Source organism: Arachis hypogaea, chromosome 2 (genome assembly GCF_003086295.3).
Source record: "Arachis hypogaea cultivar Tifrunner chromosome 2, arahy.Tifrunner.gnm2.J5K5, whole genome shotgun sequence".
In the NCBI taxonomy this organism is placed as follows: Eukaryota; Viridiplantae; Streptophyta; class Magnoliopsida; order Fabales; family Fabaceae; genus Arachis; species Arachis hypogaea.
The window spans coordinates 900,681-1,189,038 of record NC_092037.1 but is presented as its reverse complement, the minus strand read 5'-3'; the positions used below and the strand labels follow the sequence as shown (position 1 = coordinate 1,189,038).

Below are 288,358 nucleotides of genomic sequence, written 5' to 3'. Positions count from 1 at the left end.
TGGGTTAAAACCCTCTTTCTTTCCACTACGACGATCATAAGTTGCCAAACATCAAGAAAACCCTTACACTACGTGGTTTCCAAAGGGTTTGCGCGCGAAACCAATGCGCCGTCATTTAAGTAGTGTCCACCATGTCATGTAATTGCGCTAGATCAGCATTCCGGTGACGGAGATGATCGCAGGGGCATGCTAGAGCCACAATTGTAAATTTGAGGGTTCTAATTAGGGCCAATGAAATTGTAGGGGTCATTCTGAGCATCAGGCCAAATTTCAGGGGTCAAATTGAGATTTAACTCTCCAAAGTTATGGGACACTGGAGAGTGAGACCCATCTCTGCCGTCGCGCCATCTCCATCCTTTCTATCTCAAGACAGTAGCCAAATGCTATCTTTTACAACAGAAACCATGGTAAACAATGATGGACAAGAATAAGGATATGCTCATCAAGTCTGGTGAGCCTAGAGCTGTAGCTAAAATCAAAGAAGCGGCCAGAAGGACCACGAGAAACCGCAATTGGCATAATGCTATCTGTAGGGACAATGTGGCCGCATGAAAAGAAATGCAACTGATTCGTTGGTTACCACGGAAATAATCGCTCCCTTGTCTCTTCTATAGGTTGAAGAATTCCCCCTACTAATAGAACAGCATGTGCTTCATCTAGAATCTAAAGAAAGCTTCAGAGTTATTTTCTTGTTCATTATATGTCACGAAAAGTAATTTAAGCTACAAAGTACTTATTAACTAAGACATCAGTGTCAAGCAAACCTCAGAGAAAATCTTCTTGTTCAGATGGCTATAGTAAAATCAGATGTTCTACTTTCTTCAGAAGCCTGTTCTATGTGATGATGGTTAGATTTCTATATATTGCATACCCGAATATTCTCAAATGAGTAATATTTTGTTGCTGGCCAAAAATTAATTGCAAAAGAGAGAATTGATGGTAATTTGTTGGCCTTAAGCGAATAAATGCTACAGCTTGTAAAGTGGCATGTCCCAAACAGAGGTTGGAAGATTTGTTCTCATATGTAAAGGTCTAGTAATCAATTGGAGTCATTTGATAAGTAACTCTGCTAGTCCATTTTGTGTATGAATATGAGCTATTGGATGTTTAATACCTACAACATTGGGCATACAATAAGTATCGAAAGCTTGAGAGGTGTGTTCACCAGTATAAGACAAATTGTTTTAATTGGATTTTCTAAAAACTGTATCTTTAAATATTTAATCGAATAATTTAAGCAAATAATCTCGCAAACTTCAGGTTGCGAGAAGACAATAAACACACATGTGACCATCTCGAAGATGTGTCTAATATGACCATAAAATATCTAAAAGATCTACATGGTGGATGAATAGGTCCACATACATCGCATTGAATCATTTCAAGGAATTCAGGAGACTCAAATTTAATCTTTACTGGCGATGGCCTTAAAATTAGCTTTTCTTGAGAACATGCAGCACAACAAAATTCATTAGATTTAAAAATATTCTAATTCTTTAGTGAATGTGAATTTTCAATAATTCTCCATATCCTTGTTGTTTCAGGATGACCCAATTGATTATACAAAATTATAAATTTATTTGGGCTAATATACTTCTAGTTTACAATGGCATATGATTTAATTATATTAATTTTAATATAATATAGCCCAAATAAAAGTGAGGGTAACTTTTCTATTATAATCTTTTTACTTAAATTATGAATTTGATACATAAGTACCCATGATTTTTCTCATTCATTGTTTCAATATAATATTTATTTCGGTAAATATTTTTAAAACTCAATAAGTTTCTTAGTGACTTAGTAGATAATAGTACATTATTTATTATGAATTTTGTTCTTTTGAAAAACAAAATTATAACTCTTTTGTAGCCTTCTATTATATAGCCAATAATAGTATTAACACATTCTTCTTTTGATACAAAATGAGTAAAATATATTACTTTTGAGAATGGTATGCGAACTTGTAATATCCGCAAGACAAACATCTTCATTATATGTCCTTACCATTTTTTTCAATGACAAATAATAATAATAATAAAATGAGTAAAAGTACTTGCGCAATAAAATTGTATTTCTAATTGGAATTATTTTTCTAACAAGCACTGTACATAGTATCATATATTAAAATTTTTACTATTATTATTATACACATTTAGTGATTTTGAAATTTTTAAACATAAACATTAATATTTTATCAAACATTATTTATATACATCAAACTTAAAATTCAAATGTATAGGAAATAAAATTTAACAAAAAATTTCTTACATTATTTATTTAGATAAATATTTAACGAATTCAAATGTTAAATTTTTTTCATTATTAATTAAATGACCAATTTTTCCTTCAAGATTGTTAAAGAAATCAGATACTTCATAATGAGTAGTGTAATTTTAAGCAATATCATTTGAAACAAAATTCATCTCCTTTCCTTTGTCATCATTTTTTAAAAATACTTGATAAAGATCAACTAAGTGCCTTGGGATATGACAGGTACGCAACCAATGGCCCTTTCTACTACAAAGAAAATATTTATCATCTGTTGATTTATTTTACCCATTATTCCTTTCTTTATTCCACTTCTGGTGAGACCCTTTTTTGTGATCATAATTTTTCTTCCTGCCATAATTTTTCTTATTAAAGTGTCGTCATTTACCTCTTCTGAAGTTATAATTTGCTGTATTTACTTCAGAAAACAAGGCAGCGCCTGCTGAGCGCACTTCATAATTTGTTAAAAGCACGCGATTCATTGTTCTGTTCATCAACAAGAAGGCAAGAAATTAGTTCATAAAATATTTTTAAATTTTTTTTCTCGATACCGCTGCTATAGGAGCACATTTGAGACATAGAATGTCGAAAAAATTTTCTCTAACATGTCATTATCAGTTATCTTTTTCCCACATAAGTTCATTCGTGAAACAATTCGGAACATTGCTGAATTATATAATTTATAGATTTAAAATCCTACAGATGCAAGTGTGTCCACTTATATCGAACTGGATGAAGTATCACTGTCTTTTAATGATTATACCTTTCTTCAAGGTTATTCCATAGATTTACAGGATCTTTTAGTGTGAGATATTCATTTTTCAACCATTCATCAAGATGACGACTAAGGAATATCATGGTTTTGACTTTATCCTTCTAGGATGCTTTATTTTTAGCCTTAATAGTATTTTCAAGATCCATTAAATCAAGATGAATTTTACCATCTAATATCCATGATAAATAGTTATTTTCAGATATATCAAGAACATTAAATTCAAGATTAGAGAGTTTTGATATAATAAAAATTTATTACACGAGTCTTTCAAAATTTTCATCAGAACCTCGTGTTGATAATATATTGTAAAATAAATAAATAAAAAAGAGAAAATAAATATAAAATAAAAAAATGTAAATAGAGAATTCTAGTATTAATATTCACTAATATTATTATCTCAATATAACTGAGATGATCCATATATATTTACTACTATTATATGTTGCAATGTACATCTATAAAAAGAGAGAAAAATGTTTGTATATTAGTATTATGTGTGTAACCTTTGTCTCAGCCCATGCTTATCTATGTACATATAAAAGGAATTTTTTTAAATAAATATTAAAATTACTGAAATACGTAATTTTTTAAATTTTTACCATTTTTTACTTTTAAGCTTTATCTCGTTTATAGTGTAAACGAGATCGTAATATCTCAACTTGCTGTCGCTCCGACCTTTACTTTTACCTTTTTCTTTGTGAATTAACTTATTTACCTTCGTCCGTTCACGAAAACGTGGAAACCCTTATTCATTTAACACTACACCCGGATACCGATGCAGCGCCTGTTACTCATTTGTGATTTGACACTGTATGCGAGCCATACAGCGCGTTGCTTCCGGGCAACGACCTAACTTTAGCGCAATAACGTCTTTGATCCATGTCATAAAGATTCGACCAAGTTTTTATGTTAGCTGTAGAAAGCCTAACACAATCCTTCCCCTTTATCCGGATTTGGGACCGACTATGTACTACAGGTGTAGCATTGGCAGAGTTGTTATAATTAATTAAAATAATATAGAAAGGGTAGCATCTTAGTAAATTTTTTCAGAAAAATGCAACACACTCATAAAAAAAAGTCTCAAAACTAAAGAAGATCTTCAAAATGAGGAGGCGACAGATGTTAGTGAATTAGTAAATGATCCTGCATTAACTAATAGAAAACCATGTCTTTTATAGTCACTCATCAGATATGTGACTATTTGAGCACTCAAACACAAACAATGTCTTTTGCTACTCTTTCCTTTTTCTAATTTCAGTTGTAATGTTTTACCCAATTAATTAGGATAATTGTGTTAATCTAAATGTTTGAAGAATCCTTCAATATCAACTATCAAATCAAAACCATTTTTTTCAAAGAACACTTGTTAAATTAAAAGGCTTTCTTCTTTTATATAGTTCTTACTTCTTACAATATTGAGAGTTGAATTCTCTTAACAACTTATGCTGTGCACTTTTTTCTTTCCAACTATTGCAGCTATTATTTTACATTTGCATTGTTCTCTCTTTAGAAAGAATGCCGGAAAGCTCTTCTAATCTTCCTACGAAACGGCCGGCATGCCTCAATGCTGAGGTCAACAGCTGCCGCAAGTGCCATGAAGATGGCAGCATCCTCGACGCAAGTAACGTGTCGCAATGCCAGCTGGACTAACGGTTTACTTCGTTTCCCTTCCCCTTGAACTCTACAGCTCATGACAAAGCCTCCGGCTACCGGAGTGAGCGCACCAAAGTCCCCACTGCTCTGTGGACTAGGTACTGGACTTGCTGCAGTGTTTGCAGTCCGCATGTGTCTTTCAGTGTCTATGAAAAACTCGCCACCCTTTTCAGCACTTAAAAATATTTCTGACATGAGAAGTTCGCCGCCTTCCCGAGCCTCAGATAGGACATGGAATCTAAAGCATACAGAGTCTCGGAGGCCGCGTTCGCGCCAAGCTTCAAGCTTTCCCCACGGCTGCCAGCTCTCTGGTCTACAAGCGTCCGGACGAAGAATTAGCCAAGCTCCTGGGTTGGACCTTGCAACCCAATCACAACCTGAAGATGGAACAAAGGGAGTTGTTATGAAGGCTGCAGCTACAGCTGAGCCAGATAGATCATGTATCTTCACCTTCCACCCTTTTCTCTCTCGCCTCTCCATCTCCATGTCGGAAATCGTAGAACCACACCAATAATTGCTCAATTGGTCAATCTGGGAAACCCTGTCATTTCATAACTATCAAACATTTTATTAACAACAGAAAAAATTTACTGAAATCTTCACATTTTGTATATTCAGATCCAACAGACAGATATAGTGAAGCTAACACACTACACTTTCCAATTAAGACTATTCCATTTGGGAGAAAGATTTTATTCATTAGCAAAATGTTTGGGCTTTAAGTTCTTATGTAACAAATTGTAAATTAAAACTTTCCATATTCAGTAGTAATTTTATAATATGTTAATTAATGAATGACCATTTATCATGCAACAAACTAGACTTTCAATTCATTCAGTATGATTTTGTAAATCATAAATGAATTTAAAATTTTGAGTTCACCTGTCCTTAGTAAACTTGACACTGAAGATTGGCTGCTTGATGGAGCCTTGAAGTTGAACAATCTGAGGACTCAATGTGGTAACATCTTCAAACTGGAATACATATCGAGGGTCGGGATCTAGCTTAACTCTTAAGTGTAGCTCGGCAACTGCCCGTCCGTTCTCCGGTTTCCTCTTCCCAATACCTATCCACCCACTAAAAAGAGTCAGTGGCTTTCCTTCTTGCCACTCAGGGCCTACCTGTATTTTAAAAATCCCAATTTGCTGCCTTTTGATGCCAACTCCACAATGGGAGCCCTTCCTACCTGAGAAAACAACAATCTCCAAACCAGCATGAGTATTATAGAAACAACCGGGAGCCAACAATGCTTTTAGATCAGATTCCTCAAGGTAAAAGCTAGTAGCAACATTCTCCACGTCAGGTATAGCTTCGGTAGAGGATATCAAGGGGACTGATGATGTTTGAACAGGAAAACCCCGGAGCCTTATCTCACAAACAAAAGGAGAAGGTGGCTTTTGAGTTCTAGATCTTCCGGTGCTTCCCTCAATTCCGGCACATCGTAGCCCAAGAGAGCCTATTGATAACCTAATGAAGGCCTGAGGATCCATATTTGTCACAATAATCTTCCCCCCATTGGATACAAACAACTACTTTCTAAGACCTCAATGTCTGTGAAATAGAAAGCACAGAATTTGGCTTTAAACAATTTCCATTAGACATGACTATAAGTATGAGACATAACAGAAAGTAAAAATTTGGCTAACATTTACTCATGTGATGTTACACAAAGAAAGCACACTTTACTTAGATCTTGAGATTCTATAATACAATCAAATTCTTGATGACTTGGTCACGAAGGTGAATAGTAGTTGAAGGTTATAAGCTATTAGAACTAAAGGAGGAAAAAGGAAAAAGACAGATAAACAAGAGCTTTTGGTAACATTAGAATTGAAGATCAACAACTGCAATTTTTGTTGTTCTGTTGAATAAGTAGCTGCTAGTATCAGATAATTGGCCAGCGGCAAACCCTTAAATAGAGCTCCGATCCGCAATGGATTAATCATTGGCTTGCCGGGATTAAAAATCTGATATTATTTCAAATTATATCTATCTTTGTGTTGCAATTGCAGTTATGATGTTGAAAGGGCAAACTTAAACAAGCATGACCTCTTATCAGCTTTGCATTTTGATCTCCAATTCAAGTATGTATTCGAACTTGTAAAAGGCTCACTCCTTGCTGACAAAGATATCAGCTTAAAAGCAGGAACTGAAAAAATCTTAGCCATAAGCACTAAAAAGAAAGGGAAGGGAAAATAAAAATGGGTAAAAGGATAATCAATGGTTGAGATACTTTTTGTATAAAGAAATTCGTTCTGCAGGAGTACTGTAGAACATCTCTTGTTCAGGTCAAAGTTTTTCACAACTTTCTTCCACTTTAAGAAAAATAAAGATCAAACAGCAATTAAATTAGAGCAATGCACACTTGGTTGATGAAAAAGGTGCTAACAGAGTCAAATTATTGATTATCTGAAAGTTAAAATCAAAAGGATTTATCTGCATATCCTTTTCAGTTCAAGAACACACTGACAAAGACAACTAAACAAGTTAGATCAAATTTGATATTTTCTAGAGAGGCTTTACACCAACCAAGTCCTTATCTAACTATGAAGAATATTACAAATAGCGGGACAGAGAATCCTCCCAACATTATTCTCTTCAAAAGTTCAACAAAAAAAAACATATAACTTGCACGTCAAGGGACTGTGAATTCAGAATCACTCAACAAATCCAAGTATAAACTCTCATCACAAGAAGTAGTGAAATTGTGAACATGATAAAGGGTCAAGTGAAAATTCTAACACCACCCCATAATTGCATCAATGAAAAGAAAACGGCAACATGAAAACTAATTAAAGTAAACAACAATGAAAGAACAAAACAGAACAAAGACAAAAGTCAAAGCCATATATATATATATATGAGACAAAAATGTACCAACAAATTGCATATATAACTTAGACAGTTGACAAATAATTCATCAAACTTGTACTCAAAGGAACCATAGCTAAAAGCTCAAAATCTATTAGCTCAATTTTCTCATTAAAAAAAATGAAAAAGAAAAAAAACACCACAACAAAGAGATCATTAAGGCAACAATAAACACTGACAAAACCCAACTGAGGAAAAAAGGGGGGAAAAAATCTCACCTTTTTGCAGTGTCCAAATTGCAAGTCTTTGAGTTTGAAATGGGTGATTGATTATTTGATCAAACAAAATTCAAGAAAACATTGAGGAGCATATCCATATCTATATTGATGGAGATTTTGTTGTTGATGATGACAATAACAAAGGTATGATTTGTAAGCGCGGATCACGAGAAAACAATTATCACAACAATCACTGAGATATAATCATTTAATTTATTCCGTTACCGCAATATTTATCTTTCTTTTTCTCTTTCCTTTCTGTGTTTTCCTTCTTGTGTGGGGAGAAAGAAAGAGAGAAAATAATTTTACGCACTTTGCACACTATTTCTCACGAAATAGACGGAGAAAGTAAAGGAATCATAGTTGTCTTTTTCATTTTTGTTCCTTTCTAATTTCCTGTATAAATAAAGATATTTATTTAATTATTTTCATGTCAAATTTTCATCATTAAGAGACTTTGGATTCGAGTCTTCTATTTTTAGTAAAAAAAAAATGACAGCTGATTATTTTTATTTTTATAAGAACATTTATACGTTGTTATCTCCGTATAAAGTTAATAATTAAGAATTATCAGATAATAATTTAGTTAAATATATTAAATTAATTAATAATTTTATATAAAAATAATTATACGTAAATTTTTATTTTATTTTTATTAAGATTTAATTTTTTAAATTTTTTATATTCTCTGATATTTTCTAATAAAATAAATTGATGATTAGTTTATGAATTGTTTGATCATTAAATTAATTACTCGATTAATATGAATTGGCTCTTGTATTAGGGTTTATCTCTTATTAAGATTTGATTAATATATGTCTTAAATATATATGTTAAAATTATTTATTAAAATAGTGAGTTTAAAAACTTTTACTAATAATAATGTTAACATATATTTTTAGTTAGGATCCTGCTAGGGAGACAATGAATTATTTGTATAATGTGTACAATAGCTATTGAGTTATAAAATGAACATTCCTATACTATTTAGAATAATCATCCGAGTACAAGGAATAATAAACATCTTCTCGAAAATTAGTTTAATTTTTGGATTCACTAAGGATCGAACTCTTGAGTTTTCGGATCTAGCGCTTTAATATCATATCATGATACCACTCATCTCAAAAGCTTCAGCTGATGGAAAAATGTAACACTAATTATTATATCTCTAATACTCTATAAACCTTCATTATACACATTGTATAAATATTTCATTGGCTCCTCATACTTTCCCTTTTAGTTATATGTTATCTACATGCATTTTATTAATAGTAACTACTCATGAAAATTGAATCCTAAATAGATATATAGCTTATAGTTTAGGAAAGTTATCACGTATGGCAAACGCAAAAAGAGGCATATGGTATGACTTGTACGAATAGGTAACCAATAAAAAAATTATCTATTAGTGAATGTTGAATAGACAAAAATAACCCTAGCAAAACACTTGAAATGTCATAAATCTCCTACTTAGAATGACAAATTGGCGGTGGCTAAAATCGAATGGCGAAACAGGGCTTCGGCTTGGAGACTTGTGTTGGGAACTTGGGAAGTGAGGCTGAAATTGTTAGTTGTTTGTGGGAAGAAAGGAGTGAGTGTGTCGTCGCTTCTTCACTTGCAATAAGTGGAGGCAAAGGTGAACAAATAAATTGTCTAGCCTCCATTGATCTTGTGTGCACGAATCGGTTGGTTACCGTGTTAGGTGGTCAGATCTGAAAGTTTTAGAACATCTTATCTTCTCGGCTTTTGGTGATGTTGAAGACGAATGCGAAGCTATACAAGGTACGTCTGCGTTGATCTGTGTAATGGGGGTTATAATTGTGTTTCTTTTGATGGATTTGGTCGAATGCATTTAATAAGTGGGAGATTTGCATATCACAATAATTGAGTTTTTATATGTTCAAACCGTAAGAACAAAACATGATAGTGTGAAAGGGTAGAATGGAGATGGTGGATAGGGGAATGAAGTAGTGGGTTCTGAAAGGGTTTATTTTGGGGTTGGGGATAGAAGGTTTGTTGATTCATAATGTGTACGCAATTAGATTTTGGGATTTAATTTAGGATGGGCGATGGGATTTGAATGTTGTTGACCTAATACGATAGGTGGGATTTGTTTTTGCTAGGAATTATGCAGTTTGGTAGAGAGTGTTTTTGTGGTTTGTGACGGTTGTGAGATGTTCATGGTAAGCTAGTTGTTTAGACAATGAGGTGTTCTGCTGCAGCTATGGCAGTGCGAGTTGAGGTTGTTGAATTGTTGCTTATTTTTTTATGGTGTGGTTGGTCCTTTAGGCGCATGAAGATAGTTGTGTTAACAACAGATTTTAGGCGTCTAAAAAAAGTTGTAGAGCAATATGGGAAGATTAGCATGCAGTAGTTATGTAGGCAGAAATCTTAGAGGCAGTGAATGAAAGTAGTTTGAGATTGCATTCGTGAATATATGGAACGTGGAACCTTTTACTGAAACACTTATATAGTTTAACTTGTGGCCATATGTATTTCTCAATTCCGGATCTTTCTGTGTTTCCTTCATGCAGAAATTAACCCAAAGATTTCCTATCGCTATGTGCAGTGACGTAGGAAGCATGGATTGCGTGATATTATAAGAGATTGTAGTGTTGTTGTGTGAGCGACAAAGGCTTTTTATTATAAACATGGCTTCAAGCAACAGATATGGCAATTTAAATGGGGACAATGTAGATGATTCCTTTGAAAATGCGTGCGGAATCAATGGCAGTGACAGTGACGAAAATGTATGATTACTTTATTGGTTTACGCCTAAGTTATGTTGTGGGGTATGATTCTCACTAATCTTGGCATTAGATTAATTTAGAGAATCCATGCGATGTGGATTAAGCTGGCCTGTGACTTTGACTATGTGCAGGTAAGCATGGGAGAAGACTCTGTATGAGAAAGGGGGTAGTGGCCTCATCAAATTGTAACTTTTAGTAACAAAAAAGAAATTTTTATAGATATAGCCCTGTAAATTACATTACATAGCTATCGTATTAAGAAAAGAAAATAGCCTCGTTGTTAAATAATGGATGCAATTCATTAATAATTTAGTGTAAGCCAATAAAATAAAATGTCCAAATGTGTATTGTGTTGTTTTGAGAAAATATTGTAGCTGAATTGATTTAGAAAGTAAAATATAAATCCTATTATATTCCTAATGCATTCTTGTACTGAAAGAAGCATTTTTATTGTTGCAACTCAAGCAGCAGTAACTTTTACTTTTACTTTTTTTTGTTAAATTAAATAAAATAAATTTAATTTTCTGTTAGTCCTGCTTGATGGTGTTTTTTATATATTTTTTTATGTATTTGATCACTTACTGAGTTTAATAGTATTTGTTATGTGTATGTAATTATATGTTATTTTGTTTAGTTTTTTTGTTATTTAAATATTAAATTATGATTTTGTATTATTGATACTACAATGTTAGTATTATGGTTCTAAATTTTAAATATCTTATTTTGAATTAAAATATTACTTTTATATTTGATAAGGATCATAGAGTGTAATATAATTTGTACTTCTTGTTAAATACATCATCAATTATAAAAAATTATTTGGTCACTTGAATTATAGCCCCTAAATAATTAGTCTACGTTTGTCCATGCAGAAAGGGTCATTGGACATTGGCATAGAGGAAGCAGACTTTGGAATAGAATATTTGGAACAGAAAACACTTTTCTTCTATACAAACAAAATATTTGTATTCATTTTTTTAATTTACACGTATATTAAAAATAGACAATTACTTTAAATCAAAGAAATAATAACACTTCATTTAATACTATTATCTCATATATAAAATATCATTCATTCATTAAAAATTAATTTTATTTAACAAAAATGTTTTTATATCCATAATTTTTTTTATGACCACAAAAAATAAAATACATAATTAATATAAAATAGTTATGTTAATCAATAAAGACAACTCTTTTTCTACTGTTGTATCAATCCTCAACATTTTGCCTCTCCACATTGTTTATTTTTCATCATAAAAACAGAATTAATCGCAACAAAAGAAAAAATTAGAACAAAAAAAAAATACAAGTTACATATTTTAAAAAACAAATTAGATAACATCATTTTTTCTCTAATCAGCCCAACATCAGGCTTGTATGGCTACAAAAAAAATTTTCAGCTGAGCCCAACAACACGAAGCTAGGCGGCTCCAACAAATGCAACACCAACTCTAGCCTACATTATATCCAGCTCTGGAATCCAACCAAATCACGTAAGTGCCACAATGAATTACCATACTAAACGGTTGATCCTGTATCATAGATTCTACACGCTCTATTCTACATTATTAACCAACGCCTCCATCTGAACCATTAACATATTTTAATTTATATATGCACGATTCACATGCTTGCCATACCAAATTCCGTCTTCGTACGTTGCCATACGAAAACACCTTCCGTTAGTTTATTTATAGTAATATATGCCATGTTGATTAAGATATTACCAGTTGTGGAAAAGTTCTCAGTATTTATTGAGTGACAGTTGTACTTTGGGATAAACAAAAGCTTGCTTTGTAGTTTGGATTCAATTAAAAATCAAAATAAAAATAGATAATAATTTTGAGTGTAGGTGTATGGAATGTTTTAAAATTTGAGGAATAAGTGAACTAAATATTTTATTAATTTTTTATGAAAATTTTGATGAGTAATTTTTGTAAAAGATATTTATTTTTACTGAGATAATATTATATAATTGAATAAAATTATTTTATTAAAATTAAATTAAATTTTTATTTATAAAATAAATTAGAATATCTTTATTTATGTAGAATAATTAAAATGGACAACCCCAATCCCCATAATGCTGTCAGTCTGTCACCTAAATCACATCAAATTAGTTGCATTTTTTAAGTTGTTCTCTTCTTTTAAAAAATTAAAAACATATTGTAAAAGATTAAAATAATGAAACCAACACGGTATGAAGTATGAACACAAAGAACTTGAAACTTGGAATAATACATGAAAGACGAGTCGTCATAACTCATAAAAATATAAAACATTATCTTATTTAATTATGGTTGGAACTTGGAAAAAGGAAGAGAATGAAAGAAAGAAAGAACATAAGAAGAGAGGAAGGTCGTGAATACAGCTGTAACCAATAAAGAGTGCAACAACAAATCAAGTTTGGGATCGCTATCAGATACATGTGCTTCGTTTTCTTAACTTTTAAAACTCCTACAAAATACGGCTAAAATTTTTGGTGAATACTATGTTACCTTTGATATTGTGCCTAACTTATTAAAAAAGATAAATAAATAATATTTAATAAATTTTAAATATTTTATTTTTTGTTTTAAATATTTTATTTTTTATTTTTAAAAGAAAGTTAAGCAATGTAAGCACCATAAAACTCACTAAAATTTTTATATATGAATAATTTGAATGTGAAATACTAAAATATTTTACAGTTGTGGTGATAGCACAAAATGTCATTGACGTTTTTTGAAAAAAAAAATTTTAATTATGAAAGAATAAAATGTGACTGACATTTTTAATAAAAAATATTATTTTAATTACCAAAACACAAAATATTATTGATATTTTGTTAAAAAATATTATTTTAATTGACAAAACATAAAACGTCAGTGACATTTTAAAGATGGTCATAATAGTGTTTAACACACAGTTTGGTTCATCATAAAGGATTTCACCCATACTAATACAATATTAAAAAAAAAATTCACAAAATATAAATAAAATTTTCACTAAATTAATTTTTATTATTATTTAATAAATTTTTTAACAGAAAAACTGTATTGTTCCAAAATAAAAAAGTTGAGAATCAAAATATTCTTTTCTTTTAAATAAACATCGTTTTATCGTTCGTAAAAATGAACGAAGACCACACTAGATGTTAAATCTAAATTTTCAGATGTGGCAACACAATTATTTGGTTTTACCCGTACTTATTTGTTTACATTTCTCGAACTAAATTTCTAAAGTTATCTATGAGACTCACATTATATATCAATTTAATTTCAATTATATTATTATTATTTTTTAAATTAATTGTTACACACCATAGCGGTACATACAAAACACTCCAATACCGCCCTTAAACACAAAAGTGAAAGTATTTTTGGGAGTGTATTTGATTTAGCATGTAAAGCATTAAACGTACATTTACTTTTTTAAAAAACTTCACTTTTTTTTATTTGACTATTTTTTCTCCCACTAAATACAAGTGTAATTTTATAATCTAACTCATGTTTATTTAAAACTAAAAATTTTAATTTTTGTGTTCACTTTTTTATTAGACCATTAATTAAAAAAAATTAATTTTTATCTATCAAATCTATCATTTATTATTCATATGATAAATTTTGTTGCCTATTTTTATAATGATTTTTCTCTAATCTCTCTCGTCGTCTCATATGCATATTATTATTTTTTTATAAAATTTTATTTCTTTTGTTTATATAAATTTTTTTACTGTTTTTGTTTTTTTTGTATGGAGCTTTTTATTTTATTTTAAATTAAAATTTTATTAATTTCATTAAAAAATTAAATTAAATAAAAAAATTAACATAAAAATAATATTAAAATCATAAATAATAAAAAATTATAGCTAAAAAAATATAAAAAATTACCAAAAATACTAAAAAAATATTAACATTTATTGAAATATCTAAAATAAAATAATAAAATAATATAAAATAATTATTTAAATTTATATTATTTTCAATAATTTTTTATAAATTTATTTTGAATAATATAATTCAAATAATATTTAATTTATTATAATTAATTTTGATATAAAAATTATCAATCATAAACTAGAAGTACATTAATTTACTTTTAGTTAAAATTAATTTTATACAAACTTGTATTTATAAATTTCAATCCAAACATAAACATACATACGTTAATGTGTTATCTTTTAGTTGTTGTGTGGATGCAGGTGGATTTGAGAAGAATTTGGAGAAATTCACAGGAAGAGAAAAATATTAGATTAACTGAGATATCATTTGACTTATCTATTAAATTTGAGTGACTAAATTAGATTTTATTATTTAAAAGGCTAAATTAAATATCTTTTTCATAAAAATTATTTATTTTTTTAAATTATACTCCTTTTATTATTCAATCGTATTCTTTACGTAATTTTGCTTTTTCGTTTCTTTTTTCTCAAAGGCACTAACATTATCACACCACCATTATTAATTTTATCGAACACATCATTCCACCAACCTAGTTAATCATCATCCCGACACTAAAGTGGTTGGAATATCTAACCAAGAGTTGTGAAAATTCAGAAATTTGAATGGCCTTCTTAAGTATTGAATTGTATATGTATTGTAAATTTAAAATAAATAAATTTCTTCAGTTAATTTAATACACTAATTTTCAATACAAATAGTAATATCTTAAAATATAAAAGAACAAAAAAAATATAAAAAATAAGAGCGGGCGAAATACATCTAAAATTGTTTATTTCTACACTAAAATAGTATCATTTTACATCCTAAAATCTATCATATGCTACTGAATCTCTAAACTGGTAATTCATAATATGTCCATGATATTGACTCGAATTTGATTGCACCATTGATCTACCAAAAGTTCAACTGCAAAAAATAAACTTACATATTAGTAAAACTATTAACAAAAATAAACTCAATTATATTATCCCTTTGTTTAAAGAACATCACTTTTACCTCGATCAGAGCTTTCGTTTTCTTTTTCTTTGAAGCATTTGCAATTTATTTTTTCGTTTTTGAATCTAGTCTATTTTTGGGACGTCATCTTGTTCTCATCCGTGGAGGGCTTTGAAGCTCGTTAATAACTTCCAAGTTAGCATCTTCGTGAGATAACGAACATTTTTCGTTATTTTTGGCTTTGTGTTCTTGCATCTTAACCATGGCATTATCGTAAGCACGGTGCAAAATGACAGCCAGCTCCTTAGATTCTGGTGCAAATTCACATATATTTTGTGAACGAAACACCAAATCGTCAAATCTCTTGCTTCTTGGCTCCAAAAGAGGTTCGTCATAGCTGCTCTTGATGTGTGTGTGCCTCCTCTTTACGTTCTTGCTCTATCGTTCCAATATATATCTCGGTGACACTTTGTTTACTCGCTCAAAATTTAACATGCTCAGAGAGTGACGGCACAATATCCCTCTTGACTCGAATAATAAGCACTGGCATTTTACTTCGGCTGCTACACTATCATATGTAACCGTAAACTTGTTGAATATTGAGTTTGAAATTTGTTCTACAACTTCATATACCGTATAACCTAGAGCGGAGTGTGTTGGTCTTGTTATGCAATTCACCTTCCATCTGAATTATGTTTGGACTTCACTGAACTTCTTGTAAGCATACACCTATTGAAACTAAGCTTCTATTGAGGATTTTATTGCACACGGTATGACAGTATGAAAATCTGCAGCATCCAATTCTCTTTATCTCTGCTCCCCACTTCTTAGGCAGTTATGGTACTGTTTGACGAATTGGATAAGTGAGATGTTTCGCGTAATGAACTTGTTAAAAAAAGCATGCATACTCTCACTCTTTTGTGTGCTCTCATCCCGACCTAGAACTGGTGATCGAGATAAACTGGAATCCATAAATGACGATTTTCGAAAAGCTCTGCAAAAAACATCTAAATCAGAACTAAGATACATCGAAAAACATGCAATGTACACCTCTGCTGCAGATTTAAAAAACAACTTTACGTGAAAGCCACTTGTTGTCCCTAAGACCGTACTTCATCAGAAAATCATTCCAATTCTTATCAAATTATTTTTTTATAAGAGAGTTCCAAATAACATGACTCATCTCATGTTCAATTTCTTCGTTTTTCTTGTAGCCATTTAATTTGATTAGAATCTTCTTTATGATGTGCTAATACACCACCGATGAATCATTATGGGCATACAAGCCTCGATAGCCCTTTGCATCGATGTGCATTGATTAATAAGAATGCCTTTCGGAGCATTTTTCCCCATGCAATGAAGCCAACATTCAAATAACCATTTGAATGGTTGAATATCCTCGTTTTTCATCAAAGCGCATCCCACAAGTGTTGACTGACTATGGTGATTCACCCCGACAAAAGAACCAAAAATCATATTATATCTGAATACGACGAAACAGAAACAAAATCATTAAATCCACTAATTTAATATCTCTATACACTGAAAATCGGACCAAATACGCATAAAGCAGAACAACATATTACCTGTTTGTATTGTAGGTGGTATCGAATGAAATAACATCTCCAAAATACTCACAGGCAGCCCTATTCCTTGCGTTATCTTAATCGATTGATCAACTTCGAGTTCAAGCTCGAAAAAGAAATTATGATTATTCTCTTTCATTCTTAATAAGTATTTTCCAAATTCTTTTGCATCCTCTAGTTTCGAAACATTCCGCACTTCTCTTGTGATTTTTTGACAAAATTTAACTCACGGTGACCCCGGCTGCTGCGACAAATTATTGGTATGGTTTGCTTGGTCTAATTCTTGCTACTTCGTTATTCTCTGTTGTACGTCGCACAAACATGCTTAGTTCTTTGTACTGTTTAAGCATCTCTGCTTGATTTAGACAATAGGAATGTGAATGATGCAACACAACATTCGAAATGATCCAAATATCAATGTCTTTCAATATGTGTATATAAATTCTTGCAGGACAATTTAAACCAGCTAAGGGGTTTGTCTTCTCAACCAGAGATATTTTGGATTTTCATTTTCTCTCTCTACTACATGTAATCAATTAGTTCTTAATTTAATTTCTCTTCTTATTTGTGCTCTGAACTCTTATAAAAAAACCTGCAGCATTCGAATAATCTTTGTAGAATTTCGCAGCATCTTCAACTGTATTAAAAGTCATTGCAATATTTGGAACAAACTTCTCGTCAACATCGCACAGGAACTACAAAATACACCCAAAATAGTCCACAATACACCATATTAAAGTTAGAATAAACTATAGAATGCAACTACAACTATAGAATCATCTTCAAAAATAACAAAAATGAGATTCAGAATTCATCATCAAACAGAAACTAAAACAATTCAACTATAGAATCATAAACTATAAACAAACTATATTGTCTAGATTCAAACCACACCTCATAACTTGATTCGATTCAAAACAATAATACAATTCATCCTCGTTCAACTGAAAAAAATTAGAACTTGTAGATACACCGAAAAGTTCCCCCAATACACCAAAATATTTATGATTTACACCGAAAAATCTGATATAAAATGCAACAAATTCATCAGAACTACTACATTACATTCAATTCAAACAATCAACAATGAATAGTAATTTTCACAAGCAAGGTTCACAATATTATGCACCTACATAATCATAAACTATTAACAAAAACATTAACTGGAATTAAACTACACCTCAGGCACTTCATTGTATTCAAAACAATAATTCACTTTGCTCTGGTTCAGTTGATAATCTGAACTTGAATAATTCATTATCTTCAAAATGATTTCAAAACTTGATTTTAAAAATGAAGGCAGAGAATAAAGGAAATCGAGAAACATGAAGAAAGAGAACGCAAAGAGAACGCACGAAAACGGCGAAAGAGAATGCAGAGAGAACATACGAAAACGAAGGAAGAAAAACGCAGAGAAAACAGAAAACGCTGACAAAATTTGTAAAAGAAAACAAAATCTTTTTAAAATAGAAAGTTATATATTTGTGCTTAAATTAAAAAATTAGTTATGTTAAGAAGCGCGTGAGCTAAATTGTTTATTTCTACACTAAAATAGTATCATTTTACATCCTAAAATCTATCATATGCTACTGAATCTCTGAACTGGTAATTTATAATATGTCTATGATATTGGTTCGAATTTGATTGCACCACTGATCTACCAAAAGTTCAACTGCAAAAAATAAACTTACATATTAACAAAATTATTAACAAAAATAAATTCAATTATATTACCCATCTGTTTAAAGAACATCACTTTTACCTCAATCAGAGCTTTCTTTTTTTTTGTTCTTTGAAGCATTTGCAATTTGTTTTTCCGTTTTTAAACCTAGTCTATTTTTGGGACGTCATCTTGTTCTCATCCGTGGAGGGTTTTGAAGCTTGTTAATAGCTTCTAAGTTAGCATCTTTGTGAGATAACGAACATTTTTCGTTACTTTTGGCTTTGTGTTCTTGCATCTTAACCATGGCATTATCGTAAGCGCGATGCAAAATGGCAGCCAGCTCCTTAGATTCTGGTGTAAATTCACATATATTTTGTGACCGAAACACCAAATCGTCAAATCTCTTGCTTCTTGACTCCAAAAGAGGCTCGTCGTGGCTGCTCTTGATGTGTGTGTGCCTCCTCTTTACGTTCTTGCTCCATCGTTCCAATATACATCTCGGTGACACTTTGTTTACTCACTCAAAACTTAACACGTTCAGAGAGTGACGGCACAATATCCCTCTTGACTCGAATAATAAGCACTGGCATTTTACTTCGGCTGCTACACTATCATATGTAACCGTAAACTTGTTGAATATTGAGTTTGAAATTTGTTCTACAACTTCATATACCGTATAACCTAGAGCGGAATGTGTTGGTCTTGTTATGCAATTCACCTTCCATCTGAATTATGTTTGGACTTTCCTGAACTTCTTGTAAGTATACACCTATTGAAACTAAACTTCTATTGAGGATTTTATTGCACACGGTATGACGGTATGAAAATCTGCAGCATCCAATTTTCTTTATCTCTGCTCCCCACTTCTTAGGCAGTTATGGTATTGTTTGACGAATTGGATAAGTGAGATATTTCGCGTAATGAACTTGTTCAAAAAAGCATGCATACTTTCACTCTTTTATATGCTCTCATCCCGACCCAGAACTGGTGATCGAGATAAACTGGAATCCATAAATGACGATCTTCGAAAAGCTCTGCAAAAAACACCTAAATCAGAACTAAGATACATCGAAAAACATGCAATATACACCTCTGCTGCAGATTTAAAAAATAACTTTACCTGAAAGCCACTTGTTGTCCCTAAGACCGTACTTCATCAGAAAATCATTCCAATTCTTATCAAATTATTTTTTTATAAGAGAGTTCTAAACAACATTACTCATCTCATGTTCGATTTCTTTGTTTTTCTTGTAGCCATTTAATTTGATTGGAATCTTCTTCATGATGTGCTAGATACACCACCGATGAATCATTATGGGCATACAAGCCTCGCTAGCCCTTTGCATCGATGTGCATTGATTGATAAGAATGTCTTTTGGAGCATTTTTCCCCATGCAATGAAGCCAACATTCAAATAACCATTTGAATGATTGAATATCCTCGTTTTTCATCAAAACGCATCCCACAAGTGTTGACTGACTATGGTGATTCACCCCGACAAAAGAACCAAAAATCAGATTATATCTAAATACGACGAAACAAAAACAAAATCATTAAATCCACTAATTTAATATCTCTATACACTGAAAATCGGACCAAATACGCATAAAGCAGAACAACATATTACCTGTTTGTATTGTAGGTGGTATCGAATGAAATAACATCTCCAAAATACTCACAGGCAGCCCTATTCCTTGCGTTATCTTAATTGACTGATCAACTTCGAGTTCAAGCTCGAAAAAGAAATTCTGATTATTCTCTTTCATTTTTAATAAGTATTTTCCAAATTCTTTTGCATCCTCTAGTTTCAAAACATTCCACACTTCTCTTCTGATTTTTCGACAAAATTTAACTCACGGTAATCCCGGCTGCTGCGACAAATTATTGGTATGGTTTGCTTGGTCTAATTTTTGCTTCTTCGTTATTCTCTGTTGTACGTCGCACGGATATGCTTAGTTCCTTGTGCTGTTTAAGCATCTCTACTTGATTTAGACAATAGGAACGTGAATGATGCAACACAACATTCGAAATGATCCAAATATCAATGTCCTTCAATATGTGTATATAAATTCTTGCAGGACAATTTAAACCAGCTAAGGGGTTTGTCTTCTCAACCAGAGATATTTTGGATTTCCATGCTTCTCTCTCTACTACATGTAATCAATTAGTTCTTAATTTCATTTCTCTTCTTATTTGTGCTTTGAACTTTTATAAAAAAACCTGCAGCATTCGAATAATCTTTGTAGAATTTTGCAACATCTTCAACTGTATTAAAAGTCATTGCAATATTTGGAACAAATTCCTCGTCAACATCGCACAGGAACTACAAAATACACCCAAAATAGTCCACAATACACCATATTAAAATTAGGATAAACTATAGAATGCAACTACAACCATAGAATCATCTTCAAAAATAACAAAAATGAGATTCAGAATTCATCATCAAACAGAAACTAAAACAATTCAACTATAGAATCATAAACTATAAACAAACTATATTGTCTAGATTCAAACCACACCTCATAACTTGATTCGATTCAAAACAATAATACAATTCATCCTCGTTCAACTGAAAAAAATTAGAACTTGTAGATACACTGAAAAGTTCCCCCAATACACCAAAATATTTATGATTTACACCGAAAAATCTGATATAAAATGCAACAAATTCATCAGAACTACTACATTACATTCAATTCAAACAATCAACAATGAATAATAATTTTCAGAAGCAAGGTTCACAATATTATGCACCTACATAATCATAAACTATTAACAAAAATATTAACTGAAATTGAACTACACCTCAGGCACTTCATTGTATTCAAAACAATAATTCACTTTGCTCTGGTTCAGTTGATAATCTGAACTTGAATAATTCATTATCTTCAAAATGATTTCAAAGCTTGATTTTAAAAATGAAGGCAGAGAATAAAGAAAATCGAGAAACATGAAGAAAGAGAACGCAGAGAGAACGCACGAAAACGGCGAAAGAAAATGCAGAGAGAACATACGAAAATGAAAGAAGAAAAACGCAGAGAAGACAGAAAACGCTAACAAAATTTGAAAAAGAAAACAAAATCTTTTCAAAACAGAAAGTTATATATTTGTGCTTAAATTAAAAAATTAGTTATGTTAAAAAGCGCGTGAGCTAAATTAAGTTAAAATGACTTGTATGGACAAATTATTTATACGTGGAGAATATTTAAAAATTTATTTAATTAACAAAGAATACAACACTCTTTAACATTTAAGAATGAACCAGTTTTTGAAATTAAAATAATTTTCAAAAGGTTAAAATGTAATTTTAATGAAAAATTAAATTAAATTTATAACTAATAAAATAATACTCGAAAGTTCGCATTGCTCACAAAACAAATCTCAAAATATGCTAACGACAGATAAATCTCTAAAAAATTTAAAAAGACAACAAAAAATTAGATATTAAATATATATTCTAAAAATAATTTTATAGATCAAATTTTAATACAAAGTTTTGCAATCATAACTAAAAAAATATCTTTTTATTATTAAAATTTGATAAATTTTTGTCAAATAATTTTTTTTAATTTTTATTATAAATGATCATATTTTTTTAAAAAATAAAAACAAAAATCTAGAAAATAAAATTTGATCGAATTTTTTAAATATTTATTTAAATATTATCACAAATATTTATATCTAATAAATAAATCATTTATTAAATATAAATTTTTTTTGAATAAAACCTAAAATAGCCCCTAACAATTAACGAGATCCTTAATAAAAAAACTCAACCCAATCTTTGACAATTATCTCGAAAGGACAACAAGACTCCTGTGCTAAATATTTTTTTTGGAACCTCGTTGTCCTTTCAAGATAATTATCAGGACCGAATGGAGTATTCACTCATTTTTTTTTTTATGGTATTTCCAAATCATTCATAACCTATTATCGATAACATGAGAAATTATTCCGTCACCGGCTGAATCTTTCGATGCCGAACTAGGAAGGTGTGGCAGGCAAAAACTGGTTGTTTCCGCTTTCTCCATCCTTATTTCCACCGCAGAGAATGAATCTTTTAATCCCCAATATCCCACAGCAGATCTCATTCTCCAAATCAGTGTCACTGTCACTCTCAGTATCGGTGACACCCACTCCCCAGCCCCCCGTGCGCCCTCGGTTTCCCGCCATAATCCGAATGGGCGGAGGACCGAGGACGTACCCGGGCGGGGTCTCCAAGTGGCAGTGGAAGCGCATGCAGGCCAAGAAGGCCAAGCAGCTCCTCAAAGCCCGCCTTTCCCGCGAGCGTCACATTTATGAGATGCGCAAGCGGGCCGAGCTCCGGGCCGCCGTCTCCGACCTCGAGAGACCCTGGGAGCCCGTCCAGCAGGCCCCTACCTTGTTCTCTGTGCGGGCCGATGAGCAAGTCAAGGTCCTCGCCGACAGGTTAGAAGTTAGTTATGCAAATTGTGCATCGCTTGTTATGATTGTGACATAATTCAAGTTAGTTATGCAAACTGATTTTAGAAAAAAAGCACAAGTAGTTGAACAATTTCATCATTTGGGATCCCTATTGATCACAGTTTCCTGAAGGCAGGTGAATAACATTTCACTAAAGTGAAAATCTTTCGGTTGCTAAATTAATAAAATTTCGTTTCCCAGGGATTAAGTTATTTAATTGGTTAGTCCTAGTTATAAAAATTGTTCTTCGCACCTGTGATAGACCTAGTTAGGCTGTTAGAGTTAACTGCATCAGTTGAGGTTAATTTATAAAAAATGTTATCAGTACCTTTGATAGTGTTAAGTTAGTCAGCTAGAGTTAGTGGCGATAGTTTGAAGTTAAATATGCAAGTTGTACTAATCACTTGTTATAGGATCTGCTTCATTTATTGATGTCGGAATGTACAGAATGCACTGTTCATTCGACAGTCTTATCATTTGTTTGAGTACAGGTTTCAAAGACCTGGTGGGTTTGACCTCTGGAGCGAGAAGGACGGGCCTCAGTTGTTTGAAACTCCTGATGAGTTGCCATCTGCAAGGTTCTTCCCCAAAGGGGTTGTTCATAGTATCAGGCCTTATAGGAGGATTGATGCTGATGAGTTGCTGGGGAAGGGTAGCGGGGTTAGTGATCATAGAGATGGAGAGGATTCTTCTTCTGCTGCAAGGTTTTCATCTGAGGGTCTGGATGATGAGTCTGATGATCAGGAGTGTTCTTCAGCTTTGTTGAGCTCTTCAGAGAATAATGGGGTGAGTGTTGATGGTGGATTGAAGAATAATGGGAGGAATGGACAGAGGCTTTTGTCTGAGCATGTTGACAATGAAGGGTTTTCTTCTTCTCCTTTGGATTATGGGAGGAAGGGAGTGAATTCTGGCGGCCGAATGAGGAAGAATAGGAATGGAAACAGGCTTATGTCAAAGGGTGGTCGTGATGGGTTTGATAATGAAGTGTGTTCTTCTTCTTCCCCTTTGAGTTGTGGAAGAAGTGGTGGGAATTATGATGGTAGAATGAGAAGGAATACGAATGGAAGGAGGTTTCCATCAAGGGATGTTAGTGGATCTGATGATGGAGAGTATCCCTCTTCTCCTTTTAGTTCTGAGAGGAATGGAGGGAATGTTGATGGGAGAATGAGGAAGAATGGGAATGGAAGGAGGTTGGCATCCAGGGATATTAATGGGTCTAATGGGTCGTACTCTGGCCAAGTTGGTTCTGGTATGAGGCAGGGTCGGGGTAATCCTAGTGCCAACAGAAGAGGTAGTGCCAACAGAAGAGGTGGAACATACAGTAGCAGAAATTCAAGCTATGATTCACCAAGAGTCAGAGATTCTAATTCTGAAGTTTATGATATGGATTTGCAACAGGATGGAAGTTACGGGTTCCACAGGAAGAGTGAGCAATCTAAATCTAGAAATTGTTAATGGTTTGAACACTCAGTCAATCAAGGCATTGTAGAGGATGAATCGAGTGCTGCTATCGGCAAAATGTTTCTTGAGGAAGGTGACAGATGCGGAAAATGTATTGCCATTTTGGTAGGCCTTTCTAGTCAGCTTAATTCCTCAGAATTTATTGATTCCATGAAAACAACAATGTCTTGTCTGAATATGCGGCAAGTTGAATTTGCACAAGGACCTGTCAAATACTATATTATTTTGTATATATTACATTTGAGTCTTGAAAGAAACATTACTCGTTATAGATATTTTTCATTTATGTCTTTAGTTGAAATCCATAGAAGTTTTAATTTTCATGATTGCCATGTAGTTCTTCCTGGGTGATCTGTTCTTTAATTCTGTGGTAACTGACCTAAAGTATTAGTACGAATGAGGTCATAGATTTGTTGAAACAATCTCAATATGATGAATTGCTGATCAATTCCTAAATTGTATTATTCGCTTAATTCCTCTTTCTTTCTTTTCTGCTGAAACATTCTAATTTCAACACAAAAAAACCTGGTATTTTTATTGTACCAATTAATACTTTCTCATGTTATTAGTTATTGACTGTGTATGAAGCTGAATAAAATTCTGGATAAACACTTGGAACTTAGCAGATATTAGCACATGCCTTCTCTTTGCTATATGTCAGACTTATTCATGCTTTTATGTTAGACTTCATTACGATTTTGTTATTGCCAATAGTGTTATTTAAGCATAAGTCCATAGTTCTGTTCAAGCTTCGCGGTGGTTTAGAGATTGATTGTTGCTCCTCTTCTTACTTTGGTCTCTATTCTGTTCACTCCCTCAGCTTCCTTTAAATTATTGGCTATATTTGGTTATTCGTAAGTAGCAATATTATCAACACTTCTGACCCTGTTCTCAATGGAATTAATGTCTTTGATTTGCAAATTGTTGAGCATGGACATGCTTTCATTATTGTATTATCCTGGGTAAAGAGACTTCCTTCAATTCTTTCAGTTTTCCTTTCCTTATTTCCAATACATTTTGGCTAATGCCGATGGCAAATTGAGTCAGGAAACATATTAGGCTATAATCAATATCATTTTAAATCTCGAAGCTGAACATGATGACAATAATTATCGACTTTACAACAGAATATGCCAAAGATGTATGAAAAAAGATGGTTTATTTGATGCTGGTGCTTAGTTTTTCAACAGAATATACTATGTGGAATAGTTCCATGATTGCCAGGTAGTTTCTGAGTTTCTGTGAATATGAAAGTATTTGATCACTTCCAGAATCACTGATATTCAAGCTAATAGTTTGCCTACAATGGCTTACAAGGAGTGTTTCCTCTAATTTGATTATGTTGGCCCTTTATTTTTATGCCTTATTTATTTGTTGAAGTTGATCATCTTGTCCTTTGTGGCATTTGAGCACAATGAACTTTGTGATGCCATTCTACCTCAATGGTCTTTGGATAATAAACTCCTGTCATGGTAAAAATTCTGTACATCTTTATCTAGATAAATTGATGTAAGAATGTACTAGATTATTAAAATGAGGAACCCATATAACGCATGTGACAAAAAAAAAAAAAAGAGTAAAGTATATTTTTTGTCTTTGAAGTTTGGCAAAAATTTTAAAAATACTCCTAAGTTTTATTTTGTTTCAATTTTGTTCTAAAAGTTTTCGATTTGTATCAAATATACTCCTGACGGCTAATTTTTCAAAAAATTTAAGACCAATTCAACAACAATTTCATAATAATAACCCTCAACATAAGCAAATCAAACATAATTTTCATACATTATTGTTAGATTGATCTTAAATTTTTTTAAAATTTAGCTGTCAAGGGTATATTTGATGCAAATCGAAAACTTTTGGAATAAAATTGAAATAAAATAAAACATAGGGGTATTTTTAAAATTTTTGACAAACTTCAGGAAAAAAAAATATACTTTACCTAAAAAATTAATTGTAAAAAATAATAGTCATAACACAAATTAAGATAATGTAGATTGACATCTAGATATAAGTTTTCATGTTAACTTATGCGAACAGAATAACCCGTGAAAAGTGTTTCATTTTAGTTGCTAAGATACACCAAATTCATGTCAAATTGCGTTAAAGGTAAACATTGTGTTTGACTTTGACGGGTTATGAGTAAAATTTACTGAACTTCTCAAACATGAAGCAGTTGTAAAGGGGAAAAATAAAAAAAAATCATAAGAAAACAAGACAAACTCATCAAGGAAGATGGCTTTCTTATATATACATATATACAGGAATCACACACATAATCACAGAAGGCATAACAAAAACAATTGACAAAATAGTTTCATTGCATGCATTGCAACAAAAACTAAGTTGCTAATAGTAAACATTCATTATTCATCCCAGAATACAACCCTCATGAGTCATGACCATACGCCATATTGGCCATAGTATCACTTCCATCGCTTGAACATGCCATGCTTCCAACGCTTGCCGAATTTGCCATGCTTAAATTTCCCATGCTTAAACTTTCCATGACCAAAGAACCCATGATGATGACCATAATGACCATGAGTCAAATGGTGAGCACCATACATAGCAGCCGCAGCAGCAGCACCCCCTGCTAACATTCCACCAACACCACCAGGCCAGTGCCCTGTTACAAGAAGAAGTCAGTACCCACCATGGCTTCATATTGAAATCAAATCATAAGCCTTCATCCGGAGAAGCAAAGATGCATTATCAACATAAACACATTCCAGAAAACATTAGGGGAGAGTCCTATTAACAGTGGCAGAGCCAGAATCTTAAGTTGAGAGGCCACATGGTTTAAAATTTTTTAAGTAACACAACGGCATCAAATGATCCAACTAGTGCTCAACCATGTGGGATAAAGTATTGTTCTCGTTGTTGATATAAGAAAACAAGAGGATAAAACAAAGGATTTCAACCATAATTAATCATAACAAATCCCAACACACGAAAGGAGAGCTATTTCGTGTCTAGAATTCAAAGTTTGTATTGATTTGATATCGCTCTTGCGGCTTGCACCAAAACAGTGCTTTACTTGGATTCAAGGCAGCAACCTTACTGATGTGCTAAGAACACCCTCTTCAACATAATTTATATCTATACTATTGATAAAAGGGATACAAGAAGTACGTAAGTAGCTACCCATTCTGGTGTTTCACATTCCAAAAAGCACCCCTAATAGTTTTTGTTTGTTATTTCCCTCTCTATAATAACCGATGTTCTCATACTGTTTCCAAAAGTTAAAATTTTCATAATAATTTTCATATTGCAAAAGTAAATTGATGAACACTTATTGTCTATCAATTCAGTAGAGGAATGTTCTGCACAACGATCCCCCCACCCCAAAAAAAAAAAAAATTTCAGAAATACCTTTATTCATATATGTATTCAAAAAACATTTTACTATCCTAAAACTTGGAATCCAATGCCCTCTACAAAGAAAACAAAATAATTGTCATCTCAAATAATCTCAGCTTTGTAACTATCATACACATTAATTTATGAGTTATAATAATTTCCATAAAAGCTTAAGATTGCTAAGTATACCTGAATTATGATGGCCATGTGAAACAGGATAAGCTTGTGGTGGATACCCCGAAAGAGGATAACCAGCAGGTGAATATCCCGAAGGAGGATAACCGGCAGGTGGATACCCTGAAGGAGGATAACCTCCATGTGGTGGATATGCTCCAGGCGGCGGATACCCTCCTTGAGGTGGATAACCTCCAGGAGGATATCCTCCGGCGGGTGGATACCCGGCTGGTGGGTAGGCAGTTGGGGGATAGCCTCCTTGTGGTGGATACCCTGTTGCTGCTGCCGGGTATGGAGGGGGATACGGTGGTGCTGATGGATAATAATGGCTTCCTCCTAAATGTGAAAATAGTCCTTTCTCACTAGTCTCACCATCATTCTTGTCTTTACTCATTCTAACTCAACCTAACATTCATAAGTAACCAAGGCAGAACATATAAATAAATAAATAACGATTTCTCAGTTTATGAACTGCAATTCACATAAAATTAATAATTAAAGGGGATTAGGGTTCAAAAGGAAGATCAAATCTTGCGCAAGATGGTAAATGGACAATGCAGAACAAGAATTGAAGAAGCAGGGGAAAAATTTTTGCATATAAAAAAAATAGAAAAAATTGACGCCAACTAAAAGAAAGGGGAAGAAGAATTAATTCATGTCAATCCAAAGTGAAACCCAGGAATCTTCGCAATGATAATAAACTGTTAATAATTAATTGTTTGAGGCTTACTCAGTTGATTTCACAATTTGATGATCCTTTCTTCTTCAAAATCACGCGTTGCTTCAAAGCATTTGCTTTCTGATTTATTTATTGATTGATGACCTGAGCATCCACCTAAAAGGTAAAAACAATAAAACCATAGAATATTTATATACATTTGGAAAATTGGGAAACGTAACCATGGAACTTGAATAATCTCTAGTCTTGCGTACTTTGACTCTGGCCAGTTTAACCAACCAACTTAATTAAACTCCTTTCGATAAAAATTATAAAATAATTTAAATAATAAATAACTTTATTAAAAATAATTTATAAATAAATTATTTTGTATTTAAATTTTTAACTCTAAAAGTACTTATTTTATAAAAATGTGATGAAAAGTAGAAGTATTATAGAATAAGTCATTTTTTTAACTTCTCTATAAGTTCATAAATAATTTTTTAGAAAGTTACAATTTGGTTTTAAAAATTGCACCAGACATTAATACTACTACTTTTTATAAGTCAAAAATAAAAAAAATTACTTCTAAAACTTCTCAAACGGTCCTAAGTGATCTTGAAACAATTGGCCCTTAAAAACAAAAGAAAATAAAACCTGAGTATTTTTTTTGGTGACTAAATAAAACTTGAGTATAATATTTTAATTTGGAATTAGGATTTAATTTTATTTGTTTTAAAAAAAACTTCGGATGGTAACAGTAATTAAGATACTAATGAATTATAATTCAAATGACATAATCTTTTTATATGCATATTCATCTAAGATAGCAAGTTTAAGGCTCCCTAGTAAAAAAAACTGGATAAGTAAAACATCTTAATTTCATATTCTAAATTTCTAATATTCTATTGTTGGGTAGGAGAATATCTTCCGAAACATGGAAATGTTTTAGGACAGACAAAATTTAACCGGTTTTTTTGTGAAATACTTACAAACATACAACTAATTTTTTCATATAAATTGTATAATTAATAGGGAATGCTTTTATAAAGACCCATAAAACGTCTTTTTGTAAATGCTTACGTATTCCATTATTATTGGACGTATTAATGAACCGGTTATTTTTGAATTTTTTAACCAATTAAAATAAAACCGATTTTTTTATAACAATAACGATAAATTTATTTTTTTTAGGTATCTAATTGTATTTTTAAATTTTTAGAAATTCAAATGTTTGCAAAACAAAAAGTCAAAGATATATTTTAATATTTGTCTTTTTATCAAAAAATTTAAAGATATTCGATTTAAATTGTATAATTCAATCGGATCAAACCGGATCTAATAATTATAATGCAGACAATTGAGTTATTATTGTTATTATAATAAACCGATTTTATTTTGGTTTATTAAAAAATAAATTATTAATCGGTTTAATAAAAATGTCCAATAATAACCTGACACATATAAACATCTTTAAAAAAATTTTTTTAATATCTTTATTAAAGTGATCTCCTAATTAATCTTATATTTTACAATGAGTTTACATCTAATTATATATGTATTTAATTAGCATTTAAAATAAGTCGTTCCATTAGATCCGGTTAATTAATTAGTTCGATTTTGATAATTATATTGTATTACCACCACTCATTTATTTTTATTTTATTATATATTCTTTTAACTATTAATAGTAACTAATTAGTAAGATGGAAAAAGGATAAACCACTACACCCTCCGTTTACGAAAAAGAGATGTAACAAAATAAAACATCTTATTTGACAAGAGAAATTGTGACATTATGGATAAGGAATGAGGGAGCAGCAGTGGAACCGAAAGTTGATGTTGGAGTAGAAAAATCGTGATGATAAACTGATAATAGAGTTAAGGAATGAGGGGTAGTTTTGAAAAAAAAAAATTGACGACATTAAAAAGTTGAGTTAATAGTTGAAGTGGTCTCTAAATTTGTAGTCAAATTTTAATACTTGAATTTAAAATTGTCCTAAATTTATTCTTCAATTTAACAATGATTATTCCTGAAATACTTTTCGGTAACGAAATAATGACATAGTTAGATGGAAGCCAACGCTGAATGAAAGCCATACTAAACTGGTAAAATGTCCCCGTTTTATTTTTTGCGCCCAAATAGAGTATAACGTCGTAAACGATATCGTTTATGTTCTATTTGGAGTAAAAAATGAAACGACGACTTCTATTTGGAGTAAAAAATGAAACGACGACATTTTACTAGTCCAATGTGACTTGTAGCTTCCGTCCAACCACATCATCATTTCGTCACTAGAAAGTATCTCAAGGACGATAGTTGTTAAGTTGAAGGACAAATTTGAAATAATTTTAAATTCAGGGACGATATTGAAGCTCGACTGCAGAGACCACTTTGAATATTAACTCTAAAGAGTTTAAAAAATGTTGGAAATAATTTTAAACAATAAAACATGTTACAGATTATTTTGATTTTCAACTCAAAGGTTAATGGTCAAAATGATACGAAATTACGAACACTTCCATGTTAATAGTTTGCAGCTTCATGTATCAAACTCCTAAAATAAAAAATAATCTGGAAAAATTTAGTGGATCCTTCTCCAAGTGTAAAAGTGATGTGGATCAGGTAGATCTAAAGTTACTACATGATACAACTTTCAAAAAAAAAAGTTACTACATGATATCAGTATATCACTCAACAATCACCCGCATTTATTGCGAGAAAATACTAAGTACATGACATGTTAGACAAGCATACAAGTTAACGGTGGATTCATGGCTGATAATGTACTCCTTTAATGGCATCAGCATGATCCATTTGGTCCATGAGTACCTAATAAATGTTCCCAACGTTAGAAACCCCATCATGAAAATAAAAGAATTTTATGCATATATCGTCAAAAGAAGTTTCCTCACATTCTAAGAGCATGTGAGCTTTTTCTATTGTGGTTGACACAAAAAAACATGGCCATGGCAGCATAACATCTTGTGTGACATGGACAAGATTCCTCGACTCAATGTTGATGCTCGGTGATAAAATATCACCGGCGAATTAGTCAAGCTTGGAAATTACTACTGCTTCTGGTACAACCTTCGGTAGATTTTCGCACCTTCGTATTCTGCGTGAATCTCTCTCTCAGTTCTTATCCCCATTGGATTGCTTAACAGCCACCCTTCACCATCACATGAAATATCCGGATTCAATGTATCAATGTGTTTGAGCTTGTCAACTTCATCAAATTGATCTCTCATGTCAAGTGCCATTTCAACCACGTCGGACTGTACAAACACCTGCCATAATATAACCACAGGTGAATTTCAGCGAAAAGCAACCAAAATATCTTCAGAGGTTGTCCCACCTAAAGCTAACAACTATCTTATCATGTCCATGAAATATGTTAGAAATTGAATTGGATGAATATTTTTTCATAGCCCTATGGTGAGATCTCTCTGGTTCAGGCGCTTTGGCATCTTCAGTGAATTGCGGGTGTGCCCTATGGATTTACACTAGTTTCTTTACTTCTCACCAAGTCTATGCGATTCGTGCCTATGTGAACTAATAAGCGCGTGATGGCCTCTTGAAACCTTGTCACCAGATTAACATATACAATTATGTAAACCTTTAATCAAGTATATATATAGAGCAAGCAGAATAAAAAAAATATACCTGTCCTCCAGGCACTAAATTATCTACAATAGCACCAACCAATGGCTTCTGCAGAACTCTCCTTTTATGATGTCTCTTCTTGAAATGTGGGTCTGGACACTGCATTCATGGGGCAAAAGAACAAAAGTCAGCAATTATGAGGCTATTTGACACAAAAATCCTTTTAAAAATAACTGTAAGAGATAGGCAAAATGTATGTCTTAGAAACTATTTCTATTATAAACTCACCAAAATTGAAACTAACTGCAAGGGCCCAGGATATGCTTCTACCAACTGCTTGAAAGAAATCGTGGCATTTGCAAACAAGAAATGTCTGCATTTTAGTGTAATGGTCATTATTCCGTTGTTGATAAATGCAAATGCGTATTTGATTTACTTCACCATCTAAATTAAGTTAAGGACAGTACATGTTATCAAGACCCAGATCTTTGACCCATATCTCAGCACGCTTGACGAGCTACACATGGAAGACTTACATAATTATCACACAAAAGGAATGACAAAAGGAATTCAAATTTACTGAAAGGGAATAAAAATCAAAGGCAATAGAATTTAGAACCAAACATAACAGATTTTTGTACCTTTCTCCGTATTTCCAATCCCAAATAATTTCTCACTTTAGGATTCCTTTTAGCAAGCCACATAAGAAACCTGCCACTACCTAATGTTATTTACAATAACAGATGAAATAAATGAGTATATGTCCCTCATGCAAAGAAATGTCAATGTGATTACTTCAAAAGGATAAAAAATGCCGGAGATAAAAGCATAATAAAAGAACTTCTGAATTGTATTCAGATGATATGGGAAACGAGTCAATGAAAATAAATTATATCAACTAGAACACAATATTTTGGTTTAAATTCAATATATATAATTCCAGTTGAAATACAACTTCAGCAATACATCATGAAAATATGACAGATTTAAAGTTTGTCATCTACCGCATCCAATATCCACCATGAGCGGCAGCATTGGATCTGCAAAGACCTGGTTCCAGTCTGGTACTTGTGCAGGTACCTATTAAGAAAAAGGAACCACTTTAGTTGAAATCCAAAAAGTCCTACAATGCATGGCTTGATGGTTTATCAAAATTTAACACTCATAACGCATGATACAGAAACTACATATGCCTGCTTTTTGTGTGTAAATCTTATCAACATATTAAAAAAGGGTAAACCACCAAAAATGCTTTTGGATTTTGTTATTGACAAAAATACCCTCAAATAATTTTAAAATGTGTCAAAAATGCCCAATTGTGATCAAAGACTTGCTCCATTAATGGAAAAGCATGATGTGACTTACTTGCTAATGTTGGAGTTTTACTTGACATATAAAAACTCTGTTTGCCACATCATTCTTTTCCGTTAACGTAAAATGTCTCAAATTCACGAGCTATTTTGTTAGCGACAAAATAATTAGGTGCATTTTGGTGGTTTACCCTATTAATAAAATTACTGTATTCCCCTCTAAAAATGAGTAATGAGGATCTATCAACCAGTAGTTCAATAAAATGCATTGTAATATATTGACAGAATTGAATTCAATTTCACTATGATTTGAATTACTTTGTTTGAAATAAATCAACAAATATAGAATAATCAAATGGAGAATTTCAGTTTATTTAAATTGAATAACATTAACATTAAATCATCAACTTACTGAGAAAGAAGAGCTCAGGGGATTAACATGTTGCCTTATCCTAACATGACCCAGATCCTGAAATAGAACACACAACATTCCCTGAGACATATTGAGAGATTGGAAAGCTACGCTTTGTAGAGGAACTCTCATCTTGTCTATAGATTTCAATGTCACTACTAAAACCTAATTAGTGTAATTTCCAGTAAACAGAAGAAGAAGAAGAAGTAGGAGAAGGTACCAAGTCGTAAGAGAGATTGAGATCAGCATATTCCAATGCAACCAAGTCAGGGCTACGGGGAAGATGAGACTCTTGTTGGTGCTGGTCCACTTGAGCTGAAGAAGAAGACACGTGGCAGAATGAGAGAGGATAATTACGAGGGGAAGAGGTAACGGCAAGAAAGGGTAACGCCGGAGGGCGACTCCTCAGAGCACGACACGTGTTGTGGCAGAACCGTAATCTCACGAGACGGCAGCAAGCCATTTCTGTTGATCACTCTCTTTCCCTTCTTCGTTTTTATATTTTTTGGCCAACCGAACCGGTCCAGACCAAAGGAGACCCGACCCTGCAAAAATACCCGAATTGCCTTCAATCTATCCATACTACGCTCTCCTCTTCTGCCGTTGCTCTCGTCCTCCGGTTCCGATCTGAAAGATTCAACTCAGCGTTATCCTCTACATTCGGGTTCCTGCAGGTTCTGAACCAAGTCACGAAATTCGCTCCTTCCAGCTGCTGCCATTGCTCCGGCGCCGTCGCGATCTGAGTCTGCCATTGGAGCTCGGAGAGAGTTTGTCGCCGCTGCGCCGAGGAGGACTCGCTGCAACTTCCGCCGTTTTCTACTTCAGCAGGTTCTACGCCGGTCTCCGCCCCCTGCGCTGGTTTCCTCCGCCGCTAGTATCTCGCGTTGGCGTCCCTTGTTCAAAACCGTGGAGCCCTTCCACGATTTGATGATCTCCGGCAGTATCAGGATGAAGCCGCCTATGACCTCTTCTCCTCCTCCACTGCTTCTTCCCCATTCAAATGCTATATGCTTTTTGAGTGGATTCATCGGTTCATTTAAACGGGTCAAACTCGACCCGGTGCGTCGTCTTTTTCTTGAAAATTTAATATTCCAAATTTACCCTTCCCTCCGTCTAACCCTATTTTGCCTCTTTTTAGTTTTTACTCAAATAACGTAAACTGCAACTGAGGTTCTTGGAGGTCTGAAGCCAGCTGCACCGCCGTTGCCGCAGTGCACCAGCGCCTCATTTGTGTTCGACTTCTTCCAAGTTGTTCTCATCTTGTATATTTCTGATTCCAGTTTTTGTATGTCGCTCTTCTGTACTTCTGAAATTTGACCTAAATAATTGTTTTTCAGTTATTTTATTTTATTGGTTTTAGGTTTCGACAGTGTCAATGGTGGATTCACAGAATGTTGAAGGTTACAGGCCTGCTCCGGATTTTGAGGAAGATAGGAGAAGTGCACTCCTTAATCTTGAGATGAATGACTCCACTGAGCTTTGGCTCATTAAGTTACCCTTTTCAACTGTAAAGTTTGATTCTTTTCTCTCAGTTGCTATTTCTTTCCGAATTTTCAATTATTGCTGCTCAATAGAAAAATAAAGCATTGTTATTTGCTACTCTACTATGATTATAGGATTGCTTGGTATTATGACTACTAGCTTCAGTTTGGAACCTTTTTTTTTTATCAATAATCCTGATTAAACTTAATTGTTATTTTGTTTATTTGTATTTATTTTTGTGTTAGTTTACATTTGTGGAGTTAAAAAAATTATCTGTACCCTTTTTTTTCCCTTTTTACCCAGCACTTTCACAAATTTCAGCAGGTTTGTGGAATGACAAAATACGTGTTTGTATGCTGCTGCGGCAGATAATGTGCTCCCTGAACATATTCACGACAACCGCTTTTCATGTATAATGTTAAAATTGTGTAAAAACCTGAAGAGTAGTGACTCTGGATGTTGCAAAATGAGAAATATGTAATTGGTTTTGGTCTTTGCTTGTATTTTATTATAACATATCAGGATGTGACCTAATTGCATATAGTTCCAGTCCATTCAAATGAGTTGTTATATGTGCTGATTGTGTTGCATTCTCTGTAGGATATCAATGGTGTAGTAGCCTGTGTTTCATGCATCTGTAATCTTTGTGTTGATTCTTACTTTTGATATGGTCATGTTGACGATGATATCTTATCTGAGATTCTTTGTTTGTTTTTTCCCCCTCGTTTATTGACAGTCATCCCACCAAAGCAGGATGGAGCATATGTTATCCGAGATTGATGGGGAGGAATTGTCTTTCAATCTTCATAGTGATGGAAAACTTGCCAGCTTTGAGGACTCATCTGGTGAATAATGAACCAACTGTGACATCAATAACTTACTCTCTTTTTCAAGGACTGCATTTTGATCTCCAAAATGGCAACTTGCATATTTTAAATGTTTGTGACATATAACCTCTGCTTGTAAGTGCTTTAACTTTTGTGTTTGTGCACTGCATTGGCAGAGAAACTATATGATTTTGTCAGCTACCCTTCCCAGGAGCCAGATGAAATGGTTTTTGTTCCCTCTCCTACAGAACCGAAAATCGGTATGCTTCTATAGATTTCTTTTCTAGTTCATCTCGCTGGCTATATGTTAACTGATAGAGTGAATGTTCAAATTGGTTTAAGACATGTAGGATATCAAATCAGTTGCTTCCAAGATTTTTACCATTGAGTTGGTTCTTTGTAGCACAAAATAATCATCAATTTAAGGACCAAGTGGTATTTAAACATAGAGACCAAATTGATGTACAAAATGTTTAGAGTGTAAAGGAACAACTCGATGGTGCTAAAATCTTTGGAGAACTAAATTGAGCTTTTACTTTCAAATTTCAATATCTAAATAGTTGTTGAGAACGTTAAATTAAAATTATGGTCTAATATGCATAATGATACCAAAATGAATCCTTCTATGATTGTGCTGCAAAATGATATTGCTTTATTTTGACTTTTCTGTTTTAGTTAGATATTCAAGTTTCATATACATGTTAGATGAGGCAATGACTAGTCGATTTGGGGAGATGTAACTATTCCTTTTCAAATAATATGTTTGGCCTGATATTTTGTGGCCATATCCTCATATATTAGTATTTTGATGACTTACTAGGAACATCTAAGATTCAATTCCTCATTAATTGTATTTTGAACATAACTTCTAGTACGTGAACTGAGAGAGAGGGGGAGACTGAGAAGATAGAGTATGGATGAATGCTTTGCAGTAGGCTTTTGATTAAGTTCGAATAACATAAGGTACATGAAATAACACGTCAGTAACATAGAAGTTGATAATGTGTTGAATGTAAATCAGGGACTTTGTGTTACCAACTTACCACATTTTGCCAATTTAGCAACCATGGATCCATCTTAAAAAGTGGTGGAATTATTTATCTAGGATTCAAGTTACACCTTTGGGCTGTTGACATGAAAAGGTTTTTCAGGTTTAATTTGTGAATATCACAGACTTGAAAGAAAATTATGTTGAACAACTATAAAACAAGTCACTCTCAAATCTCAATGATAGTGATTGTTGTTCAAAGAAAAAGTAGATGAGGGGCATCAAACGGGTAACAATTGTACTTGAAATAGAAATCAGGTGAGTTAGTGGTTGTACAAGGAATGAAAGAAATATCAGATTAGAGTGTGTGGATAAACTTCTAAAGACGTGATTATGGGATAATATGAAGAAAATGGATTTTTTTTAGTAGAAAATTTTTATCAAAAGGAGATGCTAAATTGTGCTTGGGTATGGGATGACAATATTTTTATCAAAGGTGATTGTTTGTTTTTTTGTTGGGGATGGGGGGTTCTTAAAATTAGAATAGAAGTTGCATTAGAAACCAAAGGGGATGAAGGGAGCAAGGATATCTGAAATATAGATTGCATTTTTGTTTTCGACTGAGGCCACCAAGGTTGGGTTAATTTTGGTTTCAGAACTCAGAAGTTGGAATCTTTATCTATTTTCTTGTGGAAAGAAGGAGAAACATTGGATTGTGACTTGATAGTTTCATAAAATATATTTTACAACCTTTTCTGTATCAGTGTATATATATGTTCCCCTTTGTTAATGAATTCTTCTTTCAAATTGAAATATTTGAGCAGTGTGGTGGAGTGACTATAAGTGTATATATATGTTTGTTTTTTTATTGGGGATGGGGGGTTCTTAAAATTAGAATAGAAGTTGCATTAGAAACCAAAGGGGATGAAGGGAGCAAGGATACTGAAATATAGATTGCATTTTTGTTTTCAACTAAGGCCACCATGGTTGGGTTAATTTTGGTTTCAGAACTCAGAAGTTGGAATCTTTATCTATTTTCTTGTGGAAAGAAGAAACATTGGATTGTGACTTGATAGTTTCATAACATGTATTGTACAACCTTTTCTGTATCAGTGTGTATATATGTTCCCCTTTGTTAATGAATTCTTCTTTCAAATTGAAATATTTGAGCAGTGTGGTGGAGTGATTATAAGTGCTTATTATGTTTTATTTTTTTTAAAAAGTATGTTCTTTTCTTGCATTGCCATCTAATGTAGTTCCCTCCAAGAAATCGTCGATTGGAGGCTTGGTAATTGTCATCAATTCATTCTGTGTTGTTTGTCTTATATGAGGATGAAGTATGTATACAAATTTAATATTCATGAAAGGTCTCTTATAAGCTGTGAACAATCTATTAAGTTGTGCAATAATCAGTATCATTATAGTTTTTCATCCCTACACTATGTTGTTCAGTATCATCACTATGTTTAATTTGACATGGTTCTCACTTCCATTTTCAGTTTTACACCTTGGTGAAGATACTATTTTCACCACTTTAAAAGTCACGTCTCGCAAGATTCAGTGATTGTTGTCAATGTAGTTTTTTATGGTTCTCACTTTCTGTCTCTAAACAGCTGGAAAGATTTCACGGCGAGTATCTATTGTACATTACCCAGATCCTAAAGAACTTGAAGAACGCAAGATTATTGCAAAACATGCGCATCAAAATTCTTCAGGAGTCACAAAGACAACTTCGTCCCGATATTTCTCAACACAGATTTCTGGTCGTGCAGGTTCTTCAAAAGGTAGCAGGAAAAGCTCCGTTTCTCAAGTTAGTGAACCATCAAATGCTGCAGAACGCACCAGTGGAAAAAAAGTGTCCGAGCTCTCCCATGGTAATAGCACTGGCATTTCCGGCATGTCTTCCGATCATTCTGATGGAGGAAAATCAAAGAAGAGAAAGCATAAGGAGTAATGTTTTTGTTCTCTTTATTAACCGGAATTATAGTATGACGTTCAAATGTTGCATTTACATGGACCTTTAAAAGGTATGAAAATGAGGTACTTGAGTTGTGTTTGTTAGAGTTGGGCAGTAGGATTTTTGCACTCTCTTTGTTTCCCTTCGTACATTAGAAGCCTATATTAATTTGTTCAAATATATTGGTTAATTGGTGTAAAAAATTGGTATTTCTTTATTAGTGAAAGTATGGTTGAGAGAAAGAGAACAATTGATACTTGTGGGTCGAATACAAAGTGGATATTAATTATTACTTTTCCCTCTGGTTAGAGGAGAGGCCTTAGCTTAGCTATTGTCTCAAGAGAATTACACTTATGAACCTCAGAGGCTGGCTTCGAATGTTAATGACCTTCCTCCTTCCCTTTGCTGCATTGAATATGGACTAATTTTTTTTTATATATTGGACTAAAGTGTCAAATACAAGAATATTGGAGAATTTGGTGTTTTATATAAAAATGAGTGTGATTTGTAAATTGATTTGTAAATAAATATGCAATACACCAAAAGTGAATTTCAAATAATTTAAAAAAAATGAAAAATACAATTCGAGGAGGTTGAATTGCAAATATATATATATATTTTTAATTTAAACAATTTACTATTTGAAAATACCGAATTGACAAAAAGATATTTCGTTTTTACGATACCATTTTTTTGTGATCTGTTAATATAAGTCATATCTTAATTAATTTTTGCTATTAATTTTTTAGACAAATTACAATTTAAACCATCACATCTACATACATAAACCAAAAAGTAAAGATTAAAATGAAGAAGCGAGGCATTAATAAAATTTACATTTCAAAGATGATTAAAATTTATATTTTCCTATTTATATATTTTGGTTGTTTTCTACCTGATTATATTATACAGAAAGCAGTAACCATGGACCAAAAATAAAGAATACAAAAAAGGCCCATTTATCTTATCTTATTTGTAAGCGGCAGGTGAAGAAAGATAATCCAGAATTGTGAAATGGCGAAGAAGGGGAAGAAGCAGCTGATGACGTCAGCGCCATGGAGGGGCGACGACAACAACACTGAATCAGAATTCCAAGATGCTAAGCTCAAAGTCACTACCCAGCCCGGTAATGGCACTTCCACCATGCACGTTCCTCGCTCCAAGTCCAACCACCACCATCACCACGACGGCGACGATTCCATCGAGATTGACCCTGAGCTTCGCTACAGTTTCCAGCGCAATTTTCAGGTTTACTTTTCCTTTCAATTTCACTAGTCAAATTTTGAACAAATCATAATGATGATGATTAAGTAGACAATATTATTAATTTACAACTTCATTTATCTTTGTTAAGAACCTATTCGTTCAATTGTTCATGTGGCGCCTCCAAGAGAGTTGAGTTTCATGTCCTTGCCTAGTTCTCTAATTGTCGATTACTAACCTAGTTCATGATATTTGTTACTTTATCTTTTTAGCAATGTTAAACATAATACACGAAGTAGCGGTTTCACTATATGTTTCTTAATTAAATAAGGGTATTCTGATAAATAATATTCAATTCTCTCTTTGGTGTGCAAATGACTAAGGTTTCAGATATCATGAAAATGGAAAGAAAGAAGTACTAAAAATGTAAAAGCAAGTAGGGTTTGTAATACTATGGTCTTTCCCTTGGAAGTTCCTCTTTGTATGTTCTTGGAGCATTTATATGATATAAAAATTAAGAATGAGGGCTTAGTGAAGCTCGAAGAGGGTGCAGGAGCCACTGAAGATAACATTATTATGAAACAGATTGTCTTTGTCAACTGTTAGCTATATGTTCAATTTTATGAAGTTAGGTATTATGACTGAGATACATGAATCCTGTTGTCTAGAATCTATACATAGAAAAAGGAATACTGCTCGGCAATTTTTAATGTGGGAAAAGTTTGTATGAATCTAATGCATGCAACTTGGTCATTTTATTGTTGTGAAGTGATCAGTTCAGAGCTTCGGATTGCTCGTAATCTTCACTGCTTTGTTAACTTGGTATCATTCTCGGTAGTATGTATACAAAGATGATATTCGATGTTATGCTGCCTCTTTTTATGTTTTCTTTTCTGATATTATAGAATCAAATCACTTATTTAATTGTTTCCTTCTTGCTTGTACATATTATTTTCTCGTCCCTAAGTTTGAAATATTATTTTCTTGTACATGCAGTTTCTGCAACGGGTTTTTAGCATTGACACGCTGGTGAAACCTCTTCCTCCTGCCATGGCATATGATGTCTCTCGCAACTTGACCTTCTTCACCCGCATCTTCACACAATTCTTTGGTATGTTAAAGAGTTAGCGTACATTTATCCATAGTTGAGGATTAAATGGAAAAATAATGCATAAAATCAAAACTCTACCAATTGTTTTCAGGGTTTCTTATTAAATATAGCTCCATATCAGTTTTTCTTCCCTTTTGCTCTTCTAGCTTCAGCTTTTATGCATCCTAGTTTCCCTTAACAGCTTAACTTGAACCTTTTTCTTTATGATAGGCCCTTAGGCTTTAGTTGTAAAGATCGCTTTTAGAAGGGGAAAGGGGCTTGCTAAGCATAGTACCGTGTCAATTTGCGCAGGTAAGGTGTGTGACTCTGTACTAGAATGAGATGGGATGTCTGTGATATATAGGAGAGAGGAAGGGCATAGGAGAGAACCCTTGTCATTTTGTATTTCCATTTTTTTCCCTTCTGCCTTAAGTGCCTTGAAGTCATCTCATCTCTTCTTCAGTTCTAAACTTTACTTTATAGTTTATATGTATACTCTCAACTATGCTTAGATGGATGGGTTCTCACTCGAAAATAGGCATAATTAGGAATGATTGCATTAGAGAGAGAGTTGGGGTAACGCCAACCATAGATATAGAGAACATGATAGAATTTTGTATTATACTACATAGAGGGTAAGTAGCTAGCAGCAAAGGAAGACCTATAAATTTTTGGAGGAAATTATTAAAAGTAATTAAGTATAAATAGTTTAAACGCATATATGATTTATGACATAGCACTGATGTATTGTTTGATCCATGTAGTTGACTTTATCTAATGGGTTAACTTTTGATTATTGTAAACATGTTATGTTGCATCTTAATTGTATATCATTGAAATTGATTAGGTGAGATTTTTGTGTCATATTTGCATTTGACAATAGTAGTGTTTTAATAGCCAAAAATCAAAGAGTACTGATATTATGGAGTAGCTGAATAGGGGTTGCCATAAAACCTACAAATGACATGATACAATCTATTCGAAACTCTAATGATTACAAGTATGCCAATATTATAGACAGCAATGGATAATATCATGATATGTATAGAGTTCATGGTGAACTGAGGTCTATACTATTATTGTCAAAATCAAAATTACTGTTGACAATCCTGCTCTGTTATCTGGATTAGTATACTTTGGTTATCTTGCACATTAAGTATTTGTTAACTGGGTAGAAGAAATACCCATAAAACCTGAGATTTTGATCCCTTTTGTTAATATGGTTGTCACTTAATAAACTTGCAGATCCTGAAGGTATTGCAAATGCCCAGAAATCATTGGGCATAGGACGGGAAGAGAAAGCTCGCAATGTTCGCTGAAGAACCCTTATGAATGTTATGTTTGTTAATGTACCATTTTCAAATCAAAGTTGTTCATTTATAATGGCCCAGATTATCATGTACATTTTTATGACTAAGTATTTGCTGGTTCGATCAAGTAAAATCCATATAGTTATTTAAGCTTGTTTATCATGTACATTTTTAATTGCATTTTGTTTCATTTTCTTTTTCATAGCCTGCCAACAGGAGCTCCAGCCTCCAATCAAAAACTAAGATAGCAGCTGTAATCAAATTTAAGTTTGTGGTCTATGAGTAGTTCTTTCACTTTTTTAAGTGAAATGAACTTGTGAAAACTAAATTATCAAATGTTAAATGGAATGAATCAGGCTGACATATTTCTTAATGTGACAAAATACATGATAGTATTTATATAAAAACAAAATTTATAAATATCTTTATCTTTAAAGGTTGATAATAAATGAATAATTTTATAAATATATTTTATGAAATACCTGAGTGGTGTTTTTTGAGTTTTGAGTAACTTGAAATATTTAATAATTGAGTAACTTGAAATGGTATTGAATTAAATTGGATAAAAAAAATTATCCAATTTCTTAAAGATGGTATAAGAAAACATAATTGTATGGGACTTAATTTAAAAGATTTAAATTATAAAAGTTGTGACTTACAACTAAAACCTATTCTTTCCTAAAATTTGTAGCAAGAAACTAGGATATGAAATTTCCAAAAGCAAACAAATTACAAATAGATTTTAAATTTTGGAAAAGAATTTTACATTCAAGATAATATTTTAAATTCTAAATTTCATATCATCAAGGTACAAACTACAAACTTTTGCATGTTCTAGCAAGTATTTTCACTTTTGTGTATTGTTAAATAATAAATTATTTTATTTAAGTTAAATAAAACTTGTGTTTTTAATTCGTATTGTTATTTCAATTTTATTTTAAAGTTTTGAATAGAAAATATATAATAAAAATAAAAATAAAAGTAAAAAATAATTTTTATTTTTATTTATTCATAAAATTGTATAAATAAACGATATCTGAAATAAAATAAAAAATATTTCTCAAACCAAAAATCCCTTAATTTCGTAGAGTTGACTAAAAAAAGTAAAAATTTTAATTTTTTAAGTTTGCAACACGAATTTTTTAAATAAATAATTAAAATAAATTTCAGATTTACGCATATTTATTGAATGCTCTTTTCATTAGGGCAGTTTGCAAATGTTGAAAATATTGGGGTGAGTTGGTAATTTGGTATATCATGAAGGGCACGAGTGTCAATTTTATTCCAATGTTCCTTCCTTGTATAGCTCGAGTCCGAGAGAAGAAGTGAGAAAGAAAGAAAATCGATCCCAATAAACATGGCGGGGGTTAGGCAGAGAGCAGTGACGACTCTCCCGAACATCATTCGAAGTCTCCGAAAGGAGCCATTGAAGCCTCAAAACCATTCTTTGCCTTCTCTTCGACGCGCTTTTTCTCTCTACGATCAAATCAACCTCATTGACCAAGTTCCCGATGACACCCTCCGATTCCAAGGGTAGGGTTTCAGTTACAGTTCAATTAAATTGGATTTATACAATTGCAAATTTGAATAATTGTTCCTTTTTTGGGGTCGATTTTGTAGGTATACTGATACAGGGTTTACTGTGAATGGTGTTGAATATGAAGGGAGCTTGCTTTGTGTTGGAAATTTGCTCTTATCTTTGAAAGCAAACAAGTTCTCAGATATCAATGCTAATAGGTTTTGTTTCTATTCTATATGTTCATGTTCCCTTTGCTTCTGCTTTGGTTTTCTTTTCATAACCATTCTCTTGCATTGCCCTCTTCCTTTTAGCCTATGTAATTCTCAAAGGTTTATGATAGAATGAACTGGTAACTTGTGTAATGAGGTAGTGTCTATTTTGGTTTTTGAGATTGAATGGATGAGTCTATGGTCGTTAACTTTTCAAAATGACTAAGTAAGTTCTATAGTTTAGAAATGTGACTCCTGCTAGTACCTGGAAATACTTCTGTCTCGCAATTGTTAGTGTAGTGCTTATGTGAACTGTGATGGCCGGATAACGTAGACAGTTAGGTCAATGTGGTGACTGAGATTGGTTCATGTAACTTAAATTGGTGTCCACTTCAGTATTACACTAACAGATATGAGACAAAAGTTTGGCTAGGACTAATAAGAGTAATGGAGGACTTAGTTGATCATTTTAAAATGTCAGGATCAAATTGACTTATCCAACCTAATGTGGATTACCTCATTTTGTAATAGTTTGTCTCTATGAAAACTTACTCTTGAGTCTTCAAGACACCATTTTAGTTTATATTTTTAATAAATAAATAAATATTTTAAAATTAAAAAACCCTCTTACTATGCACACTCCTAAGAAGATAAAGAAAAGTTAAGTAATTTAAGCCCATAATCAATGTATCTGAGAACTGAGCCAACTTGCACTATCTTACTTAGGGAGAACAATGCTTGTGTACTAGAAACTTAGCTACTAAAGGCCTTTGAACTTGCCAGCTGTGATACCCACTCTTAGGAAAATAATGCAAGCTTCACAAAAGAACAACACTCCAAATTGAGTGGAAATTTGTACAATAGTTCTGTAGAGAAAGAAACCAGCAACATCAGCAATCAGCTTAAGAATAACCAATATGGTGACAGACATAGATTAATGAATAAGCAGCTTTCAGATTCGTAAATAACCATGCCAATACCAAGTGAAAAATTAGTAGGCGTGTAGAACTTGTGGAATTGTTGTGTTTTCTGATAACATTGCAGTAAAATGATGGTAGCATGATGCATGGATTGCTTCATATATGTCTGCATCGCATATCTGTGTTTTCTCCTATTGGATCTTTTCTGGAGGATATAACTGCGCTGATGTCTTGCTTTTCAGTCTAATAAAATTTCTTTCTTTTCCACATATGGCATGGTACCAATGCTAAGTACAAATATGGGTAGGGAGTGCAAAATTTTGCATAGGGTATAGATACATAAAGATACTTTACATAAAAATGTACATTCATAAAGAATAAAGTAATTAAATCATAAAATAAATGTAACTTTTGCAATGTTCGTGCAAAAATGTCTTATGAAAATGCAATTTGAAAGGATAAAGTAATAGTTTGATTCATTTAAAAGCAATTCAAACAATTTATTTGTAAATTTTTTGTTTATAAAGACTAATTTTACTTTGGTAGCATATTCTAGTTGAATTATTTAACCAAGAAGTACTCATGAGTATCAAACTAGTGAAACTGATGATGTCCTCTGATAAATGGCAGCAAAATAAAAAAGAAGCTATGAATTACAATGTTATAGTTCTATATCAGCTTGTATTAATGAAATATACTCGATGTCTTATTTGTTATTTTGTTTTTTGTTGCAGCTTATCGCTCTTCCAAATTATTCGGCCTATTCCAGGTTAGATATTTTCGTTTTGTTATCCATTTTATTGCTTGTCACCCTGCTTTTCCATTTTCTTACCATATCACCTTCAAGTTCACAATGCGAATTGGAAAGTGCAAGTGCATCTATAGGGACCACCCATTTTCAAATGTCATCCAATTTCCAAGTGAATTAAAGTAAACCATGGATTCACTACATTATCATTATCATAACTGTATAAAGTAAAGAGGTTCCCAAGAAGGATATAGGGCGAAATGCATACTAATCAAATTATTTGTCACTCCATTTTAGCATAAATTTATGTTTATCTACCTCTGTCCTACTCTTCTATTTATTATTTGTATTTTTTTCACTTCTATTGTGCCATTTAGCTAACCACTTTGACTTAATTACAACATACTGCCTTTTTTTCAATCCCATACATGAGCTGTGGTCACCTATCAAATTGCTTTAGATTTACATAAACTGATGCTTAGACGCAATATATGCAGAGATTTTGATTATTGGCTGTGGAAGATACATTCAACCAGTGCATCCTGAACTTCGTCAGTTTGTTCGCTCTACTGGCATGAAGTTGGAAGCTGTTGACTCGGTATGTATGAGTAAATTTGAATGTTTACTTTGATACATAGGTTGTAAACTTGATTGTATACCTCATTTATTTGTCATCTGCTAGAGGAATGCTGCTTCAACCTACAATATACTGAATGAGGAAGGTCGTATTGTGGCTGCGGCGCTTCTTCCATATGGAGTTTCTTCATGAACTTTAGACTTGTTGCTTGAATTTTCCACATTATCACCATTTAAAGATCGTAGCCTAGGTGGTTCTTCAGAAATGCTTTAATTTTTAATAATTTCCCATGAAGAAAGTTTTGACATAGCACTTGTGAATTAAGAGCGAGTCCTTTGTAATAATAATTAAAATGTATAGGCTCTTGCACTCATAAATAAACAACTTTGATCTTCAGGTAGTTGCTATTTGATCTTGAATGTCATATCAGTTTGTCTGGGTTGAAAGGGAAACTACATTGTTCAAAGGGTTTTTGCACTTGAAAGCTAAGGATTCAAAACTAACAGTTGTTTTTATGGAAATAAATTCTTGAGTTTCATGAATTTCATAAAAACCTATACTTTGAATATTTACGAAGTGCCTTAAAGTGTGTCATTAGCTTAATCATTATTATTATTATTATTATTATTATTATTATTATTATTATTATTATTATCATCATCTAAATTTTTTTATTATTTATCTCGTGAGTGGTAACGAAATAAATTTTTTTTTTTTGAAATAAGGAGTTCAACACACATGTGGAGCATTACAGTCGAACAAACATAACAGTCATACAATTTCTATGTCATCTTCAGCATTACCATCAACAATATGAATTATTTATAACACTATTCTGTGGCATATGAGAAGGATTGTTCTACGCAGTCTCTAATCTTTGTTGTCTTCTTGTGAAAAATGACATCATTTTTGCATAACCATATAGTCCATATCACTGAGAAGAAGCCAACTAGCCAATACTTGCGTTCCTCTTTTCTCATTGACACAGATCTCAAACTCTCAAATTGCTCTTTCACAGTACCGGGGATAATCCACTCTTGTCTAAATGCCGAGGCCCAAGCACACCACATCTGTCAAGTGTACTCACAGGTAATAAACAGATGTTGTATATTTTCAGCATCTTTCTTACATAACATGCACATAGTATCATTCTGTTGTAAGATTTCCAATCTACTCAGCTGATCATTAGTATTAACTCTGCCTACCAACACGAACCAGGAGAACAGTTCCACTCGTGGCGGAACTAGACCTTTCCAAATTTCCTTAGTGAACCTATATCTCATAGCTCCTCATCCAAAGACTCCTCTTGCAAAGCCTGCACAAATGAGTTAGTAGAATAAACGCATTTCTTGTCAAATTTCCAAACCACTCTATCTTGCACTTCTGCTATCAATCTAACAGATTGCAATACTTGATGCATGTGGTCTAATGTCTCTATTTCCCATTGGCATAAACGTCTCCTCCATTGAAAGGGCCACACTCATTCTAACCCATCCCAAACCCCACAGTTCCCAATTACTGATCCTTTTTGGTTTGAAATCAAGAAGAGTTTCGGAAAGGAGTCTTTTAGCTTTCCCACTTGGAGCTACGTATCCTCCCAAAACCTGGTGGCCCTACCATCCCCTACTTCGATAGCAAGGTCATCAATCATCTTTTGCCTTACATTTTGCTCCCCTATTTGCAGGTGACAAATGTCTCTCCATGGACAACCTCTTTCTGGCAATTGCTGCGATGACAGGAGGTGATTTGGATTCAAGTTATTATCGGAACACACAATCTTCTTCCATAGAGGGCATTCCTCATTTGAGAACCGTCACCACCATTTAAACAGTAAAGCAGCATTACGGACCACTCTGGATCATCTCCTACTTCACAAGCGCCATGCCAGGTCGCCCATCATCCTTCCCCCAGAAGAACCTTTTCTGCAATTGAGATGATTGTACGTGCAACCGCTTTTGGCATTTTATACAAACTCAGGTAATAAATCGGCAAACTGTTGATAACCGACTTGATGAGTACTAGCTTCTCAGCCTTACTAAGGACCCTTCCTTTCCACAAGCTGAGCTTCTCTTCCACCTTGTCTATAACCGGCTTCCACGTTTTTACCAACCTTGGATTTGCTCCTAAGAGAATCCCAAGATACCTCACCGGTAAGGCCGCCTCCTGGCACTCCAGTAACTGACACATCCGTGTAGTCCACTCCTGACTGCAGTTCACTGGTATCAAATTAGACTTCTCGAAGTTAATGCTCACGCCAGACATCATTTCAAAGCACCTTAGCAACCTTTTGTAGTTTCGGACTGTCTCCTCATCCGGCGGACAGAATAGTATAGTGTCATCAGCAAATTGTAAGTGTGATAACTCTATATTATCCCGACCAACTAGCAATGGAGATATACGACCATTTCTTACCGCCTTCCCGATCATCCTGTTAAGCACATCTACCACCAAAACAAACAAGAACGGTGACAAAGGATCGCCTTGACGCAGTCCCCTTTCCATTCTAAATGGCTTCGACGGTGATCCATTAACCAGGATAGATATAGATGCCGTTCTAACACACTCCCTAATCCATGACCTCCATGTTCTACCAAAGCCCATCTTCTCTAACAGGGTATCAATAAAACACCATTTAACTCTGTCGTAGGCTTTTTGAAAGTCTAGTTTGATGATTGCCGATGGCTTCTTTTTCAGTTTCAACCATTGCATCGTTTCACATGCAATTAAGGCTCCATTATGTATCTTTCTCCCCTTCACAAAGGTGCTCTGCGATTCTTCGACTAAACCTAGCATTACACTCCTCATTCTTTGTGTCAACAGTTTAAAGATGACTTTATAGATACAACCAACCATGCTGATAGGTCTGAGATCCTTTTTCTCTTTAGCCCCAATGAACTTCGGAGCCAATGCTACCCATGTGACATTAGAATCCCCTGGTAATGATGCAGTCTCGAAAAAGCTCATCACAGATGCAGTGAACTCCGTTCCAATTTCATTGCAGGCTCATATAAAAGAAAATGCGCATGCATAGGAATTAAATAAACTAATAGGATCTTAGTTATTAACAATTTGGAATTTGCTATTCCGAACATAATGAATATGTCATAATTCCCCTCTGGGGTGTAAAATATATCTTTTCTCACCATCCCCATAGTGTATGAGACAACCCCTGTTCTTCTTTAGATCTACTTGTTTCACTCCGATAGTATCATAAATCGAGTCAATGCATAGGAAATGAATGCATTTCAATACTATTAAGTTAAGTAGGCCATTCCATTTCGACAAAATACCCACACCCAAGTTCCATAGCTTTGGGTCCGCTAGCCCGATCATGATTTTCTTACCCCCAGAGGTAAGGGTCCTTACCTTTTTGGCCGGTTGTGGGCGAGGAGGGATTCGGAACCACGGTGCCAATACTTTTTTATAAAGTTCATGTTGTACCCATCACTCCCTAGAGCCTTAGACGATTCACAGTTCCAGACCGTCTCTTTCACTTCATCCACTGACGGTAACACCTCTAGAATTTCAGCTTCCTCCCTCCCCAACCGATTAACCAATTCATCCCTAAAGCTTACATTTGGAGAATCCTCCTGATGGTACAGACATTTATAAAAGTCTCGAATCGCAATCTTAATTCTTGCTTGATTGCTAGTCTCCCGTGAATTACCAAAGCCTCAATCCTGTTATTCCTTCTCCTCGCCGAAGCTATATTATGGAAGTACCTTGTGTTTCTATTCATCTCACTCGCATGCTGAGATCTAGACATTTGCTTCCAGTGAACATCCTGCCTCACATACCACTTTTCACAGCACCTCACTAACGCCCTCCTCCTTGCCTCCATTGTACCATCGTATCGTCCACTGCTAACCATATCATCTACTTTCTTTATTTCTTCCTCAAACCTCTTTATCTTCTCGGTTATATCCCCAAAATACTTCTTATGCCATTTGCGCAAAGGTGTTGTCAACGCTTTCATCTTCTCTAAGAAATGCACCTCACCTAATCCCCTCCACTCTTCCTTTACCTTTCTCAGAAACCCGTCATATGTGAACCAGGAATTTAAGCTGTGAAATGGTCTTAGGCCATCAAAGTTTCTGCTGTCTTCTATAATCAAGGGGCAGTGATCCGATAAACCCCTTGGACCTTCCTTTAGACGCATATCCGAGTATACATCAGTCCACTCCATAGAAATTAAGCACCTGTCAATACGACTGCACGACTGTCCTCTAAATCATGTATACTTTCGATCATTTAGTGCCAAGTCAATCAATTTCATATCATTGATCCATGCTCTAAAATCTTCTGTCGACGCCGACAATCTAGTCGCACCTTTTTGTTCTTCCATATGCAGGATTTCATTAAAATCTCCCAAACAACAAAACGGCACCTGGACCAATCCTGCAATATAGCTCAATTCATCCCAAATAGAGGCCTTCTCAGCTCTTTCATGAGGTCCATACACCAAATAGATAGCACAATGAAAATTATCTTTTACCACAACCCCTTCTACACACAACCATCTATCTCCTTTGTAGCAATTAGTCATTTTAAAAACCCCCTCATCCCAGATTAACAATAACCCACCAGAAGCCCTAGTTGAACTTACAAACTCCCAACATGCTCTGTCTCGACACCATATACGAGCTACATCAAGATTATTCACAAGTTCCTTCTTTGTTTCTACTAAACCCAACATATCCAACCTAAACTTACTTTTAAAATTCCTCAACATACCAACTTTTCCTAAACCTCTCAACCCTCTAACATTCCATGAACTTAAAATCATTTCATTAAATTAGTACACACTTGTTTACAAGTGTTTGGGCAGCTTCTTCGTATTTTGGCTTTTTCCTTTGCCTGCCGTCGCTTCAGAGCAATCGCTTCATTCTGCTTCTGCAAGATAGCCATGATATCCTCCTCATCGCTGTATTGAGCACCTGACTCTACCGCCAATTTTCAAGCCTCTTTGTTCTCAGCCAATTTTGCTTCCCATCTTGGTCTTTGTTCTTCATTGTGATGGTTAGTATCACCCTCCAAGTCAGCCCCCAGCCCTGGTTCAATTTGTTTACAATTGTGATGGTCAGTGTCGCACTGTTTCTCCTAGGCGCTTCCAGTTACCGCAACCAATTCCTCCATCACAACTTCCCCCTCCTCCAGCCCCAAACCTGTACCGCCACCTATATTCTGCTCCTCCTCTGCTGCATCACGGCTTGTAACATTATCACTTCCATTGCCATTGCCCGCACCTCCAGTACCCCGTGTTATGTCCTCTGAGTTATAGGATCCCCATTGTTCTTGGACAGGTACTGTGGTCATGCCCCTTCCGTTTCTATATCGCCTTCCTTCTCTGTGTCCATCAATGCATCTCCGTCTCCAACCTGGCCTTCTGCAGGCGTCCATGTCGCCTTCTCCTGCGCTACCTCTGCCGGCGCAAGCTGCTTGCCACGATCTCTTTCCGGTCTGATACGAGATGCAGCCCCTGCGACCTTCACTCGTTCAGGTTCAAGCCTCGCCGCATCCACGATCTGCACCCCACCATCTCGACGGGTTAACAAGGCGGCATATTTCCCCACCAGCAACGAGATCTGTCCCTGGCCATCGTCTCTCCTTAGTGGCCTCCCAGGCTCATCCTCGCTTGTCGCGTGACCCGTCCGCTTCTTCTCATTCCGAGTCAAGGTGGTTACCGGGTCAGCTCCTACCCGGTTTGGGTGGTCCGTGCAGGCCCCACTCTCCCCTTCCTCCTCATTTCCTTTCCCCCCTTAATGGGCTTGTTGGATCCTAGCCCAATTCCATTTCTTGTTCCAGCCTTGGTTTGGTTACTGTTGCATACACAATAATCTTGAGATATTGTTTCCTCGGAATCCGCCTCATCATTGATATCAAATTATCCCTGAAAATCCTCCCCTGCCTTTAATTTCGCGTATCTACCGTTTCCAGAATAATAATTTGAATTCGTGTGATTCCGCTCATTCAAAATCTCACGTGAATTTACAAAGCTACCCTTTGCATGTTCGTCCATCCTATTCTCCACCGTCATGAGGACTACCGCCTGGTCCCAAGCAACCTCCGCCCGCTCATCGCAGTTGTGCAATATGCCACCCTGTTCTTCATGCTGCATCTCTCCTTCATCAGCTTTATACCTATCTCGTGTCCCTTGCTTGCTCTTCCGAAAGCATTCGTCCCGATATACCTCTCCCCCTATTTCTCGTACAAGAACGTCAAACCCACTTGCACCGATTGTAACGTGCATCCATTCATTAATCATATAAAAAATACACGTATCAATCAGTACCCGACCAACACTGAACGAATTACATGATTCCGTTAGCTTATCACACTCCACCACCTCCCCCTACTGCTCCCCAATTCTGTGAAACATATCTTTTGACCATGCATGTAATGAGACTCCATAACAATCTAGCCACACTCTTCTAGATTCACTCCTCTCTGTCCCATCCCATCTCCATACTATATGAAACATCTTTAATAAATCGTTCATTCTAAAAGTATAGGCTTCCTCAGCAAAAAGCACAGATTCAAACGTTATCATTGCTTTATATGCTCCCAACTCCCTTACGTGCATTACGCCTAGCCATTCATTGTGGATCCTTTGCTGCAAAGCATGAAAATTGATCGGCAATTTCGTGCCACCAATGATTCTTCTTTGCAGCCAAATCACATTCTCATTCACTATCGGTACTTCAACCCTCTTTGTCCGTCCATTGCTATTGGGATCCTTGTTGGGGGCATTCGATGGCTGCCTCTCCTCTTTCTCTTTTGCTACTTTCACACTTTTTGGTCATGAGTTGTTTCCTCTATCATTTTCTCAGGCACTGCCCTTCACTTCTTTGCCCCTTGTACTCTGAACCACCGCTCTCCTTCTATACTTTGCTTCTCCAACAAACAGTTTTCTGCCTCTCAGTACCATACTATTCATCTCTACAGCGGCTTTCAGAGCTCTTCCTTTTGTAGTGTATCACACAAATGCAAAGAGATAGACATGGCCATTCTTATTCTTCCGCGACAGATATATGTCGATGATTCTGCCAGTCCATTTGAACATATTAAAAAGCTCTCTTTTTGATATATCTGCTGGCAAATTATCGACGAAGACAAAGAAAGACTCAAGCTCCAACCGTTGATACTCTTCTTTGTTCCAAATCCTAGGATCTTTATCATGTTTATGTGATTTTGCACTCCCCCTGTGTTTCCCCACCTCTCTCGCTCTCGATCTCTCATTCTCTCAGTTCAATTATTCATTAATTTTCTTAAACCAATGACATAAAATTATAATTTTTTTTATCAATTTAGAAGATAAAGTTGATAAAAAAACAGAGTATACAAAATTATTTATTAAATCAATCATATAATTGTATGGGTTTTTAGTCAAATTTGTTCCCGAAAGATTGTTCATTTTTTAAATTGGTCTTTAATTTTTTTGATCAAATTTATATTTTAAAGATTTTAAGTTAATCATGTTGGTTGGTTTTTTTGTCACTTTTTTTTATTGACGATGTAAAAATTTGTTAATGTGGCATATTAAATTATACCACAGCATATATTTAGGAGTTTTAATTGACTGTTAACATGATAAATTTATGAAATTAGATCAAATCAAAACCTAATTGAAGGACTGTTAACATGATAAGTTTATGAAATTAGATCAAATCTAAACCTAATCGATGGGGATCTTGAGGCATTAGAATCCTCAATTTTAGGATTGATTTGATCTAATTTTATAAATTAATCATATTAGCCATCAATTAGAATTACCAAGTGTCTGTTGTGGTATCACTTCACGTGTCACATTAGTAAATTTTAACAGTACTAGCAATGAAAGTGATGAAATGACTAACATGAGTAACTTAAAATCATTGAGAGACGAATTTAACTAAAAATTCTTTTTGAAGATTAATTTAAAAAACAATTGTGCTACATGCACATTACTTTTAGCCATTATTTTCAATCACTGTATACAAATATGTATATGAATAAAAAATTTAAAAATTAAAAATCAAAGCCCACTTTTACTTAAGTCAACACGCGCCGCACGCTCCTCTTCTCAATTTCAATTACGCGCCCAAAACCCCTCCTCCTTCTCCCTCTCTCGCACGAAAAATCCATCCTCCTTCTTCCTCTTGCGCACGAATCTCCTCCTCCTCTTCTTTACTAAGTTACCGATTTTTGATTCGTTGAATATTTAACCACAAGACTTGTTCAACCTCGGTGAATCCTTCTTCGATAATGTTACAGAGCGCTTCTTCACTTGTTTTCGGACTTCGATCGTAGCTTATTCTTACTCTTCTTTGAGATAAGTGGATCTACTTTAGAAAACTAAACCTCCAAATAATTCGGTAATTATGTGCTTTTGATTCTTCGTTTTGAGCTTCTTCAGCTTGATTAAACGATAATGAGTAGGAACGGATGATTAATGTTTGTAGCGTTATCTTGATTTTTTTCGAATTCTACTCAACACATTTCAACTTAGTTGATAGCTTTGTGTGTTCTAGTTCTCTAAATTTTTAAAGCATGTAGAGTTTACTTTCTGTATTATCTTGCTTTTTTTTTGGTTTTTGAATTCTACTCGAGAAATTTCAACTTAGCTTATAGCTTTGTATGTTCTAGTTCTCTGAAATTTTCAATGCAAGTGAAGTTTACTTTCTGAGAGACGGATGTTGAAGTAGAACTAAAGATCAGTTTCTGATAATGTTACAGCATCCTCATTTTTTTTAATTTTCATAAGAGGGAAAAAATGAGTTGTAGTCTGTTTGTGATATGAGTTGGAATCTCATTTTTTTAATTTTATTTTTAATTGATTGTAATTGGATTTTTGTGATATGAGTTAGAGTTTGTTTGATTATTATATTGAATAAGTTTGATTATGCTCAATATTTAAAACATATTATTACAGTATGTTTGATTATAACTGAATTTTTGTGATATGATTTGGAGTCTGTTTAATTATGCTCGGGTTTTAAAACATGATATTACAGCATGTTTGATTATAGCATACTTGATATTTGATTATTGCATGAGTTTTAACCTTTTTATTGAATTTTGGTTATTTAATTTGCTAGTTTTAAAAAATGCAAAAGAAGATTACACCAAAATGAGTACAAAGAGAACCAAAAAACAGGGACACTGTAGAAAAGAAAGGAAAATTGTGTACAAAAACACATAAAAGGGGATGGAGTGGAGAAAAGTATTTTGTATTTCGTTGTGTTATTTATTTGGCATCTATATTTTAATTATCTTGTTTACTATGTTGTCAAAATTTATTTTCATCAATGTAGTGTTATGTTGACATGAGATGCGCGTCAAACTTGTTGGCCACACTTTTTTCATACTACTTGTATGATATGCAACGCAAAGAGGTCCGAGCAATGGAGTTTGGACCCCTCTTGGATTTTTCTATAGAGAATTTAAACCATGATTTGATTTTGATCCTTACACACGCCTATAATCTTTCGAAGTTTCATCTTCTCATCCCAATATATTTTCCCATTTGTAATTGATGTCGACAATCCAAAGAAGTACAACTGAATTAGGTGTATTGTTGATGACCTTATTAATGACGTTTTCAACTTCAAACAAGGAGTAGTCTCGAGTTTGAATGGCTATATATATGTGCTTTAGGTATGTTTGATTTCAGCTAATAATATATAATTGTGTTTGATTATTACTATGCATATGTTTGATTATAATCTAACTGTGATTCATTGGATTTAGATTTTATGCTTCGATAAACAAAAATATGGACTATTTGATTTTGAGAGAGAACCTCAACCACCTTGGTTTTTCTATTAGACAAAAGACAAAATTTTTGAGTAATTAGTAAGAGAAAGAAAAAGTTATCTTTACTTACATTGTTCACTTTCTAAGATTTTATTTTCTATCTATAATAAATGAATTTCACTAATTATACACGTGTTATACAGGCTGGTTAAGTTAAGGGAGGAGCAATCTGTGCTTAAAGAGCCAGTCCAACCGAAAAAAAAAAGATTGTGAAAGAGACTGCTAAAGTAGAAAAATAACAAAATGGAACAAAAAAAGTGGTAGACAGTCCTAACAAGTAACAAGGACAAAAAAAATCCGAGACAAGAAGATTTTACAAAAATGAGAAAAAATTAGTGAAAGGACTAGTTTGGTGCACGACATTCAATATCAAAGATTAAAATGAGTCACTTAATATAGAGTGAAGGATTAATTTGGTGCATCTACAATGATGACATAATGAATGACACGTTGACGAATATTGTTGCGACACGTAGTACAAACGAACACATAGCCAAATAACATTGTGACATGTGACACAACCATCTATGTTAACATGCCATGTGTCACTGATCACCACATCATCATATCATTATACGTGACCAAATTATGGAATGACACGTGTCATTTACCGTCCACGTCATCCAGCCATGTCGTTATGTCATTAAGAGAAAATGGGTCCGGAATTAATATAGTGCACTTTTCTCAATCTCAGGACGATTTTAGTGCATGACGTCAATCTCAAGACCATTTTAGGGTTTAAGTATTTGTTTATTATATCAATTTATATCTTATCCAAATTTTTAATAAAATTCCGAAAATGTCCATTGGATTTTCCTTGAACTAATCCGAATTCACCGGTCACTGGAAACACAGGCTTCGTGTCGCGATGTCTACTCTACTCCACTCCCACTCTGCTTCTTCCTCCGCCTTCACTCTTCCCTCGCCACGTCGTCGTTCCGCTCCAATCAATCCTCTCCCTCGATTCTCTCGCCAAAACGCCGTCGTAAGTCAACAACTCACTGACCTAATTCATTCTTGATTTTGTGCAAAGAAAAATGAAAGTTGTTGTTGATTGATTAGTTTGGTGGTTGCAGAGGTGCAAGCTCATAGAGCCGTTGAAGTTCGATAATGGCAGAGCAACCAATCAAACTGAGATGCTTATTGGCGGCAGCGGAACCGCCATTCCGAGTTTTCTTGTAGCGCCCAACACGCGCGTGCAGGATTTGGTCAACAAGAATGATACCCGTCTCAGAATATTCTCCGGTACTGCAAATCCTGCTCTTGCTCAGGTAACCCTTTCAATTTGCAGAACACTTCCGTGCATTAATTTGCAAAGAAATTTGGGTTCTTTTTGTAGATTTAGCTGCTTATTTTTTGGAATTATATTAGGTTGAAAAGAGTGCCAATTTTGGAATAGAAAAGTTAGCCATGGGAAAATCCCCTTTGTACTTGTATAGATATAGATATAGAGGATTACTAGAGTAAATTATTCTTATGACTAATATTATGCAAAGTATTCCATTTGTAAAATCATACTACATTCTAGTCTAGTCTCTCCTGAACTTCATGGTTGCCAGACTTGTATTTTGTAAAATGTGACATTGACCTTGTTTATATACATGATGTTGACATCTCTCTAGGGAGGTTAGTATATGTATAACAAATCAAGAACATGTCCTATCTTATTATTGAGTAAACACTGAAAATCTCGAGAGTTGAAAGCCGGGAGCTGATACGAGACAAAGAGTGGAGAGTGGTTCAGGTTGTTTATGCAAGATTGGATTAAGGTTTAGGGTATGCGAATTGAGTCCTATATATGTGAATTGGTGTATGCGAAGTTACATTGATCCTTTATCTCTTTATTTATTTCTATTGAAATAATATACAGCCTCATCTTCTATAGCCAATATGTATCACATTAATTTTGAAAGGCAAAGGAAGACCTAAGAAGACCATCCATGAGGCGGTCAAACGAGATTTACATGTAAATGTGTTTCTCTATAGACATGATACATGATAGAGCTCAATGGCGTCGTTTGATTCATGTAGCCGACCCCACCTAGTGGGACAAGGCTTTATTGTTGTTTTTTTTTTCTTTGCTTATTCTACTGTAGAACTATTTATTAACATGAAGTCTGATGTGATGTTATTTATTTGTCTAGGAAATTGCGTGCTACTTGGGGCTGCAGCTGGGGAAAATTAAGATTAAGCGTTTTGCTGATGGTGAGATATATGTTCAGCTGCAAGAGAGTGTCAGAGGGTGTGATGTGTTTCTTGTACAGCCCACATGTCCACCCGCCAATGAGAATCTTATGGAGCTACTCATAATGATTGATGCCTGCAGGAGAGCTTCAGCCAAAAATATTACTGCAGTCATTCCATATTTTGGATATGCTAGAGCTGATAGAAAGGTCAGCTTTCAGCTTTTATTTTAATTCTGTAAATACATAAGATATATGCATTATTTTTTCAACTGTGATGAAAGTGTGTACTCTTTGTTGTTCCCCTACTTTGTTGGTGTTTCGTGCAAATTGGGTTCAGTATATGTTGGAAGGATATATGACCAGTAGTGCCCAATACATTTTGGCACCAAAATGTTTCAATAACTAGGATATATAGTATTATAAATCTTGCATAGTACATAATCATGTCTGAAGCTATTTTCTCATGAATGTGGGCTGCTGCAATATTTGTTGGAGCTAGTTATCTTATTTACACCTCTCCCTTGGTTAGTTTCTTTGACTTGATAGGATATAGTTCAAAGTGTATACATTTTGCTTTTGGAGTATGAATCTGTGGATATGAAAATACACAACATATGTACTGACAACAATATCCACCTGAAAATGAGGGAAAATATGCTAAAATTACGGACAGAAATATCTACTTGCAACTGCCAAAGAGCAGCTGCTGAAGTCATAAATTCTTAAAGTTCTAAATTTATTACCTAGCACTTCTCATACATTGCTATAGAAATGTTATGTCACAGTTCAAGTTGATGAAAGTAGCTAAAATATTCTTTATCCAAGTCCAGTTTAGTTACATGATCTTAAACTACTCTTCCAGACACAAGGGCGTGAATCCATTGCAGCCAAGCTTGTAGCAAATTTAATTACTGAAGCAGGTGCAAACCGTGTTCTCGCTTGCGATCTCCATTCTGGGCAGGCCATGGGCTATTTTGATATTCCAGTTGATCATGTGTATGGACAGGTAATTAGAGTATATTATTTGGGTCATGTCATTATCATAGACTAGCATGGAAGGATGAAATTTTTTTATTCTTTTAATATTAATGTGCCCGTGAAAGTGCTATATATATCTAATAAGTTGTGGCCGGTAAATAATTTGCTACTTTCTTGTAAAGTTACATTTCAAATCTAATGAAATCGAAACCTTCTAGCGACATGCCTATTTCACTATTTTTATATTATAATCATTGAGGTCTATGATTATGTGGTTCAGGAGATGAGTTTATTAATAGTTAGGATTGGTAAAATGATGTTATTGAATTATATCTAGTACGCTTATTGAAGTGAGACTATTCTATAAAAAGATATATGATGTAGTCTCTACCTGTCATTCAGTATGTATATTTGAGATATGCTAATGCTAATGATATTTTTAGTTTGTGTTTTATTTATTTATTTATTTATTTATATGTGTTGCCTAGTGGTTTTTATATATTTTCGTTCATTGATTAATCATATGTTGTTTTGTGACATATTCAGCCAGTTATACTTGATTACCTTGCCAGCAAGACTATTTGTTCAGATGATTTGGTAGTTGTCTCGCCTGATGTTGGTGGTGTTGCTAGAGCACGTGCTTTTGCCAAAAAATTATCTGATGCTCCTTTAGCTATTGTTGATAAAAGGCGACATGGGCATAATGTTGCTGAGGTGTGATCCCGTACTCTTCTTGATTCTAGAATGTAGATGTCTCAATCAAAACAGTTAAGCTCCAGCTTAGTTACTCAAGATATGATATTATGATTATTGATAGAAAGAAATGGAATAGATATATAGATAATTTATAACTTTCTCTTAAATTTTTTTTTTGTTTGTTTATTTTTTTATATTTGGATATATAGTCATTCATATGCCTCTACCCAATAACATAAAAACTGAGAGAGATGGTTTATGACACATGGTTCGGGTAATAAGTGCAAGAGCCTTTATTACCAAATGGTTATGCAGTAAAACCCAAACATCTAACAAGACCAGTCCATGGCTAGTATGCTAAATCTGGTTTGGGTTTTGAAACACTGCCTAATCTGAGTGATGACTACTTTTTTTACTTTGGAAGTTCGTGCTAAAGCTTATTTTTATATAGTGCTAAACTGAAGCGCCTTTAAGGCATTCTGATTGGTAAAATTCATTTGCAGGTGATGAATTTGATAGGTGATGTAAAAGGAAAGGTAGCCGTGATGGTAGATGACATGATTGATACAGCTGGTGAGTTTTTGTCAAACTTGTTTGGCAACCACAATAATTTTATAATGCATATTAAAGATGAAAATAATTACTCGTCTAGTTCTATACCTAACCGCTTAAATTATATACCACTCCATTCCTTTATTATAATTATTTTCAAGAGCTTGACATGAGGTTGTATATAACTTCTAAGATTCTTGATTGTTTGGCTCAATAATTTCTCTTGGATGAAATATGGGAGGATTATCTAATTCTGATCATCTATCTCTCCTTTTTTTTCCCCCTGACTAAATTTGGAATTTCTATAGGAACCATTGCCAAAGGTGCAGCACTATTGCATCAAGAAGGGGCAAGAGAAGTCTATGCATGCAGTACACATGCTGTTTTCAGGTATAGCGATCTTTGTGTTCTATTAATCATGTCACAGTTTTTGTGAATGTACAACTGCAGCCAAATATTATCATTGGTCCTTGAAGTTTTAATTGAGTTCTCTGTTCATTTTTTGGGCATATATAACAAGGGAAAATAAATAAGCTGGCTCAAGTTCTTTTGACCCATACCTGTTTTTGTTTCCTTTTGCCATTATGTGCTGTTTATGCATTTCAAATGATTTTTTACGACAAACTTTATGTGCATCTGTTTAGACATTTGTCATCTATTGTGAAAATAAAGGTTGTTGCAAAGTTGGTATTTCTGCAGTTATGAATACTAGCCTTAATCTTTGTTAGGAGTGTTTGAGAGTGGTTTCGCTAGGGATCGCAGTGACTGTATTCTAACCCTCTTTATTTTTCCTTTGATAACGGTAGAAAATGTGCTTTAAATGGCACTAGTATGCAGATCTTTCCGGGTTGTGTAGTTTCTCTTTTGTTTTGTTGCTTTTGTGTTTCTTCTATTTGTATAAGTGAATGAGAGTTTTTTTCTATTTCTAGCATTTTCACACGTGCAACATTTTTGCCTTTGCAGTCCTCCTGCTATAGAAAGGTTGTCAAGCGGCTTGTTTCAAGAAGTCATCATAACGAATACAATTCCAGTGGCGGAACAGAATTATTTTCCACAGCTAACTGTCCTATCAGTGGCGAACCTTCTGGGCGAGACTGTATGGCGTGTTCATGATGACTGCTCAGTGAGTAGCATATTTCTGTAAAACAATTTTGGTTGCATATATGATATCTCACTGTACATTTCATCCCTCACAATTTAAATACTTGCATGCTTGCATCGTTTTGTACATTTGTATTCTTCAGATGACTTATTTGTTAATAGATTAGTGTGTAATTGTGTATAACAGAATTTCCTCATTGAATAAATATATGCTGCTTTCCTTTGTTTAAATTCTATGTATCCTTCAGTAAGCAACAACTTTTTGGGAAAATTTCATTCATCTCCCCTTATAAAACCATAGATTGACCTCCCTTAAGATTTAAGTGGTTACCAACTCCTTACCCTTGTAGGACATATAATACTAATCTCATTTTTAAGGGCGATTAATGTCATTTAGACAAATAATGGGGGTCAAGATAAATTTCATCAATCTCAGGGAACATTAGTGTAATATGCACTAATAATAATAGTAATAATTTATTTATTTATTTACTAAGCTTTTTATTTAATTTTCTGTTTGTCTATGTGAGATACAGTAGTGCAAAAGTAAATTTATGTTGCAACTTTTTCCTTTCTTTCCTTTTTTTTTCTTTCTTTGTCAGGGTGGAATTGAACCTTATTCCAGTCTGGGAATTGATTGACAAATTGTATCAATGGTACATGGTCATTCCTTCTTATGTGTCTGCAGTAACGAATGGAAGAGTTGTAAAGTGAATTTGTAATAAAACCTTTTTTGTTTAACATCCCTTATAGAGAGCCAATTATGGAGTTTTATGTGCCTATAAAATAAATTGCTGGCAGTTTTGAACTCCAAAATGGAAATGATAATGTGTATTTTTTTCCCTTTACTTGAGTACGCACTCATCTAGTCAAAATGGGGAAGTTTGCCAGTTTAACAGATTTTATTTAATTGTATCATTTAAGCTGTCCTTTGTATGGATAGGAAACATTATTTTATATCTGACAAGCTTAAGAAAACATATTAAGCGTAGTTATGTTGTTCTCCTCCCGTTTTTGCATTTGTTATAAGTAGCAATAGGAAATATGCATCCATGCCAAGAAGACCCGAGATATAAGGAGCAATTAACTATTCATATGAATATATGGATTTCATATTTATATTTATAGTTATTCATATTTGTAATCAAAGCACAAATAAAAGTATAAAAATATAGTAATACTTGATTGGTAGTTAATTTTTTATATGTATGAAAAGATTGACTATTTTGCTTTTTAAAAAGGTTGATTATTCTTTTTTGAGAAACTTTATTATTCAGTTTAAAAAATTTAATTATTTTGGTAGTTGAATATTCTAGTAGAAAAATATGTCAAATACTTATAAATATATACAAATATACTAGTTGAATGTTTTTTTAAGATATTTGAATGTGATTAGGGTGGGTTTGATAAAATTTATTAGAGATATATTTGTATTTTTCAAAAGCATAAGTGTCTCATTTTCAAAAAATCAAAAATTTTTTTTTAGATGTCTTTAAGAATTACTCTTATCAAATAAATTAAGTTTTTCTGTTTTCAATCAAATTTTTAATGTGTTAGATAAATAAGTCTTTAACAAATTTTATTATAAGACAATTAAGTTTTAAAAAATGTTTTTATGAGTAAAGTATTATATTAGTCTTCAACATTTGAGCTAAATCTTAATTTGATTCCTAACGTTTCAAATGTCCTATTTCAGTCCTAAAAAGTTTCAAACGGATTCAATATTATCCTGCTGTTAAATTTGATTCAAATAATTAACGAAATTTTTTTTACATTAGTGATAATTGGTGGGTTGATTTTACTTACATACTGAAATCAAGCATTATATTAACTCTTAAATATGTTAATTATTCGTGTCAAATTTAATTGTTGAACAACATTAAACCTGTTTAAAGCTTTTTAAAACTGAAATAAGATTTGAAACACTAGGAACCAAATTAGGAACTTTTTATTTTTAATATTGGAGTAGTAATGGTGTTTTTCTAAAATGTGAATTATTAGGGTGTTATTCCCAAATGTGGAGCCGGTTAATTAGAGAAATAGAAATTGGACTGTCCGATTTATTAGAAGTACAGAAATCGGACCGTCCGATTTCTAGAGGTACACAAATCGGACCGTCCAATTTGTGTTAAAAAAATAAAAAATTTGAGATACAGAAATCTGACCCTCCGATTTGTGTACTTTACATAATTTTAAAAAACACAAAAAATTACAATGTTAAAGTATATCATTACTTTTACTTCCATAACAAAAAAAAAACCCGAATTAGTCCCCTTTAAAACAACAGTGTCTGCTTTGGAATTTCTTAAAAGCCAATTTGAGTATTTATTCTATCTAAATTTATTCGTACTCTTTATTACATTTATGTTATAAAAGTCATTTTAAATTTTAACAATAATTTCATCAAATACTATTATTTTTATTAAAAATTACTTTTAATCTGTTTTATCTAACATAACTCCTACCATCTATCTATTTATCTATTTATAATATATAAAAGCTGATACTAACTCTCTCCAGAATGAGTTTAAGCCATTTCTTCTTTGTTAATGATGCCACATCAGCAATTCTAATGATTTGGCAAAAGATAAAAATCAACCAATCACTATTTAGTAAAATGTTTTAAAAAATTAAAACAAAAAACTCTTATCTATTATTATTCAATTGAAACATCAAGTACTAATTAAATACAATAAACATACATTAAAAGTGTCATAATAATAATAATTATAAAAAATTTCAGTTACAAATATTCAAATTCTACAATTTATACATATTAAGACTCTTACTACTATTCATTTCTTAATCTCATACTAATTGTAAAAAATTCCTTAAATTTAATATAACATTTTTATATGTTTTTCATTCTCATTCATTTATTTTTTTAATTATTTACAAACAAAAAAACCGCAAAAAAAGCCAGAGTGTAGCCATTAATGCAAATCAAAAATTGAAAAAAAATAAAAATACAGTTTGGTATAACTCTAATATAAATAATCTATGTCTTTTTGTATTAAAATATACTATATAGTATAAATAATCTATCTCTCTGCACATTGCGCGTCATTCTAGTTTTTTAAATCCAAGAAAGACAAACATCATTTGAGGAGAGGGAGAGAGAGAGGTGAGTGATTGATCTTCCTTGAGAAAATTACATGGGAATTGCTTATTATATTACAGTACATTCATTTTGTTTCAAGTCCCTCTGACTTGTACAAGTCTTCTTCTTCCTCTCAAAACTGAAGCCTAATCCTCATCATATCTCATTATCAAATAGAGAGCCACTTGAGGAGTATCCACTCAACTCTATCACCTTGTAATGAAGCCATTACATATACATCATTGGTTGGTGGTTTTATTGAAGCTGTGTGGAACATTTTGGAGCTTTTTCTGTCCCCAATACTATAATAAGTTAATAACTCCAATAAATTAAAATGATCATAAAGCCTTAGAATCTATTATTCCTAGCTTTGAACATGTTGAGTTGCTAAGCTGTTGAAGCCACTTGATCTGCTTGAATACTCCTTTATGAGTTTATAGAAGAAGGAATCTTCTCTTTCAAGTAACTTCGACGGCTCATCATACTCGGCGATTCTCCCTGCAGCGAAACACAGTATTATGTTAGCAAGCTTCCTTGGAAGTTTAACATATGAAACAATACTTCATTTTGAAAAGTATGAACTTAGATTTTCTGAGATTCATGTTATATGATATCTAGTATCCATGTATTTTATAAACATGATACTTATCTGATCTATACAAATGATAATGATGACCTCCTTAACATGACAAATCAAGGGTGTCATCTGTCAAATGCAGTTTTTATGTGAAATTGATAGTTAAGAATAGTTAAATAATTTCACAGATTTGATTAAATTGTGATTTAACGATTCTCAGCTTTCAACTTTACATGAAGTTAACTGCACCTGAGTTTTCACCTATCATTTAACCTCAAAAAAAGTTAAGTCACATTGTCATGGATTTTTCACTTGGTATGGTTGTTTGAATTTGATGTTTCACTGGAAAAGATTCACACAAGAGAATCCATTCCTATATATATATATATATATATATATATATATATATATATATATGCATACATACCATCACTGAGAACCAAAACAAGATCACTGTCTATAACCGTGTGGATACGATGAGCGATTGTGACGACGGTCCGATCTTTAAACTCGTGACTGATGATCTGCTGTATCACCCCATCAGTTGCAGAGTCCACAGAGGCAGTTGCTTCATCAAGAACTAATATGCTGCTTCTCTTCAGCAATGCTCTTCCTAGGCAAAATAGTTGCCTTTGTCCCACACTCCAATTCTCACCATTTTCTACCACTGTCAAAATTAGCATTTCATTTCATTTTAGTAATCATTGATTGTCACCAAAAAGGCATTGTCAAAATTATCATGGAGAGTTGTTGAATTCAACCTTGGCTATCCAACTTGTCTTGCTTTTCCCTCACTAGCTGACCAAGTTGACATTTATCTAGTGCCTGAAATAAAAGAATATATATATTATATATATTTTAGTTGATGATAGTAATATTTTATCAGTAAGTAGAGAGGAACTAACAATTATTTACTACTTTGTGAGTAATAAACGACGAATGCTAATGCGCTCCGAAGAAAGTAAGGAGTGCAGTGCTCTTTGAACTCTAAAGCCTAGATCTTAAATCCTAAACTCTAAACTCTAAATCTGAGCTATTGATATAAAATATAATAAATGGAGAGCTAAGATTTGTTTGATTAACGAGAAATGCAGCACTCCTTAATTAGTAAGGAACATTTAAGAATGAGCCGTAATTAATTAAAACAAAAGCTACAAAAACTTCACTTGAAAGGTAAGTAAGAAAATGTTGACAATGATATAGATACTTCAACTTCCATATCATGCACTATAAATGACACTAAATGTATTGAAATATGGATTTACCTCCCAGATTTGAGTGTCAGAGTATAGTTCCAAGGGGTCCAAGTTGCCCCTAACAGTGCCTTCAAACATGGAAGGGTCTTGTGGGATGATGCTGAGCCTTGACCTTAAGTCATGCAGACCTATCTTGCATATGTCCACATTGTCAATCACAATGCTTCCTTCTCTTGGCTCAACAATCCTAAAAATCGCCTGAATAAGGGTCGATTTTCCACTTCCGGTTCGTCCTACAACGCCAATTTTCTTCTGTCCCGGGAATGTGCATGTGATGTGTCTCAGAACTGATGGGAGATGTTCAGCATAGCGTATCTGCCAAGCAATTTGTTGTTATATGAATGATGGTGTCCTGAATTCTTGTCACTATACAAGTACGAGGTACTAAAAAAGATATAATTTGAATAACCATTGAGCAAAACTATCCCAAGAGATGTAACATTTGAAAGAATATGTTATAATGGTATGTCATGCATAAAAGTAAACTAGTTACTTTAACTACAAGATTTGATCTCAATATATTATACTGATGCACTTATCAGGTTATGCTGCTTACATAACTAGTCTTTTCTGGACCCTGCATAAAGTATGATACTTTTGAGTATCCATGATTCGGATTTCATCACTAACCTCTAAATTTGTGAAACTTATTGTTCCGGTCGCCGGCCAGTTGCTCGGCGGCCTGCTGTCCTGAATGACAAGTGGTGCCTCACTTGCTATATTTCTGTATTGCAGAATTCTTTCAACTGAGATCATCTTGTTTTCAGCATTGCATATGTTCCATATAACTTGAGCTTGCAACACATTCAAATTGATCCCATATGTTACTGCCAACCCTGCAATGCCTGTAATAGATCCAATGCAGAAAAGAAAAGGAAAATATTAGTATGTGATTTCATAAATATCTGAGAAAAATTACTTGATAACATGATAGAAAACATGAATAACATTATTAGAGTTGTACTCACTTGGATTGATTATTCCTTCAGGGAGGCTCACAAGCATAACAAGTGAGAAGGCAAAAACAAAATTTGAAAGTATATTCAATCTGAAAGAAAGCCATTCCATTGCAGACACATTATGAAACCATGGCCTTGCATGGCCATCCACAAGATCAAGATTTGTGTGTATGAATCTGCCTTCTTGATCGAAAGCTCGTATCGAAGCTGCTCCGGCTAAAGATTCTGCAAAATGGTGGAGGATTGGTGCAATTTGTATCTGTGCTAAGCGAGCCAGTTCTCTTGCTGTTGGTGTGTAATATCTCTGAGATAAACAAGATTCAACTTCAATTAGTATATCAAAGATAATTGGTAACTTACATTCATAACTATAGCCTATTTGATTATTGGTTTAATTTTTCTTGAAATTATAATAGTTTTACTAAATTTTCATTGTAATCAAGTCCTTTTATTGTATAAAAATTTCAATTAGGTTCTTATATTTTAAATTAAGGTATAGAGAATCTAATTGCAAATTAAGCAATAGAGACTGAATTGAAAATTGAGTGAACTATAGACTTTCATAATAGCTAAACCTTGATAATGTGCTTCACAAAGATTGCAACAATCAATGTTGTTTTAACTAGTAATGATGATGACATAGGAACATGAAGAAGGAGAGAAAGGATGACATACTTGATACCATATGCAGACTGCAGTTACCGGAATGAAAATGGCGAAAACTTGCCATGCCACCTGAGACATCACTGCAATAGTTCCCAGAATTTGTATTACAGAGAAAGCACACCATCCTAATTTGGTTGCCATCTCCAAATCTAGAATACTTTGATCTGTAGAGACCTGAAAATAGAAAAGAAAATAGTTATTATTAACCTTCCATTTCACTTAACTCTAATTAGTCCTTAGATACTTCTTCAAATAGTTTGGTGTATCTATATTTCTATCCTGAGACAGTTAAAGAAATAGAATTTCTATGAATGTTTACCCTGTTCAAGATTCTTCCAGTTGGTGTTGAATCAAAGAATGACATTGGAGCTCTAAGCACACTATGCAGCATGCTTGTGAAAAATGTCTGTGCTGTCCAAAGGCCAGTGTATGCAACCAACAAGGCTCGCACCAGAACACATAGCGCGCCGGAAACAGAAAGAGCCATGTAAATAAGAAGTATGAAATTCATGTCAAATATAGGCTTAGCATCACTACTTGTAGGACAAACCCAAGCCATCCAATAGTTACTTGCAATCTGAAGTATTTGGAATGAAGATTGTGCTAAGATTATAACCGGAACCAATGCTCCTCCTTTTGCAGTTGTCAAATAAGTCCAGTATACTTCTTTTGATATGCTTCCTGTTTCTCTTTCTTCATCTTGCACCAATTTTCCTTCATTTCCTTTCCTCTCTGGTGGATTATCTTCCACTGTGTCATGCTGTTCTTTGTGCATGAGTTTCACATTTGAGTTGGATTCTGCTTCAGCTATGGGATTTTGAGCTGTTCTGCTTGAGTTTTCGACAGTGAGAATTGACTCGAGAGCTTTACTATGAGCACCAACTAAGACTTCAAATCCTATGTTTTGCTTTAGAAGCTCTTCAAATTTTCCAGCTTGTGTAATTTTTCCATTTTGCATCACCTACATTGGATTGTGATCAGTTACTAATATATAAGATTAGTTTCCATCTTACAAAACAAAAATACTGAAAGAATATTCACATTGAATCTGAATTTACCAGGATGAGATCTGCTGCTGGAAGAAATTCAACTTGGTGTGTAACAAAAAGTATGGTTTTCTCTTTAAGAATCCCCATAAGACACTCCTGAAGCAAAAAAGATGTGGAACAAACAAAGTATTGAAGCAATTATTTCTACAAAGCATGAAAATTTACAAATTATGACAACAAAATCTTACCTTAAATAGGTGTGTTCCGGTATGTGCATCGACGGCGCTAAAAGGGTCATCAAGAAGATATATATCAGCATCTTGGTAAACGGCTCGCGCTATCTGAATCCTCTGCTTTTGTCCACCACTCATGTTGATCCCTCTTTCTCCAATCTCAGTGAGATCACCACAAGAGAATAGCTCAAAGTCCTTCTTCAATGCACAAGCTTGGACAGTTTTCTCATACTTTTCAGGATCATACTCTTTTCCAAATGTGATATTGTCTCTAATATTCCCTGTAAGAATCCATGGAGACTGTGGAACATAAGCTTTGGTTCCACTGATCTTCACTTTCCCGGATTGCTTATATATCTCTCCCAAAATACCAGACAGCAGGCTTGATTTTCCAGAACCAACCGATCCACAAATCGCCACCTTCATTCCTCTTTTAACTTTCAACTCTATTTGATCAATAGATGGAGTTCTAGACTCTGGATCCCAGCTGAATCTCCCTTTATCAATGACTACATCAAATTCTGTTTTGTCCCTTGATACATTTTCAATGACATCATGCTGGATTTCTTCCTCCCTAAGGTACGAAGCGATCCTATCAACCGAAACTTTCCCTTGAGCCATGACATTGAGTAAATCAGGTAGGCTGAAAATAGGATCCTGTAACATTCTAAATGTGGCGAATGCGGATAAGACTCTTCTGGCCGTTAGCTCGATTCCCATTAGCATACAAGCCCAAAAGGTTATCACAGATATGAATGTAGGTGATCCCCAGAAGATAAAAGCAGAAAGTGCTGCTTGTTGTAGTGATTTCAGTAACCAATTATACTCCACTTTCCTCAATGATTCTAGCCTTTGAAGAAATTCACTATCCCATGCTTGAAGCTTCAAAGTTTTCATGTTTCTCAGAACTTCTGAAGTTGCTTTCATTGCTTGGTATCTTTTCTGTATTTTGGTAAGAGGTATGTTCAGAGTCATCACTGCTAGAGTCGCGGCTAGCGCGGCCATAGAGCCTAATCCAAGATTTGTATGCAAAATGAACACTGCTAAAGAAATTTGTATAGGAAGCATCCAAATCACATTAACATACCAAATGAAATCTGTGATTCTCTGCACATCAACACTCATATAGTTCATTATCTCGCCGCCTGTGTGACTTTGTCGCGATCTATTCGAAAGATGCAGACCCTTCTTATATATATGAGATATCAATGCAGATCTAAGGCGAAGGCCTAATTGCCTTGCGCCGAAAATCCATTGCCTCTGAGTTATTGTCTCAACCATCTTAGCACACAAGAATGCTAGTGAAAGAAGATACCCTGTTTTCAACCCCTGCTTTTCCTTGTCCCCCAAGAAATCAACAAAGTCAGTGATCAAGTATGGACCAACATATGAAGCCGAAGCGCATATTATGGCGAAAAGCGCATTGATTGCTGCTTTCTTCCTGGTGAAGTGATAGATTGCCTTGTAAATAGAGGGGTTTGTAGTTCCATCTTTCTCCTTTACCTGCCTAAGGCTCTCGTCGAAGGCCGAGGTTAGAAACTCGGCCGAGTCCTTGATATCAACATTAGGAATGTCACTTTGCTCAAGAGGCTTCTTGTAACCTTCTTCAAACAATGGATTGAGCCAAGAGAAGTTGATGAGTTGCATCAAAGTAGCCTTTCCATATGGAGATTCCTTTGGAAATTCTGAAGTTTTACCAGGTTTTGAACTCAGAAGTGGTTCAGTTACCTCACTTTTTTGAACTAACACAATGTCACTCTTCCCTCTAATTGAAACAATCAATAAGAATGTTGAAGTAACCAAACCAATGAAATCTGCATATTCTCTTAAACCAATTTGACCCTTTTGGCTAACACTCAATATTGTATGAAGTGATGTTCCAACAATGCACAAAATGAAACTACAAATCCACCAAGCTCTGAGAATCCAAGGAAAATAAGAACTTGTTCTTGATACCTTGAAAATTGCAATTAGACTCGCACCCCATGATAGAACTTGAATTGTTTCTGATGCAATAGCCTTGAATTTTGAAGTGCATTGAGTCTCATGATTGAAAATGATGAGTGATAGAGTTGCTGCATGAAGAGCTACCATCAAAGTGGTGAGAACTATGCTGATTTTGTAAGCTAAACCATGGTTTGTTGTTATAGTTTGATGAATCATATCTGAGGGGATTTTGTTCTGCTTGTTGATGAAGTTCAAATTTTTCCTCACAAGTTGGAATAACAATATCAGAAAGAATCCAAATTCCACAGGTAGAATTATATGCTCCAACAAGCATGGTGAATCTACTGGAATCCATGAAGACAAATTCAAACTTCTAATATCTGTCAATGTTTAAAAAAGTTAAAAAAAAATTTATGAAACAAAAGTTCATTTAAATTAGATAATACAATTATTTCTTAATTAGTATTTAATTTAATCCGTTGTTGAATTGATTTACTCCTTCAAATGTTTTTTGTTTTAGTATTACTAATGGGGTGATACTTTTTTACATTAACATGATATGTGATGTCACTGCTTGATTAAAAATGTTAAGACAAAAAACACGTAAGAGACTAAATAAACTATTCTAACCTCATTACATTACTCCTGTTTATAATTTCGAATATTAAATCAAATAGTAATAATATTGTTACGACCTGACCCAAACTGAATGCGGGCCGACCCGACACGTATATCACCCGACCTGAACGGTCGGGTGCGAGTTGTCTAGCCACCGACCCGGACACACGTCGTTGACAGCTCATCACTACAGCTGTATGAGGAAGCTTCGAGAAGGTGGATCTTCTCTAGTAGGACCCACTTCTGACACAGTATATACGGGGAGGATCCTACTCCTCCCCCAAGGTATGTCATATACCACTTTATCCCTTTTTCGCCTGCACACTCAACTGATTTGGGCGTCGGAGTGTCTTTGCAGGTGACACCCCCTCCGCGTCAAAGAGCTCGAGACATCGGCTACTCCAACTCCATCCTCACGACCCGATTTCAGGTTACACCCCACCTATCCATCCGAGGATCCCTCCGAACCGTCCGGTATCCGAGATACCGAACAAATATACTTTCGGTTCAAACTTAGGCATGTGAATATGTGATGCATGTACATTGAAATTTGATTTTGGTTAATTCATTGTTATTGAAATTATATACATTTATAGTGAGAGTTGATAGATACCACACCTTTCTTTTTGTCTTTTTATTTGGAGTACCACTTTCTTTCATCTTTTATGCCATTCGTTATTTATTTATGTAATAATAAAGGTAGTAATGTACTTAAATCTTTTTTATTAAAAATTTTATATTTTTGTAAAATTTAAATTGGTTCAGACTAAAATAATATAATTTAAATAGAATAAATAGATAAAAGTACACGGAAAAGAGTTTGGTGTATACTAAAATTCATAAATATAAAAATACACCTAAAATATTGATTTCAAAAAATAAAAGTATAGCTTAGGTCTATAAAAACAATCTTTTTAAGTATATTTTGAAATTTATAATTTGTATTTGTACTTTTATCCACACCAAAATTTTTCATGCGTATAATTCAGTTAAAAATTAAGAAAAAAAAACCTCAAATAGGTTAATTGAATCTTGACCCCACATTTACAAAAGCAATCATCCACTATAAAAGTGAACCCCACATTTTATTAGAAACAGGAAACTTATAAAAGCTTATCACAGAGAATAATAGCAGAGTTATTATGATATACATACATATACATGTACTTGACAAAAAAAATTTGAACTCAACTTGATCCCTTCTTGATTTTGGCATTAAGCTACACAAACAGAATATTCTCTCTACTCACACCATATTGTGCCATCAAACATTGGGAACTTCAATAATAGCCAGACCCTCATTTGATTTTATAATTTAGGAAACATTTCAAGTGCTCCGAAAAATACGGTGCACCAATTATTTTAATCGTTGATTTTAATTAATATATATTATATATATTTTTTATAATTTAGATCAACAATTAAAATAACTGGTACACTAGTACTTTCAATGCACTTAAAATATTTCCATTAATTTATATGCATCTTAATGATTACTTCATCAATCACACGTTTTGAGAAATGATTTTTGTACCAAACTTTTACCTTCTCTCCTTCATGAAAAAACCTATTCTAACACAGTTTTATTTATTTTGTGCTAATATAAATATATATATTGATCATGGGATCTGACCAGGAAAAATTATAGTAATATTAAGGAATTCTATTAATATTAAAAGTTAAGTACGATTTTAGTCCATAAAATATAGGTTAAAATTTTTTATTTTTAATTTATTTTTTTTTTGTGCATATAAAATCGTCTCTAAGATTTAAAACCAAATTTTAAAATCGTTTTTTTTATTTAAATCTTAAAATTTTAGACCAAATTACCCGTAACCAAAAAATTATAAAAGAAAAAAAATAAGAGAAATAGAGTATTTCTGCTTCTACAAAGAGAAAAGAGAAGAAGAAAAAGGGAGAAAGAAAGAAGAAGAAGTTGTCCACGATCCATTTCTGCTTTCGCTGCCACCTCTATACGATTTTGGTCCCTAGGATAAGGACGATTTTAAAACAAAATTAAACATTATGGATGATTTTGTATGCAAAAAAATGTTGGGAGCGAAAAAAATTTTAATCTATATTTTAGAAACCAAAATCGTACTTAACCTTAATATTAAATAAATTTGTTAATTGGACCACTATTTATATAATTTTTTAAAAAAAATGAAAATTAATTAAAAATAAAGAAATGTTATTGTATTATTGAATAATGTTTGATGTAAAATTAAGCCCAACCTAAAACTATAAGAGTAGATGTAGATTTGATGTGTGTCTAGCTGTTTCTACCTTATTGTCCCTTGAGTGGGTTACATCACGAATTAAAAAAAAAAAAAAACTTTTTATACCAAAAAAAAACTCTGAATTTTTAATGTCAAATAATAGTGACCTATCTCTATCATACACAATTAACATGATAATGAATTAATGATTACCTCAAAGGAATTTATGAAGCTTCTCTTAATTAAGGAGTTAATTGACATACATTGAAACTCTCAATAAATTTTGTATTATAATTCAATTAAAACTGTTTTATCATTTACTATTATTGATAATTTATAATTTATTATAATTAGCATCAATTGAGTAATAATATAAATAAAAGATTAAAATTTAATCAAAATCTTTAATTTTTATTTTATTCATGTAAAGTCCCATTTCCAACATAACTTTCACTAATTCTAACCCCATCCTTTTAATTTAATTATTGATAAAGACCAACTTAATTATTGGTAAAATAATGAGACAGCTTTGGCATCACGTCTTATATATATGTCCAAATGCAAATTAGATACAAAACAAATAAAACCGAAGAAAGTAGGGAAAAAGTTAAAATAAAATCTATGGCTGAAATAGCCATGGTTTTTGTTTTCTTTTGAATTTTTAAAGAAGCACCAAGTAATCAAGTACACAAAATTATTGATATATATCCATGGAAAAAAGGCAATAGCACACAAAATCTCAAATTATATCAATAAAAAAATTACTAATAATAATAATCATATTTTTTTTTAAGAAAAAAACAAATAATAAAATAAAATTGAGATCCATGAATCTATGCAATTGGACAAAATTTGAATTAATTATTATTCCTGGCAGATACAAACATGTGGCTTGTCATGTATTTTCATGACCAATTGTTTTCAAAGACGTGGAACCTACTAAGAAAGCACTCTTAAAAACTAAAATTAATTATTTAATTCTAATTATTAAGTGTTTTACTTGGCTTTGTATACGTCAGAAAACCACAAAAAAAAGGTTTAAATATTATTTGTTAGAAATAATTATAGGATATATTTTTCTTTAAAAAAAGGTTTAAAAGATAATCTTAAAGGAGGGCCAAAGTTACTGAAGAGAGTCTTTTAGTCTTTTATTTTCCAATTCCCTTTTTTTTTTAGTGTGTGTGGTTCTTTTGATAGAGACTAATCTTAGGATTATGTAAGAAGAAAAAAAGGTACCACATATTATTAATAAGAAAATTATCACTAACTATAGACCATATATTTAAGACCATATATATATATATATATATATATATATATATATATATATATATATATATATATATATATATATATATATATATATATGTGTGTGCGCGCGCGCCCTTTCACTACAACGGAAAAGAAAATAGAGTTTAAATATATACTTAACAATAATAGTAGTATATAATCAAGTGGCTGTAACAATTATATATATAAAAAATGACCATGTTAAAAATTTAAATGAACTTTTTGATGATTATAAATGTCATATTAGTATTGCTATTTTTTTAAAAAAAAAATCAAGAATAGACATCCTTTATCTAGAATACAAAAAGCTTTTTCAAAATGATAGAATTTTAGTTAAGAAATTAAAATGATGACTATGCTTTACATACTCATTTTCAGACATCTCTCAATATATGATATGTAGATAATTTTTAAATGCGAGACAATTCTCATTGTTTGAATTAATTTTTTGAATTAATAATTTAAGTTCACTTAATTTTAATTCTAATATAATATTGAGGACAATGAGCATAGCTTGATTCCTTCTTCAAAATCTTGCCTTAAAGAAAGAAGAATAATCATATGATTATCATCATCATGGTCAATAAGGTGATAATTTACTATTAAATCATTAGATAATAATTTAGTCAAACTTATTAAATCATCTAACGATTTTTAACTATTAATTTACTATACAAAAAATGAGGCTTCCATTATAATTATTAGTCTTCTCTTCTTTTCTTTGTATGTATTCATGTAATAATATTTAAGAATAATATTAGTAGGAGCTAATTAATAATTAATGACATATATATAATACTTACTTGTTGGACTAAGTATGTTGTAGAAGTAGTCCTCCTCCAAAGCCATGCTTGCTTCCGAACTTGAAGTCCAAATTGTTCTCTATTATTGCTTCTGTAGGAAAACAAAATAATGTTACATATATATATATATGATTGGTCTAAGAAGATCTCTTTGTATTATAATCTATATTATGTACACATCATGCAATAGTAATTACTAACTAATTTACCACACACAAGAGAAGTGAAAGGTTGAAATGGACATAGCAAGAAGAATTGCTATAATAATAATATACTTTGGACCAAGCCAAAAGAAGAGAACTATATATATATATATATATATATATATATATATATATATATATATATATATATATATATATATATATATATATATATATATATATATATATATATATATATTGGACACTTGGACTGTTAGATGCTTGTCACGTGAAAACACATAATTGAATTTTGGCAGTAGTGTATGTATGAGAATTTTTTATTTTTAATATTGGAGTGGTAGTGGTGTTTTTTTTTAAATGTGGATTGCTGGGGTATTATACTCAAATGTGGAATCGTTTAACAAGAAAAGTAGAAATCAGACCGCCCAGTTTATTAGAGGTACAGAAATTGGAGTACGATTTCTAGAGGTACACAAATCGAACCGTCTGATTTGTAGAGGTACAGAAATCGGACCGTCCGATTTGTGATAAAAAAAATTAAAAAATTTGAAGTACAAAAATTGGACCGTCCGATTTGTAGAGGTACAGAAATCGGACCGTTTCACAAATCGGACCGTCCGATTTGTGGTAAAAAAAATTAAAAATTTTGAGGTACAAAAATCGGACCCTCTGATTTGTGTACTTCTACAGTTTTAAAAAACACCAAAAATTACAATATTAAGGTATATCACCACTTTTACTTCCATAACAACAAAAATTAGCCGTATGTATGATAAGAAATTTATTTTGTTTTATTTCATTTTTATTTTATTTATTGTGTGTTGTGTAGAGGACAGTGAATAGAGAAGCATTAACCTGATTTCTGAGATTGCATAAATTTATCATTAAATTCAATACTTCTCTAAGGTACTTAAACTCATAATATTATACAACACTACCCCTAGGGATATATAGAAGAGTTCATGATGATCTACTGTTTAGAATATGAAAACAAAATTGTATAAAATACTTTGTTGAGTAATGGGATAAATAGTTGTCACGTTGATTCATAAATTTGATACAAAATTATTTGAAAAACTTAGTTGTTTTTTCTAAAAAATATCTGTAAATTTATCATAATTTTTTTCAGAAATATACTTGTTTAGTTAGTTAATATTTTATTTTAAGTATAAGAACATTTAATTATATACTATTATATTAATAAAAAAATTTAATTATATATATATATATATATATATATATATATATATATCACTTTATGCTTGATTTGATGACTTTAAAACCACCACGACGACAATGATATGTTCATATTAATATATGGTGTCATTTCATAGTGGATGCTACCAATTATAACACTAACATATCTCAATTATTAATTAATAAGGTGTCTTTTCTGATGTGCTTCCATAGTTTCAAGTTGATCCAACTTCTTGCTTCTAATTAATTAGCTTAGTATTTGTAATAAGATCTTTGTAATACTAAATGATGATTAAATATCAACTAATAATACCATAGTACACTCTATATAACTAAATGCATATGATTGTTCAAATTAAATTGTATTATGTAACATATACTAACTAATTAATGGGTATGTCTAAAACGAGCTCAACCATTATGTGCTTATTGAATGAGTCACACTTATATAGGCCATTAGATTTTATTAGATGAAAATCAAAGGCTAACATAAAACAAGAGCATTGATGGACTCTAATAAATATAGAATATCCTAGTATATAAATAAATGCTTTAAATGGCAATACTTTAATACACAATACTTTAAACGGCAACAAAATCTTTTATTCTTTAATAATTAAATATAAAATATATAAATACAAAATATATGAGTATTTTTTATTTAATAAAATTAATTATTATGCAAAATTTTTTATAATGTTAAAAAATTATATTAAAATAATAATATCTTTAATAAACTTAATTAGTTAATAAATTTTAAATATAATAATCTAATTATTTGTCAAGTAATATAAAATAAAATTTTAATTATTTTATATTTTTATGTTTGTTATAGTTTAAAATGTTGTTTTAATAAAATTTTTTAATATTATAAATTTTTTTTGCAATAATTAATTTTAATAAATAAAAAATACTCATATATTTTATATTTAATTATTTAAAAATAAAAAATTTTGTTGCCGTTTAAAATATTGTGTATTAAAATATTGCTATTTAAAATATTTATTTATGTACTAGAATATTCTATATTTATTAGAGTCCATCAATACTCTTCTTTTATATTAGCCTTTAATTTTTATCTAATAAAATCTAATGGCCTATATAAATATGGTTCATTCAATAAGCACATAATTGTTGAGCTCATTTTAGACATACCCCTAATTAACATGTAAAAGAAAAGAATGTTGCGCCAACTTGAAAAACAAAAAGCGCTGCCAATAATAATAATAATAATAATAATAATAATAATAATAATAATAATAGTGTACTTAAGTATTTAAAGAGTGTTAATGAATTATAATTTAAATGGTATAATCTTTTTATACTCAATTAAGAAATTACGAGTTCGAATCTCTTATTTTAAGTAAAAAAAAAAAGCGGGTGTGTGGAGGCATCAAAACAGTGACAACAATAAAATAGAAAGACACGAAAGAGAAGTGTGAAAAAGAAATATGGTAATTTTTTATCAGGGAGAAAAAAAATCTATATTTCTTTAAGGAAAAACTATGATTCTTATACTATATTAGAAAGATAACAAAGAGTAATATATAAAAAAATTTGTGTATTTAAATTTGTATAAAATAATACAATATATAAAAATATTTATAAGTATTAAGAGAATTAAAATAATAAAAACGTAATATCATATATATATATACACGCTAAATAATTCTAATAAATATTAATTAATTCTCATATATTATAATAACAATAATAAAAAAATTCTCACAACAAAAAACAGTTGAAAAAAGACGATCTTCTCAATTAAATAATAATAATAATAATAATAATAATAATAATAATAATAATAATGGTCACAACTTGAATTAGCAAAAAAAAATATAAATAATTATATTTAATCATAATAAAACAGTTAAATTAAAATTTAAGAGATCAAACTTACAGAAATAATAAAAAATCTTAAACAATTTAAGTAGGAATTTTTTAGGTTTTATATATATATAAAACCTGGAAAATCCCAACTTTTCAGTTATTTGGGTATGAATTAAAAAAAAAAAAAAACCTGACAATACATGAATCCTGCTCATCCATGATTGTACCAAAGGAATCAAAATCTTTCTTCAATCAAATCAATTTATTTTTCCAACAATATCAAAATATTATTTTTTGAATACACACCGAATTGGCCAATTGATGAGGACGTAATAAAAAGAATTATTATTTAGCAAAAACGTTACCTTCATTATCTCAAGAAAATTCTTGTACGAGAGATTGGTTCCGAATCAGCATTGTTACATAAATTTGTGAGAATAAGATTTGATCATTCAAATCCAGAATTTCTTTTTTCTCTTTCGTGGATAACATGAATGAAGAAGGAGGAAGATATATGAACAGATCTGAAGAATAATAATGCCATAACACAAAGGTAATAGTTTCATGATTTGAGTGGCCATCATCATACCCAGAAAGGGAAAAAAGAACATACAAAATAATATTATTCTAACATTTTTCATTTTTTTCTCTCTCAACTGAATACCCAATTTAGTCGGATATATATATATATATATATTAGCAGTGGCGGAGCTTAGTTCAGACAAGGGGTGGCCACGGCCCCCCCAAACTTTTATTAAAAAAATTAGTAATACTTTTTCAAAAAATAAAAAATAGTTCAGTTGGCTCAAATATTTTATTATGACTTAAAATACTAAAATTCAATCTTCATTTCTTGTTTTTATTGCACAATAGTTTTAGTTTTAAACATTCAAAACATATCGAATTTGGACTGAATTGAGTGTATTCGTATTTCGCAGTTCTCTATTCAATAAGCAACACTTCTTTTACCTTTGAGTTCAAATATAAAAAATTAGGTATTTTTTATTTATGTAATTTAATATTATTTTATATTTTACTATTTATTTAATTTAATTTTTTTATATGATAAAAAATATTAGAATATTCAATAAATATTGATATTATTGTATTTGTATAAATTGATAAAAAATTTAATAAATATTATAAATTTTAATATTTGTCCTTCTAATTTTTTTATATATTTTATTGGATATATATTCAAATTTTTATATAAAATAATTATAAAAAATCAAAGAGTTGATGATGCATTTTTTAAGAGGAAGGCTAATATTCAAGAAGGAAAACATATAACTTTTACAATATCAACATCTGTAGATAGTTCTTCTACTTCAATGAATCACGAAGAAAGTAAGATACAACCTTCAAAAGTTTAAAGAGTTACATCTGATGAGTTTGACCTTAATTCTTTGGAACGATACTCTGAAAAACGGCTTCAAATTTGGGAATATCACCCAAATTAGAAAGATGAGGTTAGATGAGCTTATCTTAAACGGGGTCTATATTAAAAGTATCTTGACAATTATCTTCTATCTGGCCCCCCCAAAATTTCGTTTCAAGCTCCGCCACTGTATATTAGGGGTGGCAATGGGTTTTATATAAACTCAACTCTATTCTATCCGCGAATTGAGAATATCTCAATTCTAACTCTACCTGTTTTTAATCTGCGGGTATCCGATCCTATTCGCGGGTTAAAAAAAAGATGCAATATTATTACTTGATGATAATTTAAAATAGAACTGACTTTTATGTAAAAAAGTTTATTAAATTATCAATTAATGATCTTCTTTTAATAACTAAGGATCTTTTGTATTTAGTGAGAGGTCTTTAGTTCAACATCCACTTAGAACATATTTTTATATAAGTATATAACATGTACATATATAGGGTGCGGGTTGGTCGAGTAGGGTTGAGGCTCAACCCGCACCCTACCCGACCCAAACAAAAACCCTACCCGCGCCCTACTCTATCCGCTGCGGATCGGGTTGGCAACCCTACTCGACCGGATGGGATCGGGTTGGATACCCGTGAGTAGGGTACATATTGCCACCCCTAATATATATCTATATTTGTATAATAATATAATAAAAATATGAATTTGGTGTATATTTTGTTTTTTACCTTAAAATACCATCCATCTATAATATATCATTCATAAAGAAGTATATTTGCTATTTCTAAGACTCAAAATAAAGACTTCATAATTAAAATATAAATAAACTACTTAAAATCCTAATTAACTTTAATTTTGTAATTATTATACAGGTGGAGTTCATATTAATACACTAGTCGATTTAATTGTGTTCTTGAATAATTAAATGCTGATAATAATTTTAATTTGTTTGAAAAATTAAATATGAATATTAATAATAATATTTCCAATGTATCCCTTTCTGAAAAGTGAAAAGAGAAATCTGAAATGATAATTATGTGAGGAATCTAAAAGAAACTATGAGTTAAAAAAAGCGAGAAATAGGTAAAAAAAAAAAACACACAAATTTTGATTTAATTGTAAAGTTGATTTTGGAGGTATATATAGACTTTATTTTAGTTCATATAGTTCTCATTTTTTAAACTTAATTTAAACTTATTGGTTAAACATAATTAATTTGAGTGTACAGGTTCAATTATCTCAGTTCGAGAGTCACTAATTTGTGGATCTGATTTGAATAATCCACTACTTGATTAGTGAATTTGGTGTGAACTTACTTATTTTTGAGTTTGGTTTAAGTTCACATGTTATTAATGAGTTATGATTTTAACTAATTGAAATTGGTAGTAGTAATTGATTTAGTTATAGTAAAAATTTTATTATTTTTGTGATAGAGACCGAATATAAATTTTATTATATTTAAAAGTTTAAATAAGATACATGATTATGTTAATCTTCTGAAGTACCATTAAATTTTATTATTATTGCACTTTCTATAAAAATTGGTAAATTTATGAAGTACCATTAATTCAACTATCTTGTTAAACAAACTCAATTATCATTTTTATGTGAAGTTAACTGCACTTGAATTTTTATTATATTTAATGGTAAAAATTTATATACAGTCAACTTCACATAAAGTTGATAAAAATTTAGTCAAATTATTTAAATAATCTAACAGCTCTCAATTATCATTTTCACGTAAAGTCAACTGCACTTAAGTTTTCACCATGCATATTCAATAGTTCTTTCAAAATGAAGAGATCGATAATAAAACTCTAATTATTCTCGAATAAATATAATAAAACAGTTTACACATGATAACAATTTTAAATTCAGTAGTACTTAGATCTTTGTTTTTTAATTTAACTAATTTTTTTTACCTTATAATTATATATGTACACAAAAATTAGTTATTAAATATTTAAATTAACTACAGTATCAAATATATGTTTGAATACAAATATATATTGAACGTATAAAATAACATATGTATTAATTATATACATACATAATTATTAATTATTAATTTAATGATTAATTTTCAGTATATTATTTAAAAAATAATAATTAGTGATTTTTGGTGTTATTTTAAGAGTGTACATAATTACATATGATAATGGTATATTGTTATGATTATGTTATTTGTATATTTAAATCAGTTATTAAAATTAATTATTAATATAAAATATATATTAAAATATAAATATATATTAAAAATAAATTAAATTATATATATTTATATATAAATATATTAATAATTAATTTTAATATATAAATAATATTTTTAATATATATTGTTGACCTATTACTCTACTGTCATAACATTGTTTTTTTTTTTTTGAACTCATAATTTTTTAAGTAAATATAAAAAAATTATGTGATTTGAGTTATAATTCGTTTGTTATAACATTGTCGTTATTTATTTGTTCCTTAGGTATCTTATGACCAATTAAGCCAAATCCTTAATAATGATGACTTGTCAAGTCTTATTCATTTCCAAATTAAAAGTATCATCACATGCAACATTCTTTATACAGTTAATACATGATTCATTGATTCTCTTCTAAAATCACACTTATGGCAATTTTTTTTTTCTTTTTTGATTGAGCACTTATGGCAATTAATAATAATATGCATGTATGCTCAATAATTGTAATAATGGTTCCGTATCAAAATTAAAAACTGCTGTGACCTTTCAAAATACAAACACATGCATAATTGATCATTCTTATTAGTTTTGTATCCGGTGAAATAAATAAAAAAATTAATGTTAAGAAAGCCATATTCTATTAATAATAAAATGTTCAAATTAAATCACCCTAATAACTAATAAGTAAACACTCTTTGAGGGAAGAAGACAACAAAAAAGGTACTATATATGTTGGTATTTATTTTGGTACGATAATAAATTCAGATGTATCGATACATTAAAAATATACACAAATAATAATATGAAATATAAAATTTATTTTCTACGTTAGTATTTCATTTTTTAAAAAAATATATATTATATTAATATTCTTATTAAAATACTTTTATAATTTAATAAAAATAAAATTATTTTTTATTTAATTTTTTAAAAGACTTGAATACATTTTTTTATGTTAGACAAAAATAATTATTTATAGTTTTAAAATTTAAATAATTTAAAAAATAAAAATATATTTAAATATTTATTCATACTAAAAGATATTATTTTAATGTTATTGGTAATTTTTTAGATTTTCTTTAACATACTCCTTTCTCCATCCTCTTCCTTTTCTTCTCTCTGTTGAAAAAGACAAAAAAAAAATCATCTTCCTTTCTTCATGGCATCCTGCCAAAGTCACTGCAACATTTGTTGCGTGCCTCACCTAATTGAGGAGAATGTCATCGCGTCAGAGAACGTTGTCGTCTTTTTCATTTCAAAGAGTGTCACCGTTTTTTTTCTCGTTTTAGAGAGTGTCGCCATTTTTCTCGTTCCAGAGAGTATTGCCATCGTCAGTCTCTCCCTTTCGGTAACTCTTTATCTCTCTGTGATTTTAAGTGATTTTAATTATTATAGCATTGTTGTAATTTCTATAATTAATGTAATTTGCTTTGATTTCTGTCATTTTATATTATTCGTCGTTAATTAATTTGGTCAATTCTTGCTTGTTTTAATTGAAGTTATAGTGCTTGCTTTAATTTTGAGATTAGAGAATAATTTATTACTAAGATATTGGATGAGTATGTCTAAAATGAGTACAATAATTATATGTTTATTGAATGTGCAACATTTATATAGACTATTAGATTTTATTAGATGAAAATCAAAGGCCAATATAAAAGAAGAGCATTGATGGACTCTAATAAATATAAAATATCCTAATACATAACAAATACTTTAAATAATAATACTTTATAATAACAAAATCTTTTATTTTTAAATAATTAAATATAACATATATAAATACAAAAAATATGAGTAATTTTTATTCATTAAAATTAATTATTATGTAAAAAAATTTTATAATATTAAAAAATTATATTAATATAATATTTTAAACTGTAACATAAAGATATAAAATAATTAAAATTTTATTTTATATTACTTGATAAATAATTAAATTATTATATTCAAAATTTATTAATTAATTATTTTTAAAATATAATTTATTTAAAATATTATATATAATATATGAAAATATTAATTTTTTCACTTTTAAAAAAAATAAATAATATAATTCTAAACAGAATATATATATATATATATATATATATATATATATATATATATATATATATATATATATATAAATAAAGCTGGTCGAATTAAAGAATAAAAAATTTAACTAAAAAAATAAAAGATATTTGGAAATAATAAAAAATAAAAAAATGATCTTATTATAAATATATAATATTATATATATGAAACTATAAATATTAAATTTAAAAAATAATTTTAAATTATTATCTAATTAATATTACCACCAAATAAATATGAATAAAAAAGATTAGAGGGGAGAGTCATGAGGTGACATATATATTAGAGAGTCTAAAAAACAAAAGAATATATATCAATTTTATATCAATCGCTATTACATACACACATATAATACATATACGTATTTGATACATATTATTTATTCAATTTTTCTAAAAAAATATTTTCATGTATTATATATAATATTTTAAATAAACTATATTTTGACAAATATTTGATAAAAAAAAATTATATTATATAATAATATTTTTAACAAAAATAATTAATTAATAAGTATTAAATATAAGAATCTAGTTATTTATTAAGTAATATAAAATAATATTTAATTATTTTATATTTTTATGTTGCAGTTTAAAATATTATTTTAATATAATTTTTTAATATTATAGAATTTTTTTGTATAATAATTAATTTTAATGAATAAAAAATAGTTATATTTTTGTATTTATATGTTTTATATTTTTAATTACGTAAGTTTGATTAATTTAGGTCTTGCTAATATAAATAAATATATAATGTGATAAGCATGTATTTAGCATTATATTATTTATTCTGTTTTTCTAAAAAAATTAAAAAAAATAAAAAAATAAATATTTTCATGTATTATATATATAATATTTTTAAATAAATTATATTTTTAAAATATTTTGATAAAAAATATATTATATAATAATATCTTTAACAAAAATAGTTAGTTAATAAATTTTGAATATAATAATCTAATTATTTGTCAAGTAATATAAAATGAAATTTTAATTATTTTATATTTTTATGTTACACTTTAAAATATTATTTTAATATAATTTTTTAATATTATAAAAAAAATTTCCATAATAATTAAATTTAATGAATAAAAAATTATATATTATGTTTAATTATTTAAGAATAAAAAATTCTGTTGCCATTTAAAATATTGTGTATTAAAGTATTGTGTATTAAAGTATTATCATTTAAAGCATTTATTTATGTACTAGAATATTCTGTATTTATTAAAGTCCATCAATATTTTTCTTTTATATTAACCATTGATTTTTATCTAATAAAATCTAATGGTCTATATAAATGTGGTACATCTAATAAGCACATAATTGTTGCGCTTATTTTAGACATACCTAATTATAATTTGACATTCTTCATCCCAGCTAGGACTGGAAGTGAGTCAAACCAGCTCGAATTCAACTTGTTAATAGCTCAATAAACTAAACTCGTGAGCTAGTGAGCCATGTTTGATCTTGGAATTAAGCTCATAAATTAAATGAGTCGAGTTTGAGTTTGGATAAGCTCAACTCATTAGTTCGTGAACTGGCTTGATTTTATATATATATATATATATATATATATATATATATATATATATTTAATCTATCTTTTTAATGTTATATATATGAAACAGTAATATATAATTATATATATTAATGATCTTAATTATTTAAAATTTATAATTTATTGATAGATAAACAATATATAAAATTGACCTTTTTAAATAATTTTTAAATATATAAATTATAATTTATTGATATAGAATTATAAATTATGTTCTTATTATTTGAGCTAATTCATGAGCTTTCGGTGAGGTGAGTTTGAGTTTAAAAATAGACTCAATTATTAATGAGTCGAACTGTGAGCCAAGCTCAATTTTTATGAGTCGAGTTTAAACTTGATCTAACTCAACTCATCTCGATTTACTTTCGGCCCTAATCCCAGTCTTGGAAGGAGTTTAATTTGCTCTTGGTGGTGGATCTTGCCTTTGCTCTGTCTTTCTAATTTTCTTCATTGCTCTGTTTTGTTTTTCATTTCTTTTAATTTATTAAACACACACAAAAAAAGCATTTTATGCAGACAAATGACTCATTATTATTTACAAGAATTGTCATGTATGTAATTGTTTTTCTAGATTACAAAAAAGAAAAATAGTATCACTTTGCAACACATTAACAACATAAATGGACAAATAAATAAGGTGAAGCTAGCTTTAGATCAACTCAGGTGTGCCAAGCTTATTATATATTTAACCAAAACAACACACTTTTTTTCTTATCTGAGATTAAGAAAATGAAGTTAACTGGGAAAGAAAAAAATTAGAATATAATTATAATGATATTCAACTAAGTATGGTGTGCAGAGAGCCCCAATGTAAAGCATAACTTGAACCCAATGCCTCCTTCACAACCTGAACACACTTACAATGAAACAAAGTCACAAACACTTGGTGAGCAAAATGCAAAAAGATAAAAGTTGCCAATTTTGCGGATAACCAACACCATAAAAATAATTTATTTCAATTTTAGCTATTGAAGTTTAGTGGTTTAAGTTATAAGATTTCGATATTTGAACAAATAATAAAAAAATGGAAAACTTAAACAAATAATCCTAAATATGAAAACCTAAAATCTATAACATAACATACACAAAGCTTCAGCTATCATCAATTCCCAAAAAATTACATCTTGCATTAGAAAAGTGGAAAGTTTCTATAGATACAGAATTTATTAGTTATTACTGTTGTAGTTATTTTACAAATGATAATAACGATGACATAACAATGGCCACAATGTGAAAAAGATTAAAAACATTATAATTTAAGTGCTCATGTCATATTACTGGTTCTTTATGCTATACAAAAATTTAAAATGATATGCACAAAAGATTGAATATAAAATTCAAACAATGACTTTGGTTAAAAAACACATAATCAAAGACTTTGAGGGTGCTTGAATTAGAAAGCAAAACGGGTAAGTAAAACAAACCATTCACACTCCTTCTATATTGTGCATTCAACAATGGAGTCCGTGGAAGAAAAGGATTTTCAAACTCAATTTTGATTAACATGGTCTAGAAGGAGTCTTCAAATATAAATCATGGTGATACTAAACTAATTTTGATCAAAACCAAATATGACAGAATTTATGTTCACCAGGCAGACATTGCCATCTAACTAAACTAGGCAAAATAAAATAAAATGGAGAAGGTGGCGTTTGTGTATTTTAAATTTCAACTTTTAACATATATCTCCCCTAATAACCAAGAAAGCAAAAAAAAGAGGGAAAAGAACGAATGATTCACATCAACTGAAAACACAGCATAATTCAACACCCAAATCATTTTATATATATACAAAAACAACAATAAAGTCTTATTCCACTAAGTGGGGTCGGCTACATGAATCAAACGACGTCATTGTGCTCTATTATGTGTCATGTCTACAGAGACCGTTTACATATAGGTCTCGTTGGACCACCTCATGGATGGTCTTCTTAGGTCTTCTTCTGTCTTTCTTCCCTTATCCATCTTCTATCTCATCCACCCCTGACTGTATGTTCTATCGGTCTTCTTCTCACATGCCCAAATCACCTAAGACGCGATTCAACCATCTTTTTCACAATCTGTGCTACTCCAACTTTCTCCCTTATATCTTCGTTCCTTATTTTATCCAATCGCGTATGACCACTCATCCATCTCAACATCTTCATCTCTGCCACACTCTTGGATCCTATGATTTACATCCTGTTCAATCTTTCCATTATCTTATGATGCACCCAAGATACTTAAAACTTTTAACTTTTCGTAGAATGTTTTCTCCAAATAATTGATGAAAACCATGGGGAGCATATTTGTAAAATGAATCTTCCAAGAGTTGCTTCAATCATGAAAATTTCGGAGTTTTAAAATAAACTGAAAGCGTAACCGAAAATCCCAAACAAATATCAACAAACATATATCTCAATAACATCTTAATGGAACCAAAAAGCAAACCAAACAAAGATCAAGGATAAGACAGCAACACCCACACAGAGTTTTTGGATTTTGGAGGAAAAAGCTATCTGAACAAACCCAGAAAAAATATTACCATCATAACTGAAACTACCATAAAGACTATAAGAGTAAAAGAGAGGCAATATAATGAATGCACTTACCCCTCAAATTTTAATAGAATATAGTGTCGCTTACTCTTAAGTAGAAAAGTCTAGAGGCTGAACCCCAGAACAATTGAAACGACTCGCAGATGAGAATGAAGAGTGTTAATCAGCAAAACATGTTATGAAGTAATTGACTGCTCAAGTTGTAGACAGTTAATTCTATTGTAGCAAAATCAATTCAAACTAAGATGCACACAAGATTAAGCAAATAAAGAATAACAGAGGAAATCAAAACATCTCTTCGTGAGATGCACAGCCTTTCAGCAATTCAACTGTTTTTATTGCCATCTCTGCTGAACAACCAATCGATACCAGAGATTTGTCTGAATCAAAACAAATAACTAACTTCTTTCTATGCATGCACCACAAAGACCATTGAGGGGAACCCACATGCACCATGAGAAACACAGAAACAAAGTTACAATCTTTTTGAAATTGAATAAAATGGAAACCAGCTGCCAGAAACAATCTGAATTTGAAAACTCGTTTGAGATTAATAAAAGAGAGAAACGCTGAAGCAGTTATTCAGGAACTCACCTCTCAGAAGCAGAGAATGCAAAACAGGAACCTCTGCAATGAACCATGCATTCAAAAATCAAAATTGAGAAGAAAGATAACGACTTTAACACTCAGCTGCGCAAACAATACACACAAGGAAAAAAAAAAATGAAGCATTGAAAGATTGGAACTTGAAATTCGCTTTTGACTTAAACAGGGCAAAAAGGGGAAATATCAAAATTGGAACCTGATATGTACATGTGTTTAGTTCTTAAGTCTCAAATAAGTATGGTTAGGGAACAGCATTGGTAAGTTATGTGCCTCTTTAGCTCTTCCAAAGTGCTTCTTGTTATTAAAACTGATCTGTCATTTGTACATAGTCTTTAATCTATAATCATCATCCTCATCTGTTATCACATATTTCCTTATCTATAATCACCAATAAGTAATATATTATCTTGCGAGCTTTGAAGAAGGAGTTAAAAAGAGAGCAAATCATGGGAGATTGCTACAAGTAGTATGGAATCGTCATTAGTAGCGGTGATGGCATTGGTCTTAATTGCAATTTTCCAATCCCATGAAGAACACAAACTAAGGTGATCTTACTTTCCATAATGAAAAAATGAAAAACTATAATATATTGTGGGGTGTCAATGGATGTTTACTTTTAAAGGTTGTCCAAATGGATCCATTGATAGATTTAACTCAAATCTTTTGTCTTGAATATAGTTCAAAATCAAAATATGCATCTAGTTATGCACTGTTCTATGGTTAATTTCCAATGGAATTCATTCTTTGGAATTGTACTGAAATTTTGGATCAATTTTCTGTTGATCAGCTTTGCTGGTTTTGGTAGAAGAAAGGAAGCCAAATATTAATGGCAGTGTGTCTGTGTCATTAAGAAAATTTATGGTCTCAAATGTTCCTGTCAAACTAGGGCTGGCAATTCATACCCTACCCGCGAGTACCCAACTCGGTCCAACCCGTTCGGATAGGGTAGGCTACCCTACTCGCAACGGATTGGGTAGGGTACGGTCCGGGTATGCCTGCCCTATCCGCACCTCATATATAACACATATTTTATAAAAATATCTCTATATAGTGAAGGAAGTGAGAGTTAAACCCACAACCTTTCTTATGTAATGACTTATAATAAGTAAACAACCACTAAACTAGTTAGTTAATTTAGTAATTTAGAGCATTAGTTTTTTATTTTTTATGTTATTAATACGTATAAAATTCGAAATAATTGAATTTTATATTTACTTTGAAAAAATTTGATATTTTTGCGGGTAAGGTAGGGTAGGGTAGGGTAGGGTTTAGAATTTTAGGGTGCGGGTAGGGTTAGGGTTGAGAGATTCTCAACCCGCGGATAAGGTAGGATAGAGTTTTAATAAAATTTTCAACCCGCGGCTAGGGTTAGGGTAGGGTCCAAACCCTACCCTACCCTACCCATTGCCAGCCCTATGTCAAACATAGCTTGGTCTAATGTAGTGCAGCTTTGATTCAGAGCAAAATTGGCAATTCAATTTGGAGGGATTTCACAAACAATAATGTGATAACAAACCTACTTTATACATTGCTCCCAATCCAAGCTATCAATAACTTAAAAGGTTTACACTTTCTTTGTTCCTTTCTAATATCAAAACTCTTTGGATACCGCAATCCATCATCATCCACTTAAGAGCAGCCCACCATAACAAGAACCTCTAGAAATTATTCAAAATATAATTTAAAAAAATATAGATTTAATTTTTTTTTCTTTTTTAACCACTGTCAAGTGCAAAAATATTTTATGTAGTAATTTTCGTTATCCAATCATAACTTCACCTCTACAGTCTCAGGAGTAGCAAGAATAGAACTCCATGACCGAACAAAACATAAACACAAAACCAAATATAAGTGGAATAACCGAATAAGGTGATGAGTTAAAACAGAACACCATATCAGCAACTGCCATTACTGCATATACAAGTACAACAATAATACATTGACCTTAGTCAAAAAACAACAATAGTTTTTCCTTTCCCATTCCGATATATATGAAACCAAATGTTTTCTTCATTTATTGTAAGCATGAATAATAAGAGACACACAATGCTTAACACTGTTCAATTCAATGGTTGTGTATCCTCAGATGATAAAAGATCTCCTTCTTCTACTACCAACCCATCATCATTCACAAAATTCCTAATAAACCTGCAAGATTTCTTCTGCAGATACCACCAAGTACAAATTTCTTGAGAAGTTATCTCCTAAATATGGTTTCTCCTCTTCGTAATTCCCCTCCATAGTTGGTGTTAAAAGAATCAATCTTTTAGGAATTTGCCCACAAATATTGCAAACTTCAACAGAACCATCTTGTGTCAAGGCATAAAGAGAGTTGTTGCTGAATACAATGTCACAGTAAGATTGCTGATCATCAGAGAGCTCAACCCAAGTTGCAGAGTTGCAATAAGCAATCTTGGAGTTGGAACCATATATGATGGCAAGAATGTAGCTTGAAGGAGAGGAACAATGCATCAAGATTGCTTTGACTATGAAGGTTTTCCTTAAGTATTCATCAAAGTAAGAATATGTGACAGGGAGCAAGAATGAAAGGGGAAGAGGCAGTACGTTAATAGTAGTGGAAGAAGAAGAGTTTAGAAGAAGTGGAGCTATCATGTCATTTATTGTTTAAATTATTTTATCAAAATGAGCTTAATTAAGTTGGTTACGCAAACTAAGCTTTATTCTTGTGTTGGTAGTTGGTGTTGCTATCATGTCATTCAAAAGGGTTAATGATGATCCCTTGTTTTCAATGATAGCATATTTTAAATGAAGTATAACAAATTGATAATGATAAAAATAGACATTGACATCAATTCTTGGCGCATATTGTTGTGAGATAAACGGCTTATGTAATTTAATCTCAATGTAAGCCTTCTTCTCTTCACATAATTAGAAATAGGTTCCATTTCAAAATTTCCATAGCTAAAAAGTAGTGAACTGATATAATGTTTATCCATTTGAAATTTAACCATATTCATTCTAGAATAAGAATAGTTCAATGAAATATTCAAAATCTCAATGGCCAATATGCTTCGTGCATTGATCAAATCAAAGAGTTCATAGTAATGACAAAACATAACATGAAAAACTGATGAGTAAGAGCCAGTGGCCTCTTTCTGTCTCATCTAGTGAACATTATAATGCATTTATCTTTCTAGAAGTTACCAAGATTCAGAAGAAATAGAACTCTGATTTGTCGATTTTTAGCAAATCAACGGTGGTTCGATATCTAGTGGTTTGGGAGCGAAACCTACTCTTCTGTGTGAGTACCAGTTTTGTAAATTAATGAACAAAAACTTAGAAATTAGAATTTTCGAAAACTAAATACATGGTAAATGAAAAGGGTTGCATCAAAATTAAAAGAAAACAATAAAAATGCCTTCAATTAGATCAAAAGATTTTAACATAAGCGATAAAATGCAGAAGGATAAATTAAACAAGGAAAATAGAGAACACTTAGTAAATAAGATTAACTGAAATGTTAAGTTTATAGAAAAATAAATTAAAGAAAAGAAGAAGTTGGAAGGAACCTACAGAAAATGTAACTCGATTGTAAATTCAGGAATTTTCTGAGATGTGAGAGTGCTAGAGTATTTTTTCTGAATAAAAGTTTCAAACCCTAATTCCTAATACTTCCTAGTATTTATAGACTATCTTACATAATGGGCCATTAAATCACAATTAATTACAATTAAATAAAATTACAAATTTGAAATACATTTCCTCTTGGTAACCGTTCCCGCCGCGTGATTGTAGATATTCCTCATGTTTTCTTTGTGTGATGGAAGCCACTAATCTTCCCACTTCCACAACTATTCGACTAGTTCTTCTAAGGCTTTACTCAATTTCTCGAATCGAGACTCCTACTTGATTTAACTTACTCGATTAACAAAATAATCGAGATCCAGATCAACGTCGATTACTACCAACTTCATACTCATGTGAGATAAGTCTCGATGTAGTCTCTGAAGTTGCACTCGAGTCTCATAGTAGTCTCTAAACTTAAAAGTTACCCATATTCATCCCTGAAGTTGCACTCCGAGACTCAAACTTGTCCTTCCTGCAATTTCTGCCCATCTGGCACTCCGAAAAGCTGGATTAACAGACTTCGTGACACGTGAGCATTACAACGACTATCTAATGTAACAGAATAGACTGTTCAAATCAATTTGATCCCTCAAATCAAATTAAAACTCTAATCCCCAATTTTAAAGCCCACAGCTCTCTGTCTTCTCTTCTCTTTGGTTCTCTACTCTTGTCGTCCCCATCTTTGAAGTCCCCATCTTCTCTTTGCCTTCAGTACTAGGTATAGTCATCTGTCCTCTACTCCTCGTCTGCTCTGTCCTGATTCCCAATTCGGTGTGATAAAGCGGGAAAAACCAAAACCCTAACACTCTGAATCCCAAATCCCAATCGAAGAAGGATAAGCCATGAAGCTCTCCTTCTCGATCCCCTCCAAGTCCTCTTCCTCCTCCAATCCCATCAAACTCGATCACTCCTCCAAAAACGACGCCCCACCCTCCAAGCACTTCGTCACCGAATTCGACCCTTCCAAACCGCCAACTGAACAAACCGCCACCGTTATACCCCCGATCCAGAACGAATGGCGCCCCACCAAGAAGATGAAGAACCTCGAGCTTCCCATCACCGACCCCAACGCTGACCATCAATCCCTCGAATTCGAGCACGATTCCAATGCCGCGGATGCAGAACCCGGCACCGACATGTCCTACGGTCTCAACCTGCGCCAAGCCGCCGAGAAAAATGGAAAAACCGGTGAACTCGCTGATGATGAGGATGATAGGGTTCCGCGGCAACGGCCGGAGGTGGCGTTGCTGCAGAAGTTTAAGGACGATTTGAAGCGGCTTCCTGATCACCAGGGTTTCGAGGAGTTTAATGATGTCCCTGTTGAGGGTTTCGGCAAGGCCTTGCTGGCCGGATATGGGTGGTCAGAAGGAATGGGAATAGGGCGGAATGCCAAGGAGGACGTCAAGATTGTGGAGTACAAGAGGAGGACTGCCAAGGAAGGGTTAGGATTTGTTGGCAATGATCGCGGTTCCGTTCAGAGCCAGAAGAAGGAGGAGAAGAAGAAAAGCAGGGAAGACAGTGGGAGAAATGATGCAGATTTTGTTAGTGAGAAGAAGATTGTGAGGATTATTGGGGGGAAAGATGCTGGATTGAAGGGTATCGTTGTGAGGAGAATTGGGGAGGATTGGATTGTTTTGAAGGTTTCAAGGAGTGGGGAGGAAGTGGAGGCTAGAGTGAGTGTGGATGATGTTGCTGAACTGGGATCTGCTGAGGAAGAGAGGTGCTTGAGGAAATTGAAGGAACTGAGGATTCGGCACAAGGGTGAAGATGATTGTAACAGGGACAAGGCTTCAAGGCATAAGCGTGAGAGAGATGAGAAGACAACTCGAGTGAAAGCTAATGGGGGTGATCATAGGAAGGAAGATCAGCAGCGAGGAAAGAAACGGATTTCTTGGCTCACAAGTCACATTCGAGTACGGGTTATTAGCCAGAACATTAAAGGAGGGCGGTTGTATTTGAAAAAGGCACAGGTTTTGGATGTTGTTGGGCCTTTGACTTGTGATATATCTATGGATGAGAGCAAAGAGATTGTTCAAGGAGTGTCCCAAGATATGCTGGAGACCGCGCTTCCTCGACGTGGGGGACCAGTTCTTGTGCTATCTGGTAAATATAAGGGTGCCTTTGGGAGCCTGGTTGAGAGGGATTTGGATCGGGAAGTTGGTGTTGTTCAGGATGCTGATACTCATGAGCTGCTCAATGTGAAGCTTGAACAGATTGCAGAGTATATAGGGGATCCCAGCTTATTAGGGCATTGATTTTGTTGTATCAATTGCAGTGTATAATAAACATTGATTAGAAAAACAGATCATATACAGGTCGAAAATTCTATTTGCTTATTTTGCATACATTGTTGAATAAGAAAGCAATGTACTCTTCATCATCGTGATTATCAAAATGGCGAGCTTTTCTTGTTAAGTTTTATGATATGGAAGCTTGTGTGCTCTTTTATTGTATCTTTTTACGTGCTTAATTAAAGAGTTAGTATGTTTGATTGTGTATTTGTGTGTTGAACTTTTTATATAAAAACAATGTCATATATTAAACTTCAGTTCTATTTATATAATTTGAACTTTGCAATTGGGGTTGGAATGCTTAGATTGATGCTGGATATATTAGATAATATTTTTAAAAAAAAAATTCTGATAATAGGTAAACTCGTAGCTCTAAGAGTTCACGAGTTTGATAACCTTACTCTTCTTGAATTAGTTGAACAGAATCAAGCACACATACATCATAGAGGATCCTTTTGATGATCTTCATCAGCTAGCTGAGTTCATTCTTGAAGCTTCACCAGGAGGAAAACCTAAAGATGAAGTAATGGTTGATTGAAGCACTCTATTTCCTTCTTGAGAGTAAAATTTTGACAGTTACTTGTTAGCATTCAGATGGTCCCTTATGACAAAAACAGCTCTTCTATTGTCAAAATGATTCCATTTGGCAAAAAGATGGTACATGGACACTTCATGAATAAGTAAGTTTGAAGTTGCATTAATTTATAGCTTCCAAGAATGCGAAAACTTGATTTAGAATCTTTGCCTCTTACTTAATTTATTAATAACAGGAAAAAATGCTTTTTTTTCTTTAAAATAAAATATTGTTGGCATGTCAGTTATATGTTGTCTTAATTTGTGACGTGACTTGGTAATTATTTTTCTGAAAAATGCTTCATTTACAATTGATATTCTAAGGGATACAGTTGCACTTTTTGGCTTCAATTTATTGTTCCTTCATGGTTTCTTAGAGTTTTTCTTCCAAATATGCACATGATAGTAGAGTTATTTTACTTATTCTGTATTGGGGTATAATTGAAATTCAGTACTTTGTTTTTTTTTTTTTTTTTTTTCTAGTTTAGTAGAGGTATTCTATCTTGGTTCCTGTGAGGGTTCTTCTTCTTTTCTATTTTTTTATGAAGAGGAGGATTTCTGTGTAACTCTGTTAAAGATAATACAATACAAGAACTGGTTACCTGATACTTGAGCTTTTAAAAATTTGGCAATCATTGTAGACTAGTTTGGAGATGGATGACGATGCTATAGATGGATAACTATACCGGTTTTTACCTTATCTGATTTCTGTTTTTATGGATAGTTTATGGAGATTTGATTCATCTTCATATCACCAAGTGAGCACATCATACATGGACCCTTTTGATCATATTAACCTATTGGTGCCCCAAAAATTTACGGGTACCATATATTAACTTTTATCTGGTTAAGTATTTAACCGTTTTATTCTTGTTGGGTTTTAGGTTTGTGGACTTATTAATTCCATTGGACATGAGTATGTGGTTGCAACTGAATAGTTACAATAAAGATGTTGATGAGCCTGTTCATGCTTTCTCCTTTATCAACATTGCTCTCACGGTTGAATAACAACGACTATGCTACTATTCGATCAGCCATTGTATCTCGAATTCCTGAGTTGGTTGAACTAAACAGGTGATCCTTCTTTATGCTACATTTGTGGTTTATTTATTTCTATTTATGTTGCCTAAATATTCCTTGTTTACATTTATTTGCATCCAGGGAGAGCACATTTCATATGGTTCAGTCATTTTAATGATGAAAATTCTCGAATCATCACTGAACTTCACTCTCATCCAAGAAGTTTCCTTTATTAAAAGACACTCATTGAGCTTCACTTGTTTGGCACCCTAGACTTGTCTAATTAAGTGATTATATAGAGAATATATCTAATTTCCTCAAATACATTTGTGTACCTGATGATCTTATTGAGCGTTACCTAGAGGTGAATTCTTGTACCAATGTTTAGTGTTTTCTTATCTTATAATGATTAGTTGTGGCGGGAACTTAGTTTAGTGTTTTCTTGGTTTGATTTTGAAGTTACTATGCCAGTATAAAGGTGGTTCAGTTCTCAAGTTTCTTGAAAAGTTTGATAGCTATTGTGTGGAACATTGTTTACACCTATGCCAACAACATGGAATTATAGATACTGCTGCATTCTTACCAGAAAGGGTTGGTGATGTGGGTAGAAGCTCTTGTACTTACACTCCGATTTGAATGATAGGTTTGTTGAAGGTGATGCTGCTGTGGAAGCTGTAGTCTTAAAGCGTTCCTTGCGTGGTTCTTCCCATACAGAAGTTTTCAACAGTGACTTAAGAATGAAAGATGTTTGTATACCTGTTTCTGAAATTTTTAAAGATGCAACTGTGTTTTGATGATTTTGCTTATATATTTGTAAGGTTAAGTATTTGAACATGTTTTATGGTCATTAATCCGACCGGTAAATGACATGCTCAATTTACTACGTGCCTGTATTGCTCTTCGTCTGCAGAAGCTCATTGGTTTTTAAACTACTTGACTCATAAGATTAATATCAATATGCTTTTCCTTTCTTGCTCGTGTTTTTATTTATTAGTTGATTTTTAGCTTAGTTACAAAGTGCATAATAGAAGTGAAAAGTTGTATTATTTGATATTAACTGCCTTTTGGTTATCATTCAGATTTTGTGAGCCATTGATGGATTCAAATGTTGAAGAGAGACCCTATGAAAGAAAAGATTATTTTGGGATGCTAGATGGATCAGAAAATTCACCACAATGGTCATATTATGAGAAAACTGTTAAGCCAGTTTATCAAAGAAATTGTTGAAGGATTGATAGGTTTTGTTCATCTTCCAACTATCATGTCTAAACTGCTGTCTGATAATAGAAGTCAAGAATTTGGGGATTTTAAATTTACCATATTGGGCATGCTGGTTGAAAACTATGTGTTCTTGAAAATTCACTTATTGAAGGTATGTTGTAATTCAAAAATATTCATAAGCTCATTTTTTAAAGTTAATGTCAGACAAATCACTTAAAACTATGTTAGTTTGTTCTTCTTTAACCTGATTTTAAGTACACCTGTTTAGTGAAAATTGGTGGTGTGATAACCAACGTTTTGAAAAAAAAAAATTAAGAAACTTTCACAAGACTAGATCATTGGTTTTTTTTTTTTTTTTTTTTGGTATTCACTAGAGCAAACAGAGATTAACACTGGCCAATAAACTAGGTTTTGTTTTTGGGTGATAGCCAACAAACTAGTTTAACAATTTCTACACATTTGATATTTTTAGGTCAAAAGTAATAGAGTTTCTGAATAATGAATTTACATTGGGCCTATTGGGCCTATAAGTAGGATCAGAAAATGGGCTTCAAAGACAAAAAAAATAGAGACCAAAGCTTATATATATATAAGGCACAATTAGGGATTTAAGGTTGTAGTAGGGAGAGGCAGTCTCTGTGCTTTTGAATCAGCCAAGATGGGTATGCTTTCAACATCATCGCTCTTCTCCAATTGCAACGCCAATTTTCTGATGATTTCGCAGAATCAAAGCAACGCCAATTATGTGATGGATTTGTTTGTTGTGTTTCAGGTATTTCCAGGGATTCTATGCACAAGAGGCGCGCCACTGGTGGCAAGAAGAAGGTTTGGAGGAAGAAGAGAAAGTACGATTTCACTCTCTTTTTCAATTCTCCTTGTTTTTCATTGCATTTTGAATGTACATTTGTTTTAATGAATTAGGAATGCAATTTTTATATTTGTAGGTAATGTATTGGATCTAGCTAGTTTCATTTTTAGTTTAGGGTTTTTGGATTAGGTTTGGGAATGAAGAACTGACAATGTTTGCTCATTGGAATGTTGCATGCAAAATGTAGAACTTGTATGAGAGTCACTGTTATTTGTTATGAAGGTTCCAATGGCTTCTTCTGATATGTGTTATTTGATCATTTTTTTTATATATTTAGGAAATAGAAAACCATAAGTACTGAAAGTGGAGATGCAATGCAATGAGCTTGTTTTATTTTCTAATCCTGTAGAAAATCGAAAAGTGCAAATATAGGCCCTATATAATTTAATATAATATCAAAGTCCTAATAGTTTGTATAAAGCCAAAATACTTATATGGTGTAATATAGGTATGAGCTTGGACGCCAACCAGCCAACACTAAGCTATCGAGCAATAAGACGGTCAGGCGGATTCGCGTTAGAGGTGGCAATGTGAAGTGGAGGGCATTGAGGTTGGATACAGGAAACTATTCGTGGGGAAGTGAAGCTGTGACGCGCAAGACTCGTATTCTTGATGTTGTTTACAATGCCTCCAACAACGAGCTCGTGAGAACTCAGACCCTTGTCAAGAGTGCCATTGTTCAGGTTGATGCTGCTCCATTCAAGCAGTGGTACCTTCAGCATTATGGTGTTGATATTGGCAGGAAGAAGAAAACAGCAGCTGCCAAGAAGGATGCTGCCGAGGTGAAGCCTTCGGAACTTTTCTCTTTGTTCTGTTTTAATATGATAAGCTTTCGTCTCATTTTTTTCCAGTCTTCATAATCAGTGTAAATGGATAAAGCTAATGATCAACCACTTCTTCCTGCTCCATAACAAGCTAAAATGGGGAGATTATTTCATTACTCCTAAGAATTTAACTCCAGCAATATAGGAAATTCTGGGAAGTGATATTTCCTTTTAACAAAATCCTAGAAACTAAGGTGTATGCATAATGATATTCATCCAATGTTCCTATATTGAAGCCCAATTGATAATTTATTTTTATCCTTTTCATGTTGAACTTGGGGGTTCTTGCATTGTTTGTCTTACATATGTATTATTTATTTGTCATTACTCATGAACATGTCAAGATTTTAAATAATCACCCTGATACATTGGTTTATGTTTATCGCATCCACTAATAGTGTCAAAAGACTGATAATATGAAATATTTGTTTTTGTTTGATGCTTTGCATATAATTTATGAAAATATAAATGCATTTATTTTAAATTTGGCTTGTGTGTAATATTAAATCTTCATCATGCTTTTCACCCTCCAAATCTGATTTGTCTTGTACTTTAATTTTGCATTTAAGAATTTTAGTTTTCACTTTCTATTGAATCAAATGCAAATAATATGCAAAATAAATAAAATCTGATGTGTTTTCCTATTATGCATTGATGTCTAATTTGCAGGAAGGTGAGACCCCTGCAGAGGAAGCCAAGAAAAGCAACCATGTGCAAAGAAAAATCGAGAAACGCCAGAAAGATCGCAAACTTGATCCCCATATTGAAGAGCAGTTTGGTGGTGGGAGATTGCTGGCTTGCATTGCTTCTCGACCTGGTCAATGTGGCAGGGCTGACGGGTAATGCATATAACTCTTGCTCAACTGAACTTTGTTCTAATTTGATTCATGATCCGTTCCTTATTTGCCCCTTCTTGAATCTTGCAGCTACATTTTGGAAGGTAAGGAGCTTGAATTTTACATGAAGAAAATCCAGAAAAAGAAGGGAAAGGGTGCTGCTTAGTTGTACTTTTCTCATACTTGTATTTTGGAATTTGTTGTCTCTGTTGGAGATTGGTTCCATTCTTGGTGATGTTTCACCGTCATTACCTTCTGAATAGAGCCATAGCACATGCTAGTGTGACTTAATGCGTTATCATAGTTTTGTTTTAAATGTGTTTTTTCATTTCTTTTCTTTTTTTGGGCTATTGATGAGAACTAGTTTCCTCAAATGTTTTAAATTGATATTCATGATAACAACCTCTCTAAATTATATTGACAGATAAAGTTGAGACACAAGGAATTAAGGATAGAGTAAATATTGAATTGATTTGGAAGTGTATGGGTCTCTTTCAATCTTGTGCATAATATAATTTTTAGTTCAGTTTTGATGGACTGACAGTTACATTGTCATACAATTAGATCCGTTCTTTTAGATGATTATTTATGTGATCAATATAGAAGGTAATTATTTTTGCTGATGTGGCATTACGTAGTTGGATGTATTTATAAAACTATTTTATATGAAAATTAAATTCTAATTTTTTAAGATTTTCAAATTGGACATTTTGATTTACGGTAAATTTTATTGTTCTTTCACACAAATTGGTCATTGAAATAGTGTTTTTGGGATGCACAAGTTTTTAACAGTTTTAAGATAGTTTTGTTTTGTTTTTTTTTTTGTTAACAAGATAGTTTTGTTTTTAAACGACATTATTATATAATAAATTGGTCTCTTTTCAAAATGTTTGAGAGACTAATTTGTTCAAGAAAAAAAAATTTGAAAAATAAAAATTTGTTAAACAACAAAGTTTTTATTATAAAATCTTAGTGGTCAATTTAGCTGTTTGTATATTTTAAATAAGCTTTTTTTTTTTCTCTTTTAAGTTTTTCAACTGCAACCAAATCAGCACAATATCTCTAAATGTGAAAATAAGAAAAAAAAATTGGTTAAATTGTAAAATAATCAACATCTTTTCAAATAAAAACTGAAGTTGTCGAGCCAACTTTGTTTGGGCAGTAGCTCACTTATCCACTTGAGTATGCAACAAATTAGTCATTGGTGTATGAGCCGAAAATATCATAAAAAAGAACAAAGTTACGGTGGAGTACGAACAAGGACAATGTTGGGATGACCAAGCCAATGATGAACAATTTTTCATTTGAGGAAATTCCATACATGGAAAGGCTGATGGAAAGGCTGAAGCATAATGTCATAAACCATATTGAGTCCTTGAACTGCTCTAGACTTTCTTCCCTTAAAACTCTTGAAATAACAGCCATTATTGTTATTCACCTATTGTCAACGGCACATATTTTCCTTAGACGTTAGAGGCCATTTAAGTGTGTGTTTGGATTTCAGTTTGCAAACGGGAGTTTGCATATAATTGATTTTGTAAACTTGATTTTGATGAAAAGTAAGTTTGTGTTAACGTGATTTATGTTTGGCAATTTTTATATCAAAATTGATTATAGTAAAATAAATGTTGTTTGGATTATACTATTCAAAATCACTTTTAGATGAAAAATTACTAAAAGAGACATCAATTAAAATAATTTTTTATAATATTCTATTATTTTACTTTAAATATTTGAATAGATCTTATTAATTCATTTTTAAATGAAGTTAATATTTACTTACTAAATTAAAGTAATATATAAAAATTAGCAAAATAAAATTATATATATAAGAGTTTTTTTTGGTGACTATATATATATAAGAGTATTTAATCTGTTATTGTAACACCCTACCACGCTAAGCTTTACGCTTAAGCCGTAAAACAGAGGTGGTGTGGTATTACGACCTCTAAAATAAAATATATATTTATAATAGCAGAAGAATTATAATATGCTAGGAGCCGTGAAGAAAAGAGGAAAACAAAATTGCAAAATAAAAGCGCAACGCTCAAGGAACGGGTTAACCTGCGTGCTAAGGAAACCATAACTATTAAACATATGATAACAGAAGTAGGAATAGAGTGCCAAAGATACAAAATAACGAGCTCCTGACTCAGCCTGCGAAGTCAAGACTGGCCGGAGAATATACACACATATATACATATATATACATATCCAAAACCCCAAATGTACATAAACAAAATCCTGCCTCTCCATACACCTCTAGGAGGATAAAAAGAATAAGTTATGTGGAGAGAAAACTAAGTATATATATATACATCATAGCATAACAAAAAAAACCCAGTAACCACTCCGCTTCAAGAGTCCAGACACCTAACGAGATGCCTCTCGACCTGCATCTGAAAAACAACAACATAGTATGGAATGAGAACCGGAGGTTCTCAGTATGGTAAAGGTGCCACACACATAATATATAAGGTCCTGGGAATGCCAGAGGCAATCCTAGAACGCCGACACTCAGATTATAGAGCTTAAAGTATTAAATAGAAGCCATAGAAGGTGGTTTTCTAAGAATATGTAAACCTGATTTAACTTGATCTTAAACCTAAATCTCATATTGCCATTCCTCCAAACCTCCATCTCCATCAGGATTTCACAGACAAACAAACAGATAAAGCAAGCACATGAAGGTTACAAGTACTGCAGGTAACAAATATACATTTAGCATGGCAGATACATTCAGGCACACCCAGTTAATGCACAAGCAAGTAGTTCAAATAGTATGCATATGATGCATGCCTGTCCTATGGCTGATGAGGCTCATCTGTCAGTTATCCAGCCAACCCGACAAGTCTGAATTGTCCTTAGACTGTCCCCCGACGTGCATCCCCAAGAGTCTATGCATAGCTTTATCTCAAATAATCAATATTGCTCAATGGGGGTAACATTCCCGGGAATTTATATAGTGCCCGGTCACACTTACGTCGTAGGGTCAACAGAGTATCGAGTTTTCTACCTGGTACACGTGGTGGCAAGCCACGGTACTTTATCCAGGGAATCTCGTATCTCAGATTATTCAAATTCATAAGTCATATAAATAATTCAGTTATAATTCATCAACATTAACATCATTCTCAATCGCATTTCATTCATCATCATATATCAATCATATTCAATCCTTATCCTTCACTATCGCACCTCCCATTCCGTCCATCGGTAGTTCTAATTCAAAACATAATTCATTCTTTTCTAAATGAGTCAAACTTAAAACATGCTCATTTTCTTAATAACTCTAAATCAAACCATATACCCTTTGAATCTAAATCTTTTTAGATAATCATATAAACAAAATCTCTAATTTCTATAAAATTTCGGCAGCATCTCCTCTAAAACTCGGATTTTGCCACCCTTTTCGGGTCCAAACCTGCACTCTTTTCAATTCAACATACCCTTCCTTATCATCATAACAATCACCACAATAAATCTACCTCAGATCAACAATTAAACTCATACAATATTCGAATCCAACAACCAAAAATTCAATTAAGGATCATAGTTCACTAATCCTAGGCTTCTAACACAAGATACCTCAAATCAATAATTCACCAAATTATTAATTAATCAACAAGCACCAAACTAACCATGTTCATCAATAATAACATTCACCATCCAAAATTAATAACTAATTATCCAATAAACTTCAACCAAATATATTCATCGAAAAATTACTAAACATTAAACATACACCCGCATTCCAACTTATCCTATGGTCATCTAGCCTAAGTTTTCACAGAACATTATATATTAAATGCAAGAAACCTAAACCATACCTTAGCCGATTCCCAAGTATTATTCCAAGAAAATTTTCCTAAAAGAACACAGCCCTCAAAACCTCAACTAATCCGCTTCCTCCAAGTTCCAGTATTCACAATTTCAAGCTCCAATTATCTATTTTCAACCTAATACACATTCATAACACATATATACCCAATTTAATACTCGAAGCTCAAATTTAATGAAAATAAAATATAATTATCGTATCCTCACTTTACCCAAACTTCACATAAGCAAGAGTGAACGTTTTCCTCAAGCTAATTGGATCCTAAAACATCAAAAATCAAAGAAATTCAACACCCTTTCTCAAAACTCAAAAATTGGGGGAAATGAGAGACTGAAGTGGAATATCAAGTTACCTATGAAATTGTTCCGGTAGAAATGTAGAGCTCAACGCGGTAAACGCGTGGCCACAAACGGTGCGGCGATCGGAGCTCAAACGAGGAAGTTACGGGAAATTGAATTCACCGTAAACGAATTCCTCTTCTTCTCTTCCCTGGGAGGCTGCTGCATCGTTGAGGGAAATGAAGAGAATAAGAGCCCGTGGCTCTTTTTAATTGTTGGACTAATTGGGCCCACAGCCCGGTTTAACCGGTTCGGCCCGGTTTAACCGGTTCGGTCCGTTCGGTCCAATCTTGGACCGTTTTTTTTCGAAATTGGTGTCAAAATTCTCGTTTCGATGAGCTCTATCCTAATTTAATATAATATTCACATTTCTAATCTTCCTTATTAAAAATTAATTTATTGACTAATTATCTACTAATTTAACCGGGGTTTACAGTTATATTTTTTTAAAATTTTAAGTATTAATCTAAAAATGTTAATTTAGTATTTTTTTACATCGTCTTGTTGGTTTAATACTCTTAATAATTTTATTCTCAATATTATTTTAGAATCTAACGTGTATAATTTTATTAATACCTATGATTAATTTTTTATTTAATTGTCTTTTTTAATAGGATCATAATCTATATTATAAAAAAATTACAACAAAAAACTATATATATCAGAATTATAATTATAAAAAAGAATATTAAAAATAATAAAATTAAATATTTATCTTGACAGTGATGGAAACAAATCTAAAAGTTCTTAATAATGTATTTTATATAGTATATTTTTAATTCTCTTAGTACTCTTTTTTAGTACTTTATAATTTTTTACTATTATTATTATTATTATTATTTTTTGTTTAATTTACTTTACCTAATAGAATCAATAAATCATTTTATAAAAAGATAATAATAAATATAATATACAAAAATTATAATTATAAAAATGTATAATGTCAAACAAAAATTTAACAAAAAATAAAAATAATAAATAATAAAAAAAAGAGCTTTATAAAGATAAATAATAAGAAAAGAAGGCCCATTCACTTAATAAGAATTTCATAAATACTACAATAACATGTCTATAGGATAAAATTGGTAAAGAAAAAATAGATGTTGAGGGTAAATGGCTAAAAGCCCGTTAGTGAAAGAGACGCCAGAAATTGTTGCTTCTGTGCCAAACACACCCTTAGAGCTTACGTAAAAGAGTGTTAGGCCTAATGGAAAAGGGCACTTTGGTCAAAATTATGTTTATTGAAGAAAAAGGCATTACGCACATTATTATCTTGATTTGACAACATAATTAAGCGAGGTTATCCATCCATCAATATCAATTTCAAAACTTTTTACTGAAAATTACTAGTAATCTTCCAAAAAAGAACAAAATTAAAACAAAACTAAGATAACAATTCGCATTAGGTCACACTAACAAGTAATGGCTTCATTCAGAAGGTGATGACGGTGAAAAATCACCAAGAATGTAACCAATCTCCAACAGAGACGACCAAATCCAAAATACAAGTGTGAGAATAGAATAATTAGGCAGCACCCTTTCCCTTCTTCTTCTGGATTTTCTTCATGTAAAACTCAAGCTCCTTACCTTCCAAAATATAGCTGCAGCATTCAAGAAGGAATGAAATAAGTATCTGATCAAGAATCAAATTAGACAAAATTCAGTGCAACCCAAACAAGCAATAGTTATATTACCCATCAGCCCTGCCACATTGCCCAGGTCGAGAAGCAATGCAAGCCAGCAATCTCCCACCACCAAACTGCTCTTCAATATGGGGATCAAGCTTACGATCTTTCTGGCGTTTCTCGATTTTTCTCTGAACGTGGTTGCTTTTCTTGGCTTCCTCTGCGGGGGTCTCACCTTCCTGCAAATAAGACATCGATGGATAATAGGAAAACACATCAGCCTCTACACATGCTAATGCAGTTGACATTATAAATCAATTATAGGTTAGCTAAATATCACTATAGGAAAACACTTTAGCCCCTGCAATGCATTCTTTATTTTGCATTTATGTGCATTTGGCCTAATAGAAAGAATAACTTGCAAATAAACATAATGCAGCATGTAATTACTTCTGATTATTTTCAAAAGGCTTATCATATTAAAACGGAACAAACATAAAAGTTCCAAAGGCTTCACCTCGGCAGCATCCTTCTTGGCAGCTGCTGTTTTCTTCTTCCTGCCAATATCAACACCATAATGCTGAAGGTACCACTGCTTGAACGGAGCAGCATCCACCTGAACAATGGCACTCTTGACAAGGGTCTGAGTTCTCACGAGCTCATTGTTTGAGGCATTGTAAACAACATCAAGAATACGAGTCTTGCGAGTCACAGCTTCACTACCCCACGAATAGTTTCCTGTATCCAACCTCAATGCCCTCCACTTCACATTGCCACCTCTTACACGAATCCTCCTGACCGTCTTGTTGCTCGATAACTTAGTGTTGGCTGGCTGGCGTCCAAGCTCATACCTATATTAAACCATAAAAGTATTTTGGATTTTACAAAAATAACTAGGACTTTGATATTATATTAAACAACTATACTAGGTACACACCAAAATCAGCCATCAATATGAAATACATATTAGAATACAAAATGCACATTGAGAATGAGTTAAACAGGTATTTTTGTATACTAAATTATATAGGGCTTATTTCCTTTCAGTTAATATTTTGCATCTCCACTTTCAGTACTTATGATTTTCTATTTCCTACATATATAAAACAAAATTATGAAATGACACATATCAGAAGAAGCCATCGGATCATTCATAAAAAATAACAGTCACTCTCATACAAGGTCTACATTTTGCATCAAACCTCTATGCAACATTCGAAATATAAAAATTGCATTCCTAATCCATTAAAATAACTGTATATTCAAAATGGAAAAAAAGAGAGTGAAATCATACTTTCTCTTCTTCCTCCAAACCTTCTTCTTGCCACCAGTGGCGCGCCTCTTGTGCATAGAATCCCTGGAAATACCTGAAACACAACAAACAAATCCATCACATAATTGGCGTTACTTTGATTCTGTGAAATCATCAGAAAATTGGCGTTGCAATTGGAGAAGAGCGATGATGTTGAAGCATACCCATCTTGGTTGAACCAAAAGCACCGAGTCGCCTCCCACAACTATCACCAGCTTAAAACCCTAGTTGTGGCGCATATATATGTGTGTCTATTCTCTTTTCTCTCTTTTGTTCTTTTTTTTTTTTTCAAAGAACCCTAAGTTTGCGCATTGTTTTTCACTTTTTCGTTTTCTTTTATTTTTTTCATCAAGCGTATGTTTGAGGCCCAATGGGCCTAATGTTAGTTCATAATTCAGAACTCAATTACTTTTTTTTACCAAAATATAGAAGACTCACACCCATAACTTTTTAATTGAGCATAAAGAGACTATATTATTTGAGCTATTATTGATTGGTAGAACTCAATTACTTTTGCCCCTCAAAAAATTTCAAACGCGTATCAAATGGCCCGTACAAATCCCATTGTTTGCATTTTCTTATAAAATTTGTTTTATGATGCCTTTTAATATGTTGTATTCAAATTTGAAATTTAGCGAAATCCAAGTAATAAATGGAAACTTCTAAGTGTTTTGTGTACGAACATTTAATATAGGTGAGTTTGTGAATTTTATTTTTTGGTGCTAACTGAGTTTGTGATGTTATAATAGCTAGGTTATTTTTATAACAGATTTTTACCAACTTTTTTTCTTTTTTAAAGGATATTTTTGTCATGAAGAGAATTTTCTTAAGAGTTTTTTTTCTCGTAACCATAATAGACCATCTTATAAAGAGTTATTGTCAAAGAAAATTATAACGGGCTAAGGATTAATGGGCTTATATTTATATTACGTTTCAATACTAATTTCCAATACTCTACCAAAAACAAAACCTTTCAATAAATGTGGAGTGGAGAACCCACAACATGTATCAATGATTAACAATAAAATGGCAAATAAATTCTTGAAGATTTATACTTTAAATAAATTAGTTTTTTTTAAAAAAATACTAATAAAGTTATCTAGAATAGTAAATATGGATACATTATATTTAAATTAACCCATATAATTAAGATAAAAGGTGTTAATTTCAACTCATTTGTCTATGTTTATTATTTTAAAAGACTTTATTGATAATTTTTTTTAGGGAGTAATTCGTCTGAAATATAAATTCTGAGAGATTTATTTGTCACTCTACTCTAATAATTAATTATTGGACTTAAGACGTATATTTATAACTAAGATCATATAGTACACTCAACTCAATTTTCATAAAGTAAAATCTACAATTAACTAAGATATATATTAGAAATTCTAACAAATATTTCTTTGGGGGAGAATTCTCTTGTTTTTCTTAACCTTATTTATTTAAGAATTTCACCAAAAATTTTTTTAAATGATAATCTCCATAAAAGGCTATAACAAGTAATAAAAATATTGGTAATTCTTTACTAATAGAGGTAACAAATGAGACGAAATCTACTCGACTGACCCGCTTAATTAACAAAAAACAAAACATAATAAAAAAGAATGCCTAACCCGCAAGTTTAGATAGCCTTAGAGGGGCAGGAGCAGAGAAGGGACTTGCCTCTTTTACATTTTTTTAGGCTTAAACCAAAAAATTTACTAAGACCTAGAACTTAAATAAATCCTACTCAATACCCATAACATAATATAGTTTAGTCTCCACACCCCTAACACTCACAAGCCACAATGCCTACAAACTCTTTGCCTCTTGCTCTTTCCGTCACATACACACTAACTGACAATAATCAGCGCTGTTGCGCCTCGCCCCTTGGCACTCGCCGTGCTATCCACCCACCATGACACTAAATTCGTCGCATGTCTGTTGCATTTGCTTCAACTCCCCCTTGTCTGCTAGCCAGACCTATGTCGTCTCTCCTCGACTTCGTTTGCTCCTCATTCTTAGCTCGTCACTCACACTCTTCTCTTTCACTCTCAGCTCGTGACTCACTCACTCTAACATGCGGCACATACTCATTCTCCCTTCTGCCTTAACATTGACAGAATTTCTGAACTTATACTCTATTCTTGATTCTGAATTTCTTTTTGAATTAGAATTGCTAAATTTCTCGTCTAATTTTTATTCCAAATTTTTTAATTTCTTGAGTTAGCATTTTTTGAATTTCTGAGATAGTAAAATTATTTATATTGTCAATATTGTTAATTTTGCTATGAATGTGAATATGTGATAATGATATGATTCTAATTTTTTATGTATGATTTTGGAAAATACTAATTGATGGTTCTTCTCCTTAAAAATTACTTTTTTTAAGAACTTAAAAAAATTAAATAAGACAGATTTATCCCATCAACGTGCTGTTAGACAAGACAAGGCAGGCTTTTGGCGGGGAGGGACAGGGGCAGGGGCAGGGGTAGGATGGGCTGGTCCACCTACCATTTCTATTGCTAGATTTTGTCATATTTAATACATTGTATATAGAAGTATATACAACATATAATATTATTTATTGTTAGAGACTTTAATTAGATGATTTATTTTGTATAACATTAATGTGTAGGAATTTACAACCTCTAATAAAAATAAAGAAAATAACATTAGAGCAACTTACATATCGAGGACGACCACATGCTACTGCGACTTATAAATAATCACCCACTATTCTAGCTTCACTCATTTCTATTTCTCCCTGTGTTTAAGCCATGTCATGAAACTTGGTCCGATCAAATTACCCATATATTTTAAGATAAATTAAACAAGTCTATCAAATTTTATGTGCCGATAAAGAGTGTGAAGAGAATGCAACTTGTTTGGTCATTGTCCATGTCTATAAGAGACATGGACACAATAGTACATACATGTCCATCATTTATTTTCAGTGTTTTTTCAAAAGATTGAGACACAAAGATACAAATAATTAAACACAAATTTTTGCACTTTTAAATATCAATTTATCTTTAGCCATGACCCCTCTTTTTTCCATCTTCCCTTCTCCCGTTCTATTTCTTGTCTCATTGGATTGCCATCCTCCATCTTCCCTTCGCCACTACTCTCTCCCTTCATTACTGCTCTGTCTATCACCGCCACCACCATTGGCGTTGTTGTGCCCTCCTCTTCTCACTTTTTATCACCTACTACCCCCCTTTCTCTCTCTCACTCTTTCACACTTACTCTATCTCCTCCCTCTCTCTCTCTCAACTTCTTCACAGTGCCATCCTCCTCTCTCCCTCTTTCTCTTCGCGTCGCCTATTGCTACATATTATCCACTCTCTCTATTTATCCATTGTCTCTTTGATCGCAATTTCTCTCGCACTCCTAGCTGCAACAATTTTCTCTTAGATGTATTCAATTCGTTTTCTCTGACAAGGAGCTTGAACCAGGTTTTAAATTTGATGGATTAGTTCATGAAGAATCCGTTCCTCTCTATTTCTCATGGAGTGGGAGCCGAAATTTGTTGTGGTTGAAACGTGCATGAGACGAAGGATGCGCTCATTTTGCTCATGAACATGCTTGGTCTCGGAAAGGAGTATTTTCCAAGTCTAATTCAGTGCTCATTTGCTCATGAACATGCTTGATCGTGGAAAGGAGTATGTTTCAACTTTGTTTCAAATTTTTTTCTTTTTTTTTTGAAAAAAAAAAGAATTGTAGAATTGATTATTGAAAGAGTTCTTAGTAGTAATAATTTGGGTTGATGTTGTTGGTGGTGATGATGGAAAGCAATGGTGGTGGTAATTGTAGTGATGAAGCTGTGGTGACAATAAAAAAGTAACATTGACGTTTAGTTTATACTAGTGTGATGTGTGCATTATCACCAAATACAATATTAACTTTTAATAAATTTGGAGAACCAACATGTATCAATGATTTATTATTGGGCTTATTAAGACATATATTGTAAGGTTCCACATCGATTGGGGAGGAGAAAGAAGCATGTCTTATAAGGGTGTGGATACCTCTCCCTAACATGACGCGTTTTGACGAGTGAGTGTGGGGGCCTTCGGCTATCATTTCTATCGTCAAAGGCAAAACCGTGAGGCCTTGTGTGCCAAAGCTGACAATATCGTACTAGTGGGAGGTCTGGGCTGTTACAGATGGTATCAAAGACGGAGCCCGGATCGATGTGCCAGCGAGGGCGCTGGGCTCCCTTAGGGGGTTGGATTGTAAGGTCGGTCCCACATCGGCTGGGGAGGGAAACAAAGCTTGCCTTATAAGGGTGTGGATACCTCTCCCTAGCTTGACGCATTTTGACGAGTGAGTGTGGGGGGCTTCGGTTATCATCCCTATCGTCAAAGGCAAAATCGTGAGGCCTTGTGTGCCAAAACGAACAATATCATGCTAGCGGGTGGTCTGGGATGTTACAGATGGTATCAGATCTGGATTCCGGATCGATGTGCCAGTGAGAGTGTTGGGCTCCCTTAGGGGGGTGAATTGTAAGGTCGGTTAGTGCGAAAATTACAACCACAAACTAATCGGCAAGTGCACCGGGTCGTACCAAGTAGTACCTCAAGTGAATGAGGGTCAATCCCACGAGGATTGATGAACTAAGCAAAAATGGTTGATTAAATTACTTAGTTAGACAAACAGAAAAGAGCGTTTGGGTCTCAATTGCATTAAACAGTAAATTCAGAATATCAGAAAGCAAGCAGTAAACAAGTTGTGAATAATATATGGAAAAACAGTTAAGGTTTCAGAGTTATCTAATTTCCTGATTGACTTTTCTTACTAACTATTTTAATCGTGCAAGATTTAATTCATGGCAAACTATATGTGACTAAATTCTAATTCCTTAGACCTTTTTAGTCTCCTCTAACTCTCATCAACCGCCAACTCCTTGGTCAATTAATTCTAATTAGAGGGTGAAGTTTAATTCTAGTTATATGCCACAGAAATTCTAATTACCCAAATATAAGAGGATTATATGTCAAATATCCCGTTAAGTTCAGATAATTAGAAATTTAGGAGAATATGTTTTCAAGCTGTTGTTCAAGTAAAGAGCTTTCCCAAGTTATACAATAACTCAATTAGAAAGAGGGTCATACTTCCGTTCCATCCAAATTCATAAAATAAAGAACGAAAACAATTCTTGAATTATATGAATCAATACATGAATTAAAAAAGAAAAACAATAGACAGAGCTCCTAACCTTAATAGTGAAGGTTTAGTTGCTCATGGAAAAGAGTGAAAACTAGAATTCTGGTAAACTGTAAATTTGGAATAAGGTAGAAGAGAAGAGAAGTTTCTTTTCCCTTTTATATCGAATCCTAATTAATTTAAAATCTATTTTCTAAAACTAAAATAATATCTTTTTCTATTTTAAAATAAAATACAAATTTAATCAAAATTAATTAAACTATGCGTACAGCCTTTGAAAGAAGATTGGGGACCACTGGTATTACCACAATCCACGCTGAACTTGGAAATTTCCAAGTTCAGTGTGGAGGAGGCAGTGGCGTCTTTAGCGTGTTTCGTTGAATCCACGCTGAACTTGGCTTTTTCCAAGTTCAGTGTGGAGAAGGCAGCGTGTGCTTCCCTAGGAGTTCTCAAAAACTTGGTAGGAACCAAGTTCAACGTGGAGGATGCAGAGGTTTCTGGAGGCAAAATATGTACTGTTATATATCGTTGGAAAGCCCTGGAAGTTAGCTTTCCAATGTTGCTATAATCACGTTAATTGGACCTTTATAGCTCAAGTTATTCTCATTTGAGTGCAAGGAGGCCAGGATTGACAACATCATTCGCTTTCTTCCTTTTCTGCTACAACACTCTGTCAAATCCCTCCGAATGCTACCTGAAATAAATAGAATTATGCACAACTTAAAGTAGCATCCATAGTAGCCAAAAAATATTTAAATTTTGATTAAACTTAGCAATTCAAGTGCAAATTCACAAAGAAAAGATAGATAAGATGCTCACGTATCATGGTCTCACATCGGTTGGGGAGAGGAGCGAAGCATGCCTTATAAGGGTGTGTATACCTCTCCATAGGATGACGCGTTTTGACGAGTGAGTGTGGGGGCTTTCGGCTATCCTCCCTATCGTCAAAGACAAAATCGTGAGGCCTTGTGTACTAAAACGGACAATATCGTGCTAGCGGGTGGTCTGAGCTGTTACAGATGGTATCAGAGCCTGGTTTCCGGATCAATGTGCCAACGAGGGCGCTGGACTCCCTTGGAAGGGTGGATTGTAAGGTCCCACATCGGTTGGGGAGGGAAACGAAGCATGCCTTATAAGGGTGTGGATACCTCTTCCTAGCATGACACGTTTTGACGAGTGAGTGTGGGGGCTTCGGCTATCATCTTTATCGTCAAAGGCAAAATCGTGAGGTCTTGTGTGCCAAAGCGGACAATATTTTGCTAGCAGGTGATCTAAACTGTTACATATATTTACAACTAAGAATATCGTACGGCCAACTCAATTTTTATAAAGTGAAATCTCTAATTAACTATGATATATATTAGAAATTCTAACAAATATTTCTTTGGCCGGAGACTTTTTTTTTCTTAACCTTATTTATTTTATAATTTCACCAACAATTTTTTCAAATGATAATCCTAATAACAGGCCATACCAAGTGATGGAAGTAATAGTAATTCTTTTTTGGTAGGAGTGACAAACGGACTAAAAAAATAATGATGGTGATAACAAAAAATAATGATGGTGATAATTGTAGTAATGAAATAATGTTGATAATAAAGAAGTAAAATTGATATTTAATTTATACTAATGTATCCTGTACATTATTATCAAATACAATAAAAAAATTTGTATATCTTTATATTTATGTCTCTAGCTATATATTTGTCTCTATATTCATATGTTTGATAGATACTAATCAAACACAAACTTAATGTCCATTGGACTTTTGATAAAAATATCTTTGATTTTTTTTATCGTAGTAAATTGTTGTCTGTTACCAGAAAGAATAGGCACTAAAGAAAGATTATGTATCTTAAATATACAGAGCTGTTAAAATTTGTTGTGCATTTTGCGCACAAATTTAAAGAAACCGGTGATCTTCTTTTTGTCCAATGAATAATAAATGAGTAATTTTATACAATAAACATATATATAAAAGTATAAATATTAAATTAAATAAAATAATTTTTTGTGATTGTCTCTTTAGCATTACTTAGACAAAAACAAAGAAAAAAGATGGCTGTTCAATCCTCTTTAGTTTAGATATAATAATATAATATAAGATACAATAATAAATCAAGCCTGTGACTAGAACGGATAGAATTAATTTTAAATTCAAATTCTATTTTATTTACGTAACTCATCTGCTGTAACAGATCAGATTTTTAACCTTATCCAAATGAGTTGGACATTCGCCGATATCATAAAATTGGTGATACCAGACCTAGTTAAAAAAATATATATAGAAAATTTTAAATGCTTAAAATTATAAAGACTAGTGTTAATTCCACTACTATACCAACTAATTAATTAACCATACATATATTATAATTATATTTAGTATTATTATTATACTGTATGCAGTTTGTCAGATTGGAGAAGTCATCCAATATTGGCATATATTGCAATAATATAATCAGGAAACTTTCCACAAATGGATATACAGTTGAACTACGTAAACAACTTGTAATATACATCCATACTTGTATTAATTTCAAGTTCAACAATCCACAACTACCTTCATTTGAATAAAGTTACCAAAACTGAATAATGCATTCGATATTTATATGACATTTCATTATCATATATTTATTATGTACTTTCCCATCCAACCAACATAGTAGATATTCTTTTTTATAGGGCACAATTACTTCGGCATTTTTCTTTTCCTTTCTTTTTTCGCCCCATCAAAACTTCTTTTTTTAATGGATTTTTATTCCTTTGATAAAGAACTCAAAACCCAAAGAAGCCACCAGATCTAATAGCACGTTGTCCTTTTACTCCTCATATTTGGGCACCTTTAATTTCAGACTCATTTAACGGACTAATATATATATATATATCCAAGATATATTAAACTTTCACTTCTATTTTCATGTTATTTAATTAAAATAATATGGATATTGATAAAAATTTATGGAAAAGATAGCAACCATCATCCTATATCGTTAAAGAGAAAGTATAGGGAGTTAATAGAAATTTTGTACAATGTGTACAATAAAGGTTTATGAAATATTAGATATAACCATTAGATATCGTTTGGTGGAGAGACAGAGACGAAAAGACTGAGACTGAGAGACAGAGACTGAGAGGCAGAGATTGAAATAAATCTCAGTATTCTGTTTGGTACAAAATGAGAGACAGAAACTAAAACAAGAATAAAATTCTAATTTAATTTGTACAACCAGTAAAATTAGAATTAATTAATTAAAATGAGAGTATTTTAGGTATAAAATGTTATTAAAGTTTCAGTTTCTATCTCTAAAAATTTTAGTCACATTGGGCTAAACCAACAAATATGATACTGAGTCCATTGACTATTGGGCTAACCATGGGGAGCTCTCGACAATCGGGGGTCCTTGTTTTCTTTGATGTGAGACCACTTTGTTGGGCTAACCATGGGGAGCTCTCGACAATTGGGGAGACTTCAGGGAGGAATCAAGCGAGAGAACATAAGATGAGAAGACACTACATCCAACTCAAAACCTTAAGGTGTCAAGTTAATGAATTTCACATCTTATAAACTTCTCACTCTTTCTTATTTTCTTTGATGTGGGACTAATTTTGACACTCCCCACACTTGTAACACTAACAAAATATTTGTGACGGCTTTAATTTGATGTTGCGTCAGTTTAGGTAATAAGTGATGATTTATAAGAACAATATCCCCATTGCACATGATAATAGAAAGAGACGCTAATTATTATTATTACTATAATTGCATGTTTTTGCTGGGAAATTGATTGTAGAAGCAACCAGATGCATGTGATAGATGTACTGTAATGATTGCAAGGATATATATATAGATTTAATAATACTATAATAATAATAATGATGGAAACATATCGAAGGAAATATATGAGAAAAAGTGGATATGTTTGCTTTAATTTCTACGAAACTTTGACGTAAGGGAGAGTTGTGAAGAATTCGGTATTTAATATATAGTTGAGAAATATTAGAGGATTATTATAATTAATTTTTTTATTATTTTTAATTATATATAAATTTAATTTTTTTATTTAATAATTTAATAATATATTTTAATTTATATTTTTAAATATTAATAAATAATTAATAATAAAAAATTATAAATTTTGATTATTTTTTAATATTTTTGTGATATATTTTAAAGGAAATTTTCTATGTTGCTAATTCAGTGAATTTGACATTTGTACATGTCTGTCTTCTATAAGGCATTTGATTTGATTTGAATTTATGGTAAGCACCAACAACTTGGCATTGATTGCTATCGATCACTATTTTTATTTTTGTAATTATAAACTCATTATATGTATTTTTTTAAAAACTGAAAATAAAGGGAAAATTGAAGAAAAAAAAAAGAAAAGATGGCAAAAGTAAAGATAGGCTTGAGTTGGAATTCATAGTACACCACAGCTTTTTCAATAGCTAAGTATAAATAGTTTTAGAATTTTAGTCTTCAATATAATAAAATTATTTTATAAATCTTTGTTCACCAGATAATTATTTGTTATTTATCCTAATAAGAATTTAATAAATTTTAGTTGAAAAAAAATTAAAGAAGTATGTATTATTAGAAACAATAATAACAAATAGAGGTAATGATCAAGAAATATTTTAAAGTCAAAAATCAAAATCTTTCAATCATACTAATAGATTTAAATATATTTTCGTTCTCATAAAATATAGTTTTTAATGAACTAACGTAGATGATTGCAGAACTAAAAAATAAAAGATTTTTTTAGTAAAACATCAAAATCCTATGTAAAACACACTGTCACAAGTGTGAAAGTGATGGATCGAATAAACGTAACTAGTTACCTTTTCAAAAGTGAGAGTGAGTAGGCAAATTCGTCTTGGATGTAGTAATAATTTATTAATTAATGATAAATTCTTATATAAATTTTAATAAGATTAATTTTTGGCCTATTAAATTAAAAGATATCGTGAGAAATGAAATAAAAAATAAATAAAAAAGTGAGTAGTCTTCAAAAGTGTGGTACTTAATTAAAAGAATGTATGCCATTAGATTCTAGTAGAACATTGATTATATAGATTATATAAGTATCATTAAAACTAAGATTACATTTTTTATATTTTAATTTTATTTTTTATTTTTTAAATTAAAAAATATTATTAAGTAATAAAAAAATATCATTTTAATTTTTAGTAATATTTTTTAAAATATTATAATTACACCACAGGAATATATCTCCAGTACTTTAAGATGACAATGATATAATACATTATTTGCTTATCTCAATCACTCTTTGTAATCATTAAAACGAGTGAGATTAAAGAGTCCGAGCAAAACTTAGCATTATAACATTGAGTCCCTTTTTCATTATGAGAAATTTTTGTGGATCTTATCCATGCTATTTTCTGATGAACAGGATCTTCTTTAGAGGCAAGCTCAGAGCATACTTTATGGCACTGGATTGAGGAAGAAGGAAATAATACTAGCTAAGCTTTTAGAGAGAGAGAGAGAAAATTTAGAACATTTTGTAAGGTAAAAAAAGTGGATATATTATAATGTTCATTAAGATCTGATTACAACTGAGGTGAGCACTCCTTTTTATAGAGGTCTCTAGATAGTAGTGATATCTTACGAAATCTAGACAAACCTATCATACAGTGCTAGCTGGAGGATAAGGATAGGCCTTATCTCTTTCTGGTCTTTCTTACACATGTGACAAAGGTCACTTTATTTTAATGCACTCAATAATTATACATAGTGGAGTTACTGTCCTAATAAAAGGACGGTTTGAAATAGTCTTCTAGAAGAGTCCCATCACCATCTGAGAAGGATGATGTGTCTTCAGAAGCCAGATTGACAGCTCTAAGATCCATATCCAGATCTTGTAGATAGGTAAACGGGTCTTCAGTGTTTCCTTCATTTGGATCTTGAGCATCTTGCAAATATGGGTCATATGGATCTGAGTATGGGCCTTCAGCGTCATTGGGTATTCCTGCATCAATTCTGGTTGGGTTTGGTGGTAAGGTATATACTCTTCCATTTAAATCTTCAGAATTCAGATCTTCTTCAGTGTTTGGAGTATGTGCAGACGTGTTGGGCTGATCTCTTGGAGCATAAAAAGAGTATTGTCCAAATTGATTAATTATTCCTGAAGTAATGAATCTGGACTGAAACTCTTGGAGAGTTATTGGCGGAACATCTATTTGAAACGGGAGTCCTTCAACTATATCTCTTTCTCCATATAGTTCAGGTTGTCAAAGTTGACAAAGGTATTTGGCCAAGGCATTTAGGACTGTCTTTTCATCCGTGGGCCATATGGTAGAGTATCCAACAATATCAATCTTGTTCATGGTGTGTGGATCTCCTCCAGCAAAATAATTCCTCTGTAAGGTAATAAAACAACAGAATTTCCATTTTGCCTTAGAGGATTTATCCCATAGTTGGTGCCGGTCGAGCATATTATATAACATTCCTCTTCATGCGTCAAGCGGGGCATACATAGAGAATAACTGGACTAAATGAGAATGGACTTGAGTGCGATTACACAGGATGTGATATACAAAAAAGAGTGGCACTATGATAGCACATGTATACATGGATGACAGAGCCATATATACTACATCATTTTCTTCAGTATAGGTCCTTGGATTATTGGTATAGTGTAAACAGGGGTATCCATGTTGAAGTACTTTGGATTTGGATGAATTTGGGTTATGATAAGAAGCTAGTGTAGCTAGTAAAACAAAGTTTGTCTGGCTAGACAATCTATTTGAAACTCTGTCTGAGATTTTGCTTTGAGGGAAAAAGGACCAATATTTCTTTTGTATAGACTCCTGTGAAGTGGACAATCAAGGAATGGAATGGTGTATGAAAGATTATATGTGCTCATGATGCAAATGTAATTGATTGGTTTGGGAAGTGGTTCTTTGGTTGGTCTGGATAGAAAATCAACAAGTGTGTTTTTGTGGCATTTTATGTGTCTCACTTCGAATTTATAGCGAGAGAATCAATCTTTTCATTGCAGGAATTGAGAGTTTGGTAAGATCTTTTTTTTATCTCCAGCATTGATGGGAAAGAGGTGTTATCCATTTCAACAGTGAAATGATAAGAAATGAGGTGGAAGTTGAATTTTTCTATTCCTCTTTTGACAGTAAGAATCTCTTTGTAAGTGGCATGGTAATGTTTTTCAGATTCTTCGAACTGTCCACTAGCATGCGCACAGTAGTGTCTTGTCCCATCAATTTTTTCAAGTAGCACAGCTCCCCATACTTCATCACTAGCATCTGATTGTAATATTCTTTTTTCCGTACTGGGAATCTTTAAAGGAGGGGGTCTTGTGCTATCTTCTTCAGGATCTTGACAGCTGTGGTTTGCTCAAATTCCCATGGTGGAGGGCTTCTTTTTCAGGAGTTTTGACAGCCAGCTGGTGTGTCTGGTCACATCTGGATAAAGTTCCTGATGTAGTTAACAATTCCTAAAAATTGTTGTACTTGTTTGACCGTCATATTTTCGTCAGGAAAATTGATTAATTCTTTGGCAATATGATCTTCTGGTTGAAAGAATCTATTTTCGAAGACCATCCCAAGGAATTCAATTTTTTTCTTGGCAATAGAGCTCTTTTTGGCTGATAGCATGATTCCCTGATCTTTGATAATTTGAGTGAATTGGGCCAGGAGCGCCTTGTGGGCTTCATTGTCTTTTGAGAACAGTAATATATCATCAATGTAAATAAGTGTGGAGTGTAATATGGGCTCAAAAATTTTGGTCATGACCTTTTGAAAAAGAGATGGGACTACTTTGAGTCCAAATGGCATTACTGTCCATTGATAATGGACTTTAGGGATATAGAATGTTGTTTTGTATCTGTCCTCATGATGGAGTCCAATTTGCCAAAAATCAGCCTTTAGATCAAACTTGCTGAATATTTCTACTTCACCTAATCTCTGTGTAATAACTGAGATTTTTGGTAGAGGAAACTTGTCATCTTACAAAAAGACATTAAGTGGCTTATAATCAATAACAAGGCTCTTCTTTGTTCTATTCTGCTCGACCCTTTTTTTCAACATAGAATGCTTGGCATGCCCAGTTAAAATTGGTTGGTTCAATGAGTCCTTGAACAAGAAGGGCTGCACATTCAGCTCTTGCCAACTTAAGATCTTCAGGATTCATTCCTGACTGCATGGCCTTTGTTGGGTTGATGTCCTCATTCTTTTTGAAAGGGAAGCGGACATAAAATTCTGGATTCTTCCACAAAGGTGCAGGGTGGTCGAATTGATCATGACTATCACAACAAGCACTAAGGAGTAGTTGCTGGATCTCCTTATATTCTTCTGGAGCTTCTTGGATTTCAAGAATGCTTTGCATATCTGTAAAAGACAAAAAATGCCCTTTGTAACTTAGGCCAGTGAGTTTGATATGTAGTCCATGGGTTCGGAAAAATGCATCAAAACCGAATAGAACATCTTTGTTTGGGAGATAGCTTCCCAGTACCCTGAGCCAAGTGGTCTGGCCTGCAAATATTTCTAAACCAATGGGTTTTTTGGAGATAAGATTGATGGTGAAGATTTCACTGTTAGCTGCTGTGAACCTTTTAGAAAAAGGTGCCCATATTTCTTTTGGTAAGACATGTGGTCTCACGACAATGGCACAAGATCCAGTATCCATTAGTGCAACAGCCTTTGTTGGTTTGTCTCAGACAGATGTCTTGACTTTTAAATCAAAATGCGGACGAGAAGTACCATCAATCTGTTTCAGTCCTAAAGATCCAAGGTATCCAAGTTCTTCTTCTGGGAAGTTTGATCTTTTAAAAATTCTTGTGGTGATGGAAGCAATGGAAGATATAGAAAAGATTGACCTTTTTGGTGGGAGGTCTTCTTCTGAATCAGAGTCTTGGAAGACATATTCGGTTTCCCCATCTTTGCTTTCTTGTTCTTCAAGTACTGACTCAAGACCTTCTTCATCTTTGATGGAAGCTGCATCTATTAAGGACTGAAGAATTTTTATCTCCTTCTTTGTCTTATGAGGACATGATTTAGCAAAGTGTCATTGTTTTTCACAAATGAAGCATCTGTTTGACTTAGTATGGGATTTTTTTCTCTTGAAATAATGGTATTTTTGCTTCTTTCTTCCTCGTCTGAATGCCTTCTGGTGAAATGTTCTGGCTGGCAGTTGTCAATGTGTCTTTTTTTTTGTTTACATTCACATGTGTTTGGCTCTTTGCACTTGATCTTCAAGTAGGACTTATTGCATGCCCCTTTGAGTTTGCCTAAGTTTTTGTTGAGCTGTTTGAATATTTGTTGTTGTTCACACAATTTATTCAAAGCAGTTAGAGCTAACTGATATATTTCTTCAATGGTAGTGGTAGCCACCTCTTTGCGAAGAGTCATCATCATTCGCTGTAACTCTGGCTGAAGTTCATCTGGCAAGGATGCCATGAAGACTTGTTTAAGTGGCGGGTTATTATTTCCTCCAAGAGGATAATATTTAGCGACCATTTTCTTATAATGTCTCTCCAAGTCCTTTCTGTTGAGTGAACATCACTTCATTTCAAAGTATTCTTGAGAATTTTTTTTCTGGATGATTGTAATGTCTCCTAAAAATTTTTGATGTATTATTCCTAGAAACTGTGAAAATGTACCATTAATAAGCTGGAGTCTTTCATACTTAGAAAACTTGTTTATCCATTCTCGAAGATTGCCATTCATCCGATTTATGAAATCTACAAGGACCTGTGTGCTTGAAAGGTTTGGATTGGCCATGGTGGTTTCAATCCAGGCACTAAATTCATTTAGCCTTTCTCTGTATCTTGCTGGTGGGATATCATCAAAGGTGAACTATTTGTTGGAAGTTTTGACTTCAAAGGACCCTATCTGTGTATGACTAGATGAAGCTGTTAGTTTATCTCTTTCAGAGGTTATCTCTTCCTCTTCTTTTTCTTCTACAGGATTGACCATGGCTATTGCTGAAAGGTCTGCTTCGTAGTCCTCTCCGGACCATTCATCTGTTTCTTCACTGATTTCAGCAGTTTCATCCTCAGATACTTCAGTGGTTTCTTCACTGTGTAATCGATTGTCCAAAGTAAGGGTATTAATTGATCGTCCTGGGACATGTGATCCTTTTTTGATGCCCTTATTTTTTGTAGGGACATCAAAAGATGTTTCTTCTTTAAAAAAATTTTCTGGTTTTCAAGAAGGATGAGGCTTGGGTTGATGAGAAGGCCGAGACTGAGATGAATAACGCCGTCTTTGGAGAGAGATAGATTTTTTGATGTTTGCTTGTCTGGCTAAATGGTAGGTAGATTTCAAAATAGAATCATAATCTGGGGTTTCTGGTGGTGAATATGTTGAGGAGAACAAAACAGGCGAATACGAGGATATGGTTTAGGATACATGGATAATGGGTCTATAGCCAGTGCTTGAGGTACAACTGCTTTGCTTTTATCCATCTCAATTTGTCGAAGTTGGGCCTTCACTTGATCTTGCTCTCAATTTTTTTTTAGAATTCTGGGTCGAAGTACCTATTGTCAATATAGGTCTTGAGTTCTTGATCAAATTGAGAAGCTTGCACAGAGAGTCGATTTCTGAGTTCAGCAACTTGTTCTGCCATAGAACCTAGTTGTGCTGAAAGCCCTTCAGTCTTTTCCACGAGAGCATCAAGGGTGTGATCTATTCAGAGTAGTACTTTATTTTGGCTGACTGCATTGTCTGTGTGCCAATTGAGTACTTTCTCTTGAGGAGTTGTTGCTTGATGTCTATGTGGAGTAATTCCCTGAAGAATCACATGTCTTCTAGTGGTTTTCTTTTCATCAGTCTAGGTCACTAAAGGTGGAAATTTTTCTTCATAAGATCTGAGAGTGGCGATGCATGGGGTTGTATTGACTGGCTGATAAAGATAATCCATAAAGCTCTTTCGGAACAGTCTTGTCTTCCTGAGCATTGACTTCTTTCTGAGCATTGGAGCTGCCTCAGCATCATCAGGAGGTTCAAGTCTTTTAAAGGAGTAAGGAGTTTGTAGTAACTTAATTGTAGTAGTCTAATATAAAATGTACCTATATATATTATATAAAAAAATTATCATCAAATTCGTTTCTTAAAAATTATTTGTTCTTCAAATTAGTTTTCAAAATATTTTTTAATCAAATTTATCTTTTAAAAATTTTAAATTAATTATTTATTATTGATGATGTCAATATTTGTTAATAAGACATGTTAGCTGATATTACAACACACATATAGAGGGTCTTAATTAATTATCAGCATAATAAATTTATAAAATTAGATCAAATCAAAATTTAATTTAAGAAAAAACTTGAGGTATTAAAATCTTTTAATTTAGGATTGATTTAATTTAATTACATAAATTTATCATGTTAGCACTAATTAAGATTACGAAATATGTGTTATTATATTACCACTTAATGTATTACATCACAAATTTTGACATCATTAACAATAAAAATAACAAAATAACTAAAATAATTAACTTAAAATTTTAAAAAAATAAATTTATTTAAAAAAGCTTGTACAGACTAATTTAAAAAATAAATAATCCTTGAAAAACTAATTTTACTATTTACGTATATTATATACTTAGTGTGCAAGTAGATTTTAATTAAAATGGCTCCATTCTGCAGTCTTGGTTCCAACCCATACCAAAATTTGGTGAGGCCAATAAATGATAATAACTCATATCTCATAATTCATTAATTCTATATTATAATCTCGGTCCTACCAACAATCCAACATAGCATGTTAGCTTGCTTCCCTATTCCAACAACTTTTTTTTCTTTCAACTATTTCAGTAGGAAGTTTAATTTGTTAAATAAAGTTCCAATATTATAATAAGTTCTAAAAGTTGTTATTCATAAATGTAAACAAGATTTTAAATCTTTTCTGAATATATTTAAAAACATTTTCTTTATAAAAAATAATATAAAGGACGACTAATGTTTTTATTTTATTTAAAAAGTTTCCAACTAAATTAAAATTAAAAAACTCTCAACAATTAAAACACGTGCTATATTAACGAATCTCACTTTCTCAACATGATCATGCTACCAACAAGAAATCATAGCATATCTCAATTTGGTTACGAATGGAAATAAATTCAGGAAAGTCATATAGTGAGTATTATGGATTATCATATATGCATCACTTATGGATTATTATTTTGTGGAAAATGAAAAGCATTACATTGCCTTGTTACCCATGTGATGGTTCATAATGTGGCTGCTAAGATTGGTTGGTAAATTATTATTGGGGTGAACTATTAAAATTACCTCCAATTTTTAAATATGTTGCTATAAAAATATCGTTTATTTTCATTAATGACAAAAATATTTTTAGAACGTTGTAAAACGCAATAAAAAATTTTCAATTATTAAATATATATTTATAAAAAATATTTTAAAGATTGAATTTTGATACAATTTTTGCAACTATAATTAAAAATTAGTAATTTTACGCTAACTAATTTTTTGCAATTTTTTTATTAATTTATAAGAAAAAAAATATATGGAGATTGAATTTTATTATTTTGAATGTATGTTTTAAATAATTATTCGAATATTTTTACAAAATTTAAATATAAAAATTGTTTATCACTTAAAAAAATAATTTTTTTTAATTATTTTTATCGTATTTTATAATATTTTAAAAATATTTTATGGTTATCTAAAATAAAGGATATTTTTATCAACTTTTTAAAAAACAGGATGACTTTAGCGGTTTACCCGTTATTATTGAAGGTATAGTAAAAGGTAGAATAAACTAATAAAATGGTAGCAAAAAAGTTGCATTGCTAATAAAACGAATCCCAAAAAATATAATAATAAATAAATTTTTAAAAGATTTAAAAGTATGATAAAAAGAACTAAATATTAAATATGTATTTAAAAAAATAATTTTAAATATTAAATTTTAATGTAAATTTTTAAAATTATTATTAAAAAAATAAGATTTTTCATCTTTAAAATTGATAATTTTTTTGCCAAGTAATTTTTTTTGAAATTTTTTATTGTGAATGACACACATTTAAAAAAAATTGAGATCAAATTTTATTTTAAATTTGTTTATACATCTTTTAAATATTTATTCAAATATTGTTACAAAAATTTAAATTTAATAGAAAAGTTGTTTATTAAATATTAAAATTTTTTTATTACTTACAAAAAGTATAATATTTATTAGTTTATTTTGACGTATTTTTAAATCATTCAGAATTATTTTGTCGATAACATCTTTTAAATACTTTTTTCTTTTAGGAATTTTTTTGTCAACAACTAAATCTTTCAAATACTAAATTAATAATTAACCCCCTAAAGGGTAAAAAGATAAAATCACCCACGCATTCCAACATGAACTAGCATTCTTTCAAACAAGTTCCATCTATAAATAAAAGCCATCACACTCCATTTTCTTTTGTATTCAGAGACCTGAGATTGAAATAGAACACAACATACTATCTATCTTCATTATTATTCTCCCCAAACAAATTAAGCAATGGCTTCAAGGCCTGGAATACTCACTGATTGGCCATGGAAGCCTCTTGGAAGCTTTAAGGTTATCTTATATATATCTCAAAATAGATGTTATATATTTTTGGTTCATTTATATGCACCCACCCACCAACACTATTGTCAGTGTGTGATGAATTTAATTAGGGTTTATTTTCATCTTCAAAGAGATCAATCAAAGTACATGAACACATACATGCTGTGTTGTTTTCCATAATGTTTTGTCACATACATACACTACATACTGTGTTCAATGAAGACAATGTTTTTTCTAACTCAAGATTCTATACAAGACAATGGTATCTATGTATGATTTATGATTTACATCACATTTAAATATTTAATGGATAATGACTAGACAGAATTACAAAAATTTTGTAGGGACTATCACCTTTAATTTAAAATCTTTTATCACACATAATTTCTTTTATCATTGTATATTTTGTCCTTTCAAAAATTTTCATATATATTTTAGCTATATTTTTTTTTTACCAAAGATAGAAAACTCGAACTCGCAACCTCTTTATTGAGTATAAAGAGACTATGTCATTTGAGCTATTACTCATCGGCATATTTCAGCTATAATTATCAGTTTAAGTTGTATACATTATATTTTTTATTAAATGCGGCATATTTCAGCTATAATAATCAGTTTAAGTTATATACATTATATTTTTATTAAATGCTGTCTGTTTTTAAACTTTGCATTAACGCGTGATGTTTATGCACTGAATTATTTTTTTAGAATATAATAAAAATTCTAACTAATTTTTTTTTATTTTGCAGTATCTGGTGTTAGCACCATTTGCGTTTCATAGCACGTATTGCATGTTTGTGAAGGATAAGAGTGAAAGGGATATATCGACTTTTCTGATTGTGCCATTTTTGCTATGGAGGATGCTTCACAACCAGATTTGGATCACACTCTCTCGTTATCGAACTGCTAAAGGCAATGCCATAATTGTTGACAAGGGAATTGAGTTTGATCAAGTTGATAGAGAAAAAGATTGGTAACTTGTCACTTTATATTTTATATTTTATTGTGGAATAAATGACCATTTGTATCCATCAAAGATGAAAACACTGACATATGTACCTACATTAAATCAAAACTAAACTTGTACTTATGCAAAATGTCCTCTGTGTGACAAAAATATCCTGTCTTTGGAGGGTTGGAGCCTTACGTAGGGTATTTTTGTCACACGAAGAGCATCTTATGTGAGTACAAGTTTAGTTTCGATTTAGTATGAATACATAGGTCAGTATTTTCATCTTTTATGGATACAAATAGTTATTTATTATTTTATTGTGGTATATAACTCTCATCATGCATGAACACAAAATCTTATATTATTTAATTATTAGAAATATTATTATAAGTCGATTTTATTGTAAATTACTTTTTTTTTATAATTTAAGTTATAGAATGAGATATATAAATGATTATATTTCTGGCACATCTTTGAACTAAAATTTCTTTAGATTTGTTTAAACTTTTTGCATAATATTTTTTATTTGTCTTATTGGTTTTTTTTTCTCATTTTGGAATAAAAAAATAAATTTTAAACTTTTTGATAAAGTTTTAATATATATCATAAAATAAATAATTTCTCTCAAAAACTTAATGATATAATGAAAGAGGAATATTATTAGAGGATTATCAAAATTTATTATTTGTGATAATTAGTTAACCATTAATGTTTAAAAATATAAGATAAAGTATCTTGCTGAATTACAAAATGAAAAGAATTAAATTGATAACAAAAAATAATAAATGATAATAATTTTTTAACATATCTCATAATAAAATACATAAATAATTATATATTTAATAGATCCAGTAAGGATAAAGTCTTTTATAAAGTTTATGAGTGTGAGATAATATCCATCAGAATTTCTGATTTTTAGGTTAAATTAAACCCAATTAATTTTAAGATAATATTAAAATCTATTAACTTAATTATAAATGTCCATGCTCCATATAATTATTCTTTAGATTAATTAGATAGACGCATTATTAGCCTGTTATTAACTTATTATTAGTGGGCCAAATGATGCCTCTAACAAATTCACTTAATTGTGAGATGCTTTGCCTACTGATAGTATTAATTAGTATAATTAATTAATATTAACTTAACCCGTACCTTATATATTCTAATAATAAGATACAATAATTAAAGATTTAAATTAAATTAAGAAACTTTGTCTTAGAAAGATAAAAATTTTAAAAGTTTAATAATATGATCTACATAGTTAATTAATTTTTACCTGGACCAATATTATAATATTTTTATTCTTCTTTTACTTGCATCACACTTTTTAAGGAAGAAGATATTCGTAGGTTTTTCCACCAACAATTGGAAGCCACGTTACATTTATGACCATTTAAAAATATATTATTTATTTTTTCTTTCGTTTATGAATTAATGGAGATAGAAATTGCCCCCACATTATATACGAAAAAGAAATTTTGCATTCGTCGTGAATAGTACATTTCGTTGCACGGAGAAGAATAACTGGACCATGTGCATTATTTTCGTTTTCCTATTTAAGATTTGATACTTTTTCCCCTTATATCATTAAATCGTAGTATGGTCCTCTTGATCCATATCATGATATGTTATGATGCGCCAAAAATATCAATATACGACTAAATTGAGTTTGTTTAATGATTAACTCGTTAATTTACTTAAACAAGTGTTGGAGATTTGAATTCGATCGAAACTTTTAAATGAAACTCAATACTAAATTTTAAATCTTCCAAAAAGTAGAATTAAAAAAATAGGCTAAAAAAATTTGATATAAAACGAAAAATGAATGATATACTTTAACACGGTAATTTTTTGTGTTTTTTAAAATTATGGGAGTACACAAATCGGAGGGTTCGATTTGTGTTTAAAAAGTTGAAAAAATTCGGAGTGCACAGATCAGACCATAGGAATTGTTTAATTTTAAAATTTTGTTTAAGAAATCACATGGTTGGACTTATAGTTGGACAAATATGAATTTTGGAAGCTAGAAAACGAACACTCCGAGTTGTTTGTTGTTTTCAATTATTTTACTGATGGAGAACTCGCATGGTCCGAATTCTGTTCCACTGACACCACATAATTGTGAAGCACCTGTATTCTCCATATCCAAGTCCAACACCACTTTTACTTCCATATTTAAATTAAAAAGTGGAAAAATATATAATAAAAAAATTGATTTGCAGTATAATTTTTTTCCCCTTTGAAGGCATAGTAAATGTTGATGTTATGTTAGTTGAGGGTAGGTGGCATAGTGAGACTTGTATTCATAACACTTTTAAGTTGTGAACAGAACTCATAGGGTAATACCTCATGTCATCCATGGACCATGGGTAGGTAACCTAAAAATTGTAGACCATTATTTTACTACACATTCTTAAATGCCATGCATCGATTCTCAATGAGATTTGTCGTGATTCTAATTTTAAAATATCCAATTGTTGGTTGCATGGATGCAGGGATGACCAGATAATATTCAATGGGTTTCTATACTACCTAGCAGCGTACACACTGAATGGGGCATCACATCTTCCAGTGTGGAGAACAGATGGAGTTATTATGGTGTTCCTTCTCCATGCGGGTCCAGTGGAGTTCCTTTATTATTGGCTCCACAGAGCCCTTCATCATCATTTCCTTTACTCCAGATACCATTCTCATCACCATTCTTCTGTTGTCACCGAGCCCATTACTTGTGAGTAGCAGAGTAACAATCCTCTTAACTAATTCTGTCATTGTTATTATTGTTGAAGGTTACTTATCATAGTGACGGACCACTCCATTCTCTAAGACATGTTTCTCTCTTACAACTAGATAATATTAATTTATTTTTCACTTTAACTATATGTATAAAAAATCAAACATATATTAATTAAAGTTAAAATGATTGCAGCTGTGATCCATCCATTTGCAGAACACATAGCGTATTTTATGCTGTTTGCGATACCAAAGCTGACAGTAGTGTTCACAAAAACAGCATCAGTAGGGGCCATGGTTGCGTATGTCACATACATTGATTTCATGAATAATATGGGTCACTGCAATTTCGAGCTCCTTCCCCATTCCCTCTTTTCCATCTTTCCTCCTCTCAAGTTTCTCCTCTACACCCCTTCGTAAGTCTTTTTTTTCTTTAATAAATGTCATTTTCAGTTCCTAATAATTTGTTCGATGTACTTTTCACCCTTTAAAAAATCAAAAAATTCAAATTAGTTTCTATCTACTTTGATATATGTATGTTTCAGTCTCTGATTAGAGACCAAAAAAGACATTACCCAAGACTGAAAAGACATTTACTCAAAATTAATAGAGACTGAAATGTACATATTTAAATTTTTTAAAAAGTAAAAAATCTATCGGACAAATGGTCAAAGAGCAACATTTACTCTTTTTTCTTTAATTACTCATCACGAATATCCTAAGTTTTAAAGTAGCCAGGTTTAATCGCATGCATGACAAATATTAAGAAATTAATATTTTATGTTTATACTATTAAAATTTAGTGGTTAAAATTTAAAGTGTCAACTAAGTATCGGATAAAAATAATAAATTTTATTAGTTATGTAATATTATACTGATATAGAAAAATAATATGTCTTTGTGAAAATATATATTTTGTTGGTCATGTAGTATAACTTTAAAAAAATCGAATCACTCATTGAATTAATAAAATTATAGATTCAAAAATTTAAATGTTCAATTGGGATTAAAATGGATATAATAAAATAATATATTTATATATAAAAGATATAATTTTTATAAAAATTATTTTTATATTTTATTATTTTAAAATAGTTAACCATTAAAAAATGTATCAGTTGGATCAATCAATCAATTTTTTGTTAATTTTTTTTATTTTTTAATCGATTTATTGCTGATTGGTTCTATTTGATTCTGAGAACCATAATATTTTTAAAAAAAATAATTTAATCAATTTCTCAAAATATCAGATCTATTTCAATTGGTTCATCAAATGTTTTTTACCTATTTTATAAACTTTTTTTATCCATCTTTCACAACAGATTTTTTTACTAAATTGATCCAGTTAGATATTTGATTCTTAGTTAATCCAATTAAATCGATCAATTCGATCAGGCTTTTAGAATTATAGTTACAGTAAATTAGTAGGTATCACTTTTTTACTTTATGTTAATTATTTTTTTAGCAGATAATAAAATTGAATTCCAATTTTTTTAATACAAATTTCTGTTATTATATCATAAGATATTTATCTAAAAATTTAAATTTTTAAATAGAAGTATATAAATATCACGAGGTTGGGTGTTCAGTAAATGAAGTTTCTGAGGAGCCTCCTAACTGTCACTGCTGGCAGCTTTCTACAACAACAGAAAAACATTATTATTATTATTAATTACCAGACATCATATTAATTGTTTCTCGTGGGAGTTAGTTATTGGTCAAAACATATATAGGTTATGTAGCTTTCGTTGGTCCAACAAAGAGTTTACATATTCAGATATTTTAATCTAATATTAAATATTAATTCTTTGTATGACATAAAATAACAAACAGGAATGTGCATGCTTTTTCTCCAAAAAATGTCGGCTCCATATAAACATACGTTATTAATAATGATCAATATTTGGATGTTCTACCTAGGAACTAATTAAGGTCGTTATTTAGGTCTAATTTAGGTAAATAATTTAATTAAATTTAAAAAATATTTAAATAATAAATAATTATATTAAAATTAGTTTATAAATAAATTATTTTGTGTTTAATTTTTTAATTTTAAAAGTATTTATTTAAAAAATATATAATAAAAAATTTTTTAGTATAAGAGAAGCTATTTTTTTTATTTCTCCATAAATACTTAAATAACTTCTTAAAAAGTTATAATTTGGTTTTACAAATTACACAAAATATTAAGGTCCGTTTGAAAAGTTTCTAAAATTACTTTTTTGAGTTTTTGACTTATGAAAAATTGTAATAGTATTAATATTTAGTGCAATTTTTAAAATCAAATTATAGCTTTCTAAGAAACTATTTAAGTGTTTATAAAGAAGTTAAAAAATAACTTCTCTCATAATAAAAATTTTTTTTATCATATTTTTTTAAAATAAGTATTTTTAAAACTAAAAAAAACCAAATACAAAATAATTTATTTATAAACTACTTTTAATATAAACATTTATTGTTTAAGTTATTTTTTAAAAAAAAGCTTAATTAAGCTAGTTGTTTATTCAAACTAGACTATACTATTAAGTTTCATAAATCTAAAACTCAGAAAAATAATTTTTAAAGTTTCTCGAATAGGCTCTTAGTCACGCATTGTTGTAATTTAAAGGTCCTATTATTTGAAAAAAATTTAAAAAATGACATATGTTAAATAGAGTGCCACTTAATTAAAAATGGCTCATTTTTTTTTAGTTCTTAAAGTTAAATTTAAAGTTAATATTCAACTTAGTCATTAAATTTATACGTGAGTTTTAATTTAATCTTTGAAATTTTAATCATTTTTATTTAATTTTTAAATTTTGTAAACATGACACACATTGATTCTGGGAGAATGTTCGATGCACAAATGTTAATAGAGTACTGACATGAATAGTCAATATCACGTTGAAATAAATTTGTAAAAAAATTAGGGCTATCAAAATGGGTCAAATCCATCGGGCCAGTTCGTTTACCAATTTAAATGGGCGAGCTTTACCTCTAAAATTAAGTCCGTTTAAATTTCGGGTTAAACGTGTTGAACCCGATTAACTCGAAAAAATGACGGATTAAACGAGCTAGCTCGCAGGATAAATGGATGGCCTGTTTATTTTTTTATATTTTTTTTAAAAAGTAGCACTTTCAACCGATATTTTTTTTACTCGATCCGAAAATTCGACCAATCAACAAAAAAATATTATTTTTAAAAAAATTTAGACCTAAAAGTGATATTTTTTTATCAAAATATTTTTCAAAAAAAATAAAAGGATAAACGGGCTGGTCCGTTTAACCCATCGGACTGATCATAAATGATCGGAACTGAAAAATTATGGCTCGCGAATGAAGTGGACTTAAACGGTCCAACCCATTTAACCTACGGGTTTAACGGGCCAGCCTAAATGGACCAGACTTGCCAGTTTGACAGCCCCATGTAAAATGATGCAATTTTGGTTTTGACGTTTAAAAAGGACAAAAAATTACTTGTTCTGAGAAAATTTTTTTTAATAAATACCACTTATGATGCTGTTTTTCTGACTATTTAAATGTCAAAACTAGAACGATATTATTTTGCAGAATCAAGTGTGGCATCCAATTATCTACGTCAATATTCATTAATGTCTATGCCTCGAAAATTATTTCAGAGACTAACATAAATCCTATTTGTAAAATTTAGAGAATAAATAAAAATAATTAAAATTTTAAAAATTAAATTAAGACTTATCTGTAAATTTAAAAATTAAATTGGATATTATCTCTTAAATTTAGAATATTAACATTTTGAGTTTAAACTTTATTAAACCTTTATAACAATTAAAATTTAGTATAAATTATTATTTTTATCTATGAATATTCTAAATGCTGATAAGTCATGTAATTTAATATAAACTATTATTTCTAACCATGACTATTGTGAACACTAACAAATCATCAAGTTTGGACTTCACGTCGATTATTGCTATGCACACTAATGTTGGTGAATTGGGTGGGTGATGCAAGGAAGTTGTTTGATAAAAGTTCCCTGAGAGAGGATGTGTCTTTCACGAATTTGGTTACTGGCGATGTCTTAAAAGGTCACGTGGATGATGCTATAACTCTCTAGTGTGATGAGATTGATAAATGTGAATAGGGGTTAGGTTGATCAAGGTTAAGGATAGGGTTATAGTAACTAAAATTTCGATTTAACTCTTAAAATCATTTGATATTATGATTTTAAATGAGTTTATCAATTTTACAAAATTTATACTAAATTTGACGATTTTACGATTTAAATCTTGTTAAGATTTTAAGTTTTACGTTTTTTATTTACTTTTTTTATTTTACATAAAATCTCGATTTTCTCTACCTTGGATAGGATAGTTTGAAAATGAAACTAAAGTTTGCGAAAGAAATAATTGAAAAAATCTTTATAAGTTTTTAGCGTTTCAGTATTTTTATATTTTTATCAGTTTAAATTTATTTTTTATAAGTATAATTTTAATTTTATTTTTTTAGATAAAATTTATCAAAATTTAAAATATTTATAAATAAAAATAATAATTTATTTTATTATTTTTTATCGTTTTAAAAGATAAAATTAAAATAAAAATACTAATTTTTTTCATAAGATATGAAAAATCTTAATCAAGTTGGTTTAGTAATTAGTTTATTATTCTACTTACATAAGTGTCAAAAATTTTAATTTTACCTTATATATACAATAATTCATTAGCCAATCACAAACTCTTAATAAAATTTCGATCTACGATAACACAGAGACTGATTTAATACTATAAAAAAAGAGACAGATTTATTTTTTTTTATCAAAAGTTTCAAGTGAGAATTGATTTGTATTTGGAATATTACTCCTTATTTTATGTGTAGCTATTTATTGAAACACATCGCTTTGTTATCTAAAATTAATTGTTAATTTCACTCTATTTCATTCTATGATTACAAGCTAATGAATTCTAAAACAAAAATATTTCTCTTCTAATCATGTATTATCTATAACATTATTTCCAGATTTCATTCTTTGCACCACACCCAATTCAGAACAAATTACTCTCTCTTCATGCCACTCTATGATTACATCTACAACACCACTGATAAATCTTCCGACGACTTACACATCAAAGCGCTAAGTCGCCGCGAAGAAATACCAGAAGTGGTACATATAACACATCTCACAAAACCCGAGTCGATCTACCATCTTCGGCTTGGGTTTGCGTACTTGGCTTCGAACCCTTTCGCGACGAAATGGTATTTGTGGTTGATGTGGCCCGTGACAGCATGGTCCATGACCCTCACATGGGTCTATGGTCGAACCTTCATTGTTGAGAGGAACCGATTGCACAAACTTAACCTTCAAACTTGGGCAATCCCAAAGTACAGTGTCCAGGTATGACTAAATATGATATTTTGGGTTACATATAACATGCACTTCTAATTAATACGTTATTTCTTTCAGTTTGAAACATTTGTTTATTAAAAAACTGGTACATTTACAAGTCAATATATTTTAGTATATAAACTGATTTTGTATATTGAATTGTTGTTAACAAGAGGTTAAATTTTTTAAGATAATACTAAAAAAAAAATAGTCAGAACTTATTTTATTTAGTATTTATTAATTGTTATAATAAAATAAGATAAATTTTAACTATTTTTTGACTAATTTTTTTTTATTACTAAATATTTATGAAGTTTTTAATATATAGAACAAATAACCCTACAAACTGAAATGAGTAGATCAATCTGATTATCTCTATCTACATTAAAATTGGAAAAAAGTGAGCACAAAATACATTACAAAGAAATCTTAATATATATTTATGTTCATAACTTGATTTTTTTTCTAATAAGAGTAAAGTACTAAATTGATCCTTTATGTTTGGGCATAATTCTGTTTTAATCCTTAAGGTTTAAAGTGTTCTATTTGAATCCAAAAAAGTTTCATTTAGCATCAATTTAGTCCCACAGTGAGGTCAAAGTTAAATAATTAACGGAATATTCTACATAATAATAGTACAAGAATAAAATCGATAATCTGGAGAATAAGTACAAGTTCTAGACGCACAAAATCAACGTTGATGCATCAATACATTTATTTATTATTTTTTTTATAATATAAATAAAATATTTTCTATAGAACTAAAGAGAATGATAAATAAATGTATTGATGCATCAACGATTGGTTTTGTGCCTCTGGAGCTGGTACTTGTTCTCCAGATTATCGATTTTGTCTTCTACGATTGCTATGTAGGACATTCCGTTAATGATTTAACTTTAACCCCACTATGGGACTAAGTTGATGCTAAATGAAACTTTTTTGCATTCAAATAGGACACTTTAAACCTTAGGAATCAAAACAGAATTACGTCTAAACATAGGAGACCAATTTAGTACTTTACCCTTTTAATAATTAATATCCGTTGAACTCTTAAAAAAAAAATCTTGGTTAACTTATTTTTTCCAAATCATTTATTTATTTGATTGTGTGTAGTACTTGATGCAATGGCAAAATGTGGCTATCAACAAAATGATTGAGGAAGCAATTTTGGAAGCAGACAAAAAAGGCACAAAAGTGGTGAGCCTAGGCCTAATGAATCAAGGAGAAGAACTCAACATATATGGAGGCTTATATGTTAGTAGGCATCCAAAGCTAAAAGTGAAAATTGTTGATGGAAGTAGCCTTGTAGTTGCTCTTGTTCTTAACACCATTCCTAAAGGAACAACTCAAGTTTTACTTAGGGGAAAACTTAACAAGGTTGCTTATGCCATTGCCTTCAAATTGTGCCAACAAGGCATTAAGGTCAGCCAACTTTCTAATTTTTCTTCATTTTTTAAAAAATAGTAATTTTAAAAATATTTTCTGTGTACATATATAGTTTAAATAATTATGTTACATGTACATAAAAAATTAGTTATTAAATCAACTACTTAGATAAAATATATATTAAAATATAAAATATATATTTAAAATAAATTAAATAACACATATATTTATATATAAATATATAGTGATTAATTTAAATAATTATGTTACGTATACACAAAATATTAGTTACTAAATCAACTACTTATATAAAATATATATATTTAAAATGAGTTAAATAACATACATATTTAGTCATTATATATTACATATATTTATATATAAATATATAATAACTATTTTTTTTTTGTACATGTATTATTTTTTATCTTCAAATAAGCCCGCTTTATTAATCGATAGTTAATTAGTTAGCTTCTGAATTAAATTTGTATATCTTTTATTTATGTGTTTTAAGACAAATGTTGGACTTTGTTTTTGGTATATTATCCAAAAATTAATATATTTAGATACAAAATATTTTGGATATATAATTAAACTCATAAATTAGTAGCTAATCTCCTACCCGTTGCATTAAATTTTTTGGGTCCTATATATATTGGACTCACATTTCTATCTGCAGAACATACCCTATAAGAGTAATCCCTAATTTGCATATAACTTATCTAAAATTTTAAAATTTTTATACAATATTTAAATACATTAATTTTTCAATGCGATGATATTTATTTTGAGATTTTAAATCTAAAGCCTTCTCTATTCTGTTAACTTTGTTTTAGGTTGCTACAATGCATGAGGATGATTATGTGAAGCTCAAGAAGTCGTTTAACAGCTCTGAAGCTAATTTGGTCATTGCCCTAAATTACACTCAGACGGTAATAATTATTTTAGAGGCTAATTATTCTGTCGGTTTTTATAATTTTATCGAATTTTTTATTATATCTCTATACATTTTTTTAATTGGATTTTTATACGATATTAAATTTGTAACTATGTTCTTATCATGATGACAAAAATATTAGAATTAGCGAAATATTTTCTGTTGATCCTAGCATTTTTGTTATGACAATGACTTAATTATAAAATCTAACATGATACAAGGACCTATAAAAAAATTTATAGAAATCTAATTAAAAATTCAGTAAAATTTTTAGGGAGCAACAAAGTAATTAGAGAAAAGGACAAATAGGTCCCTGACCTTTTGTCGTGCGGACATTTTCGTCCCTGACCATTGAAAAATACTTTTAAATCCCTGACCTTCACAAAATTTGGACAGATCAGTCTCTCGTCCAAATGTCTCCGTCAGGACTGATCCGTCCAAATGCCTCCGTCAGGGACTGATCCGTCCAAGTTTTGTGAAGATTAGGGACTTAAAAGTATTTTTTAATGGTCAGGAACAAAAATATCTGCGGGACAAAAAATCAGAGACCTATTGAAGTAATTAAACTTTATTTTGTTATAATAACCCAAATTTACTTCTTTTTTACTTTTGGATGTTCAACTTATAAGTTGAAATTATTCTAAGGTACTTGATTACTTATATTTCAATAATTTGAATTAATTTTATTGGATATATAAAGGTATGGTTAGTGGGGGAAGGATTGACAAAAGAGGAAGAGATGAAGGCACCAAAAGGAACATTATTTATTCCATACTCTCAGTTCCCTCCAAAGAAATACCGAAAAGATTGCTCATACCATTACACCCCATCAATGGTTGCTCCAAATTCTGTTGAAAATCTTCACTCTTGCGAGGATTGGTTGCCAAGGAGGGTGATGAGTGCATGGCGCATAGCTGGAATAGTACACTCATTAGAAGCATGGAATGAACATGAATGTGGCTACACTATGCACAACATTGACAAGGTTTGGAATGCAACTCTTCAACATGGTTTCCAACCTCTCAATGTCCCTAATCATACAATTACTTAATTAATTATATTACCCCATATACTTAATTAATATAATCAATGCTTTGTGGCTGGGTATTATTCCCAGGTAATGCTAGGTAGACAAAAAAAACAGCCAAAATTTGCCTTATTTAGCATTCATTAATTGTTGCGACAATTAATGAATATTAAATAAGACAAGTTATGACTGTTTTTGGTTGATTTTCTTTGGTTACCAAATATTTTCGATAGTTATTGCCTTACTTTTCTTATTTACAATCAAATTAAGTATGGTATGCTATGTATTGTGCTGAAGTTAATTAATTATAAGCAAGTGATTGATGGCTGGATATTTGGTGGTAGTTATCTATATCTATATATTATGTATGTATGTACATCCGAGATCTACTTCAATCAATATATTTATATGTTGCCTTTCAAATTTCAATTACAATATGGGAACCATGTTAGAATAAATACAATAATGTTTGGAAGATAATAAGAAATTAATCCAAATAACTTAAAGTTATTTTATTTTGTATTAATTAATTATTATTGTTGGAATAATGATATAATTTTAGATATAATAAATGTGTAATTACATGTATATGATTATGTTATGTAGTAAAGTAATTTAGATATTATTGTCTTTTAATATTATTGAAAATCAATTCAAACAACTTAAAATTACTTTAATTAATATTTATTAATTATTGTTAAAATAATAGTGTATTTTTAGATATAATAAATCAAAAACTCTTGATAATTATATTTTTTTATTAATTTTAGCTAGTACAAGTATCAATTTATGTTCAATAAATAAATTTTTTATTAATTTATGTGTATAAATTTTGATAAATATAAATATAAATTATGTTGACTTAAGTGGATAAATTCGAATAAATATAAATACAAATTATATGTTTTATCTATATAAATACTTATAAATAAGAGTATAAATTTTTGTTGATAAAATACTGACAAAAAATAATAATATTTATTAATTATATAGTATTACACTGATAATAAATATATAAATATAAATATTATATAAATAAAATTATAGAGGTCAAATATCCAATAAATATCTTTATCTTTCCCTTTACTCCCATTTTTTTAAGACACCCTTTTCATCTCTCTCTCCAGCCACCATATTATTGAGGATAGCAAAGTAATTGACCATAAGAGTGATCAAGAAACTGTTAAAGAAACTGCTTAATGGGTTATTTGTTTTCTGTTTTGTTTTCACTTTTAGACAGTTAATTCATATGTACTGAACTTTAATTTGGGTGAGAGAGGTTGAGTTCATTCTTTGAATTCATTACTCATGTATTGTTACCATTTTCACTCAATGTTAATATTCAATTTATGCTTCTAATTTTATTCATAGTATTTTTTTTCTGATGCATTTCATTGGTCTTTTCTTTTTTTCATGGGTTAATCACAAAATAGTTTTGAATTATTATTTAAACGGTAACAATAATAACCTCTATTTTATTATTGACAAAAATAATTTCGAATAATATAAAAAAATATAAAAAAATGATAATCATAAACAACACAAATAATGAATTAAAAAAAGTCAAATTAAAATTAAAATTCAGATTCTTAACTAATTAATTAATATCAAATTTTAAATTTGAAACATTAGGATTAACAACCAAACACATTCACACTATGTAAAGCTATTTTCAATTCCACTATAACCTCATTTTCGACGTCTGCGGCATAGCCCACACAGTCCCTCTCTGGTACTCCACCGCCACTTGCCGTCGTTATCGGAAACAGCCGTTCAGACGCAGTAGAATGTTGTTGTTCTTCATCACCCCGTTCAGACGCAGTAGAAACCCGCAACACATAGCAACGCCACCGCAAACTCACCTCGCGCTGCTGTCCCACAGCAGTCCGAACCGATGCCGATGCTGTCACAGCGTCACGCTCTGCCGTTGCAGCCTTATGCTGAAGCCGCTATTCATCCTCTTATGGACGAGGTTCTTCTGCGATCGTGAAAAACGAGAAAGCATTTGGGAGAAGAAAATCTGGAGCGGATCACATCTGCCAAGGACACAGCTGGATTCGGCGTTGACACCTTTGAAACGGAAGTCATTTCTTTTCTGTTGGGAATAACAAAACAAAACTCTTTTTTCTTTCTTTCTTACAGAGAAATGAAAATGGTGGGTGATGCTGATGGTGATAGGTAATTTCTTTTCACTCCCACTTTTCTCTTTGAATTGTTATTTTCATTTTAAAGTGGATGTTTATTTAATTTGGATTGGATTTAACTAGATATAATGAAATTTGCTGGATGTTCATTTTATTAGGTATGTGGATAGTTATTTTTCATTCTAAAGTTGATATTTATTTAATTTGGATTGGATTAAGTCGATATAATGAAATTTGATGAATGTTCATTCAATGACAAACACAGAAAATTATGTTGGGCGCAAAAATAATATACATTATTATTAAAAGATATATTAATCTAAATTCAAAAAATAAAAGTGCACATTAATTATTCGAATTAAAAAAAACAAAAATTGTATATAATAAAATAGAACGAAAGATATTTTTTAAAATATTTTTTTATTATTATTTCTATAAATAAAAAATATATAATCTAAATTAGTAAATTGATCCATTGATTTTAAAAATTTATATGCAACATAATTACATATAATAAAATAGAATGAAAGATAAACAAATAAATAATAAGGATCACTAAATTGAGAATAAAATAAAATACATAAATTTATAAAGAGAATAAACTATAATTGCTTGAATTATAATTTGTAATTAAAAACATCAAAAAGAGAAACAATAAAATTGAAAGATACATAAAGTCATAAAGAGTTATATTAAAAAAATAGAGAATTTAAAATTTATCTTTTGATGAAGAAAAGATGACCACTAGAAAAGGAATAGAAAAAGAAGGTTGAAACTAAGAAGATGATTTAAGAGAATAAAGAAGTGATGACGGTTGGAATTTAAAAATGAGAGAAGACTAAATTTGATTAGGTTAACTAATAGTCAAAATGATAGAAAGATAAAGTGGATTTGAGATTTTAATTAATTTGACTAAATTTATTTGTAATGGAGTCATTTAAAATTTACCGAGTGGAAGGGCCGTCGCTCAACGGATAAAAGTTACTCTAGGGATAACAGGCTGATCTTCCCCAAGAGCTCACATCGACGGGAAGGTTTGGCACCTCGATGTCGGCTCTTCGCCACCTGGGGCTATAGTATGTTCCAAGGGTTGGGTTATTCGCCCATTAAAGCGGTACGTGAGCTGGGTTCAGAACGTCGTGAGACAGTTCGGTCCATATCTGGTGTGGGCGTTAGAGCATTGAGAGGACCTTTTCCTAATACGAGAGGACCGGAAAGGACGCACCTCTGGTGTGCCAGTTATCGTGCCCACGGTAAACGCTGGGTAGCCAAGTGCGGAACGGATATATATATATATAAGAGTGGGGGCAAAAGCCCCATATTACACTACCTGGGTCCGTCCTTGTGTTCATTTTACTAGGTGTGTGGATGGTTATTTTCATTATAAACCGACGGTTTGATGGAGAAGAAGCTCGGCGACGCTGAAGCTGGCTGGTGACGGAGGGATTGACAGCTCATGAGGGTTCGGGGAGAGGTATGTAACGGTAAAAGGGTTAGAAGGTGCGTGGAGGTAAAGTGTAAAAGGTGAAAGTAGAGTTTTTAGGAGGGTAATTTGTGATGAACTTTTTTTTTATTTTTATCTTCTGTGGGCAACAAATGCAGCCCATTGTTCATGTATTTTACAATCTTTGTTGTCTACCTAGTTGAACTCTAATTCAAAAATATGCACGAAATAGTCAACCATAAAATGATGCATTCTCCGTTAATGAAAGTGTCTAATGTAACAAATAGAGAAACATATATGGCAAACAGAGATGCCTAGCTGGACTCATTCCCAAATTTTCCAATTCATTAACCCTAATCCTCAATTTTAAAATCAGAATGTGATGTATTTGAATAGAGGTTCAATCATGGATAGAGCTGGAATGAAGCGAAGGTCTGGATCAATGACAAAAGAATGCAATGATAGGTGTGAAGAATATATTTCGAAGTGATACAATGGTACGTGTCTCTGCTTTCTTGTTGGTATTGCTCTGAAATTGAAGATGAATGCTAACTCAGGGAGGTGGTTCTTTTGGTGCCCACTATGGAAGGCAACCATGATTTGTTTTTGCTTTTCAATGGGTCTTCGTTGTTGTTCCTATTTTAATATCTTTTTGGCACCTTTTGATTCATCACTATTATTCATCGCTTGTTAGTTTGTGTTTTTGACAGAATAAAAATTAAAATTATAAATATTTTTAATGTATTGATGAATGGGAAGAGAAATACATGATCAAAGAGGAGGAATGTTCTTGGAACAACAAATTTATGGTCTCTTCACGTGAAAAACTCAAAAACAAGAGCATTAGGAAGCTATCCAAGTTAATGGAGTGTGAGGACATAGTCCCCATAATGTTGCCTGTTTTTACTAAAGATGAAGAAAAAATTGAAGAGAATTAAAATTCTTCTAATCATGATATGTATTGAGGTTGTAATTGACGTCTTCATTAATTTTGTTGCTCTATTTAAGTACTGATTTGTACTAATGCTAAATAGTGGATGAAGAGTAAATGTCAATTATTAGAGTATATTTTGATAACTATGGATATACTAAATTTGGTTGAAACATTGAATGACAACTTTTGTGTTGTATTTTGATGAGAATCTGATGTGTATTATGTTTTTTAAAGTGCAGTAAAACTAAATAGAATACTTATAGTATAAACTTCATAATTAGCATTTAAATATAATATATCTGATCACATTAACAATAACAATTTACATAACATTTATCAACAATTCTCAAAAAGTGAATTAACATTTTCTGTAATTTAAGCATAATCTATGATCAAGTGAAACTATTTAGATGACCTAAGCTAAATAATGTACCATAATAAGTATTAAACATAGTAAAACACAACTTAGTACAATAATTTTCAAAACAACTTACACAATTCATCCAAAAAGCTCATTAACACCTAAAAAAAAGAATACTAAATTAGTTCCACAATATCAAAAGATCCTAATACATTGATTTCATGTACAGCAGTTTAATCTTCCTCAACTTGGAATGTCTCAATTGGCAGTACATTAGTGACCTGGTCTTTACATCTTTATTGTTTTCATCATGCACCTCAAAAACAATATTACCCTTCTTTTGACCCTCATCTTCAGCATTATTGTACTAATCTTCTAGCACCTCATGTTCTCCTTGTCTTTCATCATTAGCACAAACATCTTCATCATCTACCTCTACAACTTCTACCTCATCATCAGATACCTTAATTTGATCTATGTATTCGGAATTTTTTATAACAGGATGCTCAAAATATAAGTAAATTCTATTACCGTTTTTCATAGCTATCTCACACATACTAACAACATTAGCATCCCTTTTAAGCGGTCTTAAACTATTTGATAAGTCAAAATTGGATTCCAACCAATAAACTTTCTTATTCCCAGTGTAACCTAAATCGAGAAATAATCCTTCTTCTACCAGAAATAAATTACAAATATCCACACATATCCTGTCAATGTTGCTAACAGAGTAACAATATTTTCAGAATATTGCCTTCCACCCTTTTGATTGCTCTTTAACTTACCTATGTGGTGCATTATGAATGTTATGAATGATGACATCTGAAACTCCAAGCAAAAAAGCGATACATTTTAATACTAATAAAACTCCAATCAACTGCTAAAATTATTCTTTTGAAACAGGAAAAAAAAAAGAAACTAACTAAACTGTAACCAATGCAATACAACAAACAACTTATATGCTTGAAAACAAAATTTTAACGCCCAAAAATCAACATGGTCACATATTTAGTTGTCATTTTTTTCATCAAAAACCATATAACAACATAAACAACATAAAATTTTTAACGGAGAAGAGAATATGTATACCTTGTCGGATGAACAACAACCAAGATGTGACAATGCCTTTCTAAACCAACGATGCAGCGACGATGGATGGACAATGGTGACTCGATCTGAAGGAGAAGATGGAGAGACGACAATAACTGCAGCGTTAATTCTTTTACTCACTTTGACCCTTTTTTTATAGTGTTAGTCTATTAGAATGTTTTAACTTCTCAATACATTATGGGAATTAGGTTATTAATTGAGGATTAGGGTTGATGAATTAGAAAATTTGAAAATGGGTCTGATTAGACATTTTTATTTGTCACATATACTTCTTCGTTTGTCATCATATCATATATTTTTATTAACGGACAATATATTATTTGACAATTGAACACTTTGTACATATTTTTAAATTATTTAAGATTATTTTTGTTAATAATCAAAATGAGAGTTATTATTATCAATGTTTGAATAATTCAAAAATATTTTTGGTGGTTAATCTTTTTTAATATATGCATCATGCCTTTGGTAGTTAGAGAGGTTAGAATTAAGAGAAAAACAAAAAAATGTCAACCGTGTTGATGATTGAAATTATATTCTATTTATTTTTGTCATAAAATTATTAGTCTCAATTTTTAAATAAATCGAAAAAAAAATATGAATGATTGTAAACTCCTAATTTTTTTTTAACTTGGATGGTTGGAGTTAGTGTCACTCCATCAAAATTCAAAAACGCTAAGACACGTGGCACTTAATTAAAGAGTGATAATCATGTCTGATTCAACTAACCATTTAATTTGACTAATTTTGTTGAAAAAATATCTTATTATAGTGATACGTGCGTGGAAGATGAGATACACAGTGGAAGGAAAAGTTGTTGGATAATTAAGAACACTCACTTTATCATTTTGATAGATAGATTCTGATTGATGGAGAAAGTGGACGAATCAGATTCACATTTTCCACAAATGATTCTCTCTTATAAAACTGGATCCATTTGACGCCGCTCATGCAATGCAACCACAATTTAATTGAATTTTTATTCCTTGTATTTTACATTGACACATACTAAATTGGAAAAAGAAAAATACTAGAAGATAAATAAATTAATTTTGTAATAAGTTCGATCAATTTTTTAATTTTTATATTTTTATTTTTTCATTAAATTTTTTGAGAATAATAATACTATATAATCAATAAATATTATTTTTGTCCAATAATAATTTGTATTATATATAAATAAATTTTACACACACAAAATATATAATTTATACTTATATTTATCAAAATTTTACACATATAAATTAATATAATTTATACCTATATATATTTTTTAAAAATTACACACATGAATTAATAAAATTCATTTATTAAAAATAATCTAATATTTATAATGACTAAATAATATAAAAAATATTAAAAATTATTGGTCTTCAAATTTTTTTATTTTTTTATTATTAATCTTTAAGTTATTAAATCAATTTAATTAAATTTAATTATTAAAATAATTTAACCATATAACATTATGGCTCCAAAAGTCTCTTTGAATTTGAGGGATTGGAGGATAAGAAGACAAAACAAAAAACAGATTTTGTTAATTTGAAAAAAAAAAAAACAGAATCTGTTACTTAACAACTAAGTGGTGCAATAAAAGGGAATTTAATTCCTTCAACATACATCCGTCTCCATAATAATCTTTCTCCTTTTTCCTCTTAACCCTCTTTTCAAGAATAATCCTTTCACACCACTAGACACGATGACATTGACCATACAATAATAATCCCCCCGGACCCCATAATATAATGTTTCTTATACATAAGACATTGCATAGTTGTTCACGTGTGAGATGTGACAATCATAATTTAACCACTAACAAGAGGGGCTTAGCAATTTATAACAACTTTCTTTCTCACAAAATCAGCCTCTCAAGACCAGATTAAATCCACCAGTTCGATGCGGTTAAGAACCGCCACTAAATTGGTCTGATTTAAGATAATAATCGCTAGACAATAATCGATCATAAAAAACTGAAAATTTAGTTAGATGTAAATTTTTAATGACTAACTTATTTAAAATAATAAATTATAAATTCTTTTTAAAAGAATTATATATTTTATACATAAATATATTATTTTATTATATTAGATGTAAATTTTTAATGATTAATTTATTCGATTGGAATAATGAATTTTGTGTGAAAATTAGTAAAGCTAATTTTAGAAAATAAATAAATAAATAAATAATAACTAAATAAAATGAAAGGTAATAAACAATCCTAGTTTATAACCTTAGGATTTTAATGGTTGAAAAAGAAAAGAATTATATACCTCTAATTGATGGATGGTTCATATTGAAGAGACTCACCTATAAATTGAGTTTTTCTTTAATTCATTTCAATCAAGTCATCCAGATAGAATAACATAAGATTTCTTTGAGTAGTTTTCTCCTATATTTGATAGAGAGAAGTATGTTCTCCTTTTGTCAAGAGAGAGTGTTATTGTAGTCTCCTTGTGATAGAGAGAAGTTGTAATTCGCAAAGAAAATTATTCAATTATTTCCATATTTTATACAAATTTCTAATTTTTCATCTCTATATTTTGCTGTGTCATTTGTCTGGTACCTAACAGTGGTATCAGAGCCAAAGGTTGCTGATTAAGATTTTTTTTTTCCGCTGCGAGTTACCGTCTAAAAAAAAATGGCAGCAAAGTATGAAATTCCAAAATTCAGTGGGAGTAATTTTTCCATATGGAAATTGAAGATAAAAGCCATTATGAGAAAAGACAATTGCGTGACAGCAATTGAAGGTAGACCCACTGGAATTACAGATGAAAAATGGAAGGAGATGGACAACAATGCTGTTGCAAACTTACACTTGGCACTAGCTGACTCAGTTTTATCAAGTGTAGCAGAGAAAAAGACAGCAAAGGAAATTTGGGATGCTCTCACAAAATTATATGAAGTCAAGTCACTTCACAACAAGATATTCTTGAAGAGAAGACTTTATACTCTTCGAATGAGTGAGTCCACATCGGCAACGGATCACATCAACAATCTAAATACGCTATTTTCCCAACTCTCATCGTTGGAATATACCATAGCGGAAAATGAACGTGCAGAGCTCTTACTTCAAAGTCTACCAGATTCATATGATCAGCTAATCATTAACTTAACTAATAATGTTTTGACTGATTATCTTTCTTTTGATGACATGGCTGCTGCGGTTCTTGAAGAAGAATCTAGGCGCAAGAATAAGGAAGATAGATTAGAGAGCTCAAAACAAGCAGAGGCTTTGTTGATGACAAGAGGAAGATCAATGGAGCGTGGTTCCAGTGGGAGTCAAAGTAGACCAAAGTCACAAAGTAAGAAGCAGATCAAATGCTACAATTGTGGTAAGAGAGGGCACTTCAAGAAAGATTGTTGGAATAAGAAGAGTATAGAGAAGGTTACAGAAGGATCAAGTTCTCAAGGATGTGTTGCGAGTACCTCTGATGATGGAGAAATCCTGTATGGCGAAGCAACAATTGGTTCTAAAGGCAGCAAACAGCTCACTAATGTTTGGATTGTTGATTCAGGAGCAACATGGCACATGACTCCTCATCGTGATTGGTTTTGTACATATGAACCTGTCTTAGAAGGATCTGTGTTTATGGGAAACGATCATGCCTTAGAAATTGTTGGAATAGGTACTGTCAAAATAAAAATGTTTGATGGTTCTATTCGTTCACTTCAAGGGGTAAGACATGTGAAGGGCTTGAAGAAGAACTTGTTGTCGATTGGGCAACTGGATGAACTTGGCTGCAAGACCCATATTGAAGGTGGGATCTTGAAAGTTGTTAAAGGAGCTCTTGTGGTAATAAAAGCAGAAAAGATTGCAGCAAATCTATATATGCTTGTGGGAGATACTTTGCAAGAAGCAGAGGCATCAGTTGCTTCAACAAGCCAAGAAGAAATGACGATGATATGGCATTGCAAACTAGGCCACATGTCAGAACGAGGTTTGAAGATTCTTGTAGAACGTAATCTCATTCCCGGGCTCAAATCGGTAAACTTACCGTTTTGTAAGCACTGCGTTACAAGCAAACAACATAGATTGATGTTTGGTAGATCAACTGCTCGGAGCAAGCACATATTGGAGTTGATTCATTCTGATGTGTGGGAATCGCCGGAGATGTCCCTAGGAGGAGCAAAATATCTTGTATCATTTATTGATGATTACTCTAGGAGGCTATGGGTGTTCCCGATCAAGAAGAAGTCAGACGTGTTTGCGATATTCAAAGAGTTTAAAGCAAAGTTAGAACTTGAATCTGGAAAGAAGATCAAGTGTTTAAGGACAGATAATGGAGGAGAATATGTCGATGGCGATTTTCTAACATTTTGCAAGCAAGCAGGTATTCAACGGCAATTCACAGTTGCATATACGCCTCAGTAAAATGGTGTAGCAGAGCGAATGAATCGGACTCTCCTAGAAAGAGCACGAGCTATGTTGCAAACTACAGGTTTAGCTAAGTCTTTTTGGGCAGAAGCTGTTAAAACTGCCTGTTATGTGATAAATCGGTCACCATCAACTGCAATTGGGTTGAAGACACCAATGGAGATGTGGCAAGGTAAGCCACCTAATTATTCTTCTTTACATATATTTGGTTGTCCTGTGTACGTAATGTACAATTCCCAGGAAAGAACAAAGCTGGACCCAAAGTCTAGAAAATGTATATTCTTGGGTTATACTGACGGAGTTAAGGGGTATCGCCTGTGGGATCCCACTGCTCGCAAGGTAGTTGTCAGTAGAGATGTGATATTTGCAGAAGATGAATTGCAAAAGGAACAAGAAAATGACAGCACTGTTAAAGATATAACCACTGTTCAAATAGATGAAAAATGCAGAGAAGGTGATCTTTCTGAAGTAGAACCACAGCACGAAGAACAAGAAGCAGAGGCCAATGACATAGAAGTTCGTCGATCCACTCGACAAAGAAGAACACCATCATGGCACTCAAATTATGTTTTGACAAACCATGATGCATATTGTCTTTTGACAGAAGATGGAGAACCAACAACTTTTATGGAGGCTATGCGCAATCCAGATGCTTCTATGTGGATGACAGCAATGCAAGAAGAAATTGAGGCATTACATAGGAACCATACCTGGAAACTTGTTGAACTTCCAGCAGGTCAGAAAGCCATTGGTAACAAATGGGTTTACAAGATCAAACGAGATAGTAATGATCAGGTGGAACGATATCGTGCAAGATTGGTTGTCAAGGGATATGCTCAGAAAGAAGGTATTGACTTCAATGAAATATTTTCTCCAGTGGTGAGACTAACTACTATTAGAGTAGTTTTGGCTATATGTGCTGCATTTGATTTACATCTAGAGCAATTAGACGTAAAGACTGCTTTTCTTCATGGAGAACTTGAAGAAGAGATATATATGCTCCAACCAGAAGGTTTTGAAGAAAAAGGAAAAGAAAACTTGGTTTGCAGGTTAACTAAATCTCTGTACGGTCTAAAGCAGGCGCCAAGGTGTTGGTACAAGAGATTTGATTCTTTCATTATTAGCCTTGGATACAACAGACTTAGTTCAGATCATTGTACTTATTACAAGAGGTCTGGTGATAATGATTTCATCATTCTGCTGTTGTATGTGGATGACATGTTGGTGGTAGGTCCCAACAAAGATCAAATCCAAGAATTGAAGGCACAGTTGGCTAGGGAGTTTGATATGAAAGACTTGGGACCAGCAAACAAGATTTTAGGGATGCAAATTCACCGAGACAAAAAAGATAGGAAGATTTGGCTATCGCAAAAGAATTATTTGAAGAAGATCTTGCAACGCTTCAATATGCAAGAATGTAAGCCAATTTCAACCCCACTTTCTATGAATTTCAAATTATCCTCAAGTATGTGCCCTAGTAGTGAAGCAGAGAGGATGGAAATGTCTCGAGTACCGTATGCATCAGCGGTGGGAAGCCTTATGTATGCCATGATCTGTACAAGACCAGATATTGCTCAAGCAGTTGCGGTAGTAAGTCGATTTATGGCAGATCCAGGTAAAGAGCATTGGAATGTTGTTAAGAGGATCTTGAGATACATCAAAGGAACCTCGAATGTTGCATTATGTTTTGGAGGATCAGAATTCATTGTCAATGGATATGTCGATTCAGACTTTGCAGGTGATCTTGATAAACGAAAATCTACTACAGGCTATGTGTTTACACTTGCAGGAGTAGCTGTAAGCTGGCTATCTAAATTACAGACTGTTGTGGCTTTATCTACTACAGAAGCTGAATATATGGCAGCTACACAAGCATGCAAGGAAGCTATTTGGATCCAAAGGTTGATAGAAGAACTCGGGCACAAACAACAGAAGATTTCTGTGTATTGTGACAGTCAGAGTGCCTTGCACATTGCAAGGAATCCTGCCTTTCATTCAAGAACAAAACACATTGGAGTACAATATCACTTTGTTCGGGAAGTAGTAGAAGAAGGAAGTGTTGATATGCAGAAGATTCACACTAAAGACAACCTAGCAGATGCCATGACAAAACCAATCAACACAGAAAAGTTTGAATGGTGTAGATCCTCATACGGCCTATGGAATACATAAGCAACATGAATTTTGAAAATTTATCAAAATTAGCTTTAAGTGGGAGATTGTGAAAATTAGTAAAGCTAATTTTAGAAAATAAATAAATAAATAAATAATAACTAAATAAAATGAAAGGTAATAAACAATCCTAGTTTATAACCTTAGGATTTTAATGGTTGAAAAAGAAAAGAATTATATACCTCTAATTGATGGATGGTTCATATTGAAGAGACTCACCTATAAATTGAGTTTTTCTTTAATTCATTTCAATCAAGTCATCCAGATAGAATAACATAAGATTTCTTTGAGTAGTTTTCTCCTATATTTGATAGAGAGAAGTATGTTCTCCTTTTGTCAAGAGAGAGTGTTATTGTAGTCTCCTTGTGATAGAGAGAAGTTGTAATTCTCAAAGAAAATTATTCAATTATTTCCATATTTTATACAAATTTCTAATTTTTCATCTCTATATTTTGCTGTGTCATTTGTCTGGTACCTAACATTTTGTGAGGTTATTTGTGAAACATAACTCTTTTTTTGGTAAACTAAAGAATGCTTGTTAAGGATATTTCGGAATGGAATTTGGCAAAACATATACAGAAGGTTAAAAATTGGAATTTGAGAGTTTCTATTCTTTTAATTTAGAGAAATACAAATAGTGTTACAGATCGTATAACTAAAGCAGCACGCAGACATTCACTCGAATTATTAGAGTCAATCATAGAATGAGTTTCAATATTTAATAAATTTAGATATAAGCCTAATCAATTAATTTGGTTTTATCTCTATTTTTTTTCTTTTTTTTTTTGGTTTAATCACACAAAAAAATGGAGGAGCCAGTGACCAATAGCCAGCTAGTAGCCACCCGACAAATTTTGTATTCGAACTAGGCATGGCAAAAATCCCCGGCGGGGCGGGTATCCGCGGGGATTTACCCGCCGGGGAGCGGATATGGGGGGTGATTTTCACCCGCGGGGACGGGGGACAGGGCCCCGTATAATAAACGGGGCAGGGGCGGGGGTAGAGGTCCCCACCCCGTGGGGACCTGTTAAATCCCCGTTTGTATGAAAAGACAAAAATACCCCTAATATATATATATATATATATATATATATATATATATATATATATATATATATATATATATATATATATATATAACCTAACCCTAGCCGCCACATTTAGCCATTCATAAATCACACATGCTTCCCTAATCCCTATCCCTGCTTCAGAGAGTGAGAGCTCCTTTCCTCCCCATTCCTCCTCAAGTGCTCAACCCATCGCCCCCTCCTGTCTCTTTCTTGCCGACCGCCGACCGCCGATCGCTGCCTTCCACCCTCTGGGTCCTTCAGCGCCGCAATCAAGTCTCCTCTCTTGTCCACTCCTCCTGAAATTTCAAACCCCCAGACACCCGCAGTTCAACTCTCCGCCAACATACCTCCCATCCTCTGGGTCCTCAGCACTGCTTCCTACCCCAAACTCCCTGAGTGGCTTGGTCGCTCACTGCAGGTGTCGGGCTCACCGTCGCGGGCTCACGACAACGTCATCTTCTTCTCCTGGTCGCGGCACACTCAGCAACATCGTCGTCTTCTCTTGGTCACGGCAGACTCGTCGTCGATCGTCATCGCCGGTCTTCCCCTTTTCTCTGTCGGGTAAGTCAGCCTGTGATTTCCGATTAGGTTAATTGGATTTCTTAATTTCTGATTAGGTTAATGAATTTCTGAATTTTTGATTAGGTTAATGAATTTCTGAGTTTTGAATTTTTGAGTTTCTGATTAGGTTAACGAATTTCTAAATTTCTGATTAGGTTAATGAATGTCTGAGTTTTGAATTTCTGAGTTTCTGATTAGGTTAATGAATTTCTGAATTTCTGATTAGGTTAATGAATGTTTGAGTTTTGAATTTCTGATTAGGTTAATAAATTTTTGAATTTCTGATTAAGTTGATGAATTTCTGAGTTCTGAATTTCTGCTTAAGTTAACAAATTTCTGATTAGGTTAATCTGATTCCAATTCTGAATTTCTGGTTTATAATTTATATTTTTGAGTTAGGTTGATATGATTTTGATTTCTGATTCTAATTTATATTTCTGAGTTAATCTGAAGTTAGGTTAATCTAATTCTGATTCTGAATTTCTGATTTTTAATTTATATTTCTGAGTTAGGTTGATGTGATTTTGATGTAGGATTCAAACAAATCGGAATCTACCATCATTACCATACATCATGAAAAAGGCTTGAGGATTCTACAATGTGATGAATTATGCTTTGTAGATTTTGGATATGTTTGATACTTTGGTTATTTAAGGATATATTTGATATTATTTGTTGTTGTTAATGTCTTTGGAGACTATGAACATGTTAATGTCTTTGTTGTTAATGTTGTTAATGTCTTTGGAGAAAAAGAACATGTTGTTGATGTCTTTGTTATTGTTAATGCTTTAGAGACAAGGAACATGATGATTGATATAATTTTTTCATTTTTTCCAATTTTTTTAAATTTGTTTAATTTCTTAAAAATCCGTGGGTATCCGTGGAGTCCCCGATCCCCGGTGGATATGGAGTCCCCGTTACCCGTGGCGGGGACGGGGCGGGGACGGGGACTGGATATGGAGGCGGGGGACGGGGGGCGGGGGCATGTCCCCACCCCCGTGGGTACCCATTGCCATCCCTAATTCGAACGTAACAATTACCATCAATGAATAAGAGACTTTCCATGCAATAAGAACAGTGGTAATTTGCTAGCACAATCAATGCTCAATCCACAATTAATTTAGGTTATTATTAGGGTGTGTTTATTTGAATTCACTTGTCCAAGCAAGTATCGAAATTATTTGAATCTAATTTTTTTGTTGGAATAATTTATTAATTAATAATAAATTTTTAAATAAAATTTAAATTCATAACGAATTAATTATTTTTCTATCAAGTCCGAATATATCACAAGAAAAAAAAAAGTCAAAGCTCAATAAAACGAATTAATTATTTTTCTATCAAGTCCGAATATATCACAAAAAAAAATCAAAGCTCAATAAACCTCGTATTCTTCTGATCGCAACCGGTCGAATTTGAACCTACGATCTTTGAGATGAGAAAGGGGAGATATGCCATATGAACTAAGGCTCATTGGCAAATCTCGTATTCTTTGTTCTAGTCCTCATGATAAGATGTACACTGGGCTTATCACAAACCTGCCACGTAACTCAAAGATCAATCAATTTTGCTGGTACCCGGCCCAGTATTAATTAATTATATTGCTTAGATTTTTTTTTTTTTACCAAAGATAGAAGACTCAAACCCGTAACCTCTTAATTAAGTATGGGGAGATTATACCATTTGAGCTATAGTTCATTGGCAATTATATTGCTTAGATTAGATGGGAAAATAATTTAATTTGCATACCCTATGATTAAGAAAATACCGTGTGTTGAATTTAGGCTATGAGCATGGGTGTTCACCAATTAAAAAAAATAATATGTTTTTTATGAAAATGATTGTGAGGAAGATCACATGCATTAAATAAATAGTGCAAACAAGCTTTTCACGAAGAACACGACACTTAATAATTAGTTGAAAGGGAAAGTAGAGAAATTGAATCAAGGACCATTACATAGTCCCTCAAATTAGTTTTATTGGAGTTTAAAACTCCTATATATTCAAATAACAACTCCTCCCTCCAATATTTAAGAATTTGGCTTCTCTAACCTAATCTCATTTCATGTTCTTTTTTTATTATTTCTATTTTTACTTTTTATTTTTATATACAACAACAACAAAGTCTTGTCCCACTAAGTGGGGTCGGCTACATAAATCAAACAACGTCATTATGCTCTGTCATGTATCATGTCTACAAAGAGACCGTTTATATGTAGATCTCGTTTGACCACCTCATGGATGGTCTTCTTAGGTCTTCTTAGATCTTCTTCTGCCTTTCGTCCTTTGTCCATCTTCCATCTCATCCACCCTCCTGACTGGATGTTCTATCGGTCTTCTTCTCACATGTCTAAACCACCTGAGACGCGATTAACCATATTTTTCACAATGGGTGCTACTCTAACTTTCTTCTTTATATCTTCATCTTTTATTTATATATATATATATATATTTCTAAATATTAATAGAAAAACATGACTAAATAATATTGTTAGCAAAAAACAAAAAAAATATATCACTGTTTATTTAAAAAAAAATTTGTGTCACAAAATTATTTTTCTAAAAAAATTAAACTTATTTAAATAAACATAAATGATGATATATATATATAATACAATTCTCACACAAGAATTTCTTTTTATTTTGGATTTAAAACATGAATTATGCACAAATTTTTTTCTTTTTTTTATATCTTATATTTAATTTTTTCTTTTAGAGACAATAAAATCAAATATTGTGACTTTTTGGCCATATAAATTCTAATATTATATTATAAAATTATTTTTCTCAAAAACTTAAGTTCTTAGGTAAACAAACATGAATAATTACATATATAACAAATTATAATAAACATATAAATTATATTGTAAAGATTTGAACCAAAATAATGTTAATATATGAAATAATATAGTTTTACATCAAACTAAACGGATTATTAATTTCAAAAATAATGAGGAACCAATTTAATAGTGTCTACTATTGCATTTAAATGTTGCTTTGTTATTCATCAATTAGATATGGTCATTAGATTGATCTTTAAATATGACAAATAATGGTTGATTTAGTGATCAATATGCTAAATTAATAACTAATTTAGTGAAAAAAAAGAAAGTCGTGTTCCTTTATTTATATAAGTAGTCTAAAAACCCTTAGGGAAAAGGATAAATTAGTCCCTGAGCTTTTAAATCGTGGACAAATCGATCCGTTAAGATCAAAAAATACTAAAACGCCTCTTACCATTCAAAATGTGTGACGGATCGATCCTTCCGTGCAAAATGATGTGCCAGACGTAACGGAGAGGGGTGACTTGTCGCTTAGTTGGCGTGTGTTGGGCCTAGGTGGCAAGACGGGACCGTTGAGGGATGTTGGTGTGCCCGTTGGGAAAAAGTCTTGGACAAATACGTCCTTATGATTGAAAACGACGTCGCTTTTCTGTTTGCCCTATTTCTTCAAATGGAACTCCTTCGCCATTACCGTTGTTCATTTCTGTGACTGGTTGAGTGTGGGGACATTGTGCAAGCTTAAATGGCCAATGACGGAGCCTCCTTCAGCTCACGACGAGTTCGACTGCCGCCAACCGTGAAATGCGTGGAAGCTTCAGAGGAGAAGGACGAGATTGCTCTGATGTGTAAATGCCGTGTGTACGCCATATTGTACAAATCGAGGACGACGACGAACCCCAATAGATTGTTCTTTGGGTGTCCATTCTTTAAGGTATGTTGGTGATTTTATTTGGTCAGTTTGATTATAGGGGAGTTGATTAAGTTCTGTTTGTTTTGGAACGATGAACATGCAGCTGAAAAATCCCAGTCACTGCAAGTTCTTCTTATGGCTGGATGACCATCTTTCAACAATAAGAGTCCTTGAAAAGTTTACTACGGAGAACGAGGTTGATGATTTGAAAGTGTATCTTGGGAAGAAGGTAGTGGAACAGAAGGTGATTGATTTGGAGAAGAAGGTGTTGTATCTAGAGAGGAAGAAGAATGTTAATCTGTATTTGGTTATTGTAGCAGTAGTTTGTGTAATGTTTGCTTATGTCATAGTCAATCTTGGCTGAGAAGTAGGTAAAAAAAACCTTGTAATGTAGTATGGGATGAGTTTCCATTTTGTTGTATGCTATTCGAACAAACAATGTTGTAAGGTAAATTATGATATGTGCAGCAAAGTCATTGCCCTAAGCAAGTGAGTGACATAATTATTTAGAGACATCATTATATATGTAAAGCATAATTTAATCTCATGAAAGAGTTGTTAATATTGACAAAAGAAGTCAAGTACATGTCAACTGCCATAGTAAGGCATAACTTAAGCCTGACAGCTATAGCTAATCACATTGTTTTCAAAAAAGAGTTGCTTAGCAAAATAAAAGTGTTTCTCAAAAAGGGGATGAGGTCATGACTAAAGTCTAAACATGTAGAATTAACTACTTGGCTTGTCTAGTCCTGGAGTGGGGATGAACTTAAACAGCCGTTGGGTTGCTTTGCCTGCTGCAGCCAAAGTCTGTGGAGATGCTCCTGATGCAGTTGGTTGTTGTAGAGAGGGGAGATGCTACTCACTCTGGACAGGTGGTACAGGCTGCGAGTGTTTATATGTCACAGTCTTCCTCCTAAATGGTTGCTTAGGCCTGAATGTACCTCGTGCCGGGCGTGATGTAGACTGGGCTGGGGGCTTGAATGGTGCTTTTGGAGGCACTGATTGTGTCTGAACCGCTGCTACTGAGGGACCAAATACTTGCTCATTCATCGATGCAGTGTTTGCATTGGAATTACCCTGCATGAAGGTCGAAACAAGTGTGAAATGCAATGCAACCAGCAAGCAACAACAATGCAATGTCACCAAGATTGTTACCTCATTAGCAACAGACTCATTAGCAGAATTTTGTTCAACATGAGGAGGATTCGTAGCAGCAGGGGGACTGTCTTCGATAATCTGAGATGAGGCATTGTGTAAAATGTATCCAGTTAGTTTAAACAGTCTCAGTAAAGCACAATATATCATAAGACATTTAAAACCTTGAATCATGAAAATATAGACAAATAGATCCCTAACTAATAATAAAATAGACACATAAATCCCTGAGTTTATTGTCGGGGGGACAATTACATCCCTGTGAAACTAAGTATTACCTCTTTCTCGGGGGCTGACTGTGACAAAGGTAGAACCACAAGTGATTGAGAGTCCTTGGCCTTTGTTTTTGGTTTTTTTGTCTTTGGCTTCCAGTTTGGGTTGGATGGGGCCCCTTTGCATGTCTTGTAGTTGTGTCTCCTCTCACCACACTTGCTACATGTGACATAGAAACTCCTCTTCAATTTGTCCCCATCAATGACAGCCTCAGCTGGGTCTTTCTGTCTGTTATGCACCTTGGGACGTCCAATTGGCCTTTTTAACACAGGTGGAGCAGGCTTAGTAAACTCAGATCTTGTCCAGTATTCCTCACTCGTTACCGGCTGGATGAAGTGCTCGTATGTCTTTCTAATGGATTCCATACATAGCCATGGATGAACATAATCATCGGGATTATCATGCCGTTTTCTGATTGCTGCTATAGCATGAATGCACGGCATCCCTTCACAGCAGGACAGCGGTTTCACAACAACAAAATGGCGTAAACATGACTAAGAGTTGAATGAACTAATATAAATTTACAGCATGGCTAACAGGTTCACAACATACTTAATATCAACACAATCACAGCATAGTTAAAATCAACACAATCACGGCATGTTAATTAGATTCACACCAAGCATGTATTAGATTCACAGCATGGTTAACATCATCTATGAGTAAAATTAAAAATCACATCAACTATGAATTCACAGCAGGCTTAAATTAAAAGAATACACAGCATGGTTATGTTGAAATTCAGGAACCCTGACTAACCTGTGAGTTGCCATTTGTTACACGAGCAGCTGTGTTTGATCAGATCCACATCAACTTTGGATCCCTTGTGAGTGACTTCAAACTGTTTGCGCTCATTATCACCAATCCAATTTGCTGTCCATTTGTTGCTTGGTTTGATAAGCCTTTGTAGCCTTTTCTCCTGCACTGGTGCCAGTTTTCCCTCATGAGTCCTCAGAAGTTTCTTGTGTTGAACCATTCGCCGCATCACGTAGCACCGTAACTCCTCGCACATTGTAAGTATGGGCTTGCTTCTGTACTTCACCACCTTTGCGTTAAACGACTCGCACATGTTGTTTGTTAGGTTGTCGACCTTGGGACCATGGCTAAAGTATGCTCTAACCCAGGTAGCAGGTTCAAATTTCATGAGATAGGCCCAAGCATCCTTGTTCACAACTTTGAGTCTTTCCATGGTTGCCTTGAACTCTGATATGGTTGTGCATCTAGCACATTCCCACACAATTTCTCTTATATGCAGATCCTTGAATCGGTTTATAAAATTTTTCCACATATGCATCACGCAGTTTCTAACATGTGCACCAGGCATTACCTCCTTCAGTGCAGGTAGCAGTCCCTAACAACAATGAAGGCATGAAGCAATGTTTACAATAATATATAATACAGTGAATGACTAAGACAACAAACACGAAATGACAAAAAAGGAACTAACCTTCTGTTGATCCGACATAAAATTCCAACCGTGGTTTCCTACATCACCAATATCCTCCTGTAAGCATGTTAGGAACCACTTCCAAGATTCTTTGTTCTCGGATCTTGCAACTGCGTATGCAACCATGTAAAACTGGTTGTTGGCATCCTGTGCAATGGCAGAAAGTAGTTGTCCCCCATGGTATGTTTTAAGAAATGCTCCATCTAGGTGGATCAATGGTCTGCAGCCACTTTTGAATCCCTGTTTGCATGCCTCAAAACAAACATATAACTTGTCAAACATAGGGGCTGCTTGAGGCTGGGGGATCAGGTCTAGCAATGCAGAAGATCCAGGCTTACTTCTATGTATCTCTAATAAGTAATCCCTCAATTTGCCATACTGTTGCCTTTCGTTACCCATCATCCTATCCCTTGCCTCCTTCACAGCTCTATACACCATCTTTGGGTGTGCAGTAAGGTCAAAGTCCTCTCTTAGAAAATCAATGGCTTCATGGGTTGTCATATGCGGGTGCGTTGCCATCCTCTTCTCCACCTTTTTACTGATCCAATGTTGATCAGCGGCGTTGCTTCCAAGATTTCTTGCACAAGTGTGCTCGTTTCTATACGTCTTGACTTGGAAGCATTGTAGTTGCCGATTGTAAGACAAGTGGGCAATCCAACCACACTCTTCATCCTTGCATCCAACCCTAACTCTTTCCCTATCATTTTTTATCCACACCAACTCCCGGCCTTCAGCAATGAAGGTGTCCTTTACCACCTCTTTGAACCTCTCAATTGTTGCAAACCTTGTTCCAAGCTCAAATCTTCCCTCTCCGAAACTATATTGGTCATTGAACTCAGGTCAATGATGTTTGTTTCCCTCATCATCAGAAGAGACAGGGTTATGCAGCTCCTCAGATTCATACTCCCATACAATATCATCACCATCAGTTTCTACATCACTCACGTAGTCTACTAGTGATGGCTTTGGTCCTCTGGCCCTATTGGGCTCCGTTGCAGGCCTAGGTATATTGGGCTCCCCTGCAGGCCTACATCCACTGGGTTGTCCACCAGGCCCACCTGCCTCGGGCTCATGGACAGGCCCTTTCTTTCTTGCAGCAGACCTTGTTCTTTGGGACACACGTCGCGCTTGCTTCCCGGTTTGATTACTTGACTGAGGGGTTCTCTTAGAGGAATGAGGCACTTGTTTCCTCTTCCCTCTGCCAGACACAGACCCACTGACAACATCTTCTCCACTATCACTGTTACTTTCATCACCGGGAGGCGGAGGTGCATACGGCTCATCCTCTGCGCTCTCGTAACTATCATGCTCCGTTGATGACTCACCCAATTCATCCACCTCGACACCAACATCATCTTCCTCTGTCTCAACGTTTTCCTTTCCACCACAGTCTACAGGTTCTGGGTCATCAATAGGATGATCAAAGAATACATAGAACTCATCAGTATCTTTGTTTGTCATCTTTGCTTGACGCATCTGGTTGATGCCTGCATCTCCCCTCAGAACATGCAGCCCTGACTCCATATCCTTGCTCTTTGGATCATACCAGTACGCCTCCTTGTATGATTGATATCCCAATCCCTTGAACAGTGTTATCAAATCACCGAAATTTACAAAATCCAGGTCCATGGGGGGAAACCTCTCAACCTTACCATCCACATAAACTAACTCACCATTCGGAGCCCGTTGAAAGTAGCCCCCGTGATGGAAAACAGGAATCACGAAAATATCTACCATCTGCATCATTGTTTGACTCAACGATTACCATTAAGCATTAGCAAATAAACAACTACCTAAGCCATAAACCACACACAACTCATCTTCCATGCCCCTCCCAACACTACATTACACCTAAACCCCAACCCACGACATGCAAAGCAGATAACGTTCGAAAGTAAATATCACATTCAGTTTCGCAGTAAAGGTACTTACCACTACCGATGACACCCGCAACTCCACCAATGAAGCTTCATTGGCGCAACCTTACACGAAGACAACGACGGGAAGAAGATCAATCGTTTTTTTGGAGGAAAAAGATCATACATATGTGTGCTAGGGCTTCTTTGGAATTGTGTATGATTGAAATGGGCTTCTTTGGAATTCTGACTACAGCCAACGTTCTAAAAGCGACGTCGTTTTCAATCATAAGGACGTATTTGTCCAAGACTTTTTCCCAACGGGCACACCAACATCCCTCAACGGTCCCGTCTTGCCACCTAGGCCCAACACACGCCAACTAAGCGACAAGTCACCCCTCTCCGTTACGTCTGGTACATCATTTTGCACGGAAGGATCGATCCGTCACACGTTTTGAATGGTAAAGGACGTTTTAGTATTTTTTGATCTTAAGGGATCGATTTGTCCACGATTTAAAAGCTCAGGGACTAATTTGTCCTTTTCCCAAACCCTTATTTATGTTTACAAAAAAATAACCCTTATTTATTAGTTGTTGAAGAAAAATAATGGAAGAAACTTTTATGTAAAATTAGGCAAATATTATAAACAAACTTACAATATTAGCTGCGTATGTATCTTAATTGATTTTATATAAAATATATTGTAATTTAATTATAAAATTGTTGAATTTAATTTATTACTTAAGCAAAAAGACTAATGTAAATAATTGAAAAATAATGATCGAGTATATCTAAACTATCTATGAACAAATTATTATATGAATAATAAAAATTAGTGGACCACTTATTTATTTATGTTATGGACAGAACATAGGCACTAATGTGGCTAACCGTTTCATACTAAACCGTTCATTTATGAGGGGAATGTGTTAGAGAATTGAAAAAATGATATCATGGCTTGGTGAATAGTATTTTTATAAGAGTGATGATCGAAAGTTAGTTAAAAAATAATTACAATATAAAAATATTATATAAAAATTTTATTTTTTTGATAAGTAAGTGATATATATTTCTTTATTATTTAGTCTCTTTATTATTTATTATTTTACTGTATGTTTGGAGTCATTAATGTTCTTTTTAAAATTAATTTCAGTTTTTTCTAAATCAAATTTTTAACATCTCTTAATCACATTATTATCCATTAAAATGCAATAATTTTTTGCAAAAAATATGAAAATTAAGTTAAAAATTTTTAACAACTTTTACTATACAACTTATATTTTACATATAAACTATTAAAAATATAAAATAAAATATAAAATATAAGCAAAAATTAAAAAATAAAATTTTAAAAATAATTATTAATTCGTCATATTAAAATCAATAAATAAGCATACATATGAATATTAAATAAAAATATTAAAATAATTAAAATCATGACCTATTAGTGCACATATGAGATAATTTGAAAAATACAATAAGACGTATAGTTTAAAATTTGATAATATTAATTATAAAAATTTATTAATTATAAACATCATAGGTATGAAATTATGAATATTATGAGTATAAATTATAGATGTTATTAATATGAAATAATGGATATTATATGTATGAATTTATAGATGTTATGAGTAAATTTATCAATTGAATAAATTAATTTAAGAATTTGATATTTTTTTTAAATTCAACTATGATCAAATTTAAAAACATATGTGTTAACTTTATAGTTACTTATGCAATAATTAAAAAATGATATGTGTATGGACGTAATATCTAATAAATATAAATTTAATTTTTAGATGTTAGTTGTATGTAATTATGGATGTTATGTATATGAATGTATGAATGTTATGTGTATGAACTTAGTTAGTACAACGATGAAGATGACATCATGGTAATTCTTCAAAAACAGAATGAGGCATTAGCTCAGAAGAGGAAATTAGCGAAGCAGAAAGAGAAGGCGCAACAATGTAGACCCAAAAATCTCAAAAAAGGTGTGTAAAATAGTTTTAAAATGATTTTTAGCTTTTAGAATATTAGGGGGTTAAGGGGCGTTAGGAAATTGAATATGGTTGAAATTGAGATGCAAGTTGTGACTAAGTTTGATGTAATACATATTTGGGGGAGTGATGTTGTGGGGTGGGAGTTTGTAGGGTCGGAAGGCATATCTGGAGTCTGTTGTTAATATGGGATAACATGCAATTTAAGATGAATAATTATTACAAAGGAGAAAGATGGTTATGTGTTGAAGGAGTGCTTTTAAAAAATGAGTTCAGCTGTGCATTTTGTTTAGTATATGATGTTCATACTAGGATGGAGAAATTGACTGTGTGGGAGAAACTGAACTTTGTAACTGGGTTATGTCAAGATTCGATATGTTATATGTGAAACTTTAATACAAAATAAAGAGAAGAAAGGTCAGGACAGGTTAATAGTGTCAGCACCAGAATTTAGGTATGGTGTGATTGGCTATCTGATTTTGGGAGGTTGTGGTCTATTCAAAGTTCACTGAAAAAATATTTTGAGAGTTGGATAGGCGGTGCTAATAGAAAAGAGGAGCGTAACAAGTGGCTCTTTCTTACCAGTTATTTGGAATGTGTGGTTAGAAAGGAATGTGCGGATCTTTAATAACAAAGAATCCGGAATAAAAGAGGTGCTTCACAGATCCTTGACCAGTTAGAGGGATTGGTGTAACTTGGATCTCTGTTATTGTTGATGGCAATGACGGAGATAATATTAGGGATTTTTCTTAGGCTTTTTTCTTTGTTTTTGACGGTTGTGTCTCTGTTTGAGATTCTATCGCTCCACTTTATTGTGTTGAGCTCTTTTGTTAAAAAAAATTAGTTTATTACCATACCTCATCAAAGTCAGTGTGGTTTTCTATATTCTCGAAAATTGGTTGACAGACAACAACCTCATCGGATGAGTCCGTCTGTTGTTCAAATTCTTCATCAGCACTTTCTACCATAAGTACTGTATTAAGATCGAATTCAAATGTCATACTATTTGCAATGATAAACCGACTTCTTGTAAAATTCTTTGGCTTATACACTATTGTGCTTGCAACGGTATTAGAGTCATTATTTTTGAATGATCATAATTGAATTAATGGAAAGTATATATTACAAAGAATCAAGTGCAATTAAATGTCTGAACAGAAATAAAGAATCAATGATTTTTTGTATTTTTATTGATTGATATTAAATGCCTTAAAGAAAACAAGGAATGAAGTGCAATTAACTAAATTAATATATATTATTGTTACTGTCCATTATTATTATTATTATTATTATTATTATTATTATTATTATTATTATTATTATTATTATTTAATGTATCTTTAAATATAAAAATTAAATTATAAAAAAAATATTAAATAGTAATTACAAGAATGGCTAATAGTTAGGGATATGATATTATACTTATTTAATAAGTGAGCTGATAAGAATATGATAAGTAAAATGATAAAAAAGTAAAATAAAAGATAAAACTATTATTAAGTGATATAAATGAAGTAAATTATGAAAAATTTTAGCTAATTATGGCCGAAAAATTTTTATTACCAAATTTTTGTCTATAATAAATAGTAATTTATATTAAAAAATAATATCTTTTTATAATAAAAAATAAAGACATTATATATAATGCATACTTCTTTAAAAAATTTAGTTATAATAATTACTCTTCACCAAAGAAATTTTTTTGAAAAGAGAGAGAAATTTACAACGGCTGAATTTGTTTTCACATAAGAAAATTGACAACTAACACGTGCCATGTTATTATTGAATAAAAGAAATTACTTTACTTTTAAGGAGTGGTTTTTTTAATATAATCGAACCAATTGATTTTTTTTTAATTTTGCAACAGAATCACTCATTAAATACAATTTAATGTTTTTTTGTTGAACTACAATATGATACGAGTAAAAAAAAAAATCATTCTGTATCTTTACGGAAAGAGAATTATAGTTAGGGTGAGTACGAATTTTAAGATAAAATTAGAACTGAACCAATTAAATTGTAATTGTTTCGGTTTGATTTGAATTTGTATTTTTTTTTTGTGTATCCAAACTAAATCAAACTGATTAAAAACAGATTAGTTTGGTTTGGGTAATTGAGTATCTGATGAAACAAAAATTCATAAAAAAATATAAAAAATAAAATTTTTATCTTAAAAATTTTGTAAGTATAATAAACATGTAATATTAATAGAAATAATATAAACATATTAAACACTAAATACACTAAAAATTAAACACATTAAAATCCAAACATATTAAACGCTAAAGATATTAAAATCTAAACATATTAAAAGATATGCATATTTTTTAAATTTTTATTTTTTATTTAATTAATATATGATCGGATCTACGGATTGGTTCTGATTTCGCACTTCCAGAACCGTTACCCAAACCAATTAGTAAAGAGAGTCATTGATTTGGGTCGGATTGGACCCGATTACCTATTAGTTCTAGAACCAATTTAATTAGTTCGATTCGGGTTCGAACGGGTAATCGGATATCTGCGATCCATACTTACCCCTAAATGTAGTCATCTTTATATAAATAACTACTTAAAAAATAACAAAAATAAAAAAAATAAAAAAAATATATATGTAATTGAAATAACACAGTATGACTGCAAATGTAATACTTCTTTGGTATTGTGTCCAATAAATTTTTGGTCAATCCATATACACGTACAAAAATCTAGGGATGCAAATTCCAAATTGAAAAACGAAGATTATATTTATAGAAATGAAGATTTATGATAATCTAATTGAACGTCTAAAATTTAATACCAAAAAAACATTCAAACACCATAATAAGAGAATTTAGTTGTGTCAACAGCAATAACGTCGATGTTGGTAGTTATTTTTAAGTTATAGGAGATAATATAATAATTTTTTTTAACAACATAAATAATAGGTCTTAAATTTGACTATTATTAGATATTAACTACTCATGTCACTAATTAAATATAAGATTAATTTACTTTTTTAATTTCATTTTTTACATTGTTCAACAATATTATTCTTTACTTATATTTTTTCTTATTTTTATCAACGGACAACGGCTCAACCACAAGTAAAATTATGTGAATAAATGACCCATTCAAAAAATTTGGTCTCAATTCACTAATGGGTTAAACTCTCGGTAATATTAAAATAAATATAGTCATGACTTGACCATTAATAATAAAAAATTATTAAAAAAATAATTAAAAACAATTTATATTTATAAGTCATTGATAATAAATAAAATTTGTTTTTTATTTAAAAATAATTTGTATTTCCGTTGATAATAATTAAAAACAATTTTTAATTCATGAAATAATTAATTTACCAACATTCGAACAATCGATAAAATTAATTTTTTAATTATTATAATTACATCCATTCATTATAATTTTTAGTAGCATAGTAACTTTATTTTTGGATAAAGCTTTTCTAACATGAGATTCGGTAAAATAATAAAGTAAAAGATTAATTATTTTTAAATAAAGATAATAAGACTCATATATAAATTATAAATTTAAGAGTGACTAACCTTTCCTTTGATCTCTTTATCAATTTTACTATTAATAAGACTAGAGAAATATTATATAAAGTTATCTTATATAATATCAATAATTAAATATTTATTATATCTAAAATTATATAATTATTTTAATAATAATTAATAAATATTAAATAAAATAATTTTAGACTACTTGAACTGATTTTTATCATCTCCCATCTTATACATTAGAAAAAGTATGAGGAACTAATTGAATTGAATACTTGTATAATGTGTACAATGGAGGTTTATGGAGTATTAGAGATATAGTCATTAGTGTTATCTTTTTTCATCAGCCGAAACTTTTAGGAAGAGTGGTATCATGACATGGTATTAGAGCGCTAAATCTTAAAGGTCAAGAATTGTACAAATAGTCCATTGTCTCCCTAACGGGATCCCATGCATTATTGTTTCGCCATATTTAAATTCTTTGCTTTTCTTCCTTATTTAAGAATGCGAACAAGGACGCCATGCATGGGCCACAGGGAGGTTTTGAATATTGAAAATATCTTAAACTCTCATAAATATATGTTTATATTTTTTCGGCCGCTATAAATAGAGCTACCAATATACCCGAGTGATTCCAAGATGTTATGAGCAAAGCTTCACATCACACACAGCTCAAGCATTTGCATCACGAAAGATATGGCGTCCAAACCTGGCATTCTCACTGATTGGCCATGGAAACCTCTTGGAAGTTTTAAGGTTTCATCACTTCTTATTATACCTATCTTATGTTTATCATATCATAGTATATATTATAAACCCCATAATAAGTCTTTGAATTCTTTTTCATCTTTGAGTTTTTTCGTTAGAGATCTTAACATACAAATTTTATGGTGTGATGGAAGATATTCTTACAAGGGCTAAATCTTTGGTTCATGAATAAAATAAACATTACCCATAGGATACCAGGGATAATAAACATCTCATGTCATAAAATCACTCATCCCAAAAACTTAAGTTGATTTTGGAGTTCACCAAGGATCGAACTCTTGATCTTTTAAATTTAGAATTCTAATACCATGTCATGAATCCACTCATTCCAAAAACGCAACTTGACAGGATAATGTAACACTAATAGTCATATTTATAACACTTCCTAAACCTTCATTGTACACATTGTACGCTTAGTCCATTGACTCCCTATATTTTCTTTTCTTATAAAGACATCTTTATATTAATAAATTAAACAGTCAAATATATTCAGTTAACGATTTATAATATCATTTTCATCGTGTGTTTTATTATCATGTAGAGATCATGCATTACAATATATTTTATTTTATAAAAAAAAAACATAATTTTTGTTTGTTTGTTTTGTGATGATATGGAAAGTGGGTGATTTTGACACCATGGATAGCACACAGCACCTACTCTTTCATAACGAAGGATGAAAATGAAAGAGACATTGGATACTTTCTAATATTTCCATATATGATGGTGAGAATGCTCCATGATCAAGCTTGGATCACTCTTTCTCGCCACAGAACCTCCATAGGCAAAACCAGAATCCTTGACAAAGGAATTGAGTTTGAACAAGTTGATCGAGAAAGCAATTGGTTAGTGCAAGTACTATTACAGATCCAATTAACTTAATGTGAAATTGATAATCGAGAGTTGTTAAACTTATTAAATTATTTAACAATTTTTTATTTTTAATTTTATATGAAATTAATTGCATATGAGCTTTTACTATATCTAATATATAAGAATGATTCTAGTATAATTATGTTAGCATAATTACGGTGATTATAATATTTTAAAAATATTATTAAAATTAAAATAATATTTTTAAAAAAATATTATTAAAAAAAATAACTAAAATATAAAATATAATATTATAAGATCAATATAATTTATTTTTTTATCAACACTTAACTATAAATGTATTTTATAGGTTAATGTTAAAAAAAAGCCCTAAATATACTAATAGAATGTGTCTATGCTGACTACAATTACTAGTATGTAAACTTTTTTCTTTTATAAAATGAGATATTAAATTAAACTAAACATCTCTATCTATAAAGATAGTTAACATTAGCTTCTTTCTAAAAATTTAGATTACTTTAATATATACAAACAAATAGAAGAAAATATTATAATTAACTTCACCAAGCCAAGGAAAAATCATTATAATTTGCCTACATAAAATTATAAGAAATAAGTTAGAAAAATGTTATATATATATACTTATTAAAAAAGGCATATTTATTTGAGCATATACTTTTATATATTTAAATGGTTACAAATAGTGGTTAAATAATTAAGAAAAATTTTCAAACTTTTATCATACTCTATTTAATATATGAGAAAACTTTTTAGTAAAAAAAATGACCATTCAATAGGAGCAATAATGTTAACTATAAAGAACTGTTCTCAATATTCTCTTTACTGCCATGATTTTCAGGTTTTCAGTTTTCCACCGTACCTTTGATCTAACCAGAGTTTTGTTATGCATTTTTTGTCGGAAAAAAAAATCCAAAAATAAAAATATATGTTAAGAAAAAAATAATTGGATTTTTTAATAAAAATCATTCTTGATATAAATGAACATGATTATTTAATAATTATTTAATTATTACAATTAAAAATTAATATCATCCAGATTAAAATAGACAAGTAATTAAACATCAAATGGTTCATTTTAAAATAAATATTTTAAAATAGAAGGAATAAGCAATTGAAAGAATTAAATATAAACGATGGATAAGCAAATGCAATATGAAAAAAAAAATTCATTGTTTCACAAGTTCTAGTTTTTTGTTTTTTTTATTTAATATTCTTTTGGCTCCTAATTATTTGTCTGAAAAATTTTATTTTTTTATAATTTAAATTTTTTTAATTAGTTTTCAACTATTTAAATAATTAATTTAAGCTGTCTTTCTCTCTTATACTTTAGCAGATTATCAATTACAGAAATTACTTAAATAATTAAAAAATAATTAAAATTTTTTAAATTATAAAAAAAACTTTATTTCTAGAAAAAAGATGAAGAGACCAAAAATGACAATTGTTTTCTCTCTCTTTTCTCTTTTAGTATATAAATATGTTTCATTAGTATATAATTTTGGTAATTGTTACGATTTGTCTAACTTACTAAAAAAATAAAAAATTAATATTTAATTTTAAAAATATAAAAAAAATAATTCTTAAATATTCAAACTTTGCCATAAAATATAATTTTTTAAACTAGCATCCACTACTTAGCTTTAAACACTTTTGATACGAGTGGTGGTCTAATTTAATTGATACCTAAGTTTGTAATATAATATGGTATGATTTTTTTTTTTTTTTTTTGCAGGGATGACCAGATATTGTTGAATGGGTTATTATTCTACATAGGTTACATGTTGGTTCCAGAAGGTTCTCACCTACCAATATGGAAAACAGATGGTGTTATTATTACAACTCTGTTGCATGCTGGACCTGTTGAGTTTCTTTATTATTGGTTGCATAGGGCACTCCATCACCATTTTCTCTATTCCAGATACCATTCTCATCACCATTCCTCCATTGTCACAGAACCCATCACTTGTATGCTCTTTCTTTTTTATTATTATTATTACTTTTGAAATTTTGCTTCTTTTGACATACTTATATTTTAATTAAATTGAAAGTAAGTCCATCAATCAATGTTTACTAAATATAACAGGCCATATCAAGTTAATTAGTGCTTAACCAAGTGAAATACTAATTAGGCAATGAATAATAGTTCAAATGGCATGTCTTCTCATACTCAATTAACAGATTGCGAGTTCGAGTCTTTTATCTTTGATAAAAAAAAGTGAAATACTAATTAAGCTTTTGCCGCTTCAATTGTATACACCTAATTAAAATTGAAAAATATTAGAAATTATTAAAATTTATTATTTTTTATTATTATTTTGTTATTAATTTATATTTTTTAGTTTAATAGTAATTCACAGTATATTTTATCTTATACTTTTAAATATTAATAGCTAATTAATAACAAAAAATAATAAATTTTGATAGTCCTATAACATTTTTTCACCCAATAATTTATTATACATCATGTACGCATATCTAAAAATAATTATAATTTAAGAAATATAGATAGGATAAGATTTTTATATTTACAAAATAGCAGGAAAAAAATTCCTATTTTGATCTTTAATTTTTCTCTTTCTCAAAAACAGATTTTTTAATTTTAAATTAATTGTCTGTTTTAGATTTTTAATTCATTAAAAAATTAATATATTTAAATAAAAAATATTTAAATAACTAAACATGTCAATTTTCAATAAATTTTGAAATATAAAAAAACCCTAAACTCATAACTAAGATAGTTATTTCACAAAAATATCTTTATTATATAAAGATAATAGTTCAGTTAAATATGTTAAACCATCTAAACGGTTGGTACTATGATTTTCACATAACAATATGATTGTGATGAATGGTTGTTGTTGCAGCTGTGATCCATCCATTTGCAGAACACATAGCATATTTTGTGTTATTTGCAATTCCACTTTACACAACAGTGATTACAAGGACAGCTTCCATTGCATCCTTCGCTGGCTATTTGGCCTACATTGACTTTATGAACAATATGGGTCATTGCAACTTTGAGTTCATTCCAACCACCCTTTTCTCCTTCTTTCCCTTCCTCAAATTTCTCATCTATACTCCCTCGTAAGTTCTCTCTTCCCTTCTTACTAATTATTTCTTATTATTATTAAGTTCATTATTATTATTTGTAGCTTTCATTCCACTATTCCATTTAGATCATTGAAAGCGATTTATATTATACTTTCTGTTTTTGAAAGAAGACAATGGTTTATTTGTATCGAACTCTTGACCTTTGGATCTAAAATTCTAATACCATGTCATGATACCACTCATCCCAAAAGCTTCAATTGATAAGAAAAAATAACACTAATAATTATATTTCTAATACTCTCTATACCTCCATTGTACACATTATACAAATATTTCATTGGCTCCTCGTACTTTTCCATAGAAAAATTAATCATAATAAACGCATTCATCTTTTATCATGATCGTGTCACCCTCACAAAACAGCAAATTATATACGGATTTTAGTCTTTACTTGTCATAAAATTATTTTTTTTAAAAGTTTAAGTTGATATAAAAAGACACATAAATAATTACATCTCTAATATATTCTCTTACGTTAAAATTTTTTACATAGATTTTATTTTCCTTTTTATTTGTCTTTTGTTGGGTTTTTTTTGTTGTGTTACTAAGGATTGAACTTTAAATTTTTAGGTAATAAAAATTTGATATCATGTTATAAAATTATTTTTTAAAATTTAAATTAATAAAAAATACATAAATAATTATATCTCTAATATTATTGATAGATTCTTTTATTACTATTTTGTTCAATGTCAAAAGATTCGTCGGTAAAATGCATGCATATTTACATGAAATAATATATTTAATTTAAAAACCAACTTGAAGTTCAAATTTAAGTTTGATAATTAAAATTAAATAATATATATCCTAAATAGTAACTAATATTAAATAAAAAAATTAAACTTTTGGTGACATTTACATTTTTTGAAGGATATATATATATATATATATATATATATATATATATATATATATATATATGAGTATTTATTTATAATAATTTTAAATAATAAGTAGTTGAGTGAAACTAATTAATACTATATATTATAACCTTTTTTGGGGGGATAAGATATGTATGAGGGACCAGTTATATAGATAGAGATGCATCCATGCAATTTAGGGATTCCATCTTGGTACGTAGCTAGTAGCCAGTGGTCATCACTAGTATTGTTTATATAATATGGACACATTAAACTGCATCAAGCCCAACATTCCAATAAATTATGTGACCAATTTGGATGACTTTTCCTCTTTTATAGGTTTCTGTTACTATCATCAAAGAGCGTTGTAACTCAATTAATGATTTTTGGTGTTGCGGATGAGTGTTATTAATTGCAGTTTCCTTTTAGGGTAAATTGAAAAAAAAAGAGAAATAAAATGAGAAAGAGATGTATTATGCTGTCAACTAATAAGAATAATGGTAAATTCTGAGTGAAAATTTTATTATTAAATAGCGAAAACTCATATACACAGTTCATAATTAAAAATAATTAAATATAAATTTCACTTTATTATATATATATATATATATATATATATATATATATATATATCAGAAATATTAAGAGACCATAATAATTTATTATTTATTATTTAATTATTAATTTAATTTTTTAAAATTATTAATTTAATAATATATTTTATTTCATATTTTTAAATATTAATAATTAATTAATAACAAAAAATAATAAATTTTGATAATCTTCTAGTATTCTTATATATATATATATATATATATATATATATATATATATATATATATATATATATATATATATATATATAATATTTTCACACATTAGGAGACTAGGAAGGAAAAGGTTAAATAAATAAATTATAGAAGATTAAAATCATATTTTATAATATTAATTTTATTTTATTTGTTTTAAAATAACTATCTTTTATTTTTTAATAAATCTAAAAATAAAAAAAACGCTTATTTTAAAATAAAAAGAGTATAAATATTAATAATATTTTCTCTAACTAAAAATTATCTAAACATATAAATATGGTACAGCCAAACTGCATACTAATATCTATAAAAATATATTATTAATAATAATTAAATAAAAATAATGTATATTATTTACCGTGAGGTGGTTGTACATCAGTGCATATCGCTAGATAATTAATAAGTAATACCACACATTTAAATTTTTTTATAAATTAAGTCTAATAAAATTTGGAATAATATTACTTTTATTATATTAGACTAATTTTATTAGATTTGATTAATAAAAAAATTTAAATGTATAGTATTATTTTTAATTATATAAGTGTTAGATATATTTTTTTATAATAATAATTATGTATAACTTTGCATGCATTATTGCATTAAATACTTATCATTCTATTGATAGTTCCATATATACTGAAACCACCTGAACTGGGAAGACATATGTGATTGAATAATTTAGATAATGTAATATATCTGATAACGATCTTTTAAATAATAATGAAAAAAGGTGCTTTTGAACTCAAATAAACATTTACACACATTAATTATACGTGCGTGTATATATATTAATAATAATGACATGTATGATGTATCCGTATTTCTTCGGTTGTCTACTCCTCCCTGGACCCGGTCAAACTTTTAAGTATACTTTGAATAAGAATTTTCTCTAACATCCATTGAATAAGCTAAGAAATTGAACTATATATAAGATAAGACAAGAGAAGGTTACAGAGGATAAGATGTCACCCCTGCTAAAAAACAAATTTAAACAAAACAAATCAATTTATTTTTTTAATCTCACTCTTAGTAAAAAATAAATTTATTTAGAATAAAAATATGTAACTAAAAATAATTTATTTAGATATAATTAAAAAAATAATTAAATAATTATCTACTATAAAAAAATTATATTATTAAAAAAATTAAAATTTATTTTAAAATTAATAAAATTTAATTAATTAATTAAAGAAATTTAATATATTAGAGATAAAAAAGGATCATTTATATTTTATTGTATATATACTATATTTTTTTAATTTATCTATTAGTCATTCTACAAGTATTTTAAGTATTCTATAATGAGTAATAATCTTTAAAAATAAAATTAAAAAAAATAAATTTACTTAGAATAAAAGTAATGTGATTAAGAATAATTTATTTAGAGATGGTTAAAAATAATAGAATAATTATGCAGAGTAAAAAAAATGATATTATTAAAGGATAAAATTTAATTTTTTTCAAAGTTGAAAACAAAGTTTATTTAAATTAAATATTAAAAAGTTCGGTATATTAAAAACAAAACGTATAATTTATACTTTATTGTATATGTATCATGCTTTTTTATATTTTTTTAAAAATTTATCTACTAGTCATTCTACAAGCAGTAAAGATCTTAAATTTATAATGTAATTTCTTTTATTAAAATTCTTTTTTATTTTATTTAATAATTTGATAATTCTTTTAAGAGTATTGTGTTATTTTTGTCCTTAATATTTTTATCCTATATAAGACAACTTTGTTAATAAATCACTAACGACATAATAACATTGAGACAGTTTTAAAATGCTGAAGATTAAAATAGAACGATTTAAACATTATGAACAACTTTAAAACTTACTCTAAATATTGGAGATAAAATGATACTTTACTCTAATATATTATGTTGTACATTTTGTGATTTTGTATTTGAGTCTCCTCACTCTCATTTTGAATCTTTTTGAGGGTTTGAGCTATGAAAAAAAACTCTGCTCTCATTAGTGAAATAATAATTAAAAGTAGGTTTAATTATTTTATTGGTCTCTATAGTTTCGTAAAATTTTTAACTAGGTTCTTATATTTTTTTCTTTTTAATTGAGTCTCTACAATAATTTTTTTTTCAATTAAGTCCCTCTTAGTAGTAATTGGCTTAATTTTATAGGGACCCAACTAAAAAAAAGAATTGGTATAGGGACCTAAATAAAAGAAAAAAAAATATAGGGACCCAATTAAAAAAAATTTTGGTGCAAGGACTCAATTAAAAAGAAAAAAAGTACAGGACCTTATTGAAAATTTCGCGAAACTATAGGGACCAAAAGAGTAATTAAACCTTAAAAATATTTCATTAATAATAATCGAAAAATTTTTCCCCTTAACCTTTGAAGTTAATTTTGGGTTTTTAGATCAAATCTAATTAAGAACCTCGTATTATTTTTAAGGTTTAATTATTTTGTTGATCCCTATAGTTTCGTGAAATGTTCAATTAGGTTTCTATATATATTTTTTTAATTGAGTCTCTATATTAAATTTTTTTTTTCAATTAAGTCCCTCTTAGTAGTAATTGACTTAATTTTATAGGGACCCAACTAAAAAAAAGAATTGGTATAGGGACCTAAATAAAAGAAAAAAAATGTAGGGACCCAATTAAAAAAAATTTGGTGCAAGGACTCAATTAAAAAAAAATATAGGGACCTAATTGAAAATTTCGCGAAACTATAAGAACCAACGGAGTAATTAAACCTATTTTTAAAGAATACTTACATTTACTTTTTAATTTTGTACATGCTCTAACTAATATAATTTGCAATATATATGGCAGGTTCCACTCATTGCACCACACACAATTCAGAACTAATTACTCACTTTTCATGCCAATTTATGATTACGTGTATGGAACAATGGACAAGAGTTCAGACAAAACATATGAAATGTCACTGAAGAGAGAAGAAGGTTCAGTAGATGTGGTGCACCTAACACACCTTACAACCCCAGAATCAATATATTATCTTAGGTTGGGGTTTTCTTCATTAGCATCCACACCACAATCTTCAAAATGGTACCTCTATTTGCTGTGGCCACTCACACTTTGGACTTCTTTCATGACTTGGTTTTATGGCAAAACATTTGTTTTGGAGAGGAACAATTTCAAAATGCTCCATTTGCAATCTTGGGTTATACCAAGATTCCATGTTCAAGTAAGATTTCTTTAGTTATATATAGTTTTGGTTTTTTATTGCGAAAAAGTTTTATATCCTTGTAAATTTGGTAAATTTTGGTTTCGGTAATGCTCAGAACAAAAAAAAGTCAAAACTTGTCTTATTTAGCATCTATTAAGTACTTATTTGGGCGCCATATTATTCTATTAAAAAAAGATTTTTTTTTCTTATTTTTTAGTGTGTTTGGCAAATTTTTAGTAGTAAAAGTAAAAGCACTAAAAAAATAAAAAAACAATTTTTTGAGAAGCTGTAATTTACATCTTTTTTCAAAAGATCTTTTTTCTTTAAAAAAAATATGTTTTTCGTGTAATAAATAAACAAAAAAGTACTTTTATATTATTATACCCAAACATAATTGATAAATAAAAAGATCTTTTTGTATGAGATATCCAAACATAAAATTACTTTTACTTTTTCATAAGATCTTTTAAAAAAAGATAACTAGAAAAAAGATCTTTTTTTAGAAGCTCACCCAAACAAGCCTTAATTACAGCAACATAAATAAAAACATAAAAAATTTATAGGAGATAACCCAAAAAAAATTTTTACAAGGACTGTTTTTTTAATTATTTTGTTTCTAATAAAGGGGGAAAGTGAACTTAAGGCTGGTAAGTATTTGGTTGAAAGGTTGAATTCGGTGAAAATTGGAAAAACATTACTCTTAAAATTTATTCAGAAATATTAACATCTATTTTTAGCTCTAGTTATCAAATAATGAAGAATATATATATATTTTTCTTTTATTTTGTCAGTATTTCTTCAAATGGCAAAGAGAAGCATTAAACAAACTGATAGAGGAAGCAATACTTGAGGCAGAGTTGAGAGGAGTTAAGGTTTTAACTCTTGGTCTTTTGAACCAGGCAAGTATATATACCTTTTATTTTTTGTGTGTATGTGTTTTATATATATATATATATATATATATATATATATATATATATATATATATATATATGCTAATTAAGATATACTATTGTCAATCTAATGAGATGGTTAAATCAAATGCTAACTAAACATATTTGTAAAAGGATCATTTTTACATGATTAACAAAAGCCTGCTTCTTTGGTATATCATCACTTCTCAACATTTTCTCAGATGACATTTGTTTCCCCTCCCCATACAGAGGTTTTAGATTTGAGTCTAATGATCAAATTAGTTCTTAAGTTGCGTTTGTTTTGAGGTAGTGAGACAGAGACTGAAAAATTGAGATTCAATATTATGTTTATTAGTTTAAAGATTGGTATTAAAATTTCTATTTCTGTTTCTAAAATTTCAGTATTTCAGTACCTCCAAAAAGTAGGGACACAGGGGACTGAAATTTTTAGAGATGGAGACTGAAACTTTAATAACATTTTATACCTAAAATACTTTCATTTCAATTAATTAATTCTAATTTTATACTTTGTGCAAATTAAATTAGAGTTTCATTTTTATTTCAAACTTTCAATTCCTGTTTCCCATTTTACACCAAACAGAATACTGAAATTTATTTTAATCCCTGTCTCTTAGTCTCTATCTCTCAGTCTCAATCTTTCCGTCTCTGTCTCTCCACCAAACGCTACCTAAAAGATATGTCATTCTTCAAATTTGTCCCTAAAAAAATTTATTAATCAAATTAGTCTTTCAAAGATTATAAATTAATCTTTTTTATCCTTCTATCACTCAATTAATAATTTTCATCAACGATTGATGATATAAAACGTTAACTGATAGCATATATGTCACCTAACATGTCTAATTGAACGCTAAACAAATATATTTATGAAAATATATCAATTTAGTCAATTTTTCTAATTATATAAACTCTAATCTTAATATAACCTAACGACACTAAATTGATAACTTTTGATAAATATATTTGTTTCAACGTCTAATTAGATAGGCTAGGTGTCATGTGTGATGTGAGTTAACATTTTATGTCATTAATCGTTTACTAAAACTATTAACTGAGTGACTGAAGGACGAAAATGATTAATTTATAATCTTTGAAGAATCAATTTGATTAATAAAATCTTTTAAGGACGAATTTAAAAAACAAGTCATCTTTTAGTGACTAATTTAACTATTGACCTGATCTTTTGAGTATTTCCTAATGTATGTGACCCAAAAAAATAAAGGTTTAATTACTCTGTTGGTCCCTATAGTTTCGCGAAATTTTCAATTAGGTCCCTATACTTTTTTTCCTTTTAATTGAGTCCTTGCACCAAATTTTTTTTTAATTGGGTCCCTACACTTTTTTTCCTTTTATTTAGGTCCTTATACCAATTCTTTTTTTTTAGTTTGGTCCTATAAAATTAAGCCAATTACTACTAAAAGGGACTTAATTGAAAAAAAATTAGTGCAGGAACCCAATTAAAAAGAAAAAAAAGTATAGGGACCTAATTGAAAATTTCACGAAACTATAGGGACCAACAGAGTAATTAAACAAAAAATAAATAAATTTAATAGTTTGTTATATACTTTGAATGTATTGGATGATGCAGGGAGATAAGCTTAATAAACTTGGTGAGGTTTACATAAAGAGCTATCCGCAGCTTAAGATAAAGATTGTTGATGGAAGTAGCTTAGTTGTGGCTATTATTCTTAATAACATTCCCAAAGAAACAACTCAAGTCCTTCTTTCTGGTAAACTTACCAAGATTTCATATGCTATTGTCAATGCTTTATGTGAAAGGGGTACCAAGGTACGTTACATTATTACTTTGATTTTTGCAATAATCTTGTTATTATAATCAATATATATTCATATTCAACATGCATTTAAAAAACAAGAAAAAACAAGTTGAATTCCTTCATTGCTATTCCATGCAATTCTTTTCAGGTTACAACAATGTACAAGGATGATTATGATAATCTTCAATCAAAGCTCTGCTCTGAGTCCAAAAAGAATTTGGTTTTCCCAGGATCCTACACTGCAGAGGTACATGAAAAAAAAATCAAGGTTTAGTTATTCCGTCGGTCTTTATAATTCGATCGAATTTTTTAGTTAAGTGCTTATACTTTTTTTTTCTTTTCAATTAGGTCCTTATATCATATAAGATTTTGTAATTAAATCCTTGTCGTGACAAAAACATTTCGTTAAATAAAATGAATATGCCTAACAATTGATTGAATATTCTATTTTGATTAATAGAATATTCAGTTGATTTCAATGTTTTTGTGAGAGCAGCGACTTAATTACAAAATCTGATACGGTATAGGGATCCAATTGAAAAGAAAAAAAAGTATAAGAATCTAATTAAAAATGCGATAAAATCATAGAAATTAGTGGAGTAATTAAAACAAAAATCAATTAATTCCATGAGAAACGAAAATTAAATTAAAATGTATTATGAAAATAATGTATCTGATTTCAAATTTAATTTCCAGATATGGTTAGTAGGAGATCAAATTAACGAGGCTGAACAGAAGAAGGCACCAAAAGGAACATTGTTCATACCTTTTACACAATTTCCTCCAAAGAAACTTCGCAAAGATTGTTTCTATCATACCACACCATCCATGCTAGCTCCCTCTTCTTTAGTTAACGTACATTCCTGTGAGGTAAGTCTTGTAATAACTTTTAAGGTTTAGCTAACATTTATTTGTTCTTATGACATAATATGCTAGTTTTTTTTTTTTTATACCAAAGATAGGAGACTCGAATCCGCAACCTTTTAATTGAGTACGGAAAGACTATGTCATTTGAGCTATTACTCATTGGCAACATAATATGCTAGATAGTTAAATCGAATCCGTTATTTGATATTCAAAAATAGTATTTTCATATTAAAAATCAACTATCGAATTAATTATCGTATATTTATATATAAATATATATGATTTAATCTATTTTCAATATATGTTTTATATTTTAATATATATTTTATATGATTAGCTAATTCATCGACTAATTTAGTTATTTTTCATTTATATTTTGACTATCAAAAATGCTCTACAAAAACAAAAAATCTATCACTGTACATATTTCTTTAATAATGAATAAAGTTATCAATCAGCCAATGTTGTATTTTTAAACTTTTATTATATTTTAAATATAAATATAAATTTATTTTGATTATATTATTTTTCAAATTTGATTATAAATATGAACCAAGTTAGAATATATTATTTATCGGTAACTAAATTTCAAAATTCAATTGCAGAATTGGCTGCCAAGAAGGGTGATGAGTGCATGGCGTATTGCAGGGATATTGCATGCTTTAGAAGAATGGAATGTTAATGAGTGTGGAGATGCTATGTTTAGCATTGAGAAAATATGGCAAGCAAGTATTCATCATGGGTTTAGGCCATTAAAAATAAATCCTCTTATTAAAGCTTAAATAATTAATAATTAGTATTTTTTATGTGACTATATTAAATATTATTTCAGTTATTAAGTTTATTTGTTTATGATATTTAAAGATATAAAATTAATATTATAAAAATTGTATTAATTATACATTACACCTAAATTATCATAAATTATCTGTGTTAGTAGTTATATCTTACAATTTATGTGATGTAATAATTTCTATGAATTAATGAGGACGTAAAGAATTAATTCTAATTGAGCATTCATTGTGTTAATCTATATATGCATGCATAGAAAATATGAAATTATTATTATAAATAAATATAAAGTACTATATTATGAACTCATTATTACAAAGTAAACTTCATAAGATGATTGGATGAATATGTATAACAATTATTTGTTAAAATTTGTTAGCATAATTCAAACAAAAATGTTACCTTTTTAATTTAATGTCCCCGTTAAACAATATTATTAGACAACATAACTTGTAAAGTAAAAAAAGAAATTTGTCAACCAAAAAATCTCTACTTCCAACTTAGGTCTATTGTTCATTATAAGTTTTGTTTTAGAAAAAAGTTTAGTATCTCCACCTCTAAGATTGGGTCTACTAAAAGGTAGCTTGAAAAAATTAAACAGATTTTCTAAACTTACATATATGTATAAACAATTAATAGTTTTTTTTTTATAAATGTTAGTAGATATAGACAATTTAATTTTAAATATTTAATATATTATAAGAATTTAAAATTTGTTTATCTAATTTACATAGTAAATTACATTTAAACCTTTCTTATGGGGGATTGATATTGTCTTTCCCCTTATGTCATACAAATTTTTTACTGTGCAGGTTATATAAAAAAGGTTTAATTACTTTATTGGTTTTTATAGTTTCGCGAAATTTTCAATTAGGTCCCTATATTTTTTTTTAATTGGGTCCCTGCACCAAATTTTTTTTTTCAATTAGGTCCCTCTTAATAGTAATTGACTTAATTGTATAGAGACTCAACTAAAAAAAATGATGCAGAGACTCAAATAAAAGAAAAAAAAATATAGGAACTCAATTGAAAAAAAAAATTGGTGCAGGAACCCAATTAAAAAGAAAAAAAAAATATAGAAACCTAATTGAAAATTTTGTCAAACTATAGAGACCAATAGAGTAATTAAACCTATAAAAAATAACACTAAGAGACCAACAGAGTAATTAAACCTATAAAAAATAATACTAAGGTGACAAATAAATTTAACATACGATTCAATGTCCATTTTTTTTCCTTCAAGTTGTATTAAGTAAACCTATCTCAGCATTTTCCATCTCAATCTCTTAAATTTTATTAATAAAAATAATGAAAACAATACATCTCTTTCATTAACAACGGATTAAGCCCCAAAATACAGTCAAATTAATTATCTACTTGATAAGTATATGCACCATTGGGATAATTTTATACTGACATTTCATAATTTATTTTCACCAAGTAATCAAGTATTAGGAGTGGAAAATTAATCAATTTTAAATTAAATTATTCACGTGAAAGTAAAAAGAAACAAATCATGACATATTTAAATGATATTAAAATAATAATAGATTAATGAAGGGAAATTTAGCACATTCCAACATTTCCTAACCAAGATGAATATGTTCAGTTTTTAATAAGTAGGTGGGTTCCAACCATAAACGGAAAAAAATAAAAAATAAAAAACCTACTCCAATAAAGATGCTAAAAATATCTTTTCACAAAGATACTTGTGTTAAAAATATGACTTATTTATTTAGATATACTTTAAATAACGATATCACTTTTATAACATACCAAAATCACATTAAGATAATTATAGAATCTTCGTTGAGGTATCCAACAAAGAAAATAACAGGAAAGAAAGTAAGGGTGGATTGTTCGTAAAATATTTGTAACTTTGGGAAAACTTAAAAACATTAAATAAGCTAAGCAACAAATCAATTATTTTTATCACAACTGGAATTGATCATCAATACAATTTACCACGCTAAGCAACAAATTGTTATTTTTATCACAACTGGAATTTATCATCCTTTACCTGTAAGATAAAGCTAAAAAAATGGTGGTGGTGGTGGTGGGGAAAAGGGGGGTGGAGAATCAACATGTAATTGAGTATGGGACGTAATCAAGTCAACACCAAACCCATAAAGAAAGAAAGCAAGAAAGAAAGAAAGGTGGAGGTCAAAGAAAGCAGAAATACTATGCTGAAAGAATCTGGCAATTTCAGAGTTAACCAATGATGCCAAATTGTGCCAATTTTGGCTCCTGTAAAAATTTTGTACAAGAAAAAGATAAAGCTTGGAATGATACTTAAAGACAAAGATGGTAAGGCTGCACACGTTTCAGCTTCCTTCTTTGTTGCTGCATAAAACAAATTAATACCAAAATCAATTATTGGATGACAACCAAACTATAAAAAAAACATCTTATTGGATTATCTACACTACAGAACTGGTATCCATAAAGGCTTTATTGGAAACTTCTAAACTATAGGACTAAATTGAAAATTGAGTTAAACTATGGGAAACTCTAACACAACTAAGGGTGTGTTTGGTAAACATTTGAAGGGAAAAAGTACATTAGCTTCTTGAAAGCTTCAATTTTTGGTTTGGCTAATTTTTTGCGTTTAAGTGATTTTGTTTACAAAACCACGTTTACAAGAAGCAATAATTTCTAGCTTCTCCGTTGCACTAACGTGCTTTTAGCCACTATATTCAATATTTATTTTTCTTTTACCAACTTTATCCTTTATACATGTTATTGTATTATTTATAGAATTCCTATTATTTCTCTCTTATATAAACTCTTTTTTTATTATTTATATTTTTTATTAATTTTTAATTTGATATTATATATTTTTATAGTTGTGATTTTTGTGTATTATATTTATTATTATCTTTTTATAATAGAATTTATTGATCCCATTAGGTAAAATAAATTAAATAAAAAAATTAACCATAAATAATAATAATAATAATAATAGTTAAAAATTATAACGTACTAAAAAAGAGTATTAAGAGTATTAAAAATATACTATATAAAAAACATATAAGAAAAAAGTATAAAAAAGAAAATTAAACATGTATAAAAAATAACATTATAATTTAATGTCATGTCCTTTTAAGTAATTATCTATTTAAAAGTGATTTTAACTAATATTATCCAAACAATATTTATTTTATCAAAATCAATTTTGGTATAAAGTTGCCAAACATAAATCATGTCGACACAAACTTACTTTTAGCCAAAATCAATTCTATAAAATCACTTTTATTCAAACTCCGGTTTGACAAACCTTAATCCAAACACACACTAAACCTTTTTATTAAAGTAATTGCAGAAATGTGGACCTTTAACTTAGATTCCTCAGCTAATGAAACGGAAAACAAGGTTGGATAAGGATTCATTAATACCTTTTGTCAATTGTGCCCCCATGAAGGATCCAATGAAAAATGCTTATCATTTCTTGTGCCGGAAGGAAGAGCTCTACTCGGGGGAGCATGCACAGTAATTGGAAGAACCCATTCAGTTTTATCCCTTCCCTCAATCAGAAGTGGATGCTCATATCTGTGGTTCAGAAACAATACAAGTTTAACCGATACAATGTTAGATTCAACAAATATTATTTTAGTATCTGCAATTAGGATATAATAGAATCAATAAGGATATTATTAGTTCATCGCCCGTACTTAGGCAAATTTATTCCATGCAGGCTATATAAACCAGCCCCTAGCTGCATTTTGAAACAAATTGTCTCTACAACAATACATGAAGGATAAACAGAAATGAAAATGACTAGTAGGTTTTCTTAAGAATGTAGATCAAGATGAGAATCTATATCTGTAACAAGTTGGCTGCCAAAAGTATTCATAGAAGTTATGTTGGTCATATCCTTGAGTAATGGAGAATGTAAAAGGCACTCCTCGTGCCCAGAACTGGACATTTAAGATGTGTTCACGAATTTGGTTTAGGAGAGGTTCTAAAGGAAAGAGAAGGGCATTGGAGGGTTTGACATTGTTGATGAATTTTATTTTTCGAGAGGCAAGGGTTTCAGGAGTTTTTTATTAACCTTCCAAAACCCTTAGTTCATTTTTTTGGGGGGGAGGGGAGGAAAGGAGAGGACAGCCCGGTGTACAAGCATCTTGCATTAACGCAGGGTCCGGAGATGGTTCATAATATTTTACTTTTATATTTTCATTCCTAGAAAATTATTGTTACAGAACATATTGATTCCAATTAATTATTTTCAAAAAAACAATAAAAATATAAAAGTATATGCTAAGCCTTCATAGATGGGAAACACGTACCTTCTCCAATCCACGTTCTTTGGAGTTGTGAAGAACTCAAAACGAAGAACCCATTGCACAGATACATGTGAAGTGGAGAAGGACATTGGACCATCCATTGGAATAGAAAACAAGAAGCTTGTCTGCACCAAATCTGCAACAACCTCATGATGGTCGCTCTGAATCTAAAAGCAAAGTTGAGAACATAATTGTCAGAATCAGATTCCAGTATCATTTTGAATATTAAATGCTCATAGATTCAGTTTTCCACTAGTTACATCAAGATCTCATTGCTTTTTCTTTCTGGATATTCCATGAAAAATCAGAACACAAGCCAAAAGTCAAGACGGAGGACATAATATAATGCAGACAGATACTGTTAATATGTAAGTAGAACAAAATAAAGAATTGCTTCATCTGCAATTTGCGATCAGAGTCCCTATAAAACTGCTAGATGATGAGGAATGCTTTACAGTTGTGAATATTGAGAAGTAAAAGTGCCAACAAGACCCAAAAAAGCACCACATCCGCATAGAATGTTAAGTTCATAAGCCTATAATCACAAGCACATGTAACTACATATTTGCAAAAGTTCACTTGGGAGAAAGCAATAGTAGCATCTCTTGAGGAGGTTTATACCAAGAGAGGCTAAAGGGAGACAACTAAATAAACAAGAGCGAGTTCAATCAAAGAAGGAAATTTTATTGTTTGATGACATTTAGCAGTAACACATACAAAAATTAACTTGGATTCAAAAAAGCTTGAGCAGTAAGGGTACATACCTTGGTTATTGTCGGGGAATTCCTCCTAGAAGGGTGAATAAATCGCCTACTTATAGTTTCTGAAGTTTCCAATGTTACCGAGATCTGCAAAATGATCATTATACTAATAAATTCCTTCCATTGCATCAATCGTGCTGAATAATTGGTTAGTTATTAGTTTAAATAAAGCTCACAACAGGCCAATCACCTCAAGGCATCTCCTAGCTCCTTCTTCATGAAAGAAAGTAAGAGTCCCACCTATCTGCAACAAGTTGTTTGTGATTAGAGATTTCAACAAGTGCACAGAATGAATCAAACTCTATTAAGGCTATCATTACCATATCACTGAAGTAATAAGTTGCATCAGAATTTTTTGGTGAAAATTTAAGCAAAACTTGATCATCCAGTTTGATGTTATAAGACCTTCCTCTAGTGAAGCCTTCTGCTGTGGAAAATGTATGAAACAGATTAGCTTAAGCAGAATCTATATTGAATGTTAATATCCAAAATGTATCCTTTGGATATCAAAATCAACTCAAAGTGAAGAAAATTTATCAATTTACATGCTAAAGACTCATTCGCTCCCGCTTCTGGTGAAGTGGATACTCCAGCATCATCTTCTGCAGAAAATGGTTTCCTGTACTTCTGTTGCTCACTTGGTGAGGCAATAGCAAGTGATTTCTGGTTTGATAAGACATCTGTTATACGAAAGATTATTTGGCAAAGCAGGTCCTTGGAGAAAGCAATAGCAAAAGATGACACCTATCTATGAGACACTAATAAACCAGCATAACTTGAAACTTGTAACTGATTGCTTTCTCAACAGAACAATAATCAGTTTCAAACAAACTGTCCTATCTGAGTACAGGTACAGGTAAATAACTCACCGGCGCCAGGATCAGATAACACCTCAGCAACAGAAAGTCGAGGAAGCGCTATATTTGAAGATAAACTTGTTCGATGACCTTCTAGAGCAAAAGATTCTCTGTTCAATGATCTTGCAGAAGAAGATCGTAATGATAATGAACTTCCAAACCCTCTGTAAAGATTTTCTTTAGTGGGGTTATAATTAAAAGAAGAAACAGAGGACACATCATCCCTTGAGCTGTCATAGTCCTCCTCAGCAGCATCGTAATAATCATTTGCTCTAACCTGGACAGAAATGATTCTATGTTATATCTATTGTGTGAAAAAAAAGGTAGCTATGGGTTAAGTGAACGTCAATACATTACAGAAGTGTATGCCAAGTGAGGGATTTGCATAAAACCAGAAACAAGAAGAATAAATAGTTCTCAGAGGAGGATTTGAAATATATAATACAGTTTAACAAGCACTGAATCCTTATAGGAAGAAGGATGACTATAGAAAAAGTTTACATTCAAACTTCCAGCATGAATGAAGGAATACAACAAAGGACAAGCGCCCATTAAATAAAAGGGAAAAAATAGAACAATATCAGGATACAACGGTTGCTATTGTAAGAAAACTTTTGCCATATTTGAGAAAGAGTATTTTCTTTAGCTTCACATGCAATCTGTAGTGGTCTCGCTCTGTTAGATATGTTCATTTTCTATTTTCAAAACTCATTATAAAAATTCTATTTTCAAACCTGCCTGTTTCAAGATTTTGTGAAGAAAACAATGGAAGTTGCAAAATTTTGTTTCAGTGTACCCTTTACAAAATGCTGGAAACAGGGAAAATTGGAAATAATGTTTTATTTTTCTAATTAATTTTGGAAACAAGAAATATAAACCAACCAAACTCTTATGTGCTGAGAGATTTGCATGCTGCCAGTCTGGTCAAGTAGCTAAATTTATTTTGCACATTCTATGTTGCTTCACTCTTTGAACAATATTTTATCCTCTCCCTCGGTACTATTTCTTTCTCATTAATGTTTTTCTTTCTATCAAAAGCAAAATAATACATTTAAGGAAAACAAACTTAGAGATGCAATAGCATTGTAACATAACAAAAATAGAAGCAAAAGCATCATAAATTTATGACCCAATTTTTTTCCCTAGCTAGTCACTACTCACATTCTTTGTATTCCACTTTCCCAAACAAAGAGCATTGTTTTTTCTTTCTTTATAACCAAAATCAGCTGAACCTTGGTGTAATAGCAACTGGATTCAATTCCTGAAAAGACACTGCTTGCGAAGATAAAAGTTGTGTACATCTAAACTCCCCACAGTAACAACTTGTACATTGGACCACTTTGTTTTCTAACCAAAATCCCATAGTCCATAGATAACCAGTTTAGAGCATAATTTATCAAGTCATTTCACATATTGCACACAAAATATTTGACAATTACAAAAACAAATAAACCAGATTATTTAAAGAAAGGGTGACAAATGAGTTTAGGCTACACCACAGATAAGTTTAAATTACCCAATTAAAAAATATCACCAATAGCATACCCAATCAGCATCTGCATCCACCTCTTTCCAAAATAAATCCGGTTGGATAATAGTTGGAGGAACAATATCTGAAAAAACAAGATATATCTATATATAAGTATTAGTATGCAGGTGTTTCCGCAACACACCAAAAGCAATGAAACGGAAAGTAAAACAAAACAAAAATCATAATCAGAATCTAGAGCAAGGAGCAGAAGCAATAAAAAACTGAAAGAACTATGAGAAAATACCACACTAACATTCAAAAATCAAAATCAAGTAATAAACTTGTCAAATGAATAACATTCTCATATGCTAACAGATAGCAGTAAAATGATCAATCACTATTGATTTTTAACTTCAATAATTTGAGAAAATAAAATGTTAATGGAAGTCAAAAACTATTAGCAGGTTTACAATGCATAGGAAATAGAAAAATAAGTTAGCTATTCAGGTAACCTTCATCAGATTGAAAGCCATTGACTTTCTGGTTTATCCATATTTGTAATGGAACACGTACTTCCTGTAAAAGTGAAAGTAAACAACTTAAAAAATATGTAAAAGCAACTATATCAAAATGTTACAATGTTATAAAATAAAAAATAGAGTAATATTTCATATCAGTCATAAGAAATTTTAGTTGGATACTTTAGCTCCAATGAATTTAATTAACCAAATCAGTCCCCCAACATTTTATTTTGTTAGGCAAATCATCCCCATGTCATATTCTGCTTAACATATGAAAGTTTAGACAAATTAGTTTCCATCGTTATTTAATAAACATATGAAAGTCCCTAAGAATTTTTTAAGATTCTCAAGTCAGTCCCTCCATATAGACGAACAATTTGATGTGGGAACCAACTAGCTATGAAATAAAAATTTGGAGACTGATTTGGTAATTAAAATTCCTTAGGAGCTGATTTGTAGTATTGCTCTAAAAGATAAAAAAATATTTTTGCAATTTAATATCTTCATGCATCCCCACTACATGATTTTTATGCATTGCAGATATCATAAGGAGAAAACTTCATAGTATTGTTGAGCAAAGAGTCTAACAACATTTTTTCAAATTCATAACCTGAGCCCAAAAGCCACCTGCCTATACATTAATCTGGCATATGGCTCATGATTACAAAACAAGATTGCACCTCAATGGTTTCGCATTGAAACTAACAAACTTGTAATGGTAGACCAACAATTAAAATTAAAATCTCCTTAGTGGTTTTCATATATAGGTTCTCTCCATGTCTATCAACCTCTAGCAATTGGGCTATTTTCCACCTATCTATAAATAAGGCTGATAATCATCCCCCAATAAGAATGACATACTACTCCCATGGAATTGCTTAAAATGAGTGCAAATCATCATGGCATGCTAGAGCCTTCCCTCTCCTGTTATTATTAGCTCTCTAATAAAGCTTGAATTATATAATAAAATAAAAATAAAACATGGGGGAAAGGCAAACATTTTCCTGACAATGCAAAAAACAAAAAAGATATGCCAACATCAGAACCATAACTCAGCATGAAAATAAAGTGATGCAAAAGCATTTCAGCATATGTCAGGAATTCATTCGAAAACCAACCAAATCATTAACATCATTTGTGGTCTCTGGACGAGACTGCCCGTTTTCAAGCACTAGCCACCCTCCCATTAATGCAGTTCTAACATAGTACAAATAACGAATATTTGAACCCTTGTACGACGGAGGAATAGTGTCAGGCAGCAGCATTCGTACAACATCTGCAATCAACAATGCCCCATACAATCAACCTTCACCAATTAAAATAAGACAACCATTAAATCATGACGTTTTCAAAGGTAGTCTCATAAGTAGGCAACATGCAACGGGATACATTCAAGAAAATTCCACAGTTCAAGCTTAAAGAAAACAGTTCCATGATTTTGTCCCCAATGTTTCTAAATAGTTTCAGTTTTACCTCCCCATCAAAGATTGATCAACTTTTTCATTTCGAGTTTTCCCATTTTCCATCCAGAAACATGAGAATTAAATTGAAGCAGTTCAGAAAAGTTAAGGGGTAAAAAATGTTATTATAAAAAATCTTATTCTCTATTTCCCCTTCCCTTCTTCCAACACTGCTACTACCATCTCCACCACCAAAGCTATTGATATATATTTTTAGCTCCCCCCCCCCCCCTCCCTTCTTTCTTGTTTTCCAACTTTCCTGGATCCATCCCTGATGGTATCTTCAAAAGTAATCAGGTAAGTGATCACTGTGCGGGTACTAGCTAAATCTAGAGAAAATCTTGAAAAAGAAAAAGGCCACTAGCTCTGCACAAATAGATGTGAGCCACCATATCTTATTCCAAATAAATGATGCATTGAAGAAAGGAAATGAAATTTTTGCACTAGTCAAATACACCATAGCGACGACCAATGATTCACATGAATAGTCAACAATTCAGGATCGTGTATTATCACTTGTCAAATTTCAACTCTTTTATATATCCTTTAATAACACTCTCCTACATGCTGACCTTGTGTTCTCCCACCCCTCTTTCTCATGGATGGTGCCCCAAGTGTTAAGAATCATCATAATCTATTATTTGAATTTATGGATAAAGGTTTGAGTTTCCTAATGTTGGAATTTGGAATGAAATGAAGTTTTCTAAACTTCCAATCCTAACTGCTATTACAAACAAATGGTCCACAAGCTTCCAAATTCAAGCACATTTTACGTTTGAAAGCCTTTAATAAGAATTGTGTTATAGATATATATATTTGCGTTGAGAAGCCTTTAATAAGAATTGTGTTATAGATATATAGATGCATTCATTTGCCTTCATAAAAAAGCTTAAGCATTTAAAAGAGATGGTTTATGACGTGCTTTTAGATAGGACCAAAGAGTTCATCTTTGTTGTGCCATTCTTCTAAGTTGTCTAACTACAGGAGCTAGGTACCAAAAATCATCAATAACAATTTTGGATTTATTCTGCTAGAATGAAGAAGGATTAAAGAAGCAAAGAAGAAAGTAAATTGAAGAGCATATATATACTTAAATCTAGAACGCCACGTACATGATTTGCTTCTTCCAAAATTAACAATCTGATTTGCCACTAAGACTGGTGTTGAGGCATCCAAAAACACATTTTCACCTGAAACAAAAAAGCAAAAAATCAATTAACAGTGTAAGTAGTAGAAAACATTCCCAGACCCAAAAAGAAAAAATAGCAAAAGCTATAATTGAGCAAGTAATACACATCTAATTCGGCAACACAAATGGCTCTAGCCAGATTACTTAAGAATCTATAGAACTTCTAAATTCTAACCCTCGAACAACAACTATGCCTTATCCTACTAAGGTGTAGCTTACTACATGAATCAAAAACACCAATAATAACAATAATCACTAATTTGCAGTTAAGACTGAAACAAGAAAAACTCTGAAATTCAAATGTTGCAAAGGAATGAACGAATGAAGGAAAGAACGAACCTCTCCTTTGCTTAGAACCAGGAAGAGGCTTCGGTGTAGCGAACCACTGAGTGTCCAATTTCTCAATCCCTTTGATCTCAAAACCGAGCCTTTCCATGAGAAAAGAGTATTCATTGGACGGGTTTGAGATCTGAATGGTCACAACGACTGGATCACCAGGCCTATATACTTGCCTATCCGTTTCGAGATTCAGTTTTGGACGCAGTTCTTCACCCTTCGATAATGATGAATAATTCTTGGTGTTGGTGTTGATTGAGTTAGAAGAAGCCCCGAAGAACGAGAATCTCCCTTTTAGCATTGTTGCACCTTTTACACTCAACTTTGGGACTAGGTGGGTTTGAGAAAGAGGATTTTAGATTGGAAAGAGGGAAATTGAATTGCTTTGGTTCTTTCTTTCTTCCTCTTATTCTCTGATCTGATCTGAGACACTGCAGCAATTTTTTTATAATAATAAATAATAACAAAACTCTGCTCCCAGCTTCAATTTTTTAGTGTAAGCTTATTTGGGCGATTTTATCCGTTGGGTAAAGTTATAGTAATAAAAATAAAAATAGTAGAAAAAATAAAAAATTAAAAGTTATAATTTATATTTTTTATTTAAAAAAATATTTTTTGTTTAAATATTTTTAATATTATAGTTAAACAAAAATATCTCATATAAAAATATATTTTTATATAAAATATCAAAATATAATTTTTTTATTTTTTTTTAATTTTTTCAATTTCATTAGACTAACAATTCACTCCTACACAAGATTAAAAAAAACAATTCACTCCTAATTACCTTTTTAAAAATCCATTATTCACTTATTTCACTTAATTATCCACATTTCCAACTCTTTTTACAGCAATCTTGACACACCTAAATTTTTTGGATTGTGTTTGTTTCTGAAAATAAGACAAGACACGAAAAATAAGACTTAAAAGACAGAAACATAAAATTTTGTATTCTTGTATGCTATCTGGTGATAAATTAAAATAAATTATAAAAATTTAATTTATTTTTTTATTCAAAATATTTAAGATGAAAAATATAATAATAAAAAATATAATTATAAAAAATTAACAAGAATAATGAAAGAAAAAATAAAAGATAAGTTGTGTCTTTTGTTAGTATTTCCGTATTTTTTCTGTCAGAATGGACACAAAATACACTAATTCAGTGTCTTTGGACACATTGTCTCTGTCTATGTCTCCTCTGTCAAACACGATTTTGTATCTCTGTATCCCCATCTCAATGTCCTATTTCTTTAAACAAACATAGCCTTGTAGTGTTATCACTCCCTGTCTCTCTAGCAAACCTCAGTGCCACCAGTTTTCCTTTCTGTTACTTCTGTCGGTGCCATGCCAACTTCCATACTTGACACGTGACATTGCTCTTCTGCCACTATTTTCCTTTTTTTTCTCTCCTCCACACTCTCACGCATGGTGTCGCAGCACCGTCGCCTTCCACCAGTGCCGGAGACCGGCTACCAGCGCCGCTGCAACAGAAGGATGGAACTGCACGCCAAAGGCATCGGTACATCAGCACCCAGTTGGCCCCACCACCACAACACTTAGTCGGCCCCATTGCCGTCCAGCTGTGCCGTCACCATCGTTATAAAGGTGACGTGCGAATTATTCTACCGTGCCACTTTGCTTTTTCACTCATTGATCTACAAAAGGTTAGCTGATAGTTAGGGTTTCATTTTTTTAGAGGAAGTATTAGGCTTCTGATAATAGTTAAAGCATCTTAAATTAGATGTTATTTTATTTGGTTGAATTAGGGGATTTATGAATGTTTGAAAATATGTGACTGTATTTGAATGTTCAGTTTATCTTGTATGTAGATGTTCATTTTATTTTGCAGGTAAAATTTTGATTAAACAGTTAATAAAAACCTAGTTTAGTTGTTACTGATTTGAATTAGGTTTCTGGTAATAGTTAATCCTATTTTAAATTAGATGTTATTTTGTTTGGTTGAATTAGTGAATTTTTTCTTCATATAAGCCATTTTAAATATCTGAACAATTAGTATCAACTGAAAAACAAAAAATGATTGTCGCTTATTTGCTTAATTTTTATTTTTTTATAGTATGTGTTTCTCATCTTGGTTTGGTTGACTTGATGTTGAAATTTTTTTTTAAAACCTTTTTAGCGTCAATAAAAATAACCACTAATATATTTACCGATAATTAAATATTAGTCATTTTATAATTTATTGTTAAGAAGTTTTAGTAGCAATTATACAATTGCCAATAAAGATTTTTTTAATGTCTGTAAAAGTATATAATTACCATATAATATATGATAATCATGACAAATATATAATTGTCGCATAAATATAAGTTAAATAAGGCACATAAACATAAGTTAAATAAGGCATATAATGATCATTATGTTATTGACTTATTATTACCAAAATTAAATTTTGTTGTAGTGAATACACAAATAGAAATTTAGATGATTTTATGTGTAGAATTTTTTTACATTATTAATATATGAAAATTAAATTTATTTTTAATTTTTTATAAAGTATATTTATTCATTTTTGTTCAAAATAAATGTTAATCCGTCTCTATTTATCATATTTATAAATAAGAATAAGAGATTAGAAATGTTTAAACATGAAAAATGAATATATAATGTGAAAGAGAGGAGAAAAACAAATGAATAAAAAATAGAATAAAATAGAATAAAAATGAACAAGAGAAATGAAAAGGAAAAAAAAAAAGAAAAAAAGAATCATCTATAATTATAAAAGAATTAGAAAATGATGTGTATTTTTGAATCTTCATTCAAAGTATCTGTCTACAACAGTATAACTACAAAAAAGAAGGCTTTGTATGGAGGATATTTTTTCGGTGGGGAAAGTATATTCAAGACCTTCGTAGACTAGGTAATGAATTCAATTTTCGACAAAGATTGGGGTCGGTTCACAAATAAGCAAAAGTAGCGGTTGGGGATGAAACTAAGAAACAACCAAAACGGGGGGAGGAGACGAGAATCCGGTAATAAATCAAAGCCCCAAACTCCATTAATAGGTAGGTGAAAGCTATGCTGGGGTCAGTGTGAAGATTCGTTTGGTCGACCTGCACGGAGACGGTGGTGCACGGCGGAGGAGAACGCGGGATTGAACAGCGCGGAAGCACAGATCGAGATCTGGCTGTCTCGAGGTTCACAATAAGAGAAGGAAATGGAGCACACATGGCAACGAGATTCACAGGTACGCTTTGTCGGTGTCACTGAGGTTTTTACCGCTCGATAATACCGGGGATGTGTTTTACTGAAATTGATTTCAATTGGGGGGTCCGTGCCTCACCGGTTTTCCCAATAGTTTTAACCATTTGATTGTTCGAGGTTGCCGTTTATTATGGCACATAGCCAAATTTGATTTGTTAGTTTTTAATTTCTGTACCGAAAATCGTGGTTGGTCCTTACGGTTGAATGAGTTTTAGTTGGGTTATTTTAGGATGTCTGGGATTATAGCTGTGTGTTCGTAGTTAGGGTTGATAACGCCGATGTTTTGTTGGCTCACTGCGTTTTTTTGAACTATGACAGTCGAACGGGTTTGTGGAGCCTAGCTACGAGTTTTCATCTAATTTTGACCGAGTCCATGCGCCACAGGTGTGTTTGTTGCTCATGTTATGAGTTTTTGTTGACCGGTTTATGTTGATGTGGCCCACCGCCTGTTGTCACACATGTCGTATGTTGTTCGTTGTAGGATGCTGATGATGGAATGAGCGGCGAAACCGTGCCGGTAGAGGAAGCAGAAGCGATGGATTCGTCCGCCGCAGATTTGGACATAGATGCAGAAGCAGAAGTGAGGGTTGTTGAGGGGATAGGGTCCTTTGGCTCAATTGAATTTTCTTCCCTCACAGTCAAGGATGTCCTCACGATGGAGTTCACAAGCCTACAGGCAGCTTATGACTACTATAACGAATACGGTTGCATCAAGGGATTTTCGGTCAGGAGGTCCAAGGTGGGTCGCAGAACAAAGCAGGGGGCGGAGGGCGAAATAATTTGGCAGATATTCATGTGCTCGAGGGAAGGAGAGTGAGACGGAAAACACATGCAGCGGAAAGACAGGAAGAAGGATCCTCGACCGATCACGCGGTGCGGGTGTGAAGCCCGGATTAAGGTCCACGTTGATGATGCCGGCGGGCGATGGTTTGTTGAACAATTATGCGATAACCATAATCATCCCATGCTGGATGCGAGGTTTAGAGGTCTGTCGTGGTCACACAGAGCAGTCAAGGAAGCGGATTTGCACCAGATCAATTCCATGAGGAAATCTGGGTTGTGGGTGCCGACGATTTTCCATGCGTTTGCCAATCAGTCAGGCGGATTCGAGACTGTTGGGTTCGAGATAAAGAACATATATAATGCGATAGAGAAGCAGAGGCGGGATGGCGCGACAGATGCAGAGTCCGCGTTGAAGTTCTTGGGAACTTTAAGGACCACTGATTCTGGGATGTTTTGGAAGTACTCGCTGGATGTTGACAAGAGGATGAAAATCTCTTCTGGTGCAATGGTACAAGTCGTTATGACTACAGCGTCTTCAGTGATGTCTTGGGTTTTGATGCAACTTACGGTCATAACAAATACAAGTGCCCTTTGGTAATATTCTCAGGGGTGGACCATCATATGAGGACGGTGGTGTTCGGCTGCGCCATCTTGAGCAACGAGAGCGAAGCAAGCTATGTGTGGTTGCTGCGGTTATTCCTTGAGGCAATGAAGGAAAAACAGCCGAAGTCTGTCATCACGGATGGTGACCTCACCATGAAGAGTGCGGTTAGCACAGTTTTTCCCGGTATACATCACAGGCTGTGTAGCTGGCATTTGTTAAGGAACGCCACTGCTAGAGTTGGACGGCTGGGTTTTCTTAGGAAATTCCGTCTATGCCTCATGGGAGATCTAGAGGTTGACGAATTTGAGAGAATATAGACGGATAGCGTGGCGGACCATGGGTTGGAGGATCATCTATGGATAGTGGAGATGTATGCCAAGAAGCATTCCTGGTCTAATGCCCATATCCGGGGGAAACTCTTTGCAGGACTGAAGACGACATCCAGGTGCGAGGCATTGAATATGCAGCTTGGAAAATTTATACACAATGGGTCAATCTGAGGGAGTTTGTGGAGCACTTCAAACGCTATTTGGAGTTCATGAGGAGCCTTTTGAAATCCTGGAAAGCCTGCTCGCACTTCGTTGTCCATTTAAACCTCTTTCTCTTCCTTAGAGTGGCGTAGAAGGGGAGAGATCTTATTGCTGATCCGACTAGAAATCTGGACAAGGCTGCCAATCTTCCATTGAGTTGCTGTTCCTCTTTGACATAGGTCGGACTCTTCATGTCGAGTATAGCCCGACATTTATCTGGATTTGCCTCGATTCCTCTTTGTGTGAGCATGAAACCCAGAAATTTGCCGGCTTCTACTGCGAATGTGCATTTTGCAGGGGTTAAGTCGCATGCCATGCCTTCTTATGGTATCGAATACTTGGGTGAGGTTGGACAATAATGACTCATCGCTTTGTGTCTTTACTAACATGTCATCCACATATACCTCCATGATTTTCCCGACATGGTCTGTGAAGACCTTATTCATTAATCTTTGATAAGTGGCTCCTGCATTTTTGAGTTCGAATGACATGATGACGTAGCAATAGTTTGCTTTTGGGGTTAAGAATGAGGTTTTTTCTTGATCAGGTGGGTACATCGGGATTTGATTGTATCCCGAATAGGCGTCCATAAACGAGAGGTATTTGTATTCGGAGGAAGCATCCACCAGAGCGTCGATACTTGGGAGTGGATAAGAATCTTTTGGACAAGCTTTGTTGAGATCAGTGTAAGCAGTGCACATCTACCACTTTCGATTTGATTTTTTTACCAAAATGACTTTGGCTAGCCATAGTGGGCACTTGACTTCTCTTATGAATCCTGCCTCTAGTAAAGCTTGTACCTGTTCTTCCACAGCTTGGGATCTTTCTGGTCCGAGTTTTCTACGCCTCTGCTGTACTGGCCGAGATCCTGGATACACTGCCAGCTTGTGGCACATTAGTTTGGGGTCTATGCCCGGCATGTCTGCGGCCTTCCATGCGAAGAGGTCGACATTATCTCTTAAGAACTGTATGAGGGACTCCTTTACATCTCCTTTTAAGATTGCACCAATATTGGTTGTTTTATCTGGGACATCTCCGATCTGGACTTTTTCTATCTCGCCTTCAGGTTGTGGACGAAGTTCTTCCCGACCTCGAACTCCCCCGAGTTCGATGGTGTGGATTCCTTCTCCTTTGCCTCTGAGGTACAGACTTCCGTTGTAGCAGCGGGGCACTGTTTTCTGGTCTCCTTTTATCGTAGTGATCCCTTATGTAGTTGGGAACTTCATGCATAGATGTGGAGTCGAGACTACTGCAGCGAGCTGATTTAGCATTGTCTGACCTATCAGGGCATTGTAGGCTGAACTTACGTCGACCACGATGTAGTCTATGTTGAGCGTTCTTGTCCGGTTTCCTTTTTCAAATGTTGTGTGTAGTGAGATGTATCCAAGTTGTTGGATTGGAGTGTCTCCTAGTCCGAATAAGCTGTTCGGATATGCTCTAAGTTCTTTTTCCTCTAGGCCGAGTTTGTCGAATGCGGTTTTGAACAAGATGTCAGCCGAGCTTCCTTGGTCCACCAGTGTGCGGTGGAGATTAACGTTGGCAAATATGATAGTGATGACCATGGGATCGTCATGTCCCGAGATGATGCCAGCCGCGTCCTCTTTAGTGAAGGTAATAGTAGGGAGGTCGGGTGCTCCTTCTCCTCCCTCGACGTGATATACTTCTTTAAGATGTCTTTTGCGAGATGATTTGGAGGTTTCTCCTCCTGCAAACCCTCCATGTATCATATGGACATGTCTATCCAGGGTACGAGGTGGTCGCTCAATTTGTCCGACCTCTTCGTTCCTTCTTCTTTTTCTGGGCTCATCTGTCTTGTTGGCTAAGTACTGATCTAGTCTCCCTTCTCTCACCAATTTCTCTATGACATTCTTCAAGTCGAAGCACTCGTTGGTGGGATGTCCATAAATTCGATGGTATTCGCAATATTCTGTCCGATTTCCGCCTCCTTTTTTACTTTTAATTGGTCGAGGTGGTCGGATTTTTTCAGTGTGGCATACTTCTCGGTAGACTTCCACAAGAGACACCCGAAGAAGGGTGCAATTGTGGTATTTCTTAATCTTCTCTCCATGTTGATCTTCTTTTTTCTTGGACTCCTTGTCCTTATCTCGAGAGGAATAGGAGAATCCGGATTTTGAGGTCTCTCCGAGTCGAGAATTTTTCTCCATGTTGATGTACTTCTCTGCTCATTCTTGCACTTCATTCAGAGATGTGAGATGTTTCTTTGATATGGAGTGACTAAAAGGTCCTTTTCGTAAGCCATTGATGAGACCCATAATGGGTCCTGATCTTTGCGGAGACTATCTTCATGACTGGATCGAGCTTTAGGAGTTTATCCTCTAACTCCCGGCGTCGCCTAGTTTCTCTTCGGAGGTACTTCTCGGCTTCCCGTTGATGCTCTGCCTCTTTTTCAAGTTGTTAAGGCGATCCTGTTGAGTTTGAAGTGCCTCCATTATTTCTGTATTTGGTGGATTCTTATCTTTATCTGGTTGAGATGCATCTTTTGGTGTGGTGTCCGCGTTCTTATGTGGCGTCTTGTTTTCTACATCAGAATCGTTGTCGTCGTTAAGGTTGTCCGCCATGATGATGGAATGACTTTCAGGTTCTCCGGCAATGGTGCCAATGTTTTGAGGGTTACCTAGAACTGTAGGTTGATCTCGGACAAGATCTTCTGTGCTGGTTAGAGATGACGTGTCTGACTGGTGGGTGGTGGCCAGAACGGTCGCGTCCGACTTGTTGGACTGGCAATGCTGCTGGTCCTTCATCACCGGAGGATAGTGGTACCTGCAAGGGACTCCGATGCTTAAGTTAACATGGGTATTGAGCAGGTTTTTAGTAGAATCAGAGTATCAGTTATACATGGGTGCTCTAGTGTATTTATAATGGTGTAGAGTGACCTTTCTGGAGATAAGATAGTTATCTTATCTTATCTTTGAGTGAAGTCATCTTATCTTATCTTTAAGGGGACCGACTTTATCTTTCTAGGCTTTGGACTGTCTTTAGATTTGGGTCGTATTCCTTTGTTTGGGCCTTCTCGGGCCTCTGTAGCTGTTTGGCCGACCTCTTTTATAAAGAGGTCGGGTAATCTTGGTCTGAATAGGTTGGTGGATTTGTCTTCAATCAGCCCGGGTCATACAGCTCGACCCGGGGTATGAACAGTTCGGAATCATTATTGAACTGCTTCCTCTTTAATGCAGCAACCCTTGGGAACCACAATAGCAGCCGAGCAAAGAACCACTGCCACAACAAACTAAACAACAAGAGCAGGCTCCTAAGGGATATTCACCAAGGAATACAGAGCCAGAACCTTCAATTAATGTGTAAGTTTTAATTAATATCATTTTTATAATCTTTGATCTAGCTGGTAATTAAAATTCTTTTTATTAAAAAAATCTGTATCATTACTGAAATCTTTTCTGTTTAATGCAGCAGCACTCCCAAACAAGAAGAAGATGAAGAAGAAGAAGAAGCACAGTCTGAATTGTAAGTTTTACCATTGTTCACCACATTGTTTAATTTCAGTTCAGTGGGCTCATAAAATACTTTTTATTTTTTTTAATGGAATACTCTTTAATGCAGCAGCCCTTTGAAACCGCAACAGTAGCCCAGCAAAAAAGCAACAACGCAGCAATTGGAAGAAGAAGTACATGTTAATGTGTAAGTTTTACTGCTTATACAAATCCCGATAATTTCACTTCACTACATGCTTTAATTGTAAATTTTATCTCTTCTGGTTTCTTATAGCTGCCATCTAGAACCCAAAAAGCAGGCTGTTGAGATATCTTTCCTGAGAAAAATAGAGCCAGAACCTACGTTGTCGGTTACAAATTCTGTTATTGAAGAGTTAATCAACGATGACTATATCTATAAAATTTCTAATAATGAGTAAGTTGCACTTTTTTCTTCATAAACCGTGAAAGAGGTACCACAGTTTATGCCCCCAAGATTTTTTTCATAAACCGTGGAAGGAGTACCACGGTTTATGTGTTTCCACTAAAACATAGAAGATGTTCCACAAATTATATAAAGTAGTAACAAGACAAACAAGTAACGAATTCTCACTTGTTGTATTTGGGTAAATTTTTTTTCCATTTATTTTATATAAGTAAATTGTTCTTAGATTGAGTAAGTCTCTTTTTGTTGCATCAAGAAATTAGATAAAAAATAAAATGATTTTTTTATTCAATTTCAACGCATCTTTTTATTTTCTATTTGAATTTGAATTTGAATTTATTCTTTTCATTCAATTTCAATCCTTTTCTTTTTATTTATCCTTTTATGTTATCAGTATCATTTTATATATTTTTATACTTAAATTTTAAATGTTTAAATTTTAGAAATTTTAGATATTTTTTGTGGATGTATAATTAAAAATAAATAAAAGTAAATTATTAAAAACAAAGTATTATTTCAAGTGTTTCTTATACCTAAATTTTGAATGTTTAAATTTTAGAATGTATAAAGTACCAAAATTGACCATAAAAAATTATAGCGCTGACAAATTTAATACTAAAAGAATGAAAACTAACTTAGAACCATGAAAGATGGAATTTTATGGACAAAACTACCCAAATTTTAAAAATTTTTAATTTGCCCCTCTATTCTAACCTAATCACCTCAAACTCTAATCACACCTCATCTTTATTCTCCAATCCTCTTCACCATTCCCAACCTCCCAATCCCTCTTCTATTCCTCTCTTTCCTCGTCTATTCCACCCCAATCTCAACACCACTAACAATAACACTTGACAAAAACTCCAAAGCCCCATCCATTTCAAGCTCATCAGCAGCTACTGTGTTTTATTAGAGATGGTTGCCGTTGTTCTTCATGCGTAGAAAATCAAAATCGTAGTAGCCAGAATTCAAAAAAATAGTCAACATAGTAGCACATCCTCTGATGGTATCACCATATCACAACTATCGTTGCAGTCTGAGGAGGGAGTTCTTTTATCATTTTTCATGTCGCACCAGAATCATCAACAAAGGTAGCAGAGATTGAGGAGGATGGAGTGCCAGTTAGTTGCAAAGTGATGAAAGACACAATTAGAATCATACTGATGTCGTAAGCCAGGTTGGAGGAGGATATGACAACTACAATCAAATTCCCTTTACCAATGGAGATGTGCATAAGATCTTTAAGGTAGCATTTGTTTTGAGATACTGAGACAAAGACTGAAAGATTAAGATTTAATATCGTATTTGTTAGTTCAGAGACTGGTACTAAAATTTTTGTCTCTATCTTTAAAAAGTAGGGACACAGGGCCTGAAATTTTTAGAAATGGAGACTGAAACTTTAATAATATTTTATACCTAAAATACTTTTATTTCAATTAATTAATTTCAATTTTACCATTTTTGTAAATTAAATTAGAGTTTCATTTTTGTTTCAATTCCTGTCACCCATTTTGTAGCAAACAAAATATTGAGATTTATTTCAATCCCTGTCTCTTAATCTCTGTCTTTCAGTCTCAGTCTTTCCGTCCCTGTCTCTCCACCAAACGCTACCTTAAAAGATGGTAAATCGGGTTGCAATGGTATCTAACAGGAATGATTGTTCTTTGGGGTTGGGTGTATGTTTAGCTTGACTCATGACCGAAACAAAGGCAGCTGGTGAGGAATTTGCCGAAGATTAAGAGTGTTGGTGTAGAAGATTGGATAATGAAAATGAAGTGGGATTAAAAGTTGAGAGTGATTAGGTTAGAATGAAGAGTCAATTTAAAATTTTTTGATAGATTTTTAAGATTCGTAGTTTTGTCTATGAAATTTAATTTTTTATGGTTATAAATTAGTTTTAATTTTTTTTATGGTCAAATTTGTAATTTTTTAAGGTCAGTTTTGATATTTTACTTATTTAAAAATTTCAAATGTTTTTTTTTCAGAATGTACATAAGAAGTAAATGAAAAATTGAAAATAAAAATACTTCTAAATTTTAGATATTTAAATTTTAGAAATTTTGAATGTTGTTTTTTTTTTTCTATAATTTTTGATATTTTTTTTGTTAGATTTAAATGTTTTTTTTATAAAATTTTGGATATATTTTTTAATAATTTTAAATATTTATTATAAAATTGACTGATTTATTAACATGTTGGCTAAAAAAATATTAATTAGCTAGAATTTTTCTTAAGTTTTTTATGAATATAAACACACTTTGACCCCTCTTACTTAGGGCTGTATATGATTTGGTTAATCCAAAAATCAAAATTTTTTTGTGTTAGCAAAAAATATAATTTGATTAATTAACCAAATTAATTTTATACAATAAAATTGGTTATTAATTAATTAAAAAAACTAAAAAATTAGTTTTTAACAGGTTATAAAAATAAAAACCAATTAAAAAAACCATTTTTTTAAAATAACCGATTAGAAAAATTGAATTTTTCAAAAATCAAAGTTAAAAGTCGGTTTTTAATCACTTAAAAACCGTTTTTAACTAATTAAAAATCGGTTAACTAATTTAATCACAAGAGTTGTATACAATTTAATTATAATTTTAGTTAACCGAATATCGGTTTTTAAAATATTATTTTAGTTAACCACCTTTTAATAATATAAATATAATTTTTCAAATTATTTTATTAAAGTAGTTAATCAAAATATGGTTATAATTTTTTAACCAGTTAATCATAAGTTAGTTATTTTTTATACACCCCTACTCTTACCAAAGATAAAAGATCTTAGTCTAATATAATGATTTCATGGAAAATAGCTAGGCTTCTTTTCGCAAGTAATCCGTAGATTCTCGCAGATATTCATTAAATCTGATATCATATCTTAATTTTTCGCAAATGATATGTAAATTCTCTCTAAAAATAGTAAAATAGTCATTAAACCTGAGATTCATATCTTAAACCGTATGTCCGTATCGAATGACTCGTGCAGCGGAATGAATCTACCGAAACTTTCTAGTTTCTATTAATCAAATATTTGTGGACAACAATTTCCAATCAAACGAGAGAAGATATAAGTATATAACTACCAGAACTCAAAAAGAAACCAAACAACCCCAAAAATGTGATTGTGACAGTCCCCAGTCTACGTCACACACAGTTCCGTTTCGTAACCTCCCGCATATTCTCCATTTTATACGCCCAAATCTAATTTAAAAATTATAATAATTATTATAATAATTATTATCCCCTATCCCTCCCTTGTTCTAAACTCAACACACAAACAAAAACCCCAACTCTAGATTTTTATTCTCTTTCTTTCTCGTTAAATTCCAATTAGGTTAGGAACATGGATTATCATTGTATTGAATCAATTGATTGATTATTATTTGTTTCAAAATCCGCAAGAAGCTATCCTGTCCCTCGCGGCAATGGAGTTCATACAGAGGCGCGTGGAGCCGTGGATCAGGGACCAGGGAGCGAAGCTGATGAAGGTGTCGTGGGGACCACTCCAATGGCGGATGAAGTGGCCATGGACAAGCCACAGGGAGAACAAGAAGAGGATCCATGAGGAGTACGAGCGGCGCCGGAAGCAGCTCCATGATCTCTGCCTCGCACTTAAGGCTGATTCCGTCTCTGATTTGCAGGATCTCCTTTGTTGCATGGTTCTCTCCGAGTGCGTTTACAAGGTAGTTTTCTTTTCACTGCATATGAAACTCAGTATTAGCTGCGGTTGTTGTTGTTTGTAATAGCATAGCATGACATTGTTTAATCCATGCAGTGAACTACACTAAGTATTGTTGTTGTTGAACATTGGTATTAAATTGTGGTTCAATTAGGATTCAATTAGTAGTTTGGGATGGAATGGGAAATAGCGCAATAGACAAAATTAGAAATGGAGTTGGATAGTTAGTGATGAAGTAATTCCATTCTGTTGCAGGAGAGAGCTGAGCTGTGTTTTATATTTTCTGATAATTTAGGTAGTGTGTGGTTTAACATTTTGATACAGAGGAGACAAAGACATTGGGGACAAGAGTATCTTGGGAAAGATAATTTCTCTATTTTCAAAATAGAGAACACCAGAGGCATATCTCATAGATTATTTTTAACTACCTTCTATTTGTCCGAAGTTAAAGGGACGTGGGAGACTTGTCTTTACCATCTTACTGTCTCTGTTTTTTCTATCCAAGGACATGAGCCTAATGCTACCTTAAGGCTATGCTTGGATTGATGGAAGTTAAGGGAGTGGTAATACCCAAACAAAAACAAAAGGAACTGGAGTAGAGTAATATTTAAGGTAGTGGTGAATGGAGCTCAAAAGAATTGAGTTAATATTGTCTTATATAAAATGGGCTTCCCCTCTAAACACTCAAAATTGGATTGGATAAAAATATGAGGATTTTTATGGAATAGATGGATTCAATTCGATCGCAAACCTCATTTTTTGCTAAGTTTAGATTGATGATAGATATAGAGTGGAATGGAGTCCAGAGGAGTAGATTAATTATTCTTCTCCATTGTTTGAATGAAACTTAATTCCATCCCAAACCTCCTGTATTGGAAAGAACAAAAAATGAAAGTTTTGATTTAATTGAATGGATTCTGTTCCATTAGTAATCATTCCACTCCATCCTAATTTTGTCAATCCAAGTATGGGGCCGATTAAATTTCCTTCTGCTCCATTCTGTTCCACCATCCTATACCACCAATCCAAACAATGGATGCTCATTATACTGCCTTGAGCTCATCACTCATCTCAAACCACCAATCCAAATATAGCTGTAGAAGGCCTGGCTTCAGCTTTGTGGGAGATTTTGAAATTTTTTTTTTGGTTTAGTTATCTGATTTAAAATGATTATGTTGAGGAAATGGGAGGGTGGTGAAGTTTGGTTAGGTTTTTTCTGTGTTGGTTTATGCTGTTTGCTTTATTCTCTTTCTAGAAATGGGAAGTCTCTAGTTTTTGTAGGTTTTTATTTTGGTGGAAATTTAGGTGCAGTCAACTTCACGTGAAGTTGATGGTTGAGAGCTGTTAGATGAAAATTTAGTTAAATCAATTAACGACTCTCAACTATCAACTTCACGTGAAGTTGACTGTACCCGAGTTTTCACCTTTTATTTTTAATTTATTTTAAAGGATTTCAGAGAATGGGTTTTGAGTTAGCAATGTGTTAGATAATGGCACTCCAGAAATCACACAATGATCAGGGAATGAAACGGAAGCCAAAAGAGTGACCCTATCTCAAATATAGTCTACATTCGAAAATCAATCATGAAAACTTCTTACATTCTTGTCTACCACATAAATAGCAAAATACAGCATAAACCAAAGCTGTGTCGCAAGATCTTTGGATCCTATTAGAGCCAAAACCTAATTTTTGCTACCGTATATGATCTATATTCTGTAATGATAGGTAGGTCAATTAGTGTAATAAAAGCTAGATAGGTATATGTAGTATTTTTTGTTAAGTGCAAATTAGCATCAAAGTTATCAAATCGCGATTCTTAAATTGAATGCTAAGGCTAATTATTGAATTGTAAATCATATCGAATAGTAAGATTAAGGGATATGGTTCAAAATTACATTGTATATACTATAACACATGATAGGGCTGCAATGACGTTGTTTGATCTATGTAGCCGACTCCATCTAATGGGATAAGGCTTTGTTGTTGTTGTTGTTGTTGTTGTTGTTGTATACTATAACACAAACAAATAGTATTCTGAACAAAAAATTCATGATACCAATAGCATAAAAACATCACCAAAGTCATGTACAAGCTCAAAACATACAAAATCATCGTCAACAAATATCTCACAGAAGGCAGAAAATCTTAAAAGATTAATTATTAAATATACAAGTAATAATGTGCAGAGAAAGATAGAAAAGAAAGTATGGAAGAGAAGTTGACTTAAAAGGCACTGTACTTTTTTTCCCCTGGAAAACAAATGAAAATGCACCATTTGTGGTGCAGAGAGACATTAAATATTTAAAATACGACCCACGGTGTTCAGTGTTTTGTTTCTTCTTAAACAAAAAAAGAGAAAGCCCATGTTTAGAGTGAGCATCGGGTTTTCTTGACCTGTTTGCCGAACTTTGCATATGAACTTCAAACGTGTGATTCACGATTTAGTGCCACTGGGAATCGTTTTTGATGTTGTGATTCACAATTCCAGCACGTATTAGTGTGATTCTAATGCCCAATCGTCTGATTTAGAAGTGAAGACAATTCGAATAACCAGCCAAACGACTTGTATGAACTCGTGACTCAATAACCATGATTAGCATTAGAGAATATGTTGGAAAAGTAGGAACTAAAGGCTACGTTTGTTTACAGAGACAGGACACTGAGATAGGGACACAGAGATACAAAATCGTGTTTGACAGAGGAGACATGGACAAAGACATTGTGTCCAGAGACACCGAATCAGTATATTTTGTGTCCATCCTGACAGGAAGGACACGAAGACACTAACAAGGGACAAAACTTATTTTTCATTTTTTCTTTTATTATTCTTGTTAATTTTTCATTATTATATTTTTCATCTCAAATTTTTTTAATGGAAAAAAATGAGAATAAATTGGATTTTCATAATTTGTTCTAGTTTATCATCAAACAGAATACAAAAACACAAAATTTTGTGTCTTTGTCCTTTATGTCTTGTTCTCAGAAACAAACGCAGCATAAGAGTTTTCACCATACTAAATGGCCTTAGGTCTTGCATAAACACGAAGCTACTTTGAAACTTCACTTAGAGTATATGTATGCTATGCTTGCATGAAATTTAGTTAGTGTCAATCAACAAGTTAATTACTCTCATTTATGTCTAGTGTCAATCGACAAGTTAATTACTCTCATTTATGTCTGACTTCCTATAATTTAGAGACCTGCCACCGAGATGATTAGAGCTGTAAATAAATTTAAGGCTGATTTTGGAGGACATATTGTTGCATTGGAACGGGTGCAACCTTCGTCAGATCATGTTCCTCATAGGTATGTTAGTCTTTATATAACTTTATTCGTGTGAATTATAATTGCCTTTAATAGATTCTTCTAATTTTATTTTCATAAATGCCATTAAATATTCGAACATTGGAAGTTTCTATTATTTTCTTCCTGAAAATTTCATCCTCGGTTTCTTGAGCAACTAGAAACCTTTTTTTCCCTTAACCTAATATTTGAACATTTGGACATAAAGGATGAGGTTGTTAGGAAGCAGTGACACTCATTGGTGGAGTTTTTTATATAACACATTTTCATGTTGACCCTTATGCGTCCATTAAGTTTATGCATCGTGATAACTTTATGATAAGCTTCGGTATTATAATGGTGAAAAATCAATGACTACTGAGATAAAAGTGAAAATAATTATAGGTGTAGGGCGCCCTAGTGCTAGATGGTGGCACTTGAGGAGGATGGATTTATGGAACCTCATTCCCCTGAGCAGAGAGGCTCTTTCCAATATTTGAACCTGTAGCTTCTAAGTCACATGGCAGTGATTTTACTGTTGGTGGGAGTCAAAACTCATCCTCAAAAATACATAGGGACTAAACTAAGATGTTTTCTACAGGGGGAAGCAAGCTAAAAAAGAATGTTTATATACAAGTACCTAAAAGATATTTCAAATAAATGCAATGAATCTATTGATAACCACTTAGATCCTTTCCCCCCCTCCTGTCTCTCCTCAAAGTAGTATTGTGCTTACATGTTTTTGTATGCACTTCATTCCAAAATGGATTATATTAGTGTCCGGTTTAAGCTGTGTTGGACTGTTATTTGACAGATTATGTTGTTTCAGGTATTTGTTGGCTGAGGCAGGAGACACTTTATTTGCTTCTTTTATAGGGACAAAACAATATAAGTGAGTTATTTCAGGGATTCTTTGTGTAAGTTTTTAAAAAATCAGTACTTCTTCTTGAGAATGATTTTTATATACCTTTATATTTTCTTGATAGGGATGTAATTGCTGATGCAAATATACTTCAAGGTGCGATCTTCCATGAGGATGCTCCTGAGGCGGCAGATGGACGTGCACATGCTGAATCTGATAAGGGTGAAAACTTAAATGGAAAAGAATATATGTGGAACCCTTTGGAGTCAAGGCCTAAACAAATAAATAGTAAATCTAAACCTGCTGCTCATAGGGTAAAATGCTTGTTTTCTATCAATTTTATTTTTATTTTTATTGATTGGTTCTTTTCTTATATTCTTCAATGGTGAGGGATCAGGTAAACTTCTCTATAGAATTATGTATAAATTTGTGCATTTATGAGCCCACACATACAGAAATTTATAGCATGTTCAATATTAAATTAAATAAGAATAATGTAACCAAGACATGAACAATGAGCACTAGAAACTGAGTTAGTCTAGGAATATGTGATAACATGTGCTTAATTCTGATATTTTTTTGTGAGGCGTTGAATTCAGCCTACCTTTTGAGCCTGTAAGGAACCCAATTTAAAATATTTTTGAAACTACATGGACTCAGTTGCAACTTTCAATTGGAATTTCTGAAGAGTATGGCGTCTACGGATTCATTTAACCACTTACCTCTTTTTTTTCAAGGTTTACTTCTTTAGATCTTATAGGTTATTTATGATTTATATTGCTGCGTAATATGGTCAATTAATAATTGCTTAATCACCATGGTATGTTATATTCTTTTCAACTATTTATGTTATAGGTATTTTTTAATCAAGGATATTGTCCAACCTTTAGTCATTGATACTGTGATATGTTAATTAATGTTATAGATGTAAATATGGTGTCCTTAGGTTCTATTAATTTTGCTGGTTTCACTCCTAGGGTTTCTTGGCTCGTGCTAAAGGAATACCTGCTTTAGAATTGTATAGGCTTGCTCAAAAGAAGAAACGCAAGCTTGTTTTATGTGGTCATTCACTTGGTGGAGCTGTAAGTATGATTAATCCATCTAGATTTCATAACAATGGTGTAGATGCATTTGAACAATATGCATATGCTAAGTTCCTGATGTTCTACACAGGTAGCCGCATTAGCTACTCTTGCCATTTTGAGAGTAGTTGCTGCTTCATCTTCATCAAAGGAAAATGAGAAAGTCTCTATCAAATGTATAACATTTTCTCAGCCTCCTGTAGGAAATGCTGCTCTGAAGGAGTATGTTTTCGCTGTATTTTTCTACTCCTTGTCTAAATTGGTTAGCTGCAGTATTCTCTTTAGAAACATGAAAACTTAAAAATATTCATTGGTTTCTTTTCCTTTTTTCCCCTTTTGCAGCTATGTTAATAGAAAAGGTTGGCAGCACTATTTTAAGAGTTACTGCATCCCGGAAGATTTGATTCCTCGTATTTTATCTCCTGCTTATTTCCACCATTATAATAATGCTCAGCCTCAGTCAGTGCTTTCTGAAAATGAAACTAATGGGTTATTATCATCAAAGAGGGGCCAAGATTCAGGGAAGCCGAAAGAGAATGATGGAGAGCAGTTGGTTTTGGGGGTAGGTCCTTTGCATAAATCCTTCTGGAGACTTTCAAAGCTGGTACCCTTAGAATCCGTACTGAGACAATTTAGTAAACGGAGACAAATTAATTCTATTGAAACAAATTCAATGCCTGGTTCTCTTGCTAGTACTTTGATTGAGGAGGAAGTAGTTGAACCACAATCACTTGAAATACAAGAGGATTCTGATGGCATATCACTCAAGCCTTTTCCAGACAGTGACAAACATTCGTTGGAGTTGGCAAAGAATGGAAAAACAAATACAAAAGGCAATATTGTAACTGGAGACGAAAGAAAATGGCGCAGAGTTCCATATTTACCTTCATATGTGCCATTCGGACAGGTAGATATTATCAGAGATGATTCTTTTCCACTAGTGTTCTTTTGCTGTAACTAAGGATGAAGTTTTATTTTTATTTTTTATTTTAAATTTAAATTTGGATAGTTTATTTTTTTTACTTGGGCATGTTAATGTGAGGGGTTTGTTATTTAAGCAGTCCATCATCTTCTTATGTTTGTTTTTATTGCTTTCTTGGCTTGGTTATTCATGTGATTTTTCCCGCCATTGCTCTATCTTTTCTATGATTGGTGTGAAAGTAGTGTTTCTGTGTCTCATTTACTTTGAAAAAGTAGGAAGTAGCTGTAAGTTCCTACTTTTGAATTATTGGCCTTTATATAATATGTAAATCTTCATCCTGTAGCTTATATATACTAGCAAAAAGCTAGGAAGCATGAGTTTATGTGCATGATTAAAGGGGAAGCCTGAAGGCTTATGTTAGAATGGAGGGAGGGAACATCAAAGGATAAGCTTTAATATCAAATTAAGATTGTATGTTTAGCTCCAGATAAAAACATAGCTCAAAGAGGGGCTACACAAGTTTTCTGTTAAAAGCTATCATGGACATTTTGTTGCTTAACATTAATGATAAAGCCTTTTTTATTTCTCATATATTTGTATTTACAAAAAGCTGTTTGAATGAGTAGGATCAATTAAAAAGAGTAAAATGTCCTACAGTCAACTGTTTCCATCAATGACCATGCAATTTTATTTTTATATTCTGCTTATCCTTTCCCCTTTTTTCCCCTCTCATTAATTTTTAACTGATAAAAAATGGTTTCATGTAAACAGCTTTATTTATTGGGAAATTCCTCAGTAGAGTCACTATCAGGTGCGGAGTACTCAAAACTGACATCGGTATGAGCTTCCTTTCATTGCTTATTGATCCATGCTATTTTTCCATTGCCTTTTTTTGGATGATAGTTTGTATTTAAACCTTATATTATATATAAATACACTTTTGGAAGTTCTCTCATTTTGTTTGCTTTCTTTTGGCAAAGACATTTTCAGGTCAAATCAGTGATTACGGAATTGAGGGAAAGATTACAATCTCATTCAATGAAATCATATAGATCTAGATTCCAAAGGTACTTGACTAGTCGTACTTGTCGTGTTATATATATTTAAAACTATGTTTATATGTTCCCAAAATTATTACTTTTAAATGACCACATTCCCCCATTTTTCAAAGAACTTGTTAATGGCTGTTAGAGTCTCACATTGCTTAGAGATAAGACTTAGCCTTTATAAGTGTTATGGCAATCCTCATTCTATAAGCTACTAAGCTAGTTTTTGGGTTAAGCCCACTCATTTCAAATATGATATCGAAGCCTTTGATTTGGATCCACTTGATTGTGGTGTTAGGGGCTTGTCCTATGGTTGTTAATGGGCCATTCATAGATGTCTAGTCCTGTAAACTTTACACACCAGATGTCTAGTCCTATTTGTACAGGACTCACCACATCACATAGGGATAGGGCCTAAATAGCCTTTATAAGTTATTGGGTTAACATTCACCATATGAGCTAACTATTGAGTTGTGTTAAATCCATTTAATTCTAATAATGGTCATCTCTGTTGAATAAACTTTTTAATTTTTGTGCTTCTAGCTCCCCCACCTAGTCACCAACTAGAATAAGGATTGGTTGTTGAAGCATTTGAAATTGCTTGTGTACATGTTTAATTGAAGTTATTTGAGATAAAATAATCCTTTTCCTCCTCCATTTGTTGCAGAATCTATGATTTGTGTATGAGTGAAAATTTCCTAGGGATTGAGCAATGGCAGCAGTTTCCTCATCTACAACAATGGCTTGGCCTTGCAACTGCAGGGACTGTGGAGCTCGGGCATATAGTCGAGTCTCCTGTTATTCGCACTGCAACTACAATTGTTCCTCTCGGATGGGATGATGGGCCTGGAGCGAAAAATGGAGAACCTCTAAAAGTTGATATTACTGGTTTTGGGTTGCATCTCTGTACATTGGTTCATGCCCAAGTTAATGGTAACTGGTATTGACATGCTATACTTTGTGACACATCAAAATTTATTGATAACATGTATATGTATAATTTTACGAATTGGAGGGGTGGGAGCAAGGGCAGACACATGAGAAATTATTCAATAATGTTATTATTAAAAGTTATTTTGATAATGACGGATAAATCAATTGGTTTTCCATATTTCACTAAAGGTTCTGTAGAGATGCATATCAATAGCTAAATTGCTATGACAACAAGCCATTCACGAGTCTGTGGCTTTATTCATTTGATTAATAATACACTTCTGAATACTTGTGCACGATATCTATTCTTCCCAGTTGATCTTTAAAAGACCCTAATTAGTATTTATAATATACATTACTCTATTAAAGAAATAGGATGAAGTGGTGGATTTGTTTGTGAAGTGCCCAACAACTTTCTAATTAAATGTTTTTATTTCTTAAACATTAACTTCAATGGTCCTATAGGTAATGTAATGTGTATTTTTATCTTAATTAGGTGTTCGACTTCAGTTGAGTCCTTTCCTTCTGCCCCAAAGTATTCTTCAAATCAAGGAATTCAGCCGGAATTACAGAAGATGAGAATATTAGTTGGTGCTCCACTAAGAAGGCCACCAAAGCATCAAACTTTGTTAGATTCATTGTTGCCCGTGTTCACTTCTGTTGATTCTGAGCTTGCTAGGAACTTAGCACCCATTGACAAGGATAAGTTTATCCGTCCGGAAAGTTTAAATAACTTCTCAATATTCTGCACTAGTGATTTTTCAACGGTTTCTAAAGAGGTTCACATCAGAACTCGTAGGGTACGATTAATTGGGATGGAGGTATGACAATTTTGCTTTGGGATCATTCTGGATATACTTTATTATTTTTCATCTTATAAGTTGTATGAGTTGTCTAATGTGCAGGGTGCTGGTAAAACTACTCTTTTAAAGGCAATCTTGAATAAACGTAAATCCAACATTTCCTCCATAGAGGATGCACTTTTGGATGTTGATGTACCGGAAGGTATTGCTGGTGGTTTGTGCTACTGTGATTCCTCTGGAGTAAATATGCAGGTAACCAACCTTCTTTCCGTGTCGGTTGCTTTCCAATTTTTCATATTACTCTCCTTTCAAAATATCCTCCTTTGTACTCACTAGTGTGGATATATATGATTGATTTGAAAAGTTGGGATGTTGATATGTTTGATTTAATAGTGAGCTGGGTTGCACTTGCTAGTAAACTCTGGATGTGCATTTAAATTAATGAAATGTACCTTATGATGTTCATTTAAATTTTCATTTCTCTTAATTAATTTGCAGGAACTTAACAAGGAAACTTCTTGCTTCAGGGATGATTTGTGGCTTGGAATCCGAGATCTAAGTAGGAAGACAGATTTAATTGTTCTTGTTCACAACCTATCCCATAGCATACCTCGATATAGTAATTCAAATAGCTCTCAACCAAAGCCTGTCCTTTCACTTTTCTTGGATGAGGCCAAGTCTCTTGGAATTCCATGGGTTCTCGCAATAACAAATAAATTTGCAGTTAGTGCACACCTTCAAAAGGTAGCGATCAATGCTGTTTTAAAAGCTTACGAAGCATCTCCTAACTCAACCGAAGTTATAAATTCCTGTCCATATGTTATGCCTGGTTTTGCTGGGGCCACTCTATCATGGGATCCAAGCAATGCAGATTCTGTTAAAAAGATGGGTCCTCAAAAGCTTTTATTGGCTCCTATTAATTTTGTTAAAAGGCCCTTCCAGAGGAAGGAGATAGTTCTTCCAGTTGAAGGTGTCGACTCTCTTTGTAAACAAATCCACCGGGTACTTCGCAGTCATGAGGAGTCTTCATTACAGGTGGGGAAGTCTTTATTTTGTGGTTCATAGTTTTATCTTATTTGTTTTGAGTAATACTAGTAGTATCTCTATATTTGTGAATTGCCTTTCATATAAATGTTATTATCATAGAACAATGCATTTCATGCTCCGTTGGATTTCAAATATTCATAAGCCTGCAACTAAAAATTTATAAGCAAAATATCAAAATTAAAAAATGCATAACAAACAATAAAACCCATAAGCTTTGCTTTAGAGGAAAACAAACAAGGTCCTCCAAAGGCTGTGAGATGATTCCAATATCCAGCCAGTTGCTGATGTTCTCCGGCTGCTTCAATGAGGTGAAGATGCTTTCTGTTTGGTAATTGTTACTAAGCATATGATGACATTCTGTTGGGTAAATGATGACCCCATTTTTCTTTATTGGGCCCGGGGCAGGTTTTGAAATGTAATCCAGTTTTATTGGCCTGGAGTCCTTATCTTGGTTCCTTTGCTGGAGGCCTTTTCTTTGTGTAGTCAAGTCTAATTATATTTTCCCCAGTTTTCTGGTTTAAACATGCTATTCATCATACTAAACTGTTTTTAAAATAAACATTCTTGAAATAATTGGTTTAGAATAGGAAACAGTTTTATTTTAGATGTACATGAATAAAATCAATGTTCATTAAGACCTATGTTGCTAATATTCTAGATCAACCATCCATGTCACAGATTCAGTATAATTTACTAACATACATGACGTTTAATATGTGAACAAAGCATTCATATCTTGTTCATTTTAATAAAATATTCATCAATACACCATGGTGTGTATTGAAAAATACTTATTTTAATTGGCTTTCTTGATTGTTTGAATTTCTTTTATGGGCACTATTGATTTGTTTGATCTGATATATATTCATCCCTTACAGTGGCTTAACCAGTTATAAAAATTGAAGTATCTATCAGCTGATATCGTTTGGGTTCAATTTTCGCTCATCACACTACAAATATACCTGTTACAGTAGTACACACTGAGAAATTCTATTTCTGTTCAATTCTTTTGGCGCAGGAATTTGCCAGAGACAGACTTATGTTGGAGTTGGCAAGAGAACAAGCAATGTCAAGTGATGCAAGTAGAGATGCTCGAGCTAAGGCGAATTCATTTAATTCTGCTGCTGTGGGTGCATCTGTTGGTGCTGGTCTTGGCATTGTCCTTGCCATTGCAATGGGGGCAGCATCTGCCCTGAGGAAGCCCTAAGTTCCCAATTTCCTCTCTTGACAATGAGTTGGTGATTGCCGTGTTCAAATGTTTGTTGCTAGGACTTCATTCTTCGTTTAGATAAGATAGAATAGACTCTTTTTTTTTTAATCCCCCTCAAGGGAAAAAAAAGGTGAAATCAGGAAGAGACTTATTTGTGGGCAAGATTTAATTCCTTGCTACTAGCAACATATAAGTAATTATTTATTTATTCAAGTATAGATCCATAAATTATTTATGACTGCTAGTGCCATTGTGAGGCTTGATATGAAGAAATTTAATAGGAACAAATAAGATGGTTTCAAAAAAAACTAAAGCATTATACTAGTTTCTTTTTATATATATAAAAGACTAAATTATCATGTCTATCCATCGAAAGTTTTAAACGTTGATAAATCTATTTATGAAAAAGACTACTATTTTTACCCATAAAAGATGGTTTCAAATGATAGAATTAACATTGAAAAATCACTTAAAAATGTTCAAATTACTCTTTTTTTAATTCTAATTTCAACACCCATCTCCCAAATTTTAATCCTCTTTTTATTCTTTTCATGAATTTTATCATCTTCTTTACCACCACCACCACCACTGACACCAACTATAAGTCCCACTTTCCTCCTTCCGCTTCAAGCTATGGTGGATGGCAGTGGTGGTATTGATGAAGGAGATGGTGAAATCCATAAAAATAATAAAAGAGAGGGTTGGAAAAGGAAAAAGGGTAATTTAGAGTTTTTAGGTGATTTCTCACTATTCGGATAACTTTATGAGAAAGTTTAGGGGGCAGTAACTTTTGTGTTTTGTGACTATCATTTAACCATCAAAAGAAATGAGTGATCTCTCACCATTGGATGTAATCTCACACCATTAAAAACACTATTGATGGCCAATTGATGGTTATAAAACACAAAAGTTGCTGGCCCTAGCACTCCTCTTTATTTATAGTAAAGAACTATCTTTTATGAGTAGAAATGACAATTTCTTTTATTCATTGATTGATTTATTAGTGTTTAAAACTTTAATGAGTAGAAATAATAGTTTAATCTATATATAAAGTAATTAATTTTTAAATTTATTAGTCAAAATGTCTTCGAAACGTGGTAGTGGAAAATTCAGCATATCAAAATTTGAACTTTGGAAGAAATGTTTCAAATTTGAATTAAAAGAAGCTTTTTTTTGTTCTGCAAATCAGTTTAGTGATACAAGAATGTGAAGGTTTGATTAGTCAGCTCTCTGAAGAGTTGTAGCCTCTAGGACCAAAGTAGAAGGCGATGGTGTTCGTTCACAGGACATTAGCAATGGCGATGACTATGAAGGACGTGTTGGATTATTGGATATTTCATTTTTCATACTATTTTGCACTTTGTCATTATTTATCAATCGTTAAAGTTTCAACCAGTTGTTTACTTTAAATCAAACACTTTAAAGACAAACAAAAATCAATTGATTCAATTCTATATGTAGAGAGTAATTTGACATCTTGACTAACTATATATTATGAGAATTAATATGGACAAAGTATGATTTTGACTTTTTGGAGTCTTTACACATAGCTTTCTAATTCCACGAACTAATGTAACTGATGCTTATAATCCAAGGATTAAGATTATTATTTACTCTAAAAAGGCACAGGCATGAACCTTCAACGGTTAATATCTTTCGTATGGGGAAGTTGGTAAATGTATTCAACGAGAGCAAAGAGGTCCAAGAGATGCCTTTTGGAGAACGAAATTTGCGTTTTTTGCTTGGCCTTCACTTGGTTTGGACTTTGGACTCTGTTTGGCTGTTGCCTTGCCAAGCTGTGTTTTTGAATGATCTATTAAATAAACCAACAAAATAAACTCAAGATTTAGTGCCTATTGAATACGACAAAAAGCTATTAAAAAAAAAAAAAGAAATAAAAAATTGACAAATGATTCCTCCTCAACTCACCTCCTTTTCGTTAATAGAAAATGCACATATTCTTGTTGCTTAAAATCAAACTGCACAAAGAAATTAATAGATAATAATTTTTTTTAAGTAATTATAACTGATAAGAGCCCTAAAAGAAATCAATGGTTGCGATCGACTCTTCCGAAATGCGCAAGCTTCTTCGATCGGCTGCAGCTAAAGGACGCTGCCGAGATAAATCTAATTTTCTGGGCCCCACCACCCACGGATGCACCGCTTTCTTGAAGTGTTCCTTTATGGTTATGGACCAAGTGCTGGTTTGAATTTGCCCTAACCATCGGGCTCAAGCATAACCTCCAGTTAAACACTCTCTTCCCTGCCTGTAACGATCGCGACTGTCGCGCAGGTGCCGGCGCCGCCTGATTCCGGCTTTTCGGAGATGTTTCCCGAGAGATTCTGCTCTCCGTGGATGACGACCGATCATGTCCGTCGATTTCGCTACTGAAACCCTCCGATTCTCGATCAGATTGCCGGAAATTCGAGGCGCCACCGCCGTTGTTCTTCCGTCTGTCGTGGAAGATCATTGACATCCACGATCGATACGTCGTTGTCAATTCCCGATTCGAGTTTTCCGTCACGTTCGATTTCGTCCTGAACAGGCTTGTAGGGTTCCAGAACCTTCCGAACTTCCTCTTCGGCGTTTTGCCGTCGCATTCCGTGGCGGTTACGGAGAATGGCGGTCCGACCTGCGGCGTGCTGTAGATGACCTTGTCGTTGTCATTGTCCTTTCGTCCGACGAAGTCGTTAGCATTGATCGGCGGAGGGTTTTTCTTCTCGTCGGCGTTCTTTTCCGATTGGTTGTTGCTGTGGTCTGAAGATGCGAGAGCTTCTGCTGGTTGGTCCTCGTCTTCGTCCTCTGTTTGGGCCTGGGCTTGGGTTTGGGCCGCAAGAATGACTTGGAGGCGCTCCCGGAGGCAAGTGGCACAAACGCCGATGTCGCTGGTTGAATCCGGTACGTGTTTCTGACACTTCATTTATATATCAAATCCAAATCCCTTCTTCTTTCTTGTGATCTATATATATAATGCTTTTCCTATTGCGTTGCGTGCGTGCCTACTGTGGAATTTAAAGATGCGAATAGAGAATTAAAGGGGGAAGAAGATTTGTGTTGTTGCTGAATGCTGAGTGAGAGTTTAGGATGAGAATGGAAGAGAGAGTAATATTTGTGGTTCGAAATTTGTAGCGAGAGAAGGAGGAATGAAAAAAAAGAACCTACTTGGCTTAAAGGGAAAGGTTGGCGGGGCTAACAGCAATTTTTAACAAATAACAATATGGATAATGGATATGGTTAGGGAAAGTTTTTGCTGGAATACAGCGCCTCTTATGGTGTATTTTATTATTTTATAATTTTTTAATTACTAATTTTGGTTTTATGGTTAGATAGTCAGTGTAATCCAAAAAATAAATAGTTAATTAGTGAAAATTTTTTAACAAAAATGAGTTACAGCTAGTAGCTTGGGCTTGTTTGACTTGGGTCTCTCCCTCCAGATAAGCTGACCTGTTTCGGCTTAAAGGTTAAATCTATTTTTTTTTTTACTTCTTTTGATCTGTAATAATTTTGATGGAGTTTTCAGTTAAAAAAAAAATTAGGAGAGCTTATAAAAAGATATCTTTAATAAAATTATATTGACATCTTTTAAGATTAAATTTACTAAAAACTTAAATAATATTATATATGACATAATTTATATATCATTTATAGTATGTGAACATACAAAATGGTTACCATTATAGAAAGATATATTTAATCTTCGTGAGCATAATTTGATAGTACTAATGTGAAAAAATTAATTATTTTGTTATAGTAGATTTAATTATTTTATTATGAAACGTTTAATTATTTTATTAATTGGTTATTTTGTTTAAGAAAATAATTAGAAATGTTTTACTACTTATGTTGACTTTTGATTGGATAATCAAGTTAAGATGGTCACAATGATTAATTGATGTAATGTTTTCGCTTCGCCGGGTTTCTTGCCTTGTTGACATATCCTTAAATTAAAAGCATTACTCATCCTTAAATTCGTCCTTGCTTATTACAATCACACACTTGGACTATCTACTTGTAGATTAGTTGATTACATAAGCACAAAGGTTAATAACATGAGAACTGAGGACCATCGGGTTGACTTGTTCGATTCAGTGAATAAGAATCTTTCTATAGTTAATACAAAAAATATGAGTATGTCTAAAATAAGTATAATAATTACGTACTTATTGAATGTGGTATATTTATATAAATTATTAGATTTTATTAAATAAAAATCAAAAAATAATATAAAAAAGAATATTAATGACTCTAATAAATATAAAATATTTTAATACATAAATAAATATTATAAATAATAATATTTTAATACATAATACTTTAAATGATAATAAAATTTTTTATTTTTAAATAATTGAATATAACATATATAAATATAAAATATATAAATATTTTTTATTCATTAGAATTTATTATTATGTAAGAAATTTTTATAATATTAAAAATTATATTAAAATAATATCTTAAATTGTAACATACTAAGTCTACACTTCAATTTCAATTGTTCTATTGTACCATAAGTCCATAATCATATCTCAATGTAACAAGACATAATTTAGAATTATATAGTATATATACACATGAATTCATTATAATAAATAAATAAATTTAATTAAGAAACTAAAAAAATATAAAATAATATTAAATTAAATTGATAAAAAATGATCTAATTTTTCAAAGATAATACATGAAATTATATTGTTTGAAATTTATTATAATGAATTTAGTTTAGAACCTGAAAGATAATATACACCAATATATAATCAATTTCACTCGATGTATCAAATTCACAAAAAGAAATTAAACAAAAAGAGGAAGAAGAAGAAGCCACAATGGTGGTGACGGTGGACAACAATGGTGGTGGTGGTGATAGTGATTGCGGCAGCGATGATGATGACGGGCGTGTGGATTGAAGTTTAAATTTTAATAACTTAGTCAATGAAAACACTTGGACATCTAGTATTTTTGGAGTATTTGAGTGTTAGTCTTGTCATACTTACATGATTGAATAACTTATAGATGATAAATCTTATTAATTTAACTTTTTACTGTTTTGAAAATATAAGTAAAACTTATTTGGAATGATAGAAATTAAAATTCACTCCAGAATTGAATTTTTTTTCTTACTTTGGAACAACAAAAAATAAATTATTTGAATTTTTTTGAGAATTTCAATTCTCATTTTTTTTTATTTGTAAATCAGACCACAAACTTACACACTTTTTAAACTTGAATTATATTCTATTAATATATTATAATAATTTCAAATCATAGAATTGAGTTTCAAATAAAAATGAATTCTTTTCTTAAAAAAAATAAAATTCTTTTTTCATGTTAAATAATTTCTAAATAAGGTCTATATGTGTTTTGTCGATTTTTAGCAAATTGATGGTGGTTCGATATCTAGTGATATGGGAGCAAAACCTACTCCTCTATGCGAATACTAATTTTCTAAAAGTGCATCAAAGTATCTTCGATTAGACAAGTATTGTAAATAAAGTAAAGAAAATTTGTAAATCTGTAAAGGGAATACAAAAATTAAAGTTTCGAAGAGTAAATGTGCAAAAAACAGTAGAGTTTGCATTAAAATTTAAAGGAGAACAATAAAAATGCCATTGATTGAATCAGGGACTTCCACATAGAATTTTAAAGTGTAGAAAGATAACTTGGACAAAGAAAATAAAAAAACACTTGAAATAATAGAATTGCTTGAAATATCAAATTTATAGAAAAGTAAAGTAAATTGAAAGAAAAGAAATGAAGATGGAAGGAACCCTACAAAAAAGTTAACTCGATTGCAGACTCAAAAATTTGTTGGGATGTGAGTGTGTTTGAGTGTTTTTTCTGAGTAAAAGTTTCAACTCTTATTCCCTATCACTTCCTAGTATTTATAGGCTAATCTTACATAACTGACAATTAAATTACAATTAATTATAATTAAATACGAAAATACAAATTTGAACTGTAATCACTCTTGGTAATCGTTTCCGCCGCGTGATCGTAGATATTCCCCATGATTTCCTCGTGTGAATAAAGCCACTAACTCCTCCACTTCAATGACTATTTCGAACGGTTCATCGAAAACCTGCTCGATTTCCCAAATCGAATTTCATATTTGATTAGACCTATTCGACTGACTCATTCCGAATCAACTCACTCTGGTCGAAAATATTTTCGACTAACAATATGTATTTAGTGAGTTTATTTTTGATACACTAATATTGTAAAAAATTGTACATAATCGTTCAATTATATAAATTCTTTTGGATGATCGTTCACATAGTCTATATAAAAAGTAATTATTTTTTATTGACATGACATTGCACAATTGAATGTACTATTTTAAAATGACAATGTATTAAGATTTCATATTTAATATTTATTGATGTTTTGAATTTTCTAAAATTTGATGAGTTTAACTATTAGGATATAGTATGAATTGATAAAAATTAATAATGCGCAAAAAGTTGTTTGACAGTACAAGTGAATTAAGGCGTTAAAAATGAAAAAATAAGGGATTCACAAAGTGTATGAAGATTATTCAACAAGAAAAGGAAAGAATTTCTCATATATGGAATTTTTTCTGGCGGGGCGGATATTTACGGAAATTTACTCCTCGGAGAATAGATCTTGGAATCAATTTTTCTCTGTAGAGGATGGGGACAGACCTGTATAATAAACGGGACGAAAACGAAGATAGAGGTCTTTGTCTCGTGGATACCTGTATAATCCCGTTATAAAAAAATAACCAAAATGTCCTTTAAATATATATAGTTTTAAATCCTCCTGTGAACCTTAAGTGTCATTCACACTCCCTCTCTTCGTCCAAGTTCTGATGAAATTATTCACAAAGCCTTCTTGTCCTCTCCAATCCACCTCTTCTCCCAATGCCGTTCCGCCGTACCAGCCACTGCCACCCTAAACCCCTCACCGTCGCGCACTCACACTCCTTTTCCTCGCTGAAATTGCGTCGCCTTCTTTGTCGTTCATCATCCATTGCTGGCGTCTTCACTCTTCATGCGTCCATGAGTGTCGCCGCATCATCTTCGTTGAAGCAGTGAGGATTGCCATCGCCGTCTTCGTCGCAGTAGGAAGGGTTCTCTCAACGTTGTCTTCGTCGCAGCAGTGAGGGTCGTTATCTTTGTCGTTCTTCATCTGTGGTCTGCTGTTATCACTATATCTAGTTGTTATTATTGTCTATGTTTTGTGTGTTTTAATTCCATTATCAAAATTGTTGTGGATTTCCTTATTCATTTGTGGATTTGGTATTATCATTTGAGGATTTGTTATCTCTAATTTTTTTGTTTAAAAAAAAAATTCATGGATACCCAAATCCGAGCAGATAGAAGGACACCGTTTCCCGTTACAGAAACAGGACAATGGAGGCAGGGGACGGGTGGGAGGGCATGTCCACGGGAGACCCGTTGCCATTTCTAAATGAGATCGAGAGTAAGTCTTTAAATTTTTTTTTGTTTGCACCAGGGTATCCATCAGGCCGGAAGTCTAATAACTAATCCTTCGGGTACTGCAAAGGCACACAAAGTGGGCGACCCTCCCAAACAAGCAAGCTCCATTCCCATCCTTCAATGAGTATCGAACTCGGGAGAGATGGTTAAAGGACACAGACTCTTGCTAACTTGCGTTGGTAGTAAGTCTTTAAATTTATAATGGTGGTGGGCTGTGATTACTGTTGTGTGCGACCCAATAAAGCTTTCTATTTACTCAAGTTATGAAGTTTCAACCAAAATATAAACTTCGCTAAAAAGGTCGAAATATTATGTTATAGGACAGCCATGAGTATTTATAATGACGATGATCTGATGATCATGACGCAAATTTCATATTATTGAAGCTATATTCTCCAAGACCAAAAAAAAAAATGCTATATTCTCTTATATATCTATGTTGTACACTTGATCACAAAAGATGGTCATATATCAGGAGAGCTCTCTCTCTCTCTCTCTCTCTCTAACTTGAAATATTAGGTAAAAATGATCACAAAAGTTTATAGCTAAGTGCTTAACATCAACCATATGTTTTCCTGTTGGATGTCTATAGTTTTGTACATAAAATTTCAAGGTAGATCCAGAAATCAAGAGAAAACTATTAGAGAACTTAATGAATTAAATCTGCGACGTTGCTTCTGCCTTAAGCAGTGCAACGGTGAAACTGATCGAAGCATACTTGTTTCATGGGAGAAATTGCAGTAATCAACCAAGTTGATTACTCAATCTTGCTTGTAAACTAGTGTCGGGTACTCTGGATTCCACATGTTCTTCTTCACATATTCCACAATTTCATTCTGAAATTCCCCCAAAAAAGCATGTGCACTTTAGAATGTGAACTTTTTAAAATTTCGTAAGCATGCTTCTAAAACACAAAGTACGTTATTATTAAGACAATCCTATTACAAAGATAATGAAATGATAAATTGCAGTGATATCTCTCATATGACCGACAAGTAAGTTTGTTACCGATTGATTCCTATAACTCAGTCCAGATTTCCAACATTTTCTTTCAACCTCGAAACAGAAATTTGTATCTTTTATTATTTAATAATTATTATTCTTTTTTTTCCCCAATAGGAATTTATATGTTAAATAGTTGAGGTTATATTATTCTCCATTTTTGTAAGGTGAACGAACCTGACCATGAAGAAATTTATGCAGAAGACATTAAAATAATAGGTAAAATAAAAAGCCAATTTAAAGTTGTAGACATTAAATTTCAACCATCTTATGGTGTATGTTACTAGTTTAAATGCTATGTTCACCCACAGTTAATTTACCTGACTGAATTTGCGGAGCTCTCGAGCATCCATGCCATTGTGTCCTTCAGCCAGATCCTCTTCCACAGCTTCCTTAATAACAGCAGCAGCTACCTCTTGCGTAATGTCTCGAATTCTGCAGATATACATGTTTAGAGAAAGATGTTGCTCCTTTCTAACTAGCTTCCAGTCTACATAGAGCTAAGAAAAGTCAATTGATACCTGGATATTGAGGGGAAAATAATCCCTTGGATGACCTCGTCATCACTCATATATGCTGCCAAACTTCAGTTTCCAATAATCAACCATACATAATAAAAAAAAATGTGTATAAGATAATCCTTCAAAGTTAAACCGCAATGTGGTGTCATAACTCATGAGCACCCGAAGTACACATAAATTGTTATGCATGACATGGCAGTAGTTATGATGCATAAATAATCTTTTCACCAGAAAATTCTCTTCATACTAGTATTTTCAAAATTTATTAAATGCAGAAAGATTTACCGCTCAGCAGCAGCTTGTAGCATACCGTCAGAGATGACTCTAGAACCAGACAAGAGTGTTCCAAGACCAATGCTGGAACAAAAACAAAACTTATTGAGGAAACTAACGATATTTAATACAACAGCACAACATAGAGGAAATTTTAGTTTATAAGTAAAATTTCCAACTAACCCTGGAAAGAGGTACATGTTGTTTCCCTGGTTGCAGTGGCCAATGCGACCATTTCCTACATCAAAAAAAAAAAAAAAAAAAAAAAAAAAACCCTTAAGTAGTTCTGTTGCAGCTGTAAGTTGCCCCAAGAGAAAATAAAGAAAACAAAAGACACTTCTGTGATGAACTAGTTATTTAAAACGTACAGAAGATTTTCACAGTTCAAATGCATGGCAGAACAAAAATCAATTATAAAAAGGTGAAACAAAATACAATGCTTTCTAAGAAACAAGAACTTTACTTACATAAAAAATTAGTTAAACCTATATTAGATGCTTTCTTAGGTTATCATCCATAAAACCACAAGTTAATCAACATGCCACTAAGGTTGCTGACAAGCAACAAACTCAGAAATCTAACCGAGCATGAGAACTAGGTCCAAAACCAGCAAGTACATATATTGTCGTATAGAATTGGACACCTAGCAACTAGTTGATGTAAAACTCACGATCTTTATTGGGGAACTTCCCTCTCAGATATGTTGAGAGATTGGAAAGCTATGCTTTATAAATAAATCTTTAGTTTTTTGTTTTTGCTTTTGTATAGGGGATCCCTTATCCCCCTATTAGTATTATCCTTCTCATCTTATTTATTATTATTTTTTTATCAAAAAAATGAAAGACAATATATTGTGGGGTGTCAATGGATGTTTACTTTTAAAGGTTGTCCAAATGGATCCATTGATAGATTTAACTCAAATCTTTTGTCTTGAATATAGTTCAAAATCAAATATGCATCTAGTTATGCACTGCTCTATGGTTAATTTCCAACGGAATTCATTGTTTGGAATTGTCCTGAAACTTTGGATCAATTTTCTGTTGATCAGGTTTGCTGGTTTTGGCAGAAGAAAGGAAGCCAAATATTAATGGCAGTGTGTCTGTATCATTAAGAAAATTTATTGTATGTTTATAGGCAATTATCATGGTTTGTATATTTCCAGCAACCATTAAGGAAACTTTCTGCATTAGGATATTTTATGAAGGAACTACTATTAAACTATAAAGATTAGCTTGCGGGGAGAATGTATAGTTGTAGCATACCAAGATCCACATCCCTGAACGGACTTCCACTTGCAAAAATAATGTTGTCACCCAATATGGAGAACGCTACTTCAGGGGTGCATTCAGCTGTCAAAAGACGAGGGACATGATACAAATAATTATGAACATATGTTGTCCGCTGCAATAGTAGGTGATATTAAGAAAACAAGAGTAGATAAAATAGCCATACCATTCTTTGTTGGATTTGACATGGCAAATATAGCTGGTCTTGTTGATGTTGAATCCTTGAGGGCCTCTAATACCTACATAACAGAATGTCATCATCAGTACCATGTCAAAGTAAGTTAACAACTCATTTCTACCTCTGAATTCCATCCCTTGGGCTAAGGAATCAGATTTATTAGTAATTATTTGTAGTTTCTATGCAAGCATTGAACCTAAGGGCCTGATCATTTTCTTCCACTCATTGCTGCTTCTGTTGTAATTAGTAGAAAAATAAAAAGGGGAGAAGTGTAACAACGTGTCATAATTACTTGGGTTCAAATGCCTGAGTGCTTAGAAACACTACATGGTCATTAGGGAGAAATTCCATGCATAGTTTCAAATATGGATAATTACTGCGAGTTATTTCCAACAACTGTAGATTTCCAGTGCCACACATTAGTCACATGCCAGAGACATATTCCTACTCCACACATCTCCAACAACTGTAGATTTCCAGTGCCACACATTAGTCACATGCCAGAGACATATTCCTACTCCACACATGATAGCTACGCTTTTCAGGCAAAACACGTCTAACACATGCATCATTCTGGAGAGTTCCATTTTATCTTCATTTATTTATACAAATTCTACAGACCAAAATATCACCATTTTATCCATTTAGCCAACCTCACTTAACAGCAAAGGGAAGGCATGGATTTTGTTATACCGCACAGAATTGAAAATTTCATATAATATCAAATAGAAGGATGCTGTATTAATAATCTGAATTATAAAAAACTTAGTAAAGTGTGTCAATTCCTATATTTACAGTTTTCGATCAATGGTTAAATTTAAGTCCAAGATATATATACCTCTTTTGAGAATAATCCTCCAACAGCAGATAATCCCAGAAGGACATCAGGCTTCACTTGCTTGACCTGTTACCGATGTTCAGCAAGAATATATTAAGGAAGCAGCTCAGCAATTCTTACCATCATAAACACAGAAAATTTAGAGAAATAAGTATTACAGAAGCATGTTGAAACTTTACATAAGGAGTCTACAAGCTAATAACTCCCACAGTAAATATTAGCATGCAATCTAACAAATATTCAGCAATCATCATTCTCCAATTTTATGGCACCTTAACTGAACTAGGAGTGAGAACAATTATTGTGATCATCATACTCGTGCTAAGAATTTTTCCATATAAAACTGAGTGATACTAACATAGTCTCGACATTCTAGAGGGAAAAACTGTCAATATTATTCCATTGATCAATCTCATTGTGATTTTCAAAATTGGTAAATCAAGAGATAATTTTCACAAACCACTTCCACAAGGCTTGCTCCTTCCCTGAGTCCTTGACGATCCATTTCTTTCAAATTTCTTGCAAAAGGTAGGGCATCTGGATCAATATTTTCCCGTCCTTCAGTGATTAGCCCCTGTATTTGGTAAAAACAATAAGCAAACTGAATAAGACTTGTAATCCATAAAAACCTGCCAGAAATCTCACTTAAGTTAAAAACTTAAAATTTCAAAGGCTAATATTTTTTGACATCTTCAAAAGTGCTAAAAGAGGGAAAATGAGGTGATGTTTAAGATGAAAAACAGTGAATCATTGACTAATCAAAACCGGAATCTAAAGCAAGCCAGTGTGATAAAAGAATAAAATGCTTTCATTGAGAAAAAGGCAAAACAAGTATGTATATTTAATGATATCAATTGTTTTAAATAACAAGTCGTTTACAGGACATTTGAATAAATAAAAACTCATTAAATATATACAATAAAATAGGGTTAAATAAGTTTGATTTTCCATCAGATATACTACCTAACAGTTTTAAGTTTTGGAAGAGATGGTTCATAACATAATATCAAAGCTTCTAAGACAAAAAGGTATAAAATTCAATTTCTGTTTCTCCCATTCTTATGAATAAAAATCAATATTAATACAAGGTATCTGTGGACCTGTGCATTTTTGTCCATGCCTCAAGACAAAAAGATTGGCTATTATGTGAGGAGGCGTATTAGAAACTTTTCAACCATGAATGCATTTTGGCATATCATGATAGAAAGCAAGCGAGTTTTTTTCTTTTTCCCTTCTGAATTTTTAAAACATTTTTGGACTTTTAAAAGGTTTACAAATTAACTTCTAAAATGTATCATGTATGTCATATCAATGATTATTAGATTGCAGCTGGACAGGGTAATCGGTTCAATTAATGATAAAATAAGTATTTAAAATACAAGAACTAAACTAAAAATGTAAGTATTTAATTAATGTAACATAAGTATAAATCATCAGTTATTGAAACTAAAAAGAACTATTTTATACCAATAGGGAAAACAAGAATTAAACTACAAGTACCAGGAAATACAATACCTTTGCGTCAACGACCCAAAATTGACTCTTTGCACTCTCATAAGCAATCTCATTATTCCCCAACATCCTTGCCATTGTTTTTCTTGCAGCATTGAGAACCCCAATTCCAGCGCTGCAGCAATAAAAATAAAATCGAAGAAGCAATAAAGCAATACAGAGCAAAATTGGCAATTCAATTTGGAGGGATTTCACAAACAATAATGTGATAAAAAGCTACTTTATACATAGCTCCCAACCCAAGCTATCAACAACGTAAAAGGTTTACACCTTGTTTGTTCCTTTCTAATATCAAACTCCTTTTACCCTCAAAACTCTCTGGAACAGAAGTTTGAGATCCCAACAACCTTGTTAAGAACACGGAAGCAACAAAGTCTTACACTCTGAAATTTATGGTAAACCAAAAGACAGATCCATTTTGAAAACTAGATTCTCAAAGAACTATATTTTTCTTCGGGCAGCCATTCCGGACAGAATTGACAAAAACGGGAAGTTTCAGAAGTGCATGCTCCTGTTTTGTCCCCAAATATTGCACGTGGTTTACACCGTCTCCTCTTTGATAAAATTTCTTTATTAATCAATTCTAAAGCACATGTTTAACTAGTTAGTTGTATATCTTTATCGTATGTATCGACTCCTAAAGATACTTTTGCATTGCAGACTGCATCTTAGTAGTGCTATAAGAAAAAGTTTTCAGGTCAAATCCTAAATGCTATTTTATGCTTTCACAAAATGGCTAACTAACCTTCCAGCACCAGCAACAACAATCTTCTGCTTTGGGAAGTCAATCATTGGCCTCCCTTGTGCTCTTACGGCACCTAGAAGTCCAGCAATTGCAACACCAGCAGTTCCCTGCATGCAAACGTTCACCCACTCAACTATGTGGGATACCATGACAGTATCTATAGAAAATTCCACTTTATGCATAAATCGGTAAATTTATAATAATTCACATAACTTGCAACATTGAGATCCGCCTTTTCAAAAGCTCCAAGCCATGGTATACTTAAAAGGAAAACTATAGATTTAATTTCTTGTCCCAAAAATTAGCATCCATAACATTTAAATACAAATTTAAAAGTACATCAATTATTTACAAAAGATGGAATTATACATCATCTGATCATGCATACATAAATAATATTAATGAATAATAGCTTTCCAATCTCTTAACATGTCTAAGAGGGGAAGTCCATTAAATTGATCACAAGGTTTACACCAAATTATCCAGATAAGGCAGAATGTCTAACCATATCCCACAAAACTTGTTTGTCTAAAAATCTACCAATGAAAGTGTGTGAAACATTTTATGATCTTATATAAAGAAATTTATACCTGCACATCATCATTGAACATTCTGTAGGTATTTCTGTACCGCTGTAATAACTTAAATGCCCACTTGCTTTGAAAATCTTCAAACTGCAGCCACACGACAATAAATAAATATTAGCCTTATGACAGAAAACAGTAGCCCTATGAATAAGGTCAAAAATTGAAAACAAACTCAAGCTACAATATCTATTCCAAATATCACTCCAATACCTGCACAATCACATTTGGCCAGCGAGTAAAGACAGCCTCCATGAATTCATCCACAACAGCAACATAGTCATCCCCATCAAGGCGGTGTTGCTGCAATCCCAAATCTACAAAGAAATGTTTAACCATGTTTAGACTTAGAAAGCTTGTGATAAGAGGTAGAGGGGACCAGCATAAGCAGTCGTCATAGATGTTGAAAGAAAAAGGGAGGAGAGAATGACAGATTTGGGAGAAACCATGTCTCAACTACACAACAGATGCTACATATTATTATAGACAAAGAATCATAAATACATTAAACATATAAGAATATAGTGTTCCATAATATATTATTAACATCATATTTAAAATCCTGAGATGCTGCTCTGTGATTTTCGTTTGAAGGGCAAGGACATGATCACTTGGTCAACAAGCATGTCTTGAAGTTTGGGCTAAGGCCGAGAAACTATACTCAAATGATGTCAATAATTTATTTAATATTGTCTCTAATCACATGGTTGTGAAGAAAAGGACATGCACGTACAAAAAAAAAAAGTTGTCTGATAAACTTGACACCTTGATGGTTGAATTTCATGCACTTGTGCCATTAATTATGTTTTACTCAATTACACCCCTAGTCAATAACATGGTTGGAGTGAGTGACACCTTGATGGTTGAATTTCATGCACTGCAGCATTAATTATTTTTAACTCAATTACAACCCTATTCAATAACATGATTGGAATAAATGACAGGGAGATATATTAGTATAAAAGAGGAAGAGAGAGAGATTAAGTGAGACAATAAACTAAAGGTAACTTGTAAAATACTCTTTATCTTTGTAACTTCAATGCTTTTAAATCACTTTCTTAAATTATAATATATATAAATGGAGAAAGTATATATTTGAATAAAGGTAGGGACAACCCCAACATACATTAATTTCAACACTCATTCAATAAGCAATATCATTCACCAAGTGGATATTGAAAGACTTACACAGGGGATCTTTGAGTAACTTCCCATTGTTAGTACCAACATCAATCATGACAGGAAGAACCTATGGCAAGAAAAAATAGGAAGAAATTGAAAACAAAATGAAGAATATCTGCACCTCTCCACCAAGTATTAAAGCAGATATGAAACTATTATCATAATTAAGAACACTTGTAGTGGAAGAACCAACAAGAGGATAAAGGAAGGTCTTCCAAAAACAATGCAACGCTGTTCTATACACAAGAAGGAAATTAATAGGTAGTTAGGTACTTCCCACAGTTCACAATATCCATCACTTCGGTTATCAACACATTAATTAAGGAACCAACAATCAAGAATTGATTACTAAGACATAGGGTAAATGTTTCATTGATTATTCTGTTCAATATTGCATGGAAGGTAGTGATGGAAGGTGCTTAATAAATACTTCATTGAAATGTGAGAATGACCAATATATTGAACCAAGAAAATTTCTTCAAAGTGACAGTTATAGTGTACAGGATGGAGTACTTGGAATCAAACACGGAAAAAGAAACAAAAAATAAGCATTTAAGGTAAAAAGCAACTTCGATCAAATAAGGCTTTTTAACTATTATTTATCACAACATTTAAAACAAAACTTGGATATTTTAACACAGACAACTTCTAGCTGTTAATTTTGTCAAAATTTGAACAGCTTGAAAGAAAGAATAAAAGGAAAATGTGCAACATTATACCCTTTGAGGATTTATCCCAGCAGCTGCAACATACAGATCAAGCTTCCCAATGGCAATGCCGATTCCATGAACTCCAAGATCTCCAAGTCCCAGAACTCTGCTTCCATCAGTAACAACAATCATATCAACCTGAAAAGAACATAAAAAGAGATGTCTCAATTTCATAATCAAATAAGTTTCTGGTTATTATCCCGGGACATTGGTCAATATTTAAGAAATTAGAAATATTCCAATGAAGAAGAAAATTGAGCATGATGTCTTCAGTGTAACATGATACGCAAGGGACAGAAATTTTATCATACAATTTCAAAAAATATTAAAACAGTTGTATCTTCATTATTCGGTTAAAATAAATCAATCAGCAACATCCCAACATCGGATAACACAGAAACCAACAGTGCTTGTTGATAAATTACGGAAGTGCCAAAAATTTTACATGGCCATTACCACTTGAATGGAAGTACATAACAAACAAAAAATTTTGAGCGCAACGTTGAGGTCTAAAATACCATTAATCTCTTTCACTTCTTAATGTAGCACAGCACAAAGCAGAAATCAAAGAAAACACCACAAGTAATATCACCCAGCAATCCCTTGATTTCTATCAAAGATTCTAACAATAGTTTTCCGTGGGCAGCATCTCTCTATAATAAATCCTTCAAGATTTGGTTCTCTCGCGAAAATTCCAGATTTGAAATCCATTTTGATCAAAACACAAATCAAATTGCTTAATTGAAAGAACAAACTCCCAGCTGTTAAAGTACTTTTTCGTCCAGCTGCTAGCCCTGCTTCTATGGAATATTTATCTCTTGCAGACAGTCATCACATCATATCAGATCTGGAAGAAAAGCCACTGTTCATAGCAAACTGCACAAAGAATAGTATTTGTACCAAAGCCTGCTGTTTGTTGAGCAATGAGCGAGTACTTTAGTGGATTTGATAGATCATTATGTTGCCTTATATAATCACCAAGCATTTGGTTTGGGTAGTATAGTCAGAATATCTAGCAATTTGTACATCAAAGAAGCCATTTTGATCACTCCATATTTTCTGCTGCTTTTCGAGTACCTATATGTCTCGTGGTGTATGTGGATAAAATTATTAGAGGGTGAACCTTGGCATACAGTAAAGTAGTTGCCTACTAAGTTGAAAGTCATGGGTTCAAAACATAGAAAAGGCCTCTATTCTTGCAATTATGGCTGCATAAATCTATCATTCACAATTGCCACCAAGTTAGAGTCTCTGTACTAAATTGCACCTTTTTATTTGGATATAATAATAATAAAAGGGTAGTCCAGTGCACAAGCATCTTGCGCTAATGCACTTGATAATTGCATCAGTGGTGAATTTGGAATAAGATGCCACAAGACTTCTCTTCAAGCACAGTTTCATACCAAGAATTCAGTGCACTAATGGACTGCACATTCAGGTGATAAAAGTAGTAAGATTACTTTAGAAACCCAAAGAAAGTATGAACTATGAAATTATTTGCCAACTTGAAAGCTTAACTTGTTAAAATTCTTATGGTCAATGTCAAACTCTTAAAGGATAATGGAGACTTTACTTCACATTCTAAACAATAAAGAAAACAGGTGGTCAAGCTAATAAACATCATATTCACCTGTCCCGATATTGCCTTTCCTATATTAATCTCATCTCTCTAGACCACTAATTGAAAGGCTAATTTTCAAAAACAAGGCTGCGGGTCATGGTTCTGACTAGAGAGATCACAGAAACATTAGTACAGGACTTTTCAAACCAGAGCAATAAAAAAATTCTGGGCTAATTGTTAGAAATCGATTACACTCGAACAACATAGTAATAAAATCTAATTATACAAACCAAACATGTTAAGACATTAAGGATAGATATATATAAGTAAAAGTACCAGCTAAATGTTTACATGGGATACTGTGATGTGGATAATTAAGGACCTGCTCAGCGGGCCAGTTATAGACCATAGACATCATTTCTCCGCGATCCTCGGCACTAAAGTACATTCCTCTTGGCCTTCTAAACAATCCACTATAGTTCTGACATACAAGTCCAACTGTTGGAGTGTACACTACTGGTGCATATTCCTCAATGTTCGCAATCAAAACCTGACCATGTAATACATGTCACAGAAGTTAATCTCATTCCTTGGATAAAACAGGATTATTAATATGCATCAGTACATCTTTAATTACAAAGAGAAGTAAACAGGGCAAGTTTAATTATCCAATTTATGACTGGAATGCAACATACAAACGAATGATATGGCTCAAAACCACATGATGCAGCATCAACTGAATTCCGGCCGGGCACCGCCCCGGGGGGGGGGGGGGGGGGGTTGACACTAATGTTACTGTGTTTCTGAATTGAAAATAATTTGGTTCTGCATTTTGGAAACCTAGTTCATACCAAAGCCAAACTTCATGTGCCTGCTTTATCTCTCATTTTATTCTAAATTACATTTACTCACAGCTTTTATATCTTGTTTTACCCTCTTTATTAATGCTTTGTTGATAATAATGCTTTTCTGCTTCTCATGCATCCTGGAAATTCATTTTTCAACGTCATACTACCTTTAAAAACCTATACTTTTCTGTAAGGTAAATGTTTAGGGTTTAGGGTAGGAAGAAGAAGAAGGGAATCAGAGGAAAGGGAAACAGAGTTTGAGTCTCAATAGAATTTGATGACTAATGTGATAATGAGTTGAATTACTCAGTTCCATTCAATTCTGCTTATAGGCCTGACTCTTTTTCGGTTGATATAACTGAATGTGGGATCATTTTCTAACTGACTTGAACAGTTAAACTAAATCTTGCATGTGGGCAGTGAGCTGGCATCATTCAGTGCCCCCAAAACCAAGTTTGGGATTCTGCTAGTGACGTAGAGTGGCATTATATTTTGACATCTCAAAACTTCAAATGTTAGTTGGAACAGTAACATACCATTTTCTCTTAAATTCTATGCAGTTTTACATGCCACATGTTATAGACACCTTGATCACATCATCATTTTGTAAGGACGGAAAATATTGAAAGCTAAATAATCATCAATCAATATCTCTGCCTAAATTGGTTGGTTAACAAAGGAATGAGGCAGAAAACTCTGAACATACCTTATAGTACATAGTCTCATTTCTATCATGCAATCGGTTGAGTATCCGCCATTTGGCCAATGCATTAGGATCAGAAGGTCCATCTCTTGCTTGAACTTGAAGTCTCTTCAGATCAACCACTATCAATTCAATAATGTTAGCAATAGATATATTAAAACAGAATAGTCCAAAATTCATAACTTTACGGATAGAAAAAGAAATAGAAGTAAAAGCATCCTCCTAAGCAACCACAAGGCTAAAGAACAAGTTCAACATTGGCATAAGACCAAGGAAAGTACAAGTACATACTGAATCGTTCAATTTGTAGATTGGGAGACATAACATTTGGAGGAAGCAGTCCTCGTAGATCAAGACGATCACGCTCTGTCATAGAAAAAGCTGTTCCCTAATGTGAAGGCACCAAAGTTAATATGAATTAGCAAATAGTAATAATAATAAAATAAAAACACTCCAAATGAAAATTATATGACGTAAAAAAAGTGAATACACATCATCTCCTGTCTAGAACTTAAAGACCAACTACAAAGAAATGTCAAATGAAGAAAACGGAATCTACCAGAAAATCCATCTGCATTTTCTAGTATAATAAAAAGGATAAAAAGGAATTTATGAATTACAAATAGTAGCTTTCCTGAAAAGGAATTGGGAACCGGTAATTCAAGAAAACAATAGTGTATACAAGTGTTGGAAAGCAGAAAAAAGGAATTTTATTGGACAAAATTTACACAAGATAACAAAGTCACACATTCAAGCCGTGAAAACAGCCGCTGCTATTTACATCAGGTTAGTTTAGGTTGCCTATATTACAAGCGGCCTTCCCTAGACCGTGCATACTGCATAACACCAGATGCTTTGCACCGGACTGCCTTCTTATGACAAGATACCCAACAGAACTGCACTTCTTTTGTATTAACGTAATACACAAACAAGAATGCAGTTTGCACTTAATTTGATCGAAACTAAAAGTTGAAACTATTAAATGCCAATATTAAGACTAGTATTACCACTGAATTCAATAAAATAGAAGTTGATCAGATAGCGCGTAGACACGCACACACAGAGACAGAGACAGAGAGAACTGAGAAAAGTGATTTTTCTGTTCGAGAAAAAATAATTTGACAACACGAACACACCCTATAGTTACTGAATCCATATGCTATTACAACTAATAAGCAAGCAACTATGAAGAATTTTATGGTTGTTCGGATGAAATTAGTAAATCATCTAAGCTAAAAGTAGCTCCCAAAGCAATGAATCCAATTTGATTAACATCATAACGATTAACAAAATTTAAGATGGAGAATTTAAGAGTATTTATACATACTTTGTTGAACCAAGGATCGTGGAGAATGTCGAGGCTGCGCTTGTGGACGATGGTAGGGCGGTTCCCTTCCGTGGTGGTGAAAGATCGGTGCACCCCGGCAGTCACGTGCCTCTTGAGCCGTTGGAGGAGCGACGACGAAAGGCGCACGTGGTTCGAGAAGATCGGCATTTTTTGGTGAGGTGGGAGAAGAGAGATCCAAGTGAGAGTGTGTGGATGCGAGTGCGTCAATGTTAAGCGGCAAAGTGAGTAATGGAGTGGGGCCTCTGTTCTGTATTATTATATTTTTATTGACTATCGAGAAATGAGCATTGATCTGGAGACTGCGAGGGAGGAACGGAGAGGGAGTGAGTGCTGCTGAATAGGGTCTACGTCGTCTACTCCACCATTATTCCATTACTCTCCTTCATTGCGGTTTGATTTTGGAGGGGAATTTCCCAATTTGTCAACCATTTTTTTATTTCTTTTTTGTTTAATTATTTTGTTATTTTTATAGTTTTATTAAACTGTAATTAGATTTATATTTTTAATTAAATTTTTATATTATTTATAATTTTATAACTAAATTTTTTATTAAAACATTAAAATTAATATAATATTTTTAAAGAAATATATGAATAAATTTTTAATTATGAATATTTTTATTTTATAAAAAAATATTTAGTTAATTCTGTCCTGATATTTTTTATTAAAAAATTTAAAATTAAAAATAGTATAAAAATTTAATTAAAAAATATATAAATTTAATTACAAATTTAATAAAATTATAAAAATTAGTATAATAATTAAATCTTGATTAAGTTGTTATAAATGTATCAAAAGTTTATATTATTTATAAAAACAATTTTAAAATATATAAACAATACATGAATTGAGTTTACTTTTAATGTACTGATAGTTTTATATAGTCTGTGTAATTACATTTATTTTATTGAAAGAATATTCACTATTAATATAAAAGATAACTATTTTTATTAATATGATATTACGTAATTGAACGTACGTGTAAAATTTTTTATAAGTATTAAAATTAAATTATTTAACAAATACATTACATAAAAGAAGTGTAAGATTTTTTTATAAGAGTGAGATGAACAATATATCTTAATATTATAATTTTTGATTTTTTTTTAAATTGTAAGAAAACTAAAATTAAAAGGTTTAATTTAAAATTTTTTATTTTTTAATTTTTTAAAAATAGAAATTAGATCTTGTACCTCATATTTTTTTACTTTTTTTGAAATAGAAATTAAGGTGTTGGATTGGTTTAATTTTGTACTTTCTAATAATCCGAGAGTCTAATTTCTACAATTAACATTCTACTATTATTAATTCAATATCAAAAATAAAAAATATAAATAAATTTGTTTTCTACCTTTTATATTAAAAATTAATTATTCACAGAAAATATAAAAAAAATTCACTTAACGTCATCAAATTTTAAAAATAAAAAACTATTTATCTAATAATATTTACAAAAAAATCTTATTAGAATCTTATTTTTAAAATATATATCTAGAATTTTGTTGTTTTTATTATATTTTTATTTATTTTTGGTTCATATGTTAGGAAATTATTTTTTTTGTCAGTAGTTTATTTTTTAAAATTTTTTCTTTCTCCATTAGTTAAACAGAGATGCTTTATTAAGTCGCTGAGAAAGTTAGTCACCGAAAAAAAAAAACACTTGAGAAAGTCGTAATGTCGGTTAACAAACAACTTTTTAGTCAATACAAGTTTAATAACGTGTACGTAGAATAAAGTTATAATTTTTAATTTGTTAAATTAAAAATTTAAAATTAATGTATTAATTATATAAAATATATTTTTTAAAAAATAAGAAATAATAATAAATAATATGTATAGAATGACTTGACCAGTAAAAATTTATGCATAAGAACACGAATACAATTTATGCCATATAAACCAAAATTTTGTATATCTTTTAAATTAGTATAAAAAGTTATCAAAAGTTAGAGTGATGCTTAGTTATCAAATATGGCTTTAGTACCTCTATTTAGTATTTATAACAATTAAGGGTACATATTAGAATATATTTTACCTTAGAGAATAGTCTCATTTGTTTCGCTAGTATAAATGGTTGTCATCATCAATAAATAATGGTGGTCTATTGAGGGACAAGGTAACTAGATGATGATTCAACATATTTAAATCTTTTTCTCTACAATCTTTATTAGGAAGCTCAACTCCTTAAAAAATATATTTTGATACCAATTCAAATGGCTAAAAACATATGAGAATAAGATATTAAATCATATTTTGTGAGTAAAAAGCAAGGGCCCAGAAACCAGAATCATGTATTTTTTCACAATGTTTTAAATTTAAATCGGCCAGTCTCTTGCAATACGACACATTAAGCTTCATCAGCTTCTTACATCCACTTGCAAGTGCTGCTAGCCCATCACCTCCAATATATAAGCAATTTGTGACAATCCAATGTCTGATATGTTTGTGCACAATCCTAACTTCAATCTTACGAGTTCCGAACATCCAAATAGGTGTGTGAATATCTTTTCTATCTTTTTTTAGTGAATTTGCATCTAAATTATTGAGTTTAATAAAGAATTAATTATCTTTTAGCTACTATAGATGCTACTTTGAGTTTTGTGCAATTCTATTTATTTTAGGTAGCATTCGGCTGGATTTGATGGAGTTTCTGCAGCACAAGAATCAAAGGAGATGGCAGCGAGGAGCGAGCGTACGCGTGATTTGAAGATTTGCTCAGCAATGCGTACACGTGACTGACGCGTACGCGTGACACGCGAAGAAGACCATTGACGCGTACACGTGACTTACGCGTACGCGTGACAAGCGCCACGTGCAGAAAACGTAGAAAAACGCTGGAGGCGATTTCTGGGCTGATTTGACCCAGTTTTCAGCCCAGAAAACATAGATTAGAAGCTGCATAAGGACAAAACAAGTGGTCCCTGCCCATCAACTAAAGACTTGCTGATTATTCTGATTTAAATTCAAATATTATTTTTAGGAAAATATATTATTCTAGAAATTAGATTTTAAATTAATTAGGATTAGATACAAAAGACAGAGGGATTCTATTCAAATTAATATTCAGTATTCTATAACATTCCACTTTACAATTTTACCTGAATCCTTATTTTTCTCTCTGAACTATGAGCAATTAAACCTCCACTGTTAAGGTTAGGAGCTTTGTCTATTTGTATGGATTTATTTTATTGTTTTTTCTATTTTAATTCATGTATGGATTTATAATTTAAGAATTATTTTCGCTCTTTATCTTATGAATTTGGGTGAAACGAAAGTATGACCCTCTTTCTATTTGAGTTCTTGTATAACTTGGAAAAACTATTTACTTGAACAACAGCTTGAAAACACATTCTTCTAAATTTTGATTATCTGGACTTAACAGGATACGTGATATATAATCCTTTTATTTTTGGGTAATTAGAATTTTTGTAGCATATAAACTGGAATTTGATCATCACCCTCTAATTGGAATTAATTGACCAAAGAATTGGCAGTTGATGAATTTTAGGGGAGACTAAAAACGTCTAAGGAATTAGGCTCTAGTCACTTATAGTTTGTCATAAATTAAATCCTACATGATTAAAATAGTTAGTAAGAAAAGTTAATTCGAAAAAATAGATAACTCTGAAGTCTTAACTGTTTCTCAATATTTTATTTTCAACTTAATTACTTGCGTGACTGCCTTCTAATATTTTGAAGTCATTTTTAAACCTTTTGAACATCTCAAAACCATTTTATGCTTGCCTAACTAAGTAAATCATTTAACCATTGTTGCTAAGTCCATCAAACCTTGTGGGATCGACCCTCACTCACCTGAAGTATTACTTGGTACGACCCGGTGCACTTGCCGATTAGTTTGTGGGTTATAAATTACTGCACCAGTACTCAAGTCTAATTACAGATATAAGAAATTTACAATGTCATTGATGCCAGAGCAATCAGTAAGATCAAATTATGGTAAATACACTTCTCAGTCACCATGTCACAAACTCAAATAGTCGAGTTAATACTCAAAATGACCCCTAAAATTTAACCTCCAATTCAATTTAACCCTCAAATTTTTAATTGACCCAAATTATACCCTGAAATTATAACGCGTGCCTCAAGTTAGCCCTTCCGTCCATTTCCGTCCCCTTTCCGTGATGAAGGAATATGGGAATTGGGTTTTTGAAATATGACATCATTTTTCTTGTGCCACTGCCAGGTGTCAACTAATTTGCTACAGAAGGACCAACTTGAGGCACGCGTTAAAATTTCAGGATACAATTTAGATCAATTGAAAATTCAAGAGTTAAATTAAATTGGTGATCAAATTTCAGGGACTATTTTGAGTATTAACTCGAGTATCTATACATGATCCACATGTCCACTAACTAGAGATATTAAGCCGGAGGAGCCAATACAGTTGCACCGTGATACATATATCTGTCTCTATGCTCCACACAACTCATCAGGCAAACTTCTAGAAACTTAACTAAAGACAAACTTCTAGAAACTTAACTAAAGTTCCCCTTAAGAAGTGTACATCCATTTTCAAGATACTGCAATCCAACATGATCCACTAAAGAGCAGCCCACCATAACAACTCTAGAAATTATTCAAAAGATAATTTTAAAAAATATTTTATGTAGTAATTCTAGTCATCCAATCATAACTTCACCTCTACACTCTCAGGAGTAGCAAGAATAGAACTCCATGACCGTGTAAAGCAGCAAAACATAAACACAAAACCAAATATAAGTGGAATAACCGAATAAGGTATGAGTTAAAACAAAAAACCATATCAGCAACTGCCATTACTGCATATACAAGTACAACAACAATACATTGTCCTTAGTCAAGAAACAACAATAGTTTTTTATTTCCCATTCCGATATATACGAAACCAAATGTTTTCTTCATTTATTCTAAGCATGAAAAATAAGAGAACACAATGTTTAATTCAATTTACTTATGATGTTCTTTAAATTAGAAGCAAAAAAGAAAAGGTGATTACTGTACCACATAATACACAGGTTTCTACCAAAATGAGACCAGAATAGATTACTAGGAGGAAAGAAAAAGATATATTGTAATGTGTCATATGCACTTAAAAAAAAATTGGTGAATCTTAAGTTCTTTACATGATTTTTTGAACTGTCAAATAGAGAAGAAAAAAAAAAAAAAAATCAATTACAAAAGAACCATATCATTCTAAATGGCAAACCCTAAATTACTATAGAACTACCCAAATTGGTGGAGGATCAATCCTATTTGCACATTGCATGAGGCTCTTAACACATTTCTCTTCAAGATTGAAAACACCCCAATCATGTCCACCATACATGTAGTCCAAAGTCATCCCTTCCCACCTATCATCTGTGAAGTAGATTGAGTTTGCTTCACACCCCAAGCAAACTTTAACATCCATTGATACAGACTCATTAGCACCCAAGAACAGAACTTTATCATGTAAAAATCTCATTTTTTTTTTCCACTTCTTGTCTCCAATATCAAGTTTATAAACAGTAAAATACTTTCTTCCATTCATAACGCTTGTTTTGTGATAAACTGAAGATGCTTCGGTCAACAGTTATAGGATCATCATGACGATCAATGAGGTGTGTTTGTTGAATTCTTGGAAGAAGAGCGTAGGGAACTGAGAGAGAAGGAGAAGCCATTGAAGTGTGATATTGTTTTTCACCCTTCCTTTTTGACACTCCTTAATTTCATGGAAGAGAACTTTGAGGATTAAGACTTTAAACAGACTAAGATATCTCCATTAAAATCGGAAACTAAAATCTGATTAAATCTTAAAATATTAACAAGATAAAATATTGTTGAAATGATTAAAAAAGATCCGGTAAAAAAATATGTCAATCTTAACAACCTCAATGGCCTGTCATATGTACTTAAAATTCTTTTCATACTAGTATTTTCAAATTGTATTAAATGTAGAAAGATTTACCGCTCACCAACAGCCTGTAGCAAGGTAGAGAAAATCGAGATTTTACGTGAAATCGAAAAAGTAAATAAAAAACGTAAAACGTAAAATTTTAACAAGATTTAAATCGTAAAATCGTCATACTTAGTACAAATTTTATAAAATCGATAAACTCATTTAAAATCGTAATATCGAAAAGATTTTAAGAGTTAAATCGAGATTCTTGCTACTATGGCCTGTAGCATACCATCAGAGATGTCTGTAGAACCAGACAAGAGTGTTCCAAGACCAATACTGGAACAAAAACATAACTTATTGAGAAAACTAATCATATTTAATACAACAGCACAACATAGAGGAAATTTTAGTTTATAAGTAAAATTTCCAGCTAACCCCGGAAAGAGGTACATGTTGTTTCCCTGGTTGCAGTGTGGCCAATTCGACCATTTCCTACATCAAAAAAAAAAAAAAAACCCTTAAGCAGTTAAGTTGCACATGTAAGTTGCCCAAAGAGAAAATAAAGAAAACAAAAGACACTTCTGCGATGAACTAGTTATTTAAAACGTACAGAAGATTTTCACAGTTCAAATGCATGGCATAACAAAAATCAATTATAACAAGGTGAAACAAAATACAATGCTTGCTTTCTAAGAAACAAGAACTTTACTCACCTAAAAAATTAGTTATGCCTATATTAGATGCTTTATTAGGTTATCATCCATAAAACCACAAGTTAATCAATATGACACCAAGGTTGGTGCCAAGCAACAAACTCAGAAATCTAACAGAGCATGAGAACTAGGTCCAAAACCCGCAAGTACATATATTGTCATATTGTCATATAGAATTAGACACCTAGCATCTAGTTGATGTAAAACTCATGATCTTTATAGGGGACCTTCCCTCTCAGACATGTTGAGAGATTGGAAAGCTATGCTTTACAAATAAATCCTTAGTTTTTTGTTTTTGCTTTTGTATAGGGGATCCCTTATCCCCCTATTAGTATTATCCATCTCCTCATCTTAGTTATTATTTTTTTTATCAAAAAAATGAAAGACAATATATTGTGGGGTGTCAATGGATGTTTACTTTTAAAGGTTGTCCAAATGGATCCATTGATAGATTTAACTCAAATCTTTTGTCTTGAATATAGTTCAAAATCAAAATATGCATCTAGTTATGCACTGTTCTATGGTTAATTTCCAATGGAATTCATTCTTTGGAATTTTCCTGAAACTTTGGATCAATTTTCTGTTGATCAGCTTTGCTGGTTTTGGTAGAAGAAAGGAAGCCAAATATTAATGGCAGTGCGTCTGCGTCATTAAGAAAATTTACTGTATGTTTATAGGTAATTATCATGTTTTGTATATTTCCAGCAACCATTAAGGAAACTTTCTGCATTAGGATATTTCATGAAGGAGCTACTATTAAACTATAAAGATTAGAAGTTCAATTCAATTTGCTTATGATGTTCTTTAAATTAGAAGTAAAAAAAAAGGTGATTACGGTACCAAAAAGAGACCAGAATAGATTACTAGGAGGAAAGAAAAAGATATATTGTAATGTGCCATATGTACTTAAAAAAAGTCAGTGAATCTTAAGTTCTTTACATGATTTTTTGAATTGTCAAACAGAGAAGAAAAAAAAAAAATTCAATTACAAAAGAACCATATCATTCTAAATGGCAAACCCTAAATTACTATGGAACTACCCAAATTGGTGGAGGATCAATCCTATTTGCACATTGCATGAGGCTCTTAACACATTTCTCTTCAAGATTGAAAACACCCCAATCATGTCCACCATACATGTAGTCCAAAGTCATCTCTTCCCACCTATCATCTGTGAAATAGATTGAGTTTGCTTCACACCCCAAGCAAGCTTTAGCATCCATTGATACAGACTCATTAGCACCCAAGAACAGAACTTTATCATGTAAAGATCTCATCTTTTTCCATCTCTTGTCTTCAATATCAAGTTTATAAACACTAAAATACTTTGTTCTATAAGGACAAATCAATGGTTGTGTATCCTCAGATGATAAAAGATCTCCTTCTTCTATTACCAACCCGTCATCATTCACAAAATTCCCAATAAATCTTGTCACCAGCAAGATTTCTTCGGCAGATACCACTAAGTATAAATTTCTTGAGAAATTATTTTCTAAATATGGTTTTTCCTCTTTATAATTAGCATCCGCAGTTGGTGTTAAAAGAATCAATCTTTTAGGAATTTGTCCACAAATATTCCAAACTTCAACAGAACCATCTTGTGTCAAGGCATAAAGATAGTTGCTGCTGAACACAATGTCACAATAAGATTGCTTATCATCAGGGAGCTCAACCCAAGTTGCAGAATTGCAATAAGCAATCTTGTAGTTGGAACCATATATGATGGCAAGAATGTAGCTTGAAGGAGAGGAACAACACATCAAGATTGCTTTGACTATGAAGGTTTTCCTTAAGTATTCAGCGAAGTAAGAATATGTGACAGGATGCAGGAATGAAAGGGGAAGAGGTGGTACGTTAATGGTAGTGGAAGAAGAAGAGTTTAGAAGAAGTGGAACTCCATTCTGATCCAAAAGTATAATCCATCCATGAGAAGAACCAACACACCATGCTCCAACATGACCCTTCAATGTGTTTTTCCATTCATAAAGCTTTTTCTCTGATAAACTGAAGATGCTTCGGTCAACAGTTATAGGATCATCATCATCGTCAATGAGGTGTGTTTGTTGAAGGCTTGGAAGAAGAGCGTAGGGAACTGAGAGAGAAGGAGAAGCCATTGAAGTGTGAGTATTGTTTTTCACTCTTCTTTTTTGACGCTCTTTAATTTCATGGAAGAGAACTGTGAGGATTAAGACTTTAAATAGACTAAGATATCTACATTAAAATCTGATTAAATCTTAGAATATCATTAATATTGTTGAAAAAGATTAAAAAAGATCCGATAAAAAATTATATCAGTCTTAACTAACATGCTCACATTATAGCAAGGGAGTCAAAATGGCAACATACCTCGCAAAATCGTACGATTATGCAATTCTTGTTTCTGTTGGTTTCTTTTTTATTGTTTGTCGTTGTCAGTACTGCGACAGATTAGTCCTTAGCCTGGCGGGCTGGGGATGCCGTTGGAAACCAAAAATAAGGAAAAGGAGAAAAGGCAATGACAAACATATTTCGAGCTTCCACTTCAACTCCCTGCGCTGCCTCCATGACTGCTGCAATTTCTTCATCTTCAAAGGGTTGACGCCAAGGATGAGACCGTAAATATCCACCATTGCCTTCAAACACTTCGAGCTTTCTTTTTTTTTTTTTTCTTTCAGGGCAACGGGCCAACAACCTGGCCCAGACCCAACCAACACAGAAGCTCCACCCGACCCGGCTTCAGGCTACGATTCAAACAGCACTTCCCTCCCCTACCAGCGCCTGAGCAAAGACTTCCATTGGTGAATGATGCTTTGCCTCCCTACGGCTGCAGACTCGAAGCGCCACTCCCTCCCGCAGCGAGCTGTCTGACTCTGGCTCTCTCCGTGGATCGATCTCGGCGCCTCCAGCGCCAGCGACTTCACATGACTTGCCTCCCTCCTCTCCTCTTTTCTTCTAAGTTTTTATATTTTCTTTGATAGTGGCTTAAGGCCCAAAAAAAGGAAGAAAAACTAAACATTTCTAACTCTAGCAAATTGCCACTCTCTTCTAAGTTTTTATATAGTATATGTATATCAAGATAATAATTGTTGGTGAATTATTGAATTTTTGTTATATTCTAAAATCTCTGCTCATTTGCTTTTGTTATTTTTGAATTAATTTTGGTATGTTATGACTTATGACATCTTTGCTTAATTGCTTTTGCTATTCTTGAATAGTTGGATTTAATTTAATGTTTTCGTTTGAAGTTGTGTTTGTAACTTGTAACTTTGATTAGCTAAACTTTTTATAAATTAATTTTTATGCTATCAAAACTTTTAAATTTTTTTTTTTAGAATATACGAATCATGTTTTCATTATGCCTTATAATTTTATAAGTTATAATTCTAGTTCATTCTTTGAATTGAGATAGAAATTATGAGTTTACTATCATTACACAAAGATATTAACAAAAAAAAACACAACTTATTTTTTTTATTCTTATTCATTTTTTATAATTATATTTTTTTAATTTTTTAATAAAAAAATTAATAATAAATTAAATTTTTATAATTTGTTTTAATTTATTATCAAATAAGATACAAAAACATTAATTTTTGTTTATCAGTTTTTTGTGTCTTATTTTCAATATTTTGTTTTGTTCTATTCTCAAAACTAAATACAATAAGGATAAGATTGGAAACGGTCAGGTTACTCGTCAAAATATTATTTTTGTAAAATAATTAAATTATTTTAAAATTTATTAGTTAAAAATGTGATGATCATATGCTTTAAAAAAATTTATAAAATTCATTGAATTGGTTTGTTAAAATATTATTTTTGTAAAAAAATTAAATTATTTTTATTTAGACCTTTAACTATTTCTTCATAGTAAACTCAAAACAAAACTAAAAAATTTAATAGTTATGGCTAATTAAAGTTGTAGTGTTTTTTGAAAAAAAATTATGTTTATAGATTATAACTCATTCATGAATTATAAATTCTAAAATGCGTGAAATTCAAATTATATTTTTTAAATTTTTTATTTTAAATTATAATTCATAAAACACAATTTTTAAATAAGCTTGTAAACTTATAGAATTTTTAAATGGACCAAAATTCAAACCTGAAAAAAATCTATAAAATCTAACATATCTAAATTTGAACTATATATTTATAACATAGACCAATAAATCAAGAATATATTTTATTAAAAAATGTCCGTTGAAAAATTTTACAATAGCCTTATATGTCTCTGTCAATTCTGTGTGAGATTAATAAAAGATGAAATATATCGGTAATATAATTTTTAAACGATGTAATTTGTTTTTTTATTTCTCAAAAACCAATAAATCCATTACATTTTTTTTAACGATTTACTTAATATTGTCTTCTTCCAGAAACTCGCGATGGAACCTTCTAAGAAAGACGAAAATAACGAAAGGCATGGAATTGAACTCGTTGCGCCGCCATTGTTCCGAGGCTTGACCCTATTTTGTTTTCAAAACAACTGTCCCCACACTTGCATCATCATCATCATCGCCTGCGTCCTGCTACACTCCTCCAAACTCTTTTCTATTCAAAACTTTGAACTTTCAAACTTCAGCAAATCCTCTTTCCTTCTCTCCCATTTTTTATACGGTTATACAGTACATTTGTTTGATATAAAACTAAAAAATATTATACGAAAAATACTAAATTATTATAATTAATTAATTATCGTTTATTATACTGTATTAATAAGGTAACTATAATTATGGTAATCATAGTGAAATCATTTATTTTATTTTTTAATGATACTTTTTAATTAATTACATATTTTATTTTTTTATGTTTTACATTGAAAAATATTAAAAAAGAGTATAATCTTAATTTTAATTATATATTTCGTAAATAGATATTATTTTTAATACATTAATAATATAAATTTTTTTTTACATAATTATTCAATTAAATTTATATATTTAAATCTTTTTTAAATAAATTTAAAAGTTAATTATAACTATAAAACTTTTTTACACTAAAAATAATATTTTTATAAATATTATAAAAAATTCTTAACCAACGTATGATAAGTTCATAACCCCCTTCTCTAACCGGTTCGCGTACGTGACTCTTTTACTTTGTCCAAAAGAGGCGCAAAAATTGCACGAATTTTCTCTCTCTGGAACTCTCTTTCTTTCTTTCTTCTACCTCGCTTCTTCTCTCTTACTCTTCACGTCAAGAGCTCGTGACTTAGAATCTAGGGTTTTCAGAATTCACAGTAGAAGGAGGAGAAAGGTTGCTGCTGTTAAAGTAGCTGAAGAGTAAGCGTGATCTTCGTGTAGTTTGTTGTTGTTCAAGAACTAACATGGCGACGATGGAGAGCTTGATTGGTTTGGTTAACAGAATTCAGAGAGCTTGCACCGTTCTCGGCGATTATGGCGGCGCTGACAACAACGCCTTCTCTTCTCTCTGGGAAGCTCTTCCCTCAGTAGCCGTGGTTGGTGGCCAGGTCATAATCGTCGAATTTTTTTTCTTTGAAATTAACTATTTATTGTGGCGGAGAAAACCGTTGGAGATGAAATTTCGTTTACGTTTTCTAATTTTCTCCGTTTTCTTGATTTTTTCTTTCTAATTTTGGAAATGTGAGCAGAGTTCAGGAAAGTCTTCGGTTCTTGAGAGCATTGTTGGCCGTGACTTTCTGCCTAGAGGATCAGGTTTGTTATTACTACTTCGTTTTTTCTTTTATTCATTTATTTAATTATCAATTATTTATTTTTTTTGTTCTTGATTTTGTTATTTGTTTGGCGGTTCTGTGTTTTTATGTGAATGAATTTGAATTGTGTAATTGTGTTTGAATTGCAGGGATTGTGACAAGGCGTCCATTGGTGTTGCAGCTTCATCAGGTGGAAGGTGATGCACAAGACTATGCTGAGTTTCTTCACATGCCTGGGAAAAAGTTAACCGATTTTGGTAACGTGCCGAATGCACCTTGTTACTTCCATATAATGTACTCAAGCATTCAATTTTCCATGTTGATGCTTTCAACGAGCGGTCTTGTACTGTAGCGGACACTTCCTAATTATAGAAATATAGTGGTTACTGCTTTACTTGTTAATTGTTACAGAATTGAAGAAATGTTCATGCCTTCTTATTTATACTTATTTGATTTGATTTGATTTATTTATTTATTTATTTATTATTATTATTACTATTATTATTGCAGCTCTAGTGCGTAAGGAAATTCAGGATGAAACTGACAGATTGACAGGAAAGACGAAACAAATATCCCCTGTTCCGATTCATCTTAGCATTTATTCTCCAAAAGGTGCGCACTAATTGTTATTGTCTTGTACTCTCCGAAATATTCACTAGATGGTTGTTTACTGTAACTCCAGTTTGATTTTTGTGCTTTTGTTTTTGTTTTATTATTGTTTTTGGTTTTAAGCTGGTATATTTTTTCCTCTTTGAATTCCTGAGGATACTATATTGTAATGGAGAAGAGAGTCCAAAATCAGAGACAATAATATTCCCTACCCTATTGAAAGTAAAGAAAATGTACAATAGCTAATCTTCTGGTTATCAATCAATATAACAAAATCTCATCCTTACTGAGTCGCTTCATTGTTAACATTTCTTTTTCATGGGAAAGTAAATAAGTAAGCAGATTCAACTAAGGAAAAGTAGAACAAATCACAACTCACAAACGAAGATGATTGTGGTCCCTGAAATTTAAAAAATTTTAGAGATGTTGCCAGATTCTATGAATCTAGGTGAGCATGGAAACATTTAGGAAATGAATATTGTGCAGCAAATATAAAAATGAAAGTGACCAACTTAACGTATTTCTAGAGTTAAATATTTGTATTCTAGACCTAGATACATTGCCAGGACCTTCTACTTCTTCGGAAGCTGCTCTATATAGAATGGTTAGTACCTCCTTTAGTAGGAGCTACACTGTAACCCTTTTTTGACTAAGATGCAGCTACCTCATTCGCAAATATGATTGTGAATCTCTCTGTTTGTTGTTGTATTTTAGATTATAACAATGGCACTTCTTAAAAGCTTTTAAATTTCATTTATTTAATTTGCATCATCGTCTTTTTCCCTTTATTATTTTCTTTTTGTACATTATATTTGTATTCTTTCTTTTGTTAATTACATTTGTATTTATATTCCTGTAGAGTGTTATCATATTGCATATGCTGGAACTAGTAGTTAATATTGTCATTTGCTATTACATAACTATTCTTGCTGTTCTTTTTTCCCTCTAATTAAATTATCCTTTTTTCTCTGTTTTTTGAGCAGTTGTCAACCTAACTTTGGTTGATCTGCCAGGGTTGACTAAAGTTGCTGTAGGTATGATTTGCATTCAATTGCTTTATATGGTATGATATTTCGGTCCTTTATAGTTTGCAGTCATTGATTACTATGCCATTTACAGAAGGACAGCAGGAGAGTATTGTTCAAGACATTGAAAATATGGTCCGATCTTACATTGAGAAGGTAAAATGAAATTTTTTTGTAAGAATATATGTATGTGTGTGTGTGTGTATATATAGAAGACAGAACTGAAAAATATAAAAGGGTACTGCTTCAGTTTGTGTAGATTGTTTTGATAAGGTCATAAAGACTTAGGGAGTCAATGACTTATTTGTAGTATTGCAATGCTTTTATTATTTCCTCTTATACTGGTGTCAAATTTTAGATTTAGATTTTTGTTTTCGTTTAGCATGCTTTTCTTTTTTATATTTATTATTGCACTGGGTGACAATTATGAATTCCTTGTTTCCAAAAAGACACCTTTATTGTGTTTCTCTCTGCCTCTGGGAACCATTTTATTACTTTGTATTGTTGATGAATCATTTAGTCTGCAATTGAGATGCCATTAACCAATATTTAATGCGTTTTGACAGCCTAATTGTATTATACTGGCAATATCTCCGGCCAATCAAGATATAGCAACTTCTGATGCTATTAAAATTGCAAGGGAAGTGGACCCATCAGGTACTTACATGGAGTAATTGTTTGTTCCTTTTGCTTGAAGCCCTGACGTTTGTGTTTCACTAATTTCCTGTCTGCAACTTGTCCAGGTGAGAGAACATTTGGAGTGTTGACAAAGCTGGATTTGATGGACAAAGGAACTAATGCATTGGATGTAATCTCTCTCTCTCTCTCTCTCTCTCTCTCTCTCTCTCTGTGTGTGTGTGTGTGTGTGTGTGTGTGTGTGTGTGTGTGTGTGTGACTGTGCGCGCGCGCGCATGCAGCTGTGAAATATATCCCTTTGAAATTCTTGGAAGTTTGAAGATTGAACCTATGAGACTACAATCTTATAATTTACTTTGTGATGTTACCCTTTTATTGCATCAAGGTCCTTGAAGGTAGATCCTATCGTCTGCAACATCCTTGGGTTGGTATAGTAAATCGATCCCAAGCTGATATCAATAGAAACGTTGATATGATTTTTTCTAGGCGGAAGGAGCGAGAGTATTTTGCCACCAGTCCTGAGTATGGACACTTGGCACATAAAATGGGTTCAGAATACCTTGCAAAACTTCTCTCTCAGGTTTGCTCTCTGGTAGCTGCTATTTCTCATTCTCTTAAAGAGATAGGGCCAGCATAATTATGTTAGATTTTTTTTTTTACAGTACTTGGAGTCGGTAATTAGGGCACAGATACCTAGTATTATATCTTTGATAAACAAAACCATCGAAGAGCTGGAAGCAGAGATGGATCGTATTGGGAGACCAATTTCTATGGATGCTGGGGTATGTGGTTTAAATTTGTGAATAGATGAGCAAAATATCTCTGCAATGTTCTTCGGAAGAATATTTCAACTGTATTTGTTGTTTTAGGCTCAACTATACACCATCCTCGACCTCTGCCGTGCATTTGAACGGATATTCAAGGAGCATTTAGATGGAGGGTAAAATATATGCTATCATTTTCAATTTATACTCTATAATTACTGGCTTCTCATAAATTTTTAGAGTTGATAGTTTTTGGGATAGCAACTTGACTGTTCTTGACTTATCCTTGATGGTTTTATAGATATTTCTATGGTGTTTGAGTTTAGTCTTTTAAATTAGAAATTAAGATCCACGGCACTTTTCAATTGCAATAGTTCTTGGTTCTTAATTTATTATATTGAACCTTTTAAGTCTTGGATTAGTATTGGAGCTGGTAATGCTCTTAAAAAACTCATATATCATAGTTGTATAAGAAACACAAACTATATCAACATTGATAAGCGTTTGATTCAATCAATAAGTTAATTTTACAAATTTAGTATGTATATTATGTGAAACCACGAAAGAACAGACATATGGTTGAAGTATGGCATAACATAACAATTGATTAATATATATGAGTTGTAAAAATATATTGCGATATATTTTTACAACCTTTCTTTCACTTATTTTGCTATAAAGTTAACCAATGTTAATCACTGTTTTCTATTTACGTTAATATCTAGGATATTTAAATGATAATTTTTGAAATAAATAAACTCGTGTCGTGTGTGTTTACAAAAGCTCTGAATGACAAAGATTACAACCTAGACATGCCTAATAAATGTTGAATAATTGTCATGAAGTGTCTTGATATCCAGTGGTTGAAGATATGATCTTTCTGCTTTATTGTCTTAGGCGGGCAGGAGGAGACAGGATATACAATGTCTTTGACAATCAGCTTCCTGCTGCTCTACGGAAACTACCATTTGACCGACATCTTTCTCTTCAGAATGTGAAGAAAGTGGTGTCAGAAGCTGATGGTTACCAGCCTCACTTAATTGCCCCAGAGCAAGGGTACCGGCGCCTGATTGAAGGGGCTCTGAGTTACTTCAGAGGTCCAGCTGAGGCATCAGTTGATGCAGTAAGCAATCATGATTTTATTCTGCGTAGTTCTTATTTTAAAGCTAACTTTACTATAAGAATTAAGCTGGGTGTGTATGATTTCAACGTAGGTTCACTATGTCTTGAAAGAACTTGTGAGGAAATCAATAGCTGAAACCGAGGTAAAGTTTGTGAATTTTATTTTGTAGTTATTATGTTCATGTAGGTTGAATGGTCTGTAAAAGCCTATGAATCTTTTGCTAAACAGGAACTAAAGCGTTTTCCAACTCTTCAAGCCGAATTAGCTGCTGCTACAAATGAGGCTTTAGAGAGGTTCCGTGAAGAGAGTAAGAAGGCAACTCTACGGCTTGTGGATATGGAGTCTTCATATCTCACTGTGGAGTTCTTCCGGAAACTTCCTCAGGAAGTGGAGAGAGCTGGAAATCCACCTAATTCAGCTAATCCACCTAGTTCAACTAAATCCGCTAATCCAGCTGCGCCAGATGGGGATCGGTATGCTGCCCCAAATGTTGATCGTTATGGAGAGGGTCATTTCCGGAGGATTGGATCAAACGTGTTATCTTATATTGGAATGGTGTCAGACACACTCAAGAACACAATTCCAAAGGCGGTGGTTTATTGTCAAGTTAGAGAAGCAAAGCTGGCATTGCTAAACCGTTTCTATGTACAAATAGGGAAGAAAAAGGTATGCTTTCTCTCACTGTTTCCCTCTTGCCTTCAATGACAAATCTCCTCTGCCATAGCTTTGATTTCTGACTTTGCTCATCATTTCATGTTCCTATTAAGAGACAATACAAACATTTAAAATAGGATAAAATAAACGTTCAAATTGAGCGTTTGTGACTATTAGGGACAAGTATTCTTTTGGTTCCTAAGGTTTGGGGTCGAAATCAAAATCGTCTCTAGCTTTCTTTTTTGTTTGAAATTGTCATCAATGTTAAAATTATTTTCAAAATCACCCCTTTTATTTTTGGACAAATTGTCCCTGAAAATACTTAAAAAAAGAGAAACTCTTGAAGGCCAACAACTTTTACTATTTTTTGCCTTCATTTGGCCAGCACAAACACTAAATTGTCATCTTACTAATTTATGTGCGCAAATTCTGAAAAAACGTGAGTGCAAATTATATTGATTCATGGGTGCAAAATTATATTGATTTATGTGTGCAACACTCTAATAAATATAGGTGTAAATTATATACTTCTTGTGTGCAAAATATCTGTAAATATGGATACAAATTATTGTTGGCTAAGTGCTGGCAAAAAATGATAATATTTGGTGGCCGTGTAACATTGCTCTCAAAAAAATACCTCTCCTCTCATCCTTACCCAAACAGAACAGAGGAGATGAAAATTGAATAGAGGGAGAAGAACACTTCCAGCAACAATCATTCACACAGAATGGAAAAAAAAAACACTTCCATCAACAATAAACAGAGGAAGGAGGTGAAGAAGAATAGCATGGCGCCGGCGACTACACCTTATCCTGCAGCAGTGTTGCAGCAGTGTCGGCGGTGGCAGTGGCTTCCCGTGCCGTCGCCTCTTTCCTTTCCTTCTCTACGAACTCTCCCTCTCTCTCTCTCTGGTTTGGTCTCCTGTCTCTCCTGGTGAGCTCAGCGACGATGACGACCCTTCTCACTGCCATCGCCGCCGTCATTTCCTTCAACTTTTCTCTCTCTTCCTTTCTTCTCCGATCTGCTGCTCTCTCTCCATTGGCGCCGTTGACGGTGGCAACAGTGGTGGAGCAGCCGCCGTTAACTTCTCCCTCCCCCGCCTTTTTTCCCTTCTCTTCCTTGGTTTTTTCTCTGTTTTTTTTTTCCAATGATATTTTGGGAGGTTGAGAGTTAGAAAAATAAAATTTTATAAATGGGAAAAATAGTCTAAAAATGATATTTTTAATAAAAGGATTATTTTAAAAATAATTTTAACGATCGAGACAATTTCGAAAAAAAAAAAGGACTAGGAATGATTTTGATTTCGACCAAGCCTTTGGACCAAAAGAGTACTCATCCTTGACTATTAATTGTCCATCTTACTATTGATTATATTTGTTTTTGGGAGACACGAAGGGTCTATCTCTCTAACCAAAATTCTAGATATGAAAAAATTATATCAGGAACAAAAAGATGCATCTTTAAATGTATGTTGGTGGAAAGAGAAAAGCTATCTCTGTGATATGGAAAATGGAGTTCGGTCTTTTTATGAGTTCCATTCAATTTTGTAGGAATATATGTAGTACTTTTTCTATATTGACTAATGATTTACAAGGTGATCTGATTTTGTCCTTGGTGTTTTATGCAGGCTGAACAGCTATTAAATTTGTTAGATGAAGATCCTGCGTTGATGGAGAGGAGAAAACAGTGTGCTAAAAGGCTCGAACTATATAAGGCAGCAAGGGACGAAATTGATTCTGTTTCTTGGGCAAGATGAGGACGCCTACTTCGCTGTCCCCATTGCCTTGTATTATATGACATCGATTGTTTTTGTATTATTATTTTTGATAGCTCAGATTATTCTTAGGGGTTGATGTGGTGAGGTGACGTACCGGAGTTTGGATTGATATTTAAGATGAAATTTATATATTGTTTTATGCCTCCTACATTATTAAGTGACCTACGAGATTTGTACGAACTACTTAATTCTAAACTCCCACTATTCATTGACAGTAAACTGGTGCTAATAACATAAATGATGTACAAATTTATAACACATTAGAAAGATGATAGTTCTATCTGAATTATCCAAAAATTAATAATAGGGGAGGGGAAGAGAGATTACACCTTTAAAAGGAGCCATATTCTTGTAGACACAAAATGCTTTATTGGAACAATCAACGAATAAGTCAACACGGTACAACATAAGAATACGGGAGATAATCTCAGGTATAAACTAGTAAACTACAATTTTCTATATTTTAATACCAAAATGTGAGGCAACGAAGAAGCAGCCAATAATATAATAGTAAAACCTGAAAGAAAACAGCAGTTAAACAAAAAAAATCACTATCCACGTGGGAGATACTTTAGTATCATTCACAAAATCTAACTATTTTTTAATGAATCAAGTAACTTCCCATCAATTTGCATGTAATGGCCATTTTACTATATAATGAAAATAAGTAAATACTCACATGCAGTTATTTTCATATGAAGTTGATAGTTAAGAACCATTACATGATTTGATAGATTTGACTAAATTATTATCTAACGATTCTTAATTATCACTTCACATAAAAATTCCATGGGAGTTTTCACCATGAAAATAAGCATGAATTAGAAATTGACTTCTATGGTTCCAAAGATGCGAAAGTCTTTGAGCCTCCACAGAATCACAGTAAACTTGATGTTTCAACATTTGATAACCAGAAATCATGAATCTTTATTAGCAATCTTATCAGAATATATTCTTTGTAGCTAAAAGAACAGAACAGGATGTAAGAATAACCGAAATTATGTGCTTTCATTTATAATCTTGAAAGAATATACTTTGCTTCTCAGCGCTTACAACAATCTTACGAATATCATGTGAGAGTATAAAAAAAGATAGCTGGTGTTTGCAGTTTCGTCTCTAACAGATTTTGTCTAGACACATCTGGAAGGTTACACCTAGAAAGTATTTATACCTTGGAAGGACATCAGGGGTTTAAATAAATAGCATTTTAAAATGAAAGTGAACTACTAATTTATTGCTATATGTACTTCAGAGAGTAACTTTCAATTGGTTATATCTTACCTGCTAGAATTTAATTGCTTCCACTAAAACATCAAAAAACTTGAAATGGAATTTCAAAATACATCTGTTAAAAAATAAATTAAATTTGGTAGTTCTTGTCATTCAGAATGCAACTTTACCTCTAGATTCCAGCATGAATCCAAGGGTGCAAGATGCTCAATCAGCCTAAAAAAATCAGAGAGAAACATCAAATTCATAGCATGACCGTGATTTGTCATTTATTTCTTAAGATTTAAGAAATTGAACAGTCTCACTTATAATTTCAATATGCTTTTGCCTTATATGTCAGAGTAATTTCTACACATCAGAGAAGCAAAACTATAAAAAAAAGGGTAGAACTGCAGATACGCAAAATTTTATTTCAAGTTTGTTCAACCAGTGAGTTGCGATTCAGCTAAGGTTAATAACAATTGTAATAGTGTGCAATTTCATTAAGAACCCAGTAATTGTAGGCAGATCCTCAAACATCTAATATCTAACTGGTTACTCGTTGGCATATAATTGAAGTCAACAACATTCAACCAAGGGTTCACACTTATACGATGGTGACAACAATTGATAAGAGAACTAGTTCAATTAGAGAAGTTTAAACTTTAGAGGTTAAGAGTCTTCTTTGCTACTCTAGAAATTTATCACTATTTTTTTCCTTGTTTTGTTTCAAAAGCATGCTTAATGCATTCATATGACCGTATGTTAAACTGGAGTATTTCTTGGGAGTGAAATAATTTTATGCCATTTTGGTCGAAACTACAAGTATTCTCCATAGGAGACAATCCTATTTGAGCCAAGAATATCCACGTCATGGTGGGGCTAACTCTCCCAATAGGGGTTTCTTTTAATCGACAAGACTCAAAAGCATGCTTAATGCATTCATATGACCGTATGTTAAACTGGAGTATTTCTTGGGAATGAAATAATCTTATGCCATTTTGGTCGAAACTACAAGTATTCTCCATAGGAGACAATACTATTTGAGCCAAGAATATCCACGCCATGGTGAATAATAATAATAATAATAAAGGACAAATAAGTCATTGACCATCTTCCTCAAAGACACATAAGTCCCTATAAGTACTTAATTTTGGTTAGGAACTTATTTGTCCACACACAAAAAAAAAAAATAATGATGTTATGATGCTCTATTTAACTTGGATGTCCCATTCCTTAATTATTATATTTTCTCACTGAGACCTAGCTTTTCAAATGAGGTCGGTAAAAAATAAATAAATAAATAATTACTTCTAGATGTTTAAACATTTATTAATTATAATATGTACAAGTGAAAAAATATATATATCCACCTATAAATGTTGTACAATTTTTGCACACCCATAGCACTGGCATGAGTTAGCAGATAAATTATAGTACACAACATATTGTAATTTTTCAATAACCCATTCCTAATTAACAACGATGACAACACTGACTTATTAATTTTCTCTTCACTGCAAAATGGAACTTGTACCTATAAAGTTTTGACATAATGCGAACATAATGGTTTACCTTTTCATTTTTTGGCTCAAAAATTGCTTTAACTGTGGCAAATACCTCTTCAACAGATCTTGCAGCATCAATCTATGACAGAAAAGTATGACATGCCCTTAGTACAAATTGGAAGCAAGAAGCTTACCAAAGAGATAGTAGAAGTACAAAATATCATTTACCTTGCGAACTTTACCCTTTGCATCATAATAACTAATCACAGGGAGACTAGACTCCAAGAAAACCTTGAACCGCTTCCTTATTGTTTCAATATTGTCATCTTCTCTACCCTTTATTATCAAAAAAGAGCATTTGCTATTTAGTACTGAACTATAACACAAAAAAATTACATAAAAGGAAGGGAAAAAGAGCCCAAACCTGGTTCCTACTTAAAAGTCGCCTCTCCATTTCCTCCTCTGGACAATCAAAAAACAGGACAAATGATGGTTCCATTCCTGTCTGCCGACCATAGTTTATTGTCAAAATTACAATTTTGCACAACCATACTGGAAACAATCACAAATGAAAAGATATTTAATAGAATTAACATTTACCACTTTCTCAAATGCTGCTCGGTTTTCCTCATTACGAGGAAAACCATCAATAAGAAATTTGTCCTTGCCACTTTCCTCCATTGCTCGTTGCAGAAGCTTAATTGTAACCTCTGATGGAACAATTTTTCCTTCTTTAATCATATTTTGAATCATTGTACTGTCAATTGTCAAACATCAGAAAATAAATGCGAAAATGATAAGAGATATAGGCAACACAAACTGAACAAAAAGAGATGGCACTAGCATCAGAACTGACAAAACGTCACAACTTTTAGTTGAATTATAAGATACCATTTCACTATAATTTCTCATTCTACACATTCTGTTCCAATTCTAACAAGATTTATTCAAATGCTAAGGCTCAATCTATTGATCTAATCTCCTATTCTTGTAAATAGACAAGAAGATTAAGTTCAAAACAACGTAACTATTAACCTAACGCTAATTCACTATCATATCAAATGGAGCAAAGGAACTATACCCATTTTCAGAACCAGATTTTATTTCTGCTCGTAGAAGATCACCAGCACTTAGGTGAGTATACCCATAGTGTTGCACAATGTTAGCACATTGGGTGCCCTTTCCACTTCCTGGCCCACCTGTATCAGGTCAAAATTCAACTTAGAAGTCAGAAAATGCCAATTATAAATGACCACGAGGTCATGAACTGGTAATAACTAATTCTCTATATATGGTTATCGATAAATAGAAACAGTTGGGACTTGGTAACTTGGTAACTTATTACAACTTGCTCAATCACATGGGAAGCAATGTCAAACTAAGATCCAAGGCTGTAATTTTTTTTCCTTCCTAAATTCTATTGTCTTAGTTACAAAGCCGCTTTTCATAAACAAAAAGCAACAATAAAAGCAGTTTTTCAAGGGATCACTCTAGCTGAAGTTCATAACAACCACAGAGTAATAAATGTGTGAATTTGAAGTAACTGAGAAAGGCCATTGAAAGGTTTGGCAACAACAAACATGAAAGATAGGTATTGAAAAGACAATCCAAATCCCACAGTACAAAATTTTATGTAGGTTATAATAATTCGAGTAAAGAATGAATAATCTTATTATCCATTAGAATCTTACTGGTTTTAAGTTAAACATAGAGAAGATCTGACACATATGATTACAAAGGGCCATGATCATAAGATGACTAAAGATGTTGGTATGTTGGAAGTGACAAATAAATTAATAAGATTCATGAATCTAGGATGGTGCGGCTTAGAACATAGAGCAGAATATTCCTTGTGTCAGGTTAAGGATATTTATTGTATATAATAGAGCAAGTTAGGGATAGCATCTAGAAGAGCCTAAAAGGTAGAGGCAGCTAGGAACAGTTAACTAGAAGTAGTTATGGATCTACCAACTAGGATAATTCCTCTAACAAAACTCACAATTCTCTAACTGGCTTAGTGTGTGCAATGACACCACTGCCTCTGTACTATTCCACCGATGCACCCTGTATAAGCACTGAATCATCATAATATTCACACTCTCGAGAAAACTCTCCTTTCTGTCTATCTCATTCTCTCAGATTCTTTCCAATTACCCATCATGCTGAATGAGACTATCGCTTAAATGCCAAACAAATATATCTAGTCTGTCATTGAGCAGTTTCCTTCCTAGCCTAATCCTTTTCCTGTCCATTTTCTTCTTAGATTGGATGCTATCCACCATCAGCACCTTTATTTGCTTCCATCAAAAATGCCTTTTTTCACGAAGACATGCAAAAGTAAGTCTGTATGGAACAATTACCTATATCTTCTGTTCAGGGAATATGGACTATTTTGTAAGTTGTATAATTATGCGTTCTCAAACAATTACCTCACACTTAGTTCAAATGTTTTAGTATTAGTGTACAACATTTTGGCATGTCCAAAGTGAACTTCATCACTATGTATAGTCGGGAAAGATTCCACCAGTATTGAAGGGTAGAGGCAGCAATACCTCTTCAACCAATTTCAGACTCAGGATCACGTAAAAGCTTCAATACTTCCTAGATACTAACTAGCAGATAGGATGTAAGCCCATTAATACACCAACATACTGCAAAGTCAAACTTCTAGACCAACATGACTAGTTGAACCTTTTAATAGCTAGAACAAACATTACTGTTGACATCCTAGTAACTAGAAAACCATTGATACACCTACATATATTGTAAAGAAAAACTTGAAGAAAAATGATTTGGAAGTTGAACTTTTTAATAACTTGAACAAACATTACTTTTGCCATCCTAGTAATTAGATACATCAAAAAAACTCAGGGGAAAAAAATTATTAAAAATATATGCTGAGGGTTAAGGCATGTGGAGATTTGTAATCACAAACCTTCCCTCAACCTTAGAATTTGTGTGCACTTCTCTTTGGAGGTATATCATATCTCAGAAAATTATGAAGCATTCTGTGATTGTTTAATCAAGTTCTGAAGCTGGGCATTGAGCAATTGCAATTGTAATATGAAATGATGTGGCTAAAAGAATTGTCAAAAAAGATAGGCAATTAAAGTGACAACCTATGAAGCTTGTGTTTTATAATTGAACAGCCTTTATATATAGCTTCAAATCAAATATTCTATAAAAGAATAAAATATACTAAAACCAATTGTCACTTTTGAGGAAAGTCTAGAGAAATTTCCACTGCACTTATGATCCCTTAGCGGTCATCCGATAAACCATGTTTGCAGCAAGTATGGTGTATATGACATCAATGCATCAACTTGAGAAGTAGTATTGGAATGTTTGAAATAACAATTATAATAATTAGGTTCATATAAGACATAACTAAGTGGCTTAAAAGAATAGCTCAAGCCAATTATTCTCGCATTGTAGGTAATCTTTTTGTGCATGTATTATTATGTTGGATGAAATTATCAATGATAATGCAGACACAATAAGCAATCTATCCTATCCAGGTAAAGAAACCCGTGACTTTCAATGCAATTAATGAGCTCACCTAACACAAAAACGATTGTAGGATTTCTTTTCTGTAGAATGCTTCCACTTGCACCCTATAATCAAATGCAGGGGAAAAAAAAGGAAAAAAATCAAAAAGAAAAAAATAAAGAGATCAGAGATCAGTTATGTTTGGAATACAATAAAGTGACGTGATCTCAACAATGCAAAAGAAAGTGGCCCACAGCCCCACAAGACATAACAAAGGAATAGCTAACAGCAGTCTGCCTATGGAAACTATATTTTCGAAATTTAAACCTTAAAATTCTCTTGGTAATGAGTATTGTAACATTTATAAACAGAACCCATCTAAGTACAGATCACATTATTGGAAGAAAAAGATCCAAGTAGATAAATTTTAAAAGCAAGTTCAAAGGTAAAACAACTGAGAATACCTTGTTAGCAGCTTCAACAACAGTTCCCATAAGTAGCTTACTAAAGTGTGTTTTAACTGAAAAACAAAAACAAAAACAAAACCCCACAAATTTAACGATGAGCCAAGTACAATTTAAACTGCAGAAGTTATTTCACACGTTGATAGCCATATTTGGACAGAGTGACAGACATATTATCTACCAAACTATTTCAAAAGATAGTATAAGGAAGATGCCAAAAAGCAAAGCTTGTTCTACAATGACAAAAAGTAAATTTGATAAGGGAACAAAATTCACAATCAAACAGATTTAACATTTCTTTCAAAAAATATATAATCTCACTTGATCCATAAAAATTAATAAATATGAGTATAATTTCCAATGCTAAATTGAAGAACAGGAGACTTGATACTGGAAAAGAAAAATACTAGACTTTGTTGCAACTTGCTGGTATAAGATGGCATTAGCCTGATGAAAAATCAATATCACACCCCTTCTATCATCCAACCACCACTTCATAAGATAGTAGTGTTTTAGCGACGTTACACTTCTTTTCTTTTCGATCTTATACATTCACATGTTATCATTCTTATCACTACTATCTGTTCACCAAATTCTCAACTCATTCACAAAGATCATTGATTGTTCAACAGATCAAAACTTAGATCTAAAGAAAAGCGGCAAAATAACGCTCAGGTACTGAAACTCGGACAATTCAGATGAAATGCACCAACCAGGGACCATAAACTACTGAGAAAAGAAAACTGCTACAAAAATGAACGCTAGATCACAAATCCTCTAATCAACTTCCGTTTCTACTATTGAAATCCAGCAAAATCTTCAACCGCAGCAAAAATAAAATGATAGATTTTGCATGCAATCTTAACAGAACAAAGCAATGTCCAACAAATCAAGAGAATCGAGAAACGAACAAAAAACAAGTGGAAAACACAGATCCAAAAGCAGTGCACTCGGATCTCGGCGAAATTCGAACAGCGAGTAACGGAATCAACAGAAAAACCACTAAACGAAGGTGAAATTAAACGTAAATTCAAACGTGATTCAGAGAGCAAACATACCTTAACGAGAGAAAGACGAAGAGTAAGGGGGACAAAAAGGGATCTATAGAGAGAGAGGGAAAAGGAGTCAGATGCGAAAATGCGCTGAGGAACGTGGATGGTTGATGCTTGAATTTATAGGAAGGACTCAACGAATGAGGTTGATGAAGGTCGTTTTAGTCGGTAGGGGCAAATTTGGAAAAGTACCGGTTCTTGCTCATTTTTATTTTATTTTATTTTATGTCTGAAAAGCAAAGAGCACGTTCGCCTCCCTTCCTTGTTGGTGGTGGGAGCTGATGCTTCCGCCCCAAATAAAGTGTCGTTGTAGGCTATAGCCGTTACATTCACGCTACAGAACCCACCCTCTCGTAATTAAATTGAATAAATAAATACAAAATATTATTAGGAATCCGATCCATAACGACAATAATATTTGGATTTCGATCTATATAGAGGAAGAGACAGTACGTGAGATCCTGCTCATAAAATTCCATTCTCTGGCTTCCACGTCCTATTTTCCTTTTTATTTTCAAAAATCTAATCTGAATGCACCTAGCCATTCAATTATTTATGTATGCAATTGGTATACAAAATAGTTAATTTTCAAGATATTAGATACCTGTGTAATTTTTTTTTTTTGGGAACGGTATTAAAATTAAAATAAATATTATTTTCAGTCTCTATTTTTCTTTTTTGAATAAACAAGTTGTACTTTAATATTTTTATTTTTGTTGCTCACGGAAAGTTATTCCAAGTAGGTTGGTCAAAATGGCGGAGTGCATCTAGTTTTATATGCAACAAAAAAGTGTCTTTAAAACTTAAAGGTAAATTCTATCGTACCGCTATAAGACCGCTTTAAGGTACGGAATGTTGAACGGCTAAAGGAGAGCATGAACATAAGCTGAGTGGAAGAGATGAAAATATTTAGATGGATGAGTGGTCATACGCGATTGGTTAAAATAAAAAATGAAGATATAAGAAAGAGTTGAAATAGCATCCATTGTGGAAAAGATGGTTGAATTGCGTCTCAGGTGGTTTAGACATGTGAGAATAAGACTTATAAAACATCTAGTTAGGAGGGTGGATGAGATGAAAGATGGACAAGAGGCGAAAGGCAGAGAAAGACCTAAGAAGGTGATCCATGAGATGGTCAAACGAGATCTACATGTAAATGTCTCTCTGTAGACATGATACATGATAGAGTAAAATGACATCGTTTGATTCATCTAGTTGACCCCACTTAGTACGACAAGACTTTGTTGTTGTTGCTCACAGTATTTTCTAGTCTCATAGACTAAAAATTTTAATAGGTTGTTGCATGTACAAGAACCTTCATTTTAGTAAGCGATGCTTAAGTTGACCTTTTGAACCATTCAAATTGATTTTTTGCGTCTTAATATTCAGAAAATAATAAATCGATCTTTTCATTTTTTTTTTTTAATTAGACATTTAAGCCCTTCATTAGATCTCACCATAAAGAGCTGACGGAAAACGTGTGACATTAATCATCTGAGCAGGCATGTACATACACGTCCTAAGCAGAGAATAACGATTTGGTTGAAATTATGAATGATACAAAGCAATCTTCAACGTCTCAGACTTGTCGTGATAGTAAGAAGATTATGATGGATTCGAAGAACAAAGCAAGTGGAGGCAGAAAGACAAAGTTCAAACGCCCTAAATACAAATGTAGAACTTATGCAATTATGTAAGGATCCGGGACATCTAAAAATTCAGACATGATCTTTTGTTATTATTGCTACTATTGTGTAAGTGTTCTTCCATCTTTGATAAGTATTTGCTTTTGAACTTAGTTGTGTGTTTTAACTAATTGTGTTCATAATAATTGTAGACTAAACAACCACACAACTATTATTTTGTGTGGCTCTATGAGCTGATTTCTAAATATTTTGGCTATGAAGAAAACAAATATATTGAAGAAAGAATGATGGGGTTGGAAAACAATTGGAACAAATAGAGTGAATTGAAGGATAATCAAAGAAAGGAGAAAATCAGTTCGTAGTCTCTGTTTTGCTGGCAATGTTAATTGCATTTACAACAGTAATGTATGTTGTATTCTAGGAAATGATGGTAATATGTTGAGATCAATTATAAAATAGCATTCATGGCTGATTTTAGTATATAAATAGCATTTTTAAAATTGAATAACATTCTATAACTTTTGTTGCCAATACACAACATGTAAAGAATGAACCGTGCAGTATCCTAGACTGGGTTCAATTTATGCATACAGCTATCTTGAGTTTGGACCGAAAAAAAGTAGTCATTTATTATTGTTGATTATTATTATTATTATTATTATTATTTATGTAATTATGATGATGATCAATATAACCTCCTGCCACCAGAGCCATTCTCCCTTTGGATGTTATAATAGAGAGCAGCAACAGGCGAACCAAGATTGTATAGTTCCGCAAATTCTCTGGTGTTGAAGTTTTGGCGCCAACCAGGGGCATAAACCTTCTCCCTACCCAATTGACGAAATAACACCAACACTATTCGATGAATCCCTGATGTTGGTCGTGGACTTTCATATGCTACCACTTCGTTACCTGTTCATAGTTGTATTTATTCCATTTTATCAGTAACCTCATTAATTAAATAAAGAAAAAATATGAGGAACTAATAGAATATTTATACAATGTGCACAATGAAAGTTTAGGGAGTATTAGAGATATAACCATTAGTATTACTTTTTTCCATCAGCTGAAATTTTTGGGATGAGTGGTATCATGAGATGGTATTAGAACTCTAGATTCGAAAGGTCAAGAGATCCATAAATAAATTACCTGTTGTACTTTGGTAAAATTGTTACCCATTACATTATATTTTTTTTGACAAACTCATTTAATTTGTATATATGTTTTCAAAAACATGGTCCATGTATTATATATACTTATAGAGCCAATTTTTATGGTAACGAGATTATACTAAATAAACAACATGATTCTCAATTTGATTCTCGAATTTACATTTCAGTCTCAATTTAATCTCTGAAAATTCCAATTATTTCTATTTAGTCTCCAAATTTTATTAATGCGACTCATGTTAGTTCTTAGGACAATTTTTGACGCACAAATGTTAATAGAATTCTGACGTAAGTAGTCCGATGCTATGCCAAATTCTATAAAATAACATTGCTTTGATTTTGGCACTTAAACAACTCAAAAATAATATCGTAAATAGTGTTTATTAAAAGTTTTTCTTTCAAAGAAAGTGATACAACGATGTTTTTGAGTTATTTGAACACAAAAATCAAAACGACGTATATTAGTGCTTTATTAACGTTTGTATGTCAAAATATGTCTAAAAAACTAATGTGAGTCACATTTAAAGTTTGGATATTAAACAGAAATAATTGAAATTTTAAAAACTAATCTCAAACTTGCGTGCAAGTTTAGAGACTAAATAAATGCACAACAATTATACGTACTAAAACTAGGTCCAGTTGTGGCGGGAATATCAGTTACCAGCCTGAAGTTAATAAACACAAAAGAGATATTACATAAGTAAAAGTAGTATTAAGCTAAAAAAAACTATATATATAAATAATTGATTTAATACGTGAATTGTTGTAATATAGTTTAATCATGTACCATTAGTCTTCTTTAATTAGTGTGCAAATTTTGCACCATAATTATTGTGACTCACCAATGTAGGTGTTCCCTCATACTAGGGTTGCTGGGGCTAGGGGCATCTGGATTCACAGCAACCTATAAGTAAAATCAAATAAGAATTAATTAAGTCATTAAAATCACTTTAATTTGTTTTAAACATATATAATCCCATGCCATAACTATTTTTCTTTCACGTTTTGGCAAGCTTTAGCTATTGCTTAAGTACATTATTAGTTCTATATCTAACAGATCAAAATATTATATTAGACACAATTATATATACCCAACAACAATTACGATAAAAACGAGAGAAGTAATTTTAATTTCAAAAGTTTTGTCATATTGTTTTTTTTTTTTCAATAAATAAAATACCAAATTATAAAGAAAGAGGAATGAGATAGAGAATCTATACAAGTAGTTTGTTTCTTTTTTCTTCGCAATGTCTTGTCTATATATTGTTGTAGATGTTGAGTCTTACATGCGGCATGTATATATATAGAAAAGCATGAGTAGAGACAGAGTGCGGTGTTGAGCAAAGGCAGACCCACGTTCATTGGAAGTGGAGCTGAGGTTCTCTAAGGCTGCGTTTGTTTCTGAGAATAGGACAGGACACTGAGAACAGAATAGAATAAGATTTGATGGACAGAGACACAAGATTTTGTATTTTTGTATTCTATTTAATGATAAATTAGAATAAATTATGAAAATTTAATTTATTCTCATTTTTTTTCATTTAAAAAATTTGAGATAAAAAATATAATAATAAAAAATATAATTATGAAAAATTAACAAAAATAATAAAAAAATAAAAAATAAGTTGTGTCCCTTGTTAGTGTCTATGTGTTCTTCCTGTCAGGATGGACACAAAATACACTAATTCAGTGTCTCTGGACACACTGCTTCTATCCATGTCTCCTCTGCTAAACATGATTTTGTATCTCTGTGTTCATGTTTCAGTGTTCTGTCTTTGTAAATAAACACAACCTAAGTTCTTGTTTCAGCAGATCGACCTCAGTTTGTGTTAAGATGTTTTTTTTCCATAAGATTATCTGGTCTAACAGGCCAATGATTAATGTGTCATATATTTAAATTTTATTTAAAAATTTATCATTAGTCAATAAATTAATTTATATACAATATAAAATTTAAACTCTTAATATTTATTTACGTAGATAAATAAATTAATTATTCAACCAAACTTAAGTTGATTTGTTACGATGTTGTTTATGATCTGTCTTTAGACATAACTTTTCTATTTATCAACAAGTAGTGCCTGCTCATACAAAAATATATTCCTTAGCATGAAGATTATAGCTAAAAATTATTAAATAGTTTAACATATTGACTAGATTACTTAATATAATTCGTACCTAAATTTCATCTTTAAATAAAAGTAATAAGTAAAAACATTGAGTGAACTATTAAATCTAACACTTGTTGAGGATAAATAAGAGATGAAACTAGCTGTAGTGTGAGGCATGTGATTAGGAGTTAGTTATGCTGAGTTGTCAAGTTTGTTAAAAGGATAATTAGTTGTTAGAAAAATCTGTTTCAGCTGTGACTATAAATTCAAGAGAAAACCTACTCTGTAAGTTAGTTTTCAGAATCAATAAACTCAATTTCTCGTGCTCTTCTCTTCTCTCTGCTCTCTACTCTCTCTGCTCTCTACTCTCTTTCTCTCTCGCTCTTTGCTCTCTTTTCAGATCTAACAGAGTTTTCTGATACCTTATCATGGTATCAGAGCTCTAGGTTCTGATCCATGGCGCTACCAAGTGAAATTCCAGCTTCCGCAATTGTGAACCCTAGAACAACGATCAACACCATCGCGTTCAAGCTCGATGAAAACAACTTCGTTCCGTGGAGACGTCAAGCACTGGCCTTCATAAAATCGAATAAACTCAAGGAGCATCTCGATCCAAGAAAAGTACCGAGGAGAAATGGATCTGAACAAGATCGATTGACAAACACTGAAACGAAGGAGTTTGAAGCTTGGGAGCAAGAGGATCAATTCTTAGTCTCGTGGTTCTTTGCCTCAATGGATCCAGAGTTTACTCATCAGTTGGCTGAGTGTGAATTTGCTTATGAGATCTGGTTCAAACTGGAAGATTATTTTGCAAAAAGGATGAAATCAAAAGTAAAGCAGCTGAAAACACAAATTAAGACCATCAAACTTCAAGGATCTGTAACTAAATATATGTCCAGGATAAAAAGGTAACAAACTCACTTTCTGCATTAGGTGCACCTCTTACTAGTGAGGAATTTGTCAAAGCAGTAGCTCAAGGCTTAAATGAGGATTACAGTGCTTTTATTACTATGATAAATTCAAAGGCTGATGAAATAACTGAGAGTGAGGTGGAGGCATTATTAGTAGGACAAGAAGAATTAGTTGAGAGATTTAAAAAGAATGTACTTGGCACTATGCATGTAAATTTGGCTCAAGGTTCAGAATCAAAACTGCAAGAACACCACCACAATTACTCTACATATTCACAAAATCAACAACATAACTATCAAGGAAGAGGTCAGGAGTTTCGAGGACGAGCTCGTGGTCGAGGATTTAGAGGTGGCAGATCCTTCTATTACGGCAATTCAAGGCCGCAATGTCAGCTATGTGGAAGGATTGGACACATTGTATGGGATTGTTATCACAGGTTTAATCAGAACTATCAAAGACCTTATGAAGCAGCATCAAATCCACCAGCTCCACCGTCTTCAGCCTTTCATCAACCACAGTCACAAACAGACTCACAACCACGAGCATTGGTGGCAGCTGCGCCGTCAACCACACCTTTGACAGATAGAGCGTGGTATCTGGACACAGGAGCATCACACCACCTTACATTTGATGGCAACAATCTAGTTACAGGCTCAGAGTATGAAGGCTCAGAGCAGGTGTTCACAGGTAATGGTCAAGGTATGAGCATCAATAATATTGGCAGAACTATATTATTTCCTATATCCAACCCTCCTTATCAGCCCAACACATACTACTTTAAACTACTAAACCTACTACATGTTCCCTCAATCACGAAGAACCTCATTAGTGTAGCAAAATTTGCGCAAGATAATCACGTGTTCTTTGAATTCCATCCTTTTGATTGTTTTGTTAAGGATCAGGAGACCAACGATCTGCTTCTCAGAGGGTCTCTTAGAGGAGGACTTTATCAATTTGACAACATTGGCATATTGGCCAGGGCAGCATCATCAAGCGGTTTACCTTCATCTGAAGGAAGAAGAGAAGCTTTGCAAGCAATAAAAGCCACTGCATCTGCTAGTAGTGACCAGGAATCTCATTTTAGTGTACAAGAGTCTAGAATAGGTAGTGTTGAGCATGAACAGAAAAGCAAAGAAAAAGAAAAAGAAAAAGAAAAAGAAAAAGAAGAAGAAAAAGAAAAAGAAAGTGAACAAAAACAAAAAAGAAAAGAAGAAGGAAATACACATTGTAAAGCTGTGTCTATGTCGCAGTTTGAAGTATGGCATAGAAGGTTAGGACATCCGGCTGCAAAAACAGTAGCAAAAGTAATGCAGCGTTGTAAAATTGTGGATGATGATATGAATAAAAGAGACACAACAACTATTACTCCTTTGTGCAATGCATGTTGTCAAGGAAAACATCATAATTTGCCTTTCTCTGACTCACTCACTGACTATAACACAACTCTAGAGTTAGTCTACTCTGATATTTGGGGGCCAGCACCAATCATCAGTAGTTCAGGTTTTAGATATTATATAATTTTCATTGATGCCAAAACCAGATACACATGTTTATACCTGCTACAAAACAAAGCTCAAGCTCTCCAAGCCTTTACTCAATACAAATTGCTACTTGAAAACAAGACTGGGCACAAGATTAAAAGTCTTCAAACTGACAATGGAGGTGAATTTCTCTCTCACAGTTTCACAGAATTCCTCATTCAGCATGGCATTGCTCATAGGCTTAGTTGTCCTCACACTCACCAACAAAATGGTAGAGTTGAACGAAAACACCGGCACATAACTGAAATGGGTCTAACACTACTCTCTCAAGCCTCTTTGCCTCTAAGGTTTTGGGATCAAGCCTTCTTGACAGCCACTCATCTCATTAATCTACTACCCTCATACACTACAGATCAGAAAACACCATTTGAGCTCCTCAATCACAAAGAACCAGACTATTTGTTTCTCAAAACCTTTGGATGTGCATGTTATCCACAACTTAAACCCTACAACACTCATAAATTTGATTTTAAAACTCACAAATGTCTCTTTTTAGGTTACTCCTCTCATCATAAAGGGTACAAATGTCTCTCACCTTCCGGAAAACTCTACATTTCTAGACATGTCTTATTTGATGAATCTGAGTTTCCTTATCAATCTCTCTTCTTCAATCAAACTCCAAAACTGAAATCTGTTGTCCCACACCTCCAAACTATCACATCTGCACCATTGCACCTCATTCCAGCCCACACCATTGTCCAACAAAACCATCTCAATGCCCAAGCCACATCTCCAATTAGTACTTCCAACACCACTAGCCCTCTCATACATGAAACACCTGTTCCTAACTCAGATGCCAATTTACACCGTCAAATACTAGACCCTGCACAACAATCCCTTTCCCAACCATCTTCACCGTCCTCCACACCCTTAGCTCAACCTAAGTCTTCTGCCAATATTAGTGCTGATCATAACTGTCCATTAACTGATGATACTGCTATGACTACTTCTACTTCTGTGTTTCCCTCAAGTAATGCAGGGTTAGCTGAGCAGCTAGAAAGAGGACATGTAGCTCTGCCCACTACAGCACCTACTCGAACGCATCCTATGGTTACTAGAAGTCAGGCTGGAATTTTTAAGCCGAAACTGTTCACTGCACTGGTTCCGGATAATGTTGTAGACCTCACACAAGTTGAACCTTCTTCAGTGGTACAAGCACTAACCTCTCCACATTGGAAATCCGCAATGGATGAGGAGTATGCAGCACTTTTGAAGTGCAAGACATGGAACTTGGTTGAAGAGTCACCAACAGTTGAACCAATTGGATGTCGCTGGGTATTTCGCATCAAAAGACAGCCAGATGGGACAATTCAGAAGTACAAAGCGAGGTTGGTCGCAAAGGGATTTCATCAGCGAGAAGGTTTGGACTATGATCAAGTTTTTAGTCCAGTTGCCAAGCCTACAACAGTGCGCACATTGCTGTCTATTGCTGTTTCAAAAGGATGGAGAGTAAGGCAGTTTGATTTCAACAACGCATTTCTCAATGGGGATTTACATGAGAAAGTGTACATGGTGCAACCTGAAGGTTATGCACTTGGTTCTGGCCTTGTGTGCAAATTGGAGAAGGCCCTATATGGCTTAAAACAGGCTCCAAGAGCCTGGTTTCTGAAGCTAATCAGCACACTTAGAGGATTTGGTTTTGCAAGTACAACCTCAGATCCTTGTCTCTTTGTTCGACATAGTAAAGCTTCAACAATCTATTTTCTAGCATATGTTGATGACATACTGATGACTGGCACTAATCAAACTGAAGTTGATGATCTGATCCAACAATTAAATAAAGTGTTCACTCTAAAAGACTTGGGGGAAATGAATTTTTTCCTTGGAATTGAAGTTGAAAGAACTAAAGCTGATACTCTAGTGCTGAAACAGTCTAAATATGTCAAGGATCTGTTGAAGAGAGCTGAGATGTTAGAGGCTAGACCCGTTACCACACCAATGGCTAGTACCTTAAAGCTTGATACAATAGGTACAACATTTGATAAGCCCTCTTTGTACAGATCCATAGTGGGTGGGCTGCAATACGCCACCATCACTAGGCCTGATATTGCCTTCTCCGTGAACAAAGTGTCCCAATTTATGCATGCTCCCCTGGAACAGCACTGGAAGGCAGTAAAGAGAATCCTTCGCTACCTGGCCGGGACAATTGAGTTTGGGCTTGAAATTCACAGAAGCAGCGACTTCAGAATCTTAGCATTTTGTGACTCAGATTGGGCAGCAGATCCTGTGGATAGACGATCAACAACAGGGTATTGTATATTCCTTGGGGTGAATCTCATAAATTGGTCAAGCAGGAAGCAAACGGCTGTAGCCAGATCAAGCGCCGAGGCTGAGTTTAGAGCCCTGGCTGATGCCATGACAGACACTATGTGGCTGCAGAAACTCCTCCATGAAATGCACATACCGGCTGGACTTCCTCCAACATTGTTTTGTGACAATCAAAGCACAGTGCTCATGAGTCAGAATCCAATTCTGCATAGCCGATCGAAACATTTTGAAATTGATCTCCACTTTGTTCGACATAGAGTTGAGGACAAGCAAGCACATGTAGTCCATATTCCATCTCAAGATCAAATTGCAGCTGTTCTTACCAAGCCAGTGAGTCATGATGCCTTCTTGAAGATTAGATGCAAACTAAGACTAGTTGACCAAGCCAAGCTCAAGTTGAGGGGGAATGTTGAGGATAAATAAGAGATGAAACTAGCTGTAGTGTGAGGCATGTGATTAGGAGTTAGTTATGCTGAGTTGTCAAGTTTGTTAAAAGGATAATTAGTTGTTAGAAAAATCTGTTTCAGCTGTGACTATAAATTCAAGAGAAAACCTATTCTGTAAGTTAGTTTTCAGAATCAATAAACTCAATTTCTCGTGCTCTTCTCTTCTCTCTTCTCTTCTCTCTGCTCTCTACTCTCTCTGCTCTCTACTCTCTTTCTCTCTTTCTCTCTCGCTCTTTGCTCTCTTTTCAGATCTAACAGAATTTTCTGATACCTTATTAGTCCAAAAGAAAATAGTAGTAAATTACCAGAGTGTAGAGGTTCTTGAGGTCAACTCCACCAATGGCTACTCTTGGTTGGTGGACAACTTGAGAAGGCTTGAATTCACAGCCATTGCAAACATCTCTATTATTGTAAGTAACTCTAATTGGAATAGAACTTTCAAAGGGGTCTAAAACATCCCCAATGACGCGCCCAATTACAAGAGGGTCCTTACTAACAAGTGGCATGGCTTGGAACTTTGATATAGTGCAAATCTAATACTAACTATCAAATAATTAAATTGTTTTGATGTTATTCTACGAGTTTATTATATTTGGTATAACATATATGGGGCTATTTATAGTTTCAAGGGGTGTGTGTAGGATTGGTCCCCATTCATTCTCCTTTTGAGTTTTGTATTGAATACCAAAAATGGAAAAAAAAAAAGAAAAAAATAAAAGAAATAATGTTATTCGTGTTTAGAATTGCTGAAAAATGAAATTTAATTTCTTTAAGTAATTTTATTTGTATATATATTTTTATGTGACAATCAATTTATATTTAAATCCTTTAGCTGAAATAATGATTTTAAAATAATATATATTGTATTTAGAACGTGTGAAAAGAAACCACTTTTAAGTTATATAATTACAAAATAGATATAAAATAATTGTGTATATTATTTAATATTTTATACTTGAAATCAAATTAATAAAAATCATTATCCTTTAAAATATTGCTTTTACTTAAAAATACTTTTTAGATTCAATTATTATTTTTAATGTCATTTATTTTAAACTTTTTATTGAAACATAAATATTTTGGGTAAAAGACGGTCTTATTTTAACGATTTCAAACAAGCTCAAATAAAGTGTAGTATATAGATACTTTCTCACATACATACACTGTAGCGCACGTGGATACATGTGAACCCTAATCTAAGTATCTAACTATGCATGTTGCACACTTGCACGTACATTCGGAATTATTCAAATACATCATTCTTATAGGAAGCTTTTTTCCGGTGGTGAAAGAATAATCTGGACTTTGAAGGATCAGGAAATAAATGAGAATAACCAGAAAAACAAGGATCGCTTTGCAAATAGTAGGTTAAACTTTTGTCAGCTAGCTTCTATGACAATTCCCAATTGATCCTTGGAATGATAGCCTAAGAAAAAAGAGCATAGTTATTATAATCGAATCGGTAATTATTCCGGTCATACGATTGGGTCATTGAATTACTAATTTAATTAGTGACTTATAATTAAATAAAAATATAAAATTAAAATTAAAAGTTAAATATATATTTTTAAAAATATATTAATAATAATTAAATATTAATTGTTAGATATAATTTATACTGTCAAAAAAATAATAAGTTAATTATTAGTATACAATATTGTCAATTTAAATGAATAAAAAAAAATAAAAGATAACACAATCAATATCAATATATTAATATATTTATATACCATGTCACAATTTATTTGGTATTTATGTGAATCCATGTTTAAAAGAATAAAAAAAATAAAAAATCATTCAACCTTTGTTATATATATTGTTTGTCATTAACATTATTGAAGAATAAGCTTAGTATAGTGGCAAGGAGATGCTACACATTCACGCGATCATGGATTCGAACCCCACGTTCAGCGAACTGGTCGGTTTTTAATGAATTTGACCCCGTTGATCGGGTTAAATGCTGATGCGGTCTAATCTTCACCCAAATCAATCTCTTTACAATAGTCTAAGTCAATGGACTATAATTAGTTACTTTTTGTCATAAAGGTCCAGTTATTAAAATAAGTCTCAAAAGACCTAATAACCTTTTTTCATTCATCCATACAAAAACAAACCACATTCAACAACACAAAAAAAACCTATATTTATCAGCACCCTAATCCCAAGACCAAAAACAAAAAAAATCAGCAGCCTACTCAATATTCAATTCACTGATTCAACCGGACCGGTTTGCAATTATGTTAAATTAAAGGCAAGGTTGCGAGAACCGAATCGGTCAATAAACCGGTGAGGTTATTGGTTTAATAGTTTATTGGTTCAACTGAAATTTAACCGGTTTAATTAAATATTAAATAAAATTATTAAAAAACTTAAAATAATCTTAAGTATATAAATATTCAATAATTTCTAACTTAATAAAATTTAAAATTTCACATAATAAATTATCCATTACTTAATATTAGAGGTTCGCAAACAACTTCAAACATCAAAGTTTATAACTAAACAAAAAAAAAATGGACATAATGACAAACCCATAATGTTCTACATTCAAAAGAAACAATTACTAGCAAGTTTTCAACTATTCAAAGGTACAACTCATCAAAAACATAATTATCATTAAGTGTTCCAACATCTCCATCATAAACAGGCAATCCAAAGCCACCATCATCAGAAGTACCACCAAAAGAAGCTGTATTTGAAGAATCAGCAACATTTGGCAAATCCACATCAGATTTACCTCTGGATGAACCAGTTTGGGAATCTTGAACAACATTATCTTGTGGATGTGGGTTACTAGCAAGTTTTCAACTAATTAAAGGTGCAACTCATCAAAAATCATAATTATCATTAAGTGTTCCAACATCTCCATTATAAACAGGCAATCCAAAGCCACCATCATCAGAAGTACCACCAAAAGAAGCTGTATTTGAAGAATCAGCAACATTAGGCAAACCCACATCAGATTTACCTCTGGATGAACCAGTTTGAGAATCTTGAACAACACTATCTTGTGGCTGTGGGTTACTTTGTGATTGTTCCATCTGTGACAATCAGAAAACCAAAGACCAGAAAATAACTTCAGAAAAACCATAAACAAATAAATAATTCATCATGAATCAGCCAACATATTCATCATGAAGCAGCAAACATATTCAGAAGCAGCAAAACATATTCAAAATCATGAATAAATAAATAATTCATCATGAAGCAGCAAACAAAAATCATGAAGTAGCAAACATATTCAGAAGCAGCAAAACATATTCAAAATCATGAATAAATAACCTCAGAAAATCAAAAACAAAAATCAGGAAGCAGCAAAATAAATCGAAATCAGTAATTCAAGCAGGCAGCAAATAAATCGAAATCACAAATTCAAGAAGGCAGCAAAATAAATTGAAATTAGTAAATCAAGCAGGCAGCAAATAAATCGAAATCAAAAATTCAAGAAGGCAGCAAAATAAATTGAAATCAGTAAATCAAGCAATTGAAATCAGTAAATCAAGCAGGCAGCAAATAGATCGAAATCACAAATTCAAGAAGGCAGCAAAATAAATTGAAATCGGTAAATCAAGCAGGCAGCAAATAAATCGAAATCACAAATTCAAGAGGGCAGCAAAATAAATTGAAATCAGTTCAAGCAGGCAGCAAATAAATCGAAATCACAAATTCAAGAAGGCAGCAAAATAAATCGAAATCAGTAAAAAATCAAGCACAGAACTCATAATCATAAGTCAGAAGGCAGCAAGTTCAGAAGGAGACGAGATCAGAAAATCAAAATCAAGAAGCATAGAACTCATAAATCATAATCAGAACTCAGAAGGCAGCAACTTCAAGCATAGAACCTCAGAAGCAGGAAGAACCCAGAAGGCAATAAATAAATCAAGAACAGATTTTTACCGGCGGCGAGTGAGGACGCGGTGTCGGCGACGCCCCAACAAGTAGGCGAGCTCGGCGATGTTTGGCGACGGCGAATGAGGAGGCGGGCTCGGCGAGCTCGGTGACGTTCGGCGACGGCAATGAGGAGGCGGCAGGCTCGGCAAGAAGCAGGACGCGGTGGTAGTTGCGGCCCTCAACGTCGGTGCTACTGTGGATGGGTGTGAGTGGCTCGGTGGCTGTTTGCTTGGGTGGCTCAGTGGTGAATCTGGAGCTTGGTGGGTGAATGCAATGGAAAGTGGAATGGAAACTGATTAGGGTTGCTGTGGGTTACGCGATCTCCTTTTTCTTTTCTTTTTTTTTTAAAAAAAGCCAAAACAACGTCGTTTAGCATCTCAAATTACAAACCATAAAACTACCAAAAAACCGAACGGTTCTCTCGGTTCACTGGTTAATCGTCGGTTCGACCGGTTTTTTCATCGGTTTTTTGTCCGACGGTTTTCGACGTTACCAAACCGGTTAGGTGACTGGTTTCCAGTTATTTTGGTTGAACCGGCCGGTCCGGTTCAGTTTTCAAAACCATGATTAAGAGGAACATGTAACACAATTACGTTAATACCCCATGTTCGGAACCACCGAACCAACATCCACTACACAATTGAAATATTCTCACATGGTTCTTAAAGGACCAGACAAAACTTTTCCCATACAAGGCTTTGTCTTTGGTAGAGAAAGTATTTTCCGGAGCTTGGTGGACTAGATAGGAAGATGCTGATTCAAGGGCTGGGATGGCTTCCTTACAACATTTCTCCCTAATTCCATATTTGGCCTAAACTTTTATGAATTTGCAGACCGGTTCAGTGTGCTTTGATTTGGTTTGATTTTTAAGAATCGGTTTATTTGTTTTTTTGGACGAATTGGGTCAATTTTTTTTTTGCTTATAACTTAGAACCTGGGCTACCTTTGTGCCCAAAAAAAATCTGTAATACTAAACCCGAACCCCCAAAAAGCACCCATAAGTACCACGCACGTTCTAATGGTCACCCTACTCGATGACTCAGTGTAGTGATGAAAAGGTGACGACATTGGAAGGGTATTCGGCGCAACAGCGGCGACTCAGGGAGAGCTATATATAGTCAGCGACAAACCTCGTCACCGCCGAAGGGTTCGAGGTTGGGAGATTGAATGGAGGAGGTGCCTAATGGTCTTCAACAGTGGCGACGACGACAACTAGTTAGCGTTGCAAATCTTGGATGGAAATCCTGGATGGAAAAGGAAATGGGTCTAACATAGGAGATAGGAAACAGAACACGGCCACTCCTAGGACACAGCGACATGATGAAGATGCTATCCCGCGAAATGGTGATGGCAAGAAGAAGTTCGTAATGGTCGTCGGTAATGGACAGTGGCAATGGAGGTGGAAACGAAGATTCCTGGCCGGCGTGTAGGAGGGAACCCTTTTTTTATTTAGTCGATAGGTGGGATACGAATTGGGCGATAAGAAAGTTGTTAGTTTTGGGTTCGATGTCGCAATGGGCCTGGACTCTTGCCGAGAAAAAAAAGAGTCACATACTATGCTGTTACCTTAATAATGCTACCCCAACTCCTCCTTCAGAACTAGTCAAGTAGTACTTCTACAAAGTACCCAAAAAAAAAAAAATAAAGTAGCACTTCTACATCGACATCTACCTGTAAAACCTTGATGCAGATCCAAATGTTGTGCTAATCTATCGCAAGAGATTTCAAGATTTACCTTAAATTGGGAGTTGGTGTATGAGAAATATTTGTTTGTCCTTATTAAGCCATTTAAATTTCAGCATAGTGAATGCAGAGAACTAATAATGGAGAAATCCACTGAAGTAAAGCAGTACTAGTCGGTGTAATGTAAGAAGTAGGTTGCAGATGGAGTTCAATTTGGTTAGCAAGCTGGGACGCGATGTACGTCGTGCCAGCAGCCGTAAACATTACACGCAGACAACACAGTGTACTTTCAAAGAGCGATACAGCATTATCCACAAAATACAAGAAACTTGGTCTATTGTTTTCCCAGGAATTAGCACATCAAGTAACGGAATTCCAAAAAGTGATACACACAAAGTTCATCCACAAAATACAAGTCTAGTTAACAACATAAGGATAGCAAGATTCAGGAGCTTCCGGCATCGTTGCTCCTTCGGACCCGCAGAACTGTGACTGGCTCAGTTGACATGACCTCAAAGATCCCCACACCTCCGGGCTCAAATTTGCACAGGCTGGCAAATTCTGCCCAGCCTCCAAAGATGACCCCGAAGCTACCGTCTCGCTTGCCACTAAATCTTGTGTAGGTGGCCTCGACCTCAATGTGTCCGTGTAATAGGAAGAGTGTGTGTCTCTGACCGGTAAAATGGCTCAGATGAGGGCCATTTGGATGTTTGTAGCATAGCTGCAGATCATTAATAGAGAATAAACTTATTGATGAAGAGACGTACAAGAAAACGAATTGGTGCCTTACCAACAGGTGGGAGTGCAAGACGTGGTCAGTGAGGTCCATCACAAAGAATGGCCATTTGGTCTTGTGCATTTGGGCTATCGCTTTCGCCTTGTGTGAGGAAGGATTGTTGATACAGCGGGCACGCCGGTAAGTACCTTTCACTTCGTACGGAGGTTCCTTTGACGGTCGGGGGCGGTATGTGTTTTTGCATCCACTGAAGTCAAAGATACGCACCTGGAATTCAGAGTTCCCCTTATGCTCGAAAAGAAGCATGGAGTCTAAATTAATTTGGTACGTCCGGTAGAACTCTGGCCAACCTCGGGTCAATGCGATGTTGCCATTTTGCTGTTATTTCCAGAAGCACCGATGGCCGATACACCTGTCGTCAGGGACCACCAGGGTTATCTACGGGGCCCAGCTTGGGAGTTTGTCTGGACCGATCAGGAAGGCCTGCAAAAGAACAAGAAAGTGTTGGCCAACACATTGATCATTCAGGAAGTAATAACATTGGGTGTCTTGTGATGTACGTCTCGGGGGGGTGGCTTACCAGTTTGAAGCTTGGGGGCCTTATTATTGGCTTTAGAAAACGCAGTGGGCGGTGTTGCTGGTCTCGTTGAAGGTCTGTTGCAGGCCGCTTGCCCTTGTTCCTGGATGAAGACATGATCACCTGTTACAATACAAATAACAGCACTGAGAGTCGTAATCTAGAGGTGGTTAAATAGTATTTCAAACAACAACACACAATATTGGATAAACGTTATTGACTTTTCTAACAGTTAAACACTGTCAAAAATTGAAGGAATAAAAAATATCATTAGGGTTTAGGGTTTCATCTGAGAAGGGAAAAAAAATGGAAGCGAACAACAGTAACATGTGCAAAAGCTTTGAAACGTAAAACATGGGGTTCCGAAGTGAGTCATTTTTCTGCTAGTGGAACTCAGTGGTTCTACACGAGAATCGCGAAGTAAAACAAATAGGCAGGCAGGCCACGGGACTAAGGAATGATAAAAACCGTCAAGATTGCATGTTAGATGAAACATGCAGAGAAGGTAGCCAGCGCAAGATAGTGGAGGCAAGGCAAGGGTTCAGCAAACAGTGCACCTCCATGAAGGGGCACCACCAACGAGATTGGATAATGGTTTTCCCCACCGTCGAAGCAAAGGTCCCATATAACAAGAATGACGATGCAAGGAAACATAGTAAATTTTTTTTTTTTTGCATGAAAAAACATGCAACATGTACCGACGGCCTCGGTTGTTGATGATATCAATTTCACACAATCAGATGAGTGGGATTCCGTGAAGCAACCAACAGACGGTCTAAATCGAATCGCAGTAAGGTTAAGGGATTCAGAACGGCTTACCTGGATTGTGTAGGTTGCTATCTGTGGACTGAGGAAACTTCGTGCGAGAGTCTCTCGGAAGAGGTGTTGGTGGTTGGATGCAAAACGACGAAGAGGTCAGGATGTTATGGGTTTGAATGAAAGGCGCAAGTATTTTTCAGCCGATGTAGTAGAAGAAAACCTTTAGCGTTTCCTTCATCTAATTTTTATTGGGTCGTGGGCCAGGGAAAGTCCAAGAAGAGCAGAACCACAAGGATCGTTCTGAGTTTTTTATTTTTTACTTTTTTTTTTCCAATTGCCATGGCATGGAAGCCAGGCCCGGAACAAAGACACGGGTGTGATCATATTAAACTTAGTATAGCATCAATTATATTTATATGTACATGTTACAATATGTAATAGTCGAAGTGTAATTATTAACATTTTATCTAATACTGTAATATATAATGAGATTATATTTTTATATATATGTGTAATATTCATACTTTTATATTTTATTTTATATAATGTGAGGTATAATGTCAATATGAATGGTGATATTCAACCATATTTAAGAAAGATTCTTCTATCTAAAATTTAAAAAATAAAAGACAATTATTTCAAAAATAGAGTAATTTTTTACATTGTTAATTAAAAATATCCGTGCTAGATATGGCCTATTCCGGTGCACCCGTGTACTTGTGGAGACGATAATAATGGTCCCGATCATTAAATATGGCTTGTTATTCGTACTTTCCAATTTAGAAAAAAAAATCGTTGAAGAAGCCATGCTTTATGTGTGTATTTTTGTATACTGTTAGGTTCTATTCGGTTGACGTATACGATTAAACACAGACACAAAGAGACATACATTCAAGACATGGACATAATATATTTTGTGTGTATACATTTAGTTTGTTAAAAATAAGGAACAAAAAACACATGTTTAATTAAAGACTTAAATTATTATTTATACGTATAATTTTTAATTTTTTTTGTAAGAAAAAATACTAGGATAAATTTAGTTGTAGGATCAAGGAGAGGAAGAGAAAAAAAAAACAAACGTTTGGATAGACAAGATGATAAAGGTTAAGAACTCACTGAAGGTAAACCAATAAGAAGTCAGCGTCTGAAACGTTGTGGAGCAGTGCCTCAGCAGCAAATTGCAGATACACAAATTTAGTGTCGCCGGGGTCACCCATCCGTGTCCTCTAACATCCTTCGAAACTCTGTACCTCACCAAGTCAAACAGCAAATATGTGTCACGGCTCTGCGACGGTGTGGTGGCTTGATACTCGTGAAGGATGTTACGACTGTTTAGTGGTGGGTAACAGATCTGGTGGAGTGGCTAAGAATGGCGGCAACAATAGACATCGTCCAAGCACAACCTTGTATAGTGTTTCTTGATATATACACTCTTTTAGAGACGAAGACGTGGATTAAAAAATATTGGTTTTAAACCCTAAACCCTAGACAGTAACCACTTGCATCTATCCCTTTTGACCGAATACCATAATCCCTAATTTCTATGACCTAAACCTTATTCCGCAAGTGGTTTTCCAATGCTGAGTCCCCGTGTTAGTTTCTCTGAATGGGGATTTATTATAGCCAATAATAACTTGCCATTTGACGAGTTATTATTTAAATATATAATTAATTATATTAACTAATAATTTTTTTGTTTAATTAATGATATATATTAGTTATTTAAATAAGAACTAAATCGTAATTAATTTATTAATAATCATAATAATTATTTAAATTAAATAATTAAATTTCTAATTAATTAACGATTTATGTTAATTTTTTTGTCATAATTAATATTGAGTATTATATATATTGTTATATTAAATTAGCCGGTGTAAAAATAACCATTGCAAAATTATATTTTTCTTTGCATTAAGTGACTTTACAAATTAGTGTAATTCTGAACTATATATTGTGTATTATTATTAAATATCAATTTATTTAATCTTAATATCTTTTGATAGTGAATTATTTTTAAATTTAAAAACTTAAATTGTATTATTGAAAAAAATTAATTACATTAATTTTAAGTATTTTAATTAATTAATTAAGTAGGACCACAATAGGGACTAAATTTAGTTTCTCCTAATGGAGAAGAGAGAGAAATTTTGAGTTCTTATTTACTGTTTAGGACGCAGAAGATGATGTGGAGCTACTTTCTTTGACAGTGGGGTCATAAGCAGGAACTGAGATGAGTTCCCTATTAGAGATGGTCTCAACCCTAAACCTTAGTCCGTAAAACCTAAAAATTGTTAACGTTGCCATCGGGGTGAGTGTATGAAGTTAGTAACATACCAAGAAAGCAAGGAAGAGTGGTGAGTTTATAGTTCGGGATTAACCATCAACTCACTACGTCAAGATTTTCAGTTTGATGTGGCGGCTTCTCGTCTTACGTTCTGTCACTTGATTCCTACTCGAAATCTCCCCGGTAGTCGAGAGATATCCATGGTGTTCCTATCAAGCGTTATCAGAACCGATGGATAATTGATCTGGTGATTTGAACCATCGAAAGTCTTCCCGTAGAACTTAAACTGTAATCCGAAAACTATAAATCCTAAACTCTAAGCCCTCAATAAAGTACTGTTAATACCAAACCCTTAATGAAGTACAGTTATTACCAAACCCTTAATGAAGTAATGTTAATTACCTCGTAGTTTAAAAATAAAAAATTACATTATATATATGAATTTCTTCAAAACAATGAAGATTCAGCTGAACAGCCGCGACATTGTTAATATGAATTGGTATGCAACTCAATATATAATTTGTCGAAACAATTTATTATCATAATTCTTAGTAAGTTAAGTATTAGATAATTTATTTTATTAATCTTTATCTAAATAATTACAACGAATAATTATTTAACAGTTAACCTATTATCGTTAACATTTAATTAAACAAAAATACAACCAGTTAATATAATTAAATTTTTTGTTCTAGTATATATATGTTATGTATGTCAATTTGTCATTTTCTAGTTGTTTGCCATAGGGTCTGTGGGAAAGAACACATCTTCTTGGGTCACGTGAAGAATCACGTCTAGTAACTTGAGTTGGAGATCGATAAATATCTACATTTACTTCCATCGCTTCCTCAGTCAGCCGAACGCCGTGTAGCCCACTTCTACGGGTGTGACGTTTCAGTTGGCGCGTTGGATGTGAAACTTTCTATATAAACCCCCACAAGTGACACCAAAGCCCCCCCTCCCTATATGAAGAAGCAACAAAATTTCAAGGTTTTCAACTTTTGTACGAGCAAGGTAATAGTACGGTTTTCTACAATATAGTGACTGCTGGAGCTTCTATGCTGTTCATAAGGGACATATGATGATTTCTTTTTTTCTTTTTTTTCTTTCAATTTGTTTATACACAATAAAATAAAGTGAGAGAACATAAGATGAGAAGACACCACATCCAATTCAAAACCTTAAGATGTCAAATTAATGTGTCTCTCATCTTATAAACTCTCACTCTTCCTTGCTTTCTTTGATGTGGGACTAACTTCAACACTCCTCACACTTGCAACACTAACAAATTCGAGTATTAATGACAACGAAAGTTATTCATTTTTGTGTTATATATTTCCAAAGGGATTATCAAAGCTGATGTACCTACCTTTGATTAGAAGTTAATTAATTTAACTGCTGCATGCTTGGTAAGATGTAGATTATCATAGCTTTAACATATAATAACACTACTTCAGCTAGGTTCAATGATCTTAATCATCATGGCTTTGAATTGTAAATTTAGCCCAAAAAAGAATACAATTCAAAATTGATATAACCCTTGAATTAGAGAGAGAAGCATTTGTTTAGCATGTTGGTTCAAAGTTCAAACATGACTGCTATTGATAACCAAACAAGCAGATATAGTTCCCATCTTTCAAGCAAAAAATTGAATTGAATAATCCAAGCAAGTCCACATGTAGTGTAGATATGAAAGCTGAAATCAGAAAACACTGCTTCTCCATCCCAACACATTAATCCAGTTTACATCTCCACATATATACATTATGAAATCCAAACATCTGTGAACTTTTACCGGCAAAAATTGTCAAAAAAAAAAAGAAATAAAATGGTTAAATTGTTTTGAGGGTTCACTTTCCATTTTAGGCAAGACCATAAGCTTTTTTTTTTGTTGACTAGAAACTAAGAAAGAAAATACCATAAACTTTATTTTCATTTAGCCTATCACTCAAAGTCCCAGACTGCATCATGTTGTGTTATATTGTAAAAATAAAATTAAATAAATAAGTATAAGAAGATTAAAGAAAAGAAGAAAATGAAACAAGGAAAATCATATTAAAGGATTTCAATTTACCTTCCTGCTAAAATTATTAATGATCAAGGTAAATGGCATTGTAACAAAAAGTCCATTTTACAGATTCAAAAAAAGGTTAAAGAATCAAATTTGAGTTGCTATATGGCCTATATAGCAATATCATTCATCATAAACATGAAATAGTGGCAAAGACAGAAACACAATTTTGTCATTAAGCGCATATAACTAATTCCTTCTCAGATCATGCTTCATAACTTTTTCTTTTACCCAGCAGAACAGGAAAAGTAAATTCGACAATGGAATTGAGTAAAGTTATCAACTTGAAGCTAAAATAATAAAACAACTCTTCTGATTTCAGGAATTATCCTGAAACACTAATACACAAATTAATAACATTTCAAGACTAAGTGTTTGTCATCACGAAAACCAAAGACACTTATCATTCTACAGTCTTTCTGTTTATTTTATTTTCTACTGTTTTTTGCTTTCTACAGCACTGAAAGTATATTTAACAGACAGAAATGCCACCAAAAAATGAAATTGCAAAAGAGGAAGTTAAAAACAGCAGTGCAGTTAGATAGAGAAGAAAGTTATCACAAGCATGATTTGATTGACATAATATTACAAGTTAGAAGAAAAAGTTTTTAATACAGACATTTCAGAACAGAATACTTGTAGCCATCCTCTCTAAGTTCCAAATGATCAAATATTCTAAGACAAGATTTCTTCTTGAATAATTTTACATGTAAGAATAATATATTTATTTTGATCCTATGCAGCTTAATATATGTAGCTATTACAAACTGCACATATCATGATTTATTCATGGTATGCCTATTTTTCATTTTTTTTAAATAAAAAAGAAGAAGAGGAAGAATAAAGAAACTCACCAATAAATAAAGTTGATAGAAACAAGATTGTTAAATTATTTTGAAAGCTTCACTTTCCACTTTAGGTAAGAGAATAAGCTTTACTTTCCACTTTAGGTAAAAGAAATTGTAAAAAAGTCAAAAAGTACACTTTAAAATTCGAGAAACAGTTAAGGAAGAAAATTTAAGTTGCTATATACTAAAACCATTTAGTTCAGCTCTGATAGTAACCAGTGGCTAAGAGAAATGAGGTTGAATCTTAACCATTTTTTGTTGAATATTAATTTCTGAATTTTCAAGGAATTTCTGGAGATATTTCTGCTTTTTGTCTTGTGTCGAGTTGAGAAACACTTTTGTTTTGTCTCGTGCCGAGTTGAGAGATATTTTTGTTTTTATCTCCTGATGAACAGAAACAGAGAAGGGAGTAGGGAAGAAGAATTACCAGATATATCCTGATTCAGTCACTAGGTACAATGTGGCCTATATCCAGTCTCCATCACAACAATGATAGAATTTCATTATGTTTTCCAAAACATTACAAACACCAATTTTTTTCTAGAAACTACTCATTCATATCTGGGACAAATCCATATTCTATACCCAATCTGAACTTGACTAGGACTCAACCCTAACTTTCAACCGCAAAGTGCTAATCTAACTTGTAAGGGAATCCCCACAGGATCATGAAACAACATACAGATGTACAAAGAAACTTTGAGACATCTATGACTTTTTATCTAATTTTGATCACTTCCTTTTTCCTTTCACCGGCTTTTTATTACAAACCTCACCATGTTTGCATTTTTCATCATGAAACTCAGACAAACAAAACTAAGAAAAAGAAAACAAAATGAACATCTTTGAAGGAGAAGTACTCAAGAAGCTTGGGTAGCTATGAGATCTCTGTGCTTTCACTTTCTCTCCTTGATCTCAACTCTTTTTGCCGATTCAACCAAGCAACTTCTTCTCCAAAAACAACTTCGGTTCGGACATAGAGAAGAGAGAGATAACCAAAAATCAACATGCATGTACCTCTCTCAACCCTTTTCATTAAATTCCTTCAATCTGAACCCTTAATCTTGTCTTTGGCTCCAAGAAAGGATTCGGACCCTTGATGATCTTCTGACCCAGAGTCGCTTCTTTCCTTCCATTTTTGCTTCTTCCTATGCGTAGCTCCAGAGGCTATCTTTTTTCTCTGATGAACAAAAATGGAAGTGAGCTTTTGCAACTGAGATCTTTTTCTCTGACAGAGGCGGATCTTTTCTTTTCTTGGTATGGAAGATCTTGAAGCTATCTTGCCTTCAATGGCAAAAATCTTGCTTTTATTTTCTTCAGATTTTCACCTCTGATAGCCATTTTTTTCATAGGCTTCTGATAACTTCTTCTTACTTCTATCTTCTTCTCTAACAAATGATATGATCGAAAACAAA

General features: G+C 32.4%; 25 protein-coding genes and 7 long non-coding RNA genes across 50 annotated transcripts; 17 read left to right on the top strand and 15 right to left on the bottom strand.

The window, feature by feature from the left end:
- Positions 1–4,409: 4,409 nt before the first annotated feature.
- LOC112731070 (uncharacterized) lies at positions 4,410–8,190 on the bottom strand. 2 transcript variants are annotated; one of them, XM_025780830.3, is made up of 3 exons: positions 7,789–8,190; positions 5,582–6,250; positions 4,410–5,240 (listed from the first exon to the last, which is right to left on the bottom strand). In XM_025780830.3, exons 2-3 carry the CDS (start codon positions 6,187–6,189, stop codon positions 4,553–4,555), a joined length of 1,296 nt encoding a protein of 431 aa, XP_025636615.1. In that variant the 5' UTR covers positions 6,190–6,250; positions 7,789–8,190; the 3' UTR covers positions 4,410–4,552. The 2 variants fall into 2 exon arrangements, with proteins under 2 accessions (XP_025636615.1, XP_072068743.1); XM_072212642.1 differs by lacking the exon at positions 7,789–8,190 and having other exon boundaries at positions 5,582–6,335.
- Positions 8,191–9,272: 1,082 nt separating this feature from the next.
- On the top strand, positions 9,273–10,959 carry LOC140178007 (uncharacterized). The gene is made up of 3 exons (XR_011869957.1): positions 9,273–9,570; positions 10,358–10,580; positions 10,670–10,959. It is a non-coding gene; the product is annotated as an uncharacterized lncRNA (long non-coding RNA).
- Positions 10,960–22,564: 11,605 nt separating this feature from the next.
- On the top strand, positions 22,565–24,852 carry LOC112761805 (uncharacterized). The gene is made up of 2 exons (XM_025808208.3): positions 22,565–23,101; positions 23,608–24,852. Exons 1-2 carry the CDS (start codon positions 22,725–22,727, stop codon positions 24,569–24,571), a joined length of 1,341 nt encoding a protein of 446 aa, XP_025663993.1. The 5' UTR covers positions 22,565–22,724; the 3' UTR covers positions 24,572–24,852.
- Positions 24,853–26,800: 1,948 nt separating this feature from the next.
- LOC112731042 (uncharacterized) lies at positions 26,801–29,086 on the bottom strand. Its single transcript, XM_025780829.3, has 3 exons — positions 28,842–29,086; positions 28,127–28,516; positions 26,801–27,203 (listed from the first exon to the last, which is right to left on the bottom strand). The coding sequence occupies exons 2-3, from the start codon at positions 28,503–28,505 to the stop codon at positions 27,001–27,003; spliced, it is 582 nt and encodes a 193-aa protein (XP_025636614.1). The 5' UTR covers positions 28,506–28,516; positions 28,842–29,086; the 3' UTR covers positions 26,801–27,000.
- Positions 29,087–31,289: 2,203 nt separating this feature from the next.
- LOC112730980 (uncharacterized) lies at positions 31,290–34,561 on the bottom strand. 2 transcript variants are annotated; one of them, XR_003812646.2, is made up of 9 exons: positions 34,319–34,561; positions 34,099–34,155; positions 33,381–33,456; positions 33,018–33,097; positions 32,844–32,893; positions 32,665–32,749; positions 32,437–32,535; positions 31,686–32,060; positions 31,290–31,602 (listed from the first exon to the last, which is right to left on the bottom strand). XR_003812646.2 is itself a non-coding variant. In XM_029290674.2 (8 exons), the coding sequence occupies exons 1-8, from the start codon at positions 34,559–34,561 to the stop codon at positions 31,842–31,844; spliced, it is 909 nt and encodes a 302-aa protein (XP_029146507.1). In that variant the 3' UTR covers positions 31,290–31,841. The 2 variants fall into 2 exon arrangements, 1 of the variants encoding a protein (XP_029146507.1); XM_029290674.2 differs by having other exon boundaries at positions 31,290–32,060.
- Positions 34,562–34,585: 24 nt separating this feature from the next.
- Positions 34,586–39,602, top strand: LOC112730996 (mediator-associated protein 2). Of its 6 annotated transcripts, none has more exons than XM_025780825.3 (6): positions 34,586–35,157; positions 35,237–35,360; positions 35,459–35,605; positions 36,317–36,425; positions 36,584–36,667; positions 39,009–39,602. In XM_025780825.3, the coding sequence occupies exons 3-6, from the start codon at positions 35,474–35,476 to the stop codon at positions 39,347–39,349; spliced, it is 666 nt and encodes a 221-aa protein (XP_025636610.1). In that variant the 5' UTR covers positions 34,586–35,157; positions 35,237–35,360; positions 35,459–35,473; the 3' UTR covers positions 39,350–39,602. The 6 variants fall into 6 exon arrangements, with proteins under 6 accessions (XP_025636610.1, XP_025636611.1, XP_025636613.1 ...); XM_025780826.3 differs by having other exon boundaries at positions 35,013–35,157; positions 35,237–35,346; XM_025780828.3 differs by having other exon boundaries at positions 35,013–35,157; positions 35,436–35,605.
- A 173-nt stretch (positions 39,603–39,775) lies between these two features.
- LOC112730964 (uncharacterized) lies at positions 39,776–43,105 on the top strand. The gene is made up of 3 exons (XM_025780823.2): positions 39,776–40,600; positions 41,552–41,666; positions 42,891–43,105. Exons 1-3 carry the CDS (start codon positions 40,367–40,369, stop codon positions 42,962–42,964), a joined length of 423 nt encoding a protein of 140 aa, XP_025636608.1. The 5' UTR covers positions 39,776–40,366; the 3' UTR covers positions 42,965–43,105.
- A 1,054-nt stretch (positions 43,106–44,159) lies between these two features.
- LOC112730948 (uncharacterized) lies at positions 44,160–47,328 on the top strand. 2 transcript variants are annotated; one of them, XM_025780822.2, is made up of 5 exons: positions 44,160–44,488; positions 44,576–44,692; positions 46,338–46,372; positions 46,849–46,949; positions 47,034–47,328. In XM_025780822.2, exons 1-5 carry the CDS (start codon positions 44,313–44,315, stop codon positions 47,118–47,120), a joined length of 516 nt encoding a protein of 171 aa, XP_025636607.1. In that variant the 5' UTR covers positions 44,160–44,312; the 3' UTR covers positions 47,121–47,328. The 2 variants fall into 2 exon arrangements, with proteins under 2 accessions (XP_025636607.1, XP_072068714.1); XM_072212613.1 differs by lacking the exon at positions 46,338–46,372 and having other exon boundaries at positions 44,169–44,488; positions 44,576–44,712; positions 46,834–46,949.
- Positions 47,329–47,899: 571 nt separating this feature from the next.
- Positions 47,900–48,932, top strand: LOC140178019 (uncharacterized). Its single transcript, XR_011869983.1, has 2 exons — positions 47,900–48,017; positions 48,613–48,932. It is a non-coding gene; the product is annotated as an uncharacterized lncRNA (long non-coding RNA).
- Positions 48,933–50,290: 1,358 nt separating this feature from the next.
- On the bottom strand, positions 50,291–52,244 carry LOC112761774 (uncharacterized). Its single transcript, XM_025808207.1, has 4 exons — positions 52,047–52,244; positions 51,170–51,315; positions 50,596–51,127; positions 50,291–50,518 (listed from the first exon to the last, which is right to left on the bottom strand). Exons 1-4 carry the CDS (start codon positions 52,242–52,244, stop codon positions 50,291–50,293), a joined length of 1,104 nt encoding a protein of 367 aa, XP_025663992.1.
- A 5,246-nt stretch (positions 52,245–57,490) lies between these two features.
- Positions 57,491–63,227, top strand: LOC112730932 (ribose-phosphate pyrophosphokinase 1). Of its 2 annotated transcripts, XM_025780821.2 has the most exons (9): positions 57,491–57,708; positions 57,800–57,994; positions 58,868–59,116; positions 59,772–59,915; positions 60,434–60,601; positions 61,087–61,156; positions 61,444–61,525; positions 62,099–62,258; positions 62,839–63,227. In XM_025780821.2, exons 1-9 carry the CDS (start codon positions 57,592–57,594, stop codon positions 62,875–62,877), a joined length of 1,224 nt encoding a protein of 407 aa, XP_025636606.1. In that variant the 5' UTR covers positions 57,491–57,591; the 3' UTR covers positions 62,878–63,227. The 2 variants fall into 2 exon arrangements, with proteins under 2 accessions (XP_025636606.1, XP_072068710.1); XM_072212609.1 differs by lacking the exon at positions 62,839–63,227 and having other exon boundaries at positions 62,099–62,467.
- Positions 63,228–65,374: 2,147 nt separating this feature from the next.
- Positions 65,375–77,211, bottom strand: LOC112730895 (putative ABC transporter C family member 15). Of its 5 annotated transcripts, none has more exons than XM_025780818.2 (12): positions 77,103–77,211; positions 76,894–76,984; positions 70,032–72,343; positions 69,853–69,939; positions 69,114–69,755; positions 68,804–68,968; positions 68,138–68,432; positions 67,800–68,014; positions 67,179–67,484; positions 66,675–66,738; positions 66,341–66,580; positions 65,375–65,834 (listed from the first exon to the last, which is right to left on the bottom strand). In XM_025780818.2, exons 2-12 carry the CDS (start codon positions 76,937–76,939, stop codon positions 65,701–65,703), a joined length of 4,506 nt encoding a protein of 1,501 aa, XP_025636603.1. In that variant the 5' UTR covers positions 76,940–76,984; positions 77,103–77,211; the 3' UTR covers positions 65,375–65,700. The 5 variants fall into 5 exon arrangements, with proteins under 5 accessions (XP_025636603.1, XP_025636604.1, XP_072068698.1 ...); XM_025780819.2 differs by having other exon boundaries at positions 70,032–72,307; positions 77,103–77,197; XM_072212597.1 differs by having other exon boundaries at positions 77,110–77,191.
- On the top strand, positions 68,345–69,817 carry LOC140178017 (uncharacterized). Its single transcript, XR_011869981.1, has 2 exons — positions 68,345–68,479; positions 68,772–69,817. It is a non-coding gene; the product is annotated as an uncharacterized lncRNA (long non-coding RNA).
- A 17,410-nt stretch (positions 77,212–94,621) lies between the features above and the next one.
- On the top strand, positions 94,622–96,453 carry LOC112730879 (protein MOS2). The gene has a single exon (XM_025780817.3). It carries the CDS (start codon positions 94,881–94,883, stop codon positions 96,291–96,293), a length of 1,413 nt encoding a protein of 470 aa, XP_025636602.1. The 5' UTR covers positions 94,622–94,880; the 3' UTR covers positions 96,294–96,453.
- A 3,262-nt stretch (positions 96,454–99,715) lies between these two features.
- Positions 99,716–102,150, top strand: LOC112730863 (small ribosomal subunit protein eS8). Its single transcript, XM_025780816.3, has 5 exons — positions 99,716–99,805; positions 99,916–99,988; positions 100,460–100,793; positions 101,505–101,674; positions 101,762–102,150. Exons 1-5 carry the CDS (start codon positions 99,802–99,804, stop codon positions 101,835–101,837), a joined length of 657 nt encoding a protein of 218 aa, XP_025636601.1. The 5' UTR covers positions 99,716–99,801; the 3' UTR covers positions 101,838–102,150.
- A 1,593-nt stretch (positions 102,151–103,743) lies between these two features.
- On the bottom strand, positions 103,744–106,034 carry LOC140178013 (uncharacterized). The gene is made up of 4 exons (XR_011869975.1): positions 105,865–106,034; positions 105,719–105,773; positions 105,502–105,630; positions 103,744–104,070 (listed from the first exon to the last, which is right to left on the bottom strand). It is a non-coding gene; the product is annotated as an uncharacterized lncRNA (long non-coding RNA).
- Positions 106,035–107,071: 1,037 nt separating this feature from the next.
- LOC112730847 (small ribosomal subunit protein eS8) lies at positions 107,072–109,107 on the bottom strand. Its single transcript, XM_025780815.3, has 5 exons — positions 108,952–109,107; positions 108,770–108,842; positions 107,993–108,326; positions 107,545–107,714; positions 107,072–107,451 (listed from the first exon to the last, which is right to left on the bottom strand). The coding sequence occupies exons 1-5, from the start codon at positions 108,953–108,955 to the stop codon at positions 107,376–107,378; spliced, it is 657 nt and encodes a 218-aa protein (XP_025636600.1). The 5' UTR covers positions 108,956–109,107; the 3' UTR covers positions 107,072–107,375.
- An 18,179-nt stretch (positions 109,108–127,286) lies between these two features.
- On the top strand, positions 127,287–140,198 carry LOC112730831 (very-long-chain aldehyde decarbonylase CER1). Its single transcript, XM_025780814.3, has 8 exons — positions 127,287–127,495; positions 128,236–128,459; positions 130,937–131,169; positions 131,368–131,587; positions 136,149–136,524; positions 137,629–137,937; positions 138,738–138,833; positions 139,539–140,198. Exons 1-8 carry the CDS (start codon positions 127,436–127,438, stop codon positions 139,887–139,889), a joined length of 1,869 nt encoding a protein of 622 aa, XP_025636599.1. The 5' UTR covers positions 127,287–127,435; the 3' UTR covers positions 139,890–140,198.
- Positions 140,199–168,583: 28,385 nt separating this feature from the next.
- LOC112730784 (very-long-chain aldehyde decarbonylase CER1) lies at positions 168,584–182,126 on the top strand. Of its 2 annotated transcripts, none has more exons than XM_072212475.1 (10): positions 168,584–168,722; positions 169,356–169,579; positions 171,322–171,554; positions 172,454–172,673; positions 177,173–177,548; positions 178,322–178,433; positions 180,058–180,254; positions 180,392–180,490; positions 180,940–181,113; positions 181,716–182,126. In XM_072212475.1, exons 1-10 carry the CDS (start codon positions 168,663–168,665, stop codon positions 181,890–181,892), a joined length of 1,872 nt encoding a protein of 623 aa, XP_072068576.1. In that variant the 5' UTR covers positions 168,584–168,662; the 3' UTR covers positions 181,893–182,126. The 2 variants fall into 2 exon arrangements, with proteins under 2 accessions (XP_072068576.1, XP_025636596.1); XM_025780811.2 differs by having other exon boundaries at positions 168,585–168,722; positions 178,322–178,429; positions 180,054–180,254.
- A 1,679-nt stretch (positions 182,127–183,805) lies between these two features.
- LOC112730800 (uncharacterized) lies at positions 183,806–193,268 on the bottom strand. Its single transcript, XM_025780813.3, has 13 exons — positions 192,787–193,268; positions 192,371–192,448; positions 190,917–191,074; positions 189,790–189,853; positions 189,352–189,419; positions 187,819–188,083; positions 187,495–187,629; positions 187,270–187,376; positions 187,140–187,193; positions 186,953–187,036; positions 186,192–186,355; positions 185,298–185,451; positions 183,806–184,245 (listed from the first exon to the last, which is right to left on the bottom strand). Exons 1-12 carry the CDS (start codon positions 193,082–193,084, stop codon positions 185,304–185,306), a joined length of 1,623 nt encoding a protein of 540 aa, XP_025636598.1. The 5' UTR covers positions 193,085–193,268; the 3' UTR covers positions 183,806–184,245; positions 185,298–185,303.
- Positions 193,269–196,837: 3,569 nt separating this feature from the next.
- Positions 196,838–197,712, top strand: LOC140180890 (protein FAR1-RELATED SEQUENCE 5-like). The gene is made up of 2 exons (XM_072222451.1): positions 196,838–197,291; positions 197,399–197,712. Exons 1-2 carry the CDS (start codon positions 196,838–196,840, stop codon positions 197,710–197,712), a joined length of 768 nt encoding a protein of 255 aa, XP_072078552.1.
- Positions 197,713–202,514: 4,802 nt separating this feature from the next.
- LOC112717787 (uncharacterized) lies at positions 202,515–203,749 on the top strand. The gene is made up of 2 exons (XR_003160633.3): positions 202,515–203,062; positions 203,389–203,749. It is a non-coding gene; the product is annotated as an uncharacterized lncRNA (long non-coding RNA).
- Positions 203,750–204,822: 1,073 nt separating this feature from the next.
- LOC112730758 (uncharacterized) lies at positions 204,823–216,921 on the top strand. 3 transcript variants are annotated; one of them, XM_072212469.1, is made up of 15 exons: positions 204,944–205,502; positions 207,988–208,064; positions 208,149–208,805; positions 209,611–209,673; positions 209,768–209,957; positions 210,621–210,725; positions 210,817–210,947; positions 211,068–211,632; positions 212,419–212,484; positions 212,638–212,714; positions 213,361–213,633; positions 214,123–214,447; positions 214,532–214,681; positions 214,928–215,464; positions 216,495–216,921. In XM_072212469.1, the coding sequence occupies exons 3-15, from the start codon at positions 208,711–208,713 to the stop codon at positions 216,681–216,683; spliced, it is 2,766 nt and encodes a 921-aa protein (XP_072068570.1). In that variant the 5' UTR covers positions 204,944–205,502; positions 207,988–208,064; positions 208,149–208,710; the 3' UTR covers positions 216,684–216,921. The 3 variants fall into 3 exon arrangements, with proteins under 3 accessions (XP_072068563.1, XP_025636594.1, XP_072068570.1); XM_072212462.1 differs by lacking the exon at positions 207,988–208,064 and having other exon boundaries at positions 204,823–205,502; XM_025780809.3 differs by lacking the exon at positions 207,988–208,064 and having other exon boundaries at positions 204,916–205,502; positions 208,696–208,805.
- A 1,233-nt stretch (positions 216,922–218,154) lies between these two features.
- Positions 218,155–221,640, bottom strand: LOC112730737 (uncharacterized). Its single transcript, XM_025780801.3, has 2 exons — positions 218,616–221,640; positions 218,155–218,499 (listed from the first exon to the last, which is right to left on the bottom strand). The coding sequence occupies exon 1, from the start codon at positions 219,605–219,607 to the stop codon at positions 218,735–218,737; it is 873 nt and encodes a 290-aa protein (XP_025636586.1). The 5' UTR covers positions 219,608–221,640; the 3' UTR covers positions 218,155–218,499; positions 218,616–218,734.
- Positions 219,393–224,578, top strand: LOC112730747 (uncharacterized). The gene is made up of 3 exons (XR_003166562.2): positions 219,393–219,585; positions 224,024–224,130; positions 224,215–224,578. It is a non-coding gene; the product is annotated as an uncharacterized lncRNA (long non-coding RNA).
- Positions 224,480–237,897, bottom strand: LOC112730723 (NAD-dependent malic enzyme, mitochondrial). The gene is made up of 19 exons (XM_025780787.2): positions 237,418–237,897; positions 236,382–236,478; positions 236,094–236,212; positions 234,922–235,089; positions 232,988–233,116; positions 232,275–232,335; positions 231,300–231,403; positions 231,093–231,176; positions 230,503–230,609; positions 229,761–229,872; positions 228,706–228,819; positions 228,246–228,311; positions 227,396–227,468; positions 227,206–227,292; positions 226,127–226,181; positions 225,956–226,027; positions 225,671–225,733; positions 225,470–225,584; positions 224,480–224,983 (listed from the first exon to the last, which is right to left on the bottom strand). Exons 1-19 carry the CDS (start codon positions 237,583–237,585, stop codon positions 224,909–224,911), a joined length of 1,869 nt encoding a protein of 622 aa, XP_025636572.1. The 5' UTR covers positions 237,586–237,897; the 3' UTR covers positions 224,480–224,908.
- Positions 237,898–243,561: 5,664 nt separating this feature from the next.
- LOC112730715 (putative F-box protein At5g55150) lies at positions 243,562–247,126 on the bottom strand. 3 transcript variants are annotated; one of them, XR_011869946.1, is made up of 2 exons: positions 246,379–247,126; positions 243,562–243,811 (listed from the first exon to the last, which is right to left on the bottom strand). XR_011869946.1 is itself a non-coding variant. In XM_025780778.3 (2 exons), exon 2 carries the CDS (start codon positions 246,144–246,146, stop codon positions 245,061–245,063), a length of 1,086 nt encoding a protein of 361 aa, XP_025636563.1. In that variant the 5' UTR covers positions 246,147–246,208; positions 246,379–247,054; the 3' UTR covers positions 244,893–245,060. The 3 variants fall into 3 exon arrangements, 1 of the variants encoding a protein (XP_025636563.1); XR_011869945.1 differs by lacking the exon at positions 243,562–243,811 and adding an exon at positions 244,893–246,124; XM_025780778.3 differs by lacking the exon at positions 243,562–243,811 and adding an exon at positions 244,893–246,208 and having other exon boundaries at positions 246,379–247,054.
- A 1,929-nt stretch (positions 247,127–249,055) lies between these two features.
- On the top strand, positions 249,056–256,421 carry LOC112730699 (phragmoplastin DRP1E). Its single transcript, XM_025780765.3, has 15 exons — positions 249,056–249,481; positions 249,623–249,686; positions 249,835–249,942; positions 250,196–250,297; positions 251,278–251,328; positions 251,414–251,475; positions 251,886–251,976; positions 252,063–252,127; positions 252,341–252,535; positions 252,618–252,737; positions 252,825–252,895; positions 253,617–253,842; positions 253,934–253,984; positions 254,071–254,508; positions 256,124–256,421. Exons 1-15 carry the CDS (start codon positions 249,338–249,340, stop codon positions 256,250–256,252), a joined length of 1,917 nt encoding a protein of 638 aa, XP_025636550.1. The 5' UTR covers positions 249,056–249,337; the 3' UTR covers positions 256,253–256,421.
- On the bottom strand, positions 253,223–255,542 carry LOC140177999 (uncharacterized). Its single transcript, XR_011869944.1, has 2 exons — positions 255,152–255,542; positions 253,223–254,601 (listed from the first exon to the last, which is right to left on the bottom strand). It is a non-coding gene; the product is annotated as an uncharacterized lncRNA (long non-coding RNA).
- An 81-nt stretch (positions 256,422–256,502) lies between the features above and the next one.
- On the bottom strand, positions 256,503–264,558 carry LOC112730707 (UMP-CMP kinase 3). The gene is made up of 10 exons (XM_025780771.3): positions 264,002–264,558; positions 262,944–262,999; positions 262,550–262,604; positions 260,072–260,189; positions 259,591–259,747; positions 259,415–259,495; positions 259,219–259,326; positions 259,058–259,129; positions 257,674–257,719; positions 256,503–256,790 (listed from the first exon to the last, which is right to left on the bottom strand). Exons 2-9 carry the CDS (start codon positions 262,971–262,973, stop codon positions 257,711–257,713), a joined length of 630 nt encoding a protein of 209 aa, XP_025636556.1. The 5' UTR covers positions 262,974–262,999; positions 264,002–264,558; the 3' UTR covers positions 256,503–256,790; positions 257,674–257,710.
- A 1,565-nt stretch (positions 264,559–266,123) lies between these two features.
- LOC112717778 (protein TWIN SISTER of FT-like) lies at positions 266,124–268,232 on the bottom strand. The gene is made up of 4 exons (XM_072210913.1): positions 268,031–268,232; positions 267,653–267,714; positions 267,435–267,475; positions 266,124–266,553 (listed from the first exon to the last, which is right to left on the bottom strand). The coding sequence occupies exons 2-4, from the start codon at positions 267,670–267,672 to the stop codon at positions 266,327–266,329; spliced, it is 288 nt and encodes a 95-aa protein (XP_072067014.1). The 5' UTR covers positions 267,673–267,714; positions 268,031–268,232; the 3' UTR covers positions 266,124–266,326.
- An 8,283-nt stretch (positions 268,233–276,515) lies between these two features.
- LOC140180888 (uncharacterized) lies at positions 276,516–279,926 on the bottom strand. The gene is made up of 3 exons (XM_072222441.1): positions 279,833–279,926; positions 277,986–278,284; positions 276,516–277,129 (listed from the first exon to the last, which is right to left on the bottom strand). The coding sequence occupies exons 1-3, from the start codon at positions 279,924–279,926 to the stop codon at positions 276,917–276,919; spliced, it is 606 nt and encodes a 201-aa protein (XP_072078542.1). The 3' UTR covers positions 276,516–276,916.
- Positions 279,927–288,358: the final 8,432 nt, after the last annotated feature.

Excerpts from the sequence above, each read along its gene's own strand:
- LOC112730715 (XM_025780778.3), bottom strand. The coding sequence starts at position 246,146 with ATGGCTTCTCCTTCTCTCTCAGTTCCCTACGCTCTTCTTCCAAGCCTT.
- LOC112730784 (XM_072212475.1), top strand. The coding sequence starts at position 168,663 with ATGGCGTCCAAACCTGGCATTCTCACTGATTGGCCATGGAAACCTCTT. Across the intron at positions 169,580-171,321 it reads GTTGATCGAGAAAGCAATTG|GGATGACCAGATATTGTTGA; the intron begins GTTAGTGCAAGT and ends TTTTTTTTGCAG. Across the intron at positions 181,114-181,715 it reads TTAACGTACATTCCTGTGAG|AATTGGCTGCCAAGAAGGGT; the intron begins GTAAGTCTTGTA and ends ATTCAATTGCAG.
- LOC112730964 (XM_025780823.2), top strand. The coding sequence starts at position 40,367 with ATGGCGAAGAAGGGGAAGAAGCAGCTGATGACGTCAGCGCCATGGAGG. Across the intron at positions 40,601-41,551 it reads GTTTCCAGCGCAATTTTCAG|TTTCTGCAACGGGTTTTTAG; the intron begins GTTTACTTTTCC and ends TTGTACATGCAG. Across the intron at positions 41,667-42,890 it reads CATCTTCACACAATTCTTTG|ATCCTGAAGGTATTGCAAAT; the intron begins GTATGTTAAAGA and ends ATAAACTTGCAG.
- LOC112730996 (XM_025780825.3), top strand. The coding sequence starts at position 35,474 with ATGGTGGATTCACAGAATGTTGAAGGTTACAGGCCTGCTCCGGATTTT. Across the intron at positions 35,606-36,316 it reads TTAAGTTACCCTTTTCAACT|TCATCCCACCAAAGCAGGAT; the intron begins GTAAAGTTTGAT and ends GTTTATTGACAG. Across the intron at positions 36,668-39,008 it reads TCCTACAGAACCGAAAATCG|CTGGAAAGATTTCACGGCGA; the intron begins GTATGCTTCTAT and ends GTCTCTAAACAG.
- LOC112730948 (XM_025780822.2), top strand. The coding sequence starts at position 44,313 with ATGGCGGGGGTTAGGCAGAGAGCAGTGACGACTCTCCCGAACATCATT. Across the intron at positions 44,693-46,337 it reads TCAGATATCAATGCTAATAG|CTTATCGCTCTTCCAAATTA; the intron begins GTTTTGTTTCTA and ends TTTTTGTTGCAG. Across the intron at positions 46,373-46,848 it reads AATTATTCGGCCTATTCCAG|AGATTTTGATTATTGGCTGT; the intron begins GTTAGATATTTT and ends CAATATATGCAG.
- LOC112730847 (XM_025780815.3), bottom strand. Across the intron at positions 108,327-108,769 it reads GTTTGGAGGAAGAAGAGAAA|GTATGAGCTTGGACGCCAGC; the intron begins GTATGATTTCAC and ends GGTTTAATATAG. Across the intron at positions 107,452-107,544 it reads CAATGTGGCAGGGCTGATGG|CTATATTTTGGAAGGTAAGG; the intron begins GTAATATAACTA and ends TGAATGCTGCAG.
- LOC112730707 (XM_025780771.3), bottom strand. The coding sequence starts at position 262,973 with ATGGGAACTGTTGTTGAAGCTGCTAACAAG. Across the intron at positions 259,496-259,590 it reads GAGCAGCATTTGAGAAAGTG|ACAGGAATGGAACCATCATT; the intron begins GTAAATGTTAAT and ends TATGGTCGGCAG. Across the intron at positions 259,327-259,414 it reads GACTTTTAAGTAGGAACCAG|GGTAGAGAAGATGACAATAT; the intron begins GTTTGGGCTCTT and ends TTGATAATAAAG.
- LOC140180890 (XM_072222451.1), top strand. The coding sequence starts at position 196,838 with ATGCAGCGGAAAGACAGGAAGAAGGATCCTCGACCGATCACGCGGTGC. Across the intron at positions 197,292-197,398 it reads GAGGATGAAAATCTCTTCTG|GGGTGGACCATCATATGAGG; the intron begins GTGCAATGGTAC and ends TAATATTCTCAG.
- LOC112731042 (XM_025780829.3), bottom strand. The coding sequence starts at position 28,505 with ATGAGTAAAGACAAGAATGATGGTGAGACTAGTGAGAAAGGACTATTT. Across the intron at positions 27,204-28,126 it reads ACATGGCCATCATAATTCAG|GGCACTGGCCTGGTGGTGTT; the intron begins GTATACTTAGCA and ends TTCTTGTAACAG.
- LOC112730863 (XM_025780816.3), top strand. Across the intron at positions 99,989-100,459 it reads GTTTGGAGGAAGAAGAGAAA|GTATGAGCTTGGACGCCAAC; the intron begins GTACGATTTCAC and ends GGTGTAATATAG. Across the intron at positions 100,794-101,504 it reads CCAAGAAGGATGCTGCCGAG|GAAGGTGAGACCCCTGCAGA; the intron begins GTGAAGCCTTCG and ends TCTAATTTGCAG.
- LOC112730800 (XM_025780813.3), bottom strand. The coding sequence starts at position 193,084 with ATGCTAAAAGGGAGATTCTCGTTCTTCGGGGCTTCTTCTAACTCAATC. Across the intron at positions 191,075-192,370 it reads TTTTGGAAGAAGCAAATCAT|ATGTTGTACGAATGCTGCTG; the intron begins GTACGTGGCGTT and ends TGTTGATTGCAG. Across the intron at positions 187,037-187,139 it reads GAGCTAGGAGATGCCTTGAG|ATCTCGGTAACATTGGAAAC; the intron begins GTGATTGGCCTG and ends ATCATTTTGCAG.
- LOC112730831 (XM_025780814.3), top strand. The coding sequence starts at position 127,436 with ATGGCTTCAAGGCCTGGAATACTCACTGATTGGCCATGGAAGCCTCTT. Across the intron at positions 131,588-136,148 it reads TTTCTCCTCTACACCCCTTC|ATTTCATTCTTTGCACCACA; the intron begins GTAAGTCTTTTT and ends CATTATTTCCAG. Across the intron at positions 136,525-137,628 it reads TCCCAAAGTACAGTGTCCAG|TACTTGATGCAATGGCAAAA; the intron begins GTATGACTAAAT and ends GATTGTGTGTAG.
- LOC112730895 (XM_025780818.2), bottom strand. The coding sequence starts at position 76,939 with ATGGCTTTGGAGGAGGACTACTTCTACAACATACTTAGTCCAACAA. Across the intron at positions 66,739-67,178 it reads CTGACACTCAAATCTGGGAG|GCACTAGATAAATGTCAACT; the intron begins GTAAATCCATAT and ends CTTTTATTTCAG. Across the intron at positions 66,581-66,674 it reads AGACAAGTTGGATAGCCAAG|TGGTAGAAAATGGTGAGAAT; the intron begins GTTGAATTCAAC and ends TAATTTTGACAG.
- LOC112730932 (XM_025780821.2), top strand. The coding sequence starts at position 57,592 with ATGTCTACTCTACTCCACTCCCACTCTGCTTCTTCCTCCGCCTTCACT. Across the intron at positions 59,117-59,771 it reads ATGCTAGAGCTGATAGAAAG|ACACAAGGGCGTGAATCCAT; the intron begins GTCAGCTTTCAG and ends CTACTCTTCCAG. Across the intron at positions 61,526-62,098 it reads AGTACACATGCTGTTTTCAG|TCCTCCTGCTATAGAAAGGT; the intron begins GTATAGCGATCT and ends TTGCCTTTGCAG.
- LOC112717778 (XM_072210913.1), bottom strand. The coding sequence starts at position 267,672 with ATGAGGGAACACCTACATTG. Across the intron at positions 267,476-267,652 it reads ATGAGGGAACACCTACATTG|GCTGGTAACTGATATTCCCG; the intron begins GTGAGTCACAAT and ends TATTAACTTCAG. Across the intron at positions 266,554-267,434 it reads CACAACTGGACCTAGTTTTA|GTAACGAAGTGGTAGCATAT; the intron begins GTACGTATAATT and ends AACTATGAACAG.
- LOC112730737 (XM_025780801.3), bottom strand. The coding sequence starts at position 219,607 with ATGAAGTGTCAGAAACACGTACCGGATTCAACCAGCGACATCGGCGTT.
- LOC112761805 (XM_025808208.3), top strand. The coding sequence starts at position 22,725 with ATGAATCTTTTAATCCCCAATATCCCACAGCAGATCTCATTCTCCAAA. Across the intron at positions 23,102-23,607 it reads GTCAAGGTCCTCGCCGACAG|GTTTCAAAGACCTGGTGGGT; the intron begins GTTAGAAGTTAG and ends GTTTGAGTACAG.
- LOC140180888 (XM_072222441.1), bottom strand. The coding sequence starts at position 279,926 with ATGTTTACGGCTGCTGGCACGACGTACATCGCGTCCCAGCTTGCTAAC. Across the intron at positions 278,285-279,832 it reads TTCTTACATTACACCGACTA|CAACCCTAATCAGTTTCCAT; the intron begins GTACTGCTTTAC and ends CGTAACCCACAG. Across the intron at positions 277,130-277,985 it reads CGCGTCCTCACTCGCCGCCG|ATGGAACAATCACAAAGTAA; the intron begins GTAAAAATCTGT and ends TGATTGTCACAG.
- LOC112730758 (XM_025780809.3), top strand. The coding sequence starts at position 205,245 with ATGGAGTTCATACAGAGGCGCGTGGAGCCGTGGATCAGGGACCAGGGA. Across the intron at positions 210,948-211,067 it reads GGAAATGCTGCTCTGAAGGA|CTATGTTAATAGAAAAGGTT; the intron begins GTATGTTTTCGC and ends CCCCTTTTGCAG. Across the intron at positions 214,448-214,531 it reads TACGATTAATTGGGATGGAG|GGTGCTGGTAAAACTACTCT; the intron begins GTATGACAATTT and ends TCTAATGTGCAG.
- LOC112731070 (XM_025780830.3), bottom strand. The coding sequence starts at position 6,189 with ATGGATCCTCAGGCCTTCATTAGGTTATCAATAGGCTCTCTTGGGCTA. Across the intron at positions 5,241-5,581 it reads GTCAAGTTTACTAAGGACAG|GGTTTCCCAGATTGACCAAT; the intron begins GTGAACTCAAAA and ends ATGAAATGACAG.
- LOC112730699 (XM_025780765.3), top strand. The coding sequence starts at position 249,338 with ATGGCGACGATGGAGAGCTTGATTGGTTTGGTTAACAGAATTCAGAGA. Across the intron at positions 249,943-250,195 it reads GAAAAAGTTAACCGATTTTG|CTCTAGTGCGTAAGGAAATT; the intron begins GTAACGTGCCGA and ends TTATTATTGCAG. Across the intron at positions 252,896-253,616 it reads AAGGAGCATTTAGATGGAGG|GCGGGCAGGAGGAGACAGGA; the intron begins GTAAAATATATG and ends TTATTGTCTTAG.
- LOC112730723 (XM_025780787.2), bottom strand. The coding sequence starts at position 237,585 with ATGCCGATCTTCTCGAACCACGTGCGCCTTTCGTCGTCGCTCCTCCAA. Across the intron at positions 232,336-232,987 it reads CTGGGATAAATCCTCAAAGG|GTTCTTCCTGTCATGATTGA; the intron begins GTATAATGTTGC and ends TTCTTGCCATAG. Across the intron at positions 225,585-225,670 it reads ATTTTCCCCTCAATATCCAG|AATTCGAGACATTACGCAAG; the intron begins GTATCAATTGAC and ends GTATATCTGCAG.
- LOC112730980 (XM_029290674.2), bottom strand. The coding sequence starts at position 34,561 with ATGGCTTGCTGCCGTCTCGTGAGATTACGGTTCTGCCACAACACGTGT. Across the intron at positions 33,098-33,380 it reads CATGGTGGATATTGGATGCG|GTAGTGGCAGGTTTCTTATG; the intron begins GTAGATGACAAA and ends AAATAACATTAG. Across the intron at positions 32,536-32,664 it reads TGCAGTTAGTTTCAATTTTG|TGTCCAGACCCACATTTCAA; the intron begins GTGAGTTTATAA and ends CCATGAATGCAG.
- LOC112761774 (XM_025808207.1), bottom strand. The coding sequence starts at position 52,244 with ATGACCACAGTACCTGTCCAAGAACAATGGGGATCCTATAACTCAGAG. Across the intron at positions 51,316-52,046 it reads TGATGGAGGAATTGGTTGCG|GTGCCGTTTTGTTGTTTGGG; the intron begins GTAACTGGAAGC and ends GGATTGGTCCAG. Across the intron at positions 51,128-51,169 it reads TTGGCACTAAATGATCGAAA|GTGCTTAATTTCTATGGAGT; the intron begins GTATACATGATT and ends TCGTATTGACAG.
- LOC112730879 (XM_025780817.3), top strand. The coding sequence starts at position 94,881 with ATGAAGCTCTCCTTCTCGATCCCCTCCAAGTCCTCTTCCTCCTCCAAT.